Source organism: Oryctolagus cuniculus, chromosome 21 (assembly GCF_964237555.1).
Source record: "Oryctolagus cuniculus chromosome 21, mOryCun1.1, whole genome shotgun sequence".
Lineage (NCBI taxonomy): Eukaryota > Metazoa > Chordata > Mammalia > Lagomorpha > Leporidae > Oryctolagus > Oryctolagus cuniculus.
In genome coordinates this window covers 1,905,832-2,186,820 of record NC_091452.1, presented here as the reverse complement: position 1 = coordinate 2,186,820, position 280,989 = coordinate 1,905,832, and the positions used below count along the sequence as shown (strand labels likewise).

Here is a 280,989-nt window from a genome sequence, read left to right as displayed (position 1 = left end):
TCTAGGACTACCTGACCATAGAATGAGGTGGAAGTGACCCCAAGCCTTTGTCTCCTCCAGGACCCAACCACTGTACTGCAAGGAACCCAAGGCAGAACAGCGGGGTGCTGACAGCCAGCACCATCTGCCCCTGCTAAGCAGGGAGTGAGTCCTTGAGGCTGGGCAGGCAGCCCTGGCTGACAGCACGTGGAGCAGCAGTGGGCAGCCGCTGAGCCCCTCACATACAGATTCGTGAGCCGAATAAGCAGAGGTTGTACTTTACCCCAGGGCAGTTTGCGGTGGGTTGGTGACACAGCAGCAACAACTGAAACCCACAAGGAAAGAAAAATCCCTGCCCATGAGTGACCTGGAGGAAGATCCCTGCCCACAGGTGTGACCTGGAGGAAGATCCCTGCCCACAGGTGTCACCTGGAGGAAGATCCCTGCCCACGGGTGTGACCTGGAGCAAGATCCCTGCCCGTGGGTGTCACCTGGAGGAAGATTCCTGCCCGTGAGTGACCTGGAGGAAGATCCCTGCCCACAGGTGTCACGAGGAGGAAGATTCCTGCCTGTGAGTGACCTGGAGGAAGATCCCTGCCCGCGGGTGTGATCTGGAGGAAGATCCCTGCCCGCGGGTGTGGCCTGGAGGAAGATCCCTGCCCGTGGGTGTGGCGTGCAGGAAGATCCCTGCCCGTGGGTGTGGCGTGCAGGAAGATCCCTGCCCGTGGGTGTGGCCTGGAGGAAGATCCCTGCCCACGGGTGTGGCCTGGAGCAAGATCCCTGCCCACGGGTGTGGCCTGGAGCAAGATCCCTGCCCGCGGGTGTGGCCTGGAGCAAGATCCCTGCCCATGGATGTGGCCTGGAGCAAGATCCCTGCCCGCGGGTGTGGCCTGGAGCAAGATCCCTGCCCGCGGGTGTGGCCTGGAGCAAGATCCCTGCCCACGGGTGTGGCCTGGAGCAAGATCCCTGCCCGCGGGTGTGGCCTGGAGGACGATCCCTGCCCGCGGGTGTCACCTGGAGGAAGATCCCTGCCCACGGGTGTCACTTGGAGGAAGATCCCTGCCCACGGGTGTGACCTGGAGGAAGATCCCTGCCCGTAGGTGTCACCTGGAGGAAGATCCCTGCCCGCGGGTGTGACCTGGAGGAAGATCCCTGCCCGCGGGTGTGACCTGGAGGAAGATCCCTGCCTGCGGGTGTGACCTGGAGGAAGATCCCTGCCCACGGGTGTCACTTGGAGGAAGATCCCTGCCCGCGGGTGTGACCTGGAGGAAGATCCCTGCCCACAGGTGTGGCCTGGAGGAAGATCCCTGCCCGCGGGTGTGACCTGGTGTCTTGCCCATCGTCTCGAGCAACCATAAGGCAGCCGGCTGGCCGCTCTCAACTGAGACCTGCCTTTCATGTCAGAGATGTGGTGACCCCACGTTGGCCCACACACGGCTCAGCAGGCACAGCAAGTCCTGCTGGGATCTCCACTTGATTGATTTAGGTGTACCTTCTTCCTGGGATTCCCTAAAGCATTGGGATGTTGTTTTGGGAAAAAAAAACTTGGAATTGAGTCATTCCTGCAAGACAAGCATTTGCCTTTTTGGTACCCTACCAGGGCCCACGTTATACAACCAAATCATAGTGTGGATTTTTAATGATGTTCCAATGCCAACTAAACACGATGCAGCACTGGCTACTGGTGCCCGTGGCAGGGACCACGGGTGAGCCTGGCTGGACCCCAACTGCTGATGTTGAGAAAAAGCTGGTGTCAATCTCAGGGATGACAATGGGAGGCTTAGGGGGCGAAGCATGGCCTGCGCTGTTCAGGCCATGTCACCCACGTCACCACCGCTCGGACTGCTGCATGGCTGTTTCATGGCTGAAAGTGAAATACGCTTGGAAAGGGAAAACCTGGACTGTTTTTTTTTTTCAGATTTATTTATTTTAAAGAGTTACACAGAGAAGGAGAGGCAGAGACAGAGAGAGAGAGGTCTTCAGCCATTGGTTCACTCCCCAGCTGGCTGCAATGGCTGGAGCTACGCTGATCTGAAGCCAGGAGCCAGGAGCTTCTTCCCAGTCTCCCAAGTGGGTGCACGGGCCCAAGGAATTGGGCCTGCTTCCCAGGCCACAGCAGAGAGCTGGATCAGAAGTGGAGCAGCTGGGACTCGAATCAGTGCCCGTATGGGATGCCAGCACTGCAGGTGGCGGCTTTACCTGCTACACCACAACATTGGCCTCTGGACTGTTTTAAAAATGTAACCAGTTAAGATGGGCTCACTCTTGTTCTCTCTCCCTCTGAATGAGAAAGAATGGAGTCTGAGTCATGGAGCCTGTGGCTGAGCGCACGGCAGACACAGCGTCGGAGCGGGAGTGATGCAGGACTCGGGCTAGGAAGCCGGATGAAGAGTGGACGGGGGCCAGAGGGTTCGTGAACATGGCCGCCCGGGTCCCTAGCTGGGCCAGGTGAAGCCTCCTGCCTGTGCTGCCCATGCTCACCCTGACCACAGCCTTCCATGACCCCTTGCACATGGCCCACAGAGCTCCTCAGTCTCCCGAAGCTGACCCCAGGACTTCCCAGCCTGGAGGCCTCGGGACCCTGGCTCAGCCCTGCAGCAACTGCTTGGCCCCGGAGCCCTGAAACCTGGGGTCCAGAGGTGCCACCCTCCCTGCCAGCGTCCACCGCTCCCCACCCTCCTCCCTGCCAGAGTCTACCGCTCCCCACCCTCCTCCCTGCCAGCTCCACCACTCCCCACCCTCCTCCCTGCCAGCGTGGCTGTGCATTCACGGGCATGCTGTTCTGTCACTGCTGGCTGCACCTGCTTTCACTCCCCAAAGACCCCCATCTGCATGTTAAAGTCTGACCACAACATGGACGTTCACTGCTGGCACAGGGAGAGCAGGAGGTGTGTCCCCTGCTACGCCTGTGTGATGGACAGCAGACGTCCAGAAATGGAAGCCAAGTGGGGGAGGCACCCACCAGGGTCTGATTCAGCCTCTGGGAGCTTAAGGGCCCCAAACTTGGAGCGCCCAAAGTGAGACGCCCTGGTACTCAACCGGCCAACACGACATCCCATGGAAGGCAGTGTCGAGTGTTAGAAATGCAGTGCTGCTGACGTCCCAGGAAGGCAGTGTCGAGTGTTAGAAACAATGCTTTCGGCCAGCGCCTTGGCTCAGTAGGCTAATCCTCTGGCTTGTGGCGCTGGCACCCGGGGTTCTAGTCCCGGTCGGGGCGCTGGATTCTGTCCCAGTTGCCCCTCTTCCAGGCCAGCTCTCTGCTGTGGCCAGGGAATGCAGTGGAGGATGGCCCAAGTGCTTGGGCCCTGCACCCCATGGGAGACCAGGAGAAGCACCTGGCTCCTGCCTTCGGATCAGCGTGATGTGCTGGCTGCATTGCGCTGGCTGCAGCGGCCATTGGAGGGTGAACCAACAGCAAAAGGAAGACCTTTCTCTCTGTCTCTCTCTCACTGTCCACTCTGCCTGTCAAAAAAAAAAAAAAAAAAAAAAAAAACGCTTCTGACCCAGGCCCCCAGCCATGCTGCATTACGAGCACCTTCACACACCCCTGCGAGGGCGCTGGGAAGATTCCAGCCTGAGGAACAGACGCCGGCGTGGACGGAGGGTGCAGGCCAGTGCAGTCCGCGTGGCGACTGTGCAGACGTCCCACTTTCAATTCACGGTCTTGGGTGACATCCAGAGGTGCAGAGGTCGAGCCGTCCCTACCCGCGTGATGCAGCAGAGCTTAGCACGCTAGCCCTGATCATAAACCGGAGCTGTTACAATAGATTTATGTATGTGAGTAGCATAAAGGTTTTAAAAATGCTGTTGATATTCACAAACAACAATACTTTATTTCATTGCTGAAAAGTGATCAAAAAAATGTGAGGATCATCATTGAAGAGGAAGGAGGGGCTGCTGTTGTGGACTAGTGGGTAAAGCTGCCATCTGCAGTGCGGGCATCCCATGGGCAGCAGTTCATGTCCTGCCTACTCTACTTCCTGTCCAGATGGGAAGAGCAGTGCTGGGCCCCTGCCCCCACAGGGAGACCAGGTGAAGCTCCTGGCTCATCCCTGGCCGTTGTTGCCACCTGGGGAGTGACGCAGTGGATGGAAGATCTCTCTCTCTCTCTCTCTGTCTCTCCCTCCCTCTCTCTAACTCTGACTTTCAGATATTTACTTGAGAAGCAGAGAGAGAGAGGTCTTCCATCTGCTGGTTTGCTCCTTAAATAGCCACAAAGGCCAGAGCAGGGCTGATCTGAAGCCAGGAGCCAAGAGCTTCTTCCAGGTCCTCCACATGGGTACAGGGCTCCAAGCACTTTGTGCCATCTTCTACTGCTTTCCCAGGCCATCAGCAGGGAGCTGGATTGGAAGTGGAGCAGCCAGGACTCGAACCAGTGCCCATATGGGATGCTAGTGCCACAGGTGAGTGCTTAACCTACTATACCACAGTGCCAGCCCCATAAATAAATCTTAAAAATGTTTAAAAAATAAAAGAGGATGGAAACCAAGACAGTACCATTCAGAGGGAAAGAACTTACCGTGTTTCTACAAATACAACAGATTTCACTATCATGCAAAAACCAACCCCCTCACTGCTGCAGAAACCCCACCAGAAGCACCAGTGGCCGTCTTGAGGGGTGTAAATCGTGCAGTGAGGCGACAGAAACGGGAGTGGAGTCTCATGGGAGATTCCCAGACCACCAAAGATTTCATTAAAGCGCACACTTTTTTTTTCTACAAAGATCTTGGCAGGATCACAAGGAAATAAATTTTTTTCAAAGGTCTGGAATTTTTTAAGTAAATTTTTGGTCTGTTCCTCACTTAAGAACACAATGAAATTCACTGTGTGAAGCCTCCAGGCCATGTAGTCACGTTGTCCACCATCACAGGTTCTGCCTGTAGGGCCTTTACACAACCGTTACCATCAGTGCACTACCAGCTTGTCCCGGGCCTGGCTGCCCGTCAGCCGTGGGTTTGCCTGTTGGAGCTCTCGCATACCCGTGGCAGCTCACCGTGTGTGGTCTGGTCCCCTGTGTTGCACAAGGCCATGCCCCATTGCTGTCGTGGCCTGGGACGTTGTGGCTTTCAGGACTGGCTCCTAGCAGGTCCTGAACTGGCAGTCATGGCCTTGCCTGCTGCTGCTGTCCCAGATCCCGGCTCTTTTGGGTCCTCTGGGTCCTGACCAGAACTTCCTGCAGACCCTCCTGCTGTGGCTCCTGCACTGTGGTCTCTGCTGCCCATGTCCATTTCCTGTCTCCCCTCAGTGTCTGAGCAGGGATTGGACTGGAATTAGTGTCCCATGTTTGTGGCCAGTGCGCAGGAAGCCGCCCGTCACCTTGGTCATGAAGAAGGGTCTCTGGGTAGGACCTTGTCTGGGTCTGGGGAGGTGAACAGGGCAGCTGCTCTGCCACTTCCTGGGGCTGACGGACAGATGGGCAGTGGTCACTTCAGCAGTGGGAGGCCGGGAGTCTGCAGTCACACAGAGGCCAGGGCCAGCCTCCCTCCAGGGGCTCGAGGGCAGGACTCCCGGCGGCTCCGTGGGGTCCGTGGACTCCTTGTCTTCTGGCCACACCCACCAGTCTCCATCTCCATTGTCCCGGGGCCTTTTTCTCTGTTCCCCGGGGTCCTCTCCTGTTCTCATGAGGAACCAGTGATCTCAAGATCCTCCCCTCCTGACGCCCGTGCAGACTGTCCTCCCGGGGGTGTCATCCCGCGGCCGTGGGGGTAGGGGTGGGAAGGCCTCATGGGCACCAGCGAGGCTCCCGGCCTGCAGGGTTCATGTTGGCCTGAGTCCATAGGGGGCATGGGCAGAAGTCAGAGGGCAGGAGGAGGCATGGCTGAGGGTCTTTCTCCCCTTCCCTCGCACACACCGCAGTGCCCTTGGGGCCTGGCCATGTCCCTGCCCACCCACAGCCCCCGGTTCCCCAACTCTGGGTTCTCCTTGCTGGGATTCCCCTGCCCCTCCAGGCTGGTTGCTGTCCCCCTGTTGCTTGACCTCGGTGCCTGGATCCTTGTTTTTCCAGACCTTCCCACTTCTGTAGGAGGCCCCTTCCCTGTGGGGCATCACACCCCTATCAGAGTGCCTGGTTCAAGGCCTGGCTCCACCCCTCATTCCAGCTCGGGAGGGAGCAAGTCATGAGTCAGGTACGTGGGGCACTGCAGTGTGTATAGGAGACATGGGTGGAGTTCTGGGCTCCTGGCTTCAGCCTGGCCTAACCCTGGCTGTCGTGGGCATTTGGGGAGTGAACCTGTAGGTGGGAAATCTTGGCTTCTGTCTGTCTCTCTGCCTTTTGATTAAGTAAAAAATTGATTTCTTTGAAAAGTAACCTCTGGCTGAAGCCTCCGGATGAGATTCTGTTTCCCATTGGGGCCTTGACGGATTTAAAGATTATCTTTTTAGTGCAAGCAATAAAGATGGCCCTGTGCAGGACGAGCAACTTTTCCCTTTTGTGGACAAACTGGAAAGAAGGGGTCTCCTGGCTCGGCCAGGCGCTCCGGTGATCCTTCTCAATTACAGTCAGCGCCAAGGAAACAGGCAGCGTAAGGGCCGTGGGTAGGTCAGCTCTCCTGCCCCGAGGTGCCTGTACTCAACCCTAGGATCCGTCTGTCCGCCCCTCAGGGTTTTGATGCCAAACCCCACGGAAGCCCCGTAGATAAGACTCCTTGGAGAGACCAGGCCCACACGAGGCTCCATTCACTGCCATCGCCTGCCACGCTCACCGAGGGGCTGGGCAGTCAGGTAACCCTGGCTGTGAGGTCTAGCTCCCGAGAGGCAGGGCGGCCATGGAGGGGACGGGCACTCTCCTCTGAGGGAGAGCGTCTCCCATTGCCAGCCCCTGTGGAGCCTGGGTAGCGGCCGATGCACACAGTGGGACGCTGGCACTGCCCAGAGCAGCTGCTCCAGGGACACAGCGGCACCAGCTGCTCCAGGAAGGTGCCCGTTCTCTGAGCCCCCGGGGTGGTGTTGCCGGCCATGTCCCTGAAGTACAAAGATTTACTTTATTTGAGAGGCCGAGTTACAGAGACAGAGATCTTCCACCCACTGACTCCTCCCCCACATGGCGGCGGGTGAAGCCGGGAGCCTGGAGGTCCATTTGGATGTCCCACGTGAGTAGCCCCCGCGCCGTCTCCACTGTTCCCTAGGCTGGGCTGGAAGTGGAGCCGCCGGGCCTTGAGCGGGCACTCGCATGGGACGCCAGCGTCTCAGGCTGCAGCTTTACCCACTGTGCCACGACGCGGCCCCGCACGCGGTCTTTCACAGTTCACACGTACGGGGTGTTTCCAGCCTCTAAATTGGCCATGGGCACCCTCACTTGCCACCGAGGAGTCTCCTGCGCCGTCGTCCTGGGTAATGAGTGCCACTCGGGTCCGTTGCTGCAGCCGGTCTGCCGCTGGCCGTGGCCAGGGCGGAGTGCCCAGTGTTAGGGCAGTGCTGGCAGTGTCCTCACCGAGGAGGCCTGGAGCTCCTGTGTGACCTGGCACTCAGAGCTCCAAGTGTGAGCTTTGGAGAACTGCCGGATGCAGCCAGGAGCACCGTGCGGGGCTCCTCGCTACGTCCTCCTCTCGAACTGATGTTGCACAGGGGACGCCTCTGTTTCTGCGTTTCTCTGACCACTTGTGAGCCTGGCCGCTCTCGCCACCCGCGCTCCCGTTCCCCCATCTTCCCATCGGACACTTGGGCTGTACTTGATCAACGTTTCAGAATTCTGTGTGTTTTCAAAGTTACCTAAATGGTTTTTCCTGATTGTCACTGGTATTTTACGATGGCTTTTGAAGTCCTTTCATTGTATGAAGAAGCACAGGCGTTCACGTGGTCACGTGGACCGAGCTTTCTGTCTGGAGAGGTGCTCACGGGCACGCGTATGTCTCTGTGCGCTGCGTTCCAGCATTTACACAGCCAAAGCTGAAGCACCTAAAATGCAGAAAAACTTATAACTGGGGATTCAGACTAATGAATTCTGTTCTAAGGAGGCTTCCAGTTTTCAGAAAATAAGTTGTAGAGTTGCTCTCGCTCTGCGTTTGAGCTGAGTCTGTCTTGGTTCCTGTTTGGTCTTGTCCTTGACTTTGAGTCTTGCCCCCGGGGTCTGTCTGTGCAGATCTCAGCCGTGACCCTGTCTCTGAGTTAGTAAACATGCAGGCTTATACATGTGTGTGCACACATGCGTGCACACACACACATTGGGTTTCTGATTTTGTGTGCATTTTTTAAATGCAACGTGTGTTTATATGCCTAAATAAATATATAACATAACTCACAGTATAAGCCCTTCCTTGTTATATTCTTTTTTAAAGAAACTTATTTATTTTGAGAGAGTTATAGAGACATAGAGACAGGGGGAGGGAGGGAGGGAGGGAGAGAGAGAGGAGAGGGAGAGAATCTTCCATCTGCTGGAGGGCTGTGGGGAGAGGATAGCTGGGGGGCCTGGGCCCAAGGTCACCAAGCAGCCGTGTGTTCAGGCTCACGGCTGAGGCCGAGCACCTGCCACCTGGCACACCTGTACCGGCACACCCATTCTACATGCGGGCCATCTTTCTATGCTCTTGGAATTGAACGAAATGTCTGCATTCTTTTGGAGAAAATGCTGCCTTCGCAACACTCAGCATTCTTGCCAGGAGCTTCTGTTTGCCCCCATCGATGGCCGCAGTCCTCTTACACACCTGCTGTGGTCGGCGCACCTCTTGTTTCTCTGGCTTGGCCTCCCGCGTCGGCGGAACGTTGTCAGGTCTGAGTACTGATGCTGAGCAGCCTGGGTTCCTACAGAACTGCTTGGTGCTCCTACAGAGATGTGTCCACTTTGCTCCGGCTGCGTGGGGCCAGCTCCTGGCCTGAGGTGGAGTCATGCTGTCCACTCCGCACTCGCTCTGTCATCGAGCCCCCACAGAATTTATCAAGCTGGTGGAGTGGCATTCCTTCTGTTCCTGATCCGTGTGAAGAATTACAGCTTCTACGTAATGCGTGGTCCCGCATCAGCAGAACAAACCCGCAGTGGCCATGGCCGTCACCATCTCAACAGAGTCCTGCATTTGGTTTTCTCCTGTTTGGCTTAGGACGTGGAAATCTCTAATTGCAAGGCAGAAGAACCTGTTTTTCTTCTGCAACTGCTGGGTTTTGGAAGGAAGATTAGGATGGCTTTGTAGAACAAACCGGGAAGGATTCTCTTTTCTGTGTACACCAGTGAAAGCGTTCCAGAGTTGACTGTATTCCACGTGGTCCTTGCCACCTGTACTTTTTTTAAAAGATTGTATTTATTTATTTGAAAGGTAGAGATACAGAGGGGGGTTGGGGGAGGGGCCTTCCATCCTCTGGTTCACTCCAAATGACTGCAATGGCCAGAGCTGTGCCCATCAGGAGCCAGGAGCCTTCTCCGAGTCTCCCATGTGGGTGCAGGGGCCCAAGGACTTGGGCATCTTTTATTGCTTTCCCAGGCCTCAGCAGAGAGCTGGATGCAAAGAGGAGCAGCCGGGACTAGAACCAGCGCCCAGTGCTGCAGGCGGAGGCCCAGCCCACTGCACCACAGTGCTGGCCCCACCCTCTGTACTGTTGGTGTCCCTGCTGTCAGCCCACATCTGCCTCGTCCATGCCAAGTCCTGGCCAGTGTCAGTCCCAGGAAAACTCGTGCCCCGTATGGCCCAGGCCATGCGTCCAGTCCCCAGCCCGCACCAGGTTGCTCAGTGTTCAGCAAGGGACTCCAGTGGCCTAAGGACAGATCCTGCCCCTCCTGCTGTGTGGCCACTTCAAGGCCCACAGCCTCTCTGTGCCTGCTTCCCCGTCCTGTGCGTATCCATCGACCCCTTGTGTCCATTTCCTGTGCTGCCCAAGGCAGCATCGCAAGCTTAGACCTTGAACTGCAGACGTGTCTCCTTTGGCAGTTCTGGAGGTCAGTCCGAGGTCGTGGTGTGGGCCGGGCCGGCCGCTTCTGAGCACTTGGGGGAGACTGCCCAAGTTCCCCTCCTACTTTGTAGGGGCTGCAGGAGGTCCCTGGTGTCCCTGGATTGCTGCTGTCCACCTCCATCCTCATCTGTGCCTCAGTTTCCCCTTCAAAGGGCTCCAGTCTTAGGGGCTGAGGGGCCCAGCCTAGTGCCCCACCTTAGCCCCATTTCCACACCGGGCATGTTCTGACCCCCACAGGTGAATTTAGAGGCGACAGTCCCACCCCCAGCACCCCGAGTGGTTGTGAGGATTTGATGAGTCGCCAGCAGGCAGTCTCCTGTCACTCAAGGACTGTGTCCAAGTCCACTTCCAGAAAGTTCTATCCACACCAGGGTCAGAGACAGCCTCCCCCTGGTCTCCAGGAGCACTTGGCTCTTGATCTGGGAGAGAAATGCACACATTTGACTTCTTGTCATGCGTTTTGCATTACTTATGTAAGTCCATGGAAGCATCATGCCATCCCTCAGGGCCGTGCACCTATGCACACACACACACACGCATTCACAGACCTGCACATACACACATGTGCATACACACAGAGCTACACACACACATATACGTGCATACATACACAGGGCTGCACACATATGTGCATACACACAGAGCTACATGCATACATACACAGGGCTGCACACACATGCATAGACACACAGAACTACATACACACATACACGTGCATACACACAGAGCTACATACACACATCCATGTGTATACATATGCAGGGCTGCACACACATGCATAGACACACAGAACTACATACACACATACACGTGCATACATAGAGCTGCACACATGCACACAGCCGCACACACACGTGCATTCATATGCAGAGCTGCACACGTGGTACACACAAGCACATACACCTTTGCACACACGTGAACACACGGCACTCACAGCACTGTGCACACATAAGCACAGAGTTGCATATACACACATGTGCGTATACATGCACACACAGACACACAGGCACATGTGCATACGTATGAACGTGCACACACAAGCGCACACACACACTGCATTAAACAGGATGTGTTCGGCCTCCTCTGGGGGCACCTGAGCTCCACCACCCACCGCCTGCCAGCCCAGGTCCCTGTGCGTGGTCCCCGTGGCACCCTCGGTACCTCCATCTGCTGGGGTTTGCCCCCAGCGGGCCGTGTTCTGTCCACCCCCGCCTGGACCTTGCCCCGCCCGCACAGGTACAGAGCGGGTGAAGCGGCCTGCGGTGGGCTCCCCGGGCCTGCGGTGGTTACAGTCATCTCACACCAGGTTTGAAGTGGGAACCGTCGGGAATGGAGCCGCTCCAGGCCCCAAACGAAAGCCCTGGCCCCGCGGTCACAGCAGCGTTCTCAGCCCTGGGCAGGTTCTGAGGGGGTCTTGTTTTTTGGAAAATGACCAATGTGGCTCAGAGGTGAGGGCTCGGCTGCCCAGCTGGGTCTGGGCCGCAGGACACGGGCCTGTCTGAACAAGCACTTCGGCACCGGCTTTCCTTCTCCACGCAGCCAAGTTCACTGTACATCAGGACTGCAGAGCCGGATCTGAGGGTTAGATCAGTGCTTTAATGCCGGCTGCGGCTTTGGGTGCTTCCTGCCCTTAATGAGAAGGGCTCCAGGCTGCAGCTGCCGCAGAACAAAAAAGAAAAAAAACACACAGAAAAGGAAACAGAACTTAGCGGACTGGAACCAAGTCCTACTGTGCGGTAGCGTTTTAAAACCTGACGCTTGAAGAGCATGTGGCTCGGCGACACCGTCTTCCGTCACGTGAACCGACGTGGCAGACAAGTGGCACTCACATCCCTGTGGTCAACCGTGGCCTCCCAAACAGGTTCTCCAGGCCACGGTCCCTACCCCTGCTCCTCCAGGTGACCGCGGCCGGCTGGGTGCACAGCTCCCTCTCAGCTCCACCCTGCACCCTCTCTCCTGGGAAGCACAGCTCTGAGTGGCAGCTCCTTAACTTCCCAGCATGTGGCCCGGAGCAAGCGTCCAGCGACCTCCGGCCCTGCAGCGACCACCTGCGAGCCGGCCACAGGTTATCAGGAGGAGGGCGCGGGGTGGTAAATGCCACTCGGATTCTTCTCTGCAAGTCCCTTACGCAGACCGTGCTCCGGCCCTCCACACCCTGAGTCTCACTCTGGTCACTAAGAGCTGAGAAGTTGCTTGGACCTTCCTCAGGGGCAAGGCTGACGTGGTCCTCCCTCCCTCCACAAACGGAAGTCACCGTCTATTTTAGGGAGAAGGAAGGCCTCGGTTTCAGTCGCATCAGCTGCAGGAAGTTCAAGGTCGTCACGAGACGTTCTTGTTCCTTTTCCCTGTCCCCTCCCACTGTTGTGCCATTTGCTCGCTCCGGGAACCTCTGTCTCTGCAGACCTTCAGAACACACGGAATGCCAAACTGAGACGCTGCAGTGCCCCAGGGAAACGCGACTCCACACAGGGCGGCAGCCGCCTACTCACGGCAGCTGACCCCTAACGCGGCCCGGCCCGCACCCTGGCCAGCTTTCCTTAAATAGGCACAGGCCGTGCTTAACAGCGCCGGATTCAGGCACTTGCAAGCCCAGGGCCCCGCCGACACAGCCGCGTCTTCCACTCCCGTGCCCGCAGCCGGAGGCGGGTCCAGGCCTCACCGTTTGAGCCTCGAGTGGACGTGGAGCATGTAGACCCTCCCCGATGTCCCGCCTTGCGCTGACTCTGGAGAGCCGAGCGGCTGACATCTGTCCCTTTTTCTCGTACAAACATAACTGAAAACAGCCGCAGACAGCCAGGCTTTCTCACGCCCTCTCCTTCCCCACGTACCCTTCCTGTACCAGCCCCTGGCAGCCGTCTCCCCAGCGCCACACGGCACAGGCGAGCAGCTGTCTGCAGAGCACTTCCGGTCTGCGCCGGCACCTCGTCCCTGTTTGCGCTGTACATCACATGCGGCCTTGGAGGCTCCCCGGTTTCTCTGTCCTGGCTTCTTTGTTCTTCCATTTGGAGACGACACGGACAGGAAATGGCGCCTTACCACAAGGGAGATGCTAGGCACGAGAACCAGACCACACGCACCACGCACGCCCGCACGCACGCACAGGCGAAGACCGCAAGTCCGCGTGAGCTGCCTACCATTGGCCTCTGCTGCGGTACAGGGTCTGATACGGGCAGACGGGGACTTCTTTGGGGAAAGTTTTAGAGAAACACGCACGTGGCAAGCATTTCTGGAACTTAGCCAGGTGTCCTTCAGTACCAAGCTGCGGGCGGCACCCAGACTGTCCCCTTTAGAAGACCGGCTCCAGGCTCTCTGGGGGGCAGATGTGTGTTCAGGTCGGGCAGGCAGCATGGGGTAGAAGGTGGGGGCGGAGTCTGGTTCCGGTCACGGTTGCCCCAAGTGAACGTAAAACAGGCTGGCTTGATATTGAGGGCGACGACGCCAGGATCCTCCCCAGGGAGCTCTGAGGCGGCACCACGTGCCCAGAACTGGGACAAAGGCGGGGCCTACAGTAAACACTGTGGATGGTCACTGTGATGTTTACTCTGGAGTCCGGAGAGGCCCCGACAGGAGCATCTTGAAAAGCCCCAAGCCAAGAGGCCGCGGTGTTTGCACTTGGAACTTGGCCAAGGTGGAGGGGGCGTGGCTGGCTCCCCCCCCCCCCCCCCCCGTGTCTCCCGGGTGTGACCCTGGTTCGTTCTGATTAGATTTCTTGGCCCTGCCCCTCGCTCACCACCCCCAGCCAGGGCACTTAAGTAATATTGTAGAAAAGCTTCGATAAACCTTCTCTCGATCCCTTTCTGAAAAGCTCGCTCAGATGATTCCCAGATCCCATTTCTGTCTCTCTAACCCCCGGCCCCCAGGAGGGCTCGGCAGGCTGCCGCACGTAGAATTCCCCACTGGGGAAGACGCCCGGGGCGGCCCAGCGCTGCCCCCAGTTCCAGCCTTGCCCGCCTGCGCTCCGTTTCGATGAAGTGCTCGTCCACAGAAACCACTGGGGAGCTCCGTGACCTGTCCGCGAGCCCCACCTCGACGTGTTGGACGGCCTCTTTCCGAGGGACGCGGATTCTGACCCGATGGGGACGACTAACGCACGGTGGACAGCTCCACACTGCGAGGGCGGCACTGACCATGCGGGCCTGGGGTGTGCACAGAAGCAGGCTGGCGTACAGTCACGTCCAACGCTGCGAGGGCGGCACCGACCATGCGGGCCTGGGTGTGCACAGGAGCAGGCTGGCATGCAAGTCATGTCCAACGCTGTGAGGGCAGCACTGACCGCGCGGGCCTGGGTGTGCACAGAAGCAGGCTGGTGTACAGTCATGTCCAACGCTGCGAGGGCGGCACTGACCATGCGGGCCTGGGTGTGCACAGAAGCAGGCTGGCGTACAGTCATGTCCAACGCTGTGAGGGCAGCACCGACCGTGCGGGCCTGGGGTGTGCACAGGAGCAGGCTGGTGTACAAGTCATGTCCAACGCTGTGAGGGGGGTGTGCACAGGAGCAGGCTGGTGTACAAGTCACGTCCAACGCTGCGAGGGCGGCACCGACCGTGCGGGCCTGGGGTGTGCACAGAAGCAGGCTGGTGTACAAGTCATGTCCAACGCTGTGAGGGCGGCACCGACCGTGCGGGCCTGGGTGTGCACAGAAGCAGGCTGGTGTACAGTCATGTCCAACGCTGCGAAGGCGGCACCGACCGTGCGGGCCTGAGTGTGCACAGAAGCAGGCTGGCGTACAGTCACGTCCAACGCTGCGAGGGCAGCACCGACCGTGTGGGCCTGGGGTGTGCACAGAAGCAGGCTGGCGTACAGTCACGTCCAACGCTGCAAAGGCAGCACCGACCGTGCGGGCCTGGGGTGTGCACAGAAGCAGGCTGGCGTACAGTCATGTCCAACGCTGTGAGGGCAGCACTGACCGCGCGGGCCTGGGGTGTGCACAGAAGCAGGCTGGCGTACAGTCACGTCCAACGCTGCGAGGGCAGCACCGACCGTGCGGGGCCCGGGGTGTGCACAGAAGCAGGCTGGCGTACAGTCATGTCCAACGCTGCGAGGGCAGCACCGACCGCGCGGGCCTGGGGTGTGCACAGAAGCAGGCTGGCGTGCAAGTCACGTCCAACGGGAGCAGACATCCACAGAGCTCAAGTGACATAGAAACGCACAAGGTGAAAAGGGAACCTGATGAGTACCACCGCCACCCACGGGATGTAGAGACCGCATGCACACGCATGCACACACGCACACACACATGCACCCAGGGCCCACGTCTAAACGTGCAGAGAAGGACGGATGAGAGAGGGGAGGGAGCCTGGAGGTTCTGCTGTGTAACCCGCTCTGCAATGGCACCACCAGTGGCAGTGACCGTGACCTCTGACCCTCCTAAACAGACCTGCGCAGCTTTCTGGAGATGACAGTCCTGTGGCACATACCATCAGCTACCGCGGAATTCTGCTACTAAAGGATAGTCCTAGTTTTATTTAAAGATTTATTTATTTGAAAGAGTTACAGAGAGAGGGAGACAGAAAAAGGGAGAGGCCTTCCATCCGCCGCCGGTTCACTGCCCAAATGCAACAGCCAGGCCCGAGTCTATCCAGGAGCCAGGAGCTTCTTCCAGGTCAGTGGGTGCAGGGCCCAGGGGCTTGGCCGTCTTCCACTGCTTTCCCAGGCCACAGCAGGCAGCTGGACTGAAAGTAGAGCAGCCAGGGCTCGAACCAGCGCCTGTGCTGGATGCCGGCACTGCAGGCCGGGGCTTTAACCCACTGTGCCGGCCCTGGAATTTCTGCTTTCTAACAGATAACCTTTAGTTGGAGGTTGGCTCCTACAAGTTGCCCTTAGAAAGAGTGAATGAAAGTAAAACTGGAATGGTGTTAGTGCTCAACTGTCACCAACTTGGCTTTCAAGAATGTAGATCCTTAATTTCAGCAAATCTCCCTGAGGACTAAAAGTGATCGCACGCAGGAGCCAGGAGCCCAATCCAAATAAGGGAATAACACGAGAATGAGGCCACGTGCAGGAACATTCTCGGATCCTTAGAGGACCTGTGAATGTTAAGTGTGGGAAAACTGAAATACGTATTCACAGAGTTAGCGTATTTTGTGTGTTAGTAACGTTGAGTCTCCACCAGTGCTGTGTGTTCATTTGACCAGCAAACCCGGCATTTTCTTGGTGACCAAAGTGTGCACACAGCAGCACTCACGACCTCTGGTGTGTACAGGACGTGCGTGTGCAGCCGGGCGCCTGCCAGTGGCAAATCCTTGTAGCAGTTGCTCAGAGCGTAGTCCCATCACCTATGAAATTGAGAATCATGTCAACATGTTGCAATGCATCGACTGGCTCTGCACTGAGATATTCATGTATTGATTTGGGCAGACAAAAAATGTGTGCCGACGATTCCAACTGTGTAACCCTTCAGATGCAGGGAGACCCAGACTGGGGCCCATGCCCTTGGCCCATTGCCCTCTGCACCGTATGCAGTAGGGATTACGGCTGCATCTGTCCCCAGGGGTCCAGTGGCCTGCTAAGAGCATTGTCCCGAGACCAGCGGTCAGGGCTCCCTGGGCGTGGCCAGCACAGTCGTCCCAGTGCGGCCTTCTGCTGCCATCGCAGGACTTGCCTTCCTGTTCTCCCGTGTGGATCCTGCGCGCTCTTGGTTTATGCCTTCATTGATTTGGTGAACACATCCCGGAGTGGCGTCCTGAGGAAGGGAGGTGGGCAGAACTGACCACACACCTCAGAGCGCCTGCATGCCGCCCTCCAGGTGTGTGTGCGTGTGCGTGTGTAGGGTTTGGCTGCACATTCTAGGGTGGGAGTCACCTCTGAGCACGGGGACGCCGTCCTCCCTGGCTCTCGCCCTCAGCCTGAGCCACACAGCCTGATGCCGCTCTGACTGGCTGCCACCGTGCATGCCCGTATTCCTGCCGTCTCTGTGTCTTACTGACTGCCTGGGAGGTGTAGCGTCTGATGTCCGCTGCTGCCCATCCCTGGCCTGCGAGAGCGCTTTGTGGGCTACAGCTCTGAGCTCCTTATCTGCATCTCTTGCGAATCTGCTGTATCCAAATTGTAGGTGTTTGAATTTATTGATCTTTTAGCTTCTAGATTCTCTAAGATGCCATCACTGCCCTCATCCCCAGGATACAGGTTATGGTCTCCCAGTTTTTATTCAAATGTTTGTACTCATGCTGGTTATAATTTTCAGTGTAAATCTTTAAACAAAAGCTCGGTTTTATTTATAGCAGAAGTGAGAAGTAGCATGTGGTTTCTCTGTAGATGCTGTGTTAATTGCACCAGCGATTCCTGTTCATATGGGAGCTATCTCTTGTCTCTCTGTCATTTTTCACTGTTTTATTGCTTTATCCCAGAGCAGGTTTTTTTGGTTATTAAAATTTGTTTTAATGGGTCTCAGAATCGTGTGGCAGGTTCTGGGTCAGTTTGTTTCCATTTGAAAGTACTGATTTCAAAACTAATAACCCGAGCCGGCACCGCGGCTCATTAGGCTAATCCTCCGCCTTGTGGCGCCGGCACACTGGGTTCTAGTCCCGGTCAGGGCACCGGATTCTGTCCCGGTTGCCCCTCTTCCAGGCCAGCTCTCTGCTATGGCCCGGGAGTGCAGTGGAGGATGGCCCAAGAGCTTGGACCCTGCACCCCATGGGAGACCAGGAGAAGCACCTGGCTCCTGCCATCGGATCAGTGTTGCGTGCTGGCCGCAGCGCGCGGGCCGCGGCGGCCATTGGAGGGTGAACCAATGGCAAAGGAAGACCTTTCTCTCTGTCTCTCTCTCTCACTGTCCACTCTGCCTGTCAAAAACAAAACAAAACATTGCTGGTTTCTCGAGGTTACGAATGAGCTTTCCCAAACTTTGCGCAGTGTCCTACGTATTCTGACAGTTTGAAAAGTCAGCAAGTGTGCGAAATCAACAGTCTGGCACTGTGGCACAGCAGGTTAAGCCACTGCCTGTGACGCTAGCCTCCCACATGGGAGTGCTGACCCAGTGCCCGCTGCTCCACTTCTAATCCAGCTGCCTGCTAAGGCGGCTGGGAGAGCAGCAGAAGACGGCCCTAGTGCTTGGGCCCCTGCATCCTCGTGGGAGGCCCGGGTGGCGTCCTGGCTCCAGCCTGGCCCAGCCCCAGCCATTGCAGTCATTTGGGGAATGAACCAGTGGATGGAAGATAGCTCTGTCTCTAATTCTGCCTTTCATATAAATAAATCTTTAAAAAAAAAAAAGTTTCTAATTGGGGCCGGCGCTATGGCGCAGTGGGTTAACGCCCTGGCCTGAAGCGCCGGCCTCCCATATGGGCACTGGTTCCAGTCCCAGTGCTCCACTTCCCATCCAGCTCTCTGCTGTGGCCTGGGAAAGCAGTGGAGGATGGCCCAAGTCCTTGGGCCTCTGCACGCACGTGGGAGACCTGGAAGAAGCTCCCAGCTCCTGGCTTCGGATCAGCACAGCTCCAGCCATTGTGGCCATCTGGGGAGTGAACTAGTGGACGGAAGACCTCTCTCTCTGTCTCTACCTCTCTCTGTAACTCTGTCTTTCAAGTAAATAAAATAAATTTAAAAATACTTTGCTTTAAAAAAAAGTTTCTAATCAAGATTAAATGGAAGGGCAATGGGTTTCATTTTTGGAAAAAAATAATTCTGACATGTTTTTTCTGAAAGGCAATCTGACTAAAATGTACACAGCTACAGGAATGCATTGTTGTGGTGCGTTTGCAGAGCTCCACCGGAACAGATATGGTGCACACCACTGGCAGTCCCCCTGCACCGGATGTGCCGTTTGTCAGAGAGCAGGTGCCCCAAGAGCTGGCCACCTGTCTGTGCAGCCGCGGTCAGCCGCGGACTTGCTCTGAGGCCTCCTGGAAGCACAAAGGTAAACTTGAACCCAACTAGGGTCCCGTCATCCCTTTTCTCGTAACAAAATCCAGTGCAGAGAACACTTCCCACGTCTCATCACTGACTTTCTAATGAGCAAGAGTCTGCATCCATTAAAACAAAGCCAAATAACTTGGCTGTGTCAGTGTAACTCCACGCAGACAATACCCACGCTGCTTGCACACCGACCATGCACTGGGAGTAGCTTTGGGCATCTTACACGTTGTATTCACTTCCGTGAGCGAGAGGCTGGAGTTTGTAGTTCTGATGCAGTGATAAGAGCCGCGTGAAGGCTGGGGCCTGCTCACGGCCACACGTCTAGCGACGCGGGTGCCGCCGTTCACTGACACGTCCCGCCAAATCCTGCATTTCACCTCTGCCTCGAGCACGCTGGGGTGAGGACGCGGCACGGCAGCGTTGCTGAGAGCTGGGTCTGGGCCTGCCGACTCAGACTCCACCCAGAGCCCTTCCGAACGCAGGCAGGGGCGTCAGGACCCAGGCGGTTCTGACCGGCACCCCAGGGTGGGGGCCATGGCCTGTTCCCGTGGGCACCTCGGGCTGCGGGACAGAAAGCCACGATCCACCTGCGTACAGGCCTTGGCTCAGGGAGACAGGAGGCTGCAGCAGGTAGGGGCATCCAGAGCCAGGATGGGACCCCCTCTCGCTGGCGCCCTCTGGTGCTCGTTTATTTCTGTTAAATGACCCTGGACAGCACCCTCTCGTGCTTTTGGCCAGAACTGTTTCACCGCTGCTGACGGAGACCCCATTTCCTGGCAACAGTTTGGGGATGCACAGAGTTTGGACGAAACCAAAACTCACTCTGCACCACCCAGAGCAGGACTGAGCACCTGGGGTTGCCCTAGGTAGTGAGAACAGTCAGCAGGGACGAGGGACCACGTGCCGCTACCAGGAAACCGAACTCAGACTCCCTGGTTGTGCCACAGCCTGCACCCCAGCACGAGGCTTCAGGGCCACCTCACAGCGTGAGGAGCCTCACCCCTCCCTCCAGGAACAGCTCCTGAGCGCACCAGGACCCCACATGCACGTGGGAGGGTGGGCGCTCGCTCACGGCTGCACACAGGAGCCTCCTGAGCAGAACGCGTCAGGGTGGGGTCCCCGGGGGTGTGGGCAGAGCCCTGGGAGGGCCCAGCGTGCACAAGGCAGAGGGCAGCCTGTGGAGGCCTGGAAGTCCGCTCTGGGCACGCGCCCAGCACCGAATGAGGCCACGCCCGCACACTCCACATACTGGGGTTTGTAATGCGCTGCCGTGATGAGGAACACGCATGAGGAATGCATGTTACAGAAAAATGATGGAACAGCCTTCTATCCGGGGCGTGACTCCCTAAACCCGGGGTGGGGGCGTCGCCCATGGGATATACGAGGCCACGAAATCTGGCCTGGCCCTGCCCACCAGCCAGGCAGGATTTTTAAGTGCACAGAGCAGCAGCTTATAAATACTCCTACTGCTCTCGTGTTGTGCAGACGTCACCTCCACCCCGCCCCAGGACTCACCTCGAAAACCCGAAACTGTCCCTGTGACACTTTCCCCAGCCCCCACCCCAGCCCCGTGCCGTACCGCACACCCCGTCCTGTCCCCGTGCTGTACCACACACACTGTCCCGTCCCTGTGCCGTACCACACACCCCGTCCTGTCCCCGTGCTGTACCGCACACCCCGTCCCTGTGCTGTACCACACACCCCGTCCTGTCCCTGTGCCGTACCACACACCCCGTCCCTGTGCCGTACCACACACACTGTCCCGTCCCTGTGCCGTACCGCACACCCCGTCCCTGTGCCGTACCGCACACCCCGTCCTGTCCCTGTGCCATACCACACACCCCGTCCTGTCCCTGTGCCGTACCACACACCCCGTCCCCGTGCCGTACCACACACCCCATCCCTGTGCTGTACCGCACACCCCGTCCCGTCCCTGTGCCATACCACACACACTGTCCCGTCCCTGTGCCGTACCACACACCCCGTCCCTGTGCTGTACCACACACCCCGTCCCTGTGCTGTACCACACACCCCGTCCCTGTGCTGTACCACACACACTGTCCCGTCCCTGTGCCGTACCACACACCCCGTCCCTGTGCCGTACCACACACCCCAGCCCTGTGCCGTACCGCACACCCCGTCCCCGTGCCGTACCGCACACCCCGTCCCTGTGCCGTACCGCACACCCCGTCCCCGTGCCGTACCGCACACCCCGTCCCCGTGCTGTACCGCACACCCCGTCCCTGTGCTGTACCGCACACCCCATCCCATCCCTGTGCTGTACCACACACCCCGTCCCCGTGCTGTACCGCACACCCCGTCCCTGTGCTGTACCGCACACCCCATCCCATCCCTGTGCTGTACCGCACACCCCATCCCGTCCCTGTGCTGTACCGCACACCCCATCCTGTCCCTGTGCTGTACCGCACACCCCATCCTGTCCCTGTGCTGTACCGCACACCCCGTCCCTGTGCTGTACCGCAACCCCGTCCCGTCCCTGTGCTGTACCACACACCCCGTCCCCGTGCTGTACCGCACACCCCGTCCCTGTGCTGTACCGCACACCCCATCCCATCCCTGTGCTGTACCGCACACCCCATCCCGTCCCTGTGCTGTACCGCACACCCCATCCCGTCCCTGTGCTGTACCGCACACCCCATCCCGTCCCTGTGCTGTACCGCACACCCCATCCTGTCCCTGTGCTGTACCACACACCCCGTCCCTGTGCTGTACCACACACCCCATCCCGTCCCTGTGCCGTACTGCACACACCGCCCCTACAAGCATCACAGTCCGAGAACCTCACGTTGGTGGGACGCACGTTTGTCTTTGTGCCGGCCCGTTCCCCGGGACACGACGTGCAGGAGGCCCAGCTGTGCCGTGGCAGGTGTCCAGGCCCTCCCATGCTGGGCAGTACTCCATGCTGGTGCAGGCCACACTCGGCTCACCCACTCGGACACCTCGGCACGCGGGCGTGCAAGTCTCCCTTCCAGACGCGCTTTGCCGTCTTTTGTTTAAGACGTGGATGGCTGGGCGATGTCGGCAGGGCGAGGAGGAAGCCCCGGGAGAGAGAAGTACCCAGGGCGGGGCAGAGGGAGACCAGCAGACGGAGGGCCCGAGAGGCGGGAAGGGGCTCCAGGCGGACCAGGCCAGGGGAGGCATGTGACGAGCGGCCTGCGTGCTCCGGAGAGGAGAAGGGGCAGCAAGGAATGCCAGGGAGTGGGCTGGAGGCAGCCGCGCAAGGCGTGGACAGTGCCAGGGAGTGGGCTGGAGGCGGCCACGCAGGGCGTGGACAGTGCCAGGGGGTGGGCTGGAGGCGGCCGCGCAGGGCGTGGACAGTGCCAGGGGGTGGGCTGGAGGCGGCCGCGCAGGGCGTGGACAGTGCCAGGGGGTGGGCTGGAGGCGGCCGCGCAGGGCGTGGACAGTGCCAGGGGGTGGGCTGGAGGCGGCCGCGCAGGGCGTGGACAGTGCCAGGGGGTGGGCTGGAGGCGGCCGCGCAGGGCGTGGACAGTGCCAGGGGGTGGGCTGGAGGCGGCCGCGCAGGGCGTGGACAGTGCCAGGGGGTGGGCTGGAGGCGGCCGCGCAGGGCGTGGACAGTGCCAGGGGGTGGGCTGGAGGCGGCCGCGCAGGGCGTGGACAGTGCCAGGGGGTGGGCTGGAGGCGGCCGCGCAGGGCGTGGACAGTGCCAGGGGGTGGGCTGGAGGCGGCCGCGCAGGGCGTGGACAGTGCCAGGGGGTGGGCTGGAGGCGGCCGCGCAGGGCGTGGACAGTAGAGGTCCCAGCAGGGAGGGAGAACGGGACACCAGGGACCGTCCTCCCTGCAGCTCCTGCTGGGCCTGGCCAACAGCCAGGGGCAGGGGCACAGGCTGGGTGGCCGTGCACCCCAAGTTGGGGCAGGGATGGCGGGAAAGCAGACTGGGAGGGCGTGGGGGTGGGGGAGGGGAGCCATGCCCCCCCCCCCGGGGGTGGGCAGAGCTGGGGTGAAGCAGGTTGAATTCACTCCTTCACCTGAAATCACCAATGAAAACAAACAGCTCGTGAGTGACCTTAAGCCCGGCAGGTCTGAGCAGGTCCTGACCCTTGGGTACCCCAGTCTTGCTCCCACCTGCTCGGCCTCGGCCTCCCCCTCCCTCTCGAAGCATCGGAGACCCAACCCAGCCTGCACCTGCCAGGCGCCACTCCCACCCCTCCCCCGACCTGTGTGGTCACAGCCCGCGCGGCCCCTTCCAGCCGTCTCCTGGCACGCGGGCAGCTGGCGGCCCGGCCCTGGGGACACCCACTGTGCCCCCCAGACCGCTTCTGGTTGTGCTGCCAACGTGGGAAATTCTCAAACCACAGCGCTCCCCCCAGTTTCTCTTCCCCCTAAATTTTAGGGGAGCCCGGGAGACGTGCGTTTGCGGCCCGGAGGCTTGCGCGTCCCACACATCCCACATCTGGACGCAGCGGCCACGGCGGCGCCTGCAGCAGGTGCCAGGCGCCTGGGCAGCGCATCTCTTGCTTCCTGGCCCCATCTGCTGGCCACCTCCGGGAACGCCTTCCCGCCCAGGTCCCAGGGCCGTCGGGACAAGGTGGCCCGTGGTGTGGCTCCTCAGAAACTCGGGGTCACCCATCTCGCCCCACGTTCCCGAGACTTCTCTGGCATTTTCCCGCGGTCCTTGCACGGGGGGGACCCCGCCCCTGGCGCGCACTCACAAGCGCGCGTAGGGAAGTACCCTTGCTCTAAGGGCAGCTTCAGAAACCCCAAATGCTCCCGGAGCCCCGGTGAGCTCCTCTCGAGACCTGCGGCTGCTGTCCATAGGTGCGCGCCAAGGATGCTGTATAGACAAGTGCCCGATAGGTGGGTAAGGCGTGTACAGAATCGCATTGTTTCGGGGCTGGACGTGAGTCCCAGCCCCGTGCACGGCGCCTGTCGATCATTCTAGAATCCAGCCTTTCTGGTCCCCGGCGTCTCCGCTGACGTTGCGGAGCTAAGAGGTCGCTTGCGGCCGCCCCGCAAGCTCTCCTGCTCACGTCACAGGGAGGGTCTGCCTCGGTGGGGAGGGGACCAGGCCCCGCCTCCGCGCCGCAGGCCCACCTGCCCGGCCTGCAGGTGAGGGTGGGCCGGGGCTCGCCGGCGGGCCCACCTGGGGAGCGGGGGGGGGTGGGGCTTCTACTTCGAATGGCCAGCTCGGGGTCAAGGCCACTCTTTCCCCGCGGGACGCCCACAGCGCACCTGGACACAATGTCAGCGCTTGTCCAGGCGGCCACGCGCGCTGGGAGGGACCCCCAACCCCGCCTAGGGCCCGGCGGGGCGGGGGCGGGGCTGCGTGGGAGGGAGGGGAGGGGCCTGAGCGGGCCCGCCCCGCCCCCTGGGAAACCGCCGTCCTCGCGGGAGCCAATCAGGGCGCAGCGCGCGCCGGCTCGCCGCGCCGTCAGTTAACTCGCGTGTCGCGTGCGCACGAGGGCGGCCTCCGCACGCCGCGCGCCCGTGTCCGTCCGCCGTGGGCCGAGGGCCGCGGCCGCGCCCCCACGCTCCGGGCGGCCGCGCGCCGGGGACGCGAGCGCGGAGGGATCCGCGGCCGTTGCGGCTGTTGGCGGCGCAGGTGCGGGCGGCGGGCGGCGGCGCGCTCCTCCCGGACCGGCTCGGCCGCGGCGCCGGTGAGGCTGCGGGCCGGGCGGCGCGGGCTCCGGCGTCCCCGGGAGGCGGGAGCGAGTCCGGCCCGCCGGGCCGAGGCCGTGGGCTCGGGGCGGGACGCGGGCGCTCACCCCGCGCTCGCCTGCGCCCGTCCCCGCACCCGCCGCGGCCAGGCGCCTGCGACCGCGGAGGACGCGGCTGTCGCGGGCGTGCGGGCGGCGGAAGGAGTGGACAGAGGGGCGCGCTGGCCCGAGGGCCGCTCGGCGGTGGCAGGGCGAGGGACACTGCCCAGCAGACACGGGTCGCGTGGGCAGCAGCGGTTTTTGGCGGCGCAGTGCCCACGCAGGCTGGCTGGGGCGGCCTAGGAGAGTTGGTGTCTTGGGGGGGATTTTCCCGGTCACTGCGTGGCCGCCCAGACGCCCGCAGTAGCCAGGGTCGGGCTGGGGGGAGCCAGGAGCCTGCGTCTCCCGTGGGGGCGGCAGGGACCGGCTGCCCCGACCACCCGGCCGCCCCCGCCCAGGGCGCATGGTGGCAGGGCCGGGAGAGCCGCGGGCGCCTGGACCGGGTGTGGGAGCGCTGGCCGGCCGGCTGCTCCCGTCCCGGGGCCCAGCAGCGCCCTCCCCCGCCGTGCAGGTGCTGCGAGCGCCCGGTCAGGGTGCAGCGGCCTCCTCGGACAAGATGGACCCAGAGCGGGCGCTGAGTGTGCGGGCAGCTTCGGCTGGGGGTGTGCGTGCGCTGTGTGCCGGGGCCAGGGGAGGCCGTCCCCCCGTGTGGTGACCGCTGTCTCCCAGGACGTCCCCGCGTGTGGTGACCGCTGTCTCCCAGGACGTCCCCGCGTGTGGTGACCGCTGTCTCTCAGGACGTCCCCGCGTGTGGTGACCGCTGTCTCTCAGGACGTCCCCGCGTGTGGTGACCGCTGTCTCTCAGGACGTCCATGCGTGTGGTGACCGCTGTCTCACAGAGAACATCCCCACGTGTGGTGACCGCTGTCTCAGGACACCCCGTGTGTGGTGACCGCTGTCTCTCAGGACGTCCATGCGTGTGGTGACTGCTGTCTCGGGACATCCCCGCGTGTGGTGACCGCTGTCTCCCAGGACGTCCCCGCGTGTGGTGACCGCTGTCTCAGGACACCCCACGTGTGGTGACCGCTCTCTCTCAGGACGTCCCCGTGTGTGGTGACTGCTCTCTCTCAGGACGTCCCCGCGTGTGGTGACCGCTGTCTCTCAGGACGTCCCCGCGTGTGGTGACCGCTGTCTCCCAGGACGTCCCCGCGTGTGGTGACCGCTGTCTCTCAGGACGTCCCCACGTGTGGTGACCGCTGTCTCACAGAGGACGTCCCCGCGTGTGGTGACCGCTGTCTCCCAGGACGTCCCCGTGTGTGGTGACCACTGTCTCAGGACGTCGCCGTGTGTGGTGACCGCTGTCTCCCAGGACGTCCCCGCGTGTGGTGACCGCTGTCTCAGGACGTCCCCGCGTGTGGTGACCGCTGTCTCCCAGGACGTCCCCGCGTGTGGTGACCGCTGTCTCCCAGGACGTCCCCGCGTGTGGTGACCGCTGTCTCCCAGGACGTCCCCGCGTGTGGTGACCGCTGTCTCCCAGGACGTCCCCGCGTGTGGTGACCGCTGTCTCCCAGGACGTCCCCGCGTGTGGTGACCGCTGTCTCCCAGGACGTCCCCGCGTGTGGTGACCGCTGTCTCCCAGGACGTCCCCGTGTGTGGTGACTGCTGTCTCACAGAGGCCATCCCCGCGTGTGGTGACCGCTGTCTCAGGACGTCCCCGTGTGTGGTGACCGCTGTCTCGGGACGTCCCCATGTGTGGTCACTGCTGTCTCGGGACGTCCCCATGTGTGGTCACTGCTGTCTCGGGACGTCCCCATGTGTGGTCACTGCTGTCTCGGGACGTCCCCATGTGTGGTCACCGCTGTCTCAGGACACCCCATGTGTGGTCACTGCTGTCTCGGGACGTCCCCGTGTGTGGTCACTGCTGTCTCAGGACACCCTATGTGTGGTCACTGCTGTCTCGGGACGTTCCCATGTGTGGTCACTGCTGTCTCAGGACACCCCGTGTGTGGTCACTGCTGTCTCGGGACGTCCCCGGGTGTGGTGACCGCTGTCTCAGGACACCCCGCGTGTGGTCACTGCTGTCTCAGACACCCTGTGTGTGGTCACTGCTGTCTCAGGACACCCCGCGTGTGGTGACCGCTGTCTCAGGACACCCCGTGTGTGGTCACTGCTTTCTCAGGACCTCCCCGTGTTTGGTGACCGCTGTCTCAGGACACCCCCGTGTGTGGTCACTTCTGTCTCAGGACACCCTGTGTGTGGTCACCGCTGTCTCAGGACGTCCCTGCATGAGGTCACTGCTGTCTCGGGACCTCCCCATGTGTGGTGACCGCTGTCTCAGGACGTCCCCACGTGTGGTCACTGCTGTCTCGGGATGTCCCCGCGTGTGGTGACCGCTGTCTCTCAGATATCCCCGGGTGTGGTGACCGCTGTCTCAGGGGTTGGTGTGAGCCCTGTTGTGAAAGTGCACTGGGTTCTGGCTTGCACAGGGCTGGAGAGGGAGGAGGAGCCGCCTTCGTCTGGTGCGCATGTTCTGGACTGTGCATGGGAACCTGTGGTCCTGTCCACTGGAGCTCCTGGCTAGAGTGAGCTGTGCTGGCTGCGTGTTTGCATTTCGTTCTGCCGCACGGCGGGGGAACGAGCCGCTCGTTAGAACTGGAGGTGTCGTTGGACCACAGCAGAGCGTCGGGCACACAGATGACCTGGCTTAAAGCCGAGCTGCCCAAAACACAACTGTTGGCACAGCCGGCTCCGCCAGAGCCTCCCACTGGGCGTCCCTCTGCTGCGTCCGGCCAAGCCCCAGCACCCAGGTGTGGGCTCCCGTCAGGAGGCCTGGCCCTGCACCGCCACCTCCGGGGTGTCACGGGCAGGAGTCCAGCGTCCTTTCTGGTGAGAAGTCTGCTCGTTTCCTTCCTCGCTTCTCCCTGAGAGAGCTCCCATCCACGGTCCACTCCCAGAAGCCAGCCACAAACTCCGCCCCGCTCTGCCACCCGCTGCTGCTGCCTCCCAGGGTCTGGAGTCGGACCCAGAGCTGGGAATGGGACCCAAGCACTGTGTGGGACGTGGGCACCTCGACCACACGGCCCAGTGCTGTCCCCACTGAGCCACTGACACTCCGTCAGGTGGGCCTCAACCCGTGCGCACTCTCAGCTGGTCCTCATGAGTGGCCACGGGCTCCCACGTGTCTGAAACGTGGGGAGGTATGGTCAGGCTCACCGGAGGCCTCTGCCCTCAGTAGCCCGATGACGCTGCCGTCCTCCCCGCTGGGCGTGGCTGGGTGGCCGCTCTGACACCCGACACAGACCTGGCTCCAGGGCACCTGGGACGCCAGGGCTGACAGGAGCAGGGACAGGTTGGTTTAGCACGGAGCTTCTTCAGAAACACAGGAGGCACTGCCTGTGGGCCCTCGGGAAGCGAGGGCTCAGACTTTGGGCGGCTGTGGGGGAGCCAGGGGCAGTGTGTGGTGCAGGACAGTGGCCTGGGCCTGGGAGAAGGGGTGCAGCTCCTAGCTGGTTCTGTGCTGTGTGCACGAGTGAACAGACCACACTGGCATCCTCTTCCTACTGCCACGTCTGCTGGTGAGAATCCAGCGGACAAGCCGCCTTCCCCTCCCGGCCCAGCCCCGGCCTTGCTGGCGTGGGAAGGCTGCCGGGGAGCTGGACTCCCGAGTTCACTGTCGTGGTGTTGCCTATTGTCTTCATGCAGGTTTCCTCTCCAGGAAGCGAAAAATGAGTGGACGGGCCAGGGCCAGAGCCCGGGGCAGGGCCCGCGGGCAGGAGACGGCGCAGCACGTGGGGGCCGCCACCGTGAGTGCTCTTATGCCCCTCCCGGGAGGCGGGAGGACGGGACCTGTCAGACCCCTCCCTCACCCACAGGGTGGGTGCCTGTTTGGGGCTGGGTCGCCTCTGCACCTGAGAACAGAACGGGTGTTTCTTTGCCTCAACTGCAGAGTCAGCCGCCTGGGTTCGTCCCGCCCAGACCTCAGCAGCCGCTGGCAGAGGGCGAGCTGGTGGGCCGAGGGCGACAGCGAGGAGCAGCAGGAGCAACAGCCAAGTCGCAAGGTGAAGGAGCGAGCGGCCTGCATAGCCGTGGAGTGCGTGGTCGCTGCCGGGCCCTGACACACAGGGGCCCGCAGCAGGCAGGACCCGGCGTCTCCCCAGCCCGTGCCCCCAGACCTCCCCACAGGAGAGAGGGCACGCGCTGTGGACCGACTCCCTCGGCTGAGTCCTGAGTGCCTGACGGGCCGTACTCAGAATGTTGTCTTGACATCTGCAGCAGTTCTGGCCCAACTGGGGACAACGTCAGCGTCCCCCCTCCATCCAGCAGGCTTCCTGTACGTCAGGGTGGCTAAGCGAGTCTCAGAGGCGGAGCCAGGGCCGCGTCCTGGCCGCTGGTCGAGTCAGCGGCGGTTCTGATTTCCAGCACTCTGCTTTCTCACTGGCCTGTTGCAAAGCTGGGTAACTGGGGTCGTTGGGCTGAGGGTCTCCTGTACTTACGGATGTGGTCCCAGCACGGGAGAAAACAGAGACAGGTGGGGAAACAGGTCATGGAGTCAGCGTCCCCTGCCTGGGGAGTCGGGCACTGGCTCCCCACATCCTGTCGATGCCGTGGGCGTCACCGGGGGCAGCGTGGGAAGGCAGCCTGGCTGCAGGGAGTGCGTTCACTGCTCCGCGCGTCCTGGCCTGCTCACTTGTGCTCACATGTGTGCAAGCTGGCGGGAACCGTGCGGAAGATGCGAGAGGGCAGCAGAGGCCCGGGGACGCCAGCACAGCCTGACGTGGGCCGCAGCCCTGCGTCGTTTTACTTGGTAACGGGTACGTGTCTGCTCAGTACCACCTCCGTCTGCTGGCTCCTCCCCAGTGCCTGCTGAGACGTGGAGGGGGCTCAGCCCGGTCTTCCGTGGGGTGGGGAGTCAGACATCGAGGGTCTGCACTAGCAGGAAGCTGGAGCCGGGAGCAGGCCAGGACAGCCATCGCACTGCCTTATCTGATGGCTCTGTGTTCCTGGCACTTGGTGACAGCTGGCCTGTGTCACGGAGTCCTGTGTGAGCACTGGGCCGTGTAGAGTGAGTCTCACAGGCAAGACTGAGGGAATAACCCAAAGCAGAAGCACCCAGCCAGTGCACTCAGGTAAAGCCGGCCACTCTGTCAGTGGCGTACTCCGCGGGCTATGCCCAATGAAAACGAGGTCCAAAATAGCATTAGCCTGTGCTTTATTTAAAAAAAAAATGTTTAAAGATTGATTTAAAAGAGTTGGAGGGAGAGAGAGAGAAGGAGGTAAATCTTCCATCCTCTGATTCACTCCCCAGGTGGCCACAGCGGCCAGGGCTGGGCCAGGCTGCAGCCAGGAGCTTCCTGGGGTCCCCCATGTGGATGCAGGGGCCCTGGCACTTGGCCATCTCCGCTGCTTTCCCAGGTGCATTAGCAGGGAGCTGGGTCAGAAGTGGAGCAGCCGTGTGGGATGCCAGCACTGCAGGCAATGGCTTTGCCTGCCACACCACGCCGCTGGCTTCTATCCGGGTTTTTAATAAATACGTGTTATGTGTATATTTCCTATATTTACAGAAAATGTTGAAAAGAGTTCATGGGTCTTCACGTGAGGAGTTAAGCTGCCGGATAAGATCTGTTGTTTGGTGGATCCGATTCCTTAGCGGTAGAACGTTTTGTTTTCTAAGTGGAGGTGCCTGATGGTTAAAACGTGCACTTCGCCCTCTAGTCCTGCCGCCGCGTCCCTCTGAAACTCCAGTGTGACTTGTTCACCTGCGTTCAGCGTACACAGCAAAGTGTCATTGAAAGAAAGACTACAGAAACACATGCTGGAGCTGTTGAAGTGGTAGACTTCTAATACCACCTTAAAACAGAAGAACGCCCATTTCTTACACGTCCCAGGTGTCAGTCCTCACTAACACTGAGTTTAGAAAAATACCACTTACTCAAGAACTTATTTTTTTTAAAGATTTATTTATTTGAAAGAATTACACAGAGAGAGGAGAGGCAGAGAGAGAGAGAGAGAGAGAGAGAGAGAGAGAGGTCTTCCATATGATGGTTCATTCCCCAGATGGCCACAATGGCTGGAGCTGGGCTGATCCAAAGCCAAGAGCCAGGAGCTTCCTCCGGGTCCTCTACACGGGTGCAGGGGCCCAAGGACTTGGGCCATCTTCCACTGCTTTCCCAGGCCACAGCAGAGAGCTGGATCGGAAGTGGGCAGCTGGGTCTCGAACTGGCGCCCATATGGGATGTTGGCGCTTCAGGCCAGGGCATTAACCCACTGCGCCACAGTGCCGGCCCCCATGAACTTAAATTTAATCCTGTGGCACTCAGTTCCCATCTGTAATAAGGCAGCGTCGGGTGTAACAGTGCAAGCCGGGTGGGGCATGGACCACGCGCGAGCTGGCAGGCCGGAGACCATCGCGGCACACCCCACTGCTCCTGTGAGACCCGGCTCTGAGGCTCGCACACCGCAGGGATGTTCCGGAGTCCCCGTGGCTCACGGTTTGGCAGGTTCTGTGGGTGGTGGCCTTGGGTCTGGGGCCGCGGTGTTCGCTGTGTGAAGGGAGTGGCTGCGCCGAAGGCTCTCAGAAGAGTGGCGCGGCCTGGGCTGTGTCTGCTTGGCCCCTGGCAGTCACACAGAAAGCGCACGAGCAGGCTGTCAGCCACAGCCGTGCTGCGTCTCGCTCTGGGCAGGTGACGTGCTGGGGTGGTGTCATGGCTGACGTCAGAAACTTGCAGTTGACTTTTGCCTCCAGGACTGCAGACTCACATTTTGTGAAGACAGTTGCAGCCGTGCCTTGAGGATCCTTTGTGTCATGGGCTGGGGCTAGAGTTCGGAGCAGAGCTGCGCTCCTGGATGTGTTGCGGTTTTGTCCCGAGGCCGCACTTGGTTCAGGCTGGCCCAGGGCTCCGCGTCTGTCCCCGAGCAGGTCCTGGGCCCGGCTGCAGAGTCTGGGCGTGGCAGCGGTTTGTGCAGCGGCTCTGAGGCCGCCCTGGCTGTGGGGAGGGGGGGAATGTGGTCCGTTTGGGTTTGTGGCTCCCAAAAATGTTTTTCTGAAGATGAGGGTAGGCTGTTGGGAGCCCTGTCACCCGCTCGTCTGCACCAGCCTAGCACTTGACCGCGACACCCGTCTTCATTGCTCCACCTCGCACTGCTGGTCTGAAATGTTTAATTGTTTGGTTTCTGAAAGAGGAACGGTGTGGACTGGCTGGTATCATCACCGCCCGTGTCTTCTCGGAGAGGCGGGGGTGTGCTGGCCGCCGGCTGTGCCTGGTGCAGCTGTCTGTCCTGTTTGTTAAGGAATCCAACAGTGAGGCGGTTGCATCATAGACCAAGTCTCCTAACCAGGGGTCCACGCGTGGATTTGCACCCTCCACGCCTCCGGTCCTTGCAGCTGTCGTTGTGTTAGGATAGACTGGAAAAGGCTCTCAGGAAGGCCCTTCGGTTGCTGTCAGACCCTGAAAGCAGGAGTCCCAGTCGCTAACATGTGCCCGTCCGTGCGTCACCGCCAGCTGTCGGCGTGTTTTCAGGGGGCGTGGGGGTGGGGGAGGCAGCAGCTGGGGGCCCAGGGCAGGGACAAAGACTGAGCCTGGCTCCAACTGAAACTACCCCATCGGACCAGACTCTGCTGGGGTGGCTTTGCAGGGTCTTGACCACTTCGGTGCCGCCTGGGCTGCGTGGGAGCTCCGTGAGAGTGAACGTCGTCATCCTTGTGCGTGGCTAACGTTGGCCAGGTGTATCACTCTCCTCCTCTTTCTTTTTCAGAACTCCAGATATCTGCTGGGTTCCAGGAGTTGTCGTTGGCAGAGAGAGGTGGTCGTCGTCGAGATTTTCATGATCTCGGTGTGAATACAAGACAGAACCTAGACCACGTTAAAGAATCCAAAACAGGTGGGTTGGTGAAGCGGCTCCAGCACACAGGGCCAGAGTTGGGGCTGTTCTCTGTGCTCCCGGGAGGAAGGGCCCCGCCCAGCTGGCTGGTTTTCTTGGCTCTCTCGGCTTCGGTGGAAGTGGTTTTGGGTGTCTGTAACTGCCTGCTTTGCTGTGTCTTGTTAAAAGTTACACAGGTTACTTTTGAAACTCTACCACAGGCAGATTTTGTGGTGCATTGCCTGGTCCATGGGGGTTCCAGGAGTTCACCTAAGCAGGCGGCAAAGTGGTCCCCAGAGCCGGGTGTGCGAGAGCTCCCGTGGCGCCTGCTGCCGGCGGCCCCGTGTGCACAGTGCGGTGCCGGGATCTCGGGGAGGAGCCGGCACGGTGCTGACCGGGCGGCACTGGCTCTCCCAGGGTCCTCGGGCATCATCGTCAGGCTGAGCACTAACCACTTCCGGCTGACCTCGCGTCCCCAGTGGGCCCTGTATCAGTACCACATCGACTACAACCCGCTGATGGAGGCCCGGAGGCTGCGCTCGGCTCTGCTCTTCCAGCACGAAGACCTCATTGGAAGGTGTCATGCTTTTGATGGGACGATATTATTTTTACCCAAAAGACTTCAGCACAAGGTTATTACAGCTCTGGGCCGGGGAGGGGCCGGGGACTCCACTGAAAGCCAAGCCACGCGTCACGGGTGCTCAGGGCGGCTTTGGAGAGAGGGGCTCCCTCTGTGGACGTGGGATGCCGGCTGACTCGGAACAGGCCACTCTTGCCGCGCTGTCACCGTAACGCCGTCGGAGTTTCTGCCTTTGCCCCATTGCTTTACAAAGAGGCGGCGGCAGTGGCCTCTCCGGCTGACGCCTGGTTCCCTCCTCCTGGCCCTAGGTCACAGAAGTATTCAGCCAGACCCGGAACGGGGAACGCGTGAGAATCACCATCACTCTGACCAACGAGCTCCCCCCGACGTCGCCCACCTGCCTACAATTCTATAATATTATTTTCAGGAGGTAGGTTGGGACCTGTGTGAAGTTCCATTAAGAGCCTAAAACACGTGGAGAGGTTGCCAGTGGCCCCGGGGAGGCCTGCACGCTCGCTGGCAGGGCTGCGCAGTGCTGCTCGGGCTGCTGGCTGGCTGATTACAGTCATTGTTGGGTGGTTCCTGATAGAGAATTCAGCCACTCGCCTGAAGCAAATATTCCGTCTGTCACTTCCTGGGCTGAGCCCCTGTTGTGCCCACGCGTGCCCCTGGGAGCCTCGTGTAGCTTCATGCTCCCTGTGGTCAGAGGAGGGGCTGCACCCAGAACAGGCCTTCCCTGCCCACACCGCCTGGTTCCAGTCCACACTGGAGGTGCCTGTTCTGTGCAGGGCGTAACACAGGACTTGTGACTCACGGTTTTTTCCTTAAAGATTAGTTTATTTGAAAAGGAGAGTGACAGAGATCTTCTGTCCCCTGAGTCACTCTCCCCAGATGCCCACAACAAGCAAGGCTGGGCCAGGTGTCATCTGGGTCTCCCACATCAGTGGCAGGGACCCCAGTACCTGGGCCATCGTGTGCCTCCCAGGGTGCGAACTGGCCAGGAGCTGGGGCCTGGCAGGGGCGAGGAGTCCACGGTGGACAAGCTGGGGCCTGGCAGGGGCGAGGAGTCCACGGTGCGACAGATGGGGCCCAGCAGGGGCGAGGAGTCCACGGTGGACAAGCTGGGGCCTGGCAGGGGCGAGGAGTCCACGGTGCAGCAGCTGGGGCCTGGCAGGGGCGAGGAGTCCACGGTGGCACTCAGCTCACTGTGCCACAGGGCCCACTGTGTGATTTGCCTGTCCCAGTTGGCCTGGAGGTGACTGTGGCGGATGATGGATGACTCGTTTTGCTGGATGCTTGTTTTGAGTTGATAGAACGGGTGGACACATTGTCTTCAACAGTGGTCTGGGGGCTTTGACAGAGGCAGATGGTGAGCACCTCAGTCACAGGTGCTGTGTGGCACCGTCGTGGCCGTGTGCCGGTGAGGCAGGTGGCTGCTGACTGTGGGGTGTAGGCAGATTCCACGGAATCGGTGTGTCGCCAAATCTGGATTCTCCAACCTGTAGAAATCTGGAACCCGGGGCTCTGGTCTGCAGCCTGCGAGGCAGCGCCCTGTGACGCAGGGTGCAGTGCTTGGCCCACCCGCTGACTGTGCTGAACTTCCTCTTCCCAGGCTTTTGAAAATCATGAATTTGCAGCAAATTGGACGGAACTATTACAACCCGAGTGACCCGATAGATATTCCAAATCATAGGTTTGTATGGGGTGGGGTTTCCTGTTCCTGGGGCTTTGAGAGAGAGGCCCTCCCGTGAGGCTGAGCGTCCACCACGCCCTGCATAGTCAGGAGGGCCTGGCCACACAGCACCCCCCTGAGACGGCAGAAGGTAGGCCGCCGTCCGGCACAGCTTGGCGTCTCACACCCATGGAGAGGTGAGGCCACATCGCATCGGACGTGTGGCCCTGGCAGCTCCGGTTTAGTAGCTGTAGAAGCTGTCAGTCACGACTTCCCAGTTCCAGGCCACAGTCATCTAAAGAGGAAATCCACAGTTACTGTAGCACCAGAAGTCCTCGCCCAGAGCCACATCCCCCTAGAAATAAAGTGGCTTGGCCACGGCCACAGCGGGGCCGCCCGGCTGCGCTGACCGTGCCCGCCCGCAGGTTGGTGATCTGGCCCGGCTTCACCACCTCCATCCTGCAGTACGAGAACAACATCATGCTGTGCACGGACGTGAGCCACAAGGTGCTGCGCAGCGAGACCGTCCTGGACTTCATGTTCAGCCTGTACCACCAGACGGAGGAGCACAGGTTCCAGGAGCAAGTCTCCAAGGAGCTCATCGGCCTGATTGTGCTCACCAAGTAAGGCCGCGGCACGCCAGGCCCCGCGCCACGTGCTGCCCCGGAAAGAGCTCCGAGTGCCGCGGTGGGGACAGCCCCAGGACGGGAGGGCGTTGGTCCCTTCCCCGGGGTCACAGTGGGGCGTGGGTCACCCAGGCCACCGGGGAGGACGCGCGTCCCACTTCCCATTGCGCCTGGTTCTCCCGCGGAGGTCAGTCTGGCGAACCCTAAGAGGGCCTTTGCCTCACGACACGTGTCCTGCGTGCTGCCTACTCTCGCATGGAGAGCAGGCCAGACCCGGGCTGTTCTGCAGGTACAACAACAAGACGTACAGAGTGGACGACATTGACTGGGATCAGAACCCCAAGAGCACGTTTAAGAAGGCCGACGGCTCCGAGGTCAGCTTCCTGGAGTACTACCAGAAGGTGAGGCCCCCACCGCCTTGGCGCCTGCTGGGTGTGGCGGGCAGCACCTCCTGGGTCTGTGCGAGCCCTGCACGGGTCCCATGTCCAGCAGAGGAGAGGCCATGTCTGCCCGTGAGCACGTGTGGGGCCCGGCAGGGAGGGACAGGAGGCCCTGTGCGTCTCGCTCTGCACGCAGCGTTTCATCAACTTCACAGAGCGGGGCAGGGGTGGGGAATTAAAGGGGTGCAGATCCCCCGTGTCCCGGTGCTCCTGCCTGGGGCCAGCTGCGGCTCTGACCAAGTCCAGGCGGGCGTGTCAGTCCCTGTGGGATGGACAGCTCATCGGGCCGTCACCAGATTGACAGCCTCAAAGGAGGGGCCCGGCCCAGGGGGGAGGCAGCACTAAAGTGCCTTGGGGCAGTGTCGTCACAGTCCCTCCCATTTCAGACACTGAAGGTTTTCTAGAAAATTCTCAGTTTAGATGTGCCTTCGCAATGCTGCGGCGTCTCGTTTTCCCACTAGAATAACCGCGGGTGGTGCAGGCTCAGGTCTGAGCTGTGCGGCTACGTCTGCTTCCCCTGCTCTGGGTACTCTGCTGGGGGGGGGGGGGGAGTCACAGCCAGGGCTGGGGATGGCAGAGGGTCTCGTCTCTGTGGCAGAACCCGCTCAACCCAGGCTCCTGTGGGCTTGGGACCTGCGGGGACTGCAGACCCAGGGCAGCCCGGTGGCTCTGGAGATCAGAGCTGCGCGCACGCGTGTGGCCGGCAGGCTGCGTGCTGGCTCCTCCCAGGCCGCCGAGGGTGGCTCTGGGCCGTTTCTGTGGTCAGGCAACCCTTGCCTACCTGGAACCCGGCTTCTTGACAGCGGGAGATTTTGCGAAGCTTTTCCTCATTAAACTGTCTCGGTGCTGCCCCTGCCGTGTGTCTCCGTGGGCTGCCGCGGTGGAGACCCCCGTGTGCCCCGAGTCGGAGTGGGGCGCGGAGCCCGCTCTTCCCATGCACCGCGCTCGGGAGCAGGGGCGAGCAGGGAGAGCGTGTGCGGCACGACCCCTGCCGGGAAAGCCGACCTGGGGCCACAACGAGAAGCCCGCACCAAGCCTCTGCGCCCGGGCTGTGCCGTGAACCAGGCACGTCTGTCCCCACAGCAATACAACCAGGAGATCACCGACCTGAAGCAGCCGGTGCTGGTCAGTCAGCCTAAGAGGAGGCGCGGCCCCGGGGGCACCCTGCCAGGCCCCGCCATGCTCATCCCAGAGCTCTGCTACCTCACAGGTACGCGCTGCCGGCCAGGGCCCTCCCAGGAGGCACCAGGTCCTGGGTCGTGTGCCCCAGTCGCCAGCGTCCATGCCCGTGCTGTGTAGACTGGGCTCATGCCGTGTAGACAGGGCTGTGACTCTGGTGTCCTACCATCACCCTCAGTCACGCTGTGTAGACTGGGTTCATGCCGTGTAGACTGGGTTGTGTCGGGTGGCCTCATCCTTTTCCACGCTGTGTCGAAGGTCTGACGGACAAAATGCGGAACGACTTCAACGTGATGAAAGACCTGGCCGTGCACACGCGGCTGACCCCGGAGCAGAGGCAGCGCGAGGTGGGGCGGCTCATCGACTACATCCACAAGTAAGGCCCCGCCTCGCGTGGCGCCTGCTGGCAGCGTGGCTGTGGCTTCCCTCGGACCTGCAGCGCAGGCCGGGCCCCAGAGAGCAGCAGAGCTGAGTTCTGTGGCCAGGGCCTCCCGGGTTCTTCTAGACAGGAAGGGGAGTGTTGCGGGCAGTTCTCACCTCTGTCCACGTCGCGTCGAGGTGCTCACTCACCCTGAGGGCGGACGTGGGCCTGGGCCTGAGGGTGTGTGGAGGGAGGCGGGCGCTCGCGCCCCGTGTGTGCTGGCAGCCCCAGGCCTTAGTCCCAGGGGGAGTGTGCGGGCTGGGCGCGGGGCTCCACTACGTCTCCCGGGGCTCGGCACGGCCACGCCGCTTTTCAGAGACGACAACGTCCAGAGGGAGCTGCGTGACTGGGGCCTGAGCTTCGACTCCAATCTGCTGTCCTTCTCGGGGAGGATCTTGCAAGCCGAAAAGATTCACCAGGGGGGGAAGACGGTGAGGCGGGTTCTGCAGTGGTCGCTGCGGTGAGACGGGCCAGGGACCGCAGAGCTGAGCACGCAGGAGCGGCGGGGAGCTGCAGCCCTGGGAGCCGTGCGGCCCGGAAGGCGGGCCTTGCTCCTGTCTGGCCGCGTCCTGCGGGTTCTGCCTGGCGGGGCTGACGTGTTGTCTGCCACAGAAGCCGTGTCTTACAGGAAACGCTCCCCACCTGGTGGGCTGGGGTTTGCCCAGACCGCTTGTTTGTAGGGCGTTGACTATGGTCACGGGCAGAGGAAAAGCCGTGTTCTGAAGACAGGCTCTGTGGTTGAAGCGCGCGGAGAAAGCCGGCCTGTGGCAGACGGCCTCCCGCCGCCAGGCGCCGCCAGCGTCGCGGTTGCAGCTGTTTCCTTGGTCCCCCTCCTCCACCCCGGGCCAGAGTCTGGGGTTGGGGGGGCCCTGGGTCTCCTCCGCAGCGACTGCCCGGGGCTGGGGCTGCTTGGTCCTGGTGCCTCCCTGTCGGTGCCTTCACGCCCTTTCGGGAGGGAAAGAGCCCCTGTTCTGTGAGGACCTAGAAGAGACGGGGGGTGCGCAGTGCTGGGGAGCAGCGGGCGGCTCTCTGAGCGTGCTCCGGCGTGGGACTGATGCCACCACCCTTCTTGCAGTTTGATTACAACCCGCAGTTCGCGGATTGGTCGAAAGAGACCAGGGGCGCGCCGCTCATCAGTGTGAAGCCGCTGGACAACTGGCTGCTGATCTACACGCGCAGGAACTACGAAGCAGCCAACTCGCTGATACAGAACCTGTTCAAAGTCACGCCGGCCATGGGCATACAGATGAAAAAGGCAATCATGTGAGTGGATCGGTAGCTCTGCACATGGATTCGTCATGCCTGGAGGGCGCGGGGTCTCAGGGAGGGAGCTGTAGCGGGCTCTGTCCGATGGTACGCTGTCGCCATGGCTCCTACACGTGGGCAGGTTGATGAGGACCGGCTGGGAGAGGAGGCGGCCGTGCGTCCACAGTGATGTGTACGGGGCCCTCGTGGGCACCACCCTCCGACCCCATCCCGGCCGTCTGTGGTTTGCCCTGTGTTGTGACGTGTGGGCCTGCGCTCCGCTCCAGGATTGAAGTGGACGACAGGACGGAAGCCTACTTGAGAGTCTTGCAGCAAAAGGTCACCTCGGATACCCAGATCGTAAGTAGCTCCCGCGCCTGGCTGTGGCCGCCCCGTGCCCTGACCGGGGTCTCGGGCTTGCTCCTGTGACCGGGGCGGCTTGTTTGTGCTTAGGTCGTCTGCCTGTTGTCGAGTAACCGAAAGGACAAATACGACGCTATTAAAAAATACCTGTGCACAGACTGCCCCACCCCGAGTCAGTGCGTGGTGGCCCGGACCCTGGGCAAGCAGCAGACGGTCATGGCCATCGCCACCAAGATCGCCCTGCAGATGAACTGCAAGATGGGAGGCGAGCTGTGGAGGGTGGACATGCCCGTAAGTCCGCTGCCCGGGGCGGGGCGGGGCGGGGCGGGGCGGGCGCTGCCGTGCAGAGAGCCGGCAGTGCCTGGCCCGTGGCAGTGTAAGAGTGAAGAGGTCCCCGACGTGTCTGAAATGACAATATTGTGATTAAAGCTGAAATTGGCGATGATAGTTGGCATTGACTGTTACCACGACACCACGGCCGGACGGAGATCCATCGCGGGATTTGTGGCCAGCATCAACGAAGGGATGACGCGGTGAGTTTGGGGGAGGGGTGGCTGTGGGGACGGGCAAGGCAGGAGGGTCAGAGGTCAGGACTGGCACCCAGGAGCTGTGCGGGACAGGCGTGGTGCTCGTAATCGACGCACTGGCGTCTGCGTTTCACTGTCCCAGCAAAGACTTCAGAAGGAAGAAAATTAGCTGGACCCTGCCTTTTTGCGGGCTGTGTCCGGGGGTCCCCGTCACACGTCCCTGGGCCGGGTCTTCCTGCCTGTCACCGTGTAAGACTGCGACCTCCCAGATTTTATTTCAAGTTTTCATGTAGAGAAACCACTTCAGTCACCCACTGTTCCCGTATCCCAGCACAGTGAAATGACTTCCCGTGCTGCAGTACAGGGAAGAGGGGTGGGCGCACACCTGCCCCGCCCCTGACGGCCGAGCACAGGGAAGCAGGCCTGGTGGCAGCGTGGGCGGCGTGGTGAGCCGGGCGGCGTGGGGGCACGCCGGGGCCGCCGGGCCGGCATCCTCACCCCCTGTTTTTCCCGGAATAGCTGGTTCTCGCGCTGTGTGTTTCAGGACAGAGGGCAGGAGCTCGTGGACGGGCTGAAGGTCTGCCTGCAAGGTGGGTCGCCCCCGCCCCGCCCGCCCGCCCTGGGGTCTCCGAGGAGCTGGGGGGATGAGCAGCTGCGCTGGGTGCTGACAGGCTCTGAGTGGCTGCGCTGGGTGCTGACGGGCTCTGGGTGCAGCCGCGCTGGGTGCTGACAGGGCTCTAGGTGCTGACGGGCTCTGGGTGCAGCCGCGCTGGGTGCTGACGGGCTCTGGTTGCAGCCGCGCTGAGGGCCTGGAACAGCTGCAACGAGTACATGCCCAGCAGGATCATCGTGTACCGGGACGGCGTGGGCGACGGCCAGCTCAAGACCCTGGTGAACTACGAGGTGCCACAGTTCCTGGACTGCCTGAAGTCTGTCGGGAGGAGCTACAAGTGAGCAGACGCAGGGCAGCCGGCGCCTGCCAGCCGGGCGCGTCCCGGGGCTCTGCGTGGCGGCTGCCCACAGCCTCTGCGCCTCTCTGGCCCCGCACCCGAGCAGCACAGAGCTGGTTGTGGGCGGCAGGGGCCAGGGCACGGAGGAGCTGCCTCGGCCTCTCTGACGTGGGTGCCGCCGTCACCCGACAGCGGGCTCTGAGGAGTTCCGCTGTTTGTCGGACTGACGTGAGCCCAAGGGCTCGGTGCACAGCACGCCACAGGACCATGGCTCTGCCTGCCAGGGTGCCTGGAACACACGGAGGGGTGTGGTGCAGGTTCAGGCGCGGGTAGCGTTGGCCAGGCTCTGTGCGCTGTGTTGATTTGGAACTCCGTGTGCCACGTCTGGCCTGTGTGGTTGCACGCGCCAAGTGCTTGCTGGGTACTTGGAGGTCACCCGCGGCAGGTGCTTGTGGGCCATGCCTGCCCGTGCCTGCTGGTGCTGGCCGCGCAGCAGCCGGGAGGTGAGGCCCGGCTTCTCAGCACGCTGGCAGCGGTCCTGTTTTGGGTGGAAAGGCGAGTTTTGTGTCCGTGCCCTGGAGTGAAAGCTGACGTTCTTCCCTGCCCCTCAAACTCCTGGTGCTGCTGCTGTCTCACTGAACTGGAGCTGCGGACCCGCCGTCTGCGCGCAGAGCTGGGGGAGGGCGGGCCCGCGCTTCCCCGCCTTCCTTCTCCGGAGTGCAGAGCCGGGCCCTGGTGGTGCAGCGCCTGGGGGTGCTCACGGTGGCCTTGCTACGGCCACATCTGCTTCTGAGAGCCCTCGGAGGACCCAGGCCCTGGCTGGGCGCTCGAGGCTGCGTGGGGGAGGCCCGTAGTCACAGCTGGGCTCATCCTGGTTTTCTCCTGGCGTGGGGCTGGGAGGCAGCCAGGCGAGGAAGCTGAGGGCGTGAGGAGGTGGGCGGGGCTGCACACGGGAGCCTCGAGCTGCCCGTGAAAGTGGGGGGACTCTGGGAGCCGCCCGGCTCTGCTGAGGGGCCAGGGCTGTCTTCGGGACCCCGGCGACACCATGATGTTGACCTTTTACAGAGATGGCATCCCAGACAAGCTGACTCAGAACCGGAGTCGCCTCAGCCACCTGTGACTGTGCCAGGGCTGTTGCTGGAGTAGCAGTCTCTCTGCAGCGAGAGGCTGGGACACGGGCGGCCTCTAGGTCCTGTCCCTGTGCAGCGCTCGCCCGGCTGGGCGGCCACAGAGCTGGGGGGAGCTCCTGAGTGCCCCCTGTTGGCTAAGTGGAGTCGTGTGCCTTGTCCCCTTTAGGTCACCACGAAGGAGCAGGGCTGCATGTGTCGCTAAGCAGAAGCCCCCAGTGGGGGTGATGTGACCGCCTGTGCGGTCCTGGGCCCAGCAGCCCTGCTTGGTCCTCACTGGGAGAGTGAACAGTCACAGAGCGGCACACGCTGAGTCCAGCCTTGTGCCTGCCGGCGCTCGAGGTTGGGAGTCTGTGCCCTGAGAAACCGAGGCGCCGGCACGTGGCTGTGTGGTTGTGGCAGGGGCGGCTGTTGAGAGGGGTTTGGGGTGACCCGTGAGTGCAGGGGTGCAGGCAGGCTCAGCGCTGTGCTGCTGGCTGCTCAGGAGGGTGCGAGGCCGGTGTGTGAGGACAGCGTGTGAAGGACTGCGTGTGCAAGGCCAGTGTGTGAGGACTGCGTGTGCAAGGCCAGTGTGTGAGGACCGCGTGTGTGAGGACAGCGTGTGCAGGACTGTGTGTGCAAGGCCAGTGTGTGAGGACAGCGTGTGCAGGACTGTGTGTGCAAGGCCAGTGTGTGAGGACAGCGTGTGCAGGACTGTGTGTGCAAGGCCAGTGTGTGAGGACAGCGTGTGCAGGACTCTGTGTGCAAGGCCAGTGTATGAGGACCACGTGTGTGAGGACAGCGTGTGCAGGACTGTGTGTGCAAGGCCAGTGTGCGAGGACAGCATGTGCAGGACTGCGTGTGCAAGGCCAGCATGTGAGGACTGCATGTGCAGGACTGTGTGTGCAAGGCCAGTGTGTGAGGACCGCGTGTGTGAGGACCATGTGTGCAGGACTGTGTGTGTCCCACTCAGCCTTGGATCTGCAGTGGTGGTGTCATCGTGTGACGTCCGTCGTGCGACACGGCAGGACCCACGTGTCTGCCGCAGGCGTCCTTGCTGCTCCACGAGGGCGCATCCCCCAGCCAGGCTGGACGCGCACCTGTCACAGCTGAGACCGAGATGACTGGAGCTGGCTCAGCAGTCACGTGCAGAACGCATCGCACTTTCCACCATGTTTTAAGCCGTGAATTTTGGAGACATTTTGGCGCACTCACGTGTGGTCTGGATGAAGCGTGGATGGGGCCTGGGGCGGCAGGGTGTCCGTGGGCTGCGTGGTTCTGCACCTGCCCAGAGGACACGGAGCTACTGTCGAGGGACAGGGTGTGCCGGTGTGGCCGTGAGCGTGAGCGGGTGGCCGTGAGCGTGAGCGGGCGCCCGAGTCTGGCTGACTAAGTGTACCTACTCATTGCTTTAAGCCCCAGGCTGACCGTCATCGTGGTGAAGAAACGTGTGAACGCCCGGTTTTTTGCGCAGTCTGGAGGAAGACTGCAAAACCCGCTTCCCGGCACCGTCATCGACGTGGAGGTCACCAGGCCCGAGTGGTGAGTCTTGCGTGGCGTGAGCGTGGCCGTGGCTGCTCTCAGCCCCTCTCCCAGGAGCACACGCCGTGGTCTGCTTGTGACCCAGCCACAGAGCAGTCTCTGTGTTCAGCTCTTCACAGGGAGGCGGCCATGATCCTACCACAGACGGCTGTGTGCCAGGACCCGGCTCCTGCACCCCACTGCGCGGTCACAAACCCGTTCATCTGTGGGGGGGGGTGCTCAGCACTCCTGAGGGGCAGGACAGTGCGTCGTGGGCCAGCCCGAGTGAAGCTGCCTGGTGACAGCCGGTGGTTAGCACCGTTCCCTGTGCCGTAGGTGCCTTTGCAGCCCTGTGCAGGGCAGCCTTGGTCAAGGTGAAGCGGCGGCCTCCGAGGCCCGTGTGGCGCGAGGTGGCGCTGGCTCGGGGGCTCTGACCCGCCGGGAAGGACTCACAGGGGCCCCTGCGGCCGTGGTTTCTCTCTGAGCCCCGGGCCCGCGGACCCCCGTGCTCTTCCCCGGAGGTGCCTCAGGACCTGCCGAGCCGGTGGACAGCAGGGTTGCTCCGGCTGCCGCACGTTGAATGGCGCAGCTCACACTGGGGCCTGAAGCGGCTCCTGTCCTGGGACGTGGCCCCGTCGTCTTGGGGCCGTCACTCAGCATTTCTGACCCCTGATTTTTCTGGGGAAAAAAAAGCTGTGTGCTGTGGAGGAGTCCCGACCCGGGCTTCCTCGGGCCTGAGGGACCACGCGGGAGTTCACCACGTGGCGGCTCCTCTGGGCTGGTGGTGTGGGCGCCGAGAGTGGACAGGGCGGACCCTCCCCGGGGACCCTGCCTCCTGAATGGGCTCCAAGTCTCTGATGGTTGAGGTGGATCTCGGTCCTGGGGAGCAGTTGGGGGACAGCACGGGGAAGGCCCCTTGGCACCAGCACATGGAGCGGGGCACCGCGTGCCCCACGTGGCAGCGTGCCCCGTCCCTCGCCGTGTGCCTGAGGAAGCAGCTGGCCACGGCGGCGTATGGCCACGAGCCCCACGGGCGTGCGCTGTGACTGCAGGTACGACTTCTTCATCGTGAGCCAGGCGGTGCGGAGCGGCAGCGTGTCCCCCACGCACTACAACGTCATCTACGACAGCAGCGGCCTGAAGCCCGACCACATCCAGCGGCTGACCTACAAGCTGTGCCACGTGTACTACAACTGGCCGGTGAGTGCCGCCCCGGGCGCCGCCCGAGCCCCACCCGAGCCCCGCCGGCCACGCACAGGGCCGGCTGATGGCGCCTTCTCGTCCCCAGGGCGTCATCCGCGTGCCCGCGCCCTGCCAGTACGCCCACAAGCTGGCCTTCCTGGTGGGCCAGAGCATCCACCGCGAGCCCAACCTGTCGCTGTCCAACCGCCTCTACTACCTGTAGGCCGCCCGAGGCCGCGGCCGGTGCAGGCCGGCCAGTTTGAGCTGCTGCCCGGTGAGACTGGGGGGTTGGGAGGTGGAGAGTTTTACCTCTGGCTGCGCTATTAACTGGCGTCCGTGTTTTATGGACACACGTTAGGGTGGTATGTTTTATCTCGTTTGCTTCTCGTAGGCACGTTGTAAGGGTTTTGCGTTAGTGTTGGGAAAGTGTGACCGGGGCCCTGGTGTCCTAGCAGACTCCGCGTTGCGCAGTGTGGGAGGAGGCCAGCGGCCGCCCTGCACTGGCCTGGTGGTGGAGCAGGTCTGTGCGGGTCAGAGAAGGCCGGGCAGGCGCTCCGCACGTGCGGGGCTGGCCCTGGGCTCCTGGCGGCTCAGGTTTTAAGGACGGAGCCCCCGAGAGCCTGTCCGCAGGGGAGGGCGTGGGCTTGTTTTTTATTTCTTTGTGGGGCTGGGGCAGGGGTAAAAAAGGCAGTTGAAAAGTTTTAAATTTCTGTTGAAAGAAACGTTTCCAAGACGGCCCAGAGGCCAGCGCGAGGCGCGCACTGTTTGCTTTGTGTCACACCTGGGACGTCGTTCTGTTAGAAAATAAACTGAAGTGGTGGTCACCGTACCGAGGGGCAGTGCCGTTTTATCTTTCCGAGAAGATGAGTGTTTTGTTCCATTTAATGTTTAAACCTGCTGGAGCGCAGAGAAAGGACAGCCCCCCCCCAGCCACTCGAGGCCGCGGGCGTGTGCACGTGGCTGACAGACACGGTGACGTGAGCACGGGTGAGGGCCAGGCCGGCTGCCCCTTCTGTGGACACGGTTCAGCAGAGGTCCCTGGGTGTTGGGATTTGCCAGCATGGACGCAGCGTGGGTGCAGCTGCTGCCTCTGTGTGGTCTTGGGAGAGGGGCCCTCTCAGCCCCCTGCCCCGGGGTCCCACACTCACGACCCCCCGCCCCGGGGTCCTGGGTGCGAGAAGCAGGAGACTTGCGCAGAGGCCGAGACCGCTTCCTGGTAGAAGGCGCTGGTCGGGCCCTCGAGTGGGCAACATTGACTTGGGGTCATCTTTCGTGTAGGGGTTTCTGTGCCTGGTCAGGAATGGGCTGTTTTAGTCTCAGAAGGCGTGGGCAAGGCGTGGCTGTGACCCCCGGGCGGGGCTGAGCTGTCTGGAGGCACCTGCTTGACCGGTGAGGAGTGAGTGGCGAGGGCACGCGCAGCCGAGCGCCTTGGGCACTGCCCGGCCTGGCCTGGCGGGGGACTGCCCGCAGATCCCGGAATCTGGACGTGCGAGGAGCCGGCAGGCCCAGGGTGTGGTCTCGGCCGCGTCTGCTGCTGCGGGGAGTGAAGGCACTTCCTGCAGAGCTCACGGGGCCGGCGCCCAGTGTGGCTCTCACGTCCTCGCCCTCACAGGCAGGAGCTGCCCTCTGCAGCCCTGGCGCGAACAGGCTGCCACCGCACCGCCCCTTGCAGCAGGTCCTCCGCTGCGTGGCCGCTGCCCTGCAGCTGGCCAGTGCTGCCCTGGGGTCCCCGGGCCTAGTCTCCTGCCTTCGTTTCTCTGTTCCTAGTGGCGACAAAGCTGATGTTTTTGCTATTTTTAAACGAGAGCCCGTGGGCTCCCTGCCCTCTGCTGCCGTTCATTTCCTGCTTCCTAGGTGAGGCCACGCCCCCGTGCCGCCTCCCCGTCCTCCCTCCCGCCCCTCACAAGCCCACCCCTCCTCCAGCAGAGGGATTCCTGCTGGCCGCCAGCGCCCCCTCCTGCCCAAGGGCTTCCCCCAGCCCTCCCTGCGTGGGCCCCGCACCCCCCCAGGCACCCCCACCATGGGGCAGGCCCAGAGGCCGCGTGTGGCCATGTCCATCCATGTCCCCAGTGAGAGCGTCGGGGCTCTGTCACCCCAAGGGACCCTGGACGTCGGGCTGGCTGGGTGGAGCTCCCTGTGACCCGAGCGGGCGTCCTCCGCGCCCCGCCTTCCCCTGGCAGTGGCCATGGGAGCAGCCCGCCCCCACCTCTGCCCCCCCCCCCGCCGCCCGGGGCCGTTGTTAACAAAGGCAGCAAATGTCAAAACGCCGAGGTTTCCCACCTCCCTGGGCACACAGAGCCACCGCGAGGTCCCCGTGTGTCCCGGGGTCCCTGCCAGACCCCCCCTTCCCTTCCCCAGCCAACCTGGGTGGGCCCACAAGGGGCAGCGGTGGGCACCCTGGACCCACAGACAAGCAGCAGCTGAGCCGCCCCCGTGCCGCCCTGGGTCTGCTCCTCCACGCGTCCCCCCACGTCCCCCCACGTCCCCCAGCACACAGCCCGGGGTCCACGCTAGGCTGTGAACTGCATGGCGAGAAAGGAGCCCTCTAGAGGGGTCCCGTCGTGGCCACTGCGACCCGGCCTGAGCCACCTTAGCCCAAGCAGGTGCTTGGCTCGGCCTGGGCTCTTTGAAGGGGGTGGGGGGGTGGGGGGGTGGGCGGTGGACTGCAGGCGGCCTCCAGCTCACATCTGTGGCTGCTCCGTGAGTCCTCAGTGGTCATGACCCCGGCTTGACTTCTTTAAAGTTTCATTTATCCAGAGTAACAGGTCATCCATCCACGGGTCCACTCCCCAGATGGCGCCAACAGCCGGGGCTGGGCCAAGCTGAAGCCAGGCGCTCCATCAGGGTCTCCCACATGGTGCAGGGCCCAAGCACCTGGGCCATCCTCCACTGCTTCCCCAGGTGCGTTACAGGGCGCTGGATCAGAAGTGGAGCAGCCGGGACAAGACCCGGCGCCCACGTGGGGTGCTGGTGCCACGGGCAGGGTCTACCCTCTGTGCCACAGGGCCGGCCCCACGTGAGCTTTGACGGAAGTCTGCACCCCTTATCCGCCTGTCCTGCCCAGCTGCAGGCAGCCTGACGCTCTGACCTCCAGCTCCAAGGCCGCCGTGGAGTCCGAGCGGGAGCCCGGGCAGTGCAGACCTGGACGTGGCTCGCCGGGGGCGGTGGCCTCGCGTGCTCACGTCGCTGTGGCGGCTCCCTGCCCGTCAGTGGGTGCTGTGGGTGTTCCCGCCACGGCCGGTGTAATGAGGCCCTGCTGTGGGTCCCGTGTGGCGTGTTCACCGCGGGCGGCTGCGTTCAGGGGGACGGATCTGCCCTGCCTGAGGGCCCCACGTCCCGTCAGCGTCTGCTGACGTCGGTCTTTTCAACCCTCCTCCTCCTGGGGGGGGGGCGCCTGCGGGGCTGGTACCCTACATGGGCGCCGGTTCATGTCCCGGCTGCCCTGCTTCTGATCCAGCTCCTTGCTAACGGCCTGGGAAAGCAGTGGAGGACGGCCCTGCACCCACCCTCCACGTGGGAGACCCGGACGGAGCTCCTGGTGCCTGGCTCGGGCCTGGCCCAGCCCTGGCCATCATAGCCATCTGTGGAGCCAACGAGCAGGTGGAAGTTCTCTGTCTCCGCGTCTCCCTCGCTAGCTCTGCCTTTCAAATAAATCTTAACCAAGTAAGGCGACGCCTCCTGTGCCGTGCGCTGCGCCAGCTCTGATCCATGCGCTGCGCCAGCTCTGATTCGTGAGGACCCGGAGCGGCTTCCTGGTGCCTGTTGGACGTTAACGTCTGTGAAGGGATCAAGTCACTGGCGCGTTTGTTTCTTACTCATTTAGAAACGTCGTGTGTTCTAGGTGGCACATCTTGTCACCTCCATGTGCCATGGATGCTCCCAGCTCTGGCTTGCTATTTTGTGGATTTAAATATTCAAAGAAAAGAACTCTTCTGTTAGGATGTGGCTACACAGCAGGGTCTGTGCAGCCAGACCCCCGGGCCGCTGTGGTGCCGGAGCCCCCCCAGCTCCCGTGGGCCGTATGGCTTGGGACGCCTGCCCCTAGTGGGGCTACAGATGCCCTTCCCCGAATCTACCGTGCTTGGCAGCCATGTGGACAAGGACGTGGCTCGTCGGTGTGGGAGGCCACAGGCTGACCTTGCTGTCGGCGCGCTGGCGCCGGCGCCCGCTCCCAGAAGACAAGACCGGCTCTTGCTTTGCAGTGTGGGCAGCCTGAGGCCGACCGTGGTCTCAGGGCTCGGCGGGGGCGGGCGGGGTGAGGCGCGAGCCCAGGGGCAGGACCGCCCAGCTCAGGGGTGCTTTGCATTCCCCTCCATCTCTACATATTTTCAGGAGATTCAGAGAATCATTACTCTACTTCTGCAGGGTTGAGAACGCGTCATCAGTTCTTCAGACATTTTCTGTAAAAGCAGTGAGAACAGTTCCCTAGCTCAGCTTCAGACGCTTTGCCTTTGAACTGTGTCACCTGTCTCGCGTCAGAGGCCGGCTTTGCCTCTGAGGATAAGCAAATTCCTGCTTGGGAAAATTTTTTTAATTTATTTGAAAGGCAGGGTTAGAGCAGAGAGATTTTTCCTTCCACTGGTGACTCCCCAAATGGCCATGATGGCCAAGGCTGGGCCAGGCGGAGGCCAGGAGCTTCCTCCGCTCTCCTGTGTGAGTGCAGGGGCCCAGACACTTGGGCTGTGTTGGCTGCCTTCCCAGGTGCACTGGCAGGGAGCTGGGTCAGCAGAGCAGCGGGCACTCGCGTGGGCGGCCCTGTGGGATTCGGGCGCTGCAGGCCGCAGCTCAACCTGCAGCACAGCGCCCCGCCCACATTTGGGTGTCACGTGCTCGGGACGCCCTCCTGCTGGGTCACAGCTCGACATGGGATCAGCTCCCAGCCAGCGCACACCCTGGCAGCAGGGGACAGTTAAGCACTTTGGTCCGTGAGACCCACACGGGAGACCCAGATGGAGTTCTGGGCACCAGGATGGGCCCTGGCTTTGCAGGCTCTGGGGGACTGCACCAACAGATGGAGGCGCTCTCGCTTGCTCTAGCTCGCTCTACTGCTCTAGATGAGGCTTTTACAAAGACTCTGTGTACCGGGGGGTTGGGGGTGTCTGTCGTGCCAAGTAGGTGCCCAGGGGAGCGTCCGCAGTGCCCCCGGCTCTGCCACCGAGCAGATCGGGCGACAGCGCAGGAGGCTGTGTCCCTCGGTCCTCGACTCCCGAAACACGGCGACGTGGCTGAGGAAGTCCCAGCCGGCGGAGGGCTGCAGGCTTCCCCAGGGACGCGCAGGTGGCAGGGACCGAGCTAAGCCGCTGGGGTGACAGCGCTGGGAAGAGACCAGGAAGCCGCGTGGTATAAAATAACATTTTATTTCTAGAAAATATTTTACACGAACTGTACACATGCACGCACCCACACAGTAGTGAATCACACACCGACTAATTATCCTTTAATAAATCTGCCACAAACGATTATATTACAATTTACAGTTTGAAGACACAATGGGGGAGACTTTATCATTCATTTGTAAACCTTCCGTAAATTACAAAAGAAAGGCAGTCTGGGAAGTATATAGAAAGAATAAAAATAATTTCCAAGTGGACAAGAGTTAGAAAGTAGGAGCCGTCGGTACCTGTGCGGCGGCGGCGGAAGCCTCGTTCAGATGCCAGAGGGGGTGGGAGTGGGTGTGGCCTGTGCATGGGGCGGGTGGCTGCACGCGTGTGCTGCGCCGTGTCGAGTGTCGGGGCATGGATCGTGACACAGGATGAAGGTGACATGACTCCGTGCACCACGGGATGTGACACTGCAAGCAGTGACGATGGCCAGCAGAGTCAGCTGCCCTGCTGGCCCTGCCACGAGGGGGCGGTGGGGAAGCCTTGTGTGTGTGCACACGTGTGCATGTGTGAGCATGTATGTGCATGTGTACACATGTGTGTGCGTGTGTGCACACGTGTGCGTATGTGTGTGCGTGTGTGCATGTGTGTTAGCATTGTGTGCATGTGCGCGCGTGTGTGCACACGTGTGCGTATGTGTATGCATGTGTGCGTGTGTGAGCATGTGTTGCATGTGTGGGCACGTGTGTGCGCGTGTGTGCACATGTGAGCATGTGTTGCATGTGTGGGCACGTGTGTGCGCGTGTGCGTGTGTGTGTTGGGGTGCCTGGCCAGGCGTGTGTGGGAGCCATGGAGACGGCGGATGCACAGACAGAGGGCACACGCAGCTTTTATTGGACAGTACAAGTCATTGTGCAGTTATAAGGCAGAACAGCAAGGCAGATCACACTGGAGTCAAGACCAGTCCGGGGGCAGGTGGGCAGCAGGAGGCCAGCGTGTGGACGGGGGCGGGCGCATGACAGACGCACGAACACTGCGACTACAGGGGAGCCCTGGGCAGCCCCGCCCTGCCTGTGCCCGCGAGCCGGGGAGGCACAGCTGCGGCCGGGGAAGCGCACGCGGGCACTGGTGTCGGGGAGGAGGCTAGGAGGGCCCTGAGTCCTGACCGGCCTGGTGTGGGAGCAGAGAGAAGCACGTGGCGGTGGTGTCGCCGCCGGAGTCACCGCACCGCGCCCAGCTTCCTCAGCAGCTTCTTGCCCTTGGAAAGCAGCCCCTTAGTCTTTGTGGAGGACATGCCCCTGCCTCTCCCAGGACCACCAGAACCCGCGGGGGGCGCAGGCGGCCCCGCGGGGGGCAGGGCTGTGGGGGGTGCAGCGCTCCTTGCTGTCCCTGAACCCTCAGGAGGGACCTAGTAGGTACACGGTGACAGTTGACTGAGTGCCTGACCGCCCGCTCGGCGCCCGCCCGCCCGACTCCGCCAGGACGCAGGGGTGTGCTGTCCCCGGGGCGGCCGCGGCCTTGGCGCCGGGGCTGGGGCTGGGGCTGGGGGCGCCGGCTGACTGCAAGCCCGGGGCCGCCCCTGGGAATGAGGCTGCCAGGGAGGTGGGCCGGGTGCCCCTCGGTGGCGCTTGGGGAGCCAGGGTTCTGAGAGGGCTCTGTGTCGTCTGTGGGAGCCCTGGGTTAGCACACTACCGAAACACGGGGGATGGCACGCTGGTTGGAGGAACACAAACAAACAAACAGAAAAACTAAGATGAACCTTAATTACAATCCAAGGAAGCGCCAAGGCCCTCCTGGGGTGCTCTCGCCACCTCCCCTGTCGGGCGGCAGCTGGCCCCGGGTGGGGTTCTCGGAGCTCTGGGCCTGAGGCTGCAGGATCACCTGGCGCCCCTCCCCCAGCACACCTGTGCAGGCAGGGGTTCAGAACCCACTCCGTGGTCAGGAGAAGGCTTCAAGCTCGCTTGGATTGGAGTCAAGGTGTGATCTAATGGAAGACCCGGTACAGCGCCCCAGGGGCACCTGAAGATACCGCCGGCCTGGCCTGCCTAAGGCCGCTGCCGGCACCCCGCCCCGGGCCTGTGCCCACCGGCGTGTGCTGTAAGGTAGGGGTGGTGGCGTGGGGGCTCGGCCGGCGCCGGGCCGGCTCCGTGCTGCTGTAAAGCAAAGCACCCACCACGGACCCGCAGGCTGGGCCGAGGTTCCCCAGGCGCGGGTGGCTGGCGGGGCCGGGTGCAGCTTTAATTTCGGGGGCCCTGGGGCGGCGGTGTGAGCAGTGGGCGTGAGGCTCCGCAGGGCCGGTCTCACTGCCTACAGCTGAGACCGGGAGCACCTACCGCGACAGGCCCAGGGGCCGTGTCGACCCCAGCGAGCGGGCTTAAGTCTCCCGCACGGGTCCGGGCAGTAGCTTAAGCCGGGATCTGTCTAGGTATCTTCAGTGCTGGCTTACGCGAAGGCCCCTGGGCCTGATTAAGGTGTGAAATGAACACTCTTCTTCTCGTCCAAGCAGATGAGCAAAGAAACAAAAATATAATTGATATAAAACGTGACAGGAGGACTCGCGTGATGAAGTCGATGGAAATGAGACACTAGGCTCGGACGTCCTGGGCCGCTGGGCCAGGACCGAGGCCCTAGGGGCGGCCGCCCCACTGCCCGCCCTGCGCCTGCGCCTCGGGGCCCACGGGAACCGGAGCGGCTGTGGGTTTGGATTTTTCCTTTTTGTTTGCAAATAGAAATGCGGTTTAGGGTTAGGAACTCTAGGCACACCCTGCACGGGAGGTTTAGGCTTCCAGGCCTGGACTGTGCACATGTGCACGCGGGCCCCACGGGGACCCCCGTGGCTGGGGAGGGCTGGGGTGGCGGGCGGCTCTGCTTACCCGTGAGGCTGGGGGCCGCGTGGGCGCGTCGGAAAGGTGCACCTCCACGTCGTCCGGCACCTCCTCCAGGAAGTTGGAGGGCACCAAGCCTTTCTGTCCGTTCAGCTCCCCCTGTGCACGGGCAGAGGCACAGCCGACTCAGCCCCTGGAGCCCGCGGGAGCCGCCGCAGACCCGGGAGGCCTGGAGGGTGACTGCGGCCCCACTGCCTGGGCCTCAGAGGGCACGAGGAGCCTGCGCAGGGCCCGGGGCTCGCGTCAGAGCCACTTCTCCCTACAAGGCTGTCCTGAGCATCCTCGCGTGCCGGGGGGTGCAGCGTGGGTGGCCTGCGTGTGCCGGGCACAGGGACAGCCACATGGCTTCCGCCCTGTGCTGCCCCCTCTGCGGGGACTGCAGAGACTCGAGCAGTGGCGGGAAGGCATCCTCCCGGCCTTTCGACACGCTTGTGCCAGGGCTCGTGGGTCCAGCTGCCTGCTGGCTCCCGGCCAGCCGCCCCCACCCCATGCCCCTCCTTCCCGAGCCCCCGACTCTGGGGACCCACAGTGCCCCGGGTTCCAGCCCCACCGAGCCCGCAGCCCGGGGATTCTGCGGTCTGAGGTCTAGGGGGTGGGAATCGGGTGTCTGCACGGGGCTCACAGACGTGGGGCTCAGCAGCCCAAAGACAGAGCCCAGCGGAGGCTGTCGTGGGGGCGCATTCCCCGCCGCCGTGTGGAGGGGCTCCTGTTCACGCCAAAGTGGGGGAGGCGTGTGCCCAGTCCGCAGTGCAGTGTACCACGTGCGCGAGAGGGGCGTGTGCCGTGTTCTCTGCATTGTGGGGGGCTTGTTCTCTGCATTGTGTGGGGGGGGGCTGTGTTCTCTGCATTGTGGGGGGGCTGTGTTCTCTGCATTGTGGGGGGGCTGTGTTCTCTGCATTGTGGGGGGGCTGTGTTCTCTGCATTGTGGGGGGGCTGTGTCTCTGCATTGTGTGGGGGGCTGTGTTCTCTGCATTGTGGGGGGGCTGTGTTCTCTGCATTGTGTGGGGGGCTGTGTTCTCTGCATTGTGGGGGGGCTGTGTTCTCTGCATTGTGGGGGGGCTGTGTCTCTGCATTGTGTGGGGGGCTGTGTTCTCTGCATTGTGGGGGTGCTGTGTTCTCTGCATTGTGGGGGGACTGTGTTCTCTGCATTGTGGGGGGACTGTGTTCTCTGCATTGTGGGGGGGCTTGTTATCTGCATTGTGTGGGGGGGGCTGTGTTCTCTGCATTGTGGGGGGCTGTGTCTCTGCATTGTGGGGGGGCTGTGTTCTCTGCATTGTGGGGGGAGCTGTGTTCTCTGCATTGTGTGGGGGGTGGGGGGTGCTGTGTTCTCAGCTGCAGTGAGCCAGTGGCCCTCTAGGTTTCTGGTGGGGCGGGGCTGGCAGTGGGGGAGCCGCTTCCCCACCCTGCATGTGTCCCAGGGAGCAACAGGAGCACAGGTGCGGGGAGGGAGGGGTGCGGCTGCTGAGGGCGGCTCTGGCCAGGTGAGGGAGGTCGAAGCCTGATCGATCGATCGATTGATTGAATGCTCGGCTGCATGTCCCATTCCCCGTGACCAGGCAGGTAAGCACAGGAAACCCACTCGGGAACGTTCGGGGCGGGGCTAAGTGACGGAATGTGAATGCGTCGACTTTGGGCAGCTTTGTCCCGTCACGCGCACGCTCCCCGTGTGGCCTTGAGAGAAAGAATGGCAAGCACATGCATGTGCACACGCACACACACCAGAGACCAGGCACACACACGCATGCACACACATGCACAGTGGCCCAGCACACATGTACACACACACATGCACACTCAGAGACCAGGCACACACGTGCACAGTGGCCCAGCACACATGTACACACACGCATACACACACATGCACAGTGGCCCAGCACATATGTACGCACACACACTGAGACCAGGCACACATGCACAGTGGCCCAGCACACATGTACGCACACACACTCAGAGACCAGGCACACACACGCATGCACACATGTGCACAGTGGCCCAGCACACATGTACGCACACACACCAGAGACCAGGCACACACGCATGCACACACGTGCACAGTGGCCCAGCACACATGTACACACACACACACAGTGGCCCAGCACACATGTACACACACACATGCATACTAAGAGACCAGGCACACACACACATGCACACACATGCACAGTGGCCCAGCACACATGTACACACATGCACACACACATGCACAGTGGCCCAGCACACATGTATACACGCATGCACAGTGGCCCAGCACACATGTACACACACATGCATACTAAGAGACCAGGCACACACACATGCACACACATGCACAGTGGCCCAGCACACATGTACGCACACACACACTCGAGACCAGGCACACATGCACACACACATGCACAGTGGCCCAGCACACATGTACACACACACATGTACAGTGGTCCAGCACACATGTACGCACACACACACACTCAGAGACCAGGCACACATGCACACACATGCACAGTGGCCCAGCACACATGTACGCACACACACTCAGAGACCAGGCACACACACACATGCACACACATGCACAGTGGCCCAGCACACATGTACGCACACACTCAGAGACCAGGCACACACGCATGCACACACATGCACAGTGGCCCAGCACACATGTACGCACACACTCAGCGACCAGGCACACACACACATGCACACACATGCACAGTGGCCCAGCACACATGTACGCACACACTCAGAGACCAGGCACAGACACACGCGTGTACACACACAGTGGCCTGGCACACCACATACATGCACAGTGGCCTGGCACACGCGCGTGCACACATGCACACAGTGGACTCGTGCTCTGGGGTGTCTCACTCACGTAATAAAATCCATCTTCGTCGATTTCCCCGAACACGGTGATGATGTCCCCTGTGCAGAACGTGAGCTCCGCCTGTGGAGACGGAGATGCGTCAGCCCGCTTCCCTCGGGGCTGCCGGTGTGCTGAACAGGAATCGGGTCCTGGACACAGGAGAGGCCCACGGCCAGCGGGGGGCTCTGGTCACAGCCCCTCATGGAGCTGCCGCACACCAAGCCCTGCCAGGCTGACAGGACAGCCTGCGTGCTAGGTTCCAGTGCGACTTCCGGGCGGCGTCTGCAGGCCTGGGAGGGAGCTGATGCTACAGCGGGGACCTCAGAGCCAAGCGTGACCCGCGGCTCCGTGCTTAACCTCTGCCCCATTCCCCACCCACGCCACGGCAGGTGCAGCAATGAACATGGCTCCTGTGCCCGCCCCCCGGCCCCGCCCGCACCACGGTAGCCGTGCACTGTAGAACACGGCTGCTGAGCCCACACCACTTGGCCCACCAGCACCACAGCAGGTGCAGCGTTCAGCACGGCTCCTGTCCCCACCCCCCTCAGCCCCATCCACCCCACAGTAGGTGTGCACATAGAACATGACTCCTGTGCTCATCCCCCTTGGCCCTGCCCATGCCACGGCAAGCGCAGCATTGAACAGGGCTCTGTGCCCGCCCCTCTTGGCATAGCTGTTGCAGAGCACGGGGCCAACACGTGAGCGGGAGGAAGCGGACTTCTCAGGATGGCGGCCCTGTGCTGGGGAGGCAAACACAGCCACTGCTGAGGCCAGGCACCCTTGGGTCTCAGGTCTCAGTGGCGTCTCGGGTCGTCCTCGGCTCCCCTCCCGGGCCCAGTGGTGCCAGGCTCTGTGTGGTGTCTCGGGTCATCCTCGGCTCCCCTCCCGGGCCCAGTGGTGCCAGGCTCTGTGTGGCATCTCGGGTCGTCTTCGGCTCCCCTCCCGGGCCCGGTGGTGCCAGGCTCTGTGTGGCTGCTTTTCCTTTCAGCACCCGGGGGTGCTCACTGCTTGGTCTTCGCTCACTGACCACGTGAGGTTGTATGTGCATTTCTCTCTGAAGGCAACCACAATTGCCTATGGGTCTCAGCCATGGGGCCACGGGTCACTCCATCCGTGGCCCTCCTTCTCTGTGGAGCCGCCGGAGCCCTGGTGGATGAAGCGGTAGAGGGCGCTGAACGCTGCCCACGTGCCCACGAGGAGTTTGATGCATCAGCCGGGCACAGTGAGAGATGACAGTGACGTGGAGCAGCTGTAACTACACCAGAACAAGAATGAAGTGAACGTGGTCTCTCAGTGGCCACAGGGTGGATCGCACGTACGGTGTGGACACACACAGAGGCAGGATGTGCACCTCAGCAGGATGGAAGCGGATGCTGCCGAATTTCTTCACACAACTCAGAACTGCAATTCAAAGCCTGCAGGTTGTTTCTGGAACTTTCCATTCGTAATCTGGACCATGGTTCCCCGTGAGTCAGTGGAGCCGGGATGACAGGGACGACTACAGTTGGTCAAAGCCCTGAGAACGTCTCTCCCTCTCCTCTGCTTGCCCGTCCACTGGCCAGCCGGGCCTCCACACAGGTGCACAGAGGAGCAGGAGGGCTCATGACTGTGCAGCGAGTGTGGTGGCCATGGGGAGCCAGGTCTGTGAGGCCACAGGGCCGGAGTCAGTGTCAAAAGTGGGATCTGTGACCACGTGGGGCCTGGGTTTGTGTGAGCAGTGGGATCTGTGACCACGTGGGCTGGGGTCAGGTCTGAGTGAGCAGTGGATCTGTGACCACGTGGGCTGGGGTCAGAGTGATCAGTGGATCGATGACCACATGGGATGGGGTTATTGTGAGCAGTGGGATCTGTGACCACGTGGGCTGGGGTCAGGTCTGAGTGAGCAGTGGATCTGTGACCACGTGGGCTGGGGTCAGAGTGATCAGTGGATCGGTGACCACATGGGATGGGGTTATTGTGAGCAGTGGTATCTGTGACCACATGGGGTCAGTGTGAACAGTGGGATCTGTGACCACGTGGGGTCAGTGTGAGCAGTGGGATCTGTGACCACGTGGGGTCAGTGTGAGCAGTGGGATCTGTGACCACGTGGGCTGGGGTCAGAGTGATCAGTGGATCGGTGACCACAAGGGATGGGGTTATTGTGAGCAGTGGGATCTGTGACCACGTGGGGTCAGTGTGAACAGTGGGATCTGTGACCACGTGGGATCATTGTGAACAGTGGATCTGTGACCACGTGGGCTGGGGTCAGTGGAGCAGTGACATGGGTGTCAGTGCTCCATGAGGGTTGTACCTGTGAGGACGCAGGTCTCTCTGGGGAGTAGGATTTCCCAGGGCGAGGAGCGTGGGTCCCCGTGAGGCTTAGGATTTCCCAGGGTGAGGGGCGCGGGTCTCGGGAGCAAGCCCCCAGTGGCCGTACCTCGGCATCCACGTTGGGCGAGCTTTCTCTCGGGTCGTAATCATACACAGCCACCATCCTGCGCGTGGACACTGGGCGGTGCCGGCCACTCCTTCTGCTTCTCTCTGTTGGGCGAGACAACAGGCACCGTGAGCTTACTCCCACTCATGGGCGACCCTGCCTGGCGCGGAGCGGCATGGCTGAGACCAGCGGCCCGGCGGCCTGGGGGCAGGAGCTGGACACCGCCCTCGAGCGTCTGCCCCGCTCCTTGTCCCTGCCAGGGCGACAGGGTTTCCTCCGTCACGGTGGGGGGACGCGTGTGAGCCAGGCACTCAACCCAGATGTCCATGGTCTACACAGTGCCGGAAGCCCTGGCTCAGGGGGACACACGGGTGAGCTGCTTGGTGACTGTCACTCTGGGAAGTCCCACGAGGACCATTTCAAAAAGTCTTAGGCCCCGGTAGGGCGACAGCCAAGTGATTCTCTGCCCGAGGATAGGCAGAGCCTGGGGGCTGCCGCTCAGAGAAGCCGGGAGGGCACAGAGACCCTCCCCACCCACCTCCAGGGCTCCCGCCACTCTCTTCTCCCGTCCTTCCACTGTGTCTCCGAGGCCACATACAGGTTCCCTGGCGCCGCCTGGCTCTGTCTCGGCCGCAGACGACATTATTGTTTTGTCCCAACAAACTGGGGTGCAGAAGGCACAGACATCCCCCCTCGGCGGGCACGGCAGGGAAGTGCAGGCCCAGGCTGCGAGGCCGGGGTGGCCAGAGCCCCCAGCACAGCTGTGCGGGGCTGGAGCATCGCTGCCCTTCTCCCAGAAACAGCCACGCTTGGCCCGCGTTCGGCTCTGGGGCTTCAAAGCCCAAACGCAAACCACGCAAACCACGCGCGAGTGTCCTCAGGGCAACGAGAGGGGGCTGGGTGGCTGGGGTGGCGCAGCAGGCGCCCAGGGCTGCCGGGTCCTGGTGATGAGCACCGGCCACACGGCCCTCAGGGAGAGACAGGCCCTCGGCCCTGCATGTCCACGGGTTCTGCATCCACAGATTCAACCACAAATCGAACCGAGCATGTGCAGACCCTTCTCTCCTCCTCATTCCCGACCAGTACGGCACAAGCGCTAACGGAGCCCTTACGGCTGTCAGGAGGTTTGCTGCAAATCCCATGCCATTTCCCACGAGGGGCCTGCGTGGCTGTGGGTTCTGGGGCCAACACCCCAGGCCCTGGGGTCGTGTTGCTCTCCTGGGGGTCGGCAGCCTGGTGTGTTGTTCCAAAGGCTGAAACGTGCTTCCGGCCCAGTTGATGGACTTGGAAATTCACGGTGTGGGTTTCGGAGGGGAGGGCGGCTTAGTGGCACACGTGCAGCATTTACAGCTCTGTCAGGACACACGTGGCTGCAGCCGCCTCGCCACCGAGACCACGGTGGGGCCGTCGCCCCCAGAGTGAACACCCGCAGACGGACTCAGCAGGACAGGCATCCGGAGCTGCCGCTGACATGGGTTCCCCTGAGGGCCGGCAGCTGGGCTCTGCGTGGCTGGGTGGGCTCCCGTGCAGCCCCGCCGTGGCTGGCCAGCTGGAAGGCACACGTGTGTGGTGTGCAGCCTTGGCGATGGTTGCTCAAGCCCCCACATGCGTTCCCATCCGTGCTCCCGTGTGGACGGAGGCTGCACCTCCCTGGGCAAGTGCCTGGGGCGGAGCTGCGGGCCAGCCGCGTGGCAGGCACCCACGCAACGCTGTAAGACGGGGCTGTGCGTTTCACACGTCGGGAGCTCACGCGCGTGCTTGCTGCCACGCGTGGGAGGCCAGGCCGGTCCCCACTGAGTGTTGACGTGGATCACTAAGGACGCTGCCATCTCCCCTCGCACTGTGTGCCCTCCGCCTGTCTTCGCTGGTGCGGGTCTCCTGGGATCCTCTCCCCGCGTTCTGTGGTGGCTTTCTGCCTGCTGGGGCCTGGAATTCCTGCGTGTTCTGCACACGAGTCGCTGCTCCGACGGGGTCCCCCAAGTGCGGCTTCGCTCTGCCTGCTTTCCAGTCCGCGACAGACCCCACCACCCACCGCTGGCTCCCCGGATGCCCTCAGCTGCCAGGGTGCTGCCAGGCTGAAGTCAGGAGCCCGGAATTCAACCCGGGTCTCCCACGTGGGCAGCAGAACCCACGTCCCTGAGCCGCCATCTGCTGCTCCCCCGGGTGTGCCTTAGCAGAAGGCTCGGTTACGTAGGAGTAGTGTGTGAGGAGGAGGAGGGGCTGGGCGAGGAGGAGGAGGAGGGGCTGGGCGAGGAGGAGGAGGGGCTGTGTGAGGAGGAGGGGCTGGGCGAGGAGGAGGAGGGGCTGTGTGAGGAGGAGGAGGGGCTGTGAGGAGGAGGAGGGGCTGTGTGAGGAGGAGGGGCTGTGTGAGGAGGAGGAGGGGCTGGGCGAGGAGGAGGAGGGGCTGTGTGAGGAGGAGGAGGGGCTGTGTGAGGAGGAGGGGCTGTGTGAGGAGGAGGAGGGGCTGCGTGAGGAGGAGGAGGGGCTGTGTGAGGAGGAGGAGGGGCTGGGCGAGGAGGAGGAGGAGGGGCTGTGTGAGGAGGAGGGGCTGGGCGAGGAGGAGGAGGGGCTGTGTGAGGAGGAGGAGGGGCTGTGTGAGGAGGAGGAGGGGCTGTGTGAGGAGGAGGGGCTGTGTGAGGAGGAGGAGGGGCTGTGAGGAGGAGGAGGGGCTGTGTGAGGAGGAGGGGCTGTGTGAGGAGGAGGAGGGGCTGTGAGGAGGAGGAGGGGCTGTGTGAGGAGGAGGGGCTGTGTGAGGAGGAGGAGGGGCTGTGTGAGGAGGAGGAGGGGCTGTGTGAGGAGGAGGAGGGGCTGTGTGAGGAGGAGGGGCTGTGTGAGGAGGAGGAGGGGCTGCGTGAGGAGGAGGAGGGGCTGTGTGAGGAGGAGGAGGGGCTGTGTGAGGAGGAGGGGCTGTGTGAGGAGGAGGGGCTGTGTGAGGAGGAGGAGGGGCTGTGTGAGGAGGAGGAGGGGCTGTGTGAGGAGGAGGGGCTGTGTGAGGAGGAGGAGGGGCTGCGTGAGGAGGAGGAGGGGCTGCGTGAGGAGGAGGAGGGGCTGTGTGAGGAGGAGGAGGGGCTGTGTGAGGAGGAGGAGGGGCTGCGTGAGGAGGAGGAGGGGCTGTGTGAGGAGGAGGAGGGGCTGTGTGAGGAGGAGGGGCTGTGTGAGGAGGAGGGGCTGTGTGAGGAGGAGGAGGGGCTGCGTGAGGAGGAGGAGGGGCTGCGTGAGGAGGAGGAGGGGCTGCGTGAGGAGGAGGAGGGGCTGCGTGAGGAGGAGGGGCTGTGTGAGGAGGAGGAGGGGCTGTGTGAGGAGGAGGGGCTGCGTGAGGAGGAGGAGGGGCTGCGTGAGGAGGAGGAGGGGCTGTGTGAGGAGGAGGGGCTGTGTGAGGAGGAGGAGGGGCTGTGAGGAGGAGGAGGAGGGGCTGTGTGAGGAGGAGGAGGGGCTGTGAGGAGGAGGAGGAGGGGCTGGGCGAGGAGAAGGAGGGGCTGCGTGAGGAGGAGGAGGGGCTGCGTGAGGAGGAGGAGGGGCTGTGTGAGGAGGAGGAGGGGCTGTGTGAGGAGGAGGGGCTGTGTGAGGAGGAGGAGGGGCTGTGTGAGGAGGAGGAGGGGCTGTGAGGAGGAGGAGGGGCTGTGTGAGGAGGAGGAGGGGCTGTGTGAGGAGGAGGAGGGGCTGTGTGAGGAGGAGGAGGGGCTGTGTGAGGAGGAGGAGGGGCTGCGTGAGGAGGAGGAGTAGCTGGGTTGGGTAGGAGTAGCTGGGTTGGGTAGGAGTAGCTGGACGAGGAGCAGGGGTGGGGCTAGATGGACACTGGTGGTCCCAGCCGCGTCTCCATGCGGCTCCCAGCCCTGGCTCCGCTGCCAGTGCCCCTCGCAGCACGGCAGGGCTCCACATTGAGTCTTGTCCTACACACGGTGCTGAGGGGCGTGGCCTAACTGTCAGTTTCTCCTCTGCGTTTTCTTAAGTTTTTCAGCCTTCGTTCTTATTTTAAGGTTGTGTGTGTGTGTGTTTTTACTTTTTCCCCCTCAGAAACCTTTTATTGAAGGAAAACCAACTTCATGCATTCCTCCTCCTCCCTCTCCTATTGCCATTATTTTTTACCAAGGTCAATTTTCAGTTAACTTCATACACATATGATTAGCTCTGTACTAAGAGTTCAACAAATCATATGAAAAGAAAGCTGTCCCTGCACAGTGAGACCAGGGCTGTTGGAGTGCCGATTCCTGCCTGCGGGTTTCCTCCGGGGTGCTCCCTTGGTCCTCACAGAGCAGGGAGGACGTGGTGTTCGCCCGCTGGGGGCTGGCTTATTCCACTAAATATGACTTTTCTAGTTTCATCCGTGTTGTTGTTGCAAACGACAGGATTTTAATATTTTTACTGCTGTGTGGTATTCCATGGTGTGCATATCCCATAATTTCTTTATCCAGTCTTGAGTCGATGGGCATTTGGGTTGATTCTACATCTCAGCGATTGTGACTTGAGCTGCAGTCACGTCAGGGTGCGGACGGCTCTTCCATGTGCTGATCTCATTTCCCTGGGGCAGATGCCCAGGGTGGGTGGCGGGGGCACCGGGCAGGTCTGCATTCAGGTTTCTCAGGACTCTCCACACTGTCTCCACAGCGGCGGCGCCAGTTTCCATTCCCACCAGCAGTGCATTAGGGTGCCCTTCTCCCCACGTTTGCTGTTTGCTGGCCTCCGGGTGAAAGCCAGTGTGGTTCTGATCCGCATGTCCCTGATGGCTGCTGATCCTGAGCATTTTTTCCCGTGTCTGTTGGCCACTTGGATTTCCGCTTTTGAAAAATGTGTAAGTCCTTGGCCCACCTCTTGACAGGCTGGTTTGTTTTGTTGTTGGAGTTTCTTGATCTCTTTATATATTCTGGTTATTAATCCTTCCTCAGTTGCATTGTCTGTGAATAATCTCTCCCACTCTGCTGGTTACGCTTCACTTTCCTGGTGTGTCTTTTGCAGTGCGGAAGATTCTCAGTTTGGCTTTGTCCAGTTTGGCTCTGATTCCCCCGGGGGGCCTTTTCCAAGAACGCGTTGCCTACACCAGTGTCTTGCAGTTTCCCCCAGTGTTCTCTAATAATTTGATGGCATCAGGTCATAGATTTAGATCGTTAATCCATGTTGAGTGGATTTTTGTGTGAGGTGTAGGCAGGGGTCTTGCTTCATACTCCTGCACGTGGGAACCCAGTTCTCCCAGCACCATCTGTTGAAGACTGTCCTTCCTCCAGGAATGGATTTTAGCTCCTTTGTCAAAGAGAAGTTGGCTGTGGATGTGTGGGTTGATTTCTGGTGTTTATTCTGTTCCACTGGTCTGTCCATCTGTTTCTGTACCAGTACCAGGCTGTCTTGATTATAACTGCCCTGTAGTATGTCCTGAAATCCAGTATTGTGATGCCTCCAGCTTGTTGTTGTTGTTGTTGTATAAGACTGTTTTAGCTATTTGGGGTCTCCTGTGTTTGCATATGAACTTCAGCCTCATGTTTTCTAGATCTGAGAAGAATGTCTTTGGTATTTTGACTGGTATCACATGGAATCTGTAAATTGCTTTTGATAGTATGGACATTTTGGGTTTTTAAAAAAAATTTTAAAGGACTTTTTTAAAAGATTTATTTATTTACTTGAAAGAGTTACAGAGAGGCAGAGGCACAGAGAAACAGAGAGAAGTCTTCATCCCCTGGTTCACTCTCCAGTTGGCCGCAAAGGCCGGAGCTGAGCTGATCCGAAGGCAGGCACCAGGAGCCTCTTCCGGGTCTCCCACGTGGGTGCAGGGGCTCAAGGACTTGGGTCATCTTCCACTGCTTTCCCAGGCCATAGCAGAGAGCCGGATGGGAAGTGGAGCAGCCGGGACCTGAACTGGTGCCCATATGGGATGCCAGTGCTGCAAGGCGGCATCTTTACCCGCTAAGCCATAGCGTCGGCTCAAGTTTGGACATTTTGAAGATATTGATTCTTCCAATCCATGAACATGGAAGACTTTTCCTTTTGTGTGTGTGTGTGTGTGTGTGTGTGTATCGTCTTCTGTTTCTTTCTTTTTATATATACATATGGATTTCTCACATTTTTTGAAGATTATTTATTTGAAAGAGTTACAAAGTTACAGAGGGGAAGGGGGAGGGAGAGAGAGGTCTTCCATCTGCTGGTTCACTCCCCACTTGGCCACAATGGCCATAGCTACGTAATCCGTAGCCAGGAGCTTCTTCTGGGTCTCCAACGCAGGTGCAGGGGCCCAAGGACGTGGGCATCTTCCACTGCCTTCCCAGGCCACAGCAGAGAGCTGGATGGGAAATGGAGCAGCCGGGACTGGAACCGGCATCCATATGGGGTGCCGGCACTGCAGGCAGTGGTTTTACCTGCTTCGCCGTAGCGCTGTTTCTTTCTTTACTGTTCTGTAATTCTGATCGTAGAGATCTTTGACATGCTTGGTTAAGTTGATTTGACTTTCCGTAGCCACCGTGAATGGGATGGATGTGAGTTCTCCCTCAGCAGTGGCACTGCCTGCGTACACAAAGCTGCGGGCTTGTGTCTTGATGTTCCACCCTGCCACCTTTCAGGCCCTTCTAGTTCTGCAGGCTCTTGGTGGAGTCCCCGGATGCCCTGTGTGTGGAACCTGTTGTCCGCAGGCAGGGCCAGGCTGGCTTCCTGCTCACGACGTGCGTCCCTTTGATTTCTTTGTCCTGCCGAGCGGCTCTAGCTAAAACTTCCAGGGCTGTGTTGGACAGCAGGGGTGAGCGTGGGCGTCCCTGTCTGCTTCTGGATCTCAGTGGGAACGCTGACCGGACCCCCAGTCAGTAGGGGTCCGGTGCCTCCCACTGCCCAGGGCAAGGGGTGCCTGCGCGTGGGAGTCCATGGGCCCCCACCCCCAGCCCGGGATGCAAAGCCGGGGACAGCGGCGCTTGTTTTCAGCCACAATGGACATTCCACGCGTGAGCCTGCGCCCCCCTCAGGTCACCTACAGACAGCTGTGTCTACGCCACACAGCACCGCGGCCGCCGGGGCTCAAGGAGCGGCTTTGCCCGAGAACAGCCGGCGTCTCGGTGCCCGTGGGCGGTGACGCAGGCTGGGACCCCGCGGTGCTGCTGCGGCGTGGAGCGGCCGGGCTGGGCGGCGCTGCCCTACCTGTTCTCTCGACAGGGGTGTTGAGAGGCAGGAAGCCTTGTCGCAGAAGCTGCTCCTTGGTCTCCTCGTCGTCCGCCTGGATCTCCGAGACCATGTTACACGGGATGAGGCCGAGCCGGGCGCAGGTCTCCCCGCGGTAGAAGCCGTCGGCGTCTTTATCACCATAAACCTAGAGCCGTGGGGAATCGGAGCCCTGGTCACAGCCGTGCTGGTCATGCTGGGCGGCTTAGATGTGCCCCGGACACCTGCCTGTGCCGCCCACATGTTTACTGCGTGTGCCTACTGTGTGTGTGTGCTGTGCATGTCCACGCTGTGTGTGCTGTGCGTGTGTGCTGTGTGTGCCTGCTGTGTGTGTCCATGCTGTGTGTGCCTGCTGTGCGTGTGCTGTGTGTGTCCATGCTGTGTGTGCCTGCTGTGTGTGTGTGCTGTGCGTGTGTGCTGTGTGTCCACGCTGTGTGTGTGCTGTGTGTGTCCACGCTGTGTGTGCTGTGCGTGTGTGCTGTGTGTCCACGTTGTGTGTGTGCTGTGTGTGCCTGCTGTGTGTGTGTGCTGTGCATGTCCACGCTGTGTGTGCTGTGTGTGTCCATGCTGTGTGTGCCTGCTGTGTGTGTCCATGCTGTGTGTGCCTGCTGTGTGTGCATGTGTGTGTGCCTGCATGTGCTGTGTGCTGTACATGCACATACTGTGTGTGCACATGTGCTGTGTGCTGCATGTATGTGTGCTGTGTGCATGTGCACTGTGCACGTGTGTGCTGTCCGCTGTGTGCACGTGTGTGTCTTATGTGCATGCCGTTTGTGTACATGTGTGTTGTGTGTACACTGTGTGGGTGTGCATGTGTGTGTGCTGTGTGCATGTGCACATATGTGCTGTCTGCTGTGTGCACGTGTGTATCTGCATGCCGTTTGTGTACATGTGTGTTGTGTGTACATGTGTGTGTGGGTGTGTGTGTGTGTGCCATAGGTATGTGTGTACATGTGTGTGCTGTGTGCACACATACTGCTGTGTGTGCTTGGACAACTTGCTGAGCCTCCCATCCAGTGCTGTGTGTCCGTCAGCGGACACTCGTGACAGGGACCTAACAAGCCCACTGTGTGCGGAGGGACCCTGGGCTGCACGTAGCGCAGTCCTCTGTGTGGGCACTGCTGTGTCCGGGGCCTCTGGGCCCCAGTCCGGCGCTGGCCGTCGGAGCCCGGCCGGCCGAGGCCCAGGCCCCTCCCCGCCGGAGCAGCCTTGGCCGCCTTCTCCTGCTTCAACCTCACAGGGCTCTGCCGTCCTGAGCAGAGGGCACGCGGGACACAGCGCCTGGGAGAGGGCCGGAGCCCAGGTCCAGCGCCCCCGCTCTAGCTGCACAGGGCTCCCCACTCCTCTCCTCTCCTTTCTCCGCTTCTTCCTCTCCTGCCTGCCCGCCCCTGGGGCCTGATGCCTGGAGAGTCCTGTAGCATTCAGAGCAGTGCTGTGGTCAGGGGCAGCTGTGCGCTCTGCGTCCCACAAGGTGGACAGTGAAGGTCTCGTCCCCTTGCCAGATGAGGCGGACACCTGTGAGTGACGTCCCAAGGGCAGAGGAGGGCCAACCACACTGCGCTGGCACCTGACTGCCTCTGGCCAACTGCCCTGGCGCTGCCCACTGCCTACTGTGGGTCATCGGAGGTCTCAGAGTCCCAGCCACCACCTGGCCCAGTGCCCACCCCAGCACTAACACCCTGGCTACCCCCAGCTTACAACCTGCCCCCTCAAAGCTCTGAGAGCCCCATCCGTCCCCACCCAGAGGACCTGCCCCCCCATCCCTGCCATCCCCACCCAGAGGACCTGCCTCCCCATCCCTGCCATCCCCACCAGGAGGACCTGCCCCCCCATTCCCGCCATCCCCACCCAGAGGACCTGCCTCCCCATCCCTCCCCATACCCCACCTGGAGGACCTGCCCCCCATCCCCACCGTCCGCACACAGAGGACCTGCCCCCCCATCCCCGCCGTCCCCACCTGGAGGACCTGCCCCCCCATCCCCGCCATCCCCACCCGGAGGACCTGCCCCCCCATCCCCACCGTCCCCACCCGGAGGACCTGCCCCCCCATCCCCACCGTCCCCACCCGGAGGACCTGCCCCCCCATCCCCACCGTCCCCACCCGGAGGACCTGCCCCCCCATCCCCGCCGTCCCCCACCTGGAGGACCTGCCCCCCCATCCCCGCTGTCCCCACCTGGAGGACCTGCCCCCCCATCCCCACCGTCCCCACCCGGAGGACCTGCCCCCCCATCCCCGCCGTCCCCCACCCGGAGGACCTGCCCCCCCATCCCTGCCGTCCCCCCCTGGAGGACATGCCCCCCCATCCCTGCCGTCCCCCCCTGGAGGACATGCCCCCCCATCCCTGCCGTCCCCACCCGGAGGACCTGCCCCCCCATCCCCACCCGGAGGACCTGCCCCCCCATCCCCGCCGTCCCCCACCTGGAGGACCTGCCCCCCCATCCCCACCATCCCCACCCGGAGGACCTGCCCCCCCATCCCCGCCGTCCCCCACCTGGAGGACCTGCCCCCCCATCCCCGCCGTCCCCACCCGGAGGACCTGCCCCCCCATCCCCGCCGTCCCCCACCCGGAGGACCTGCCCCCCCATCCCCACTGTCCCCCACCTGGAGGACCTGCCCCCCCATCCCTGCCATCCCCACCTGGAGGACCTGCCCCCCCATCCCTGCCATCCCCACCTGGAGGACCTGCCCCCCCATCCCTCCCCGTCCCTACCTGGAGGACCTGCCCCCCCCATCCCTGCCGTCCCCCCCTGGAGGACATGCCCCCCCATCCCTGCCATCCCCACCTGGAGGACCTGCCCCCCCATCCCCGCCGTCCCCACCTGCAGGACCTGCCCCCCATCCCCGCCGTCCCCACCTGCAGGACCTGCCCCCCCATCCCCACCGTCCCCACCTGGAGGACCTGCCCCCCATCCCCGCCGTCCCCACCTGGAGGACCTGCCCCCCCATCCCCCCCGTCCCCACCTGGAGGACCTGCCCCCCCATCCCTGCCCCCCCACCTGCAGGACCTGCCCCTCCTGCCCCTGCCCCCCCCACCAAGCCTGTCCCCCCCGCGCCATCCCCACCTTGATGACCTGCCCCTCTTTAAAGGGAAGCTCCTCCTCTGCGGCGTCTGGGTTCGGGGACATGGTGAGCGGGTCGTAGTCGAAAAGGGCCACAAAGATCCGTGCCGGGAGCTCCTCGGTGCCGGGGTCCGTCTCCGACTCATCGTAGAAGTCGGGGGAGAGGCGGTCCCGGGCCGCATACTCGTCTGGCCGTGTGGGAGTAAGGACAGGCGCAGTGAGTCCAGGGTTCACTTGGGAGCCGCACGCGCGTCTGAGATGTGCTGGCGCGTATGACCTGCACCCTCAGCCGAACGTGGTGGCAGAGGCCAGCTGCAGAAGCAGAGTGGTGCAGACCCCCGCAGCCAGGCGTGTGCGCCCTGGTGGTCCCGGGTGGGTCCCTCCCCAAGTCTCTCGGCTGCCTCGGCTCGCAAGGTGGTCTCTGTGGGTCTGCACTAAGGCGACTGACAACCCGGCCCCCCACCCCGGTGTCAGCCCAGGGAGAGGCTGTGGCTCAGTGTCGGGCTTTGCTAGGGAGAGCAGGCAGAGCAGGGTGCAGCGCACGCTCACGACCGCGGGGACCAGAGGCGCCGCCCACACTGCACGCACACCTGAGCGCCAGCCGAACTGCTCCCTGGCGCCAGCACTCGCACACCGAGTGCGTCCCCCACTGAGTCCGCCGACCCCCAGCTTCTGGGGGTGATGCGTTCTGAAATCTGGCGTGTGTGCGTGGAGGGCCAGGCACAGCACCAGAGACCAGGATATGTCCACACGTGTGCATGCGTGCGTGCAGACAGGGAGCCTGAGACCCGCGGAGACCCCCCCACCATGAAGCTGCTGTTGTCCCTGGGAGGGGAAGCAACGGAGACACCCAGGGCAGCCTCAGGAGAGCGGGAGCAGCCGCCCGCCCAGCTGTGTGGTAGGGATGGGACAGTGCTGGGGGACAGCCGTGGAATCTGCTTCCTGCACCAGCAAAAAATACAACTTCCGGCTTCAAACTGCCCAGCGCTGTGGCTGCAGGACGCTGGGGTTGGCACGCAGGGGCCCCCAAACACAGGGTACTGCCATCTGCTTGGAAGCCCAGCTCCACAGCCACTGTACTCCTGTCTACACTCGGGGCCTGGTCTTGTTGGGAGCCCTGGGGAGCCCTGATGGTTCTCTTGCTGCTCGGGCCCCAGGTGATGGCGACGGGGGGACAGCATGTCCACCTGCTGGCCTCTGGTGGAAGGAACTCGGCAGCAATGGACTAGGACCCAAGGGGGCAGCGCCAGCTGTGGAAAACCGTTCCTGGGGAACACTCCTGGCTGTGTCTGGGGGTGACTGTGGGGTGGAGGAGAGGGGTGTGGTCAGCGGTCAGCACCCGCTCCGTGTGCTAGGAGGGCGTGCCTCAGCCTCGCCTGGCGCTCAGGGACCCTGGTGTGCGGGCAGCGGCCCCTCGATCTCAGGTCCAAAGTCACACTGCCCGCAGCCCATGGCCAGTCTCCCACTGCAGGCTCCTTCCAGGGAGGCAGCCCTGCCCGGTTCTGGCCCCCCCCCCTCTGTTTTTGGAGAGGCCGGGGGTGGGGGGAGCTGAGCACCTACAGAGGAAGGGGGGGCACCTACAGAGGAAGGCCCACGAGTGAAGCCGTGGGGGCGATGGGAGCCATGTGCCCTCGACGTCTGCCGTGAGGGAGGAGCCGACTTCTCCAGGGACTGGGGGGGGGGGGGGCGGCCCTCCCTCCAGCTCTGGCTGTGGCACTGCGTGGGGGCAGGTTCAGGGTCTCAGGGAGGAGGCAAGGGCTGTGAGAAGGAGCGCTGGCCCCTAAGGGGCTTGGCGGTGGGACGGATGCCCCCCACAACAGCCCAGGCCGCCTGCCTGCCCCAGGGCTGTCCGCTCATGTCTGCTGAGAAAGGGGAATCCTCCTTGCAGAGAACTGTAAACGGGCTCCCCTGTGCCGACGTATCTGCTGGTTTTTTTGTTTGTTTGTTTGTTTTTTGTTTGTTTTTTTTTTTTTTTTTTGACAGGCAGAGTGGACAGTGAGAGAGAGAGAGGTCTTCCTTTGCCGTTGGTTCACCCTCCAGTGGCCGCCGCGGTGGCGCGCTGCAGCCGGTGCACCACGCTGATCCGAAGCCAGGAGCCAGGTACTTATCCTGGTCTCCCATGGGGTGCAGGGCCCAAGCACTTGGGCCATCCTCCACTGCACTCCCTGGCCACAGCAGAGAGCTGGACTGGAAGAGGAGCAGCCGGGACAGAATCCGGCGCCCTGACCGGGACTAGAACCCAGTGTGCCGGTGCCGCAAGGCGGAGGATTAGCCTAGTGAGCCACGTTTTTAATCTCCTCTCTGGACGCAGCACATGCTTTGTACAGAGGTATTTCAGAAACTTCATGGAAAACATCAGGCCAGGCGCGTGGTCCAGCAGCTAAGACCCCGCACGCACGAGGGCTGGCTTCAGTTCACGGCTGCAGCCCCTGGAGCCCCTGCCCCCGGCTGGCCCGAGCGCAGCAGGGACGGCTCAGGCCTGGCCTGAGCTCCCGGTTCCCCGCCCGGGCACAGCCACTGCGGGCGATTTCAGGGTGAACTGGCAGGCTGGGGCTCGTTCTCAACCTGCCCGTCAAAGAACCACAGAAAACGTGGAATTCAACGATCAGTACGTAGGGGCCAGTGTTGCGGTGCAACGGGTCACGCCAAGGCCTGGACGCTGCGTTCCACGTCTGAGCGCCCATCTGGCCCAGCCGCTCTGCTCTGGTCCGGCTCCCCGCTAACGCAGCAGCGATGCCCGAGTACTCGGGCCCCTGCCCCCCACACAGGGCCTGGAGAGAAGTACAAGCTCCTGGGCCCAGCCCAGCCCTGGCTGCGGTGGCCATCTGGGGAGTGTCCCAGTGGACGGAAGCACTCTGTCACTCTGCCTTTAGTGGGGCTGGCACCGTGGCATAGCCGGTAAAGCCTCTGCCTTTGATGCCGGCATCCCATTTGGGCGCAGGTTCGAGTCCCGGCTGCTCCACTTCCCATCCAGCTCCCTGCTAGTGCTCCTGGGAAAGCAGTGGAGGATGGCCCAAGTGCTTGGGCCCCTGCACCCACGTGGGAGACCGGGAGGAAGCCCCTGGCTTCAGCCTGGCCCAGCTGCGGCCGTTGTGGGCGTTTGAGAAGTGACCCAGTGGATGGAAGAGCCTTCTCTCTGTCACTTATCAAATCAGTCCTACAGACCATGCACAGCCTTCCCATGATGCACGTTTTCCAGGAACTTGAAGATCCCCCGTATGCATGGGTCTAGAGTTTCTTCTGCATCAGAATCCACTTTTCTTCTAATTCCATTTTTCCGTGAACTGTCTGAGGCACCCCTCATAGCTCCCCACACTGTGAGCTCAGCAGCCAAATACCCAGGGCAGGGGGAGGCAGCGGAAGAGGTTTAGAGCCGACTGCCCTCGCTCTGATAGGTGAGTACCGGACAGATGCACCTGGGCGCCGCCAGGCGCTTGGAAGCCGCCCTGTGGGGGCCGTAAGCCGGGAGCTGTCAGCCACGCAGGGCACGACTTTTAAGCCGAAAGCCCGAGCACAGGAACAGCTCCGGTGCTGCTTAGATACAGGTGTCCAGACTGGATTTCCTCTGACGGAAAACCGATGCTTTTGGAAACAGATTCCTAAGACATGGATTGCTAATATTTTCACAAGAGAAGTAGAAGGAAGTGGTGAGCAGAGGAAAATGCTGTCTGAACGTGTATGGTCGCGCACTGACTCACGGCCGGGGTAAACGTGCTTCCTGGCTTTCTCTGGAAACAGGGTAAGGAGTGTGTGTGTGCGTGGGTGTGTGTGCGTGTGCATGTATGCGTGCGTGTCTGTGTGTGCGTGTCTGAGGTGCTGGGCTATGATTGCAGTTCTCGTGTGGTTTCTTGGTTTGCTACGTAAGGAGTCAATGCCATTGAATCTAGCATCATCTATCACTTAGTACACTTCTGGGCTCCATTAAGATTCCTTTTCTTGGCAAAGCCTTGGCAAGGGCTCGCTCTCCTCACTAACACTCAGACCCGCGTGTGGCCTCGCGCCATCTTCACCCCGAGAACCGTCCACCCAGCGCCTGCGCGGTCACCTTGGGGAGACTGGGAGCGGGCGTGGAGCTTCCTCCCCTCTACTCCCTGCCCCTCGCGATTTGCCGCGGCACGGTTTTCATTTTGGAAGAGAAGACCCATCACACGTCTGTCACAGTGGCAAGTGCTTGGCTCTCAGCAGCCCATTTAGTGAGCAAAGCTACAGCTCGCCAGCGCTGCAGCCCACAGGGACTGTAAGCCCGGCAGAGCCGGGACAGGGCCCTGGACACGGCGGCCCTCGCCTCTCGGGACCAGCGCTCCCCAGCAGGTGTCTGGGAAGTCGGGAGTACGGACTTGCCGTCGGAGGGGCAGGCGCTAAGCACAGGGCCTGGAAGAGAGCTGGCTCCTGTCTCGCCAGCCTGCGCATACGTCAGCGCCGCCAGCTGCAAACCCCTGTGCTTTCTAAGGATCGTTAGAGACGGAGGCAAACAAAAACATTTTTAAAATGGTGCGGAAGAAAGTCTCCTTTCCCTACTCTCTGAGCCATAAGAGGGAGAGAAACTGCGAGGAGCCGCTGCGCCCGGAGTCCCTGCGCCTCGTGGCCAGTAGGACCCGGCGTCTCAGCCTTTGGCGCGCTCAGGGTCCACCTTCCGGGGCCCGGGCTGCCCATGAGCTGTCTTCCCTGAGCCGGGGAAGGCTGCGGAAGGCGTCTGGTTCTCACCAGCTTCCACGTGTGCTCCTTGCCCTGTGTGTGTGCCCACTGCGCTCACCAAAGCCTGGCTCACCTGTGCCGACATGCAGGCCCCAGCATCCCGTGCACGGGGCTTTTCGGGACTGCCGCCAGGACTGCCAGGGACAACCCGCGAGGCTGAGCAGAGCAAGGCCACAGCCCCCGGCACGACTGGCAGAGTTCCAAAAAGCAACCGAGAAGACGGAGATACGTGATGCCGCCACATGAAGCCGGGCACGCACGTGGGCTGCAGCCTCCAGGACGCTCCCCCCGCTCTGTGGGACCTTCCGCACCCCTGCAGATCCCACGGTTCAGGGCCCGTCGAGACGAGAGGGGCTGCCCAAACCCTGCTGCGGCCCCTGAGGGGTGCGTGGGCAGAAGTGGGGGCTCTCAGGGATACGTACAAAGGGCAATGGATCTGCTGCTGCCCTGTCTCCCGTGGGCCACACGTGACTGTGACTTGGCCGTGGGCGGTGGCGAGAGTGCTAGTGCTATGGGCTGGGGAAGAGGGGCGGTGGGCACCAGATGCACTAACCGATGGGCGAGGCCACCGCTGGCCGCAGAGGGCCGGCACTGCCCGGGGGAAAGCGCCGCCCCGCGTGGTCCGCCCTGTCCGCCCGTCCTGCAGACGCCGGGTTTCCTAAAATCTGGAGACAAAACAACAGCGGTGAGAAGCCCCCGAGCCTGGGAGCCGAGGATCCGGCTGCCAGGTCAGTGTCAGTTAGAAGCACAAGCTCTAAAGGCAACGAAACTAAACTTTTAACTGAAAGGTTAGCTGAGTGACCTGGAAGAGAAACGGCACGTCCTGCGCCGGGGCTCTTGGGGCGCGGGGGCAAAAAATTGTGGGGGGGGGAGGGGGGATTCTTTCTGCTGCTGCTGCTGCTGCAGCCAAGTATTGTGGACCAGAGTGACCGTGGCTCAAATACAACTCCTGACACTTTGCACCCGTGGCCACGTGGCCCTCAGCGGTCCCCTCGTGCCCGCCCTCGACCCACCTGCAGCTCCAAATGTGCCTCCTGGCTAAAGCTGGATGCGGGGCTCCAAAACCCCAGCGACATGGCGAGCTGGAAGGCCCCCAGCAGCACCCCCTTGCCTGCAGACTTGCGCCGTGGCCCAGCTGGACGGGCCCCCTTTCTAACTCAGACTGAAGGTGAGAACTGGCTCGGGAGGGCCACGCCGCCCCTCCCACTCGCTGGAAGGGAGGTCGAGTGAGGCGTCCCGGAGAGGCTCCCGGGAGAGCCGGGGGAGGCTGCCTGGGGCAGCAGGTAGCACTGGAGGCCTCGTGTGGACCCATCCAGTCCCATGGGTGTTCCCACAGGCAGCGCACCATGCTAAGCGTTCTGAAGAGAACCCAGGCAGGGACGAATGTGGCCTAGCCCACGTGCCCACGCCAGAACCACACAGCTGGCCCCGGCACCAGGGCGGGGACATGGTTCCCACCACCCACAGCGGCTGTGCTGTGAGATTCTGGGTGCCACAAAATCCAAAGGTGGATTGCTCAAGTAATTACTTTTTTAAAAAAGTTAAGCTGAAGGCCAACGGAAGAACTAAAAATACCCCCAGGGCAAGGGGAGGCCTTCCGTGTGCCGGGAACAAACACGTCCCCAATGGTCATTCTGGGGGGAAAAACACCGCAGTTGCCAAACGTGTGGAGTGTCACGGTTCAGCTAACCCTTAATTAAAATTTAGGTTCAGTTGTCCTTTAAGGAAAGCAACCGCAGCCCTCGGTGATGCCGGAGGCGGCTCATCGCAGCAGGGGAGGGGAAGCGAGGGGCTTGGACCGCGGGCCAGCAGGGCAGCGGAGAGCAGCGGCAGAGACAGGCCCCGGCCGTGGCCGCCGAAACCCAGAGCCGCAGGAGAAGCCAGCGCGAGGATGCAGATGGGTCGGCTCGGCAAGCAGGTGTGCAGGGGGCGGGCCTCACACACCGAAGGGTCCTCTGTGACCCTGAGCGGTGGCCGTGTGTGGCGGCCAGCGGCTGCCCTGCGGGAGGGCAGCGCCGCGCCCAGCGTCCAGGCGCCCCGGCCATCTTCGGGCTCCGTGGGCACGTCCCGGCCATGCTTCCTGGGGCCAGGCCTCTCCGGGCTGGGCCGGGCCTCACCGCTCCGCAGGAGGTCGCCGGGGCCCACCTGCTCCTCCAAGTCTTCCTCGACGCTGCTCTGCCGTGTCAGCGTCCGCCGCCGGGCCAGCAGGGGCCTCGGGCTCCTCCCACAGGGGCAGCGGCCGGGGCCCGGGCCGCACTTGGCCGGGGCACTGCCAAAACTCAACCGCAGCTCTTCCTCTTCGCTGCCGCAGTCCAGGCCGCTGTCCGGGCTCCGAGTGGCCCAGCGGCTGAAGCGACAGCCTCTGTCTTCCAGAAGGAAGTCTTCCAGGTGGGGGGCGGCCCCAGGGCTCCTGTGTTTCCCGGGGAGCCAGGAGCTCCGCGGAGCCTGGTGGCCCAGGCAGGGCCGGGTGGGCCTGGGGCGGCAGCGCACGCCCTGAGTGCGTGGCGGCTCGCAGTGGCCCGCGTCCTCCTCTGCTACTTCGGGGATACTGAACAGTCTCTGACTGCGGAGGGGCTGCGGGGGGAGCTCGGGCCGTTCCAACAAAGCGCCTTCTGAGCTCCCCCTCTCAGGGCGCTCCTAAGGGGCGGTGTGTGGGTGAGCCGGGCGCCCAGCGAGCAGTGTGCGACCAGACGTGGGCGGGGGCACAGGGGAGGAGAGAAAACACAGAGTTAGTGTTGGCCGCGACGGGGGCCGAGAGCGTGCCGTGGGCGTGGAGGTGGCCGCATGCTCGCGGGCTCTGTGATGACAGGTGAGTGACCGGAGCAGCCGTGCGGGGACGGGGCAGCCATGCAGTGGACCGGGGAACGACAGGGAGCGGGTGGCCTGGTGCCGTTCTGTGCAGTGGCTGTGCCCGGAGCGTCGGGGAGACCTGTGCCTGCTGGCCACGTCCTCAGAAACCTTGTGCCCTGGGACTGCCTCGCTCTGCAGCCACACCCCTCATCCTGGGACTGACTGCGCGTGGCCACTTCCCCCGGGCAGGTCCTGGGCGTGCTCAGGACTGGGGCAGGCCGGGAGACGGCGTGCCGGGGCCGCACTCCGCCTGCTGCTGCCTGTCCTCAGAGAAGGCAGCCCGAGGGAAAGGAGCCGTCAGAGCACAGGAAGGCGGGCCCAGGAGCCTGCGGGGCTGGCCAGGGCAGGCACGGGCCCGTTCCCACAGGAAACTGGACCCCGGCTAGGGGAGGACCACCCAGCGTGGCGGGAGTTTCTCAACGGGACCCAGACCAGGCTGGTTTTGAAAACCTGTAAGAACGTTTTGTGGCAGGTGCAGTGAGCCGGCGGGGGCGCCTGGGTGCCACTCCCCCTCAAGGCTCTGTAAGGGCGTCCCTTGCCAGGGAAGGTGGCGCCTCTTCATTTCCCCCCGAGACGTTCCGGGATAGAAGGGAAAGAATCGGGGTGATCAGGAGGACCCCTCTGGCAGCTCTCGTCCGTCCTGGGACACAGCCCGAGGGCCCAGACCTCTGGGGAGGGGAGGCACCAGCCCCACAGGTCACCCTGGGAGTCGGGGAGAGGCAGGGAGGAGCCGGGAACAGCAGGTGCCACACCATGCGGGGTTGCACAGGGATCTGATCCCAGGCCTGGCCGGGCCCTTGCTGGGAGAACATGGGTCCGTCCCGGTGCGCAAGGGGGCGCCAAGATGCTGCCTATGCCCACCGTTCAGTGTGCATAGCTCCAGGCTCCCAGACGCTGCCCCAGAGGCACGTGCCTGGTCCAGACGCTGTTCACTTGGAAAACCACGGAGGCCCTAGCCCTTCTGTGCCCCACACTAGGCTGGCAGCTGCACCCCTGCTCACGTGGGCCTGGTGCCCGCAGGAGGGAAGCCCAGCTGCGCTGCCTGGCGCAGCCTGGCCTGGGAGCTGGAACGCATCTCGAGGTGGCAGTGGCAGCAGCGTCCCCCCGCCAAGGCGGGACAGGACGCCCCCTGCTAGACCCGAGGGTGGCCTCAGGCTCAAGCCTCTCCCAGAAACCTCTGGGAAGGGGTGGAAGCAGGAGGTGGCCCCGCTCCCCGGTGGAGCCCAGGCCCGTGCTGAGGGGCCGACGTGCGACACCCCCGGGTCCCGGACCCTCGGGCCCAACACCCTCCGCCCCCCAGCAGGGCCGCCTCCATCCCTTCCCCTCTGGGAGACCTGGCGCCGGCCACACGGGCCTAGCTGTGCCACTCTCCGGCTTGGCAGCTGGGGCCACCGAAGGGATCCCCCAAACTGTCACACCTCTTGGCCAATTCAGTAGTGAGAAAGCAGCACTCCCACGTCCGTGGGCCTCTGGTGCAGGACAAGCCCCTCTGCCCCAGGACAGGGCCCGCGCGGCGCCTGACCTCTCACCTTGAGGGCGCTGTGGGAGGTGCCACTGGGCCGCCGCCGGCCCCCCTCCTCCAGCTGCATCTCCGAGCAGAGCTCCTCCTCGTCCTCCTCCATGATGTCCGACAGGTCCGACCCCCGGCTGCTCTCGGTGTGGTACTCGTCTCCATGGCAACAGTGGGGCTGGGGCCGAGAGGAAGCAAGCTGATGGCAGTGGCAGCCCGGCCCCGAGGTCCCCGGGGCGGTCCTCGCCTCTGCTCCCTGTGCAGCTCACACGCCTAGAGGTGATGGCATTGCGTGCTTGCACACCCACTGCACGGGGGGAGACGAGGCTGGGCAGGGCACACGCCCACGAAAGCCCTGGCAGAGACGGCACCAGCACTGGTCTCCCAGCTCCCATTGGAAACACTGGGGGCTTCCGAGACGCACAGGCCAGATGCCCCACTTCTGGGGCCATCAACCTCTAGCTTGCCGGCGGGAACCTCAGCTGACGGGAGACCACAGGGGTCCCCTGACGGAGCGGTGGGGCAGGTGTCAAAGCAGGCGTGTGCACACGGAGGAGGCGCCGCCAGCTCGGGACACCATAGGCTGGCAGGCAGGGTCTGGACTGGGCCGAGTTCACAGCAGAGGGCTCTGCGGCTGGGAGGTGGTACAGGTGGGGGCCAGGCCGGGCCGGGGCCGGGCCAGAGGTCTGAAAGCTCCCTTGAACGCGGAGAGGACACGCGGTACGTGGCGACTCTAAGCCCAGGAGCTTCCTGCAGGGGCAGCGCCGCCTCCGTGCCCCAGCCTGTGCTGTTAGAAACACGGAGCCTGTTGTCAGCCACCGTGAGGAGCTGCTGTGGTTCCGAGCGCGGAGCGCGGCCTGGCCGTCCTGCTGGTGGGCGGCACGATGGGCGCATCCTGTGATGTGTGCGCGAGAAACAGCCTGATTTCAGTTATCAATCTGCTTAGAGACGTGTGACTGCTCAGAGTCCCAGGAAGGTCAGGGCCAGCTGGGCCCAGACCCCGGGACAGGACTGGCAGACCTGCCACCAGGGGGCGGACGCGAGCAGCCTTGCTGAGATGGCGGCGGCAGCGTCTGAACCATCCCAGGCCTCATCCTCTCAGCGTGAAGAACTGGGTCTGCAGGCAAGCATGAGGCTGGTCTGCACGCAGCCTTGCCAGGGCAAGCAGGAGGCCGCCAGGCCCAGTGCCGAGTGGGAGGTGAACTCGGGGCGCGGAAGGAGGCACCTAGGGTCTGCCTGGAGGTTAGCGTGTTCTGTCTTTATCAGACACCAAGTAAAGGTGGTCACTGCTGCAGACGTCCAGTGCCCTGCTCGAGGTGACCAGCTGGGCCCAGGGTCCAGGTCTCGGGGCCTCCAGCCGCCCCTGCCCACAGAGAAGGTGGCCTGGGGCCGTCGGGGTGGAGACGCAGCAGCCTGCCGGCTCTGAACTCCGCCCTCCAGGAAGCTGCCGGACACCCGACGTCACCGCACGGTCCAGTCTTCTCCACCATCAGAGCCGCTAATTAAGTGTCCGCCGGAAAGCCGCGTGCCTCTTCTGGGATCTGTGAGCGCGGTGGAAGCGTGCGGGGGGCCGTGGGCGGCGGTGAGCTAGGAGGGAGTGGAGGAGGCAGGGCCCAGAGCCCTGACACGCCGAGCGGCTCCCAGTCGCAGCCTCCCGCGACGGGGGTGAACCGAGCGATGCTGTCAGCTGGGCACGAGGCTTCCCGAGCTGAAGTTAACGCAGACGGAGTGACTGTGACCTCACAGAGGAACGCCCACTGCCTGCAGGACACGAAGCCCAGAGCGTCCCCTCTGGTCCGGCCACCGCACCAGCTGGCCGTGAAAGCCGATACAGCTTCAGAGGCTCATCGAGCCAGGCTTTTGGGCTCCCCACGCCCACGGCCACTCCTGACACGGCCATCAGCTCCTTGCGCCACTCTGGGCGTGGCCATCAGAACGCGCCTGACTGGAACCTGGGCCCTGCCCATCCCTGCACGGGTTGTGCTCCGAGGGGGCACTGCTCATCCTTTTATTTCCGGATCTCCCAGATGCCCAAGCGGAGCAGAGACGTCCGACAAACACTCGCCCAGTTGACGGAAGTGAAGAAAAATGGCAGTCTGTGCACTGCACCAGGGGTTCCCCGTGACCTCACTCTAACCTGACCCACGAGACCAGCCCCTGACCAGACACCAGCACAGGGCAGGAAGTGGGAGCCTCAGATGCAGGCGTCTGGAATCCCCACAGTGAGGCTGCCTGCGTGGGCCTTGTCGAGCCCGAGCCCCAGCATGACCTGGCCAGGCTTGGGCTCTCCCGTCTCCTTGCAGGCAGCAGGTGCACGGTCCCTGCACCTGCAGGTTCCCCAGGGGCCTGTCCGAAGCCACCTGTGCCAAGGCCGCCCCGCCTGTGCCTCTCCCTCCCCCTCACCTGCTTGCCAAGCTCAGAGCCTTTCAGGAAGTCGTCCACAGAGGCGGCCCTCCTCCTGGGGTCGGGGGAGGCGTAGCCGTCCTCCTCGTCGGAGTTGGTGCACTGCCCCAGGCTGCCCCGCTCCAGGAAGATGCTCCTTTTCTCTAACTTGGAAAGAAAGCAGACACGCGGCTGAGCTGGGGCCGGCGGGAGGGTGATGCTGTGAGTCACCCCGACCTGGTGCTGCAGGGGCAGTGACCCTGAAGCCTCCCTCAGGGCAAATGCGAGCAGGGCCTGGGGGTCCTGACCCCACACAGTGCGCCCTCCAGGGCGGCCAGAGCCCACCTTGACCGTGGCTTGGAGCGCCGTGGACTGGGGAAAACCTGTCCCTGCACTGGGCCTCTGCCTGGCTGTAGAGGCCCCGTGAACAGCGTCACGGACTCCTGTCCTGCCCCAGATTGCAGCCAGCGGCACCAGGCTCCCCTCCCGGCCCACACGGCGTCACCCCGGGCACCCTTCAGGCCATGGGAGCCAGCGAGGAAGTGTGTGTTCACAAGGGTTTCCTCCAGCCAGAGGTCACAGCCTCGCATTTCGGGGTTTTTAAGCATTAATGGAGCGACGCGGAGCTGACGGGAGATTTCACGGGAAAGTCTGCTTTCCCGCTTTTCAAGACACGCTAAGGCGCTGTCGGAGCAGGTGCACGAGCCGGGGAAGACACGGCTGGGGGCTGCCCCTCCCCTGCAGGACATGCGACAAAAACGCCTCTCTCCGCCCACTCAGTCCCCAGTATCCTCTGCACTGTTCACTTGAGACCGCTCAGGGTATGCACCTCCCTCGGTTCCCCCAGAGGCCGGCTGTCTGGAGGGAGTGTCCCTGCACCAGCACAGCCACTCCAGGGGTCGCCACTGGGGGCTGTCGGTTGCACTCATGAGTGCTGGTGAGGAGGTGTCGCCACCAGGCTGCTTCCCAGAACCTGGTGTCCCACTGTCTGTGTCGCCTGGACGTGGCCCCACACACCCCAGACCTTTCTCCCCAGGATCTGGGAAATCCCACAGACGGATGCAAATGTATCCATGGGTCTCTCCTGTGTGCACTCCTGTGTGCAGTCACGGGTGTGTGTGGCCATGGACGGATGCCCACGTACAAGCCAGAGCTGGGGAGTGAGCCGCCACCCGCCCACTTCCTGCCATCTCCAGGGCTGCCTGGCTACGTGTTCCGAGCAGGAGTGCAGCTAACTCGGTCAGGACTGGCCTCCACCCGCGGAGCCGGGGACGGGGCACCACCAGCGCGAAGCCCCAGCTTACCCTGCTGCTCTCGGCCACTCTCTGTGCAGCCTCCCGGGCCATGGCCTTGGCGACGGTGCTGGACACCGGGGCCCCCTGTGGCTGCGGAAGGATGCGGCTGGGCGAGGGTGACCGCCGCCCGGTGCCCTGCAGGCTGGGTGGCTCCAGCATGTGTCCAGGTCCGTGTCTGGGCGTGGGCGCCCGGCTCTGCTCCCAAGCCTCGTCCATCCTGACGTGGGCACCCAGGGGCTCGTCTTTGGTATCGGGGGCACCTGCTAATGGCTTCACTGGGGGAGCAGGTCTTGGGTGGGGGGTAGGCGGCACCAGCAGCTCGGGGGGAATGGCAGCCAAGGAAGAGTCCACGGACTCGCCCTGGACAGAGAAGGTCCGCACGGTCACGGCCTTGGCCTCCAGGCTCCGCAGCCGCACGAGGTCCACGGCGGTGCCGTCTGCCGTAGGGAAGATGACCTCGGCCACCTGCACACAGAGAAGGCCGCTCACAGGCTGCCCCGCCCACCGGGCCGGCCCTCCCCGCTCCCTGCCTGCTGCAAGCCCCGGGACCGACGCACACGCACCCTCTGCCCTTTGGCATACACGCCGTAGCCGGTGACGTTGGCACCGTTGGACAGCCCAGCGGGCGTCAGCGCGGGTGGCCTCCAGGACACCTGGACTGTGGCTGCGGTGGCTCCAGCTTGGACGATGACATCTTGTGGGGGGGCTGGAGGACCTGGGAGGGGGAGAGAAGTTTCTGGGCTGGCCGGGGGCAGGGGGCACTGCTGGATTCAGCTTGTCCCGCCTGGGAATGGGTCACTCCTTTGAGTCACCAGGAAAAGACAGAGGTGCCGAGAACAGGCCAGAAACGGGAGTGGGAGAGCAGTCCCGTGCCCGAGGCTGCCCGTGTGACTCCCCCGGGAGACGCCCCGCCCTGGCTGCACGCCAGCTCCTCGTGGGGTCCGCAGCTCTGCCAGGTGACTCGGGCAGCCCCTCAGACAAGACGACTTGAGAGTGCAAGTCGGCCCTGCCACTGCCCCGTGTGCCAGAGCAAGTGAGAGACCAGGTTCCAGCGACAACACCCGTCCGGGGAGCCAGCTCCGTGTGCCAGCTGCCAGGCTCCCCTGTGGGTGGACGCTGGGGCCCTGCGGGAGACGGCATCCTGGGCAGCGATCGCGTCCCTGGCTACTCCCCGTGGCTCCGTTCCCTGTGGGAAGTCCCTGACCATGGAAGGACACAGAGGCCACTGAGGGGAGGAGACCACTGAGCCGCATGTGCCTGTGGCGGCTGAAGCCCCCAGCGCTGTCACTGCACGCCCAGGAGCCGGGCTGTTCCCTGAGGTGCCCCGGCCCGCACGCGCCTCCGCTCAGGCTAACGCCTCTGCCGCTCGGTCCTCCTGGCAGACCTGTGGTTTCAGCGTCTCGTCGTTTTGCAAACAAGAACGCTGAGTCATGGAAGTCACCCCACTACCAGGTGTGGGGAGCCCTGGTGTTGCTGACGCACTGTCCAGCAGTCCCGACGTCCTCCCAGACCCCGGCTCGCAGCCCTGTACCCTGACCCTCCACCCAGCTGGGACCCAACACCGAAGCCCATCCCGCTCCACGCCTCCGTGGCTACATGCACCTGCCGCTGCCTACAGCCTGGCCTTTGGCCTTCTAACCGCCTGCCTCTTCCAGGAAACCTGGATGAACCAGAGGCAGGACAAGAAGGGATGCTGGAGCCTGGGGGCCTGCCCGTGGATCCCAGCTCCTCCCCTCCCTGGCGTCCAGGGAGCCACAAGATGGCTTAAACAAGGGGGCTTCTGACAGGCCAGGGGAAGTGGCAATCTAGGCGGTTGAGGCTGGGCATCGGGCATGGCGGTTAACGAGCCAGGTGGGACCTGCGTCCCTGTCGGAGCGGCTGCCTGCAGATCCCAGCTCCCTCCTGAGCGCAGCTTCTCGCCGACGCTCGCTCCGGGAGGTGGTAGTCATGACTCGCATAGTGGTCGCTGCCACCCAGGTGGGAGACCTGCACCGCGTTCTGAGCGCCTGGCTCTGGTGCCTGCAGGGGCCACTGTGGGTATTTGGGCTGTGAACCTGCAGACGGACAGATGGGAGGTCCGCCTCTCTGCCTTTCCAACCAACAAATCCAGGCACAACCTGTTCACGACATGCGTTTTCCATGAACTTCTTGATGACCTTCTAAGCACAGACGTCCAGGTTTTTGCACCAAAATAAGTGCAAAAAAGAACTCTCTTCTGTGGACTTTTTGAGGGACCCCCGTGGAACTGCAAAACGTGACGGATTCACGACAGTGGGCGTTTCCTGGTGAGTCCTAAGCACGTGCTCGAGAAGCTGCCCTGAGGTTGCCAACGCCTCCTAGCGCCGGCTGCCCAGGCCACCGGGGAGCGCGGCACAGCGCCAGCCCAGCTTCCCCCACGAGCAGCTCTGAGCCGGCAGTGCGTCCTCCCCCCGTGCAGAGTCACTGCGGCCTGACGGACGGAGAGGAAGCCCCCGATGCCGTCCTGGCCCACCCAGCGTGAGAGACGCTCAGCACACCAGGCGTGGAAAGGAGCCCTGAGCCCGATACGGGACACTTGCAAACAGCACCCAAGTCCTCCGCAGCCGCTGCCCCGAACAGTCAGGGCCGGAACAGCGCGGGAGTCCGGCAGCGCCGGAACCCAGAGACACCGGGCGGCTTTCCCTACAGCGAGCTTGGTGATGAAAACAAGGAACCCGCCGTGGCTGCACGAACAACTCCGCCGCCACGCGAATGGAAAGCCCTCCCTGCCCCTGCCCCTGCCCCTCGCTCCTGCCCCTCCACGGGCAGGGGCGCCTGCAGAGCGAGGCGGGGCGGCTCACCTGCGGGCAGGGTGGAGAACTCCACGAAGGCCTCCTTCTTCTCCCTCTGCTCCAGCGGCAGCTGCCAGGGCATCTGGTGCGGCCTGGCCAGGACCCTCACCTTGTAGGCCATGTTGGGCCTGAGGTTGAAGAACTGGTACTTGTACCGCGCAGCCCTGACGGTGTCGAGCTCCTCCTCGTTGAGGAAGATGACGTGGCTGTAGTTGCTGTTGGTGGGCAGCCAGGAGAGCTGGGCGGAGATCTGCGTGATGTTGTCCACCCGCAGGTGGGAGGGGGCCACCACCACGTCCTTGCCCACCAGCAGCGTGCACTGCAGCTCGTCCGAGCTGCCCCTGCTCGTGACGCACTGCACGGAGATGCGGTAGGTGCAGGCTGCCATGTTCAGCTTCTCGATGAGGGCCTTAGTCCTGCTGCCCAGGGTGAGGCTCAGGCGCGCCTCCTTGTCCACCAGGACGCTGTAGCTGCTCACGGTGCCCCAGCCCGGGGGCACTGCCGGGGGCTCCCAGCCCACAATCACACTTTTGGCGAGCTGTTTGATCAGGGTGATTTTCCTAGGGTAAGGCACGGTGTCTTCTCCAATGTCGTCAAGGTTCACGTCCAGCGTCCCCGCCCCATTGCTGGTAACGTCCGAGTCCACGTGCGTTGGGGAGTGCAGGTCGAAGATGTCCCCCGCCTCCACGCCAAGGCCGGGGTGGTTGATGAGGTTCTGGTCCTGCTCACTCCCCAGGGTGCTCGCCAGCCGCGACTCGCTGTCCTGGACAAAGTCCACAAAGTTGGATGGCACCAGGCCCCTCTGCCCGTCCAGGAGTTCTCCTGTTGGGAACAGGGGCAGGTGTCACCCAGCCACCCCGCAGGGGCCTGGGCTCCCGTGGCAGGCGTGGCACTGCTCCCTGACGACCACGAGGTGCAGCAACGGGACTGTCCGCACTGCTCAACGCTTTCCAGGAACCCACTCTAATGCCCCCCCCCTTAAACTAACCACCTGCGTCCCCACCATCACTCCATCTGGCTCTCTCCGGGTGCCCAGACACCCCAGGACCCATCATGCTCTGCACAGCAGCCACGCGCCAGCTCCCCCCACCCCTCCCAGCCAGGACGGTACTTCCTCCGGTTAGGGACCTCTCGCCAACTGAATGCCGAGATCTGGAGTGCTTTAAGAATATCTGCTAGAAGCATGAACATGTCTGCGGCTCTTAGAGGTAAAAACAGTGTCTTCCTGTTATCTTCGATAGGTCATAATAATCGGACTTAAAGGATGATCCCATCCCTTACAAAATACAGGGTGTACCTTAGGAACTCCCAAAGCACATGTGATCCTAAGTGAAGCCATCGGTTTGGTGTCATAGCCACTCCTAAGTCGATGGACACAAAAGAAAAAGAAGGCATCCCAGTAGCCCCTGGGGGCCTGGGGCTGCAGCGGGGCCCTCTAGTCCCTGGAAACAGCGCGACTGCCCAGTGGGGCGCAGCAGGCTGCGGACAGCAGAGGCAGGAAGCCGAGACCGTAGTGGAGGAGCTGGGGAGGTCGGGCAGCCCGAGTCTCCAGCACAGAGCCGGAAAGGACCACTGCCCCATACCAAGGGGCACCCACGCAGAGGCTGGCAGAGGCCACGTGGGGACACTGGATCCTACTCCTCAGAGAGACTCGCATGTGACCCAGGGAGGGCCATCCAATTAGTCCTGGACTCCAACAGACTAAATAAGGACCTGGATTCTGCTCCTAACCCCTAGCCAGGGTGATGGCCCCTCTGCCCTAAGCACAGCCCTTACACACACACGTGTGCTGACACAGGGGAGATGCGTGTTGGTGATGATGGTGGTAGTGGTGGTGTTGAATGGTGACCGGAGAGTGATGATGGCAATAGTGATGTTGGTGTGAACGATGATGATGATGGTGTTGATGACAGTGATGGTAATGGAGATATGAGGGTGATGATGGCGACCATGACCGGTGATATGGGGGTGATGGTGACCGTGACTGGTGATGTGGGGTGGTGATGGGGACCATGACTGGTGATGTGGGGTGATGGCGACCGTGACTGGTGATGTGGGGTGATGATGGCGACCGTGACTGGTGATGTGGGGTGATGATGGCGACCGTGACTGGTGATGTGGGGTGATGGGGACCATGACCGGTGATATGGGGGTGATGGTGACCATGACTGGTGATGTGGGGTGATGGTGACCATGACTGGTGATGTGGGGTGATGGTGATGATGATGGTGATGTGGGGGTGATAGTGACCATGACTGGTGATGTGGGGTGATGGCGACCGTGACTGGTGATGTGGGGGTGATGGTGACCATGACTGGTGATGTGGGGGTGATGGCGACCATGACTGGTGATGTGGGGTGATGGGGACCATGACCGGTGATATGGGGGTGATGGTGACCATGACCGGTGATGTGGGGTGATGGGGACCATGACTGGTGATGTGGGGTGATGATGACCGTGACTGGTGATGTGGGGTGATGATGACCGTGACTGGTGATGTGGGGTGATGATGACCATGACTGGTGATGTGGGGTGATGGCGACCGTGACTGGTGATGTGGGGTGATGGTGACCATGACTGGTGATGTGGGGTGATGATGACCATGACTGGTGATGTGGGGGTGATGGTGACCATGACTGGTGATGTGGGGTGATGATGACCATGACTGGCGATGTGGGGGTGATGGGGACCATGACTGGTGATGTGGGGTGATGATGGCGACCGTGACTGGTGATGTGGGGTGATGGTGACCATGACTGGTGATGTGGGGGTGATGGCGACCATGACTGGTGATGTGGGGTGATGGTGACCATGACCGGTGATGTGGGGTGATGGGGACCATGACTGGTGATGTGGGGTGATGATGATGACCATGACTGGCGATGTGGGGGTGATGGGGACCATGACTGGTGATATGGGGGTGATGGGGACCATGACTGGTGATGTGGGGTGATGATGACCATGACTGGTGATGTGGGGTGATGGTGACCATGACTGGTGATGTGGGGGTGATGGTGACCATGACTGGTGATGTAGGGTGATGATGGTGATGGTGACTGGTGATGTAGGGTGATGGTGATGGTGATGGTGATGATGGTGATGGTAATGGAGATATGGGAGTAATGATGGTGATGTGGATGTGATGGTGCTAATGGTGATGTGGGGGTGGGGGTGGGGGTGATGGTGATGGTGATGGTGATGGTGATGGCTAGCATTAGTTGAGCACCGAGTCAGGTCCTAGTTCGGCTCTTCATCTCATTGCCTCATTTAGCCCGAGGTGGGCGCTGGTGGTTGTCTTCACTCTATCATACAGGAAACCACAGCTGGGAGGGGAAGTGAGCTTCCCACGGCCACACAGTAATGACCCAGCTTCAGATCCAGCCTCGCTGGCGTGGGACAGTGCAGGGTGTGAGATCTGCCACACTGACACCCAAATCAGTGGCAACGATCGGTCTGCTCGCCGGCCGCAGGGAGATTCCCGGGACAGCACATGCCGAGGGTGGCACTGTACTCCCCAGCTGCCCACCGGCCTCCACTCCCAGCGCGCGTACCAGCAGCCTGGCCTCCCCTGCACGAACACCAGAAGAGCACCCAGCCGCACGTCTCAGCACCCATAAATCACACAAGGTGACAAACAGGAAGCCTGGCAGTTTAACAAGGACGCCGCTCTGCTGAGGACAAACGGGGGAACCAAGCCCTAGCGCCGGCCCTCGCGGGTGAGAGGCTCAAGGAGCGGACGGCCGAAGCCCGCGGGCTGCGGACTCACAGAGCTGCCGGACACTCACCCCAGCCTGCGGCAGCGACAGAGGACCACACTGCTGACCCACACCCGTGAGAGGTGACGTGCAAGGCCCCGAGGTGGCCACAGGCCTCACAGCGGGCCACCCTCTCTTGTGTGAGGTTGCCTGGGGGGACCCTGGCCTTGCCAGAGGGGCCATGGACTGGGGGACCCTGAGGGTTCTGGGGCGGGCAGATGGGAGGAGGAGACACCCGTCTGGGAGCACAGTCGCCTGCGCATCCGAGGACTCGCTCACTGCAGGTAGCAGATACTCAGCGAGCAGCCGGATTCCGTCCACACCAGCCACACACAGAGCTTTGCTCCCTGCCATCCTTCCCAGCAACACAGCACCACAGCCGTCTACACCACCCTCGCACCAGTCAGCGTCACAAGTCATCTAGGGTGTACGCAAACACTACACCCTTGTCCACCAGGCACACAAGCAGCACACGGGGCGTCCAAGGGGGCCTGGACCCACCCCCTGTGGATAGCGGGGGACGGCTGTCGGGGTCGCTGGGCCCCACGGAGGGACAGAGCTGCGGAGAGCTCTCTGGGGGACGCTGTGGAACACCCACGTCGCCACAGGTCTGGAGGAGCCCCTGGCAGCTTCCCTGACAGGCCCAAAGGGGGGCCCTCACGTCCTTGAGAAGGGGAGAAGAGGAGGCCGAGGGCCGAGCCAGGGGCTGGCGGGTCTACAGGGGCCCGACGTGGCCGGGTGGAGGGGCCCGATGTGCTGACAGAGACCTTCGTAGAACCCGTCCTCGTCCATGTCCCCGTAGACGTAGAGGTACTTCCCGGCCGCGAGGGGCAGCTCGGCTTCCGGGTTCTCGTTGGGGCCATCGAAGGGGTTGTAACTGGAGGGAGAGACACAGGTCACGCGTTAGGGCCTGCGGGCAGGCGGGCAGCTCAGTCCTGCCCTGCGCCAGACGGCTCGGGCGCGCGGGCTGCAGCCGCCGCAGGCCTGCTCTCGGCTCGGAGCAGAGGTCCCGCGATCCTGGCACCACGCGTCTTTATGAGCCCGACGTCGCGTTCACACGTTCCTCCCCCAGAACTGCGTGTTTCCCAGTCAGGCAAGACAAAGAAAACTAAGTCGTCGTCTTTGAACATGGAAAAAGTAGCCAAGGTGGAGTCACACCGGCTACCCCACTGCCGTTTCCCCTGGGACAGCTCGCTCTCCCCCGGTGAGCCGTCCTCTCCGCCTCGACGCAGGACTCCAGGCCACCCAGCAGGCAGACGCCCTGGTTAACGGCTGCCGGGCTGGGCCTGCCGGCACCTCCGGCTTTGACTGGCGGTGAGAGCTGCCTGGGCTGCCCCACACACAGCTCGGCGCGCCCCGGAGTCCTGAGCAGCAGCCCTATCCCTGCGTGGTCAAAGGCACGCACGTATTCACAGTTTGGGGTACACGCTGCCTAAGCACCCTCACAAACAGACTCCCCATTCTCCCCTCCCCCCACAGGGTGGGCATGGCTGATCTCAAGCCCTCAACATATCAGGAATGGCACTTTCAAGTCCTGTCCAACTTGGAAAACCGAACACAGGAAACAAATTCAGAGGAACTTCAAATTTTCCAATTAAAGGGACAATTAATTTAGAATAACAGGGGCCGGCGCTGTGGCACAGTGGGTTAACACCCTGGCCTGAAGCGCCAGCATCCCATATGGGCACCAGTTCAAGACCCAGCTGCTCCACTTCCAATCCAGCTCTCTGCTGTGGCCTGGGGAAGCAGTGGAAGATGCCCAAGTCCACATGGGAGACCCAGAAGAAGCTCCTGGCTCCTGGCTTCAGAGCGGTGCAGCTCCGGCCATTGCGTACATTTGGGGAGTGAACCATCAGATGAAAGACCCCTCCCTCACTCTCTCCCTCTCTCTCTCTCTCCTCTCTCTCCTTTCTCTCTCCTCTGTGTAACTCTGACTTTCAAATAAATAAATAAATCTTTAAAAAATTTAGAATAACAGAAAAGGCCTCAATAAGAAAATAAAAACAGGGGCCGGCATTGTGCTCTGGCGGGTTAAGCTGCCACGTGAGGCCAGCATCTCACACAGGTGCTGGTCAAGTCTCAGCTGCTCCACTTCTTTATGTTTATAAAGACCTATTTATTTATTTGAAAGGCAGAATTACAGAGATCTCCCATCCACTAGTTCAATCCCCAAATAGCCATAAAGTTGGGAGCTGGCCCAGTTGGAAGCCAGGAGCCAGGAGCTTCTTCCAGGTCTCCCAAGTGGGTTCAGAGGCCCATGCACTTGGGCCATCTTCCACTGCTTTCCTAGACCATTAGCAGGGAGCTGGATTGGATGTCAAGCAACAGGGACTCAAACCAGTGTCCATACGGGACATTGGCGTTACAGGCAGCAGCTTTACCCGCTACTTCACAGCACTGGCCCCCAGCTGCTCAGCTTCTGATTCAGCTCCCCACTAATGACCTGGGAAAGCACTAGGAATGACCCAAGTCCTTGGGCCCCTGCACCCATGCGGGAGACCGAGAAGCGGCTCCTGGCTCCCGGCTTTGGCCCAGTCCAGCCCTGGCTGCTGTGGCCATCTGGGGAGTGAAGCAGCAGATGGAAGATCTCTCTGTGCGTGTCTCTTCCTCTCTGTAATGCTTTAAAATAACTAAGTCAATCTTGAAAAAAGAGAAGAAAAATAACACGACCTGCAGGTGACAGCGGATGCAGTGAAGTTATGCTGCTGTAATGCCACACCAGCCACCGCAGTATCTGACCCACCCGCACTCACATGTGATGGCCACTAAAATCCCAGTGGGGGAAACAGACACCCCCACCCCACAAAGCAAGATGGCTACCCAAAGTCACGGAGGCTGGGCAGTGGGGTGGGACCAGAGCCAAGGCCTCCTCGTCCCCACCCTGCGCAATTCCATCCACAGGTGAACCTTATCCAGCAGCATGGCCACGGCCACAGCCACGGCCAGCCAGGGGCAACCTGCATGAGGAGAATGAGCAGGGCCCAGAGGTCAAGGCCAGAGGCAGGGGGGAGGACTGTGTGTGCAAGGACACTGGGCCAGGAGCAGGCTCTGTGAAGCAGAAAGGAGGCCAGCGTGGCTGAGGGCGCGGGAGTGAGAGAAGCTGAGAGGGGAAGCTGGGGGACGGGTTGGTTTGGGCGCTGATATAACATGAAGGAGTCGTCAGCCAAGGAGTGGCCAGGTGAGACGCGGCGCACCCGTCCATCCATCAGCTGACGGGCAGGTGAGGCGCTGTCCATCCGTCCATCAGCTGACAACGGGCAGGTGAGACGTGGTCCATCCATCCATCCATCAGCTGATGGGCAGGTGAGATGTGGTCCATCCATCCATCCATCAGCTGATGGGCAGGTGAGATGTGGTCCATCCATCCATCCATCAGCTGATGGGAAGGTGAGATGTGGTCCGTCCATCCATCAGCTGACGACGGGCAGGTGAGATGCGGTCCATCCGTCCATCCATCAGCTGGTGATGGGCGAGTGAGATGTGGTCCGTCCGTCTATCCATCAGCTGACGATGGGCAGGTGAGACGTGGCCCATCCATCCAACCATCAGCTGACGGGCAGGTGAGATGTGGTCCATCTGTCCATCAGCTGGTGGTGGATACATGAGACGCAGCCTGTCCATCCATCCATCCATCAGCTGACGACTGGCGGAGTAGAGTTCTGTCCACACAGTGGAGTAGAGTTCTGTCCACACAGTGGAGATGTGTTCTGTCCACACAGTGGAGATGTGTTCTGTCCACACAGTGGAGATGAATTCTGTCCACACAGTGGAGTAGAGTTCTGTCCACACAGTGGAGATGAGTGAGTTCTGTCCACACAGTGGAGGAGAGTTCTGTCCACACAGTGGAGATGAGTTCTGTCCACACAGTGGAGGAGAGTTCTGTCCACACAGTGGAGGAGAGTTCTGTCCACACAGTGGAGGAGAGTTCTGTCCACACAGTGGAGCAGAGTTCTGTCCACACAGTGGAGGAGAGTTCTGTCCACACAGTGGAGATGAGTTCTGTCCACACAGTGGAGCAGAGTTCTGTCCACACAGTGGAGGAGAGTTCTGTCCACACAGTGGAGATGAGTTCTGTCCACACAGTGGAGCAGAGTTCTGTCCACACAGTGGAGGAGAGTTCTGTCCACACAGTGGAGATGAGTTCTGTCCACACAGTGGAGTAGAGTTCTGTCCACACAGTGGAGGAGAGTTCTGTCCACACAGTGGAGATGAGTTCTGTCCACACAGTGGAGGAGAGTTCTGTCCACACAGTGGAGGAGAGTTCTGTCCACACAGTGGAGTAGAGTTCTGTCCACACAGTGGAGCAGAGTTCTGTCCACACAGTGGAGGAGAGTTCTGTCCACACAGTGGAGCAGAGTTCTGTCCACACAGTGGAGGAGAGTTCTGTCCACACAGTGGAGATGAGTTCTGTCCACACAGTGGAGGAGAGTTCTGTCCACACAGTGGAGGAGAGTTCTGTCCACACAGTGGAGATGTGTTCTGTCACACAGTGGAGTAGAGTTCTGTCCACACAGTGGAGATGTGTTCTGTCCACACAGTGGAGTAGAGTTCTGTCCACACAGTGGAGATGAGTTCTGTCCACACAGTGGAGTAGAGTTCTGTCCACACAGTGGAGATGAGTTCTGTCCACACAGTGGAGTAGAGTTCTGTCCACACAGTGGAGTAGAGTTCTGTCCACACAGTGGAGGAGAGTTCTGTCCACACAGTGGAGATGTGTTCTGTCCACACAGTGGAGTAGAGTTCTGTCCACACAGTGGAGTAGAGTTCTGTCCACACAGTGGAGGAGAGTTCTGTCCACACAGTGGAGGAGAGTTCTGTCCACACAGTGGAGCAGAGTTCTGTCCACACAGTGGAGGAGAGTTCTGTCCACACAGTGGAGGAGAGTTCTGTCCACACAGTGGAGGAGAGTTCTGTCCACACAGTGGAGATGAGTTCTGTCCACACAGTGGAGGAGAGTTCTGTCCACACAGTGGAGGAGAGTTCTGTCCACACAGTGGAGGAGAGTTCTGTCCACACAGTGGAGATGTGTTCTGTCCACACAGTGGAGGAGAGTTCTGTCACACAGTGGAGATGAGTTCTGTCCACACAGTGGAGATGAGTTCTGTCCACACAGTGGAGTAGAGTTCTGTCCACACAGTGGAGATGAGTTCTGTCCACACAGTGGAGGAGAGTTCTGTCCACACAGTGGAGATGAGTTCTGTCCACACAGTGGAGATGTGTTCTGTCCACACAGTGGAGGAGAGTTCTGTCCACACAGTGGAGATGAGTTCTGTCCACACAGTGGAGGAGAGTTCTGTCCACACAGTGGAGGAGAGTTCTGTCCACACAGTGGAGCAGAGTTCTGTCCACACAGTGGAGGAGAGTTCTGTCCACACAGTGGAGCAGAGTTCTGTCCACACAGTGGAGGAGAGTTCTGTCCACACAGTGGAGATGAGTTCTGTCCACACAGTGGAGGAGAGTTCTGTCCACACAGTGGAGGAGAGTTCTGTCCACACAGTGGAGATGAGTTCTGTCCACACAGTGGAGGAGAGTTCTGTCCACACAGTGGAGGAGAGTTCTGTCCACACAGTGGAGATGAGTTCTGTCACACAGTGGAGGAGAGTTCTGTCCACACAGTGGAGATGTGTTCTGTCACACAGTGGAGTAGAGTTCTGTCCACACAGTGGAGATGTGTTCTGTCCACACAGTGGAGTAGAGTTCTGTCCACACAGTGGAGATGAGTTCTGTCCACACAGTGGAGTAGAGTTCTGTCCACACAGTGGAGATGAGTTCTGTCCACACAGTGGAGATGAGTTCTGTCCACACAGTGGAGTAGAGTTCTGTCCACACAGTGGAGGAGAGTTCTGTCCACACAGTGGAGATGTGTTCTGTCCACACAGTGGAGTAGAGTTCTGTCCACACAGTGGAGTAGAGTTCTGTCCACACAGTGGAGGAGAGTTCTGTCCACACAGTGGAGCAGAGTTCTGTCCACACAGTGGAGGAGAGTTCTGTCCACACAGTGGAGGAGAGTTCTGTCCACACAGTGGAGGAGAGTTCTGTCCACACAGTGGAGATGAGTTCTGTCCACACAGTGGAGGAGAGTTCTGTCCACACAGTGGAGGAGAGTTCTGTCCACACAGTGGAGGAGAGTTCTGTCCACACAGTGGAGATGTGTTCTGTCCACACAGTGGAGGAGAGTTCTGTCACACAGTGGAGATGAGTTCTGTCCACACAGTGGAGGAGAGTTCTGTCCACACAGTGGAGGAGAGTTCTGTCACACAGTGGAGATGAGTTCTGTCCACACAGTGGAGGAGAGTTCTGTCCACACAGTGGAGGAGAGTTCGGCACTGACGTGAGCTCCCACGAGGATGGATCTCGATAACCTTGAGCTCAAAGGAAGCCACTTGCACACAAGACCGGGGCTGGACGGCCCCGCTTTCAGGAAATGCACACCAAAGGGACCTCTGCAGAGGAGTGGCAGGGTCTAGGTGGGGAGCGAGCTGATGCTGGTGACGGTGGAAGGGAACAGGGCTCAGGGCGAGGTGACGGACGGTGGGGACGGCAGCACGTGCGTGGACGTGAGGAAAAGCACGGGGCTGTGCCCGGGGCTGGGGCTGTGTCTGTTCTGAGGCTCTGCTCTCAGCAGGCGGCGGAGCCGGGGTGGGGGGGCTGGTGAGTGAGGGGTGGTGAGGGCGTGGGGGGTGGCAGGTGAGGGGGTGAGGGTGTAGTGGGGGGTGACAGGGCCAAGGGGTGGTGAGGGCATGTGGGGGGTATTGGCAAGTGAGGGGGTGGTGAGGGCATGGGGGGGTGGCAGGGCCGAGGGGTGGTGAGGGTGTGGGGGGGGCTGGCGAGTGAGGGGGTGGTGAAGGCATGGGGGAGCGGCAGGTGAGGGGGCGGTAAGGGTGTGGGGGGTGGCATGGCCGAGGGGGGCAGCTCACCCTTGCCCTCTCCCATCTCCAGCCCACGGCACCTGCACAGAGAACCGAAGTGCCGTGTGCGGCCATGTGGGCTCCCATCCTCCTCAGTGAGTGCCAATGCCAAGGTCCCCATGTGGGACATTGGCTTAGCGGCCACAGTCGCAGCAAGGGACAGGGCTGAGCCTGAGGGCATGGTGGGGGGCCCTGGGCCACATCCCCCTCCTTGGATTCCCAGTTGCCACCACTGTGGGTGACCTGTGTCCCCCCCAACCCAACATGTGCTGCCTGCGAGTGGGGCCTATTTGGGAACAGGGTCATTGTGGAAGGCCCGGGTCACACAGCAGGAGGGCCAGCCCAACCCAGTGGACACAGACACACACGGGGGAGGCGCCCAGCGAGGATGGAGCTGTGAGAGGCCCATGAGAGCCCCTCCCTGGGGTCTGCAGCCACTTGACCTCAGACCTGGGAGGAGCAGGCCACCTTCATCTGAAGGGACCCAGTGTGGCCCTGGGGGAACCCGCCACCCCCGCTGTCCACCCAGCACCTGCTCCCCTTCAGAGCCGGGAGAAAGGGCTTCTCGGCGCGAGGCCTGGCCCTGGGCCACCTGCTCACTCCGTGGCGTCCCACGCTCTCACCTGTAGCGGGCCACACACAGGTGGACTTTCCCCGAGTATCTCTGCTTCGAGGTGCTGGAGTTCCTGTCATTGTCCATCTGTGGACGACACGAGCACGCCCGGTCACAGGCGCCCAGGCTGCACACCCGCCACGCTTGGAGGAGCCCGGGGCCTGGACCTGCCCCCTGCAGCAGCCTCAGTGCGACGCCTCAGGGACACGGAAGGGGACTTGGTGAAGAACGCGGGCTCTGAGCACCCCTGTACACGGGCGGTGCACGTGTGCTCTGGTGGGATGCGGGCAGGACACACGGACCGGGCAGGCCCTGCCCATGTCCTTGGCCCTCGAGGGGCTCAGGCCCAGGAGGACCCCACCCTCCTGCAAATGGGGTGCTCAGTGCTTCAGCAAGACCGTGAGGGGCCCCATTCCTCCCTTCCCGCCTCTCAGGGCTTGGGGGAGGGCACTCTGCCCGTGGGGTTCCCTGCAGCCACGCTAGGAGGCTATGCCTCCTCCCCTCCTGGAAGCCAGCACGCTCTCTTCAGACACAAACCAGGCCACGGTCCCCTCCCGTGGCTCCCTCTGACTTTCCACAGAAGACCAAGTGCTGTCCTGTGGCCTCAGCTCCTGCCCCCCACCCCGCCCCGGGACCTCCCACCAGACAGGCTTCTTCTGGCTCCTCCCCTCAGCCCTCCCCCCAGGGTCCTTCCTGAACCCCTGTCACCTCACTTTGGGCCACATGGCCTCGCTGTGTCACCTGCACCAGACTCCCCGCTACCTGGCATCTTAATGCCGACTCAGCAATGGTGGGGTCTCCAGGTTCCGGCACAGGTGGATGAAACCAGGGAAGAACTGAGGCGGCGGGCGGGCAGGGAGGGGAGGAAGGGGCAGGTCCGCGGGGTCCACCCCAGAGCAGAGCATGTGGGCAGCTCCGCCAGGAAGGGCACTCACCGCGGATTCAAACCTGCATCTCGGGCCCCCAGACGGTGATGGAAAGGTGGGCTTGACAGACAGCGGAGGGGGCTTGTCACCGGGGAGCGGGAGGGGCCGGGCGTATCCACCAATCACAGAGCAGCCTCGGGCAGTGCTCTCCTGACCTGAAGCAGGTGGAGAGAGAGAGACTAAAACAACAAATGTGGGTGTGTCACTCGCTCCCCGGGCTGGCAGCAGGGCTGAGCTCCGCTCAGGGGTCCTACTCCCACTGCTCCCCTCCCAGGGGACCTTCCCCCTCCCGCTGTGACAGCCGCTTGGTGGCGATGGGGTGGTGCTGAGGGGCTGTGAGACCACCTCCAGGAAGAGAAGCCGTGAGGTAGGGGACAGGGATGGCACCAGGGACAGGGCCGGCCCTGCCCCCACCATGCAGCTGGACACAGCCTTTTCTGCCCACAACGACTTGAGGTTGGTTTTGCTGTCTGGGCCAGGTTTACAGCTAAAAAATGCCTTTGACGGAGATGGGCAAAGAAGAAAGGAGCTCCCTGCCCACCCCGTGCCCCGGATCGAGGCCGCTGGCCCCGTGCCAGCTGTATGAGCGCAGAACCGAGCGCTGTGGCCCAAGCTGGCCTGAACCGTCACAGCAGAGGCGTGCAGGCGAGGCAGGGGCCAGGCGTGTGCCAGAGAAACGCAGTTTTCCTTCCCAGAGCTCCTGGCCACCCTGGGCACCACAGAGACCCCTGCCGCTCGGTCCAGGCTCCCTCCATAGCCCTCCCATTACGGTCGCCTCCCTGAAGGCTGTGGCTGGCCTACGAGGACCCAAGACGCGCGGGCAGCTCCAGGAATGCACAGCCGCTGCCCGCCCTGACCACTCCCCTGGGCGCCTTGCACAGCATTCCACACCCACACCCACCCACCCGTTTCTCGGCCCCTCCCACTGCCAGGCGCTCCACCAGGGCCCGGCTGGGTGTGTCACGTGCTCAGTGAGCCCTGCGCTCCTGCCCTCTGTCTGGGAGGCTGCTGCAGTGACCACTCACTGCACGTGGCAGAACCGGGAGTCGGGAGGGGGAGAGGGGACCCCTGGGAGAGCATCCCACACTCGACCAGAGCCCGCCTCACCTGGAGGACAAAAGGCACCAAAAGGAAGCCGTCCACCCACCGCAACAGCACCTGGGGACCTGGAAACTGCCCTCCGTGGAATTCCACGGCCCTGACACTCATCTCCCCTAAATTTGAAATAACGAGGTCTTAGACAGGTAGGCCGACCTGGGCCTCAGCCCACTGAACGGTGCTTCCTGTTAACATGGCACCTGCAACGAGGCTTAATTCCACGAGGCCTGTGATGGAGACAAGCCCCCTGCACGTGCACAGCCAAGTCAGACCACCCTGCCCTACTCTGCCCCCCACTCAGACGTGGTGGGAAAAGGTCAAACCCACCGTGGCTCACTGGGCCTTCGTGGGGCAGAGGCTCCAGGCCCTCCCCGTTCCCGGGCTGTTGGGGTAGAAAGTGAGGGAGCAAACTGAAGCCACAAACAAGCCTCGCTGGGGAGCCGGAGAGCAGGCCAACAACTCCTTACACAGTGGACGCCGGTGTGGACACCACAGCCAGACTCCTGGGTTCAAACTCCAGTTCAACCATTTACTAGCTGCGTGACGCACACGTGTGCCTCAGTTTCTCTCATCCGTAACACGGGCCGAAGAACAGCACGCAGCACGTGGCATCTGCTGGTCATCGCTGAGCCCCCGGGGGTCGGCGGGGCGGAGGTCAGGCACTCACCTCTGCCAGTGGGCGGGGCCAGTCCATTCAGGAACTGCGGGAGAGGCTTGTCCAGGGAGGCCGCAGCAGCGCTGCCCAGCAGGTGGATGTGCCCTGCGTGCTGGCGGAACTTCTCCAGGTCTCGCGACAGCAGGTCGAACTGCTCACTCTGCGTCCGGCATTTCTGCTCCAGCTCGCGGACCTTGGACTGCACGGCAGAGGCGGGCACGGGTCAGCAGGTGGCCTTTGCCAGGGGCATATGTGTACCCGTGCACACGTGTTGTATGTGTGTACACGTGCACACGTGTTGTGTGTGGATGTCTCAAAGTGCACAGAGGGTTCACGGGAAGGGACTTAGCAGGTGTTTGGTGCAAAAATTTTTTTGAAATCTGCATACAAGGGTTTTCAACAGGTTTGTGGAAAATACGTGTAACAAAAAGCCTATCTCGGATTTTAAAACATCTCTGCACCAAAATCAATTCTTTCAGTTCCATTTTCCACAGGAGTTTTGAAGTGCCCTGGTATGTGACCGTGTGCGACAGGGCGGTGTGTGCGTGTGCGTGGGGCGCACACAGGGGCTGCCCCTGCCTCTCCCTGAGGGCAGTGTCGGATGAGCCAGTCCCAGGCTGCCTGGCCGGCGCCGAGGGAGGGAGCCCAGGCACCAGGAGATCCTGCACACGCCCAGCTGCCGGCCAAGTGCGACTGCTCTGGCCCCACTCTGGCTGCCAGCCTGGCCGGGGCTCTGTGAATCCAGACTCTGCGGCTGCAGGCGGCCAGGCTCAGGACAGCTCAGGTGCCAGCCTGCTGGAGCGTTTGCTGTCGTGGGGGCGCCCTCCCAGACCCAGGGTGGCAGAACTCCAGAGAACAGTTTCCCAGCAATTCAGGGAGGCTGCTATCTGCTGGCTGGTCGGCAACGTGACAGCCTGTGCCGACATCACGGAGACACCCCAGAGCCCAGGGAAGAGCAAGTCTCCCTTGGAGACCCTCGGAGGAAAGGGTGACCCAGCAAGCTCTCTCCAGGGGCAGCATGGGCGGGGCCAAGCCTGACTCGGCTGCAGCAGCCAAGGGGTCCTCCCCTCCCCACCACCGAGGCCACACACACACACACACACACACACACACAGCAGGGCAGCTCCAACTCTCACCTGTCTTCCTCACGCTCACCGCCACCTGAGAGCCCACCTGTCTCCACGGCTACACTGTAAGCTCCAAGCCTCACCTTTCTCACTCACTGGTGAATTCTCAGCACATGCCATAGAATCAGGCACACAGTAGGTGCTCAGTAAACGCTTGCTGACTCAGGGAGGACAGAGGAGCCCCAGAGGGCAGGTCCCCCATGCCCCTGTAGCAGGGACTGATCCGTCTCACCTGCCTGTCTGCCTGCTCTGTCTTCACCTGAGCCCCCCATCTCACACCTGCCTGTACCTGAGCCCCCACGTCTCACCTGCCTGTACCTGAGCCCCCCATCTCACACCTGCCTGTACCTGAGCCCCAACATCTCACCTGCCTGTACTGGGGCCTGTCCTCTCTGCACCTGAGCCCCCACGTCTCACCTGCCTGTACTGGGGCCTGTCCTCTCTGTACCTGAGCCCCCACGTCTCACCTGTCCTCTCTGTACCTGAGCCCCCCACGTCTCACCTGCCTGTACTGGGGCCTGTCCTCTCTGTACCTGAGCCCCCACGTCTCACCTGCCTGTACTGGGGCCTGTCCTCTCTGCACCTGAGCCCCCCACGTCTCACCTGCCTGTACTGGGGCCTGTCCTCTCTGTACCTGAGCCCCCACGTCTCACCTGCCTGTACTGGGGCCTGTCCTCTCTGCACCTGAGCCCCCCACCTCTCACCTGCCTGTACTGGGGCCTGTCCTCTCTGTACCTGAGCCCCCACCTCTCACCTGCCTGTACTGGGGCCTGTCCTCTCTGTACCTGAGCCCCCACCTCTCACCTGCCTGTACTGGGGCCTGTCCTCTCTGTACCTGAGCCCCCCACGCCTCACCTGCCTGTACTGGGGCCTGTCCTCTCTGTACCTGAGCCCCCCACCTCTCACCTGTCCTCTCTGTACCTGAGCCCCCACCTCTCACCTGCCTGTACTGGGGCCTGTCCTCTCTGTTCCTGAGCCCCCCACGTCTCACCTGCCTGTACTGGGGCCTGTCCTCTCTGCACCTGAGCCCCCCACGTCTCTCACCTGCCTGTACTGGGGCCTGTCCTCTCTGCACCTGAGCCCCCCACGTCTCACCTGCCTGTACTGGGGCCTGTCCTCTCTGTACCTGAGCCCCCCACCTCTCACCTGTCCTCTCTGTACCTGAGCCCCCCACGTCTCACCTGCCTGCACCGGACCCTGCCCTGTCTGCACCTGCACCTGCACCTGCCTCTCCAGGAGTCTGGGAAACCCCTCTGAGGGAATCACCAGCTTTGGGTGTTCCCGGCTGCCCCACTAAGTGTCAGCCACACGAGGGCAGGCCCTTGTGCGCGTCCTGCGTTGGAACAGGTGCCGGCAGGGCTGGTGCCCGAGATGCCTGCTTCAACACAGGAGCAAAGCAGGGACCGCCGCGCTGCGCTGCGCTCGGGCCAGGCCGACTGGGGGCTCCACCACGGACACCCCCTCCCCGTTCCCTCTCCTCCCCTCCGGGCACCGTGCGCCTCAGCTCCCTGGTCCAGAAGGAAGTGCTGTTTATGTCTCAGCACAGATTTCTAAAAATAAACTCAGCGCTTATGCTTGTAATTAATTGCTTCAGCTCATCAAAGAAAACCGGCACAGTTTTTCTTTTAAAAAGCTGAATGAGCTTGGCCAACAAAGCCGTCTCCAGCAAGGAAGGTGCCAATGCTGGGGGCTGCAGGCACAGGCGGGCTGAGACCCACAGGCGCAGGGACAGCTCTGACTCAACAGCAGGGTCCCTGAGGCCAAGTGTGCTACCCAGGCCCACTCGGGGCGCGGGGGCCCACTCGGGGCGCGGGGGCCCACTCAGAGCGCGGGGGCCCACTCAGGGCGCGGGGGCCTCAGCCAGGGCACGGGGGCCCACTCGGGGCGCGGGGGCCCTCAGCTAGGGTGCGGGGGCCCTCAGCCAGGGCGCGGGGGCCCTCAGCCAGGGTGCGGGGGCCTCAGCCAGGGTGCGGGGGCCTCAGCCAGGGCGCGGGGGCCCACTCGGGGCGTGGGGCCCTCAGCCAGGGTGCGGGGGCCTCAGCCAGGGTGCGGGGGCCTCAGCCAGGGCGCGGGGGCCCACTCGGGGCGTGGGGCCCTCAGCCAGGGTGCGGGGGCCTCAGCCAGGGCGCGGGGGCCCTCAGCCAGGGCGCGGGGGCCCACTCGGGGCGCGGGGGCCTCAGCCAGGGTGCGGGGGCCCACTCGGGGCGCGGGGGCCTCAGCCAGGGCGCGGGGGCCCACTCGGGGCGCGGGGGCCCTCAGCTAGGGTGCGGGGGCCCTCAGCCAGGGCGCGGGGGCCTCAGCCAGGGTGCGGGGGCCTCAGCCAGGGTGCGGGGGCCCACTCGGGGCGTGGGGCCCTCAGCCAGGGCGCGGGGGCCCACTCAGGGCGCGGGGGCCTCAGCCAGGGCGCGGGGGCCCTCAGCCAGGGCGCGGCTGCCAAATGCCACCTAGGACCAGGAGGGACACTGGCCAAGCCCTGACACCCCTGGGCTCTCCAAAACGAGCTGCAGGTGCCCCGGCGGCAGGTGAGAGCCGGGGTGGGGCAGGGGAGGAGCAGGGAGCCGCACTGTAATGGTCTGCTCCCATTTTACTGTTCGCGGCAAACCACAACCGGCACATCAGGCTCTGACGTCACATGCAAACAACAGGACCTCACCAAAGGGTGAGCACCTTGCTCCTTCATACTCAGGCAATGCTCCTGAAGTGGTGGAGGGAAGCCCAGTGGGTGCGGGCTGGGGAAGCCGGGGCAGTTAAGGGTACCATGAGGGCGTCTCTCAGGGTGAGAGAATCGTCTACACTTGAGTATGGTGGAGGTGTGTGAGCCTACACATGCAATCAAATCCATAGGTCTGTACACACAGGCAAATAAGTGGGGGTAAAAATAGGTAAAACTCAAGTCAGCCCACAGCATAGCTGTTAGTATCATGCTAGCATCAGGTTTCAAGTTTCTTAAGCCTTTTAAGATCTCTGTCTATCCATCCATCCATCCGAGAGGCAGAGTGAAAGCAAGAGAGATCACCTATCCGCTGGTTCACTCCCCAAGGGGCCGAAACAGCAACGGCTGGGCCAGGCTGAAGCCAGAGCCTGCAACTACATCCAGGTCTCCCGCATGGGTGGCAGGAGCTTAAGCACTTGGGCCAGCGTCTGATGCCTTCCCAAGCGCATTAATGGGGAGCCAGACTGGACGCTGAGCAGCTGGGCTTCAAACGCACACTCCAATACGGGATGCTGGGGTTAAACCTGCTGTGCCGTGCGCTAGGCCCAGCTTCCTGGCCTTGAAGTTTAAGGAATAGAGAGCTCTCATCCACTGGATACCTCCCCAAATGCTCACAACAGACAAGCCTGGGCCAGCCTGAAGCTGCAAGCTGGAGACTCAACCCAGGTCTCCCGTGTGGGTGACAGGGATCCAACTGATACAGCCATCACCGCTGCCCCCAGGGGTCTGACTGGCAGGAAGCTGGATGTGGGGGTGGAGCCAGGACTTGAACCTGGGCAACCTGACGAGGGACACGCGTGTCCCCACCAGCATCTTCCGAACCTCTGCGGACTGCCTGCTCCAGCGTCCGGCTTCTGAAGGTCCCCTGGGGTCCTGGAAGACACTGTGGTTGGGCGAAGCTTGGGAAGGGTCCACAGGAACTCTGTGCTGCTTTTGTAAATTTTGGGAGTCTAAAATTATTTCAAATTGACAGTCGCATTTCAGATCTGGAGCGATTTCAAAATAAGAAGTTTCAGTCATGCACAGATGCTTCACAACCTGAAATGACTAGACAGCTGGTGTGCACAAACGGTGCGGCTAGCACACGAGTGTGGCGTGGGGGTGCCACGGCAGGGAAGGGCCGCTGAGGTCCTGCCACCTCCATGGGGGTTTGGCACCTGGTGAGCATCTCGGGCAGAAGTCTTCAGGTGGGGGCTGTCTGACCTGATATGCTGGACAGAAGGCGGCATCTGACCTGCGCCTGGCCCTGGGGGGTGGGCAGACCAGGGATGGGCTTGATGGCCAGGCACGAGCCACCATCCACCTGCTCTCCCGGTACCTGTAGCTAAAGGGCCAGGATCTGAGTGCAGTGTGGCCTCCCCACGAGGCCCATAAAGGAAGCCCTCGCCAGCCAGTCTGTCCCAGCACTTAGCGTACAGTACGCTGGTGGACACCATTAGTGTGAGGCCGGAAGGATGCTGGGGAGGGCCACCAGGCTGGATGGAGCTGGCCCCTGTTTAAGGGACAGGCTGCGGCACAGGAGGGCAAGGGGGGGACCCTCCTGCATGGCACGGAGGGCCCCTGGCCAGGGAAGCATCTGACGCCAGAAGGAGGGTCCCCAGTGAGAGAGGGAGCCAGGGCTGGCCTCCAGGACACAGTACTAAGCTCAGCCCTCCAAAGGCCACGCGTCCCAGGCCCCCACGGGCTGTGAGCGTTTGTACCGATTAAACCCAGGCTTCAACCCTTGAGGCTGCACCATCCCACAGGGCTCCAGGCCACAGAGGTCATCAGCACAGGGCCCAGGCTCGGAGTTTCCAGGGCTGGGACTTGCAGGGTGAAGGACAGGGCAGGCTTGGGTGGGCCCAGGGGGCAGGGGAGCCTGGGGGCTGCAGGCCTGCCACCGGCTCCTGAGCTGGGCGACCGTGGCGAGTTCCCGTCTCCTTGGGTGACGACGACACGGTGTCTGACTCCATGTGGTAGGATGGATGGGAGGGCCGAGCAGTTATCACAAGCCAAGGACGTGGGAAAGCAGCCCCAGGCAGGAATGTGGGCGGCCCTCGCGCCTGGCCGCAGCAGCCAAGCAGACCCTGGCCGCTGTAGCAGTGGTGACCACAAGAGTCTGGAATTTGTCCCAGGGTGTTACTACCGGTGACACTGGTGTTATCTCCATTGTCTGTATACAAGCTGAAGTAACAGTACTAGTCACAGCAGCAGCATTAGCCTTACTATCATTGCCATCTGTGGCAGTAACGCCAGTATTGTTGGTCCTATCAGTTGTAGCAGAAGTGGTAGTAGTAGTACTATCCGTGGCAGCAGCAGTGCTGGTGTTGTCACCGTCACCTGGCAGCAGCAGTGCTGGTGTTGTCACCGTCACCTGGCAATGGTGCTGGTGTTGTCACCATCACCTGGCAGCAGCAGTGCTGGTGTTGTCACCGTCACCTGGCAGCAGCAGTGCTGGTGTTGTCACCATCACCGTGGCAGCAGCAGTACTGGTGTTGTCACCATCACCTGGCAGCAGCAGTGCTGGTGTTGTCACCGTCACCTGGCAGCAGCAGTGCTGGTGTTGTCAACATCACCGTGGCAGCAGCAGTGCTGGTGTTGTCACCGTCACCTGGCAGCAGCAGTGCTGGTGTTGTCAACATCACCGTGGCAGCAGTGCTGGTGTTGTCACCGTCACCTGGCAGCAGCAGTGCTGGTGTTGTCACCATCACTTGGCAGCAGTGCTGGTGTTGTCACCGTCACCTGGCAGCAGCAGTGCTGGTGTTGTCACCGTCACCTGGCAGCAGTGCTGGTGTTGTCACCATCACCTGGCAGCAGCAGTGCTGGTGTTGTCACCATCACTTGGCAGCAGTGCTGGTGTTGTCACCATCACCTGGCAGCAGCAGTGCTGGTGTTGTCACCATCACTTGGCAGCAGTGCTGGTGTTGTCACCATCACCTGGCAGCAGCAGTGCTGGTGATGTCACCGTCACCGTGGCAGCGGTGCTGGTGTTGTCAACGTCACCATGGCAGCAGTGCTGGTGTTGTCACCGTCACCTGGCAGCAGCAGTGCTGGTGTTGTCACCGTCACCGTGGCAGCAATGCTGGTGTTGTCACCGTCACCTGGCAGCAGCAGTGCTGGTGTTGTCACCGTCACCTGGCAGCAGTGCTGGTGTTGTCACTGTCACCTGGCAGCAGCAGGTCCCCTTTGCTGTGGTTATTGTATGGCGGCAGCAGCGGTGGTGGCGGTGGCAGTAGCAGTCTCTGTCTCCCCAGCGGACACCACGGGGCCAACCACAGGTGCCCAGCGAGAGGCAGGACGTTGGGCAGCGAATGCCGTCCCTGTTGTGGCCGTGGCGTTCGGAGCAGGGGCTGCGAGGGGCAGTGTGCTGACAGCGGCCCTTCCCCCGCTGCCTCCCAGGTGCGGGGCCCTCCCTGCCCTCCGAGGGGCTCGCTGGCCGCAGGCACCGTGTGCCAGGGCTTGAGACCACGTCCCCCCTTTGGAGCCTGCTGGGCCCCGCAGTCGCCGGCCTCTCTTTCCTCTTCCTCCCACTTCGTCACAGGTGGTTCTTTGCACAGGGTCTCTGGGCAGGGGCTGTCAGGGAGCCCTGTGACTGACTGGGCAGGGTCCTGGGCAGGCAGACTGGAGAGCTGCCCGCAAATCCTGGGTGCACACGGGGGTCGGCAGAGGGGAGCAGCAGGAAGAGCACGCACAAAGTGACTGCTGCCGGCCATCCCGCCTGCCTCAGCCACAGCCCGCCCGCCTCACGACCCTCGCAGTCTCTGCAGAGAAGCGGCGACCTGTAGTTCAGCCCAGCCTCTCCGGCACAGCCTGTGTCAAAGGTTCCCGAGTGTGCGGTCTGAGCGGGCACCCAGGCACGGTGATCTCGCCCTGCAGGAAGATGCGGCCCCTCCCTGCGTCGGCGAGCTGGGAAGGCAGGTGTCTGTCCACGTGGGCGCAGGCGTGGCACCTGCGCGAGTCAGCCTCGTAGTGCGTTCTAGGTCTGGCCACGCCGCTCCCATCTGAGGTTTCCCAGGGAAAGAATCTCAGAGCTGCGTCTGACCACGCCTGGCCCACGTGCCCTTCCTGCTCGGACCCCTGCCGCAGGGCTCGGAAGAAACGGCATCGAGGCAGCATGACACGACTCCGAGTGCCCCGCCAGCAGCAGCTTACGGAGGCTGGGGCCCTGCCACGGCCGGGACGCGCGTGGGCAGCTGGGCGGCAGTGGTGGGAGCCACCCTCAGAAGGCAGGGAATTCTGTGAAACACTGTAATAAAGCCAGGGTCTGACCCGCTCTCTACCTCCCACCTGATGGTGCGACCTGTCACCCTCACCACACCCACCTTGATGCCCTCTGCCACAGGGCCAACCGACCTTGGCCTCGGCACCTTGCAGACCCTGAGCTGAGCGGCTCCTCTCAGCTCCAGCACGTGGCTGAAGAGGCGAGAGCCGGGCGGACCCAGCCCATGAAGCTGAAGGCAGAGACAGGGCAGAGTCCCCGACGCTTGCGAGCTGTTCTGCTCTGGGTGCTCCTGGGGGCTTTCCCAGGGGGTCGAGCCCCTGGTCCTCGCTGAGGCTGGCTGGCGAGGGCTGGCCTTGCTGCTGCCGAGCCCAGGCAGCTGGGGCTGGAGCCAAGGCTGCCCCCAAGTCACAGCAGGAGGGACGGCTCCCAGAGATGCTGAAAGGAGAGAGCAGCCCACCGGCCTGCACGCGGTGCTGTGCATCTCAGCATCTGGTCATCTGCTCCAGGCTGGCAGGGAGAAGGTGGGCACCCGGCCTGGCCCCCCTACCCTGAGGTGGCCACCTGCAGGCCCAAGGGAGTGGGGTCGCTGCTCATGAGCCACTGCATCCTGACCACAGTGGCATCCAATGGCGCAGTCACCAGACACGTAGCTGGGGCCATGGGCAGAGACATGCGTGCAAGGTGGATGTGGGTTCTCACAGAGGAAAACGCCTCAGAGACAGGACCACCGGTGGACCACTCCTCCATGTGGCCATTTTCCTTGGACTTCCTGGCTTCAGAGCCCAAGCCACAGGCACAAGCAGGGGACGCTCCGGTTCCGTGCTCTACGTGACGTCCCCACGCTGGACACTTGCTGCCAGGAGCCCCGCACACTGGTGCTGACCCTCAGACCCCATGGTACGTTGGCCTGAGCTTGACCAGTGAGGAAGGCAAGGCAGGAGGGTGAAAGGCCACGCACTCACAGGCGACAGGACAGACCCCAGCCCTGGACTGCAGTCCCTGGCCCCTCTGCCCACCCCGCAGGTTCCCTGGCCCAGGTCCTGGAGCCTGCCCACCTGGGGCTGCAGGAGTCAGTCACCCCATCTCTGCAGGCTGTCTGCTCATCCATGGCTTCCACAACCAGGCGGCAAATTTCAAGTCAGACTCTGCCAGGCACGGGGGCGTCTCCTCAGCCACAGCCAAGACCTCTCTCTCTCTCTCTCTGGCCAAGGAGCAGCCTGGGATCTGCCAGGGCACGGCAGTGCTCCAGCTCCCAAGTGCCCAGCTGCCCCTGTGCCCAGGTGCACTGTGTGACCAGGGCACGAGGACGTGGGAACTCGGGCTTCTCACACTTCCCTGCCTGGGCTGGTGACCTCACCTCTCAGTGACCTCGCCTCTTAGCGGCTTACACTCTTAATTAGTAACATAACCTCTCCGTTAGCAACGTAACTTCTTGGTGACGTCACCTCTTGGTTCATGACGTCACCTTTTGGTGAGGTGACTCCCAGCCCCAGATACGCTGCATTTCAGAGCACGCGGCCGTGGGTGCCAGGGAAAGGGGGCACCGGAGCAGGAAAGACTGTGCCGCGGCGCCGAGACGGCGGAAACTCCCACTCACGGCACCGCCGCACAATGACCTCCTCTCCCAGGAAAGCACTCATGGAGGGGCCCCGCTGCGGCCATCCTGGGGACCCACAGAGACGCGGCCTCACACACACGGCACAGGCAGGGTGCCCAGCACACGTGTCGTCGGAGCACGCTCATCGTGGGAAGGGAGCCCTGTGTGCAGACGCCGTGTCTCCTTCCTCCCGACAGCACCACGAGCACAGCTGCCCGGCGGAGCTGCTCCCAGCCTCGTCTGTCCTCAGGACCCGACCCTGGCCTCTCACAGCCGCGTCCTCGGGACCAGGTTCCATGTCTCTGAGCCCAGTGTACTCAGCGTGAACAGGAGGCGGACTCGGGGCCGAGCCCGACCACACTCATCACGTGCCTGCCATGGAGACTCCAGGACCCGCCCGGCCGTGCACCACTGCTGCAGCTGCCGGCACCCCAGAGGCCGCGGTGGCTGAGCCACGCTGGCAGCCTCACAGTGAGAGCGCCTGCCCACGGGAGACAAGGGGAAGCCTAGGGCGGGTCCCTTCCCTTCCTCCCGGAGACAGCATGGGCAGGTAGTCGGTCCGAGCGCGCCTCACTTCTCCCTGGTCTGGCCTGAAGACAGGGCTGTGCGCTCCATCTCAGGCAACCCTGGGCATCAGCTCTCTTGCTTCCCCGTCTTGACGGAGCTCCCTGTCTGTGACAGACGCTGTCGGTGCCCGGGGGCCCCCACTCCAGGCTCTCGATCACCCCCTGCTCCACTTGAGTTATTCCTGATGCCCCCCTCTGCTCAGTCCCAAAACGAGCCCAGGTGGTCCCATGGGTGCTGCTCATGTGTCCTGGCCAGCAACAAAGACGTGTCCCTTTTTGCCACCCCCAACACCCCAGCCGCACATTCAACCTGAAAACAAGGCTGAGGACCATCCGTGGGGATGGCGATATGGCCAGGCGGGTTAAGCCACTGCACAGCCAGCATCCCACGTGGGCACTGGTTAGAGTCCCGGCTGCTCCACTTCCGAGCCAGCTCCCTGCTAATGCACCTGGGAAAGCAGCGGATGAGGGACTCCAGTTCCCATGTGGGAGACTGGACGGAGTTTCTGGCTCCCGATTTCAGCCTGGCCCAGCCACAGCTGTTGTAGTCATTTGGAGGAGTGAACCAGTGGATAGAAGATCTCTCTCTCTCTCTCTCTCTCTCTCTCTCTCTGCCTCTCCCTCTAACTGCCCTTCAAATAAATGAAATCTTTTTAAAACTATGTGATCTCAAAAAATAAAGAAAGAAACATCTGTGGAACTGAATTCGTGAGCATGGGTGCTTTCGGCCAGCCTCACTCAGTAGTGCTGGACTGTGCTAAGACGCACTGTTCTCCATGGTAGGAAACACAGTCCCCGGCTGGTGCCGCGGCTCACTAGGCTAATCCTCCACCTGCGGCGCCAGTACTCTGGGTTCTAGTCCCGGTTGGGGCGCCGGATTCTGGCCCGGTTGCCCCTCTTCCAGGCCAGCTCTCTGCTGTGGCCAGGGAGTGCAGTGGAGGATGGCCCAGGTGCTTGGGCCCTGCACCCCATGGGAGACCAGGAGGAAGCGCCTGGCTCCTGCCTTCGGATTGGCGCAGCGCGCCGGCCATAGCAGCCATTTGGGGGGTAAACCAATGGAAGGAAGACCTTTCTCTCTGTCTCTCTCACTGTCTAACTCTGCCTGTCAAAAACAAACAAACAAACAAAAATACAAAAGAAAACACAGTCCTCAAGGAGCCACTTAAGATGCACCGCCTTCCCCAGGGGCATGGAAACCACACCGCATGGCCACATGCCCTGACTGCCGGGAGTAAGGGGAGTAAGCAGGGGTCGGGAGTGGAGGTCAGGTCACCACCACACCGCATGGCCACATGCCCTGACTGCCGGGAGTGGGGGGAGTGGGCAGGGGTGGGGTGGAGGTTCAGGTCACCTCCACACCGCATGGCCACATGCCCTGACTGCCGGGAGTGGGGGGAGTGGGCAGGGGTGGGGGTGGAGGTCACATCACCACCACACCGCATGGCCACATGCCCTGACTGCCAGGAGTGAGGGGAGTGGGCAGGGGTGAGGTGGAGGTCAGGTCACCTCCACACCGCATGGCCACATGCCCTGACTGCCGGGAGTGAGGGGAGTGGGCAGGGGTGGGGGTGGAGGTCAGGTCACCACCACACCGCGTGGCCACATGCCCTGACTGCCGGGAGTGTGGGGAGTGGGCAGGGGTGGGGGTGGAGGTCAGGTCACAACCACACCGCATGGCACATGCCCTGACTGCCGGGAGTGAGGGGAGTGGGCAGGGGTGGGGGTGGAGGTTCAGGTCACCACCACACCCATGGCCACATGCCCTGACTGCCGGGAGTGTGGGGAGTGGGCAGGGGTGGGGGTGGAGGTCAGGTCACCACCACACCCCATGGCCACATGCCCTGACTGCCGGGAGTGTGGGGAGTGGGCAGGGGTGGGGGTGGAGGTTCAGGTCACCACCACACCCATGGCCACATGCCCTGACTGCCGGGAGTGTGGGGAGTGGGCAGGGGTGGGGGTGGAGGTCAGGTCACAACCACACCCATGGCCACATGCCCTGACTGCCGGGAGTGAGGGGAGTGGGCAGGGGTGGGGGTGGAGGTTCAGGTCACCACCACACCCATGGCCACATGCCCTGACTGCCGGGAGTGAGGGGAGTGGGCAGGGGTGGGGGTGGAGGTTCAGGTCACCACCACACCGCATGGCACATGCCCTGACTGCCGGGAGTGAGGGGAGTGGGCAGGGGTGGGGGTGGAGGTTCAGGTCACCACCACACCGCGTGGCCACATGCCCTGACTGCCGGGAGTGAGGGGAGTGGGCAGGGGTGGGGGTGGAGGTTCAGGTCACCACCACACCCCATGGCCACATGCCCTGACTGCCGGGAGTGTGGGGAGTGGGCAGGGGTGGGGGTGGAGGTCAGGTCACCACCACACCCCATGGCCACATGCCCTGACTGCCGGGAGTGTGGGGAGTGGGCAGGGGTGGGGGTGGAGGTCAGGTCACCACCACACCACATGGCCACATGCCCTGACTGCCGGGAGTGAGGGGAGTGGGTAGGGGTGGGGAGTGGAGGTGCAGGTCACCAGAGCCTCCCCAGGAAACGGCTCCTTCCAATATTTTCTGCCTCCTGAGGTCTTGCCTGGCGGATTTGCAAACCTCGCGGCACAAGCTCTGCGTAAGAAGCTGAAACATGGTTTCTGGGTCCTCCCCAGGTTTCCAGGGGCCCTGGGAGTCCTCATTTCTGACAAGCTCCCTGCTCCGGGGCCCCCCTTTGAGAACCGTGTGATTAAAGCCGTCATCAAACTCTGGTCCACAGACACGCAGCCCCTCCTCTGCCCCTAGAGAAAGGCGTGGCCCAGGGCTACCCTGCCCAGGAGGGAGCTTGCTGTGGGTGAGGAGAACAGAACAGAAAGACGGAAGCTTAGGCACAAGGCAGGGCATGAATTCCGATGACCATGACCCAACTCTGGGCTGGCCCCAGGGGGGCATCAGTCCCAGCCATGTCTCCTCCCACGGTCATCTGAATTCCGACCGTGCTCCCGGCAGGAAGTCCCAGGCACGCAGATGACAGGGAGCCGTGTGCACCAGGCCTGCTCAGCAATCCACACAGCGGCACTCCGCCTGCAAGGCCAGCTCCCCAGCCCCCGGGCCGCAGAGCCCCGCGCCCCCGCCACCCTGCCACCCGTCAGGAGGAAGAGGCGGCCCGAGCAGACCAGGGGGGCACGGCTGCCCAGAGGCACGCGGAGGGCAGCAGTAAGCACACGGGAGGGAGCTCCGGAATACCTGCATGCGGTCCAGGGCGCTCTGGGCGGAAGCCAAGCAAGACAGGAGCACAGAGACGCTGTCAAAGAAAGTCCGTCCTCGGCACTCCCCCGCCGCCCCACCACTGTGCCATCCAACGCACCCGCGGCTCGGCTCCTGCCACATTCCAAAGCACGCACCACGGCCAGACCGTCGCAGACGGTCCCGTGCACACACGTGATCAACACACGTGACAGACGGACTCCGGGTAATGGGATAAAGGTGCCCTCTTTCCTGCCTCCTTCAGGCGCAACAGGAAACCCGGGCAGGGGCAGAATCTGAGCAGGGGCCCAGTCTCCTCTCTCCCGGGCTATGTGTCCTGCTCGCCTCCCGTTGCACACTCCCCTCTGGACGGGCAGAAGCAACGCCGCCATGGGAAAATCATGTAGACACGCTTCAGGGTGAGGAGGAAGACGTGACAGACACCTTAAGAGACGCATTCTGCGTGCTCTAAGCGGGCCTCACTCCCCCTGGGGACGAAGGACAAGGCCATCCTGAAGAGGGCCCCTTGTCTCACACCTGGAGGCCCCAGGCCGTGCACTCTCACTCAGCCGCCCCTAGGAGCCACCGAGGCCCCCGGCAGGTGGCAGGCCCAGCCACCCACTGTCGCCCACTCACTGTGCATGAAGGAGGCAGGTGGCAGAGGCCTCTGGGGCGGACCCAAGGTCTCCACCCCTCTCTGCCTGTCCACCCTGTCCCAAGGAGGCTGGCATGGGACCAAGAGCCAGGGACAAGAAGTGGTTACTCCCAACCCACCACCCAACCTGGCGGGATGTGGCAGCTGGCGGGACGTGGCAGCCCTTCCGTCTGGTCCCCACGACTGGGGTCGGCGGGTGGCTGAGGAGGTGCTTACACCACCCTGGCAGAGGCCCGGGGCGTTGGCGTCTTTGGTTCCCCTGGGCCCTCCTGTCTCTGGTTCTGCCTCCTGGGATCCATGCTGCCTCAGCAAGGTGCCCCATGGGACTGTGGGAGGGTGGGGCACCCCAGGAGTGGTGCAGCCGCCCTCTCTGGGGGCCCATCCTCCCTGGTATCCACGCCCAGGGCCTGTGGAGGAGAGACACGTGGCCCCGGCTGCTGGGCGGCACAGAGGATGCCGCTTCACATGCTTGCAAGGACAGCGCTGAGCACCGGCACGCACACAGCAGGTGCCACGCGGGAGCAGGCGCCGGGTCAGGCGGTCACACCCAGGCCACTCACCTCTAGCAGCCGCACGGCGCCTTCGTGTTCCTTCTTGGCTTCAACCTGAGCCTTTTGTGTAAGAAAGAGAGAGAACAGAGCACACGCTTAGAGGAGAATCTGGTTAAGTCGGAATCACCAAGGTGGGTCCTTATTTCTGCTCCCCTTAGAAGCCCTGAAACCCCAGAGGTCTAAGTCATGTCTCATGTTCTCGGCCCCTTTGGGCTGGGGGACTGGCTCGGGGCTCGGTCTGGTGCTGGCCGCAGAAGCCGGAGGGGGCTGTGGAGGTGGGGGCGGCCCTGACCCCGCCTCTGGGGAGGGGCCTGTGGGCAAGGGCTGAACCAGAACAGCCTCTGGGGCTCCTCCTCCTCCAGGACCTTCACCACCTGGAAGCAAAACCTCGACCCCCCGTGACCTGAGGGTCTCCCCAGGCCCTGATGGGGCAGGGAAGGAGGCCCTGAGCAGACCCCAGTGACCTGAGGGTCTCCCCAGTCTCCCCAGGCCCTGACGGGGCAGGAAAGGAGGCCCTGAGCAGACCCCCGTGACCTGAGGGTCTCCCCAGTCTCCCAGGCCCTGACGGGGCAGGGAAGGAGGCCCTGAGCAGACCCCCGTGACCTGAGGGTCTCCCCAGTCTCCCCAGGCCCTGACGGGGCAGGGAAGGAGGTGTTGAGCAGACCCCCGTGACCTGAGGGTCTCCCCGGTCTCCCCAGGCCCTGACGGGGCAAGAAGGAGACCCTGAGCAGACCCCAGTGACCTGAGGGTCTCCCCAGTCTCCCCAGGCCCTGACGGGGCAGGAAAGGAGGCCCTGAGCAGACCCCAGGTTCCCAGCACCTCCGGCCTGGAGGGGAGGGATAATGGATTCCAGGTTCTGTCCCCTGGGCCCAAGGGAAAATTCACACAAAGCTGAAGCAGCCTGACCGTCCTGACCATGAGTGATGGTGGGAGAACCTGCACATCTGCCTGCCTGGCCTCAAAGCCCCCCCCCCCAAGGAGCAGCCCCTGGATGTGCCAGGAGTCCACCCCCCCCCATGCAGAGCAGGTGTGTACAGCTCCAGGTGCCCAGGGGTGGCTGGCAGCAGCAGGTTTGAGCCTCTGCGTAGGGAATGCTAGGCCAGGAGGGCCCTCCTAGGACTCCAGCCCGAGAGCAGTGAAGGTCGGAGCTGCTGCAGCTATCTTGCCACCACAAGGCAAGGCCTCCTCCTGGAAACCGAGGGTCCTCAGGCACGCAGCCGTCGGGGGTTAAGGACCGAGTGGGGGAAGCTGAGGTCGAGCAGGAGCTTGTGTGGTGTCCCGGGACGGAGCAGAGGGGCGCCTCAGGCCCCTGCATGCTCTTCCCGTGTGGGCCCCGGCCCCCAGCCTCGAGAGACTCGGGAACGCACCCCAGGACACGGGGGAGCACCCGTTCCTGAAGAGGACCGTTTCCTGACGCTCGTCGGTGGGAGGACCCTGCGTGCTGAGCAGAGAGGGACACCTTTCACCCTCTCCAGGGCTCGGCTCCAGCGTCCTCGGAGTGGACATCAGCTCAGCAGCGTCGGCTTCCCTTGCAAGACCCCGGGGGCTGGGAAGAGCTTGGCTTCACGGCCAAGACTAAACACGAGAGGCAGCCTGAGACCAGAGCTCGTCCGCACGCGTTGCACTCTCCTGGCTCCAGAGAGGCTCCCGAGAGCCCGGCCCGCGAACAGAACACGCACGTCAATTACACTGTTCTTGAATTCAGCAGAATTGCCCAATGCTTAAAGTGGCTCCTTTCAAACAAAGACAGCAAAAGGGACGATAAATAGCCAAACAGAAGACAAGACAAACAGCCGGAGAACATACGGGGATTATATAAATAATGCCACCATTGAGTCCACGGAATCAAAGAGAGCTTTCAAGTGGCAGGATGAAAAGACAGCACAAAACCCTCACAGGCTGTGAGCAGCGGCCAGGCTGGCAGCAGCAACGTGGCTTCCGGCTTCAGATGAAAATTGGGAGCTGGCGTTTGTAGCCTCCTTGTAAGCTGGGCCATTTGGGCGATGAGAATAGATGGTTAAAATTAGCAGCGAAGACTGGCAGTGCTGAGTTCTTGCAAACTCTCAGCGACGGCCTGAGCAAGTCTCATCTCAGGCCAGTGCCAACGTACGGGCGGCGTGACTTCACAGAGATGCCAGAGGAAGGGGTCCCGTGCCCCCAGGGGCCAGACATCAGGAGCTCAGGGGGGCATTGCTGCCCCGGCCACCTGGGCACCACAGCGACTGGGCGGAATTGGGGGTGTCGGTGGGGCTGCAGCAGAGCAAGGGCCATTTGCTGGTGTACCTCACGGCAGCCCCGTGGAAGAGGCGGATGGGCCGGTGGTGAGCTCTGCCAGGACCCTCAGACCACAGCCCCTGCTGTGGCACTCAGCTGAGCTGCCAGAGCCCTCCTGGGAGGCCACGGGAGAAGGGTGCCACCCGGGGAGGATTCAGGGTCGAGGGCGGGGTGCCAGCCTGGGAGACTGCCTAGGGGGCGGTGTTGCCCCGATGAACAGGGTGGGTCAGTCTGGGCTCCACCCCTGCCGCCCACAGGATGGAGCAAAGCCAGAGCTTCCGAGGGAAGCGCGGGATATGGTAGAGACCTCGGCTGCACTTGCACAGTGAGGCCAGTGTGTCCCAGCACCGTCCACCTCAGGGGCGGTGTGGACAGAAGTGATCATTTCACAGCAGGGGGGGATTAAGGGGGCAGTGAAATTATCAGGTCCGCAGATGAATGTCAGCCCAGGAAAAGCCCTTTGTTCATCCTCCTGGGTCACCACCCGGACAATGACGGCCACAGGTGGGAAACCGACCCCTGAAGCGCCAGGGAGAAGTGGGCTCTGGAGCCCCTGCTGCCCTGGGAGCAAGCCGGGGAGGTGGGGCCCGCGCCACTGAAGCCCAGGTCCCTCAACGCCACGTCCGTCCGTTCACTCGCTCGACGCGCATCTGCTGAGCGCCGCTCGGAGCCGGGCGTCAGCTGGCTTGTTAATGGCACATAAGGCGCATCAGTCCATGGACCCTTCCGTCACTCACCCAGCATCTGTTGACGCCTGCGTGTGTCGGGCAATGACAGTGCGGGGGCCCCTTCTTGGAGCGTGCGTTCCAACAGGTGGACAGACAGCAGGCAAATGACAAATCCCGAGCAGTCAGTGGGTCGAGCAGCTGCCCGCTGCGGTGCTGCCTGCGGGGTGCCGTGTCCTCACCTGGCAGGGCTGAAGGCACCCAAGCCAAAAATAAACCAGTGCTGCAATGAGCCGGGACCAGGAATTCTGGGTGAAGACCCTGAAAACGGCAGCACCCGAACTCAGCAAGGGCGGGGTGGGCGTGGCGGCAAGGCCCAGAGCCCCCCTCACTTGGGGTCCACGGTCACGCGTGCAGTGTGCATTGCCGGCCCTCTCGCTGCCCCACTGACAGCTGTGGCCCCGGTGCAGGTGCTCAGCACAGACCTGCTGATCGAGCACAGGCAGGAGCTGGGAAGGACCCTCGGGCAGCGCTGGGGAGGCCGACAGCTGGCACAGGGCCTGGCGTGGCTGCCTCTCCTCCCACACCTGCGCCCCACCATGTCCCTCAGCAAAGGATGCTCTTGCGTCACCTGGACTCGCGCTAGGACAGCCCGGCTGTGTGGTCGCTCACCCGTCCTGTGATTCAGTGAGCACCCTCCCTGCACACCATTCCTCCCGCGTCTCCCAGGCCCATGCCAGGCAGGGCCGAGGTGGGCGCTGGGACAGGGAGGGGCGCTGGGCAAAGCTGATGGGGACCCTGATGCTGGATGCCCAAGAGCCCCGCCCTTTCCTGGGAGACAGGGCCTGCGGGTGCTGCGGGTCCCATGGAGTCTTCAGGTGCTGGGAAGTGTGGGGAGCGCCCCGCTTCCGGCTCACCACATGCACACGGTCCTTCCGGAAGGGGAGTGGCCGAGGGCCAGGCACAGGCCCGGGGTCAGATGTTGGTGAAGGGCGCTTCCTGGGCCCCAGCTCTGCATCCAGCCCTGGGAGATCAGACCCAGGCTCAGGGAGGCGTCTGGGCACGAGACCTGCCTGCTAGGAGTTCACAGCTCCCGCAGGGGATCCGGGAGCAAAGGGGCCACCAGCAGGCGTTCTGTGCACATTCTGTCTGCAGAGCAGGGGAGGGGGTGGGCACGGCAGGTGTTGGTGAGGACAGGCAGGGGGTGCTCTGGGATGCGGCATCAGAGCTCCTCCCAGTGGTGACACCAGGCTGAGCCTGAGTGGAAGAGTTGGGGTTCTTGGTGGGGAGCCAGAGATGGAAGCTAAGCCTGGGGCTCTGTGAGACCAGCGTCAGGACCCATCAGGCCCCCGAGTGGTGACGTGGCCAAGGACAGAGGCGTGGGGTGACCTCTGAGCTCCAGAGCGGTCTGGGTGGGAGGAGACACCGGCCAGGGGTGGTGCCTGGAACCCAGTGAGGACGGAGGCCTGACCAGGGCAGGAGTGCACAAGTGCCACTCTGCGGAGTGGTGGGAGTGAGGGCCCCCACACGGGCCCGCGAGGAGGCCGGGGTGCAGACACAGAGCGCAGGGCGCCCTTCCGAGACAGCTCCTCAGGCCTCTCAGAATCCTCCAGACTGGGAAGCCCTCAGACCACTGGTGACCTTCGTCACGCCAGGGGGCAGGCACTCATCTTTGGCTGCTCCACAGGGAAGCCCCGACTCGGCGGGGCGGGGGCTTCAGCGCTGCGCCTCCCACGGCCTCGGTCTCCCGGACACGCTGAGCCTGTGCCCCGCACCTCACACCCCACCCCAGCTCTCGGCACCATGGTATTGTTCTCATCCGCATCTCCCTCGTGCGTCTGCCCCCGCGAGCGTGTCCAGACGTACCTACCTCTCCTTTCCTTGTCCCTCTGCTTCCACCTGGGGAGGGCAGCGGCCCTGGCTCCCATGGCCCTGTGTCCCTGCTTTCTGGATCTCTGTGGTGACAGAGCACAGCACTTGCTGAACGGAGGAGCAAGTGACAGTCAGCAAGTGCTCCCCACGGCTGTCCATGGTAGGAGCAGTTGCAAGGAAAATTCTGGAGAGAATTCGCCAAGCTCATTCCACGCGAGACTCAGAGATTTACAAAATCAGAGCTGGTGAGAAATGGTACACGCAGCCCACTCACGTCCACCTCCGTTCCTTCCACGCAGCCCACTCACGTCCACCTCCGTTCCTTCCACTGCTCCACACACACACGAAGCCTCAGTGTACAAGAGAGACCCGGAGTTGAGCAGGAATGGATGAGGGCACAGCAGGGTCAAGACGGGCAGCTGCAGCCAAACACTGAGCAGGCAGATGGAGCCCCACGCAGAGAAGGGGGCCCTCACCCTGCCAGGGCGGCTGCGCGTCGGTGTGCTCAGCCCAGAGCCACGCAGAATGGACGCAGAATGGACGCAGAATGGACGCAGAATGGACGCAGAATGGACGCAGGCTGCTCCCGCCCAGCGGGGACAGGATGAGCACCCCTGCCCGTCCCAGCGACGTTCTGTTTGCCTGTTTTTACAGCCAGCATCTAGCGCCATGTCGCTTCCAGCCGCCTGCAGGCTCGTTACAACCAGCGCGCCATCCGCACAGCTGGACAAAGTCCACCCCTTACGTGAGACCTCGGTAAACACCAGGCAGACTGCATCCGGCGCTGAGGCTGCAGCCTGCTCAGGGTGGGGAGGCTGCTGCCAGCCACGTGGGCCCCCAGGCCTGAGGTCAGAGGGCAGAGGGGCTACACGGGGGTGGGCGGCCTCTTCTCCACCCCACCAGGCAGGCTGTGGCTACAGGGGCTGCTGTCCTGAGGGGGGATGGGCAGAACTCAGGACACTGGGCACCAGGAAAGAGAGGATGAGAACCCTTCACAGGTGCCCATGGCCTGATTCCTCCCGGGGCTCCCCCAGTTCCCGGCTCTGGAAGACAGATCAGGCAGCAGGATGAGGCTGCTGTCGGGGTCGGGCAGAGGGTCACTTCCTCAGGCCCTCTACCCGCCTGGGAGGGACTCACGTGGAACCCCCCTCCCTCCTTCCATGCCGTCCCTCCCTTCCTCTCTCTCTTCTCTCCTCTCCCTCCCCCTCCCCCTCCCCCTCGGTTGGTGGAGTCAGGCTGTGGGCACTGCTGGGTTTGTCACTCGGTCATTGAGTGTCCTCACCACGCCAGCAGGTGCAAAGCACGATTCCTCTTTCCCTGACACCCTACCAGTCTATGGTGTGGATGGACCACAGTTCACAGGATCATCGCCCCTTGATGGGTCCAGCTCTGTCCTGTTCCCCACCCCAGCCTCACACAACAGTGGTACCAAAAAAAAAAAAAAAAAACAAACAAAAAAAAAAAAAAAAAAACAAAGAAAACCTGGCTGGAGGCCACATTCCCTGGATGTGGCCACAGAGTCCACTCTCAGCTGCGTTTTTCTTTGACCCCTGCTGCACCTGCTTCCCCGACGGCTGCACTGCAGCTGTCCACTGCTGCCGTCTCACCCATGCCCGGCACTAGGGCGCCTCCCCAGTTTTGCGTCACAGAACGTGACTACAGGCAACCTAAGAAAACCCGGAACACAGAAACGGCGCTGGGCCTCGCCGTGCAGGAGACGGAGTGAGGCTTGGCTGGGGGGAGTGAGGCTTGGCTGGGGGAGTGAGGCTTGGCTGGGGGAGTGAGGCTTGGCTGGGGGGAGTGAGGCTTGGCTGGGGGAGTGAGGCTTGGCTGGGGGAGTGCCCCCCCGTGTCCCCGTGCCACCAACCCCGCTGCTCACCTTCTGCAGTAGGTCAATCTCCTGCTGCTTGGCGCTGAGGACAGCCAGGGCTTGCTCATGCTCCAACTCCAGCTGTTGCCGCCGGTCAGCAGCCTCTCGCATGTGCTGTAGGGACAGGGGTGTCCGCTGAGCACAGGCAGCCCACGCCGGTGTCGTGCACCGCCAGCCTGGCTCCCAGGAGCAGCTGGCGGCGCGGGGGCGCTGCCGCCTCCCTGCTTCCCTGGCTTTTCCAGAGGGAGGCAGAGAGGATGGGAACCCTGAGAACAACCAGGCGCCCTCCTCCACATTTCCAACGCGGTGGCCCTGCGCAAGGTGGACTTCCTCTTCCCCTTGCTTTGAACAAATGCCCTCTCTGCCCAGCTATTTTGCAAACAGCAGCCCAGGCTTACTGACCCTCTCCTGGGTACCCAGTGCTCTCCCCACCGTTTCACCCACGGTTGGGTCACACAGCACTCACGGTGGGGGCAGGGGGAGGGCCTCTAACAAGCTCCATCTGCAGAGCAGAAACCGAGACAGCGACGTGGTCCTCACACATCACACAGCTGTGTGACAGGGCAGACGTCCACCAGGGATTTGAACCCAGAGTCCATGCCTCCCCCGACCCACGGGCCTTCGGATCTCCAGTTCTCATCCCAGCTGTGGCTCCAGGAAATCCGAGTGCTACACCCCACAACCCAAACACTCCCCAGTCTTCCCCTGGCAGGCAGGGGCAGGGGGCCCTGGCAGCTGGGCCTGTGTGCAGTAGAGTGGACAGACCACAAGACTGAGCTCTGCCTCTGTGCCCTGCAGGTGGAGACGCCCTCCCGCGTGCCACTGGGAAGGTCAGGTGGGGGGGGCACAGAGGGGCAGGTGGAGACCTCCCGGGTGCTGCCACCCCCAGGACCTGCCTCCTTCACGTGCCCTGACACCTGAGGGTCGTAGACATGAACATGTTAGGAGGGCGGCCCCTTGGCCCAGGGAGTCTGGGGGGCCTGACACCCCTCGCCTGGCCAGAACTAGCTAGTGATCGATTTGTATGTACTCAGTGTTTTATAATCCTATGGATTTTTGGTCAATTTTGCAAGGATCGTGGCCTTTGTGAGTCATGAGGCAAAATGCACACATCTAAGCCAAGTTCAAGAACGTGGGTCTCTGAGGCTATCACTGACTGGGACTTAGCAAGATGGGGCCCGAGCAGTCAGGAGGTGACAGACCCCAGGGAGAGAGGTGAGGGCCTGGGGAGGAGGACAGACCCCCGAGAAGAGAGGCAGCCTTGGGGGAAACGGCAGAGGGGACCCCAAAGCCCGTCCCACCTCTGACGCCAAAACTCCTTCTCCGGGGCACGTCCCAGAGCTGAACGACCTTAGCCGAGGGGGGAAGGTGCCGGACTCCGTGAGTGGTGGGTGATGTTTCTGTTTGCATGTAGTAAGCTAACTGGGGCCCTAGCAGTTAAGATGCTGGGTAGGGTGCCCGTATCCCACACTGGGTTCAGCCCCTAATCCCTGCTTCCTGCTAACATGTACGCTGGGTGGAGCTGAGTCCCTACCACCCACGTGGGAGGCCTGGCCAGAGCTGCAGGGTCCTGGCGTCAGCTGGCCCAGCCCCAGCTGCCGTGGCCGTCTGCGGAGTGAGCAGTGGATGGGACATCTCTGTCTCTGTCTCTCAAATAAATAAATTCAAAAAAATTAAAGTCAAAAGAGTCTCCCTCTGTGTCATGCTCAGGCCCGGGGGCCGCCTGCACCGGCTTCCTCTCCAGCACCCACAGAAACCTTTGGGCCCCTTCTCTCTCCAGTCACCCGGAAGCCAGGGCGCCCCCCTCCCCAGACAGCGCTGGTTTTGCTGTTGCTAAGGAAACTCTCACAAGCACCCAGGATCCTGGGAAAATAAAATCCCCCAAAATTTGTTAACAAATTCCCATGAAACACAGACACCTGGTCAGTTCCTGCAGCCGGCTCACGCTGGACTGAGAATGGATCCGTGACCCAGGCACAGGTCCCGCGCACAGTCAAGCCTGGAATCCATGAGGACGGCTCCAGGACCCCCCGCCAGTGCCAAACCCACAGCTACCCATGCCCCTCACGTAGAACGGCGAGTATTTGCACACAACCCATGGATCCTCCTTCTTCCGCTAAGTCATGCCTAGAACAACCAGCTCACCACCAATGCCGTGTGGACACTCATCACGCCACCCTGTCGGACAATGACCCTGCGTGTGCAGAGCGCAGGTAACATCCTAGTACTTTTAATCCAGGGATGTGGAGTGGAGTCCATGGCTATGGGCCCACCTGTGTGTCTTCCTGCAGCTGCCCGGGCTCTCAGCGTAGGGGCACTGGGATACGGTGCTGACGTGACACCTCCTGTCCAGCCGAGCCGCAGCTGCCAGTCCAGGCCCTGCAGTGTCTAATGGTCTCTCCACGCCAGCTTCCGCTTCCCTACCCACTGCCGACTTGCCGAGATCATGTACAGCAGCACAAAGCACAAGGCCCACAGCACTGAGGAAAACCAGCGGAGCCCCTGGAGAGGCCAGGAATTCTCTGTGCTGCTGAACTGTGCCCCGGCCCCCGCCCAAGATGCTGCCAACAGGATGGGAGCAGCCACGACAGCCCAGGCAAGATGACGGTGATGAACAAGACAGCGGCAGCCACCACCCATGAAGTACCTACTATGTGCCAGCCCTCTGCCAAGTTCATTATCAAGCAACTACTACTCGCTAGCCCTCTGCCAACGCTACGCAGGATCACATCTCATGCTGGGAGTGGGGTGCCACCGTCACCATCTCACAACAGTGCAGCAGACTCAGAGACGGTAAGTGACTTGCTTGCGGCCAGACAGCTGGGACGTGCAGGGCCCTGACATCGTCCCAAGAGGAACACACCCTGGAGCTGCTATGTCCCCAGCCACCATGCACCTCTGTGAGCAGACAGCTTATAAACAGCCATTTCTACCTGGACGCATGACTAGGGGCAGGCAGGCGTTCCCAGCCTCCCATACAGCCGCCCATGTGGATGAACAGTCAGGCAGCTGTCTAATTACAACACTGTTCCAGCTCATGTTTGTGCTTCTGTTTATTTGGGAAGTGGGCACTGCCAAATGCAGCCCGAGTGATCCCTATTTAGCTCTGGGAAGGAAGTTGTTAGCGACGGGAGGAACCGTCTTCCTTAGGAGGACGCATTAGAGGCATGAGCTATATTAACACAGCACGGTCCCTGCGTGGGGCTGCAGGCCTGGGGAACCGAGTGGGGAGGGCCACAGGCACGCTGCAGCTTCCCTTGCAGAGAGAAGGGGAGCGAAGGGTGTTAGGTCAGACAGGTGCAGCCCCAGTCAGCATGCAGTCACTATCAGAGAGGGGGAGCCAGCTGGGGGGTGAACAAGCATGGTGGAACGTGTGTGTCCCTTACTCTTCCTTTCAACTAATAACATAAATCTTCTTTAAAAATCTCAGGGTAGGGCCAGCGCTGTGGCACAGTGGGGTAATGCCCTGACCTGACACATCGGCATCCCATATAGGTGCCTGTTCAAGACCCGGCTGTTCCACTTCCAATCCAGCTCTCTGCCATGGCCTTGGAAAATAGTAGAAGATGGCCCAAGTCCTTGGGCCCCTACACCCCTGTGGGAAACCCAGAGGAAGCTCCCGTTGTGGCCAACTGAGGAGTGAACCAGCAGATGGAAGATCTCTCCCTCTCTCTTCCTCTCCCTCCCTTTCCCTCCCCCCAACCCGATTTGGTGAGGTGTTTGCTCCAGCTATCCCAAAGCACTAGTGAGGGGCTGCCAGCATCTCCCCCCAGAATTTCTGCCCTCTGGGACAAGATGAGAGGAAGCTGCCGGGGTCTGGAGCACTGTCTGCTGCTTTTACCGGGACCATCAGGGGTGTCACCAGACAGCAGCCCTGGGCCCACCGGGGTATCACCAGACAGCAGCCCTGGGCCCACCGGGGGTGTCACAGGACAAAAGTGTCAGGCCCACTAGGGTTTCGTTGGATGGCCCAGGGAAGCCTGGAGGGCTCTGTGGGGTTTGAATACTGGGACATAGAAAACGTGCTACAACCCTGAATGGCAGCGGACGACAAGGGCAGGCAGCTCTGGATTCAACAGGTGCTCAGAGACGGGAATGGGAGGGGCCAGGGGAGGGAGCGAAGGATGCTGACCAGCACCACCCTGTGAGTCCCACACCAGCCGGGTGGCAGCTGCCCGTCACACAACGTGCCTCTGAAGAACCACGCCGTTAACGACGGCTGAATACTCTTTCCTCGTCCTCCAAGTCTCAGTACACGCTATGCCAAGTCTAATTCAGCGGAGATGTCCACACACGAGTCTGTTTCCAGAATTTTCACATCACGCCGTGTCGCTCAGGACCAGAGCGAGGTCTACAAAGTCTGTGTTTGGTTCCCGGCCCTGCCCGGCTGGAGCTGGATACAGGACACGGATTCTCCTCTAGCCCAGCCCTTGCCTGCGTGGGGATGCGGCCAGACTGCGCTCTGACCAGCAAACACAGTGCAATGACACTCATGGACACGCCCTTAGAAGCCACATTCTGTTGTGGAACGCAGGTGTTCTGATACGGGACGTGGGTGTTCTGATATGGGACGCAGGTGTTCTGATGCGGGACACGGGTGTTCTGATATGGGACATGGGTGTTCTGATACAGGACACGGGTGTTCTGATAGGCAACACAGGTGTTCTGATACGGGACGCAGGTGTTCTGATACGGGATGCGGGTGTTCTGATAGGGGACATGGATGTTCTGATACAGGAAGTGGGTGTTCTGATATGGGGCATGGGTGTTCTGATACACAACACGGGTGTTCTGATACGCGACACGGGTGTTCTAATAGGGGATGCGGGTGTTCTGATACGGGATGTGAGTGTTCTGATATGGGACGTGGGTGTTCTGATACAGGACACGGGTGTTCTGATAGGCAACACGGGTGTTCTGATAGGCGATGCGGGTGTTCTGATGCAGGATACGGGTGTTCTGATACGGGATGTGGGTGTTCTGATACGGGACGCAGGTGTTCTGATAGGTGACGCGGGTGTTCTGATGCAGGATACGGGTGTTCTGATACGGGACGTGGGTGTTCTGATACGGGATGCAGGTATTCTGATAGGTGACACGGGTGTTCTGATAGGCGACACGGGTGTTCTGATAGGTGACACGGGTGTTCTGATGCAGGATACGGGTGTTCTGATAGGCGACGCGGGTGTTCTGATACGGGATGCGGGTGTCCCAAGCAGCACATCAACCACTGTGAAGAAGGCTCGCCCCACGGAGTGTCTTAAGTGTGCAAGCTGACCGCATCATCCGGTGTTAGAGTGGTTGTAGTGGGCTCTCAGCACACTCTTTTTCCGAAGTCCTCAGTTAGGCCTTCCAGATTTTAACCGACCTCATCTTCCCACTCTCTTCCTGCATTCATGGTGACTCTGGCCGCCTCACCATTTCCCCAACAGGTCCGGGACCCACAGTGACCAAGGGCCTTTGCGTGACTCCCTCCCTCGGGACACCCAGGTCTGGGTTCCAGCATCACAGTGCCTACCCTGCACGTGACGCTGTGTTTCATCTCATCAGCCCATACCCTGTACTTCTCAGTACTTGGCGGACGCAGGGCGTTGTTGGCTGGCAGAATCCCAGCCTGGGTTCCGGGCACTCTTCTTGTGCACACGTCTTGAAGAAACAAATCCACCTTCAGGCTTGGTCTCAAGTGGCTATTTCACCCGGACAATTTTAACAGGGTTGGGGTCTGCAGGAACCCAGTGTCTGAGGGGAATGAGATCTCCTCTTTAAAAAAAAAATATCTGTTTGAAAGTTACAGCAACAGAGAGAGGGAGCGACAGAGAGAAGAGAGATTTTTCCATCCACTGGTTCACTCCCCAAATACCCGCAACAGCCAGGGCTGGGCCAGGCCAAAGCCAGGAGCTCCATCCAGGTCTCCCTTGTGGGTGGCAGGGGCCCACGTACTTGGGCCATCGTCTGCTCCCTCCCAGGGTACACTGGAAGTCTGGCCCCCACAAGGCCCTAAGACACAAGGCTGCTGTCACTCATAGCCCTCCTGCATTCGTGGTCAGAATCCTTAGTGGCCAATGGGAAGATGGCGGGGAGGGCCAGGCACAAGGCCAAGGGCTCCAGCATCAGTAACCTGCGAGCTACCCACCCGGGTACACAGGCCCCCAGGGACCAGGGGTCTGCCATGGCCAGCACGCTGGGAGGTGCCGCGCAGCCAGCCCAGGCGCTCGGGGGCACAGTGAACGGCCGGGTTTTGAGGACCAGCCCAGCCTGCAAGACGGTTTGTTGAGCAGCATGACTGTGACAGCAGCAGCAGCCACAGCCCCCACCACACAGAGCAAGTGTGCACCTCGTCCTGAATCCTCCCCAGTCTGCGAGACCCTGCGCAACGGGGCCCCACTCTGGCAGAATGCTGGTTCCCAGAGGCTGGGCAGGGCGTGGGCACTGAGCCGCAGTCAAGAGAGGAGTCCTCCTGCTGTGCAGCTCGGCAGGGGCCTCAGGTTGCCAGGATACAGAGCTCCAAGCACAAGGGAGAACGTGCCGCCAGGAGGAGCGCTAAGGGTGTGAGAAGACAGACACATTTGCCATGGGCAGCCTGCACAATGCTCGCATGCGTGCACATCACCGGGGCCCACGTATGTAGTTTTGAGGTGTCAGATACAAAATTAAAAACATTTTTAATAGCAAAGCATTGGGGGTGGACCTTCGACACAGCAGTTACTAGGAAGTCCACAGCCCCTAACGGAGCCCCTGGTTAGATGCCCATCACCTCTGCTTCTGAGTCAGCTTCCTGCCACTGCACACCACAGAAGGCAGCGGGTGGCGGCTCCAGCACGTGGGCCCCTGCTGCCCACGTGGGAGACCTGAATCGAGTTCTCATCTCCCGGCTGTGGCCTGGCCTGGTCCTTGCTGTTGTAGCTAGGCAGGGGATGGATCTCTGTCTCTGCCTTTCAAACAGATAATGGGGAGTATCGAATGTTGGAGTATTTTGCAGCCGGTAGCATCTGCCCAGGAAGGGCCAGGAGTTTACATTTCCAGTTCCCACAGCCAGGGGCTCCTCCGGGCTCCTCCTGGGTGTGGGCCATGCTGGCTGTGCCTTTAGCTCTCTGTCCGCAAAGAACGACTGGGATGCCCCTCACTTGCTGGAGAACGTTCCTGAAGCAGGCTTTCCGGTGCTGTCCTCAGCCCCGCACACAAAGCCTGGGGCTCCCAGTGTGCGAGGAACCAGCAGGTGCAGCCATGTCCCCGTCTCCAGTGGACGGAAACACTCAGGCCGGCCAGGCTGCTGACCCACTGGACACACCACACTCAGAGCAGTAAGAGACTCCGTGTGCAATGCAGCGAAGGCCAGCGGTCCAGATCCGCCCCGGCCAGCCGAGGGTTAGGGCCGAGAGCTGGCCACGGACCCGGGAGTGAGTCCCAGGATGTGAGGTGGATTCTCTGCTGCCTGAGGTCTTCGCCGGGGCCTCTATCCGCCCTCAGTAATCAGGCAGAAGGAGCCAGGCTGGGTTCCAGCTCCTTCCAGCCAGTGACAGCAGACCCCGACGCCTGTGACACACGGGCGGGGGAGCCCAGGTGGCTCTGACTCAGACAGGGCTGGGCGGAGGTGGCAGAGGGGACTCTCGGATGTGAGCAGAGTCAGGGTCTCTGGGGGAGGGAGGCAGAGAGAGGAGAGGAGAGTGAGGCCTGCCCTGCTCGCTGGAGGCGGAGCCTGGGCCACACGCAGCCATCGGTGCTGGGAAAGGCTGCAAGCGTCCAGAGAGGAGTGGGGCTCTGCCCACGCCCGGGTTTAGCCACACCCTGGACTTCCGGCAGCTGTGAGAGGATCTGTGTGACGCTTAAGCCAGGGAGCCACAGGGTACTCCGTCACCCGGGAATAAGAAGGGGACGCACAGACTCCGCCCTCAACACCGTGGACCTGGGGCCAGTCCACTCTTGGCTGACCCTGTGGGAGGACTAACAGCAGCCCTGGCTCCTGGCACTGTGCTCCAGGCCTGGGCCCCTTCCCAGCTCCTACCCATCAGAGACACCCCCAGACCCGCTGTGTTCTCTTTAACATGGTAGACTCTCGGCGGAGCTCCTGCGGACCAGTTACCCACCGCCCTGGAACGCGTCACCACGCCCCGGCACCGTCCCGGCCCTGAAGGCAGAGGGCAGAGCAAAGCAGGCCTGGGGCTCCCAGGGAGCTCACGGTCCGCAGTCAGGGTGGGGGCCGCGGCTGAAGCAACCGCGCTGTAGCGTCTCGGCCCACTAGGGGGCTTCCCGGGTGAGGCCGCACGGCCACAGTCAGGGCCGGGCGGGAGCCAGGGAGTCTTTCTTGTTGGAGCCGCAGGTCACGCGACGTCGGGGGTCCTGTATTCACAGACCTGCGCTAGGAGCGCTTCCGTCCGCATCCGGGCATCCTCCTGGCGCCAACGCGCACCCCCAGACCCCGCCGGCCTCCCCAGCAGCTGCGGGTGGCGAGGGGAGGTGCTGTGTGGCCCCTCTGTGCTCCCTGCTGGGTCTGGAGAGGGAAACTCAGAATCCCATAAACCGTCAGCATTCAAAAGGCCGGCACGTAGAGACTCGCTGGGCTGAGAGCAGAGACGCCCCCAAGGTCCTCGGGGACACACACGGGCCCCCTGGGAGCCACCTCCTCACGGTGGAGCCCACGGAACGCCAGGGAGCAGCCGGAGTTCCCTGAGCCTGGGACAGCGTCGGTGACACCCGCTGTCCCAGCCCCGCGCGCCCCGTTTGTGGCGTGGATTCCCGACCCCAGGGGAACCCGGCCCCGCCACGGGCATCCACTCGCGACGGCTGTCCTACCTTCAGGACCTGTTCCAGGTTCTCCAGCTTGCCTTGGAGTCACGGCCAGTCGCGCTCCGCGGTCACCAGGGCGAGCGTGTGCTCCGGCCACGCATGCTCCGCCTCACCTGCGGGCAGCAGAGGGAAGGGAGGCCGTTACTGCGTGTCCCCGGCCAGCACCTGCCGCTGCCCTCTGGAGCCATACCCCCGGCTCCCCTTCGGAGAACCTTCCTGCCCCTATTCTCCTTTGTGGACTTCACAGCGGGTCGGTCCTGCTGAGGGTGACCCCGTGGTACCAAGGGCTGCCAATCAACATGCAACCTCCCTCTCCATCCCACCCACCTCCGCTAGCTCCACCGTGATGGGCTGGAGTCTGGGCATGTGACTCAGGCCTGGCCAATCGGGACAATCCCATCCCCGGGATACAGTGACCGGTTGGGGAGGTCACACGACCCAATCCCACCTGTGGAGAACGAAGCCTGGGACTTCACTCTGGGAGCCCGTGGAGCAACCGCTCTCTTTTTTCGCCTGCTGGACTTGGCCAGTTGAGGACACAAGGCTGGAGGTACTGAGCCATTTGCTGCCACACGGCAAGAACCATGTGAGGACAGAGCCGGTGGGGTGGATGGAGAGTCAGAGACGCGATGGTTCCGGGTGAGCCCCGGGATCGAGCTGTGCCTGAAGCCCGCTGTGGCATGACGTGGGCCGGGCATGCTCTCTGCGTGCTCACACCCGTCTCATTGCTCTCTGTCCCTGGTAACCACGCAGGTCCCAACACACGCACTTGCCAAGCGCTCCAGACACACTCCTCTGTCTCAAAGTTCCACCCCGACGTTAAAGGTGGCTGAAGGTGGCAACGGGACTCCACGTGCATTGCAGTGAGCTCAGATGCCACTGGAGCCCGCTGGACCCTCGGCCTCTGCCTCCCGTCCACTGCCCGGGCCCCTGGGCCTCCACTGGAACCCCCAGGGCCCTCTGCAGATGGCAGAACCCGCTGCGATTTATTCCCGGTCATTTCCATCCAAGGACAGACTTTCACTCTCCCGCCCTCACAGATGTTGCGATGTAAATTACTGCTTCAGTGACACATCCCAGAGAGCCACCTCCTCAGCCTCCGAAGTCCTCTCTGCTCATGGAGCTTAACCTGACAACTTCTGCAGCACCCAAAGGCGGGCAGGCAGCCCTCGGCGTTCCTGGGCAGGAGCCGTCAGGGGAAGCGGTGTCGCGGAGAGGTCTGGCTCGCAAGGCCGTGGGGCACCGTGCAGCGGCCGCGTGAGGTGCCAGGCAGGGAGCTGGGAGCAGGTGCAGATGCGCTCAGTGGACACGTACACCCGCCTGCGTTAAACAGCCTCACTTTTGGACCTCAACCCCCAGGCTGCAGGTTTGCTGACAGCTGTCACTTCTTATGGTCTCACCGCTCAAGAACAACAGATTTGCGAGGGACGGCCCAATGCCTCTGAGTCTCGTCTCACACAGGGGCCACCGTGACCTTGCCTCTCCCTGTGTGAAACCTCCTGTGGTACCATGGTCATAAAAACCTAACTCCTTGATGGTCTACCAGGCTCTGTCAGGTCTGGCCTCACCCGCCTTCAGCCGAGCCCCCACTCACCCTGTAGAATCAGCCTGGCCTTCTCTCTGTCCCTAAACAAGCCGAGCTCATTCCACCACAGGCCCTTTGCACTTGCTGCTTCCACTGCCTGGCACCTCCTACCCCTCCTGTTCCACCACTAAGGTTGCAAGTTTGGCTTCTCATCAGCTGAGCCTCCCCAGCCCACACGCGGGAAGAGACTCCTCACCCGTCCTCCCATCTACCATATCGCCATCAGCATTCGTCCCACGTAGCGGAGCACACCGTCCTCGGAGCGGGTCCCCATTAGAACATCAGTGCCGACCGGATGGGGTTCCCGTCTGCTCCCCGAGTCGCTCCTGCCAGGGCCCGGCCATCTGCCTGGCACAGCCAGGGATGAGAACTATTCTCAGACCTGACAGAAAGGCGGCTGTGCTCGTGGGGTTAACTGATCGGCCCTTCCAGGGCCGGTCCTGCCTCCTCGTGACCGCATCTCTTGTGCCATCAGCTTCTACCTGGATTTGACGATCCCAGCAGGAAGCTGGAGCGTGGAGAAGAGAGGTCAGCACGGCCACCCTGGCCTGGCCCCTCGCCGGCAGCCTGCAGGGTTTGTCTGTGCACAGAAGGCCCCAAGCTGGCCCCAGGCTACTGCCTGCTGACAAGGCTGGCTGTTGGCTACACGGGCAGACGTGGGTTTGGGGAGGGTGCCCACCACTCCCTACCTGGTAACAGGGGCTCCCTGTGCCTAGACCAAACCCCACAGGGCACGCGAGCAGGAGGCTCTGGGAGCCAGGGCCCTGCCTGAGCACAGACCTCGTCAGATCGGCTTGGCTGCTGTGGGCAGGAGGCCGTCCCCAGCCGGAGTCCCCGCCCCATCACAGCATCACTGAAGCCACAACACGGCAGTGAGCGGCCGGGCCCTCGTTCCTTCCAGCAGGGCCTCTGCCCTGGGCTCTGGACTGAGGGAGCACGTGAGGTGCAGGGGTGTGGGCCCGAGCTCCGGTTTCCACTCTGAGCAGCAGGAAGTGATTCTGGGCAATGAAGCCAGAGAACGCCCTGCTCTCACGCAGTGGCCGCTGATCCTGCCTGGACACGGCACTGATCCCACTAAACACGGCCACGTCAAGTGGACACCAGCAAACACGGCAAGTCTGCCCCTGCCTGGTCACCTGGGAAGCTGAGCGTCAGTCACTCCAGGTGTGCCCCGGCGGGCACTCACCTTGCCATCAAAGCCCCGCCTCACGAATGCCCGACAGATCCCAGACGCGCCCACCTTACTTCCACAACGTCATCACGGAAAAGGTTTGAGGAAGGTGGAGAAGCTAACGAGTCGCACAACGATCATTCACATCTGTGCCCACAGCGCCCCAGACTCCGGCCAACCCGGGCTCACCGGCGGCGGTAACAGGAGCTGATAGGTCATAGTTCATAGGTCATGAACTTAATGACACGCCTGGCTCCAGAACTCAGGCGCTGCCCTGAGACCCACTCACACCTGGCCCCCGACTCATTTCTATTTCTAAATACAGATCTTAGTGGCAGCGACGGCAGCACTGGGTGGAGGGGAAGCGGCCACTGCTGGGGTGGGAGAGCCCTGGATCCTCCAGGCGGCTGCAGGATCTGCCACTCAGCTCGGGGGCCTCCCTGGACCCCTCCTGGCCCAGGCAAGCGAGGAAACTGAACGATCTTCTGTAATCAGTGAGAAGCTGGGTTTGGAACCTGAACAGGCATTGGGCACATCGTTGCCCCCTGTCCTGGCTCCCGCCTGTTTGTTGGTTTCTTCCCCAGGCGCCTGCCAGGGAGAATTCAGTCCAGCGTTCCAGAGGCCACATTATACACCCAGCTAAGAAGCCACCATTCCCGCACAGGCTTCTGGGAGACAGCGAACGGTGCAGCCACACACCCCTAATCTGGAGCTCAAAGGTGAACGCCACGCCACCCTCCTCGTCAGGGCCACACAAAGCAGGCGGCAAGTCCCAGCAAGACGGTGGTGGGGACATAGTGACACCCTGACATCTTCCAGGAACCACAGCCAGAGCCAGGGCTCCTTGTGCTCTGCTCGTTGGGACAGACAAGACCCCCATCCTGGGGTCTGACATCCTTCAGTGCCTTCCTCGAAGAGAGTGCCCCCTCCCCTCACAGCTCTCCAGCTCCCTGGACATGAAGAGACCGGCCTCGGGGCAGCGCTGGGGAGCTGCTCTCTCCCAGAGGTTCTCTCGTGCACCCAGCAGGCCCAGGCCCAGCGCAGAACCCGGCGTGGGCAGCCCCATCAGGCCGTGCCCCTGCCCATCCCCCACCACTTCCAAAGCTCCACTATTCCTGGCTGTGCCTGATGAGTCAGCGGCACCGCAGACGCCCCTGCAAGGCAGAGGGAGGGCGCCCTCATCCTTGGGCTTTGCAACCCTGCTTAAGGGCCCAAGCTGTGAAGGCAGCAGGGAAGGAATCTCAAACCCTCAGCGAGAAGACGAAGCTGGGATCGGAAGCATGAACGCCGGGCCAGGAAAGGAGCCGTCCCTGCAGCCAGCGCTGGCCTCGCGCCTCCGGGCTCAGACCAGCCCCGTCTCCCCAGATAGGGCTGTCCTGTGCTGGTGTGGGAGCCCAGTGGAGAGGCTGGGGGGAGGAGGCCTGGGCTCCACCCTCCCCACGCAGCCCCTCCCTGGCCTCCGCCTGCTTCTCCTGAAGAAACATCACCACTGGCCTCGTTTCCATAAACACAGCCCCGGGCTGGGAAGGCCCCTGAGGCTGCCTCGGGCAGCACTCGTGGCTCAGTGGCTGCATCCTGCTTTCCTTCTACCGCTTTCCCAGGCCACAGCAGAGCTGCACTGGAAGAGGAGCAGCCGGGCCTCGAAACGGAGCCCACATGGGATGCGGCACTGCAGGCGGAGGATGACCCTGCTGCGCCACAGCGCCGGCCCCGCGTCCCTGTTCCCTAAGCCTGGGAAGCAGGGCTCAAGGGAGGAGGGGGGAAGGACTCTGGATGAAGACCAGGGCACGTGCTTAAAACACGACTTTTTGGACAACTGCACTAAAACACAGGAAATCTGCCAGCTTGGTCCTGTTGAGGTGCACAGCTCGGGGCATCAAACGCACACAGTCTGACATCCGTCTCCACCACCCACGTCCACACCTCTGTCATCCCCCAAACGGAAGCTCTGTGCCACCAAGCACTGCGTCTGTCTCGGGGGTGACTGCTCCGGGCCTCACTTTGTCTCTTTGCAACTGGCTTTTCCCGCAGAGCATGACGGCCCAGGTTCCACCCCACTGGCCCGAGTCGGAACCGCCTCTCCGTCAAGACTGGGTGATGCGCCCAGTGGATGGGCTGCACCTGCCTACGTGGGCACCTTTGGTGGACACTTAGGCCGTGGTCCTCTGCAGCATGGGTGTGCATCTCTCTCCACACGCCCGCTTGCAGCTGTCTCGGGTGCACAGTCGGCCCCCCACCCATGCTTCTACACCTAAGGAGTCCACAGCAAAAGACCAAACATGCTCTTTACAGGAATCGCATCTGTACTGAGCGAGTACAGACTCTCTCTTGTTCTTATTCTCTAGACAACACAGCGATTGCTTACAAAGCATGTACCTCTTACAGGGTATTGTAGGTTAAGCTGCTGCCCGCAACACGGGCATTCCTTGTGAGCCCCAGTTCAAGTCTCGGCAGCTCCGCTTCCGACCCAGCTCCCTGTTAAGCACCTGGGAAGACAGCAGAGGACGGCCCAGGTGCTGGGGCCCTGCACCCACGTGGGAGACCTGGGGAAAGCTCCTGGTTCCTGGCTTCAACCTGGCCCAGCCCTGGCTGCTGCAGCCATTTGGGGGCAAACCAGCCAACAGAAGATCTCTCTGTGTCTCTCCCTCACTCTGTAACTCTGCCTTTCAAATAAATACATACATACATCTTTAAAAAGAATAAGTAATTACAGATAAGGTATAAGCACAGGTTCTATGCACATACTGCACCATTTTCTCTAACGGACTTGAGCATCCATGCATGTTGGTATCCAAAATAAGTCCCGGAATGGAGCCCTCTGCACTCTGAGGAGGGATGCAGCAGTGGAGCTGCCGTGCCACGGTGACCCCGCCTGTGCCTGTCTGAGCTCCCCACGGGTGACCCTGTGGCTGTCTGAGCTCCCCACGGGTGACCCTGTGGCTGTCTGAGCTCCCCACGGGTGACCCTGTGGCTGTCTGAGTTCCCCACGGGTGACCCTGTGGCTGTCTGAGCTCCCCACGGGTGACCCTGCCTGCAGCTGTCTGAGGCTCCCCACGGGTGACCCTGTGGCTGTCTGAGGTCCCCACGGGTGACCCTGTGGCTGTCTGAGGCTTCCCACGGGTGAACCCGCCCACGGCTGTCTGAGGCTCCCCACGGGTGACCCTGTGGCTGTCTGAGGTTCCCCACGGGTGACCCTGCCTGTGGCTGTCTAAGCTCCCCACGGGTGACCCCGCCTGTGACTGTCTGAGGCTCCCCACAGGTGACTCTGTTGTGACTGTCTGAGGCTCCCCACGGGTGACCCTGTGTGTGACTCTGAGGCCCCCCACAGGTGACCCTGCCTGTGGCTGTCTGAGCTCCCCACGGGTGACCCTGTGCGGCTGAGGTCCCCACGGGTGACCCTGTGTGGCTGAGGTCCCCACGGGTGACCCTGTGACTGTCTGAGCTCCCCACGGGTGACCCTGTGCGGCTGAGCTCCCCACGGGTGACCCCGCCTGTGGCTGTCTGAGGTCCCCACGCTGTTTTCCACAGCAGCAACACCAGCACGCATGCAATGCCAGCTCCTCCGTGGCCTCATCACCACTTGCCATTTTCTGAAAGATGCACTTTGTTGAAAACATGACCAAACACGGAGGTCAGAATAAAAAGTACCAGAACAATTCATTTTAACATAAAATCGTTAGGACCCAAGTATTCCTTGAAATGTGCATTAGCAGAGCCGTGAAAGAGCAGCTCAAAACCACCAGTGATTCGGACAATATTGACTAAGCTCTGACTGCGTGTGCTACTTCAGGGCTGGAGTTAGAGTGATGGACATGACAGCAGAGACCGCCTGCATGTCCTGCAACAGGTGCTGGGGATGGTGATGGACAGGAACCCACTGCGTGTCCTGTTACAGGTGCCGGGGACAGTGATGGACAGGGACCCACTGCATTACCCTGTTACAGGTGCCGGGGACAGAGATGGACAGAGACCCACTGCGTGCCCTGTTACAGGTGCCGGGGACAGTGATGGACAGGGACCCACTGCGTGCCCTGTTACAGGTGCCGGGGACAGTGATGGACAGGGACCTACTGCGTGCCCTGTTACAGGTGCCGGGGACAGAGATGGACAGGGACCCACTGCGTGCCCTGTTACAGGTGCCGGGGACAGTGATGGACAGGGACCCACTGTGTGCCCTGTTACAGGTGCCGGGGACGGTGATGGACAGGGACCCACTGTGTGCCCTGTTACAGGTGCCGGGGACAGTGATGGACAGGGACCCACTGTGTGCCCTGTTACAGGTGCCGGGGACAGTGATGGACAGGGACCCACTGTGTGCCCTGTTACAGGTGCCGGGGACGGTGATGGACAGGGACCCACTGCGTGCCCTGTTACAGGTGCCGGGGACAGTGATGGACAGGGACCCACTGCGTGTCCTGTTACAGGTGCCGGGGACAGTGATGGACAGGGACCCACTGTGTGCCCTGTTACAGGTGCCGGGGACAGTGATGGACAGGGACCTACTGCGTGTCCTGTTACAGGTGCCGGGGACAGTGATGGACAGGGACCCACTGTGTGCCCTGTTACAGGTGCCGGGGACAGTGATGGACAGGGACCCACTGCGTGCCCTGTTACAGGTGCCGGGGACAGTGATGGACAGGGACCTACTGTGTGCCCTGTTACAGGTGCCGGGGACAGTGATGGACAGGGACCCACTGTGTGCCCTGTTACAGGTGCCGGGGACAGAGATGGACAGGGACCCACTGCGTGTCCTGTTAGAGGTGCCGGGGACAGAGATGGACAGGGGCCTACTGCGTGCCCTGTTACAGGTGCCGGGGACAGTGATGGACAGGGACCCACTGTGTGCCCTGTTACAGGTGCCGGGGACAGTGATGGACAGGGACCCACTGTGTGCCCTGTTACAGGTGCCGGGGACAGAGATGGACAGGGACCCACTGCGTGTCCTGTTAGAGGTGCCGGGGACAGTGATGGACAGGGACCTACTGTGTGCCCTGTTACAGGTGCCGGGGACAGTGATGGACAGGGACCTACTGTGTGCCCTGTTACAGGTGCCGGGGACAGTGATGGACAGGGACCCACTGCGTGTCCTGTTACAGGTGCCGGGGACAGTGATGGACAGGGACCCACCGCGTGTCCTGTTACAGGTGCCGGGGACAGAGATGGACAGGGACCCACCGCGTGTCCTGTTACAGGTGCCGGGGACGGTGATGGACAGGGACCCACCGCGTGTCCTGTTACAGGTGCCGGGGACGGTGATGGACAGGGACCCACTGCGTGTCCTGTTACAGGTGCCGGGGACGGTGATGGACAGGGACCCACTGCGTGCCCTGTTACAGGTGCCGGGGACAGTGATGGACAGGGACCTACTGCGTGTCCTGTTACAGGTGCCGGGGACAGTGATGGACAGGGACCCACTGTCTGCCCTGTTACAGGTGCTGGGGACAGTGACAGACATGACACTCTTTGCAATCACAGAACACACATCTTGAAGGGGAACCAGCAAAACATGGAAAAGAAGATGTGGTCAATTACGACAGGCCCTGAGAGGTGAAACACATGACACCTGGCTGAGGTCACACCTGGCAGGGGAGAGCAAGGGAGGGGCAGCCTCAGCAGGAGGTGACTTTGCACCGGGGCCTGCAATGGCAGGAGCTGCCAGCTCTCTGATGAGAAGTGGAGAATTCTGAGCAGAGAACACCACCAAGTTCTGGTCCATGGAACAAGAAGGTCAGAATGGCTGGAGCACCTGAGCCAGAGGCGTGGGCAGGGACCCAGGTGGCCACGGGGCAGCTGTGCGGTGGCGTGCGGGTCAGCCCTGAGCAGCTCTATGAGGCCCCTCCGAGGCTGCAGGGAACAGGTGAGAAGTGTGGAGGTGGACACGCTTGGGCATCTGGGCAGGAGGAAATGCGACTGGAGTGTGACAGGGGTGAGGAGGAGAGAGGGGCGGGGCCGGATGGCACAGCAGTGGCTGCTGGGTAGTCAGGTGTCCAGAGGGACAGGCGGACTCGAGGGCAGCTCCTCCCGCCATGCTGGCTTGAGCAATCAGGCGGACAGCAGCGCCTTTTACTGGGTGAGAGCACGGGGGCTTCTGGGAAGCCTCACGCACTTCTTGGAGGACATAACAGGGGCCAGTGTCGTGGCACAGAAGGCTAAGCCACCACTAGGGACACCCATAGCCTATCGCAGTGCTAGTTTGATTCCCGGCTCCTCTGCTTCCAATCCAGCTTCTTGCTTTTTTTTTGGAAGGCAAAGCAACATAGACTGTAGCAGAGACAGATTTTCTGTTCAATGGTTCATTCCCCAAATGCCTGCAACAGCGCGGGTGGGGCTGCGATGAGGCCAGAACTCCATCTGGACCTCCAACTACTGTTGCAGGGGCCAGGTACTTGGGCATTAGCAGGAAGACGGAGCAGAAGCAGAGAAGCTGGGACTTGGACTGGCACTCTGACACTGGAGGCTGGCATCTCAAGGGGCAGCGTAACCCAGCGCACAACGCCGGACCCTCTCCATCCCACGCGTGGACAAGTGCCAGCCACAACAGACAACCTGGGAGTCAAAAGGCACAGTTCCCATGAGGCCCCTCACCCACTCCCTGCACACGATCAGGACTACAACAGGCGGTCCCTGTCCCTACCGGAAGCATCGCCACCACCGCCCTTGTCCTCCATCTCTGGACCAGACAGCCCCCAGCGGGTGCCCCCACCTCTCTGTGCTCACTGGTAGAGGAGACTGTGAGAAAGAGACAAGAAGCGGTGTTTGTCTTTCCTCCAGGCGCGTGGAGTTGCAGAAAAGCGTCCATCCATTTGCTTTATTTACATGGCACTTCCGAAAGTTCATGGAGGATGGAACTGAAAGATCAGTTTGTTTTGGTGCAAGGAACGCTGAAATCCATGCACACAAGGGGTCTTCCTAACATTTACGGAAATGTGTGTGGAAAATTTATGCATGGGTGCCAGATTTTTTTTGCACCAATGTAAACTCACCTTTCAATTTGATTTTCCATTAAATTCTGAAGCGCCCTTGTATATTCTATCTCAGTGAATTAAGGTCAGCTGCTTCACCTGACAAAATCAATCCTTCCAAGAAAAAAATCTCAGGCTCCAAATCCAGACCCCGGTGTGAACCACAAGAGAAGAGAGACTTTGGGGCCAGCGCAGTGGCATAGCAAGTAAAGCCGTTGTCTGCACTACCACCATCCCATCTGGGCACCGGTTTAAGACCTGACCTCTCTATTTCCAATCCAGCTCTCTGCTATGGCCTAGGAAAGCAGAAGATGGCCCAAGTCCTTGGGCCCCTGCACCCACATGAGAGACCTGGAAGAAGCTCCTGGCTTCAGAGTGATGCAGCTCCAGCCATTATGGCCATTCAGGGAGTGAACCAGCAGATGGAAGACCCCTCTCTCTCTCTCTCTCTGCCCCTGAAATCAATAAATAAGTAAATCTTGAGGGAGAGAGGGGGAGAGGGGGAGATGGGAGAAGGGGAGAGGGGGAGAGAGGGGAGGGGGGAGGGAGGGGGAGAGGGAAGGGAGACGTCACTGTCTCCTCCCAAAACTGATCCCAGCACAAAATGAACCACCCCTCCAGGAGCCACCCACTACACTGCTCCTCTGTCCTCCCCCACCTCACACACAAGGGGCCAGGAAGGACCGTGGGACACAGCGTCCCCAAACCAGCAATGCCTCAAGCAGCACAGAATAATCGGGCAGAGCACCAGAGCCCTCCCTGTGCTGACGCGAAGTCATTACCCAGGCTCCAGCGGAACGCCCAGGAACGAGGAAGGACGCCAGTCTGAGGCTCCACGGAACACGCGGGTCAGTCACCAAACTCTGAGCACACCTGTTTGGCCCTGAACAAGCCCAGGGCGGGTGGGGACAGCAGGGGCCGGGGTGTCGTTTAACAGTGCTGAAGCTGAAGTTGTCCGCCCGCCCCCCCACCCCCTGCGTCGTGGCCAGGCGCGGATGCAACACACAGGTCTCAGCAGAGCTCCGGGAAAACCCCAGAGGCCCAACAGCCAGACTCATCCTGGAAGCCTCGTGATTGGCATCCACAGGCCCAGAGCTGTGCACACCAGGGAGCAGCCGCTCTCCAGTCCGAGCCTTTCTGGATAAATTAGCACAGCCGGGAAGCGGGGGGCCCAGAGAGACAAAGACGGCCCTGGGAGCCGGCTGCACACAGGAGACCAGCACCCCGACAGAGCGTGGGCTCATCGTGAGGCACGACACGGCGCGGGAGGCGACGGCCGGGAGGAATTAATAGACTCTGACGCTGCTGTCAGCGCGAGTTCCCACAGCCTGGGGTAGAGCGACCAGCGTGCGGATGCCTGCAGGCACACGTGGGCACATGCAGGTCCACGCCACAAGGTGAGACACCCCCAGTTCACGTCCTGCCACGGGGCTGATGTTGCCGACACAGACCACATCTGAGTGTCCAAGAGTCGGGTCGAAGGGCGCTCGCCCAGTGTCCCCGTCGGGGTCTGTGACGGTGAGAGCAGATGCCGTCCCACCCGCCCCGGCCGTCTCCTCTGCCCGAGATCTGTCATGAGCAGAGAAAGGGCAGCCTCTGCGCATCTTCCCGCTTCTCTGGGAACACACAGCTCCCTCCAGCAGGAGGCGGGGGCGGATTCCCGAACCGTGGAAGCGCTTGAAGTCTTGGATCCCGGGCATCACACCCGCGGGAAGTCACCGGATTTGGGATCCTCTCCCCGGGCATGCGTCTCACGTGGGCCCACCCCACGGGAGTCAGAGGCGCCATCTCGAGCCCCATCGTCCACAACCACAGAGAGGAAGGGTGGGAGCCTTTGTTCCCGGTACAGATGGGCACACAGAACGCCCGCGCCCAGCTGCCGACCAGAGCCCCGGGACAGGGTGTGAGGCAGCCACAGGGAGGGCTGGCCTAAGAGGGTTTTTCTGAGCCGTTGATGTCCACTGCTGTGGCCCACAGGAAGCACCTCCTTTGATTCCTCGCTGCTGCCTAGCAAACCATATGGGCAAAAATCAATCGTGACGAGGATGCTGGGGGGGCAGGAGGCGGGGAGGAAATGGGCCGGCGAGAGCCGCACTTAACAGTGCCGGACATCAGAACATCCTAGACCGACAGGAACAGGGGAGGAAGCACAGAACACCCTGTCCAGAGCTCAGCTGAGTGCAGCTCCAGCCCCGCCCCGGGCACGGTGTGAGAGGGGACTAGGCTTGGCCGTCATCTCAGGCGCCGTGACTCTGGGTCTCTGGCTGATACACCCGTTTGGCTACAACGGCTTCTAACTCACAGTCGTGCACCACGCCCTCCATCCCAACATAAACACACCTACAGGCTTCTCTGGAAGTCAGAGCTGTCAAGAGGCCAAGTATTGGGGTGAGGCTGGGAGAGGAGGCCACGTGGCAGTGGGAACCCCCTGTGTGCAGGGAGAGAAAGGAGATGAGGGGACACAAAGAACTGTGTCCTGTATGGCCGCTGCCGTGCCTCGGGTGTGCCTGAGCAGTGTGTGCTGGGTCCCTAGCCCCCGAGAGGCTGGGTGTGGAGACGGGCTCCTGGTGGGGATTTAAGGTTGAATCAGTTTCTAAGGGTGAAGTCCTGATCGTGTAAGGACTGGTGGCCTCAGGAGACAGGGAAGATCTGCTTGCCTGCCTCTGTCTCTGTCTCTCCGTCTCCGTTCCTGTCTCCCAACCCCGCTCCATGTAAGGACACCAGGAGAAGTCGTCTGCAAGCCAGGGAGGACAGGAGGGGCCCTCACCAGGGCCTGGACCAGCCAGCACCTAGATTTTGGACATTCAGCCTCAGAACTGTGAGAAAATAAGTTTCTGTGTCCTAAGCCCCCTCAGCACCCCTGCCCCGGTTGTGGCACACCAGGCGATGCTGCCCCGTGTGATGCTGGCGTCCCATACCAGTGCCAGTTCAAGTCCTGGCTGCTCTGCTTCTGGTGCAGCTCCCTGCTAACGTGCCTGGAAAAGCAGTGGTGATGGCCCAAGTGCTTGGGCTCCCGTCACCCACATGGGAGACCTGGATGGAGTTCCTGGCTCCTGGCTTCAGCCATTTACTGGAGTGAGCCAGTGGATAGAAGAGCTCTCCCTCCCTTTCCGTGTGTGTGTGTGTGTGTGTGTGTGTGTGTGTCCCTGTCACTCTGTCTACAAAGAGACCCCACGGCTGCTTCCCTCCCCCAGGCTCTAACGCCATGCCCCATGGTGAGACAGCCATAGTCCTGAGAAGGTGGGGCAAGAATAACTTTGCCAACTCTACTCACTTCCATAAAGACCCATCAAGCATGGCGCCAGGTGCTGGGCCAAGTGAACACCTGGGGTCAGTGTCCCCAGGAACAGCCCAGGCTTCCCACCTAGCGGGCAAGGGAGGCAGCACTGGCTAGCGCTGTGGCGGCAGAACAGCAGGCAGTCATGGGAAGACATGGGGGAGTCTCTCTGGGCCAGGAGTGGTCTCCAAGACGGGGCACCCTGCACGTGCGTCCTCTTGGCAGCACTGATGGGCTCAGGGGTGCTTCCTTACAACACCCCCCCGATACTCATACAAGAGAGGGGGTGGCAGTAAAGGTGAAGTGGGGGCCCTCCACTTTGGAGTCAGATGCAGCAGGATAGGGGTGATTAGTGGGGACGCCCTCCAGGAAAGAATGGACAGAACTGCCCCTGTCCAATCCCCCAGGTGGCGCAAATGCAGCCCTTCTGGGGGGACTGTGTGCAGCCATCCTCTGTGCTGCCCTAGCTCACCATCTGTGTGCAGCTCCAGATGCACGAGGAGGAGCCATCTTAGGGGCCTCCCGCAGAACCCGCTGAGGCTGCAAGAGAGCTTCCTCCCGAGAGGCCAGCACCACGTGCAGACCACAGCCGAGGTGGCGCATGGCACCTGCAGGGGGCTACAGGTGGGGCAGGGCTGGCAGGAGGCAGAGGCGGACGGGGGCCCAGGCGGTGACGCCAGCGGTTTCCACTTGATCCAGAACACAGAGGGCCCGTGGGAGGTTTCAAGCCACACAGCAGCAAGGCAGAATGTGTACTGAGCAACAGTCCCCCAAGTGCTGAGAGGGCTGAAGAGACGCCAGGCTGACAGCGAACATCAAGTGCACTACAGAGAGGGGGCAGCAGCCCCGACAGCGAGGGCAGCGCAGGAAAGGGGTCAGCATTCTGAGCTGGCATAGCAAGGCGTGGTGGTGCTGCAGATGAAGAGTGCAGCAGCGGTCTGGCTTGGGGCTGCCCATGCAGGGGTGAGGAGAGGGTTCAGTAGGGCTGGGTGAGCCGGAGATGCCCGCAGGAGTCCTGGGATGCTCAGTGGATGGTGAGAGCCACGTGGCCTGGAGCTCAGGAGAGGGGTCCTGAGCCAGACCCCCAGGAGACTTTGCATCTTCGGAGTCGGGGAGCTGAGAGAGGCCTGGAAGTCAGAAACCGGCACCAGAGGGTCCTGCCCAGAGCAGCAGGCACAGGACATCGGGGCTGAGGCCAGAACCTTGAGAGTGAGGGCGTCAGGCCACCTGCTCAGGAGCCAGCAGGAAAAGGAGTGTACACGTCTCACAGACTCAACCCAGGGACACCTGTGACCCCACAGGGCGGCTGACAGGGGCTCAGCAGTCACACAACACAGCAATGAGGCAGGAGGGGAGGAGCTCTTTGAAGAGCATTGGGTGGGGTCAGGAGGAGAGATGGGTCATGACTGGAGCCTCAGAAGGATGCGATGACCACCGGACAGCAGAGGCAGGAGGCTGAGCAGGCGGCGAAAGCAGCTGACGAGGAGCAGGGCTGCCTCTTCATGGCACGGGGGAGTGGAGTGGGCAGGCGGGAGGCCCAGCGAAGGCTGAAGGAGTGATGTCATGGCGCACGGGAAGGCGAAGACAGCACTTCGGAAAGGTGCAAAGGGCAGGAGGGAGAAGCAGCTGGGAGACGGGTGCAGGAGTGGAGCGACCAGCGAGGCCGCACGCCGAATGCTGCGGTACCTACGGCCTGCTACACATGCGTGCTGGACCAGGAGCAGGCTCAACTCTCCACTTTCTTCTCGCGCAAAACATCTCGCCCAATGCTCATGCCTATGCAGCAGGCACGAGGACTGTCCCACTCGTTTCCCGAGGAGACGAGGGCCCAGGAGCTGAGCAGCCCGAGGCGGCTGCCCGCCAGCGCGCGTGGGGCTGGAATTCAAACGCAAGACCGCCCGCCCACGCTCCCCACGCACTTCATCTCCCTCCTGAACAGCAACCCAGCAGCCTCACGCTGGAGGTCCGGGCAGCTTCTCTCTAGGGAGAAAGAAACCGAGACAGTCTGGGAGGTCCCTTCACTCCCACAAATGTAAAATGAGTAAGTAGGGGCCAGCGCCATGGCAGAGCAGGTAGTCACCGCCTGTAACACCGGCATCTCATATGGGTGCTGGTTCCTATCCTGGCCGCTCCACTTCCAATCCAGCTGCCTGCTAATGGCCTGGGGAAAGCAGCTAAAAATGGCCCAAGTGCTGGGGCCCCTGCCACCCACGTGGGAAACCTGAAGAAGCTCCTGACTTCAGTCTGGCCCAGCCCTGGCTGTTGCAGCCATCTGGGGAGTGAACCAGCAGATGGAAGTTCAATCGATATCTCTGTCTCTCTGTGTGACTCTGACTTTCATATAAATAAATAAATATTAATGTAAAATTTTTTAAAGATAAAGACAGCACCAACAAAGGCGGTTGTAGGAGGTGCTTCTGTACAAGGTAAAACCAAGCAGCCTCACACGAGCCCCAGAATCACAGATCTGGCAGGGTTTTGAGGGAGACTGGTGTCGGGCATGACAAATCAACTCAGCAACCACAGCACGCACAAAGGGGATTTGAGCACAAACCATCATCTGACAGATCAGAGTTCTGGGACTCACTGGTCTTGTGGGTCTAGAGGGGCTATAAAGGTCCTATGGCTAGTTTCATCTCTGCACACAATCGCATCATGAATTATAAACACACATCATGTTCTCAGACACAGCATGGCCACGTACGCTGGGCAAGTGTGGTACAGCAGTGCTGGAGAGGAGCAGAGGACGGTTGTCCCTGACAGCCGCTGCCGATAGCAGTGATTTGCATCCACACTGAAGTGACCACGATGCGGCTTCTTCTTTCTGAAGAGGCACTGTGAGTGGTCCAGCCCGCGGCATGGATGCAGGAACAGAGAGGGAAGGAAAGGGTTCTTGGAGAGGCTGGAGCTAGAGAGCCAAAAGGGAGGGAGGAGAAAACAACAGGGGCACGCCCGTGGCTGTCCAGGGTCCTGACGGCTGCTGCCCCAACTCTGGTCCTTTGAGGTCCAGACCCGGGCAGTCAGCGAAGCCATCCTGTGCCACGAGATCACTGGGACTCTGAGGACATGGCGTGGTGCCTGGGCCTAACCTTTGCCAAGTGTGAACCTGTGAAATTTTTAAATCCTTCTAGGTCTTCTCAATGTAAATGAGATAATGTGTGTAAACACACATTGCAAGCCAAGAAGGGTGATTTGAATGTGAACTGTTGTACAAGTGAGGTGGCTGCTACTAAAGCAACTATTTCTGGTGGGACTGTGGGCTGTGGAGAAGAGTTCCAAACCCTCTGCATTCCCTTCTATTTTGGGAAAACTGCTGCCTGGAATCAGCTGTGCCTGGTACACCTATACACCTACCCAGACCTGTCTGCTACTCCAGCTTTGCACAGATGCCAGGAATGCACTCACAGCAAGCACACTGTGATATTTAAAAACCCTTCTTAGCACATTAGACACAAGCTTGGATGGGAAATGTAACACATGAGGCAGGTTGTCATGCAAATGCATGACATTTACATTTGCATTTTAAATAGATTCTCTCAGCAATTATATCTCACCAGCATACACGGCACTGTAACACATGCCCCGACTTGCTAGTGGAAAACAGTGCCGCCAATTCCTATTTGGTTCACAGTGGTCAGGGTCAGCAGGGCTCAGGCTCCCGTATCTACCCAAAACAAGTGGTTAGAATTGAGGGCGACTGGTTAAGGTGCCACACATTTGAGCCTGTGTGCACTGCAGGTGCAGATGTAAACAGTGGTGATTCCTCAGACTTCAGCAGAGTTGACCACATGACCCAGGACCCCAGCCCTAGGTACGCTCCTTCAAGTACTAAAAACAGGCATCCAAATATTCGTACCACAGTATCCTTCATAGCAGCCAAAATGAGGCAACCACTCCGATGTCCCTCAAGTGATGACTGGATTGCCCACGTGGGACATTAACGGCAGAATATCACTCAGCCTGGAAAGTCAGTCCCGACTGAGCCATACTCCAAACAGGAAGGACTCGTCCCTGGAGGACTTTAAAATCAGGCTGCTAACCAGGAACGCCAGTGCCAAAGCACACAGATTGCACCACATTGTATCATATCGGTATGTCGCATCCTGTCATGTGTGGCTCTGTGTTGCAGTGCATCACATTGTATCATTCCATTTATACACTTCACAATCTGCAAATCCACAGACAAGCAGGTTCCTGGCTGCCGGGGGCAGGGGAGGAGAGAACGGAGCACGAAGGCTTTGGAGCCTGTCAGAGGTGGTGGCCGCGTGCCATGGTGAGGGGACTACATGCTGAAGTCTGAAAAATGGAAAATCCTATTTATATGAATTTTGCCTGCTTTTTTAAAAAATGCTACCCTTCCCCCACCCCTAGCCAAGAGCCTGGGTTGCTATAAGGGAACAAAGGCAGATCTTTGTGCCCACTGCCATGTCTCTACCCCTGGGGGAAGACAGTCCCCTCCCAGGGGCCTCTCTGGTGTGTGGCATTGGTATGTCCACCCTCAGGACAGCTACGCCTCTAAACACAACAGGCACCGGCCTCACCCATCAACAGTGAGGAGCCCTACCACACCGGGAGAGCCAACCAGCTGGAGTCCAGGGACTTGCAGTCCCCTTTAATATGGCTCCTGGCTAAGGGACCTTCGAGGATGGTTTTTTCTGTGTGACTTTGGTTTAAGCTTTTGCTGACTGTAGAACTGAATCCTGTGTAAGACGCAGCACTACTGCATTCTGGTGGGGCAAACACTAAGTGTGCTCATCTGTGATACTCCCGACTCCCATGCAGGACTCAAGGACGCCTACAATAAAAACAATCCTGCAATAGAGAAGCTCACGAAAATTATTTTTATTAAGATTTATTTTATTTATTTGAAAGACAGAGTTAGAGAGAGAGGCAGAGACAGAGAGAGGGGTCTTCCATCTGCTGGTTCACTCCCCAGATGGCTGCAAGGGCTGGAACTATGCTGATCCAAAGCCAGGAGCCAGGAGCTTCTTCTGGGTCTCCCATGTGGGTGCAGGGGCCCAAGGACTTGGGCCATCTGCTACTGCTTTCCCAGGCCATAGCAGAGAGCTGGATCGGAAGAAGAGCAGCCGGGACTAGAACCGGTGCCCATATGGAATGCCGGCACTTCAGGCCAGGGCATTAACCCACTGCACCACAGCACTGGACCCGACACAAAAATTATTTTTAGTGGCCGGCGCTGTGGTGCAGCGGGTTAACACCTGGCCTGAAGCGCCAGCATCCCACATGGGCACCGATTCGAGACCTGGCTGCTCCACTTCCAATCCAACTCTCTGCTATGGCCTGGGAAAGCAGAAGATGGCCCAAGTCCTTGGGCCCATGCACCCATATGGGAGACCCGGAAAAGCTCCTGGCTTCAGGTCAGCGCAGCTCCGGCCATTGCGGCCAATTGGGGAGTGAACCATCAGATGGAAGACCTCTCTCTCTCGCTCTCTCTCTCTCTCTCTCTCTGCCTCTCCTCTCTAACACTGACTTTCAAATAAATAAATAAATCTTTTTAAAAAATTATTTTTAAAGGGGCCAGCATGGTGGTGCAGGTTAGTCCCCTGCCTGTGGCACTGGCATCCTATATGGGTGCTGGTTCAGGTCCCGGCTGCTCCACTTCCAATCCAGCTCTCTGCTGTGGCCTGGGAAAGCAGTGGAGGATGGCTCAAGTCCTTGGGCCCCTGCACCCATATGGGAGACCCGAAAGCTCTTGGCTCCTGGCTTTGGATCGGCCCAGCTCTGGCCATTGCAGCCATTTGGGGAGTGAACCAACAGATGGAAGACCTTTCTTTCTGTCTCTCCCTCTCACTGTCTGTAACTCTACCTCTCAAATAAATAAAATCTTTTTAAAAATATTTTTAAGAGAATAGGGGAACAGGTAGAACAGTGTATTGGGAAATCACATCTGGAAGTCCCTGAGGCAGGTGTTAGACATATGCCCAGCCAGTACCATGGCACAGTAGCCCAAGCCTCCCCCTGTGGCCCCAGCATCCCATATGGGTGCTGGTTCTAGTCCCGGCTGCTCCTCTTCTGATCCAGCTCTCTGCTATGGCCTGGGAAAGCAGGGGAGGATGGCCCAAGTGCCTGGGCTCCTGCAGACATGTGGGAAACTGGAAGGAAGCTCCCGGCTCCTGGCTTTGGATCGGCCCAGCTCCAGCCATTGCGGCCATTTGGGGAGTGAACCAGTAGATGGAAGACATCTCATAACTCTACCTCTCAAATAAATAAAATCTTTTTTAAAACATACCATTAGTTTACACCAAATCTATCTTCCGCCCACCAAGTAGTCACTATAGAGCCACAGAAAGCACATGGGTGTTTTCAGATATTTTTAAGCTTTTTAAAGATTTATTTGTTTATTGAAAGGCAGAGTTACAGAGGCAGAGGTGGGGAGGGTCTTCCATCAGCTGGTTCACTCCCCAGATGGCCACAACGGCCAGAGCTGAGCTGATCCAAAGCCAGGAGTTTCTTCTGGGTCTCCCACATGGGTGCAGGGGCCCAAGGACTTGAGCCATCTTCTGGTGCTTTCCCAGGCCATAGCAGAGAGCTGGATCAGAAACAGAGCAGCTGGGACTCAAACCGGCACCCAAATGGGATGCTACCAATGCAGACGGTGGCTTTACCCACTATGTCATGGTACCGGTCCTGAGTTAACTCTTAAAACTGAAGTTAACCTACATGCACAGCGATGCACACAGACAGCTGCGCAGCTCTGCTGATTGTCACCAAGTGCACACACCTGCATAGCCATGATCCGGTACAAACACTTCCAGGGACCCAAAGCCTCTCTCTCACCTCCCCCTAGTCCAGGTGCTCCCACAAGGTAATCCCTCTTCTGATTTCCAACACCATCAATTTGTCTTGAGTACGTGACAACTCCATTTAAATGGAATAGAATGCCATTTTAACTCTGGATCTTTTCCTCTCTGTTTGTCCAAGCTTTATCCACATGTGAGAAGCAGCAGCTGTTCCCTCACATTGTGGTGAACAATCCCCTGGTGTGACCATTCCAAGGCCCATCACCCATGCTCAGCTAGTACTAACCACCAGGATTTCAAAACGCTTACTCATCCCAAAGAAGACCCACCACCCCTTGATCCTGTCTCTCCTGGTTTGGAGGCCACCACAGCCCACCCCATACTCAGGAAGTAGGGGGTGGCCGCAGGCTGGTCACTGCAGGCCACTGTGTGTGCAGTCTTGGCTTGCCTTCTTTCCAGGCCTTGTTTGTCCAGTTATGTTTGAAGCACAGTAAGTGACTTGGGTTTCCATTTTACAGCAGAGACACAAAGTCTCTGCAGTGACAGTGAGATCAAGCTTGTGTTCCAAGGTCACCTACAGACAGAGCCAGGCTTGAGAGGCAGAGACATGTGCTTGGCCTGCTTGGAAGTGGTGTCAGGTGTCATGGCATGGCGGTGGGGGGCTGCAACCTAGGGGGGCCAGGGCCAGAGGGAAGTAGAGGCCCCACAGCTCCCACCTCACAGTCAGAACCAGGGGTGGCAGGAGACACAAGAGCTGATCTCTCCACAGAGCCGACACAGCGGTGCTCTGCCTTGTCTCCCATTCTGACCACCTCTCGCTCCCCTGCAGCGGAGTGAGATCTGTGCTCAGCAGAGCCCACACCACCACAGAGCACAGGAAGACCCCGCCACTCTCTTCCTGTGGACACGCCCCAGACACCTGCAGCTCATGGCCACGCCCGGACACCTGCAGCTCATGGCCACACCCGGACACCTGCAGCTCATGGCCACGCCCCTGACACCTGCAGCTCATGGCCACGCCCAGACACCTGCAGCTCATGGCCACGCCCCTGACACCTGCAGCTCATGGCCACGCCCCGGACACCTGCAGCTCATGGCCACGCCCCGGACACCTGCAGCTCATGGCCACGCCCTGGACACCTGCAGCTCATGGCCTTCCGTCCAGTCTACGGCTGGTGCTCGCTCACCTCCTTCCTCTTCCACTGAAGTAAAAACAGGCAAGCTGTGGGTAATGCCGGCGAGGGGCACTGTGCGATTCATGAACGGACAGCAAATGCAGAGAACACAGCGGCTTCTCACTGCCTCCTTCCTCCTAAACACAGATTTCTAGCCATCAGCTTATTTTAGAACGCAGTCTCAAGGCCACACCCCTGAGAGCCTTTTCTGTCCACCGTTTCTGTGCCAAGCAGACTGGGAGCCCTCTCTGGGAACGGTTGTAACACAGGCATCGGCCAGCCCCACAGCTGATCGGACCACCAGGATCTGACACTCAGAGCCCTCTCTGGGAACGGTTGTAACACAGGCATCGGCCAGCCCCACAGCTGATCGGACCACCAGGATCTGACACTCAGAGCCCTCTCTGGGAACGGTTGTAACACAGGCATCGGCCAGCCCCACAGCTGATCGGACCACCAGGATCTGACACTCAGAGCGCAGCTCTCAGGCACCTGAGGCACTCACCTAACAGGACTTTGCCAAATGGCTCCCAGGTGTGCAGCTCACAGGGGGCCTTCGTGCCAACCAAGGAGTCACTGCAGCACAGGGGACACGGAAGGCAACCCGCCCTCCAGGAATCGCATCTTGCTTGGGAAGACAAACAAGGAAAACCCCAGTGGTGTATGACAGAGCATGCTATGTGGAGGAGGACAAGCAAAGTCAGGACAAAGGGGGTAAAGACTGCTGGCTGGGGGCGCTTGGCTGAGGCCCGCACCCAGCAGGAACAGGGGGTGCAGGGGCCTGAGGGAAGCCAGCGCTGAGAGGAGGAGCAGTGGCCACCGCCTTGCTGGACAGGAAGGAAGTGGACGGAAGGACCGAGGGGGAGCAAGTAGCACCAGCGCTGGCGCCGAGGCCGTGGTTCCTGCAGCTGGCCGGGGCTGCGCTGCACGGCGCGTGACTCACAGGCTGCCCGAGGCAGACGCCACCGTGTGAGCCCCTGCACCTTCCAACAGCAGCAGCCGCCTACACAGACTAATCCAGGATCCCCCTCTCCTCCTCTCCCCTCTCTCTCCCCCCTCCCCTCTCTCTCCCCCTCTCCCCCCTCTTCTCCTCCTCTCTTCCCCTCTCTCCCCCCTTCCCCCTTCTCTCCCTTATCTCCCCTCTCCCCCTTCTCTCCCCTCCTTCTCTCCCCTCCATCTCCCCCTTCTCTCCCCTCCTTCTCTCCCCTCCCTCTCCCCCTCTCCCCCCTCACTCTCCCCCCTCCCCTTCTCTCCCCCCTCTCCCCCTCTCTCCCCTCTCTCTCCCCCTCTCCCCCCTCTTCTCCTCTCTTCCCCTCTCCCCCCTCCCCCTTCTCTCCCCTCTCTCCCCCCTTCTCTCCCCTCTATTTCCCCTCTCTCCCCTCTCTCTCCCTCTCCCCCTTCTCTCCCCTCTCCCTCTCTCCCTCCACTCCCCCTTCTCTCCCCTCTCCCCCCTCTCTTCCCCTCTCCCCCCTCCCCCTTCTCTCCCCTCTCCCCCCTTCTCTCCCCTCTATTTCCCCTCTCTCCCCCTCTCTCCCTCCACTCCCCCTTCTCTCCCCTCTCCCCCCTCTCTCCCCTCCTCCTCTCCCTTCTCTCTCCCCTTCTCTCCCTCTTCCCCCTCCTCTTCCCCCTCCCCCCTTCCCCCTCTCCCCCTCTTCCCCTCTCTCTCCCCCTCTCCCCCCTCTTCTCCCCCTCTCTCTCCTCCTCTCTTCCCCTCTTCCCTCTCTCTCCCCCCTCTCCCTCTTCTCTCTCCCTCTCTCTGCTGTGATGCACGTGTCAGGACTTGGATGGTGGGCCCATTGCCAGCTTCAGAGTAACTCCTGAACGTCCCCAGGCCCACTCCAGGCCCACTCCCCTCCTGGCAGTGCCAACCCAGCGGGAGACAGGCTGGTGCACAGGCACATTCTCCACGAGATGCTGTCTCGGGTCCAAGATCCTCTTGCTCAACGGCAAACCAACGCCATCCAGTCCCCAGCACCTCACACACAGCCCCACACGAATTTTTTTCACAGAGTATCTGTTTAATCCCTTGCTTGTGAAAACACACAGAATCTTTGTGCAGGAAAAAGAAAATAGCAAATCGAATTTGAGGGAAGTAGATGAGGGAGATCCCTGAACATCACAGTTTCAAAGAATTATCTGAGGAATAATCCTGTTCTTACCTGAAGACATTTACTCCACACGATGCCCAGAATCCAGCATCCGCCGTCAGGGTGGGAGGTGGGAGACGACAGTGTGCTGCACCAGGGGCCCCTGGACTGCAGCGGCCTGTGGTGGGCTGAGCTGCCCGAGCTGAGACAAGACCCCTGGACTGCAGCGGCCTATGGTGGGCTGAGCTGCCCGAGCTGAGACAAGACCCCTGGACTGCAGCGGCCTGTGGTGGGCTGAGCTGCCCGAGCTGAGACAACACCCCTGGACCACAGCGGCCTGTGGTGGGCTGAGCTGCCCGAGCTGAGACAACACCCCTGGCCTGCAGCGGCCTGTGGTGGGCTAAGCTGCCCGAGCTGAGACAACACCCCTGGCCTGCAGTGGCCTGTGGTGGGCTGATGCCATCCACGCTCGGACACAATGGACTTCATCCCGTGAGAGCCTAGGTTTCCAACAAACTCTTGAAAACATACACATGAAGAAAGACGCCTTTCTACTTTGAGCAGGAGGAGGAGGGTTTGCGTGGGTGCTCTGACCAAGGCAGAGTCCCAGCCTGCATTGTCACCATGCCCCGTAACCGTCAGGACAAACCGTGGTGGAGGCAGCGAGCGGGCTGTCACGTGCCAGGGATGGCATCCACCATCGGGTGCAGAACCCCACGCAGGAAACAGCAGACGCAGTGCTGCCCCACCTCCCGGGTTTGGGTGATGAAATGACCACGTGTGCTGGTCCTTCCCGACCACCTCTGACTCTGTCCCCTGTGCCGTGCTCAGCTCTCTGAGGCTGAAAGACCTTCCAGAAAGATGACCCAGCTGACTGCTCCATGAGAAGGTGCTCCGGGGAAGTCCCCCCTCACCTTGCCAGCATCAGGCACAGTATTCATTAAACACTCAGCTGACAGAAGATTATCTTGCTATTTTTAAATTACGGAGGTCGCCCCACTTCTCATGGTTCAACTTGCGACTTTCTGCTTTCTCATGCCAAATGGCTTCTCACACAACTCTTCTGGTTTTTACCTTAGCCTCACAGTCAGCAGATTACATGAGATGGTCTGCACTTTATCACACAACAGGCATTGCGTTGGAGGACTCTGCTCAACTGTAGGCTCACACGGGTGCACCAACCCCACAGCGGCACAACGGCACTCCCTGGGCTGGTACTGGCTAATCCTCTGCCTGTGGCGCTGGCACACCGGGTTCTAGTTCCGGTTGGGGCGCCGGGTTCTGTCCCAGTTGTTCCTCTTCCAGGCCAGCTCTCTGCTGTGGCCCGGGAGTGCAGTGGAGGATGGCCCAAGTGCTTGGGCCCTGCACCCGCATGGGAGACCAGGAGAAGCACCTGGTTCCTGGCTTCGGATCAGTGTGGTGAGATGCATCAGAGGAAGTCACTCTGTGGAACAGACACCCACTAAGATTCGAAGCAGAAGGCTTGCTCCCACCAAGAGACACCCTCCCGATTACCGCCCAGTCCTGCTGGTGACGGTGCCTTCGTCACAGTTTTTACGCATGGCCCACGGATGTCCCATTTTGTTTCAGACCCAGAGGACTCCAGATCACATCTCTGAAAGCACCCAACTTAAAGATACTTAGAGAAAAAAGCAATGATGTTCAGAAAATTTTCCTCTGCAAAAAATAAAACCCAGTAACATTTTTACATGGGTAATAGTAAAAATCCCATAAATAAGACAAAGATAGGGCCGGCGCCATGGCTCAGTAGACTAATCCTCCGCTTGTGGCACTGGCACACCAGGTTCTAGTCCCAGTTGGGGAGCCAGATTCTGTCCCGGTTGCCCCTCTTCCAGGCCAGCTCTCCCTGCTGTGGCCAGGGAGTGCAGTGGAGGATGGCCCAGATCCTTGGTCCCTGCACCCCATGGGAGACCAGGAGAAGCACCTGGTTCCTGCCTTCGGATCAGCGCGGTGCACTGGCCGCAGCAGCCATTGGAGGGTGAACCAACGCCAAAGGAAGACCTTTCTCTCTGTCTCTCTCTCACTGTCCACTCTGCCTGTCAGGAAAAAAAAAGATGAAGATAGACTGAAAGGTCACAACTCAGTAAAGGATTCTGAGTAAGGCCCGTGCTGTCATCACACCTGTGCCCACACTGGACCTGACCCACGGGGGTGAGCTGGGCAAGAGCCGTATACAGGGGATTCTGCAGTGTCCATGTGCGTCTAAACCAATCTCAAATTTTAAAAACTTACTAAATTATTAACCTATTAAATGCCAGACATGACAGGAGCTGTTCTCTGTCAACAAGTTCACAATTGAACAAATAAACTACGTTCTTTCGCCACCCCCCAGGCCGGGCATGGAGCTCCCCGGGAGATCTTTGAAGGCGGCCTCTGTTCTTCAGGAGCTTCTGGTCGGATGGGACAGCAGAGGCCACAGATCAAGCATGCGGGAGCCCAAGGAAGCTGGGCCGCACACGCACGACGCAGGTGCACGGCCAGCAAGTGACGGCCTCTGTGGGCTGCTCATCGCCCCTCACACAACCACAAGTCCACTCTTCCCGATTACACGACTGGATGCAGTGGAACAGAGACACCACTTGATCTACTCTCCAAGGCCTCCCATGGAACTGAGCGGCGGAGCAATAGCAAAGGGAGAGTGACCTGAGCCAGAGCCCCAGGTGTGTCCAAGCCACTCCCAGAAAGCAGAATCCCGGCCACTTGGCCTGGTGAGCCCCCTTCGTGGCGATCCACAGAATAAGCCGGACCACACGGGGCATTGACGGCCTGCGAGAGAATTCGTAGGAGCTAGCACTGCGCCAACCCCTCCAGGCATTCCTGCCGCTCCTGTCCTGAGGGAGCTGCCGCCCACCCACCCAGAGGCACTCAGATGCTGCCCGGGTGAAAAACGCTCATTTAGAAGACAAGCTTTACTTAGTGTCTTACTTAAAAGAATGACAGAAAGCAAACAAGAACTATTTTGTTCTTCTGTACCTATTCTTAAATACCTCAACTGCTTTTTCTTAAGATTTATTTTACTTACTTGAAAGATAGAGTTACAGAGAGAGGTAGAGACAGAGAGAGGTCTTCCATCTGCTGGTTCACTCCCCAAATGACCACAATGGCCAGAGCTGAGCTGATTCGAAGCCAGGAGCCAGGAGCTTCTTCTGGGTCTCCCATGCAGGTGCTGGGGTCCAAACACTTTTGGGCCATCTTCTACTGCTTTGCCAGGCCATAGCAGAGAGCTGGATTGGACACGGAGCAGCTGGGACTTAAACCAGTGCCCATATGGGATGCCAGCGCTGTAGTCTGGGGCTTTAACCCACTGCACCACAGCGCCGGCCCCTAACTGCTTCTTCTTGTGTGATTGCTTTGGTGGGGTCGCTAGCCCGAGGAAGACGATGGGTCTAGTGATGAGTCAGCATCCAGTGGCTGGAGGCACGTACTCCTGAAAATGCACGCCATGGGGACTGGTGCTGTGTTGGGTGGGTTAAACCACTGCCTGCAGTGCCAACATCCCATATGGGTGCCGGTTTGAGTCCTGGCTGTTCCACTTCAATCCAGCTCCATACTAATGGGCCTGGGGAAGCAGTGGAGAACTGCCCAATCCCTTGGGCCCTTGTATCCGTGTGGGAGACAGGAAAAAGCTCCTGGCTTCAGCGTGACCCCAGCTCATGCGGCCATCTAGGGGGAGTAAATCAGTGGATGGAAGGTTTCTCTTTCAGTCTCTGTTTCTTTCTGTCTCTGTCTCTTGGATAAATAAATCTTTAAAAAAGAAAATGGATGCATTCCATAATGCATGAAGCACACAAGCAGGGACTTGGGAGGTCAGCATTTCGGAGGCTCAATGGCATGAAGACCCAGACAAGCTGCCACTCAAGGGAGAGGCTTCCTCTGCAGGACCTGACTCCAACACCCAGAGGCTCACCGACGCTAGCAGCAGACACTGAGTCAGATCAGCAGCACAGGTTTCCACTGACAACACCCCGCTCGGTAACTGCACAGCCCACGTTGCCCATGTGAATCATGAAGCCGTGAACCAGTTCCAAAGCGTCAGGTTGAACCGGGTAACGGGCAGCTTGTGCTCCGACTGCCTGGAGCTGCAGGTGCATGGCAGCAACAGAAGAGCCTCCACCAGGCGGCGGCCGACCCAGCACTCTCTGCATCGCGCAGAGCTCCTGAGTCCACACTCCCTGGAATGCAGTCATGGGTGGTGCACAGGGTTCCCTCGACAGAAGCCAGAGGTCTTTGGTGACTCCACACACAGAGCTACCTTGGCACAGACTACATTGCAAATAAATTCACAAACCAAAACTGGCTCATTTTTTCCAAGGCCAAGATTAAAGATAATGCTAAGATAGTGAGAGTGCTCTCTTCCCAGACAGCACACTACCAACACACGCCACCTTCAGAGCTGCCGGTGATCTTGCAGAGAGGTGAGTCATCCTATTTTCCTAACAAATTGACTTGTTGATTCTGCCAGTGCAACGGGAAGGCTAGCAGACAGACTGTTGACTAAAAGGGATCATTAGTCTTTTGTCTGCAATGATCCTTGAAGCTGATTGGAAAAGCTGGAGCTTGTCTACGTAGCGGGACACAACCTGGGTGCTGTCCGTGGTGCTGACAGAGCTAGCCAGGGCGTTCCATCTGCAGCAAGTTACCCGGGGCTGTCTGGCACGTGGTCTCCAATTCAGAGAAAAGCAGAACAAAAGGAAACGTGTGTGTGGCCAGCCAGCTCCACTTCACGGTGACCCCCGATGAAACCTAGCACTAAGGTCATGACAACTAGCACACTGAAGGCTTCGCTGTGCCTGCCCAGGGCTGTACTCTGTGCCTAACTTGCTTTCTCTCTCTGATGTTTACAGCACTCTATGAGACAGATATTATACTTCTAGTACTAATTTGGGTAGACTTTTCATGTTGAGGCTAAATTACTTGACAGGGTCATACATACAGCTACCACATGGCAGTCCTGGGATTTCAACTAAACTCTGCCTCACTCCAAACCCTACATCAGGATGAAGGAATGACATGTAGTTAGCGAACGACACATAAATTCACTTGGTCAGAAGGCACAGGAATTCAGGACTCTGAGTTTGTGCAGTGGTGGTGAAAATTTCAAGGGTAGAAGGGATTGATACTCATTCAAATGTCCAGCAAACACATATCGTGGGCAACAGGGCTCCAGGTCTCAGTATGAGCAGGTGAGTCTGTTACCCCATTATCTTAGGGGGCAGTGAGCTAAGTGTGGACAGAAAGAGGAAGTGAATGTAGCACTAAGCGCGGGTTGGGGAACAGACACGGGAGTCCTGGCTCCAGCCCCCATCACCAGCTGTGAGCGCTCAGCTCAGCCACAGCCCCCACCGGCGTCAGTGCCCTCACCTCGCAGGGCTTTTCTGGGGCCCAAAGGATGAAGTGCAGAAGACATGCGTGGGACACAAGGTCAGAAGGCGCCGGGACTGCCCCTTCTCACTAGAGTGTCCTTTGTGACTCCCAGGACCCAACAGGAGAGGTAGCAAGATGACACAGCCTGGGTGTGAATCTCACGGCTGTGGTCATCAAATGACCACCGGATCACCTCCCTGGAGATGCACTGACATTACTAACAGCGAGAGAAGCTGCTGGAAAGCATTCTTAAGTATCCAATGCACTTAACAAACACGGGGTCCTCACAGAGTTCATGGAAGATAAGGATATTGAAAAAATTCAGCAAGGATTTCAAAAAATTTTCTGCACCAAAATGAACTTATCTTTTGACTTCACTTTCCATGTATTTTTTTAAGTCCCCTCATATTTATATTCACTTATCAGTGCAGTTCTGAGCACTTTATAAACATAATTTATTCAGCACTCATACAGCCTCTATGAGGTAGAGGCCATCACTATCCCCATTTTACAGAGAGAAAACCAAGGCAAGACAGGTGAATGATTCCCACGAGCTCACACAGGAGAGCTAAAGGCAGAACTGGGATCTGAGCAGTGGTCTGGCCTCAGGGTTGGAGCCCGAAGCCCTGCCCCATGTCAGCTCCCTGGGGGCAGCCTGCCCCCTCTCCAGAGAAGCCAGGAAACAGCCTGACCCAGCACAGAGGTGGGCAGGGACAAGATGAGCTGTCCCAAGGCCTGTCTGTACTCGCCGTCCCAGACACGGGCAGCCTGTGGTGTCGACAGCTGGGAGCCTGAAGCTTACTCTGTGGGCTCAAAGTTCACGAGCACAGCTCACAGGGCCACAGCCACGTTTCCCTCAAGGCAGAGCCGCCAAGGGTCATGGCTGTCGGAAGTGCAGATGCTCATGTCTCCCGGGGGAGGGGTGGACATGTCTGAGCCCCGTCTCAGAACAGTGACTCAAACACAGTCTCACCTCCACGCACGGCAGGCATCCTGCGTGACTCTGACTCCAACCACTAAGACAGGAAACTGCTCATGCGACAGCCAGCGTCAGCAATCAGAGGGTGATCGCTGGAGACCCTGGACGCAGCGCTCCCATTCCCGGCTCCGTTCCCAGCGACCGCCAGCTCACAGGAATACCTTCCAGAGCCAGCCTCCCTGCCACACACAAAGGAAGCAGAAACACAGGTGGTTGTCATGGCAACCGCATGGCAGGCAGGTGAGACTCCAGGCAGGAAGAGCCTGTGAGTCTGGTCAGGGTCACAGCTTCTGCGCTCTGGTTCTTGGCTCCGAGCAATTGTGATGTTAACGTGCTGGCTTTTATTTTCTTTTTAATCACCCCAGGGGAGCCCTGCCTGGCTGCCGCCTCTTATAGGGTCTTCATTAGCAGGCTGAGGCATCAGGAGCAAGGTGACCAGGGCCCTTCCCTCTCTCCCTCTCATGGCAGTGGAGTAAGGTGTGTCCAAGCAGCCCAGGGGCCTGTAATCCACACTGGCCACATGCACAATGTTTAACCCACCGCTTGTCTAACCCGGGAGGCTGGAACTGAGGCAGGGGCATGAGTCGGGGCTGTCTGGGAGATGACGCTGGCAGCCGGGAGTTTGAAAAGTGACAGCGTTAACTCTGAAGGGGGCTGGAGGTGGAGCACTTCAGCCACGGAGAAACCACGGAGCCACTATGGGGGCTGGGGCCAGAGAGGAAGACACAGCCTGCCAGACACACTGAATGCCAGGAGGCACCCCTGTTCCCTGCCTGTGCCCCTCCCACCACCCCTAGGCCCACCCAGCAGGAAGGCAGAGGGCTGGAGTCCAGGTATGTGCAGCTCCCTGGGGGCACAGGAGCAGGTGGCGAGTGGGGAGGGTGGGTCAGGGCGAGAAGCAGGGAAGTGAGGGGCCGGCAGGACTGACCCTGAGGCCCAGGCGTGCAGAAGCCCTGTCTCCCGAGTCTTGGCTGAAACTGCCCCATGGGCTCCTGTGAAGCCCCCACCCAACCTGCCCCATCCCCTCTGGCTGAAACTGCCCCCATCTGAGAGTCCTCACAGACATAACCAGGTACGAGGCCACCGCTGCAGTGGGGTGAGCACTGATCCAACATGCCTGGTGTCCTAGCGGGGGCGCTGTGGGTGTGGACACACACAGTGGGAGGAGGGCGGTGGGAGGATGACCACAGAGTGCAGGGTTGAGCAAGGGGATGGCGCTGCCCACAAAGCCCAGCAGAAGAGGGGCTACGAGCCAGGCAGCCACAAGCGGAGCCTGGGGCAGACTGGCCCTGGGAGCCTCTGGCCAGGCCTCTTTGCCCTGCCCCCAGCGGCCTCCAGCCCCAGGCACTGTGAGCACTGCGCACGGTTCCAGTCAAGCTGCCCAGGCTCTGGGACTTGCCACAGTGACCCGAGATCCCCACAGCTCCCCTCAGCCTCTCGGAAAACACGGCCAGGCCTGTCCATGGCCAGAGGAGTCATCCGGGGCGTGAGCAGGGACGCGGTCACCCCCAGAGTGCGTGGGAAGCACAGCCCCCTTTCAGATGCCCGCAGCTCCAGGTGACACCTGCTGTCGGACCCTGAGGGGCCCAGGCAGAGGGCCTGGCTGTGCTGTGGGCGCCACCCAACCCACAGACACAAGTCACTGATTCGGGACGCCGATTCCGTGGCGACAGGGAGCAAACACAGCTACCGCAGGAGGCTGATTGCAAGCAACCTGACTCCACTTTTCTCCCGAGCTCGTCTGAGGACCCTCGCTCAGCAGCCCCTCGTCTGGGGACAGCGCACAGCCTCTGGGAACTCCTGTGCCCTTCAAAGCTGCCCTCAGCGACTGGCCAGCCTCCTGGGACTCAGACGACGGCGAGGGCGACAACAGCTTCTACAGGAGAAACAAACGGCAAATAAGCTTCGATGTCGCTTACAAGTGCGCTCCAAACAGCGCCTGGAGCAGAGCACGCGCTCAGCGGCCATCGGCTGCTGTCCCTGCTGTTGTTAGGAAAACAGTGACTGCATTCCACCCACACAGGACCAGCACAGGCAAGCCCGGGGCAGCCCGCACCACCCTGGGCTGTTGCCAAGCACCCTTCTGTGGCGGAGTGCACCCCAGAGCCCCACCCCATGCCTCAGGGACCAGCTCCCAGTGACAGGCAGTGGCTGGCACCACGGATTAGTGCATGATCAGCGTGGACAGATGGGATCATAATATTTAGTGAGTGTCAACAAACACACCTCTGTGTGCAAACAGACACAGCTGCTGGAGGGGGCTGCCCTCCTCTGCCGGAGGCCGAATGACCACCGTCTTCCTCAGCCCCGACCGCCCTCTGCACAGCCAGGTCCAGGGCTCCTGTGCACACCTGCAGGGCACAGCTCAGGGCCAACTCCAAGGATCCCAAGGAACACACAGGTGTTAAGTCAGCAGGAGCTACCCAGAGACGAGGGGCGGAGCCCAGGCGCCAGCCTGCACCCACCCCTCCAGCCCCACCAATGACAACAAAATAACTCACAGGCACTCTGGGTCCCAGGGCGGGTGGTCTCAGCACTTGTGAGATTTCACCATGAGAAGCAGGAATCCAACCCAGCAGTCCAGGGAGGAGCCTGGGATCCTGCAGCCTCCCCACCAGAGCTTTTCCTTGTGGAAGCTGTGCTCAGACACACGTGATTGTTAACAGCGTGCTTGTCTCAAACATCTTAGTGCCTCCGTCACAAAACTGCAGCCGTCATGGATGTGGCACATCCTGATCCCCTACCCAGGGGGCACTGGGTACTCGGCACTGCCGAAGGCACCTCGTGTGTGGTGGGATCTCGCACGCTGACACCCTGAGAGGCCGCACATGGCAATGACCAAGGATGCCAGCTGGAGGTGGCCATGCCTGGCCTTTAGCAGGCATCTGAACCCCAGATCCACCCCAGGGCCCACTGGGCCTCAAGCAGCTGGCTTTACTGCACAGTGCCTGCTTTTCGGCTGTAAAATGCAGGAGCATAGCGCCCGGCCAGAGGGCCGTTCTGGCTCCTGTTACTCTCTTTACCCCTGATTACAGAGCAGGGAACGGAGGCTTGGAGAGAGAAGCAAACTGCTGAAGGCACACAGCTGGGAGGCACAGGGCAGGCCTCCAATGCAATGCGACGCCTGGGTGGAGCCTGTGTGACCAGGAGGCAGGAGCTGCCCTCAGGGAGGGCCAGAGCTGCTCCGAAGGCAGTTCCACAGCAGGTGCGCTCCTGGTTTCTGCCATATTCAGTCTGTGGTTCTCATGAAACCTGTGCTGTGGGGCTGGCACTGTGGCATAGCAGGGAAAGCCGCTGCCTAAAACACCAGCAGCCCATACGGGCAGGGGTTCCACTTCCGATCCAGCTCCCTGCTAATGCACCTGGGAAAACAGCAGAAGATGGCCCAAGCACTTGGGCCCCTGCACACACATGGGAGACCCAAATGAAGCTCCTGCCTCCTGGTTTGACCTGGTCCAGCCCTGGCCATTGCAGCCATTTGAGGGGTGAAACAGCAGGTGGAAGCTTGTGCGCGCACGCTCTCTCTCCCTCTCTCTCCCTCTTTCTCTCTCTCCCCCTAACTCTGCCTTTCAAATAAATAAATCTCTTTTTTTTGACAGGCAGAGTGGACAGTGAGAGAGAGAGACAGAGAGAAAGGTCTTCCTTTGCCGTTGGTTCACCCTCCAATGGCCGCTGCTGCCGGCACGCTGCGGCCGGTGCACCGCTCTGATCCGATGGCAGGAGCCAGGAGCCAGGAGCTTTTCCTGGTCTCCCATGGGGTGCAGGGCCCAAGCACCTGGGCCATCCTCCACTGCACTCCCTGGCCACAGCAGAGGGCTGGCCTGGAAGAGGGGCAACTGGGACAGAATCCAGCGCCCCGACCGGGACTAGAATCCGGTGTGCCAGCGCCGCTAGGCGGAGGATTAGCCTAGTGAGCCGCAGCGCCGGCCACAAATAAATAAATCTTAAAACAACAAGAACATTCTCTTCCTTTCCCACGTCTGCACATTTGACATCAGAGGGGCCTCTGGCCTAGGGTTCCCCGGCCCAGAGCTCTGGCCCCCTGGCCCGAACCACTTCTGTGCCACAGGACGTCCAGCAGCAGCCCTGGCCTCAGACCCACCAGACACCATCAGCACCCCCACACCAAGACAACAAACAAAACCGTCTCCAGACATCGTCATGGGGCCTAGAGACCCAGGTCTCATTCACAGTCAGCTCGGAGATGCCAACACGGGCTCCCCCATTGCCAACCACTCCTCCCCTTGCCCCTTAATGGATTAGCAACCGATCAAGGGCGTTTTTCTAAACCAAGTGCAAACCCATTTTCAAGGGTACGTTCACCGCATGCCACTCGACCTTCCAGACTTTGCCAGAGCACTTCACCATGGGTTCCCAACCCCGTGGCCACTCCCAAGATCCCAGGAAGAAATTCCTGAGACCAAGAGCTCCGGATTAGTCATGCCTCCTGCTGCCATGTTCACGTGCGGGAGTCCTGATGCCTGGATCCTCAGACTGCAGCACTCTCTGGAACTGAGGTCATGCCCAGTGCAGTCAGGTAAAAAGGAGGCCATACTGGAGCAGGGTGGGCCCGACGTCCTCGTGAAGAGGGGAAACCAGGACATGCAGACACCAGACAGGGAAAAGCCACGTGACGAGGACGACAGAGGCTGTGGTGATGCGTCCACAGCGGCCAAGGAACCCAGCCATGGCCAGAGGGCCACAGGGGTGGGAGAGAGGCCTCAGGAGATCCAGCCCTGCCCTCGTCATCTCGACTGAGTGAGGACGCTCGTCCACTATGGGAGTTGCTGGCAACCTTGTGCACCCAGACCCTCAGGCACCCAAAGCACAGCGAGTTTTAGATCTTCGTTAATATCTCTGATGTTTCAGATGAGGGGTTAACTGAAAGCATTTAGGGAGGCCGAAAAAGAATCAAATAAACAGTCCCTTGGGAGCCTGGCCAGTGGGCCCGGGTCTCCCATCCATGGTGAACACTTTCTCCTCCTCTGTAGGAGTTTTATGCCATCCCCTCCTCGCATCACAGAACTCTGGGTCTTCCACACAATCCACCGTGGTCTCCTAGGGCATCACACACGGAGCACAGATCCCCACGCCTCACGTGCCAACAGATCCCTGAATCCTGCGGCTTGGAAATGAGCCGTGTTCAGCGAAGGGGTGAACGTTCACTGTGTAAAACAAAAGGAAGTCTCAGGAGGCAGCGGCCAGGGCTGCTGGCTTGCGTCTGTCTCAGTTCTGAGCCTCGCTCCGACCCACACACCTCTTGCTCTGTCAAGCAGACGCTAGGAAATGAACTGTCCATTCTCCAGAGTTTGGGAAGAATTGGAAACTTTTCTGAATTTGTCTCTTATTGATAATTTTTCTGGTTGTTATAGTAATTGGTGCTCAATGTAGAAATTGTTTTTAAAGATATTATTTTATTTGAAAGTCAGAGTTAACAGAGAGAGAAGGAGACAGAGAAAGAGGGAACTTCCATCTGCTAGTTCATTCCCCAAATGACCACAATGACCAGGGCTGGGCCAGGCTAAAGCCAGGAGCCAGGAGCTTCTTCCAGGTATCCCATGCAGGTGCAGGGGCTCAAGGACCTGAGCCATCCTCCACTGCTTTCCCAGCCCATTAGCAGAGAGCTGGATCAGAAGTGGAGCAGCCAGGACTTGAACCGGCACTCATATGGGAATGCAAGCACTGTAGGCAGTGGCTTTACCTGGAACACCACAATGCTGGTCCCCCCAAGGTTTTAAAACATTGAAAAATACAAAACAAGACTCCTGGAAAATGATCAAATTCTACAAAGTGGTGGTCCCGTCAGTCTCTGAGATAAAGCATGAAATAAGACACACAGTGAGAGGGACACCGCAAATCACTCTAACTCTTGCTCAATATTAGAACACATGTCCACTATTCCTATGGTCTATTCTTGTTCTAACAGTCAACAAATGGAAAGCGTGTGTCTAACATAAAATGAAGTGTCTTTGAATTTCTTCAAAATCACCCTCCAAGAAACTCAGACTTTCTCCACAAGGAATGGTAATGCCACAAAACCCTGGCTCCAGCGGCATTCCGCCTGTAGGGAACAGAGCTTTCCCGGGAAGAAGAGGCTATGCTCACATAACCGCCTTCAGGAACGGCTTCGCCCAGAGACTAGCTGCCAGGCAGGAGGTGCGGGCTCTGTAGGGCTGGGACCTGCACTGACCTGTCCAGGGAAGCCCGGGAGGTGCTTCTAGTGCTCACACTGAGACAAGGAACCCCTCTTCTAGAAGCTCCCTCTAACCCCACCCACCCACACACCCCTCTCACCACCCTCGTGGGGCCATGTCCCCTGCCCAGGACCGGCCTCTCGGGGGGCTGAGGCTGCCTCCAGGGCTGGTGGCACTCAGCCCCAGCAGCAGGGGCGGGGTCCTGGGAAGAGCAGTGGGAGAAGAAGCAAACAAACATCACCAGACCACCAAATGTCCCCTAGCTCTGCGGGGGCTGCCTGCTTTTGACAGATTGTCAAGATCCCAGAGGGCATGACCAAGACAGGAGGGAATCTGAGAGGCAGAGGAAAACCACGGAGCCAGGAGTAACTCACTGCGCGTTAAGTAAAATCTAAACAGAAAGCACTGACGGCGGCGGCTGGTGCGACTGACGGACGGGTGTGGACAGCTCCGACTTCGCCGATGTAATCGCCCTCCTAGCCTAAGCCTGCACTCGGAGCCGGGCACCACTCACACTGCTGGAAAACCATCGTCATGAGTTTGTTCACCTCACAGGGCTTTGCGGAAACTGTTTAAAAACCTGCAGAGCAGGGACTGGCACTGTGGTGTAGCGGGTTAAGCCAATACCTGCACTGTCAGCATCCCATATGGGTGCTGGTTCAAGTCTCGGCTGCTTCACTTCCAGTCCAACTCCCTGCTAATTCACCTGGGAAGGCAGCAGAAGATGGCCTGAGCGCTTGGGCCACTGCTATCCAAGTGGGAGACCCAGGTGAAGCTCTTGGCTCCCGTCTTGAGCCTGGCCCAGCCCTGGCTGTTGAAGCCATTTGGGGAGTGAACCAGTAAATGGAAAAGTTCTCCCTCTGTCTCCCTGTAACCCTGCCTTTCCAATAAATAAAATAAATCTTGTAAAAGAAAAATCTGCAGAGCAAGCAGCACAGAGGGGCTGGGCCTGTGGAGCTCACGTTTCCCCCACCCTTACCCCTGCCTGCGTCTTCCTGCCACCAAAAGCTGTTGCCGGGCACGCGACACCTCAGCCAGCATGGCTCCCCAGCTCCAAAGCCAGCAATGAGCCTGAACGTGAGAAGCTCACTGGATTCCAGCGCAGGATGGGCAAGAGATCCGACAGTGCCCCCAAGTTGGCAGGAAAAGGCTGCAAACGCCCCAACCATTGACAGTCTCTGAGAGGAAGGAGCAGGCAAACCACACGAGGAAAAGTCCGCAAACGGCGCTCGCAACGGGGCTGTGCTGGGAGTCCTTGTTTCCCGGCTGATGTCCTCTGGATGAGTGAACAGCAGTGGGGACTGGACTTGCGTGTGGCCATTCTCCTGGCGACGGTTTCAAGCTTGAGCCAGGCCAGCCGTGGGGTACCCCACGTGCAGGGCACCTCTGTCTCCTGTGTTGTCATCACAGCCTCTCCCCACCCCCAACTCAGCAGCCCCAACAGTCCTCTACAGCAGCCAACACCAACACCCTCTACAGCAACCAACACCCTCTACAGCAGCCAACACCCCTCTACAGCAGCCCCAACACCCCTCTACAGCAGCCAACACCCCTCTACAACAGCCAACACCCCCTACAGCAGCCAACACCCTCTACAGCAGCCAACACCCCCTACAGCAGCCAACACCCCTCTACAGCAGCCAACACCCTCTCCAGCAGCCAACACCCCTCTACAACAGCCCCAACACCCCTCTACAGCAGCCCCAACACCCCTCTACAGCAGCCAACACCCTCTCCAGCAGCCAACACCCCTCTACAACAGCCCCAATACCCCCTACAGCAGCCCCAACACCCCTCTACAACAGCCAACACCCCCTACAGCAGCCCCAACACCCCCTACAGCAGCCAACACCCCTCTCCAGCAGCCAACACCCCTCTACAACAGCCCCAACAGCCCTCTACAACAGCCCCAACACCCCTCTCCAGCAGCCAACACCCCTCTACAACAGCCCCAACACCCCTCTACAACAGCCTCAACACCCCTCTCCAGCAGCCAACACCAACACTCCTCTCCAGCAGCCAACACTCCTCTCCAGCAGCCAACACCCCCTACAACAGCCCCAACACCCCTCTACAGCAGCCCCAACACCCCTCTACAGCAGCCCCAACACCCCTCTACAGCAGCCCCAACACCCCTCTCCAGCAGCCAACACCCCCTACAGCAGCCCAACACCCCCTACAGCAGCCCAACACCCCCTACAGCAGCCAACACCCCTCTACAGGGCAAGTCAGCTTGCTTCACGATGCCGACCCTGTGATGGTTTCTCTTTCAATTATTACGTAAAAAAGCCGGAGTCCTTACAGGCCGCACCCCACTCCACACAGCCTGGCTCCTCTGCCCCCACTTCCTGCTGCGTCCCCTCACTCTGCTTCAGCCAGACCGGCCTCCAAGCTGCTCTCAAACACCGCCAGCACTCACCCCAGGACCTGTGCACAGGCTGCCTGTCCACCTTTCTCCCACGTTTCCTGCAAGTCTCTGCCGACCGTTGACCCCTTCACAGAGGCCACGCTGACCAACACTTACGAAGCTTCACACTTCCCAGTTACCCCTGCACACTCCCTAGTCCCAGTCTCTGTAATACTCTGGTCCTAAGCACTTTGCATTTCAACAGGCTACATCTTTTCCTAAAGGTGTTTTTAGAATTGAGGTAAGATTCACGAGACGTAAAATTAACCATTTTAGAGGGAGCAGCTCAGGAGGAAGGACACATCAAGCAGCGAGAAGCCCAGGTGACGATGCTCGGCACCCTTAGTTGTCATGGGAACACAAAGCAAAGCTATAGGAAGGCAAAACTTCACACCCACCCCACGACCACTTGTCCTGATGAGCTGAAGCCCAGTACCACCCTCCATTCTGCCACTGGGTGGGGGTGGGGGTGGGGGTGGGGAGTGTTAGACCTGCAGCAGGGACTTTCTCCCCAGAGGGGCTTGTTCACTGCTTCAGACCCCTAAACACCAGCTCTCTGTGCCTTCGGTTCTCAGTATTAAATTCCCAGGAGCCCGGGTCCAGCAGTCCCACTCAAATCCGAATGATTTCCTGCAAGAGGACAGGGCTCCAAGGGACCCACAGGGCCTCTGGGGCCACCCCCGAGAACAGGGGGCCCTCTGAGCACTCAGCTCACGGCTCCTAAATCCCAACACCAGGTTGGCAATGACACACTCCCCTAGGGCAGCCTCAGGAGCATGGGGACAGCTCTGCAGCCTCCAGGTCCACTCGAAAAGGACCCAGCACAGGTGTCAGCCCCTCTGCAAACTCCATCTGCGTGTTTCTTCCCAGGGGCCCTCAGAAACTCCTGAAGAAACACTCCCAGCTTCCCGGGCACAGTCTCACGCCTCCTACAAAGATTTGATATGCGCTGAGGGGCCATCTCCATCTTCTAGCCAAGTCCCCTTCAGGTGGGCATCTGCAGAGGAGGGCATTACCCAACGAAGGGAACAGAAACGTCTGAGCTGGTCTCAGATGCCACCTGCTCTCCTTCCACAGCCACCGTGCACGTCTGAGCCGGTGGAGATGACAGGGGTATTGGTGTGCCAGGTGCCGCCCCAGGGCCCCGTATGGAAGCGGCATGTGGTTGCCTGCATTCCATGCACGTTGGGTCTGACACAGATCCTGGGAGCACCAACCCCATGCACACCGTTGCCAAGAATGTACCACCCCTCTGGGACCCCAAACAACTGAACAGTCCTGGTTGTGACCCAACAGACAGGCCCCTGACCTTCCAAACCCTCGGAAGGAGCCGGGAGAAGGGCGAACCCTGTGAGCTGAGAGAGAAGCATCTCCCGTCCTGGCAGCACCCAGCAGGGGCCCCGCACCACCTCCCTCTGTCCTTGTTCCCGCAGCTCCCTGCACCCCTGGACTCTTGGAAAAGCCAGGGCCAAGCCACGTAACCTGAAACCAGCTCTTCCCCTCCTGACAAAAATCCAAGCTGTGTACACCAGACATGACACGGCAGATTCTCCAGCAACCCAAAGGAATCTACTGCAAGAAGTTCACAGAAAACTGAAGTTAAAAAGTAAGGTGATTTCAGTCCAAAAACCTTTGAAATGCATGCAGTTTTTCATAGTATGCATATTCTGTAACTCTTCAGACTCCCTGTGTGCATAGATTTCAAAGATTTTACCAAAATAAACGCTTTTAATCCCATTTCCATGAATTTGTAGAAGCACCCTCACTCATTATGAACTTGGCTGTGCACAATCCCAGCTCACGCCAGCTCGACAGGGAGAGGACTTGACGACAGACGTCACCAGGCCCTAAAACACAGGCACTGCGGGAAAGAATCCACGGGCTCCCTCACTACATGGCTCATTAGAACCCAAACTTCAGGGTGGCGCTGCGGCTCACTAGGCTAATCCTCCGCCTTGCGGCGCCGGCACACCGGATTCTAGTCCCGGTCGGGGCGCCGGATTCTGTCCCAGTTGCCCCACTTCCAGGCCAGCTCTCTGCTGTGGCCCGGGAGTGCATTGGAGGATGGCCCAGGTGCTTGGGCCCTGCACCCCATGGGAGACCAGGAGAAGCACCTGGCTCCTGCCATCGGATAGGCGCGGTGCACCGGCCGCAGCGCGCCAGCCGCGGCGGCCATTGGAGGGTGAACCAACGGCAAAGGAAGACCTTTCTCTCTGTCTCTCTCTCTCACTGTCCACTCTGCCTGTCAAAAAAAAAAAAAAAAAAAGAACCCAAACTTCCAACCTCTGACTGCAGGTAACTTGTGAGGTGGGAAACGCCGACTCCTCAGGGCCTGAGAAGGCACAGCAGGAGCAGCACGTGGGAGGCCAGGCCCTCATCAGAGAGCCCACAGACCCGTAGTCACCCTGCCGTGGCTTGGGGCACAGGGGGCCGTGGCGATGGCTGCTCCCAGCGCCTGTCCCCCGTGGGGCCAGCTCTCCCAGCTCCCGGCCCGCACAGCCACGCAGGAGCCGAGATGAGAGCAGACCTCCGCGGGTGGTGGCTATGAGGAGCAGGCAGCGCGGTGACTGGTAGGCAAGCACCCTCCCGAGCAGGTAGACAAGGTGGTGGTTACTGCGGCAAAGTGCTCACGAGGGGCCGACTGCACGCTGGTGAGCTGGAAGGAACAGGCAATCCCGTCTCTGGACCACAGAACGGGAGACACAGCTTGGGGTGGGAAACGTCGGAGGGAGGCAGCCCCAGGCTCCACATGAAAATACTGATTCTCAAAGAAGTAAAACAGGAGAGAATGAGCGAGCGAGCGAAACACACACCCAGAGTGACACTTCACCACCGGAGCACACATGGAGAGAACTCTGGGGGTGGGTCATTCACTGCGGGGTTGGGTCAGAGAGAAGTGGCTCCGCCAGGAGTGGGGAGGGGGAAGCTGCAGAGGAGCAGGAGGGGGTGGCACTGGGGGTGCTGGGAGGAGTCCGGCAAAGTCCCAGTGATGTCCGTGCTGGGTGTAAAGCAGCTCCCAAGGCTGTGCCTGTGGCCACGCCCAGGCTCACTTCCAACACCTGCCACAGGACATTCCTCTTCCGGTGCTGTGGTGCAGCAGGTTAGAGTCCCTGCCCGCAGCACCGGCATCCAGTGCAGGAGCTGGTTCAAGACCCGGCTACTCCACTTCCAATCCATCTCCCTGCTAATGTGCCTGGGAAAGCAGTAGAAGATGGCCCAATCCCTTGGGCCCCTGCACCCACGTAGGAGACCCAGAAGAAGCTCCTGGCTTCGAATCGGCACAGCTCCAGCCATTACGGCCATCTGGGGAGTGAACCAGTAGATGGAAGACCTCTCTCTGTCTCTACCTCTCTCTAACTATTTCAAATAAATAAAATCTTTAAAAAAAAATCTGACACCCCTGGTGGCCAGTTGACCGATGCCCAGTCACCACACAGGCCTGCCTCCTAGGGGCGTCTCAGGCCTCGTCACTCCCTATTTTCTCCACCCCAGCCACAGAGCTCCCCCCTCCCCAACATACACACACCTCTGCAAGCCTCACTCCCCAGCACCCCTCAGTGCCACCCCTGGCATACTCTGGTCCCGCCCAGCAGGGGTCCACGCCAGGCTTCCCAGCACACACCTGGGTACTGGCTCTCTGTGTCCCCACCAGCACACTGCCACAGTATTCCAGGCATAGAACCCAGCCTGGCAGGTGTCAGAGGAATAAGGCAGGGGCCGACGAGTGGAGTTTGGCCCCAGGGGCAGCAGTGAAGCCAGCCCCTGTGTGCACCAACCAGGAAGGCTAAGTGCCCGGCCCTGGGAAAGCGCATTCACGAGGGCGTCCCTCAGCGCACAGAGCAGGTCTGGCTGCTGTCAGCTCAGAGAGGCCACCTAGGGGTCTGGAAGACTGGGAACACATTCCCAGTAACTACAAAAATGGAAACCCCCAAAAATCCCACACACGTGTTCCTGTGTGTAGTGCACGTGAGCGTCTCCCACACACACGTGTTCCTGTGTGTAGTGCACGTGAGCGCCTCCCACACACACGTGTTCCTGTGTATAGTGCACGTGAGCGCCTGGCACACATGTGTTCCTGTGTGTAGTGCACGTGAGCGCCTCCCACACACACGTGTTCCTGTGTGTAGTGCACGTGAGCGCCTCCCACACACGTGTTCCTGTGTGTAGTGCACGTGAGTGCCTCCCACACACACGTGTTCCTGTGTGTAGTGCACGTGAGCGCCTCCCACACACACGTGTTCCTGTGTGTAGTGCACGTGAGCGCCTGGCACACACGTGTTCCTGTGTGTAGTGCACGTGAGCGCCTCCCACACACACGTGTTCCTGTGTGTAGTGCACGTGAGCGCCTCCCACACACACGTGTTCCTGTGTGTAGTGCACGTGAGCGCCTCCCACACACACATGTTCCTGTGTATAGTGCACGTGAGCGCCTGGCACACATGTGTTCCTGTGTGTAGTGCACGTGAGCGCCTCCCACACACGTGTTCCTGTGTGTAGTGCACGTGAGCGCCTCCCACACACGTGTTCCTGTGTGTAGTGCACGTGAGCGCCTCCCACATACACGTATTCCTGTGTATAGTGCACATGAGCGCCTGGCACATACATGTTCCTGTGTGTAGTGCACGTGAGCGCCTCCCACACACGTGTTCCTGTGTGTACTGCACGTGAGCGCCTCCCACACACGTGTTCCTGTGTGTAGTGCACGTGAGCGCCTGGCACACATGTGTTCCTGTGTGTAGTGCACGTGAGCGCCTCCCACACACGTGTTCCTGTGTGTAGTGCACGTGAGCGCCTCCCACACACACGTGTTCCTGTGTATAGTGCACGTGAGCGCCTGGCACACACGTGTTCCTGTGTGTAGTGCACGTGAGCGCCTCCCACACACGTGTTCCTGTGTGTAGTGCACGTGAGTGCCTCCCACACACGTGTTCCTGTGTGTAGTGCACGTGAGTGCCTCCCACACACGTGTTCCTGTGTGTAGTGCACGTGAGTGCCTCCCACACACGTGTTCCTGTGTGTAGTGCACGTGAGCGCCTCCCACACACACGTGTTCCTGTGTGTAGTGCACGTGAGCGCCTCCCACACACACGTGTTCCTGTGTGTAGTGCACGTGAGCGCCTCCCACACACACATGTTCCTGTGTATAGTGCACGTGAGCGCCTGGCACACATGTGTTCCTGTGTGTAGTGCACGTGAGCGCCTCCCACACACGTGTTCCTGTGTATAGTGCACGTGAGCGCCTCCCACACACGTGTTCCTGTGTGTAGTGCACGTGAGCGCCTCCCACACACACGTGTTCCTGTGTGTAGTGCACGTGAGTGCCTCCCACACACGTGTTCCTGTGTGTAGTGCACGTGAGCGCCTCCCACACACGTGTTCCTGTGTGTAGTGCACGTGAGTGCCTCCCACACACGTGTTCCTGTGTGTGGTGCACGTGAGCGCCTGGCACAGCCCTTTCCCTTCCTGCCGACACCAGGTACCCGACATGAGGATTCTGGGAACTGCGCATCCCACGATGCACCTGACAGGTGAAGGTGAGGGGTGAAGAGGCAAGCAGGGCTGTGAGCTGCCAGGTCCATCACTCGTGGGCGTCCCCGACAGGGCTGTCATGGTGCAGGGGACGCACGTGCTCGTGGGCGTCCCCGACAGGGCTGTCACGGTGCAGGGGACGCACGTGCTCGTGGGCGTCCCCGACAGGGCTGTCACGGTGCAGGGGACGCACGTGCTCGTGGGCGTCCCCGACAGGGCTGTCACGGCGCAGGGGACGCACGTGCTCGTGGGCGTCCCCGACAGGGCTGTCACGGCGCAGGGGACGCATGTGCTCGTGGGCGTCCCGACAGGGCTGTCACAGCGCAGGGGACGCATGTGCAGTGAGGGGGATGCACACATGAAGTGCGGGGACATGGTACAGTGAGGGGACACACATGCAGTAAGGGAGACACATGCAGTGAGGGGACATGGGTGCAGTGAGGGGGACACAGGTGCAGTGGGGGGGACACAGATACAGTGAGGGGGCACACATGCAGTAGGGGTTCACGAATACAGTGAGGGGGACATGGGTGCAGTGAGGGGACACAGGTGCAATGAGGGGGCACACATGCAGTAGGGGTTCACGAATGCAGTAAGGGGGACACGGATACAGTGAGGGGACACGGGTGCAGTGAGGGGACACGGGTGCAGTGAGGGGACATGGGTACAGTGAGGTGACATGGGTACAGTGAGGGGGCACACATGCAGTAGGGGGACACGGATACAGTGAGGGGGACACGGGTGCAGTGAGGGGACATGGGTGCAGTGAGGGGGACATGGATACAGTGAGGGGGTGCACACGTGCAGTGAGGGGTCATGGGTGCAGTGAGGGGACACGGGTGCAGTGAGGTGACATGGGTGCAATGAGGGGACATGGGTGCAGTGAGGGGACATGGGTGCAGTGAGGGGGCACACATGCAGTAGGGGGACACGGATACAGTGAGGGGGACACAGGTGCAGTGAGGGGGCACACATGCAGTAAGGGGGACACGGATACAGTGAGGGGACACGGGTGCAGTGAGGGGACACAGATACAGTGAGGGGACACGGGTGCAGTGAGGGGACACGGATACAGTGAGGGGACACGGATACAGTGAGGGGACACGGGTGCAGTGAGGGGACACGGGTGCAGTGAGGGGACATGGGTACAGTGAGGTGACATGGGTACAGTGAGGGGGCACACATGCAGTAGGGGGACACGGATACAGTGAGGGGGACACGGGTGCAGTGAGGGGACATGGGTGCAGTGAGGGGACACGGGTGCAGTGAGGTGACACGGGTGCAGTGAGGGGACATGGGTGCAGTGAGGGGACACGGGTGCAGTGAGGTGACACGGGTGCAATGAGGGGACATGGGTGCAGTGAGGGGACACGGGTGCAGTGAGGGGACACGGGTGCAGTGAGGGGACACGGATACAGTGAGGGGACACGGATACAGTGAGGGGACACGGGTGCAGTGAGGGGACAGGGGTGCAGTGAGGGGACACGGGTGCAGTGAGGGGACACGGGTGCAGTGAGGGGACAGGGGTGCAGTGAGGGGACACGGGTGCAGTGAGGGGACACGGGTGCAGTGAGGGGACACGGGTGCGGTGAGGTCTAGCTGCACTCTCCCTGTGCAGAGGGATTTATACTGAAACAAACAAGGAAGCCACCAAAATGGTGGGGAATGTCCCTCAAGTGATTAAAATAAAAGCCTGTCATAAACACACATTGTTTCAGGATGAAGATAAATTAAGCAAAATGCAGTGTTTGAAAAACACGCGCAGGTGTTGTTCCAGGGAAGTGGGTGTGGCACAGGGAGGTGGGCGGGTGTAGTTCAAGAGGGGGTGGCCATCATGGGGGGGGCGAGGCATGGTGGGGGCGGGGTCTTGGGGGCGGGGCAGGCAACGCCCACATTCCCTTCCTCCCTGCAGGGGCCACCTGTGAGGTCGAGACCCCCACTCCCCTCCCTGTCTGCTTAGGGAAATCCCTGCATGGAAGCGCAGGTGCTCCCTTGTTCTATTCCCAAAGACGGGGCCTGGAGGCAAACTATGTCTTTTGTAAGAATTTCTGCTGCTGCTGTCTCCTGTCTTGCCAGAAGTAACAACTACACACACACACACACACACACACACGAGGCTGGGGAGGCTGAGCTGGCCCAGGGCTTCCTCCTGAGCCCCCTGCAGGAAACGTCGCAGCCTCGAGGCTCCCACACTGCCCCACGCGCCTCCCGACTCCCTGGCCCACTTTCCTGGGTGCTGGAAAGCCACTGCCTGCGATGCCAGCATCCTATACGAACACTGGTTCAAGTTCCGGCTGCACCACTTCCAACCCAGCTCCCTGCTGATGCACGCGAGAAGGCAGCGGAAGACGGCGAAGTGCTACGGGAGACCCAGATGGCACTCCAGGCTCCTGGCTTCAGCGTGGCCCAGGCCCAGCTGTGCAGCCATTTGGGAAGTGAACCAATGGAGGGAAATCTCTCCCCCACCTCTCTCTGCCTTTCAAATAAATAAAAGGGGGTGGGGAAGAAAAGAAAAGGAGGCGGCACACACACCATTGAGAACCTCTACAAACTGTGGTCTCAGCAGGTTGGCGCACAAACCCCAAAGCCTGCAGGGCGTCTCAGCACACGGTGGCACTGGGAGGGCCCAGGTGGAGCCAACCCCTCCCCAGCGGGCAGCAGTGGTCCTCTTGTGTGCACCCATGAGCACCTGCTTATACCCGAGACCAAAGCAACCACCCAAAACAGAGAAATGAGCCAAACTGTTCTCTCCTGCTTGCCAAGTGTCTTGCTGGGTCTGCAAAACGGTAGCAAGGAGGATTAAGACGGACTTGGCGGGCGGGGGACGAGGAGCCGAGAGGCATATGTGCGCACCACAAGCCAACCGAAGCCCAGTCCCGGACGCGTCTCACCAGGAGAGCGATTGCAGAACAGCGGGTTCTGCTGCAGTGGGCCAGGTGCGGGCTTGGATGCCAGGAACTCCACAGGGAACTCAGCCAAGGTGGTGGGGAGGGGTGGCAGGCAACACAGGTGCTTTGCCAGACACTCAGACAAGAGGGCAGGAAGGACCAGCCAGGCCCTCGCTCTCCGAACACTGGAGGAGGCCAAAGGTCCCAGCTCCGGCTGGAAGCTGCAGGGTCTGGCCTGGGAGAATTGCCCGCCCCTTCCTGCAGCTGTTGCCATGAGCAGGGGTCGCCCATCTAGGGTTCAAATCCAAGCCCTTACGCTCACTCTGTGAGCTGCATCCAGCCACTCCAGCTCTCAGCACCTCTGCTTTCCCAAGTGTAAAATGGGGGTGGCACAGGGAGGCTGTGACACAGGCCGGGGGGGGGGGCGGGGTGGCACAGGGAGGCTGTGACGCAGGCGGGGGGGTGGCACAGGGAGGCTGTGACACAGGCCGGGGAGGGTGGCACAGGGAGGCTGTGACGCAGGCCGGGGGGGGGGGGGAGGGTGGCACAGGGAGGCTGTGACGCAGCCGGGGGGGGTGGCACAGGGAGGCTGTGATGCAGGCCAGGGCGCATGGACACGTGTGGCCACAGAGAACGGTGACTGGCAGCTGGGGGGCTGCTGCACCGCACCGCGTCGGTCACTGCGTTACCCGCGTGGTAACCGCACAGATGGACACACTCAGCAGCGTTTGTGAGTGATGAGTGTGAAGCCACCACCTCCTGTCTGCGCACAGCTGAGCTCACGGAAGACGTGCGCTAAACCAGCAGCCTTGGGCACGTGCAGGTGCAATCGGGAATCCCTGTGGGATTCATTTCACAGACTCAGCCCACGTTACCGGCTTGGTGCAACGGCCTTTGGCCTCGAGCCCTGAGAAACGGGTGGGCTCTGTGTGTCATCAGACGTGCCTGCCAGGACCAAAACCCTGCACACTGACCCCCAGGGACCACCCCTGACCCCAGCTATAGCCGGGAGTGACAGGGAGACAGGACAACCCCTCCCCGAAGTCCGACAAGAGCTCTTGACCTGATTGATCCCAGCAGTGCAGCCTGCCCTGAGGGTCTCACACCGGTGTCACAAGTGAGCATGTGACACATGCACATACGAAAACACACACGTACACACAGACAGCGTGCACACACATCTGCACATTTGTTCTGTTTAGTTTTGCTTTCAGCTGAAGACAGACTCATCTGGAGACAGAGAGAGCTGCTCTCAGAAAAGCCCTCGGTCCGCCCTCAGGGATGGTGTCCCCTGGGAGGACAGAGCCTTGCTTGTCCCCTGGGCTCCTCTGAAATCTGAGGCACAGCCTGGGGTCTGCTCCGGGATGAGGTGGGGTCTGTGCCCTTCAGCTCCCACAACACAGGCGCCTGATTCCTGAGGTCGCCAGGCCACCACACCCTCCAGCCAGGAGGCACCCCGTCCTTGAGCTAGGACGACCTGCTGACCAGGAGTGCGAGCTGAAGCAAGCAAAGGCCTAGGGCAGCCTCACAATGGGGAGCCGGGGCAGCCTGGATGGGGGGCGGAGGGCGGGCAGCCTGCATGAGGGGAGACCCTGGGCAGCCTGAATGGGAGGGAGCCCAGGCAGCCTGCACAAGGTGGGGCCGGGCAGCCTGGATGGGGGGGGGGGGTGGGGAGGGCGGGCAGCCCCTGGGTAGCCTGGCTAAGAGGAGGCCTGGACAGCCTGCAAAAGTGGGGCCGGGCAGCCTGGATGGGGGGGTGGGGAGGGCGGGCAGCCCCTGGGTAGCCTGGCTAAGAGGGGGCCTGGACAGCCTGCAAAAGTGGGGCCGGGCAGCCTGGATGGGGGGGTGGGGAGGGCAGGCAGCCCCTGGGTAGCCTGGCTAAGAGGAGGCCCTGACAGCCTGCACAAGTGGGACCGGACAGCCTGCACAAGTGGGGCCGGGCAGCCTGGATGGGGGGGTGGGGAGGGCGGGCAGCCCCTGGGTAGCCTGGCTAAGAGGGGGCCTGGACAGCCTGCACAAGTGGGGCCGGGCAGCCTGGATTGGGGGGTGGGGAGGGCGGGCAGCCCCTGGGTAGCCTGGCTAAGAGGAGGCCCTGACAGCCTGCACAAGTGGGGCCGGGTAGCCTGGAGGGGGGGGTGGGGAGGGCGGGCAGCCCCTGGGTAGCCTGGCTAAGAGGAGGCCTGGACAGCCTGCACAAGTGGGGCCAGACAGCCTGCACAAGTGGGGCCGGACAGCCTGCACAAGTGGGGCCGGACAGCCTGGATGGGGGGGTGGGGAGGGCAGGCAGCCCCTGGGTAGCCTGGCTAAGAGGAGGCCTGGACAGCCTGCACAAGTGGGGCCGGACAGCCTGCACAAGTGGGGCCGGGCAGCCTGGATGGGGGGGTGGGGAGGGCGGGCAGCCCCTGGGTAGCCTGGCTAAGAGGGGGCCTGGACAGCCTGCACAAGTGGGGCCAGACAGCCTGCACAAGTGGGGCCGGGCAGCCTGGATGGGGCGGTGGGGAGGGCGGGCAGCCCCTGGGTAGCCTGGCTAAGAGGGTGCCCTGACAGCCTGCACAAGTGGGGCCGGGTAGCCTGGAGGGGGGGGGCGGGCAGCCCCTGGGTAGCCTGGCTAAGAGGGGGCCCTGACAGCCTGCACAAGTGGGGCCGGGCAGCCTGGATGGGGGGGTGGGGAGGGCGGGCAGCCCCTGGGTAGCCTGGCTAAGAGGGGGCCCTGACAGCCTGCACAAGTGGGCCCCTACAGCAAACACACCCAGCTCTGCAGCGTGCGGTCCCTCCCACCTGGAGCTGCCTGTGCCCCTCACCGGCTGGGTCTTGCCAACCCCTTGAAACCCCAGCGCACCGAGTGGCCCTCTGCCAGCCTACTGACACCTCTGCCTAGACCACTGTGTGCTATGGGCTCCACTTCTCAACCCTCCCTCCCAGGGCCCCAGGAAGTCAGAGCCAGGCCACTGTTCCCAGGTGTCCCCTTGATCGGAGGAACGATGGGAGGCTAACTGGGTCCCAAGCTGCCCAGCCCCCTCCTCCTGGGACACCACACACCTTCCCCAGGAGAATGCCCTGTGAGCTCTCAGCACTGGTATTGGTGTAAGGTTTCATTCTGCACAGTGAGACCTTCGGTCCATCTGGAATTCATTTTGGTCTAAGATCCGGGGAGGAATCCAATGGGGAGGAATCCAGCAGTGTGGTTATTTTCTCAGAATTAGAGAGGTGCTTGAGCCCAGCTCCAGCTACAGAATGCTCCTTTGTTTCACAAGGGACTGAAGTGAAAACAAATCAAACACCCATTGTGTTGCACCACAAGGATAAACTCCTGAACACCCGCCAGGCCCTGGGGCGAGCAGCTGGCAGGAGGGGGATCCCAGGTGAACCCTGCTTCATCACTAGGAGGCAGAAGTGTGAGTGGTGTCTGCAGCAGCCAGGCCCCTGCACCGCTGGCCCGGGGCCAGGGGAAGACGCAGTCTCGTGCCCAGCCAGGTCTGCCGCAGCCGAGACCGGCTGTGGGGCCCAGTGACTGCTCATCCTAAAACTGTTCTTCACCTACTGGGGTGCAGAGAGACGGCTATGAGGGCTCCCATCTGCTAGTCCACCCTCCAACTTCCCACAGTGACAGGGGCTGGGCAGAGCCCAACAGGAACTCAGTCTGGGTCTCCATGTTGGAGGCAGGACCCAAGCACTTGAAGCATCACCTGCTGCCTGCCTCCCGGGGTGGGTGCTAGCAGGGAGCTGGAGTCGGGAGCCAGAAACTCCATCCAGGCCTCTTGTGGGTGTCAGGTCACGGATCTCGAGCCGTCGCCTGCTGCCTCCCCAGGGGTGCGTTAGCAGGGAGCTGGAGTCCGAGCTGAGACTCAAACTGATGTGCCCTGACGCGAGGCTCTGCGTCTGAACAGCAAGGCTAAGCACCTGCTCTCCAGCCCTGTGCTCTAACCAGCCCTCCCCAGATTCTGACCCACGCACGCCCAGGTGCGAGGACCACTACTGAAGGACCTTCCCCGCGTCACACAGGAACAACCCGAGCTGGAGCCCTGCGTGCGGTCCCCACGCCGCACCCTTACTTGAACCAGGCACGACCCTGCCCGCCCACCCAGAGAGCCTCACAGGGGTGTTTCTTCTGACCAGACTCGTTCCCGTGACGCTGTGGTCTCTGAAAAGGCAGCAGCCCCAGACTCTGCCTCTTAAAAAAATTATTAGAGAGAGAGAGAATATGAGAATATCTTCCATTTGCTGGTTCACTCCCCAGATGGCCACAATAGCCAGGGCTGGGCCAGGCCACAGCTAGGAGCCAGGAGCTTTATCCAGGTCTCCCACAGGGGTGGCAGGGGCCCAAACACTTGGGTCATCTTTCATGGCTTTTCCCAGGCCATTAGCAGGGAACAGGATCAGAACTAGAGCAGCTGGGACTCGAACTTTCACCATACAGGATGTCAGCACTACAGGCGGCAGCTTAAACCACTGCACACGGCTGGCCCCAGCCATTTCTAACATCATCTCCCCCAGCCATCTGTACACACAGCCCAGGGGTAGGTAAGTCATGACGACTGTGTGGAGGTGAGGAGGGACGATTACAGGGCCAGAGCGAGTCCGTGCACCGAGTGTCCCGGTCCACCTCTTGGATTCCTGCCAGCAGCCTCACCAGGCAGCTGCCTTTCACAGACAGGACCGGCGGAACACAGCGTGCCCCCACTGGCATGCAGGATGCCACCGCAGCCAGTCCCTGTCTCAGGCTAGAGCTCCTGGCACCAGGGGCACCAGGGGCACCAGGGGCCATCGGGGCACTGGTGAGGAGGGCAAGCACACAGGGTCCCTCCTGCTCCTGCCACCGCCCAGGGGCAAGAGGCTGCTGCATGCACTCTGAGTGCCCCAGCCAGCTCAGCCCATCTCATGCAGAACCCACGACTGGCGTCAACTAAAATTCCTAGAGGCAGGAATAGGGCTTTAAAATAAGAGAGAGAACGGCCTGTTCTCACTGCAATGCATCGCTCACAAAACCGAGACACAGACACAGTCTAGGTGCCATCAGCAGGTGAGCGGAGAGAGAAAAGATGCTGCAGCTACGTGATGGTGAGGATGGCGATGCTGTCACTGGCCACAGGAGGATGAGCGGGAGGGGCGCTGCACCAGGGGGCTGAGCCCGGCAGACAGCACCTGGCTGACGTGCAGAATCTAAAGGGGTCATACGCACAGAAGCAGGGCAGTCAGTGATCACGGAGCGGGCCCATGTCATGGAGGGCCCACAGCGCCAGTCAGGACGAACACGCCTCAGTGACTGACTGCACAGGACAGGACAGGCGTCTGACCAGGGCACGGTGGCATGCGAGGAGCAGAGTTTAAATGTTCTGACTAGCAATTTAGTCTTTGCATGTGATAAACCTATGTCAAAACACCAACTGTTATCTGTCCATTAAAAATCTAATTTTTTTAAAAAACTGGCCCAGTTTGAGACTCCTCCCCACCCCCAGCTCCCAGTGAACATCTGAGCCACCTGTAAGCCAGGGCTCCCCACTCCTCTGCACACAGGCACCCCCAGGGAGTGCGGCCACTCTGAGTGGGGTGGTGGGGAGCTCTGGCATGGTGACCTGAGGCTCCCAGAGGCAGATACATGCGGGGACTGCCACTCCCGGGTCACTTTGTGGGAGAGCCAGGGTCTGGGGCCCAGCCAGCAGGTCTACTGAGAGTTCTTTGCGGGACACACAGGCACGCTTCCTCCTGCAGCTGCTGTAGCAGGGAGGCAACCCCCACATTAGTGGGCAACTGAAGAGCCCCACGCAAAACCCGCTCCGACCAGCGCTCCAGCAAAGCACAGCTCACTGGAGAGGCAGAGCCGCCCTGCAGACCGCCAGCTGCACCTCAGAGGCCGAGGCTTGTGGACGGGGGTGTGACGGCTCCTGGTAGCCTGCTCTCTCCTGGAGCCCCAAGGCCACACAGCCCACGACAAGCTCAGGTCCGCACCCCCCTCACCTCCCAGAAGCCATCTCAGTTGCCACCAGGACCCTGGCCAGAAGCGACGTTCGAGCCAAGCTCTGGGAAGCCTCCTGTCGGCTCCAGCGCTTCCTGAACCCGCTCCTATCAGGACAAGCACTGGAAATCCTGCCCTGAGAAGGCCAACAGCTGAGGATGGAGAAAGGCCTGCTACCAGGTTCCCAGCACGTCTGAGAACAAATGGGTCCCTGCTCTTCGGGAAGGCCACCTCCACCTCCTGCCAGGGACAACAGAGCTTGCATCGCCAGGGCCACCTGCTAGTCTGAAATGTTTGCGGCAACGCCATTTCCATAATCACCAGAAAAGACTAGAACTGCAAGGACTCCACCTTCTACTTCACCACAGAGACAAGCCCCACCCTGTGCGGTCTGCTGTGGGCAGCTGGGTGGGCACAGCTCACAGTGGACCTCCCCAGGGGAGCAGACCACGGCCCTGGAGTAAACAGTGGGGACTGCAAGTGCACAAGCCAATCCTACATCAACAAACGGCAACACCTGGTAACCTCAAGCGAGAGAAAGCGTCATCGCTCCTCACGGGACAAGCCATTAAGTAGTGCCCGCTGGGTTTTCTGGCTGCTGGGATAAACTGATTAAGTCTAATTCACCCGAGTACAGAATCAGAAATCCACTTTAAAAATGAGGCAGTCAGGGGGCTGGCATTGTGGCACCGTAGACCAAGCCATGCTTATGGCACCAGCATCCCAGCCTGGAGTGCCAAGTCAAGTCCTGGCTGTTCCCTCTCTGACCCAGCTCCCTGCTGATGTGCCTGGGAAGCAGCAGAGGACAGCCCAAGTACTTGGGCCCCTGCACCCACGTGGAGACCTGGATGGAGTTACTGGCTCCTGGTTTTAGCCTGGCCCAGCCCTGGCTGTTGCAGTCATTTGGGAAGTGAACCAGTGGATGGGAGATCTCAATCTCTCTCTATCACTCTACCTTCCAAGCGAACAAACAAATATTTAAAAAAAAAAGTTGTGAGATTAACAGAAAGAACGTCACAATCCACAGACTGACCCCACTAGACTTTCCTGTGGACAGAGCGTGGCGGCTGGAATTGGAACAGTCCATCTCCGGACAGAAGGCCGGCTGATCTCTGCATTGCAGATCTTGCAGGCTAGACTGTCTCCGTGGCAACTGCTCAGTGCTGCTTTCAGAGCCAAGGCAACAGGCACAGCCATGTTTGAATAGAATCGAGTTTACAGAAACAGATGGTGAAGCGCGCCTTGGAAGGACAGTCACTGACAAACGGTGCGAGGAAAACTGGCCCCGCACGTGCAGGGGAATGAGACCGGATCCCTGCCTCCCACCCCAATCCAAAGTCAACTAATGGCCCGGATCTACACATAGGACCTGAAACCACGGAACAGCAGAAGGAAACGGGGGAGCACCACAAGACACTGGAGGTAGGCAAAGCTTTCTACCAAGACTCCATGGAAGTTCCATGGATCCACGGAACCACGAAGCTGCCATGTGCAGAGACTCAGCAGTGAGCAGACACACAGAAGACATCTGTAACCCATGACTGGACAGGTGGAGTCCATGGAACCATGAAGCTGCCATGTGCAGAGACTCCGCAGTGGGCAGACACACAGAGGACAGTCCCATGACTGGACAGGAGCTTGCCAACATACAAGAACTCCACAGCAGAAAAGCAAGTGGTCCAGCTAAAAAGCGGGCACACACTTCTCAAAAGACAGCGTGTGAAGAATGCCGCCCATCCGAACCAGCACTGGCTGTCAGCTCCTCCAGGCCCTGCCTCCGCAGCTCAGGGGGACCTGCCCTTGGAGGTAAGGCCCACTCAGATACCCAGCATGACCCCCTGTAGAGATGGTCCCAGTCACAGGGTCTGGCTAGGGGGCGTGGGCACAGACATGGGACCCCCCATCCGGCCCCAGTAGATACTGTAAAAACCAGCTGTTCTCTGAAACGCAAGCTCCAGGAGTCATCTCCCACTATCCAGGACCCCTGTGCAGGTATGCAATCCACAGCATGTCCTGGCTGCTCTGGGCTGAGCAGGTCCCCAGGGCCGAGGCAGAGGAGGGGGGAAGCTGGGTTCTGGGGGAGGCAGCCAGCATTCACAGGGACTCCCACTGCATCCACAGGAGGACCGGCACTGGGTCCAAGGGGATATGGATTTAGATGGGAGAAATATGCAGGATTTCACAGTAGCTTCATGGCCAGATGACCAGCACAGGCAACACGATGGTCATGGTTCAGCCATGTCCTCTTCCACCTGGGTGACCCTCGCCTCCTACCCTCCAGCCCCTGCACCTCAGGCCCAGGGAGCTGTGAGCCAAGGAAGCAAACAGGGCAAGCTCTTGCTGCACTCACATCCAGCCTTGGCCCGCAGGTGCACGTCTCACCGTGCGCCAGGCTGACATTCATCACGGGGCCCACGCTCACACCCGGCGCGTTGCCTCTGCCAGAGGAGCTGTCCGCCCCCATGAGCGGGTTCCTGTCCCAGGCGGGGACACAGGAGACGCAGGGCCTGTGAGGTCCTCTTGAGGAGTTTCATGCTTGTGCCGCAGCGGAAGGAACCTGGAACCCACGGACGCCGAGAGTCCCTCTCCCTAAAGCCACCTGTCTCGGGGCAGGAGCCAAATCCCTCTACGTGGCCTCAGCCCAATCCCTGGAGCACAGCTCACGCCCCCGTGCTGCTCCCTCCACCTAGAATCCTCCTCCTGCCTCCTCCTCCACCTGAGGACTCTCTCGTCTCAACTCGGGACAGGACGCTGCTGCCTCGAGCAGAGAAAGCCAGACGCCCACTGCCGTGGGCAGCGCCACACGCGTGCAGCTGTGGCAACCACAGCAGGGCAGCAGCCCTCACCCGCTCCCCGCGGACTCTGGCCGGGCATCGCCTTACTGCTTTCCCAGGATGAGCAATGCTTTCACACCTGCCACTGCCTTGAAAAGCAGGTGCTGGCAGGAATCACCCACGAGCTACTAAGTACACCCAGGGCTGGCATGTGGCGCAGCCAGCTAAGCCACTGCCTGCGGCACCAACATCCCATATGGGCGCTGGTTCAAGCCCTGGCTGCTCCACTTCTGACCCAGCTCCCTGATAGTGCACCCAGGATGGCCCAGGTCCTTGAGCCCCCACACTCACATAGGAAACCCAGATGAAGCTCCCGGCCCACCCCTGGCCACTGTGAGTACACAAAATGCAAAAGCCTAGAACCGTTTATTACAAGGAGAATTTTTTGAGTTTTTTCTTAATTTTTTTAAAACTTACATGAGATCAAGACACACAGCTCCTTTTGGCCTGCAGTGCCGGCATCCCATATGGGCGCCAGTTCTAGTCTCAGCTGCTCCACTTCTGATCCAGCTCTCTGCTATGGCCTGGGAGAGCAGTAGAAGATGGCCCAAGTGCTTGGGCCCCTGCACCCACGTGGGAGACCTGGAAGAAGCTCCTGGCTCCTGGCTCCGGATCGGCGCAGCTCCAGCCATTGCAGCCATCTGGGGAGTGAACCAGCGGATGGAAGACTTCTCACTCTGTCTCTACCTCTCTCTGTAACTCTTTCAAATAAATAAAATAAATCTTTAAAAAAGGGGGGGGGGGACAGTCTTTATTTGGAGACAACATAATTGATTGTGTGGAAAAATACAAGAGAATCTACAAAAAAAAATAAATAAATAAAAAGCTACCAGAACTAATTTGATGAGGCGGCAAAATGAGACCGAGGCACCAAATTAATGAATCTCTGCATCCTGGCAACAGACACAAAACTAAAATTTAAAAACTACAGATGGGGGCCGGCGCTGTGGTGCAGCGGGTTAAAGCCCCGGCCTGAAGCACCGGCATCCCATATGGGCCCGTTTCTAGTCCCAGCTGCTCCTCTTCCAATCCAGCTCTCTGCTGTGGCCTGGGAAGGCAGCAGAAGACGGCCCACGTCCTTGGGCCCCTGCACCCACATGGGAGACCTAGAGGAAGCTCCTAGCTCCTAGCTCCTGGCTCCTGACTCCGGATCGGCGCAGCTCCAGCCATTGCGGCCATCTGGGGAGTGAACCAGCGGATGGAAGACCTCTCTCTCTGTCTCTACCTCTCTCTGTAACTCTTTCAAATAAATAAAAAATAAATCTTTAAAAAAACTACACAGATTAAATGGCATCAAAAATATAAAATACAGAGCCGGCGCCACAGCTCAATAGGCTAATCCTCCACCTTGCGGCGCCGGCACACCGGGTTCCAGTCCCAGTCGGGGCGCCGGATTCTTTCCCGGTTGCCCCTCTTCCAGGCCAGCTCTCTGCTGTGGCCCGGGAGTGCAGTGGAGGATGGCCCAAGTACTTGGGCCCTGCACCCCATAGGAGACCAGGAGAAGCACCTGGCTCCTGCCATTGGATCAGCGCGGTGCACCGGCTGCGGCGGCCATTGGAGGGTGAACCAACGGCAAAGGAAGACCTTTCTCTCTGTCTCTCTCTCACTGTCCACTCTACCTGTCAAAATATATATATATATATATATAAAATACAGGTACATCTGACAAAAGATGTGAAGGATGTGTAAATTGAAAACTATGAGGCCAGCACCGCGGCTCACTAGGCTAATCCTCCACCTGCGGCACTGGCACACTGGGTTCTAGTCCCGGTCGGGGCGCCGGATTCTGTCCCAGTTGCCCCTTTTCCAGGCCAGCTCTCTGCTGTGGCCCAGGAGTGCAGTGGAGGATGGCCCAAGTGCTTGGGCCCTGCACCCCATGAGAGACCAGGAGAAGCACCTGGCTCTGGGCTTCGGATCAGCGCAGTGCGCCGGCCACAGCGGCCATTGGAGGGTGAACCAACGGCAAAAGGAAGACCTCTCTCTCTGTCTAAATAAAAAAAATAATAAAATAAAATAAAAAGAAACTATGAAATATTGCTGAGAAAGATTAAAGACTGAAATCAGCAGAGCGCTATCTTGGGTTTGTGGGTTGCAAGACTCCCTATTGCTGAGATGTCAACTTTTTTTTTTTTTGACAGAGTGGACAGTGAGAGAGAGAGAGAGAGAGAGAGAAAGAGAAGAAAGGTCTTCCTTTGCCGTTGGTTCACCCTCCAATGGCTGCCACGGCCAGCGCACTGAGCTGATCCAAAGGCAGGAGCCAGGTGCTTCTCCTGGTCTCCCATGGGGTGCAGGGCCCAAATACTTGGGCCATCCTCCACTGCACTCCCTGGCCACAGCAGAGAGCTGGCCTGGAAGAGGGGCAACCGGGACAGAATCCGGCACCCCAACCGGGACTAGAACCTGGTGTGCCAGCGCCGCTAGGAGGAGGATTAGCCTAGTGAGCCACGGCGCCGGCCTAGATGTCAACTTTTCACACAAGTTGACCTACGGCTCAACACAAGTCAATCAACATCCAGCTAGGCTTTTTTCTGTAGAAACCGACAAGCTAATCCTAAAAGTCATCAAGCTAATTCCTTAAGATATGAAGAATTTAGAGCAAATTTTGAAAAGAAAAGGAAGTTGGAGATTTTATTTTAAAGCTGTAGTCATTGAGAGTATGGTTTGGCACCCAAATGGACAAGTAGCTTGCTGGTAGAGAATGGGGCCCGTAAGTACACCCACAAACACTCCCACAGATTTCTCATCAAGGGACCAAGAGAACTCAATGGAGAGAGAACATTCTCCAAATACGGTGATGGGACAAGTGGAGGCTCTCGGGTGCAAATAAACTTCAATTCAGAGTTCACATTCTATGTAAAAAGTAACTTGAGATAGGTCATAAATGTAAAGTCTAAAACTATAAAACTTCCAAAAGGAAGTATTTGTGACTTTGGTTAAACAAAGATCTCAGGTCTGACACCAACGTACAATCCATCAGAGCAAACAGGGCTTGACGAAAATAAAACTTCTGCCCCTTAGAGCCGTCCTTAGAGAAGGACAAGCGCTGCAGGCTGGGAGGGCGCACCTGTGAATGACACACCACAAGAGTGGGAGTGTGGATGCTGCAAGAACTCTCCAAGTACAACGTAAGCAAGCAAGCTATGCAACAAGTGTGTCTGTGTGTGTGTGTGTGTGCAATGCAAGGACTCTCAGTGTCCAGCCATAACGGAGAACAAGGCATCCAACAGGGACAGCGTGCGTGTGTACACAACACAGGGCTGCCCAACAGGAAGGAGACAAGCCAGCCAACAAGAACGGGCAGACTGCAGCACAGAGGTTTTGCAGGTGGCAGATCCACACTTGAAGGCACAGGTGGCATCATTAGTCATTGGGTGAGCACCAATGGAAACCAAAACACCATACCGCAACACCATGTCTACACACATACCCAAAGGACCTGCAGGGCAGCAGTGTGGAGAGAGGGGGCCTTTATGGGGTGGCTGGGTCCCAGGGTTCTGCCCTTATATGATGACTAACTCCATTACCCAGGGAGCACCCTAACCAGGGTGTCTGCTCCCTGCCCTCTCTCTTGCAAACTCTCTTGCCAGGCAATGCCTTCCACTGTATAACACTGCAGGAAGGAGACTCCGGCCAGAGGCCAGCACCACTGTCTGGACTTCCCAGTCTCCAGAACTGTGAGAAATGGATCCCAGACGCCTACATTCCTTTATGGTAGCACAAAACAGGCTAAGACACAGGACCTGCCCCCACTGAACCAGCCCAAGCTAGAAATACAGGGCACGCAGTGTTAGCAAGGAAGCAGACAGAAGGCACGCTCATACATTGTTCACAGGGACATGAAACAGGCCAGCTACTCTGGGAAACAAGAAGTGCTATATTTGTGTATACTGACAGTATTTTATAGGTCAAATATGCAACCACCTATAATCTAGCCATTTCACTCCCAGGTTTTTCACCCAAGAAAAATAAAAAATCCATGCAAATATTTGTATCAGAATACATCCAAAAATGTGTGGAGACAGAATTACTAGCTTATTTTGGTGGAAATGATACTGGTACTCACACATATTTCCTCTGTAATGTTCATTTACCAGGGACTTGAAGAGCCCTCATTGGTGAACATTTATAGGAACTTTATTTGTAACAGCCAAACACTGGAAACAACACAAACGTCCATGGGCCAGTGAGGATTTAAACAATTGTGGCACACTTGACCGATGGACCACTGAGGATTTAAACAACTGTGGCACACTTGACCGATGGACCACTGAGGATTTAAACAACTGTGGCACACTTGACCGATGGACTACTGCTCCACAGTGACAAGAACAGCCCACTGGACACGCAGCGCCCGTGAATCTGCAGTGTGTGGTAACAGGCCAGACTGCTGTGTGGCCCAGAGCACGCACCACCTCCCACGACGGAAGACGGGACGCATCAGTGGCTGAGAGGAAGGCACAGAACGGGGCAGGAAGAAACTCCTGGGAGCATCAGAGGGCCCCCGCTCGCGGCTGACGGCTTCACGGAAGTGTGCGTCCGTCAGTACCTCTAATACGTACACTATGCTGCTTAGCAGTTTGTATGCAGATTTATCTGAAAGGCAGGGGGAAGGGAGGGGAGGGGAGGGGAGGGGAGGGGAGGGGAGGGAAAACAGGGAAAAAAGATCTTCCATCCTCGGGTTCACTTCTCCAACAGCCAGGTCAGGGAGCCCGGCTGAACTCAGGAGCCCAGAACTCTATCCAGTCTCCCGGGGGTGGCAGAGACCCAAGTACTTGAACCATCACCTGCTGCCAGGGTGTGAGTTAGCACAATTCTGGAATCAGACCCCGGCATTCAGTGTGGTATGCAGGCATTGCCACTGTGCCACAGTGCTGGCCCCTTAATGGTTATTTTAAAAAGCAGAAGTAGTGGAACCACATCTGATATGAAGAAAGAATTTAAAAGTGTCCTTCAATGAAAAATTACACAAAGACCGAGACATCCACAGGTGACTATCGGCAGGAAGTTCACCGGATTCCACCCCAACACACACACAACCACCAGGTTAACTGGAGGCTTTGGCGGTCAGCTTCTCCCCCTGCAGCTTCCTGCTGGTGAAGTCACCCACACAACCTTGTCTGCCGGCTGCTGCCGCCGCCGCAGCCCACCCAGGAAGGTACGGGCCACCAGGCAGGAGGCTCAGGACCTAGGACACCTGGCCGCCCTGGAGGCGTGGGCTGCTGCTGAAGGTGACACTTTCCCTCACACCCTGCAGGTCCCACGGGTTCTCTCACCCCACCACACTCTACATCGCCTCTCAGCGGCTCCTCACTTCCTGCTAGGGTCTGGCTGAGACACCTCCGCCGTAGCACACCCAACGCACGGCAGGCATTGGACACACCCATTGGAGAGTGAGCCTGTTCTGGAATGAGGGCTTGGCTACTTCTTACAGCCAAGGCTAACTCTCCACATGATTCAGCCAGCCAGAGGAACGCCAGTCCCCAGCAAGATCACGCGCTGAAGTGGACCGGCCTCCAGGACTCTTGCCCAGGTGAAACTGGACAAGCCAGGAGGCTGGGGGACTGGGGAGGGTGACAGAGGAAAGAAAGCAAACTGGCTCGTGATTCTCTTATTTCTCGTAGGACTGGCAGCCACTGGGTTATGGCACATCCATCATGCTGACAAGTGCGCTACATCCATGGATTAAAAATTAATTTACTGCCCAGCCTGGTTTCCAGCTGGACGCCTTAATTGAGTTTGTTATGACAGCGGCGCTGAGCTCCGAGGCATAACTCAGCCCAGCGTAGAGGCCTCAGAGCTCGGGGGAGGTTTATGAACTCTGATCCAATCATCTTCCCGTGCACACAACGCTTATCTGCTAAGTCACTCCGGATTCACCCTGGGGTTCTTCGTGCCTTGGAACCGGCAAGGCAGTTACTGATCCCCTGTTCAAAGATGGGCTCAATAGACAGGCAGGAGGCCGCGATCCAAGCGCGAGAATGGCACTTGGAGCAGCATCAGTAACTGAATTAAACACTGACCGTGTGCCCTACTCGCAGATTGCAGATGAGTGGCATAATCGCCACAGAAGTGCACAGTGGCCTTGTAACCGAGCCGAGTGCCGAGAGGAGGGCAGAGGGGAGAGGGGACCCCTTGATCGCAGGCCCTAGGACCTCCAGCCAAGAAGTCTACAGAGTTCTCTCCTTCTTTAAGAATATCTATACAGTGCTAACTTGTGCCCAGCCCAGGACAAATACTAACCTTACAATCAGAGAAACCCCATTTTGTTCCCATTTTCCAGGTGAGAACATAGGGACCCTCTCATCTCTCCCCACAACCTGGTATCCCTGAGACACATCAGCCCTGACATTCCAAAGGCACCCAGGTGGCCAGAACCAGACCCGCATTCTGGAGTCATGGTTGGCGAGGAGATGGGGGTCCCACAGTGCCCTCCTTCCATTCTGAAACAACCTGTATTTCCAGGGACCGTGCGGATCTTCCACAAGCCCCAGAAACCGGGTCCCCCTGTGTGTGCCACGCCCCCTTCTTGGGCGCCAGTGGCAGGGCTGCTCCTGACTTCTTTGGTTTTACTTTTTGGGCAGCAAACAACTGCCTGTGGTTCTGGTCTTAAGCGTGTCCAACAGTCGCTACAGAACAGAAGCGAAACAGACACAGACACGTGGGAGAACAGCTACTAAAGGGACAGAGTCATACAATAACCTGCTATGGACACGTGTGAGATCTGTTTTAGCAGAGATTGAGTCACACGATAAACATGCTATGGGCATGTGTGAGATCTGTTCTAGCAGAGATTGAGTCACACGATAACCATGCTATAGGCACATGTGAGATCTGTTTTAGTAGAGATTGAGTCACACGATAAACATGCTATGGGCGCGTGTGAGATCTGTTTTAGCAGAGAGATTGAATCACATGATAAACATGCTATGGGTACGTGTGATATCTGTTTTAGCAGAGATTGAATCACACGATAAACATGCTAAGGGCACGTGTGAGATCTGTTCTAGCAGAGATTGAGTCATACGATAACCATGCTATGGGCACGTATAATCTGTTTTAGCAGAGATTGAGTCATATGATAACCATGCTACGGGCGCGTGTGAGATCTGTTTTAGTGGAGATTGAGTCATACAATAACCATGCTAAGGGCGCGTGTGATCTCCTTTAGCAGAGATTGAGTCACACGATAACCATGCTATGGGCACGTGTGAGATCTGTTTTAGCAGAGACTGAGTCACACGATAAACATGCTAAGGGCACATGTGAGATCTGTTTTAGCAGAGACTGAGTCATATGATAACCATGCTAAGGGCACGTGTGAGATCTGTTTTAGCAGAGATTGAGTCACACGATAAACATGCTAAGGGCACGTGTGAGATCTGTTTTAGCAGAGACTGAGTCACACGATAACCATGCTAAGGGCACGTGTGATCTGTTTTAGCAGAGATTGAGTCATATGATAACCATGCTAAGGGCACGTGTGATCTGTTTTAGCAGAGACTGAGTCACACGATAACCATGCTAAGGGCACGTGTGAGATCGGCTCTGTTTCAGCACGGATGGAGAAGGGTTGGAGCTCAAGATGGGAAGGTACTGCAGGCCCACTTCCACCCGTGAGCTGGGCGCTCACCACGCAGTGGTCTTCCGGAGCCCTTTACCCTTTACCCTTTACCCAGCGAGAGCTTCGCCTGCGCACTCACTGGAGCGGCATCTCGTGATGTTAACACATTGCACACTCAGAATCTGTCGAGAACCTTACTAATAAAAAAGGAATAAAAAGTCCAAAGCTGCATCCAACTTGGAAACAGCCCCGAGGAAGCGCACTCACCCCCCCCCCCCCCACGTAATCAAGGGAACGCCAAGTTCCCCTCAGCACAGCCTCACCAGGAGACGGCACCAAGCCCTGGCCTTCTCCCGCCTTCCTGACGGGGATGCAGACTTGATGCCAGGATGTCCAACAGCTGCCACGTGCCATGAGGATGGCAGAGCCCCCGCCTGTCCCGCCCCTGGCTCCCCCTGTCATCAGGGAAGTGTCACTTGCAGCCTCAGCATTTTGAGTTTTTAAAGAAACACACAGGTGAGTGCTCTGTGCCTGAGGGCAAAGGGGTAACATCGCAGACCACACGCAGCCTGCCTGCGTCCCCAGGACAAACAGGGCCTCTGAGGTATCCCGTCCCACGGGTGGACACCTGGGAGGGCCACATGAGCCCTCTCCCCCTCTTCCCGTCGCGTCTGTTCTCTGCCCTCTCTCCCCTCCCTCCTCCTCCTCTCCCCGTCTTCTCTGGCTCTTGGCATTTCCAGGCCAGCCCCTGGCGCAGGGTCCCTGTGTAGCAAACACCACTGCGTTTCTCCAGCGTGGACTCTCAGCCTCAAACCTGCCTTCCAGGTGGGTACGGCTAAACCACTTCGCATCTGCAGAAACTGAGGCACAGAAAGTCTTCCTGCCAATCAGCAACTGGCCAGGGGCCCTCACCTGTGCCGGGCGTGCTTCTCAGACCAGCAGGTCCCAGGCCCCACCTTCCTCTAGGACGGGGACATGGACGCTGGGAAGCACGGTCAGCACGGCCCCGCGCCCTTGCCCGAGCTCTGGGACGCCTCCTTTGCTCCTCCACACAGCGGCAGGCAAGAGGCACGGCTGGGCGACAACAACAGGACCAGAGCCAGGGAAAGCGGGCACAGGACAGAGCCCTGTGCCAGACGGAAGGATTTTAGACGCCTGTTGTGCGCATGGCTGGGCCCCAAACACACGCCAACCTGTCGTCACGTGCCGGCCCTGCTCACCCCCTGCTGAGACGCCCCACCGACCTTACCTCTCCTGGCTGCTTGTTCTGGATGCCTCTGGGGACCTCACCAACACGTGCACCCGCAGGGCATGCAGCACACTGAAGTCTCGGAAAACCCAGGAGGAGCCACGCGCTGCAGCTGCGAAGATGGAGCCAGGACTGGAACCCCGAGCTGCCTGGGTCCCCATCACCTCCTCCAGGCCATGCCTCTCGCTGTCGTGGGCTCTTCCTCCACCGTGCTGGCCGGAAGGAACCGGCAACAGCCAAGGTGGCTGGGGGGACATGGCAGTCACCCCTCTAGGCTTCTTCTGCTGCCAGCTCCAGCGGAGGCCACGGGCAGCCCAGAGCACCCCCCCTTTCAGGGAGGTGGGCTTCCGGTCGGTTCCGCCAAGGGCTGGAGAGCAGCAGAGAGGGCTCCAGGGTGCAACCCACGGGCGTCTTACTTGAGGGTCTTCAGGGGGACCCACACTGCTCAGCAGCACACACGTGAACTAAGCGTGGCGGCCAGGAGGAGCTAGCTTTCCGGGGTACGTGGGGGAGCTGGACAAGCTTGGGGAGAGTCTGGTTGCACCGGCCAGCTTGCAGATTCCCAAGTGTTCTGGAACTCGGGGACACACAGGAAGTCCAACTCTCCCAGGAGGCCCCCAGGGCCCCAAAGCAGCTTGCCCAGGGAGTCAGCGACGCTCTCCAGGGCCCTGAGCCGCCCTTTGCCCACAACAGACTCAAGGGTGGGGCTCAGCCCGCTTGAGAACGACCATCTGTGCCCCTCAGTGCTCCCCCGATTAAGCCACCTCTTGTTGGAGCCTCACAAGGAGTAGGGCCCAATGTTCCACGTGATTGCCCCTCTTTTAAAAAATGTATGGCAACTGGCTGCACCACAGTCTTCCTCTGGCTCCCAGCTGGGCTGGGTCTAAGGGGCGTCACAGCTGGATCCTCCCACCTGTTCCTGTCAATAAACAGCAGGTGCCCTTCTTCCCTCATTGCCCCCCGCCCCGCCCCGCCCCGCCCCGCCCCACTCAGATCACCCAGGTGTAGGAACTGCTAGGCCCCGTCTGTCCATCACGGGGTCCCCTGCTCCCTGCAGCCCTCTTCAGAAAGAAATTCCTGCAAAATGCGTCCCCCAGTGGTGTTCAGAGGAAAACACTGCCTACAGCTTTACAGCGGGGGTAACCCTGACGTCAGAAGGCCAGCAGCACAAAGCACAGGCAAGGCTTTGTCACGAAAAGGCTGGAGGAGAGATGCTTTCAGCCATATCCGACTGCACGAGGAAGCCACGGCTCACGCAGATGGAAGGGACGAAGGCGCAAAGAAGGGAGGAGGCGAGGGTATTTGGGCTTCCGCCCAGACTTGAATCAGAGTGGAGTCTTCATGTAAAAGCCAGAAGTTAACAGCTTTCTTGTTCATGAAATTTCCATGTTAAACACACAACTTGCTCTGTAGCAAGCTACCTTCAAATTATCACACCAAGTAGGCAAAAATGGAAAAATGTTTTCCAATATGATCCCTTACGCCTTGTGCAGCAGGCACAGGCAACCCCTGCAAGTGCTGGAAACGGGAGAGCTGCGGAGACCGCTTCTCCTGGGGGCCCAGGTTGGGGTCATCGCTGGGCAGGACTGAGTGCCCCAAAGCACAAGCCCCGCCCAGCCCCGCCCCGCCCGACCGCGGCTTCAATGCACTCCCCCACCTGGAGACGTCAACCTTTCAACCCCCAGCGGTGAGCACCCCCGCAATCCGGCGGAGCCGAGCCAAGCCGAGCCGAGCCCGGGTCTGGAAGCCAGGGTCGGCCGGGATTAGCGCCTGCAAAACAGGAAACGCACGCGCAGGCTTCTCCCGACAGAGGCGTGTCGCCATGGGAACGACTCAGCCCGTTGCTCCAGGTTAAAAATTAAGCCCCACCTGGCCGGTGCTTCCCGGCCCCCACTGCTTCCTGACCCACTGCCCTTCTGTCTGCGGAGTGGTGGTCAGGGGCCAAGAGGTCTGTTGCCTGGACCCCAACTGGGATGGGGCTGCACCTTGTCAGGGAGGAGGGCCCATGGGTAACCACAGTTAACTGCCGGTCCTGGACAGATGCCCCCTCCGCACAGGCTCCGGCCTGGAGTCCAGCTCGCTGTAGCACAGCCGGGCGTGGAGGACTCCCAGGCCCCAGCTCAGTCTTGGGTCCAAGCTTGGAGAGGCCCGCAGAGGTCGCAGTCAAGGCACCCCTCCCCCAGCAGTGGGGGCAGCGCCAGACTGCTGCGAGGCCAACTCAACGATCAGACCCTGGATTTAGAAAGGTGGAGCAGGTGCACTCCTAGCCAGCCCAGGGCCAAGCACTGACGCCTAATTGACTGGCACCTGCCCCAAGACGCTAAGGTTCCCGGGCCCCGAGCCCTTCTGGTGGGTTCTTCTGAGATTTCCCAGGTTGGGGTCCTGGCCACCGAAGACCCCAGATGAGTGTGCTGGGGTTGTCTACACAGCAGAAATCCCGAGGCAGTGGGCACAGTGGTACAGTGGGCAGGCCTTGAGATGTCTGTGGGAGTGACCCAGACAGGCAGAGCACAGGTCTGGACAGGGACAGAGGTCATCCCACGATGAAGATGCCAGTTCCTTTCCCTCAGTCCCTTCGGGAGTGTGGCCGTTGTGGGGATCATGGCCGTTGTGGGGGCATGGCCGTTGTGGGGGCATGGCCGTTGTGGGGGCGTGGCCGTTGTGGGGGGCATGGCCATTGTGGGGGCGTGGCTGTTGTGGGGGGCATGGCCATTGTGGGGGGCATGGCTGTTGTGGGGGGCGTGGCCGTTGTGGGGGGCATGGCTGTTGTGGGGGGCGTGGACGTTGTGGGGGCGTGAACATTGTGGGGGCGTGGCTGTTGTGGGCAGCATGGCTGTTGTGGGGGGCATGGCCATTGTGGGCAGCCTGACTGTTGTGGGGGCGTGGCTGTTGTAGGGGCGTGGCTGTTGTAGGGGCATGGACGTTGTAGGGGTGTGGCTGTTGTGGGCAGCCTGGCTGTTGTGGGGGCGTGGCTGTTGTGGAGGCGTGGCTGTTGTAGGGGTGTGGACGTTGAGGGGAGCAGGACCAGTTGTGGGCAGTGTGGCCATCCTTCTGCAGGAACAACTTCAGATGACCGTGGAGGCCCTTGAGCTTGGCCCTAGCCCTGGAGGTGGCCCTGCTGGGAGAGGCGTGATGAGGGGTAGACCTGGGGTACCTGTGGGTGAGAAGCAGCACCCAGCAGAGACTGCACAGAGCTGTGCTGCCTTCCAGTCCACAGAGGTGTCCATCAAATGTGGAACCAGCACAGCCCGGGAACTGATCTGATTAGGGCTGAAGCCAACACAGAGGGGAAAGATGGCGTTTTCCAGAGACAGTCTAGCTCCTGGATCAAGCCATTCCTGAACTAGACCCCTGTTTCAAGTCAGTTAACTCCCTTTTGTACTCAGGCTAGTCCAAGCTGGCTCTGTGACATTTGGCAGCCAGAGACCCTGTGTGCTACCACAGACAGAGCAGGCCCCACACAGCCACACAGGAGCCGGGCACGTGTGCCTCCTGACAGACGCAGGGCAGCACGTGGGAGTCTCCCACCTGTCACCAGCACCGGGCCTCAGAACTGACAGAGGCCATTCCGTTTTGATTTGTCTACTTTACCAAAAAATTGAATTTGAATTGCATAATTGCTGAAGTCAGGAAGAGTAATGACATTAGGGCCATCTAGACTGGACATTTCTGCCCAAATCACATTACACCAAGACAGCCGGCCCTGGGGTCCTGACCGGATCCAGCCCCAGCAGCCTCCAGGGTCGCAGCGCCTGACCTGGCCCAGCCTTGGCCCTGGCCCGCGGCCACTGCCCACTGGTGCTGGTGCGATCCCCAGATCTGAGGCCCGAGCCTCTCGTCTCCATGCCAGTCAGCCACTGTCGTCTTCCCGTCCAACAAGCTTGGATCAGTGTGCCTCAGTGCACAAATACATTGGAAAGGGAGACCTTGTGTGACGTGACCCCTGTGAAACCACTGCTTAATGTGCTGCTTGTAGTTCTTGTCTAAAAAGCAATTGCAAACGCCAGCACCAACAACAATTCTACAGTCTCCTCCACTTACTACACTTTGGTGACAGCCACGGTCCAAAGTATTAACGGGGAAACATAGAAATAATTCACAATTTTTACATCACCTTTATTATGAGTTATTATGACTAATCTCTTAGTGTGCCTAATTTGTACATTAAATGTCATTAGACACACGTGTGCATAGGAAGACACACCGCATGGCCTCAGTTTCCAGCATCCATGGGGTACTGCTGAATTTTTCTCAATAAATGGAATCAAAGGCTGTGGCTGGGTGATGTGGAGTGCTTCTGTCTATTCTGTCACCTGTGGAACATTCTGGAAAACACGTGGTTAGTCCGTGGTTTAGGCAATGTCGTCCCCCAGCTGGGAGCCACGCAGATTAAATCGCTCCCTGGGCCTGCTCAGTGCTGGGGTGTCAGCTCGTGGCACTGGGTGGACAGCTGTTGCCCACCACTCCTGGGGGACGGGAGAGCAAAAGGACAGATGGCATGGACGAAGTTCCCAGATACCACGAGAGCCACGCCCTGCTTCTAAAGTGATTCCCCGTCTCGACAAATATTTGTCGAGCACCTCTGTGATGCACAGAGCGGGCCTGGACTGCACACACAGACGCAGAGAGCACAGGACTAAGAGCAGACCCGAGGCAACTGCACACGCGTGGCTGTGTCAGTAGCAGGTTATGGTGGACACCCGCCCCATGTTCCTGCCCGAGCACTTGCACAGATGTGTGCACATCTGCATGTTTCCAGCGAGGGCGTGCTGCGCTGCAGGAGTGCTGGTGACAGTCACACACGGACATGGCTGGTTGGTGAGCCAGGGGTCGTATGTGTGTGCGTCTGCATGCAGAAGCAGGCACTGTCAGCCCGAGGTGAGCAGAGCACCTGGGACCCCCAGGTCTCCAACTCTACACAAGCCAAACCATTTGCCTCCAGCACCTGCACTCCGGGCCTGAGGACTCCACGTGGCGAGGCCCATGCTGGCCTGTGCACGGGGCAAGCATGACGTGCTCAGTGCCCAGTGTGGACACGCCTCCAGAGCACCCAGTCAAGCAGACGTGAACGCCAGCTCCCCGCCCCTCCAGCAGGATGGCTCATGCAGCGTTGTGCAGTGGGACAGCCCCTCCCCTCCCCAAATCTCCTGGAATCGCTTCCCCAGCAGCTGATCTAGTTCAACACCTACCTTGGGCTTGCTTTGGGAGAGCCAAAGCCAAAAGCCGAAGCCAGGCTACTGCAGCTAAGCCCTGCCACTCGCAGAGATTCAAAAGCATGAGGTAGTGCAGCAATGTGTTAAGGTGGAAACAGCCGAGAAATGTTCCGCAGAGGGAAAGACGCTCATCTTACTTGTTAGGCAAGGAGACACTAAACCCAGAGGTGCAGAGGGGGCACGTATGTGCCTACACACACACACACACAGTGTATACAGACCCTCCATTCTGTGTCTGCATGTGTCTGATCATATACCAAGACTCTGGGTGTGTGGCTGCGTGTGTACCTGGCTGAGAATTCTGAAAAGAAATACCCAAGCAGCAGTAGTGATCAGCAGAAAGGTTAGGAACGGGGAAGTCCTGGGGGTTTCGGCATTTTACTCTGCACACCTTGGCATGATGAGATTTTCGTTCAGTGAGCACCTGCTGAAATCTGACAGGTAGACTGGTTTCATTCACAACTTCTGTGAAGGTGTTGTTGACCTCACTCATCCAACTCAGTCTGTGAGTGAATATTTTAGCGCTTTTTCCCGGGAGGGCCTGGACCCTGTTTGCAGGGGTGGATGCAGGCATGCAATCGGGGTGGGCACTGCAGACTTGCAGGTAACGTGCGGCAGTGATGAAGGCTTGGGGAGGCTAAGCCTCCAGTCCGAGGACACCGACAGAGAGCAGGCCTCTGCTCTGAGTGAAATGTGCAGCCCCCAAGGGTCTCTGGCTAGACCCCCTGTACTGAAAGGTCCTGAGGCTCTGTCTTTGAGTGCTCTACCCCTCGTGGTGAGATAATTCAACCATTCCACTCCCTCCCAGTGAGAACAAGAGCTAACTGTACATGCACCAGCTTAACGCTGCCTCTGCAAGCCCAAGCCGCCAAGTCTATCAGGAATGCTCGGCCATCCCAATGCAGGAACGACTCTCCCACACGCATCTCACTGGCCCTGGAGCTTCCGATTCCAGAACAACTGAGACAAAGACACATCAAGAAGTAATGATCCCTCAGACAACACGGCTACCTCTGCACCCTACAGGAGATCACCCAGATCCCTCAGCCGAGACAGAGCCTCTCGAAGCTGCTCCTGAACCATTCGTTCTTCCCAAGGCACGCGGATAAGGGATGTCCATCCCAGCACTTTATACCATGATACTGATGAGGATGAAAATGAAAGCATCTGGGAACATTGTCCAGGCAGCTCCTCACATCCAAGAACCCTGCCTGTGTTCACTGAGAGATGACCTGTGGCTCACGGCAAGGCAAACAATGGCACCAAGCATAAAGCCTGCATCTGAGGTGGCTGGACTTCCCTCCTGCCAGAGAAATTAATGCAAAACAGAAACTAGAGGGTTGCTTGTGAATTTAAGACTACAAAACACATACTGCTACATCTATGCCAACCACCACTACCACCATCATCACCACCACCACCACCATCACCACCATCATCACACTACCATAACCATCATTGCTACCATCACCATCATCATCATAATCACTACCACCATTATCATCACCATCATCATGATCACCAACATCATCACCACCACCACCATCACCATCATCACCACCATCATCACCACCATCATCACCACCATCACCATTATCATGATCACCATCACCACCACAATCACTACCATCACCACCATCATCATCACTACCACCACCATCACCATCATCACCATCATTACTACGATTACCATCATCACAATCACTACCATCATCACCATCATTACCACCACCACCACCACCACCATCACCATCATTACCACCATCACCACCACCACCACCACATCATTACCACCACCACCACCATCACCATCATCACCATCATCACCATCACCACCACCACCATCATCACCATCATCACCACCATCACCATTATTACTACAACATCATCATCACAATCACTACCATCATCACCATCACCACCATCATTATCACCACCACCATCATCATCACCACCACCACCATCACCACCATCATTATCACCATTATTACTACATCATCATCATCACAATTACTACCACCACCACCACCACCACCATCACCATCATCACCATCATTACCACCACCACCACCACCATCATCACCACCACCACCATCATCATCACCATCCTTACCACCATCATCACCATCATTACCACCACCACCACCATTACTACAATTACCATCATCATAACAATCACTACCGTCATCACCATCATCATCACCACCACCACCACCACCATCATTACCACCATCGTTACCACCATCACCATCATCACCACCACCACCACCACCATCACCATTATTACTACATCATCATCACAATCACTATCATCATCACCATCACCACCATCATTACCACCACCACCACCATCATTACCACCACCACCACCATCATTACTACAATTACCATCATCATCACAATCACTACCATCATCACCATCATTACCACCACCACCACCATCACCTCCAGCTCCACCAGGCCCATCATTATCGTGTCCTTCCTCCCACTGCCCCCCCACCATCACCATCACCACCATCATTACCACCACCATCATCACCACCACCACCATCACCATCATTACCACCACCACCATCATCACTACCACCACCACCTCCAGCTCCACCACCACCTCCAGCTCCACCAGGCCCATCATTGTCGTGTCCTTCCTCCCACTGCCCCCCACCATGGAGTCTGAGACTCAGGCTCCTCTCTTGCTGTCAGAAGCAGCCCAGGATGCCAACCCCAGGTCAAGGCACTGAAGACTTCATGACCACAATGCAGCTGGGACAATGCGGCAGTCAGCCGTTTGCGGCTGAAGAACCTGTCCGAAAGTCATCTATGACCACACGGAAAGCACTCCTGGTCTGTGTTCAGACCATGCCTCTGCACAGGAAGAGTCACACCAAACACTGCACAAGGCAACGCGTGAGCCGGCCTAGTTTCTCTCCTGTGCTCCTGCCAGCTACCTGCTGATTCTCCCATGTGTGGGTGTCACTCAGGTACCTCAAACTCAAAACTAGGCTTTGGTGCAAACATGAATGTGAATCTCCCCTCTTCTGATTCTCTTCCAATCTCTCTCATCTTAGGAAACAATACTGCCCCTCTGCCACACTGCTCATGCCAAAAATCCAGAGGTCCCATGTGTTGCCCACTTCTCACTCCCCCCAGGCAATTCCATAGCGACAGGCGGCAGGTCCTACTGCCCCCACACAACTGGACCTCTCCAGGAACCTTCAGTTGCACCACCCAAAACACCCTGGTGCGAAACCACCATTGCCACTCTTCTGGCCTCCCTCCCAGTCTCCTTATTCCCACATTTGCCTCTGTCTCCACTCAGGGCTTGGGGTGATGTTACAAGAAGATAAATATGGTCATGTCAACCCTCACAACTAAAATCGGTCACTCGTCCCCTGGCCACTGGTCTTAATATTTTAAATTAAAACCCTGGCCGGCGCCGCGGCTCACTAGGCTAATCCTCCGCCTTGCGGCGCCGGCACACCGGGTTCTAGTCCTGGTCGGGGCGCCGGATTCTGTCCCGGTTGCCCCTCTTCCAGGCCAGCCCTCTGCTGTGGCCAGGGAGTGCAGTGGAGGATGGCCCAGGTGCTTGGGCCCTGCACCCCATGGGAGACCAGGAGAAGCACCTGGCTCCTGGCTCCTGCCATCGGATCAGCGCGGTGCGCCGGCCGCAGCGCGCCGGCCGCGGCAGCCATTGGAGGGTGAACCAACGGCAAAAGGAAGACCTTTCTCTCTGTCTCTCTCTCTCACTGTCCACTCTGCCTGTCAAAAAAAAAAAAATTAAAACCCTAACATGGCCATAGAGTCCCCAGCAAGCTTCCTCGTCTATCTGATGCTCCAGGCACCCAGCTCTTCATGCACCCAGCTCGCTCCGACCCCTAGGCCTCTGCACTGCCATCCCCCATGATGCTGCTGTGTCCATGAAGGCAGACCACTCTGTCCTCCCCAACTAATGGTCATGATAAGCATGTTTTTAATGAATTGGTGAACAATGGCAGAACAGACACGGCCACGCACTGACACGGGAGAAAGCACAACTTACTACAGGTTCCACCGCTGGGCCCTGGGCCTCAGCACCAGGAGTGGGGATTCCTGGTGGACCTTCCAAGGCTGATCTGGTCAGATCTGCCGTGCACACACAGCTTCAGGTGAGCTGGGTCATTTCTACACTGTGGTCAGATCCAACATCTACACCTGTGGCTTCAGACGCACTGGGTTATTTCTACACAGGAGGAAGAAGCACACTTTCTCTGTCACAGAACCACCTGTAAGAGTCTCTACTGCCTCTTTCTCTCTCTGTCTCTCTCTCTCTCACTGTCCACTCTGCCTGTCAAAAAAAAAAAAAAAAAAAAAAGCCGGCGCCGCGGCTCACTAGGCTAATCCTCCGCCTTGCGGTGCCGGCACACCAGGTTCTGGTCCCGGTCGGGGCGCTGGATTCTGTCCCGGTTGCTCCTCTTCCAGGCCAGCCCTCTGCTGTGGCCAGGGAGTGCAGTGGAGGATGGCCCAAGTGCTTGGGCCCTGCACCCCATGGGAGACCAGGAAAAGCACCTGGCTCCTGGCTCCTGCCATCGGATCAGCGCGGTGCGCCGGCCGCGGCGGCCATTGGAGGGTGAACCAACGGCAAAGGAAGACCTTTCTCTCTGTCTCTCTCTCTCACTGTCCACTCTGCCTGTCAAAAAATTAGAAAGAGTCTCTACTGCCCCTCTCGCCTCCTCCATGACTCGAAGGCGGGACAGATGGGGTCGTGCTTATCATCGTCCAGTTCAGAGCACCAAGGGCTGAGAGTCGGGTTGGAGACCTGATTCCTGGTCCTCCCAGCCTGAGACTGTCCTTCCTTTCTATCAAATGTCCTGGAGTAGAAGATGCCCCTCAACACAGCTCTTCGGGCTCTCTGAGTGGTGTCCCAAGGTCTGGCTCTGCCAGGGAAATGAGTCAGGGCTAATCACACAAGTTAGACGATGACAGCAAGGGCAGAACTGGGCACACAAGTCAGCATCCAAGCTCGCACGGGAGGTGTCCTTAAAAATAAAAACACGACTGACAGACACCCAGTGCATGACACCGAGAGTTATTACAGGTCAAACCAATTAACAAAGATCAATGTAAAAACCAACAGGCACACTACACATAGCAAACACGTACAGAATTCCCAATAGGCCAACAAATCCTTCCGAACAGAAATTCCCATGCATCAGCAGATCTTCAGGTTGACATTAACAGTCAAAATATCTGAGCTTCTTTTACTTCGGTTTTAGTTTGCTTAAAAAGAGGGGTGGGTGTTAAAGGCCTTAGAATCACACAGTAAGAAGATAAATTGAATCTCCTTGGATTTCACCAAGAAGGTCACAAGTTTCCTGAGTCCCCATCAGCCCATGTGGTGGGTGAGCAAAGAGTGGACGAGGCTCCTTCCCAGGCCAGTCTGCTTGGCCAAGGCACAGCGTGTTCCAGTTCCGTGAACATTTGCTGGGCACCTGCCCCAGAAGCCCTGGCAGGTGCCAGGCCCGAGGATAAACAACATCGAGGCCTCCCAGGACCCCACAGTCCGGCAGGGAGGGCCAGGACACGTGTGTGTCATTTTCATTCACGCTGGAATTTAATAAGATTTAGACCGATGCACAGGAAATGGGAAGGGAAGATGTCTAGACAGGAGACGGAGGCTGTCTCCTGGAGACATCAGTGACAGAACGCAGGACGCAGGGGCGTCAGGGAGAGGTCCAGTCAAGGGCAGGGCACAGAGGAAACAGTGGCACCTGCGTGGACGCCCTCCCCACTCCCACGGCATACTGCAGGTGGACACACCCTGCGCCAGCCTCAGCCTCCCAGGGGACTGCAAACATCATCTGGGTAGACAGGCAGACACCGTTCTGTGCGCCCCCACCCCATGTTGACACTGGGAGCTTCCACAGCGGCGTCCAGTTCCCCGCAGACGCTGGAGTGAGCCCACCGCAGCCCCGCCCAGGACGTCCGCTCAGCTGCCAAGACTTCGCTCCGAAACCAAACACTGCGCCAAGGATCGCTCGACGCATTTTTACAGAACCTCTACTGTGGAGAACTGAAGTGGAAGGACACGAAAATAAAACTCAGAAGCCACCATGAAAGCAACCAAAATAAATTTCTAGAAACTCTAACAAGTATCCTCAGAAGGCATCTGAGAACCAAGAACCAGACGCCATAAAGGGATCCATGAGGAACCAAAATAAATAAATAAACAAATAAAACTCTCGTGAATGAAAAGGAGTTGCTGAAATGAAAAATTTTAATGGCAGATGTGGAAGCAGCATTAAGGAAATCTCCAAAGTGACAGAAAGCATTAAGAAAAAAGGGACTTTCGAGAACACTCCAGCAGGTCCAACTTTGCCAATAAGACTTCCAGAAGGAGGACGCGGAAGGGAAGCTGTTGGAGAACAGAAGAGCTTTTCCCAGACGCGAGGTCTCCGGTGTGCTCTGCAGGTGGGCAGACAGACCCACGGCAAGGAGCACACGCGATTACACGCTAACGAAAGCAAGGATCCTGCCTTCCTCCCAGGCTGGAGACAAGCGGGGGCTGCTCCCAGGAATCAGGATGGGTGAGGCCTGAGCCTTCTCTCCCTGAGAGCCAGCAGGGGCTCAGATTCCAAGCGCCATTTCCGGCTTAATATTGCATCCCCAAACAAGCTGTCAATCAGTGTGAGGGGGAGGGCGAGACCTCACACCCCTTCCCCGGGATGCACGTCCTGAGAAACGTCTGGAAGATGCTCCGCAGCAAAACGTCAGAACAAACAAAGGAAGGGGAAACCGGAGTCCCAGAGACCGCAGCTCCCACCTGCCCAGCGCCAGAGGAAGGCGCCACGCTGCCCGCCGGGCCCTGGACTGCACAGCAGCGGCTGTGAACAAGCAGGCTTCCTAGGGAGGGAAAGAGGAGACTCAGGAAAAGCTTCTGTGGTCAAAGCCGGGTGTTTTAATACGTGGGCTGCAAGACACAACTGAACGCAAGGCGACCCCGGGCAAACTCACGAGGCTGTCCTCGCAGCTGGCGGGACGCACCGAACACGGTAAACGCTAATGCCTGGCTTGATTCGAGAAGCAATTTCACCGTGTGTGGAAGTCCAGGAGGGGACCTTCACGTCCCGCAAGGCACCCCCACCTCAGCACTGCGACGCCTCGGGCCAGACCCCTCTGGGTGGGGCTGCCCTGGGTGCTGCAGGACGCTCAACAGTGCCCCTGCCAGGAGCGGCCCTGGACACCGGTCACCGCTGTGGAGAACCACTCTCCTACCCTCTCGGAAGGTGCTTGTTTAGTATGATCTAGCTAACACCCCGGAGAAACCACTAGGAGAGTGAAAAGTGAGTCGAAGGCCCTGGGCACAAGGAACGAAAGCAAGAGCCAGCTGCGCCCGAGCACCTGCGCCCACCGCAGGTTTGTAAATTACGCACACGCACTTTCAAGTTCAACAAGATGTTCGGAGCACAAGAGAAGGTGTGTTTACCTCGCGTTAGGAACCCACTGACGCCTTCATGGAGAGAGTGTGTCTCAAAAGAGACCTGTGCCTTATTCCGCTAGCTCATCTGACACGCTTATGTTCTTTTTGCTAAAGGACATGAGGCCAACAGCTACCGGGTAAGAACACGTTCACAAAACTCTATGCATCATCCGAAACCTGATGTCACACCCCTGGTGGACCTGCAGCACCATGGACAGGGCTGCCAGACACCACGTGGCCACGGGGGCTGAGGGCACAGTGCACACAGCCAGGTGCCCTCTTGCGAGGTCCCTGCCCGGCAGGGGGCACTTCCTCGTGCCAGCCAGCCACCTTCTTCTAAGATAGATCACCAGCAACACACACCGTCTCCCAAGCTCCTCTCGGAGAAAGTAAGAGGAACAGAAAGAAGTCATGATAACCTGCACATTACGTGAATCTTTCCCTTATGCTACAAAAGAGAAAACTATTTCAGGCAGGACATGATTCCCAGCTTTGCAGTGTGCCCTGTGAATCCTGGGGGTCCCTGGCTCTCCCACAGCCCGCTCTGTGCGTCCCCGGGGATGCGCCTTCCCCCCCAGCCTCCGGCCTCGGCTCTCGCCGGCTTCCCCAGGCTCTGTCTGCCCAGGCCAACTGCAGAGCTCCTCGGTGATTGGCAAGCGCGGGAAACAGCTCTGCCGGGTTCATGGGAAGTAGGATTATTATTAATTCAAAAGTGGTCCAGCAAGATGATGCCTTTGAGGGGCTGTGCCCAATCGAGCCTAATGATTCTGCGTAAAAGGGAGCAGAGAGCTCAGATACCACTTCACACAAGGTTTTAATTAACAGAGCTGTTTAGGCGGAGAGGGGAACGGCAATGATTAATTGATGTGCATTTTATTGCCGCCATCAAATGCCAAGCAGCATAACACGCCGACCACCTGCTCCACCACACAGACGCGCTCACCACGAGCTCAGCGTCAGTTCTGCCACCACCAGGGGAGATCTGGTTGCTTCCGTTTGCCACACGGTCCTCACCACCCAGAACACAGAGGAACCTCACATTCCCCCACAGTCTTTAGCTGATATGGGACGCGTACAAGATAAAAGTGCTGTTAGCATATCTGTAGTCTAATCACATTCATTACCTAGAATCCTCGGGATGCGCTCTCGCCTGCCAGCCTTAAAGCACTGGAAAATGTTGCCCGAAAAAGCAACACAAACGGAGCAAGAGGAGAAATTTCCACTTGAGACGTGGTGACTTTGAATGTCTGCTGTCCTAAACACCAATTATGTGGCGCTTCAATCAGCAACACCAAGCTCATTTTTCAAAGGGACCGGTGATTCCCTGAGGGAGGGACCCAAATGGAAACCCCAGCCCCACAGGGGCCAGAGTCAGGCGGCCTCCTGCCTGGAGCCACATCAGCTCAGAGGTGCCGGCTCACCGTTTACCCAACCAACAGAGCCTCGGCACAGCTTGGTGCTGGCCAAGTGCCTACAGCATAACCGTGGTGGTGGAAGGCACAATCAAAACCCTGAGGTTCTGAAGCCAGGGATTATCTGCCCTGCCCTCTCCCCCAGGGCTGAAAGCAGCCCCTTCCCTTCCTGGTCCTGAGAGCGCTTGAGCTCCAACCCGTTGAATCCGGGGGGACGACTGTCCCGTCTCACTGTCTGAGCCGTCTCATCAACTCATCAGGTTCTTCCCCACCCCAAAAGCAGGTACTCACAGGACACTGGGGTCTGGTCCCGAGCCTTAGACCAGCCGGGGCGCCAGCCAGCAGAGCCGCTTGTGCCTGGAGGACGCCGCCTCTCCTGGCCTCTGATGCCTGGCTTGGCGTGGCGCTGGCAGACTGTTTACTTATTCATGGACTGCCCGGCGGCCAGGAGCTGCTTTGTGTCAGCTGAACAGGGCGGTAATTCAATCTGCAAATGGGAGCCGCAGGGCGTGGACGCCTGTCGCTGCGAGTCACGGGGAAGGGCGGCCGGGAAGACTTGCTGGGAGAGGAGCAGTGTCTGAGGGCGCTGCCCTCCCCACCCCAGATCAGCTCTGCTTGCAGTGCCCGACGCAGACAGAATCACACGCAGGGCCGGATCCTCGGGGAGGCACCCGGGACGCAGGCAGTGCCGCCTGCTCTCTGGGGCCCCCAAGAATCAGATGGGGTGGGGGAGCCCGAGGGAAGAGACTGTCCACATGAGGCACTGCTGTGGTTTAGCGTTTTCTGTGCATTATATCTCACACAACCCACCCGGCCCAGAGTCTCCCACTGTGGCATCTGACCACTGGCCCCTCTGACCACACATACCCCGGGCCTGCCTCACAGCTGCAGCACCCCAGGGCCCACCCCCACATCACAGCTGCCGTGCAGCCAAGATCCTCCCCTCCCAAAGGACAGCCCTTCCTAGCTGCCAACAAACCCCTTCAACTTTTCAGTGACTACGGTCACCCTGCACCTGGAGATGATAGACTCTTCCGAGGCCAGGAGGGGTGGGTAAAGAGAAATTGGAAGACAGTCCCCAAAATATAGACCCCTGTTGCTCAGCCAGCAGTCTCTGACCTGGGCTGGGAGCCCATGGCACACAACAGGTGAGGACGAGAGCGGGCAGGCAGACGCCCTCTGCCCAGCCCCACCTGCCTTGCTAGTAGGGGAGACAGTGTCCCGGGCAGGCGTGGGGCAGCAGTCCAGTTCCACCTGTGACACCTGCACCCCGTATCAGAGTGCCCGGGTTGAGTCCCAGCCATTCTGCTCACCATCCAGCTTCCTGGATGCACACCTAGGCGGCAGATGATGGCGCAAGCACGTGGGAGACCCAGATGGAGCTGCTGGCTCCTGGCTTTCACCTGGCCCAGCTCCAGCTGTTGCAGGCATTTGCGGACTGAATCAAAAGATGGAAGACATTCTCTCCCCTCTCTCTCTCTCTCTCTCTCTCTCTCTCCCTCCTTCCTTCCCTCCCTCCCTCCTCTCTCCTTTTCAGATAAGAAAATACTCCTCTTATTTGGTGACTTTGGTCAGTATTTCGGCACTGCACAGACCTTGAGAAAATCGGGTTTCTTAGCACATCAACCTGCCATGGGGAGTGTGACCTCTGCACCCACCCCCACCTCCTTGAGATAAGCACACCAGCATGTTTGCTACCGTGTGCTGTATGAGTAGCTCGTGCTTCACTCCAGCAGCGTCCAAAGCACACAAACCCCAACATTCTGTCTTGATTGCCCAGCGTCTCCCCACGCCAGCACACCTGGAGGCGGTCCTGTTTGGGAGAAGCCACTCGTGAGGCTCCTGGGGCCCAGCGATGTGGCCCAGCTGCCACCTGAGGTTAAGCTAGAGCCTGTGACTGCGACACCGACATCCCATACTGGAGTGTTGGCTTGAGTCCAGCTGCTCCACGTCCAGTCCAGCTCCCTGCTAATGTGCCTGGGAAGGCAGTGGAAGACGGCCCAAGTCCTTGGGCCCCTGCACCCACTGGGAGACTCATTTGGAATTCCTGGCTCCTGGCCTCAGCCTGGCCCCACCCCAGTTGTTGTGAAAATTTGGGGAGTGAAACAGCAGATGGAAGATCTCTCTCTCTCTCTCTCTCTCTCTCTCTCTCTCTCTCTCTCCCCCTCTCCTTCTCCCTATCACTTTGACCTTCAAATAAATAAATAAGTATCTTATAAAAGTGCTCTCCTGGGTAATCCCAATGTCCCTTGATGGGGAACAGATAAACAAACAGTGGTACAGTCATACAATGGAACAATTCAGTACCAAAAAAAAAAAAGGAGCTATCAAACCACAAAAAGACAGAGAAAACTTTAAATGTACGTCACTCTGCGAAAGAGGCCAGTCTGGACAGGCTGTGCCTGTGTGGCTTTCGCTCTGTGATGTCCTGGGAAAGGCAAAACTGTGGAGACACAAAAGACCAGAGGTTGCCTGGTGGGGGGGGGGGGGGATGAGCAGGTGGGGCATGAGGGTTTGGGGGCAGGGCAGCTGTTCTGAGTCTGTACTGGTGGACACGTGTGTCCAACCCAGAGGATGCCCAACACAGAGCAAGCCCCAGTGTGGGCCGTGGATCTCAGGCAGCAGCAAACTATCGATATCTGGTTGGCACTGATGCAAGATGTGAGTGACGGGGCCAGCATTGTGGCACGGTGGATTGAGCTACCACTTACAATGCTGGCATCCCATATGATCACTGGTTCAAGTCCCAGCTGCTCCAGTTCCAATCCAGCTCCCTGCTAACACACCTGGGAAAGCAGCAGAAAATGGCCCCAGTGCTTGGGCCCCTGTATGGGTAGAGTTCCTGGCTCCTGGCTTTGATCTGGCCCAGCCCCCTCTGTTGTTGCCATAAAAATAAATAAATGTATAAAAAATAAAAGATATGAGTGATAAGGAAATGGGGGGGGGGGAGCCTGGGAGAGGTTCACAGGAACTCTGCACTCTCATCATTTCTTCTGTAAGCCTTTTTTAAAAAGTCTAATGATTTATTAAAGATGTATTTGTTTATTTAAAAGGCAGAACTACAGAGAGGCAGAGACAGAGGCAGAGAGGGAAAGAGAAAGGTCTTCCATCTGCTGGTTCACTCCTCATATGCCACGATGGCTGATGCTGTGTCCCATACGGATGCTACTTTCCCAGGCCATAGCAGAGACCTGGATTGGAAGTGGAGCAGCCAGGACTCGAACCAGTGCCCATATGGGATGCTGGCACTGCAGGCAGTGGCTCTAGCCGCTAAGCTACAATGCCAGCCCCAAGTCTAACAATTTTTTAAACCTGACCCAAAAGGTACCTCGCCCCTTTAACCACTGTTCTTTGGTGCAGGACCAGGGACTTCCCCCCATCACATGTGGCGGTCATTCTTGGATCCAAGGAGAATGGACACACTACGAGGCCAGCGTGTGGGACGGCGCCCGGCTTTGCACTGTTTGCGGAACACGGATTTTACTTCTTGTGCTTCCCTTGGCCGTGAATGGCAGAGCATTAACGAGCGAAAATTGAAAGCCGAGATAAAGCCTCCCCCAGGAAAAGCCGGCAGGCGGCTCCACTCTCCAGGGACGCCAGGCAATGGACTAACTCCGGAGTACGGAAAGCATCAGAATGGCTGAGCGCGAACCTGGCGTGGGCAGGAGCCCCAGCTTCCCGGCACTTCTGCTCGGGGATACGAGACCCACGGGGGCCCGGCCAACTTTCCCCTGGGGCTGGACCCGCACGCTTGCCCAGATCACCCGTTCTCCTGCTCCAGTCAGCTTCTGGGCTGAGAGCCCCTAGCTAGTGCCTGAGAATTCAGTGGAGCAGAAAGCAGGAATCAAGCGGTGACCACGCTGGTCCTGGAGTGGCCCAGCCTTAGGGTGCCACATTCTGCCGTGTGGCCACAGGGCTGAAGGGACAGGGGCCTGAGTGCGACTGTGCCAGACCTGGACCCCCAAGACCCACAGCTGGTGGTGGTGGCAGCAAACACAGACCCCGTGTCCCTTAGCACCACACTGATCCACACCCTCACCCTGTAACTAGGCCCCCGTGTGCCCATCACACGGAGTAGAACACTGAGACCAACAGAGCTCAAGTGAGGCATCTAAGGTCCCACTTGTGACCAGCAGAGCCAGGGCTCACTGTCTCTGGAGCTAAAGCCGAGCTTCTGACCATTGCCTCCCTCTGCCCCCGTAGGGGTCCCAGGGGCTTGGGGTGCAGGCTGTGAGACAAGGGCCGACTTAGAGAGAGATCCCAGGTCCTTCCCAGTGTGTCCCCAACAGCAGCCCAGAGCTCAGGAAGGGCACCTCGGTGTTGGGAGGGGTCCAAGTCCAGCCTCCACCACCACACGGTGCCAAAAGCATTTTAACCGGCAGCATCAGCCAGCGCCCGTCCGTCCTCTCCCAGGTTCCACTCAAGTCTCACAAGCAGCCCTAGAGTGACAACCTTGGGGGCCACGCCCCGTCCGGGTCTCCTCAGGTGGCAGGTACCCAGCTCTGGGCTGGGGCCTCACCCACAGGCCACCTGCCTTCCACAGCGGGGAGGGTGGAGACGCCGCCGTGCGTCCCTCGTAGGTTTAGGATGGGCAGCGGTCACACTCTTTCTCTCTGGAATTATGTGGGCAAGCACGGAGCCTAGGGAAGATGTCTGAAGCCGTCTGGTGACTGCAGAGTCCACTTTAGCTCAGAGAGAGGAGGAGGAAAGACACCATGGCCTGGTAGATGCCATTCGGTCCCTGGACCAAACGTGCCTGACGCCACCTCATCTCAGGACCGGCCAGTTATCTGAATGGACTTGTGGGCACCCTTTTCATATTCCAGCCGCTTTGAGACATAGCCCCTGGAGCAGGAGCCCTAACCAACAGGTTCCACAAGCTGCGGGGGTCTTCCTTGCCCACCCACGTGGATTCACTAGCGCCCCCTTCAGTCCCTGACTCTGTCTGCACCCCAAGCTCTTGAAAAGGAATGAAAAGGCCGATGAACGCGCTTCGTACTTCACCCGCGCGTGAGATCCGCGAGCGCGGAGGCCTGTCCGCAGCTACATCAGAGGGGAGGAATCTGTCCACTGCTCCGAACGAGCTTCTCTCCCTGTTTCATCCTCGAAGCATTCCTTTTTGGGCCTGCTTTTCTGGGGTCAAAACCACGCATGTCACAACCAGAATGACAGCGGCTCTTAGAGGCAACAGGACTGTTGGAAGCCTGGAGTTCTACACACAGACCTCGGTCGTGAGATGGGGACGCCCCGTCTAAAACAGAGTTGCCCAAAGCCAGAGTGAGAAGGACCCTTCGGGGTCGTCGACCCAAGAACAGAAGGGGTGGGTGTCTGGTGCAGCACAGCCCGTTCAGGAGAGCCTGGATTCAAAGCCCGGCTACTCCACTGCGGACCCAGCTTCCTGCTGACGCACAGGAGTGCCTGCCACCTACCTGGGAGACCCGGATGGAGTTCTGGGCCCCTGCTTCGGGGAGCGAGCCAGTGAACAAATGTCTCTCCCCCCCTCCCAACCACCACCTTCAAATAAAATGAAAGGAAATTTTAAAATTAAGAACAAGAACAAGGAAAGCGATGTCTAGGGCTCCACAGCATATCAAAGGTTACAACTCACACTTGGAGTCAAGAGTCAGACCCTAGGGCTGGCCTTGCAACCTGGTGGACTAAGCCGCTGCAAGTCCCAGCTGCTCCACTTCTGATCCAGGTCCCCACTAATGTGCCTGGGAAAGCAGCAGAAAATAGCCCAAGTCCTTGGGCCCCTGCCACCCCTCAGGAGACCCAGACGAAGCTCCCGGCTCCTGACTTCAGCCTGACCTGGTCCCAACCATTGTGACCATTTGGAGTGTGAACCAACGGATGACAAAATCTCTCTCTATGCGCCTATCCCTCTCTCTCATTAACTCTGCCTTTCATATAAACAAATAAATCTAAAAAAAAAAAAAGTCGGACCCTAGTGCAGTCAGCACGTAAGGGTGTGCCAGGCACTAGCGAGGATGTCCAATGGCCTGTGAGGGTGATGTCGCGTCAGCAGCAGAACCTGCCCCCCAGCCCCGTCTAGAGGGCCTGCCTTGGACTGTGCGACCCTCATGGCACAGACACAGGCACACACACCCCTCATACCCGAGAGGACAGACAGGTGTGCACAGGCGCACGCACACCCCTCGCAGGCCATCACCAGAGGTGAACACTGATTTTCACAGAGCAGGCACATCACTATTATTGCCTCAGTTCTCACACATCTACGTTCTGTCAACACTCGATGTAAATAATAACAGATAAAGAAAACACCCTCCAGGTGCGTTTGTGCACTGCCCGGAGAGGAGAGACGCCAACTCTCAGTCACCGTCACTGCCCAGCCTTCAAGGCCTTACGATCGTCCTGCACGCAGAAATTCCACCTCCAAACTTGACCTCCAGGATGACGAGACACGGCTGAGCTGTCTCATCTTTCAGAATTACACACATATACCCACTGGAAATAAAAGAAAATTGATGCAGAAAATACAAACGACTGAAGACCCCCGTCTGTGTATGTGTCCTAAGTCCTAGCAAAACAAGAATCAAGCTATACGGACCACGTGTCACCCATGACGATCTGGGTGGGATGTGTTTATGGGTGACTTAAATTTTCTGTACATTGTTTTTTGTGCTTTTGAAGAATTTCTGCAATGAATATGGTACTCTATTAATCAAATAAAAACTGGTATCTAAAATTACCATAATTTGGAGCGGAACAAACACACACCGTAATTTTCACAGCACGAGTTAAACACTGTGGGACCCCGAACGCCACTCTGATGGCTGCTCCTCAGCAGAGCGGGTGCCGTGATCCTCAGCCCCTACGACTCGGAGGCACGGGAGCAGAACGGGTCTGGTCCTCTGCCCCCACAGAGGCCGTGAGGCCTGCTGGACAGTGGGGAGGGGGTGGTGGATGAGGAAGCAGCCGGAGCGGCCAGAATCCTGTGTGCTGAGGGTGCGGCGAGGCACCAAAACATGGCTCCTGCTTGAGGAACAGGTCAGCGAGGCCTCCTGCTTGCGGGCAGCCGCCGCACAGACACTCAGGCCCCTTCCAGCCAGGGCTTCTCTGACCCCGGGCCCTCCCCAACCTCCCTGTGCGTCCTGCAGGCGGCTGAGGAGGGGCTGGGTCCGCTCCCTGCACACCGCTTCACCTGCTCCAAGAGCTGCTGGGAAAAGACCTGCGCCCAGCTGGTGGCTGGGAAGGTTGACTGGAGAGTGGGGAGGCGGGCGGTGGCAGGAAGTAGCTGAAGGGGACAGAATTCGGGCAACAGAGAGACCCCCAAGCCGTGGGCCGCTCATCCTGAGAACCCCTCCAGCCTGGGAAGCTTGACTCCCCACCCCCAACTCAGCAGATGACTAAGACAGCAACCTCGTGAGGGAGGGTCCAAGGCCCAGCTACCCCTTCCCCAGAAGCACCGACGCTCTCCCTCAGCGGCTGCCACACCAGCGGGGTCAGGTGGACCCTGAGAAGCCCCCACACTCCCACCCACAGGCTCGGGAGAGGCTGGAGCTGAACCCGGCCTTCAGGTGAGACTCCAGGAGCAGACGCTCTAAGACGCCCAAAGAAGGGGGCATGGGAGGAGCCTGGGAAGCCGAACCCCACACACAAAGACACGGCAAGCGAATGCAGCTCGAGGAGACCCGAGTACCTGGCAGGCGGGCAGGGACGGGCACTGTGGCTGCTGCTCCCCGCACACCAGAGCAGGGGTGCGTGTCCTGGGCAGGCAGCGCCTGTCCTGTGGGTGCGCCCCTCCCCCAGAGAGCTGCTGGTAACACGGCATCCGTGTGGTTTGTTGCCCTGGACAGCCTCCGGCGTGGCACCGCCTCACCGACAGCCAGCGTCTCCCGGCCTCACTCTCACCCCGTGCTTCAGCCGGGGACCCATGGGGCACACGTGACCCAACACAGGGGCTGCTGTCTGCAGCGCTCTGGTTCCACTCCCTCCATGGCACGCACCAGCACTCCCCCATCTCAGCATGTGGAGTCCGCTATGGAAACATCCAGAACACGGTGCTTCTAAGTAAGAACGCCGACCTCAACCCTTTGCCCAGGAAAGCTCGAATTTACTGTAACCGTCAGAGGCCCCCTTGCCAGCAGTGCAGTAAACATGAGGGGGTTCGGTTGCTTTCTGGGGGTAAAGGGGAGCAACAGGGGAGTCATCCCCCCAAAACGAGCAGTTAGTTTTGTGGCTTAAATTAGGCCTGTGCCCTAAATCCATCCTGATGGACGCAAGTCTGCAGACCTCGGAGGACAACACCAAAGGCTTCAAGCTGTGCTTTCCTGAACAAAAAGTTCCGCCACCTTAAGAAAAAAAAAAAAAAAAAAAACCTGCTCTGTAAATGTCATGGGGAGGATGCTGGGCGGAGGCGGGAGAGCGGCAGCCAGTCTGAGGGAGGAGGCTTGTCAGGGACGGTTTTCAGAGGGGATCATGGCTTCAGGCTCAGCACTTTTCCAGTTCATTCTGCAGGGGGCACACAGGCTCTCACCCCGCTGCCGGCCACAGGGCGCAGGGGGCCTGCGTGAGGGGCAAGCATGGGTGCTGGGGAAGTCGGGTTAGGAGAGTACGGTCACAGGGAGGTGTAGGGGCCACTGCGGACGGCAGGAGGGCGCTGGCCAATGTGTGCGGAATTGTCCCCACAGACCAGGCCCATCTTGGCCCTGCAGGGTGTGGGACCTCACTGCACCCTCTCCACCCCCGCTGAGCAGGTCACCACGCCCCCCTGCACAGACCGAGGGCTGTAAGCCACATGGGTGGGGCATCATAGCAGGAAGCAGAGGGGCCTGAGGCATCACCAGGCCCTGAAGCTCACTGCACTCTCCTGCCCAGCACGGTGGCCCAGGGCTGACAGAAAGGCACACAGCAGGTGTGGGGAACCCAGCAGGTGCGGCTAAAGGAAAGCTGGAAACAAATCACCTCTGAGCTGGGCCCCTTTCTCCCTGTTGGTCCCCGAATGGAGCCCCTTTCTCCCTATTGGTCCTCGAATGGAGCCCCTTTCTCCCTATTGGTCCCCAAATGGAGTCCCTTTCTCCCTATTGGTCCCCGAATGGAGCCCCTTTCTCCCTATTGGCCTTGGAGCTGGGCCCCTTTCTCCCTATTGGCCTTGGAGCTGGGCCCCTTTCTCCCTATTGGCCTTGGAGCTGGGCCCCTTTCTCCCTATTGGCTTTGGAGCTGGGCCCCTTTCTCCCTATTGGTCCCTGAATGGAGCCCCTTTCTCCCTATTGGCCTTGGAGCTGGGACCCTTTCTCCCTATTGGCTTTGGAGCTGGGCCCCTTTCTCCCTATTGGTTCCCGAATGGAGCCCCGTTCTCCCTATTGGTCCCCGAATGGAGCCCCTTTCTCCCTCCTGGCCTCGGAGCTGGGCCTCTTTCTGTGTCGAGAATCAGCCCTTTGCGACCACCCTGAGAGTGTCTCTGACTCTCACTTATGAATCCGACACTGGAATTTAAAGTCTCTGGATTGCTGCTCTTTCAAACAAGAGTAGAGGCACCAGCTCCACTCTTCAGAGAGAAGCCCCACACCTTCACCCTTATCAGAACTTTTGGGAAGCTTCTCACTGCAAGTAATGTGTTCAGGAATTTAAAACACTTTATCTTATACAATAAAAAAGGACAGGCCTTGGGAGTGATTCATGGTACTGCTATTTGCTAATCATTTTCTGCCTTTTCTCCCTATTCACTTTTCTATTCTGCTTCGTTAGTCTTCTAGTTTCCAGTGTTAACTGCTTCCATTAATTTTTTGATAGTCTTTTATAAAAAATATCTAAAGCTACGTATTTTCCTTTGAGTGTAGCTTTGGCCCAGTCTTGGTACAAGCGGACAGTTGGTATCTGGAAACTGTGATCTGTTGGCCAAATCTGCTCCGACCCAGCTCCGCTCTGGTGAGTACTTACTGGGACACAGGCACACTCACTTTTTACACACTGCCTGGGGCTGCGAAGGGTTAGGAGCTGTTTACAGATGCCACAGCTTGCAAAGCAGAACACAGTCACCACCTGCTCTGTCCATAAGTCTGCTAGACTGTAAAGTCCTTGCCTTTACTCATTAATTTTCTATTAAATTTCTTATTGACATGACAGCTGTACATATTTCCTTGTCCTTGATTTCTAATTCTTTTCTTAATGCTATTTTTGCTCACAGGTTTTTTTTTTTAAGATTTATTTATTTACTTGAAAGTCAAAGTTACACAGAGAGAAAAAGAGAGGCAAAGAAAGAGAGAGAGAGGTCTCCCATCCACTGGTTCACTCCCCAATTGGCAGCAATGGCTGGAGCTGCACTGATCCAAAGCCAGGAGCCTGGAGCTTCTTCCAGGTCTCCCACATGGGTGCAGGGGCCCAAGGACTTGGGCATCTTCTACTGCTCTCCCAGGCCACAGCAGAGAGCTGGATCGGAAGTGGGACAGCCCGGACTCGAACCAGTGTCCATATGGGATGCTGGCACTGCAGCCAGTGCTTTACCCGTTACACCACAGCACTGATCCCCTGATTTCTAAATTCTCTTACAGGTTTTTTCCCATGGCCTCCCAATTTTCTAATATATAACACATGTTTCTGTAGTGCCCGGTGATTAGGTTTAGGGGAGGGTTTCTCTTACTGCCTTCTCAGGGTTCTCACGTTGAACTGTGGATTCGCCACTGGAGAATACAGAGCCTCTTAACTGTCTTGCAAGGCCCTGAGGCTTGGCAGCAGCCCCGAAACAAAGAAGAGGTGAGCCTTGCACGTGCCAATGTGGGCACCCATCTGACACAGGCCCTGGCTGGGACGGGAACGCTGTAACTACAGAAGAGGCTAGAAGTGGGAGTGAGTACTCCGAAATCTAAACTGACAGCGCTCAGGGCCAAAGGCCTAGGAGTGTCCATGGTCTGAGCACACACCTGCAGCTTCCTCCAAGGACTGTGGAGAGGGTCTGTGGGGCAGCAGAGCCACTGTGGAGCCGTGTTTTACGACACCTTGAATCCCAAGTCGCCCCAGGAGACACTTGTCTTCCACAGAGATTTGTCTCCCAGCCTCTGATGTCACCACGGAACAGCTGTGTTGGGTTTCCCTTGCTGTGTACTGTTTATTTTGCTTTCAATATGCCCGTGTGAGAATACGTGAAGTCAGAGAAAGAAGCGCTGGCGGTGACCCCTCCGCATTTCACACACGTGTCTGTCGAGGAGCAGAGAGCTTATTGACCACTCGGTGCTGAATCCCAGGGGGCTTGGTTTTCTCCCTGTCCTCTTTCTGCTGCCCCATGTGACCTTCCCAGTACTTAAACAAGCATCAGCTGGCAACAGCTCCCCTGACAGCGGCTTCACGAGAGGAAGGCCAGGGCCCTGGGAGGCGGTGAGGGCAGCACAGGCGAGGCTGCTCCTCCCAAGACGCCAGAGTCCCACCTCCACAAACTGGGCAAACACCTGGGCTGGCTGCGCCTGGAGCTGTCCGTCTGCCTGGTGCTGAAACTGCGGCAAGGACTGGCTTCACATGTGCAGCTCTACACTTGCTGGCTATGCACACACCTGTTCTCTGCTCACACGTGTCTTGAATCCAACCCAGATGCACAAGACAGTCCCTGCCCTCGGGGCCCACCGGCTGGGAAGGGGCAACAGGCACCGTGACAGTGCACAGACTCGGGCCGCACGCCACGCCCACCCCACTGCCTTTCTCCACCATCCTCACCCAGGCCAATCTCCATCCCCCCCATGCCTCAGCTCCCCTTAGGCCATTTTAACCCCTTTGTGGGATAGACTGAGGGTCTGAACACTGCACAATCAGGAGGGCGGCTCACACAGGGGACAGGAGTGACTTAACCTGGTGCCACCCAAGAGAAGGGTGTTGTGCGCCACAAGGCAACTTCGCATTGTCGAGTGGCAGCCTTGGAAAAAGGAGACACTAATGGACAAAGCTAATTTTAACAGTATATTGTATTTAACTCAATACATCCAAAATGTCATCATTCCAACCCATAACCAACATAACAATTAATGCTTTTTCACGCTTTCTCTCTTATTGCATCTTCAAAAGATGCAATATTTAACCAAAGTGCATTTCTGCTAGACCAGCCCTGTCCAGGGCCTGAGGGCCACAGAAGCGGCTATGTCGGGCAGGCAGGTCTGTGGAAGGGAGTGCAGCTATGGCCTCACTGGCATTCAGAAGGGGGCAGTGGCTCCTAGGGACCACCCAGAGCCCTCGAGAGGTGTGAACATTGCCAGCGGCCCCTGGGCTTCGCAGCTGGGATGGGAAGAGGGCCTCCTCTTGGCCTTCTACCCCCTGCCCCTCTGTGGAACCTCGGGGAACCCCAAGCCCAGCAAGGGTCCTGACACAGGTGCCACAGGAACAACGGAGCTGCAGGAAGATGGGGGTCCCTGGGGTAGGAGAGAGACCACCAGAAGCCATGTGATGGGAGGCAGGAGGGTCTGTGTAGGATATGAGCATAAGAAATCGGGGAAGGTCTCCTGGCTCTGAGCAGAAGAGGGTCACGACCTGGATGTAATGAGCAAAGGCCTCAGTCACCTACACATGGACACTGTTCTGCCAGCGATGCTGGTGTCTACAAGAGGAAGGAGAGGGGGCTCTCTCCACCCCAGAGTCAGCCATACCCCACCAATGAGGCCCTTGCTGCACTCTGCCTACGCGGGAGACCAAGGGGTCCCTGGCTCCTGGCTCCAGTCTGGCCCAACCTAAGCTAAGGGGCTTTGGGGGAGTGAATTAGCAGGTGGATGATCTCTGGCTGTCTTCCTGTCTTTCAGATAAATAAAGGGCTGCTTGATGGTCAGGCAGGCCTGCATTATAACACACCATCCACCTGCCCAGAGCAAGCCCTGTGTTTTTCAAAATTACATAACATCTGGATTCTGAATTTCCCTATGCTGACTTAACAGCAGAAGTGGACAGCTGTCATTTGCCACCTGTATTACAACAAGGCCTCCTGATTCTCTTCTAGGGACCTGTCTTTGGCGTCCAGCTCAGCCCAGGAGAGCAGGGTGCCCACGGTGTAACAGAGCCCATCACATGGCCCATCCTCAGCCCAACAGTGTGGCTAGTCCATCACATGGCCCATCCTCAGCCCATCGGTGTGGCTAGTCCATCACATGGCCCATCCTCAGCCCATCAGTGTGGCTAGTCCTCCTGGGCATAGGAGTGGGCTCAGGGCTGGGCCAGGCAGGGGCCCTGAGGATTAATTAGTTCATTGATTGGCTGCTTTACTGTGGAGGGGCTGTCACAACAGGCTCCTTCCCAGGGTCTTCCAGCCCAGGACAGGAGCCAGCTCCCTGAGACATGCATGAGGATGAAAGCTCTGTGCCCAGCACTTGCGCTCCTGAACCCGCGCAACCCTCAGCAGGAGCCAGGGAAAGGTGCCGGCTGCTGGACAACCTCTCACTGGCTGAACCAGATGGCAGCATCAGCCGCGTCAAGAGCAGCCCAAGGTTCCACACGGGTAGAGCTTACAGAGCTGCACATGGTGACGCTGTCTGTACTGGACCTCGCGAGCCATAACTGTGACAGTGACCACCACCTGGGAGGATTGCTGACGTGAGGTAGACGGGCCTTGGCTGGAACCTGGCATGGGGATCCCGTCCCAAACCTGCCTTCTGGCCTCCTGGTCGTGATGGTGCTGAGCCCTGCAGTCTGGGCTTGTGCCCCCAACTCCCTGATATTTCTGGGAGTGACTGTCATGGGGACTCTTTGGAGCACAAGTCTTCCCATAGGGTGGATCTGCTTGGAGGGGAAGGGGCTGTGCCAGAGGCTTCCCGCAGTCAGGACCACGCCAGCTGCTCTGAGCAGGGCAACCCCTCCATGGGCACACTCAGTCTTCTCGATCTGGGGTCTCCTCAGCCCTGGGCCCCTGGAGGTGACCCTTGGGGAGAGAGCCCATGGCGACTCACCGTGGGGAAGCTGTGTTACACCTCTCCTGCAGGGCCAGGCTCCCTGCCGCTGGTATCTGGTCAGGACTCCCCCATGGGTGCACGCAGTGCCCTTTGCAAGAGCAGAGCCTGCAGGGAGGCCCCTCGTCCCCAGGCTCAGCCCAGACATGGCCCTCGAGGGCTCTTCTCCCACCAGCCAGATGCCACCCCAGGCCACTCAGCTGTGCCCTGCATGGTTCACTAGCCACTCTCAGGGTCGGTGGTTTGCTTGAGAGACAAACACACAGACAGAGAGAGCTACCAACACTGGTCCACTCCCCCAAATCCCCGAAACAGGCAGGGTTTGGCCGAGAGGAAGGCAGGACCTCAGTCCGGGTCCCCACATGGCGGCAGGGGCCCGATGACATGAGCCATCACCGCTGCCTCCCAAGGTGAGCGTCAGCAGGAAGCTGGAACCCGAAGTGGAGCTGGGATGGGAAGCAGATGGGCTGCAGGGGTCCCAAGCAGCCCCTTGGGTGGTGCTCTCCCCCACCCAGTGTCTCTTCTCGCGTTCTAAAGGTAGAGCTGCTTTCAGAAGACGGCTTCAGCCCGAGAGTTCAGATTCTCAGCCACACCCTGTGCTCCCCAGTTCCCCTGCTGCCTGCTGTGGGTCCACAGGGAGAGACCACAGCTGCCACGGCACCTAATTCACATCCCAGCCCAGAGAGATCACTCAACAACAGATATCAGCCATCAAAGGTGGGCGGGGGAGGAGCAGAGGCCTCCCACAGGGCCCAGCCCACCTGGAGATGGATGGCGTCACCTGACCAGAAGCTGCACAGAGAGGGTGTTCAATGACCAGAGCCAGGTACAGATGGAGAAGGCAGAGTCCCTTGGGCCAGACATGTCTGGAGCCCCAGGGTTGTGACCTCAGACCCCTGACCTCTAGAAGTGTTGTTTACACTCAGCTTGCAGTTAGTTCTTTTTTTTTTTTTTTTTTTTTTTGGACAGGCAGAGTTAGTGAGAGAGAGAGAAAGGTCTTCCTTCTGTTGGTTCACCACACAAATGGCCGCTACGGCTGGCGTGCTATGCTGATCAGAAGCCAGGAGCCAGGCGCTTCCTCTTGGTCTCCCAAACAGGTGCAGGGCCCAAGCACCTGGGCCATCCTCCACCGCCTTCCTGGGCCACAGCAGAGAGCTGGACTGGAAGAGGAGCAACCGGGACAGAATCCGGTGCCCCAACCGGGACTAGAACCCAGGGTGCTGGTGCTGCAGGCGGAGGATCAGCCTAGTGAGCCGCAGCGCCGGCCTAATTAGTTCTCTTTTTTTACATTCTTTTAAAAATTCACTTGAGAGGCAGAGAAAGAGAGACAGAGCTCCTACATGCTGATTCACTCCCCAAACACCACAACAGCCGGGACCGGCTTGGCTGGAAGCCAGGAGCTGGCAACTCGGTCCTGGGAGCTGAGCCGGGAACTGAACCCAGGCAGTCCAGCACGGGACAAGGGCGTCTTAACCAGTGTCTCCATCACTAGGCCACACGCCCGCCCCACGTGTGGTTTCCCAAGCGGCCGCAGGAGAGGCGGTGCGGCGGAGGTCTTCCTGGTGGTTCCTCTCACAAGACCACTGATCGGTGGGCTCATGGATTCCCTCTGACAGCACCAATAAGCTTCTCTCTCCTACTCGAGCCTCGGGGCCTTTGCTTATGCCGTCCCCTGCTCCTGACATGCCCTCCTTATCAGTAAGTGTCAGCTTCAAGGCTACAAGTGGCCAACCCCACAGAGCCAGCCGACCCCACCTTTCCCAGCAATGGCCTCCACCAATCCACCAATCACAGAGCCAGTGGACCTGACGTTTCCCCAACAATGGCCTCCACCAATCACAGAGCAGACGGACCCCACCTTTCCCAGCGATGGCCTCCACCAGTCCCAGAGCCAGCCGACCCCACCCTTCCCAGCGATGGCCTCCACCAGTCCCAGAGCCAGCCGACCCCACCCTTCCCAGCGATGGCCTCCACCAATCCACCAGTCCCAGAGCCAGCCGACCCCACCCTTCCCAGCGATGGCCTCCACCAATCACAGAGCAGGCGGACCCCACCTTTCCCAGCGATGGCCTCCACCAGTCCCAGAGCCAGCGGACCCCACCCTTCCCAGCGATGGCCTCCACCGGGGGCTGGGAGGGACAGGCTCCCGCTCTGCAAGCCTCCCTTGCAGCTACGGCTGCCTCGGGATCCGCCCACCAGCACAGATGTCTGCTGAAGAAGCTTTAGTAAGAGCTGCTGCTTGCCTGGCAGGAGAGCTGGATGGGGGCTGTGGCCGGCTTCCCATCCTGAGCACTGCTGTGGTGCCGGAGCTACAGCAGTCATTTTGTAACCTGGGGGGGGGGGGGGGACCGGGAGAGCCTGTCCTGACTCAGCGGCAGAGCTGCTCTTCTTGAGCGAGGAGTGGAGTGCCACGTGTTTGCACTGTGGCCGGTCACTTGCTCACCGAGAGGATGTCCCTCACCACCCCATCACTTAGCCCTGCACACACCTCTACCACGTTGCCTCAGGTGGACTTTCCTGCTGCATAAACTGAAATTATCTTGGTGAGGACTGACTCTCCGTCCTCCCTCCCCACTAAGAGGGGAGGATCAGGCCCGAGTTGCCACGTGTCCCAGCACGCGCAGCAGGGCAGGGAGGGGGAGCACCTGGATGGGCGCTCGCTCAGCATGGGGCCCCCGACCTCAGTCCTGGAAGGTCGTGGCCGAGGGACGTCTGAGTTTTGGATGCCCAGGGTGCCTCCTCCGCTTCCCCACCCACCGAGGGATAATCAGAAACTTCCCAGGCCTCAGAAGTGAGACCCCCGGGTGAGCGGGTGGGTGCTGGCAAGGCTATCCTGGTCCGTGTGAGGACGACGCGACACTGAGAGACGCCGGAAGCAATGAAGACTGAAGCCACAGGCTTCCTAGAAGACACCCCTGTGTTGGCCGATGGTCTCCTGCACCGTGGCCAGAGGTCAGTGCTGTTGCTTGCCTCTCCTGGGGCAGATCTGAGACATGGCACCGTGATTTTAGTGTGGAGAGGGTAGCATCCACGCAGCCCTCCTCCCACAGAAGGTTCTAGATGTTGGTGCGTGTTGGGTGACTCTGTCTGAGCCCGGCCACAGCGGCCCCAGGACGCTTCCTGTTGAGCCCTCAGATCCCACTGAAAGCTCCTCGCTCCAACCCAAAGGAAATTTCCACAGATGGAGGCAGAAATAAACACGGACCCTCGGCCAGGTCTGATTCTCACAACATGACTCATTAAATCAATTAAATCACTGCTTAGCAGGAGTATTTATGGAAATCAGAACCCGCTTTCCATCAGCACGTCCGAGGGTGGCCAAACACCCTCTTCCGGCTGGTCGGGCGAGCTGAGCCGGCACTCGCATGGTTGGGATGGGCCAAGCCACAGCCCTCACGAGGCACCTGCCGCAGCCCTGCAGGTTCTCCTTTGCAGGTGGAAACTGAACTCAAAGGGGCGAATGGCCTGCCCGAGCCACAGCAGGGCAGGAACCAGCGCTCCAGAGTCCTGGCAGCAAGTCTGGCCCAGGGCCAGCGCTGGTGGCAGTGGCCAGGACACCTGAAGCAGGCAGCGTGATGCAACAGTGACAAGCATGGCTCCGCTGCACCCGCTGATCGCTCACAGACACTGACAGCTGCGGAGACGAAGGTCAGACACCCAGGATCTTACAGGAATTGTTTGTGCCTTCGGCTTTTAGCGTCAACAACCAATTAGCCTTGGAAGGAAGAGCTATGTGCAGGCCTCTTCAGACCCTGCGTGTGCCCAGAGGAACGACTTCCAGCGCCCCTGTGTGGCTCCAGCTGCCAGGGAGCAGCCACCAAGTGCAGGGAGGGGACACGTGGCTGGGGGAGGAGTGCCCGGCTCCCTCCCAGGCCACATGCATCACTGTCTGCACCCCACCCCGCCTCCCTGCCCCGCCACAGGCATCAGGAGACGTCCAGCAGTCACTGTGGATTTGGGGTGTTGGCACCGGGAAGTGGAGAGGGCATCTGGCTGGCTGGGCTGGGGACACTGCTAAATACTGCACAGTGCCCAGGACTAAGAACACCACACGGAGCCTGGGAACCCTGGTGAGGACTGCTGAACACTCGGTGTGACACGCTACCTTCTAGAAGAAACCTGCCGGGTTTTAGAAACCTGAGCTCGAGGGGACACATGCTTCTCTCTGAGGCACCTGGAGGGCCAGCTTCATGCTCAGCCCCCTGGTCATCACCTCGGGAGCAAGACACCAGAGGGGAACAGGACCAAAGACCCAGAGCCAGACCGCTCAAAAGAGGAGCAAAAGCTGTCAATCCTGCAGCAGCGGCAGCGCCTGCTCCCGTCCAGGCCTGTTCCCAATGGACCTGTGTGCGTGGAAGGGCACCTGTGTGCGAGCAGATAATTTGGGGGTAAAATGTGTATGCGCAGAACAGAAAGTCCCAGCACGCGCCCAGCAGCCTTGAGCACATCAGGGTGCTCCACCTGCAATGGGCGTGGCACCACCAAGCAGGGCTCCTGCGCCCCCACCCCCAGGGAGACCCTCGTCTGCTCCCGGTTTCTAAGGATACGCTCTTGCTGTTTATAAAACCAGGCTCGCATGAATACATCACTTTCAGATGAAAGGTCACGTAAGATAACTCCTGGCATCTGTAAGTGAGCCTTCTCACACGCCCCTCAACACCATACCCTGAAGAGTCCCTCTTTCTTACACAAGCACAGATCCCACTGCCCCTGCACTGGGGTCCCACATCTGCTGCACAGCGTAGCTGCCCCTCGTCAGGGACTTCCTTCCCAGCCCGTGCCCCGCTCCCAGGTGTTCAGCAAGCAAAGAGGGTGGGCACTGCTGGACCCTGGGGCCTCCTCCCTCCTCCCCCACCCCTGCCAGCTAGATGCTGGGCACCCTGCGACCCTGGGGATGGCAGAGCCACAGGACAGGAGAAACCTGGGTCCTGAGCAGCAGCCTGGGGGACGCCACCAGCTGGCCCCCAGACAGGGTTTCCGGTGCCGCTGACATCAACCCACCCAGCGCAAGGCAAGCTGTGAGCGTGTGGCCTCGGGCAGGGGTGTTCTGTAAAAGTCCCTGTTGCTGAATGCTAGAAAATAAATGTTAAAAGGACTTCCAGTGGTAAGCAGAGCTTCAAGACCAGCGTCAACAGAACCAGAAAGGCCACGGCGCGAGGGCTCCCTGGGGAGCAGGGAAGTCCTGCGTCTCTCTAACAGGCACTGGCCCTGGGCCTCGGGCTTCAGAGAGCCCAGGCAGGAAGGGACCCACGTGACCCTTTGGCTCTGGCGCCGTCAGTGTGACCTGGGCCCCATGCTCCTGAGCCCCTGCCCTTTGTGTTCCGGACACGGCCCCTGCACGGGACTCCAGTGCCCCACGCTTGCCTGTGACAAGCCGGGCCTGGAGGCTCCAGGTTCCCAGTCTGCCCCCTCGGGGTGCAGCTGCCCCCACCCCCACCTGCAGCACAGCGCCTGCCCCGCAGCCTGAGCCCACACCGGGAGCCACTGTCCGTCCAGCCTCCCACAGCCGTTCTCCCGTGTGGTGGAGACTCCTCCTCCCTGGAGAAGAAACATTTCCACAGAGCCTGAGACGCCTCAGACCGCGTGGCTGCACACCCACGCCCACACCCCAACAGGCCCCGCCCCCTCGGAAGCCTCTGTGAGGAGTCTGCGCTTCAAAGTCTGCGTCTGGGTCTGTTTGACACTCACTCTGGACGCCCGGCTGAGGGACATCCTTGCAATCCCTTGTCCTCTGCACAGACCTCGGGGCCCAGCACAGCTCAGGGCCAGGCAGGGGGCACGAGGCTACCCAGAGCCACAGAAGGGCTACCCGCCCACCCTGTGACGTCTGCTGGGAGAACAGCAGGGGCCTGTGCTGGAGTCCGGCTGTCCTGCTGGGCCAGGGGCCCAGGGGCAGCTACACCACTGCCGTGCCAGGAGAGGCCCTGTCTGCTGAGATCAGGGCTGCACAGCGAAGCCATCGCTGGCCCTGGGCCGGCACACACGGCCAGGGCATTTAGCGCAGGCCGTGTCCTCCGGTGCCACCAGCAGGCTCTGTGTCACCTGCCAGCTGGCAGGATGCCACCCAAAGGGGCTGCACCATCAGGGCGGAGGAGCCAGATGGTCTCGAGCGGGAGGGGTGTGAACCAGAGAGGCAGAGGGAAGAGAGCAGCGTGGGCGTGGCTGCCAGCTTCTGTGTGTGCCCACGAAGCAGCGTGCATGCTGGGGCGGGGGTCTGTGCCCCCTGAACTGTGCAGGCAGCACCATCAACTTCCAAACCAGCTCCCGAGCGGAGAGACCCATTTTCCTTTTAGCAAAACCTTCTCGTTCTCTTGTCTTTTAAAAGCAAAACTGTCACTAGTGCCTTCCAGGTGATAAGCAGTGCACACGCGTGGGCCGAGCTCATTTCTGCGTGTGGCTTCTTTCACACACCACAGGGACACTGAAGAGATAAAGCAGAGGCATGGCACAGTGGCTTTGCCACGTCCCGTGTGGGCTGGGGCCCTCTGCTGCACATTGTGGCGTTCACTGGTGCCCCTGGGACACTAGGCAGTGGGCAGAGCAGACAAATAAACACAAAGAATTCAGGCCACACAGGAAGTGACAAAGCAGAGCCTGAAACCCAGTGAGTCTCTGTGACCCAAGAATCAGACTTCCAGAGGTGGCCATGCCCACGACAGGAACCAACGCAGACCTCGCGAAGGAAGGCAGCGCGCGCACGCCCCTGGCTCCCGGACTGCAGCCCTCGGGGATCACATGTTCTCAGGGAATGAGCCCCACATGTGGCCACAGCGCATTTAACCAACACTCGGTAACATGGGAGCTAAGGACAGCCCTCAGCCCAAAGACCCACACGGGCCTGGGCAACAGCTGTGTCCACTCTGGCACGGTTACCTTTGAAGGACGGAGGGCAGGTGCCAAGAGCACTGGCACCCTACGGAACTGTGCACACAGCCCGGTGCCCCCGCAGAGCCCAGCCTGTCCCAGCCGTTACTGCTGCTTGGGCAGGAGTGGACACGCACATGCTGGCACCGTGCTGGTCCACAAGGCACCTCTGATCTCCCCCACCTCCCCTCGTGCTCCTGTCTCCTTCCAGCCCCACTGGCCCTCCGTGCTGCTGGTATCACGGCGCAGCTGGAACCTTCTAGGCACTCTGGAACCCTCCTTCCCACCACCACTCAGCCCCTCGTCGCCATCAGGCCCCACAGCACAGCACAGCACGTCTCGAGGGACCCCTGTTGTGCGTCCTGCATGGACCTGACCCAGCTCCCCTGGGGAGTACCAGCCCCGCCTCCCGGCCTCGCCCACTGCTGGGCCCCACGGAGGTGAAGGGCTTGGCAGGAGAACGTGGGACGCTGCAGTGCGGGACAAACGGAAGTTCCTCCCTTGGAGCGGCAGGAACCCAGAACTCGCCCAGCGCGGGCTCCACTCCTCTGCACATGGCCCCTGTGGTCCCTACAACACCTAAGAGCATGACAGCCCTTGTGGTCTCAAAGTCAGAGAGGCAAGGCCAGGAGTGGGTGGGCTTCTCTTGTGTCCCTGGAAATGGCTAACAGAGGGAGGTGACAGACACAGGAAGGGGGGCCCCAAAACCTCACCTTCTACACACAGAGCCCAAACAGAGGCCAGATGCCTCCCTCCGGCCTCACAGACAGAGGACGACCGTGCTGCCCCGTGGAACCCCGCTCCCTCTCTCCCCTCACAGCTTCCACTACCCAGTGCAATGGTTGGGACTGGCGGGGCCAGGTGGGGCCCGGGAAATGTCCACCATACACCGCGGCCTTGCCAGCACCCACAACGTGAACCAAAGCCACGGCGCCGCTGTTCTTTCCACGTGTGGAGCAGCCAGTTCTGTCTGACCCACACGCTGAGTCACGGTTCCAGCCCACAACGCTGAGTCACAGCTGTGTGTGGGTGAGGAGCCCAGGCTGGAAACTCTGCCCTGACCATACCCCACCTCCTGCCAGGAGGGGCCCAGCGAGAAGCAGGTGCAAGGGGTGCCTGAGGGAGCCGACGGCAGGGGTGTGGGTGGCTGTCCCGTCTCATGTCCCTTTTTCCTCATTGCTCTGACACAGGAGTAAACTCGGACCACACGAGGAGTGCTAACTCCAGGTCCCCGGCACACTCCCCTTTCCACCTGGGCACGGGGGAAGGAGCCCTAGAGCCTAGCTGTGAACTCTGAACTCAGGCAGCTACAGAAGAACCACTGGGCACAGGGCGGAGGCCCCGCGGGTGCAGAAACCAGGAGAGAGGTGGGCTCAGCTTCCCAGAGTCCACACTGTTGCTGGCTCCCAGCTGTGCAGGCCAGAGGGCGGGGCAGGCACAGCCTCCTGCTGGGCTTTCGGAGGCTGGAGTCAAGGAGTCCACCAGAGAGGGCTGTTGTCTAGAGGCCAGTGGGGAGACCGGCCCCCAGGCTCCCTCAGGCAGGGTCATTGCCCCCTGTCCTCGCTGGCCACAAGTGGGGTCACTCTCAGCTTCTAGAAGTGCCTCCTGGCTCTTGCCCCAGACCCCGTCCTGAGGGTCAGCAGCAGCCCTGGGACCCTTCTCACACTTTGGCTCTCTGCCTCTCCACCCAGCCACGAGCCAGAGAAAGCCCTCAGCTTATAAGTGTTCCTGGTCTGGACCAGGTGCTCCGCTGTGCACTGTCAGGGACCATGGTCCCAGAGGGACACCCGGCACACTCACAGGACACTTACTTGCTGACCACCTCCGGAATTCTGCCTCCTAAGGAAGTCTGCTTCTTCCCTGCTGACAGAGAACACGTGAGAACGCAGCTCCGACCTGTGGCAGCCACGCTGCCACCACGTGGGGTGGGCCCATTTCAGAATTCAGAAAGGGGCAGAAGACAGGCCCTGGGTTCCAGTGCTCCTTTGCTTCCTGAGTCACACCCAGCGTGCGTCCCGCCCGCACTGCACATGTCAGTCCACACATCACCTTGTTTGTTCCAGTCTGGGAAGGGTTTCCTGTCACTGGTAACCAGTGGCCCTGACCTCATGGTCACAGTGCAACATCAGCATAATCTTCAGGGCTAGCACCCGCGGCTGCCCTCAGCCTTCCACTGGGAGGTCCAGACACCCAGGAACATTCTAGAATGTCGAAGTTTGCTCTGGGATTGGAGAGCGACTTCAGAGGCCGGCACTCACATGTCTCTTCTGAGGAATCTGGTGGCCCACGGGGAAGCCGGGCAGCAGGCACGTCCCTCCACTCTTCCCAGACCTGGTGCTCCAAAACTCAGCATCCCAGTGGAGGGACAATCACTACCAATCACTAAACGCAAGTACTTCTCACTGGAGACGGGCAAGGGCCCCCTCTGACGGCACCAGACTAAGCACAGGGGAGCCCAGAGCCAGGCGCTGCAGCCTCCTTGTTCCCGCCTTCCCACGGAGACCCCACGCGGCACAGAGAGGAGCCCCGCACTCATCCTGACAGCACCCACGGGCTTCCTGCAGATGATGCCGACCATGCGCCCTCCCCTGGCACAACCCGATCCACCCCTCCTGAAGGGCAGGAAGAAGCCCCGCCCAGGGCTCCCAGAGAAACCCCGCAGGAGGCAGGACACGCAGCCTGCACAGCTCAGGTGCTGTGCTAAGGCAACTTCAAGTAGAAATCCGCTGCACGAGGGCTTCCCAGTGGTGTGCCCTGTGCGCACCCACGCGACCCCCAGGTGGCTTAGCCACGTCTGGACGCGGCAGGTGGCCCAGAAGGGTGACAATCCAGGCTGCATCCGGCGGGCCTCCAGGCTTCCCAACAACCAAGGTGGCTACCTGTCGGCCATGGCCCAGCAGGACGCTGCCACCCGCTCCGCACCCTCTCTCAGCCCTGAGAGGACCGCCAGGCTGGGAGTGAGTCCTGTCTGGAGCCGGGGGGCCTCAGAACTGCAGAAGGAAACGGCTGGGTTCACAGGGGCTCTGGATCCACAGCTCAGGGGACAGAAGTGGGAAGGGGACGGGGCTTCACCCTGAGCCCCCTGGTAGAGGCGGCCCCGCCTGGCTCTGCAAAGCCCCCGTCTTCACGGCAGTCACTGTCCCCAAGCCGCCCACTGCTTGTTCACCATTGCATCTGAACTGCCTGGCATTGAGCAACTCTAATGAAGGGTGATCTAGCGAGTCCTTCGTTCTTTTTTTATTTATTAAATGTTAATTAAAAACCATTAAAGGCACCCTGCCCTGATTCACGGAAATAAATCTCACCAAGGCGGTGGAGTCTCCTTCCAGCCACGTGTTTTTCCACTGCCCAAGTGGGGCAGCCTCCTCTCCTCCCTGAGTCCAGCCCAACCGCTGCCCCTGGTCTTGCCCCACATCTAGCACTAGAGAAGGGTTACTCAAACTGATCAGTTAAGTCTCAGCCTGGCTTTGAAGAGGATGGAAGAAGGTTTGGAACAGAGGTTGCGGGTGGAGGGGGGAGTGCAATGAAGAGGAGTGGAGCGGCATGCAGGGAGTGCCACGCTACACAGAACTTGGGAGCTGCCACCATCACCTCCACCTTTCAGACAAGGAGACAGAGAGCAAGCACTCGGGGCACGATTTGAACACGGGACCTCCCAGAGCTCTCCAGCGACGTCTCTGCCGCGGCTCCTCTCAGACATGCCCATCTGTCCCTTCTTGCCTGCAAACCCCACGGGATGAGACTCCGTGTCCCAGCGTGCCGTGGTCACGGGATGAGACTTCGTGTCCCAGCATGCCATGGTCACAGGATGAGACTCCGTGTCCCAGCATGCCGTGGTCATGGGATGAGACTCCGTGTCCCAGCATGCCATGGTCACAGGATGAGACTCCGTGTCCCAGCGTGCCATGGTCACAGGATGAGACTCCGTGTCCCAGCATGCCATGGTCATGGGATGAGACTTCGTGTCCCAGCGTGCCATGGTCACGGGATGAGACTCCGTGTCCCAGCGTGCCGTGGTCACGGGATGAGACTTCGTGTCCCAGCGTGCCATGGTCACGGGATGAGACTTCGTGTCCCAGCGTGCCGTGGTCACGGGATGAGACTTCGTGTCCCAGCGTGCCATGGTCACGGGATGAGACTTCGTGTCCCGGCGTGCCATGGTCACATCTACACCGTGACGGGAAAACGAATCCGAGGAAGGATAAAATGTGAGGAAAGGAGGGGCTGTCTGTAACTCCATTTCGAAAGATGAGGCAGCCTGGGTGCTTGTATGTGCGAATGCCCAGCCCTTGCCTGCCGACCTCTGTGGAGGAGGTGGGCCAACCACACAAGCTTCCCTCTCGAAGCAAGGACCCAAGGACAGTGAAGCAGCAGCGGGGAGAGTCCTGTCCCAGGCCCAGCAAGCGACAGCATGGGGACAGAGAGGAAGCGCCCAGCGACAGGACAGCAGGGCTCGCGGGCCCCTCCTCCGCCCACCAGAGCCCACATCTGTCTGGAGGTAGGGCTGTCCTCTCTATGCTTATTTTCCCAGTTTCTGATGCAGATTCGGCGGACACCTTTCTTGAAGTTTACTATTTTTTTTTAATTTGAGAGGAAGAGAGAGAGACAGAGAGAGAGAGAGAGAGACAGAGACAGAGAGAGGCAAATCCCACCCATTGGTTCCCTGCCAAATGCCCAGAGCGGTTGAAACCAGGAGGCAGGAGCGCAGTCCAGGTCTCCCACCTGGGTGGTAGGGACCCAACTACTTGACCTGTGAGCAGGAAATGGGCGTCAGGAGCCGGAGCTGAGCAGCAAACCCAGAACCTCCTGCTGTGGGACATGGGTATCAACTGTCACCCATTCCACGCAACAGTCCTGATGAATGAAACACAGTCCTGAAATGTCACTCGCAAAAAGCTCTTTGAAGGGGGTGCGTCAGCTGTCACGTTTGGTCTTGTCCTTCCCCCGTCACCTCCACCCCGCTTCCCAGGGAACGCAGGTGTGCTGGTAGAGCCCCAGCAGCCGCACTGAGAGCGTGAAGGGAGGGTCACTGCATCAGGACGCAGATCCAGCAGGCAGACAGAGCCCCGCACACCTGAGCTCTCACGCTGCAAAACCAGCAACCTCTCTGAGGCAGTGTGAAGCCGATGTCCTCAGCGACACTGGGATCCTGCACCTAGGGCACACGGGCCAGAGGGCTGGGAAGGGCCCGGCTGTGCAGGCCCACTCCCGCCAAGCACAGCACAAACCAGAACCGCTGAGCAAGAACCTTCCAGAAGAGCAGCCGTGTGGCCCCGCCCTCCGACCAGATGAACAGACCACGGACCTCAGCTTTGACACTGACTCAGCTCTTTCCCTCCCATCCAATCGATCACCAAATCCTGCTGAGTCTGCCTCCTCCACAGTGCTCCAGTCCGCCCACTCCCTTCCGACCTGTGACTGTCACTCGGACGCCTCCGTGTCTCGGGGTCTTTCTTCTTCCCATCACACTGCCCTTTGGTTCATATCAACCCAGAAAGCAGAAAAGTGACTTGGGAATGGACACCTGACCAAGTCACTCTCCCACTCAGGGACTTCACGGTCCCCACCACTGGTCCAGCCTCGCCTCCCCCTGTCCTCTGCTAGGCTGTGCCTCCCCCGGAGACACTCCGCCACCCTCCCTCAGGGAACTCTGCTCCTCCTCCCTGCCTCTGTGGCACCATCCTCCCTCGTGGCGACACTCGGGCTGCCTGGGCTAGGCAGTCGCCACTCTCGCAGCTGTCACTGCTCTGCGTGCGGTAGTAGGTTACCTGACTCTGAGCGAAGTGCTCAGGAAGCCGGCTGACCAGGGCGGGGCGGGGGGCTGCGGAGGCCCACCTGGAGAGGACCCAAGGGGAAGGAGCTGGCCGAGTTCTTCCCACACTCCTGCCGCGCAGGCTCAACAAACACTGGCCCGGCGGATCACAGGCGAAGCCCGGTGCCTGAGCAGGGAAGCTCTGCCCAGACCAGGGTGACCCGCAGTGACCAGCTCCTGGTCAGGGGCTAGCCCGTCACGGATGTGAACACCCAAGGTCGTGAGCACAGTGGGGGCCTTGCCAAGAGGCCCAGAGCCTCACCCCACACAGAAACAGGCACAGCATTTAGCTCCACGGACCTGGCCCGGGAGCCACACGCCTCACGGCACCTCCTGATCACCACACAACAAGCTCCCCTTCTCTGCTCTGAGACCAATTCCTTCTTTCAAGATTTACTGTATTTGTTTGAAATGCAGAGTGAGGAAGAGAGGGAGAAGGAGAGAGGGAGAGGGACAGAGAGAGGGAGAGAGAGAGGGAGAGGAAGAGGGAAAGAGGGGGAGAGGGAGAGAGGAAGAGGAGAGAGGGAGGGAGAGGGACAGAGAGAGAGAGGGAGAGAGGGGGAGGGATAGAGACAGGGAGAAGGAGAGAGGGAGAGGAAGAGGGAGGGAGAGGGAGAGGGAAAGAGGGGGAGAGAGAGAGGGAGAGAGAGAGGGAGAGAGGGAGGGAGAGAGGGAGAGAAGGAGAGAGGGAGAGAGAGGGAGAGGGAGAGAAAGGGAGAGAGGGAGAGAGGGAAAGAAGGAGAGAGGGACAGAGAGAGGGAGAGAGAGAGGGAGGGAGGGGGAGGGATAGAGACAGGGAGAGGGAGGGAGAGGGAGAGGGAGGGAGAGGGAGAAGGAGAGAGGAAGAGAGGGAAAGAAGGAGGGGAGGAGAGAGAGAGGGAGAGGGACAGAGAGAGGGAGAGAAAGAGGAAGAGGGAAAGAGGGGGAGAGGGAGAGAGGGAGGGGGGGAGAGGGACAGAGAGAGGGAGAGAGAGAGGGAGAGGAAGAGGGAAAGAGGGGGAGAGGGAGAGAGGAAGAGAAGGAGAGAGGGAGGGAGAGGGAGAGAGAGAGAGGGAGAGGGAGAGAGAGGGAGGGAGGGGGAGGGATAGAGACAGGGAGAAGGGGAGGGATAGAGACAGGGAGAAGGAGAGGGAGAGGGAGGGAGAAGGAGAAGGAGAGAGGAAGAGAAGGAGAGAGAGAGGGAGAGGGAGAGAAAGGGAGAGAGGGAGAGGAAGAAGGAGGGAGAGGGAGAGGGAAAGAGGGGGAGAGGGAGAGAGGAAGAGAAGGAGAGAGGGAGGGAGAGGAAAAGGGACAGAGAGAGGGAGAGAGGGAGGGAGGGAGGGGGAGGGATAGAGACAGGGAGAAGGAGAGGGAGAGGGAGGGAGAAGGAGAGAGGAAGAGAAGGAGAGAGAGGGAGAGGGAGAGAAAGGGAGAGAGGGAGAGGAAGAGGGAGGGAGAGGGAGAGGGAAAGAGGGGGAGAGGGAGAGGGAAAGAGGGGGAGAGGGAGAGAGGAAGAGAAGGAGAGAGGGAGGGAGAGGAAAAGGGACAGAGAGAGGGAGAGAGGGAGGGAGGGAGGGAGGGAGGGGGAGGGATAGAGACAGGGAGAAGGAGAGGGAGAGGGAGGGAGAAGGAGAAGGAGAGAGGAAGAGAAGGAGAGAAGGAGAGGGAGAGAGAGAGAGAAAGAAAGAAAGAGAAACAGGAAGAGGGAAAGGGAGAGAGAGAGAGAGATTATTTCTGTCTGCTGGTTCACTCCCCAAATGACCACAACAGATAGTGCCGGGCCAAGCCAAGGCCAGGAGCCAGGAATTCCATCCGGGTCTCCCACGTGGGTGGAGGGGCCCAAGTCCTTGGGTCATCTCCACTGCTTTCCCAGGTGCATCAGCAGGGAGCAGGACTTGAACTGGAGCCACGATGTGGCATGCCGGCATTTCGGGCTGTGTTAAGGCTTCACCCGCTGCGCCGCGATGCCAGCCCAAGACCCTGTGCACGGTGAGCTTGTCCAGCAGAACACACAAGGTGAGCCAGCCAGGTGGGCAGAGGCTGAGCCTCTCCACTGGCGTGGGTTCCAGACTCGGTCTTTATTCACTCCAGCTGCCGGTGAGTACCCGGTCTCGGTGCTCGCCCACAGAACGGGTGCTGGCCACACGTCCTTGTTAGGTGCTCGGCGTGTAAAATAAGCCGTCGAAGCCCTCCGTCGACAGAGCCAGGACTGAGTCTGTGAGGCCCTCTGCTTCATACCCTCACTACGACGTGCACGCTGCTGAAACCGTGGTGAGGGTTCAAGCCCAGACGTCCTGACGTGGAGTCAGGGCTGGGTCCTCCCTGGCCCTCCTTCAGGTGGGAGAGCGGGCGTACGAGAGCTGTTCCCCGGGTTCAGAGGAGGAAGCCCTAACAGCGCCCGCGCGCTGCTGCTTCCCGCCCGAGAGGTGGCCGGGAGGCGCGGCAGACCCTGGGGAGCAGGTGGCACTGAGCTGCACCGCGCGCTGCTGCTTCCCGCCCGAGAGGTGGCCGGGAGGCGCGGCAGACCCTGGGGAGCAGGTGGCACTGAGCTGCACCGCGCGCTGCTGCTTCCTGCCCGAGAGGTGGCTGGGAGGCGCGGCAGACCCTGGGGAGCAGGTGGCACTGAGCTGCACGGGGGCCTGAGGGCGCGTTTTGGGCATCCTCAGGCAGAAAGGGCTTCTTCCCGGTCCACCGCGTCCCCGCCCAGCTCCTGCCGCGGGAGCCGCCTCCCTCAGCTGCTCCACGCGGGGGCGAGTGCGGCCACACACCCGCTTCTCCACCAGCCATCTGCAAACCGCGAGTCTCCCTTGACAAGTTCGTGTAAATTGCTGACTTGAAACACCAATAAAGTTTACATTCGCAGATCACACCACAGAATGAAAGCCGGAATCAGCAGCCTGCAGTGAAGGCGAGAAGGAGCGACAAGCAGCACAGAGCACGCGCGTGCGGTGGATCAGCCACTCCAGGGCTTGAGCTCAAGGTCTGCACCAAGAAAACCAGCAAGACACAGGACCTCTGCCTCCTCCATTGACCGGAATACAGAGTGCCACTCTCAGATGCTCCACGGCCCTCGGGCGGCCGGCATTGGCCCCCAAGAGAAGGTGTGGTGAGGTCAGCCCCAGGCGGGAGCCCCGTCAGGCACCGAGATCCAGCACAAAGGAGGAATAAGCATGGCTGGGAGACTCTCACCAGCGGGGAGCCAAGCAGGCTGGCGCTCCAGGCCTCCAGCGCCGTCAGCTCTGAGACAAGACACTGACGCCAAGGCCTGGTCCAGCTCTCTCCACTGTGCCCCTCTTGCTGTGTCCAAAGTCTCGCGGGAATTCCTACATCCTGCTCTTTTGGTAGCGACTATTTGCCCGTCCATGCATGGGCTTCTCTAAACAGCACAGACCTGCAGGCACGCGAGGCGAGACGCGTTCGCTCGCGCCTGTCCCGCTGCTAAGCCTGAGGCACGGCGGACACCTCCCTGTCCAGGTCACAAGCAAACACTCCTTCAGTCCCTGCAGTCTTCAACTCCGCCTCCCCAGCTCCCAGGTGACTTCCGGCCAAGAAGCTTCCAGGAATGTCCACAGGGGGACATGACGTCTTCGTCACTTGACCCACCTTTTGGGAGAGGCAGATCTGGACCTGCTGCCAGGACTCTTCCGGCAACCCCAGGAAATGCAAGTGAGTAAAGGCCGGGGTGACGGCGGGAGGGGTGGCGGCTGCACGCCCTGGACTGGAGGAGGCTGCTTCCGTCGGAGGGCCTTGGCCTTGGTGCACACAGTGGGGGCTGTGGAGGCACAAGGGTGCTGCCTGCCACCCCACACTTCCAACCTGCAGAGGTGGTGAGGCCCTTCCCTCCCACCAGCGTGCTCACTCAGGCAGAACACTGCCAGGACGACCCATGGCCCCAGTCTCCACCCGGCTCTGCAGGCAGACTAGTCCCTGGCCAGAGCACATGTCCTCCCCTACACATGCCGGCAGAGCTGGGTAGCTGGACACAGGGCTGCCAGGTGGTGACCTGCTTGACCAGGCCCTGACCAGTGGGGCGACCTCGTGACCAGGCCCTGGCCAGTGGGGTGACTTGTGCGACCAGATCCTGGCCAGTGGGGTGACCTGCGTGACCGGGCCCTGGCCAGTGGGGTGACTTGTGCGACCAGATCCTGGCCAGTGGGGTGACCTGCGTGACCGGGCCCTGGCCAGTGGGGTGACCTGTGTGACCAGATCCTGGCCAGTGGGGTGACCTGCGTGACCAGGTCCTGACCAATGGGGTGACCTACATGACCAGGTCCTGGCCAGTGGGGTGACCTGCTTGACTGGGCCCTGGCCAGTGGGGTGACCTGCTTGACCGGGCCCTGGCCAGTAGGGTGACCTGCGTGACCAGGCCCTGGCCAGTAGGGCGACCTGCGTGACCAGGCCCTGACCAATGGGGTGACCTATATGACCAGGTCCTGGCCAGTGGGGTGACCTGCTTGACCGGGCCCTGGCAGTAGGGTGACCTGCATGAGCAGGCCCTGGCCAGTGGGGTGACCTGTGTGACCAGGCCCTGATGGGCAGCAGGTACAAGAAGCAAGGCATGAGTCCTGAGAGCATCCTAGGACGTATGCACCTGCCCTTGCCCCCTCTCCAGCCCTGCCTCTGGGATGAGGTCTCTGTCCTCAGCCCAGGGTCTGCCTGCTGAGCACACCCTTCACCCCACCACATGGACGGCCACCAGACATGGACACTCTCAGAGGGGCGGGAGTGCTGGGGAGCGGTATCTCAGGCAAAGGCCCTCCCCCAAAACAACACAGCACAGAAGGGGTCCCCACAACTGTGATGTCCCCGGTGCCAGCCGATGTTAGCCAGTCACCCAGAGTAAGAGTCTCTGGATCGGAGCTGTGGCACAGAGGGTTAAGCCACCACCTGTAACGCAGGCATTTGGTATCAGAGTGCCAGTTCAAGTCCCGCTGCTCCACTTCCCATCCAGTTCCCTGTTAATGTGCCTAGAAAAGCAGCAGAAGATGGCCCAAGTGCTTGGGCCCTGCCACCCATGTGGGAGACCCGGGTACAGTTCAGGGCTCCTGGCTTCAGTCTGAACCAGCCCCAGCCATTATGGCCACGTGGGGAGTGAAACAGCGGATGGACTCTCTCTCTCTCTCTCTCTCTCTCTCTCTCCCCCTCCTCCCTCACTCTCCCTCTTTCTCTGTCATTCTGCCTTTCAAATAAAATAAATATTTTTTAAAAAAAAGAAGAATTTCTGAGGCTCCAAACCCACAAAACAGCCACAAGAGGAGACTTCGGCCATTTGTATCGCAGCAGGGAGAAAAGTCTAAGCTCGCCCACAGCTGACACCTTGGCAATGACTGGGGGAACCAGATGCTTAGATTAGAACCTGGGTGCTCGCCCCGTCACAGCCCTGCGACTCTGGACAAGTCTCGGTGCCTGTCTCGCCCCTCCACAGAGGTGCGGTGAGGAGCAGGGTTGCATGGGAAGCCCACAGCACAGGGCCGAGGGCCAGGAGGGCTGGCTGGGGCGGCTGAGCAGCCACAGCGCCTCTCCTGGGCTCAGACACCCCCGTGACCCCCGGTGATGTGTTCATCTCGGGAAAGTCCTGTGCACAGGAAGTGATTAGAGTCAGGACTTGCATCAGTGCCCGGGTCACGGGCACACCTCCAGGGGCCAGGGCGGGATCCTCTGCCTTCGGAGCTCCTACCTGGGGGCCACCCATGAACGGAGGGGACACACCTCCCTGGTACCTGGATTCCTCTGGGTCTGGCAGCCACCCTTTGTCCTCAGGCAGGTGCCCCGCTCTGCCCTGCATAGTTTCTGGTCACCTGCACTTAGCACACAGGTGGCCTCTGACCCCTAATTCACTGCTCAGAAAAGACCTCTAACGTCAAGGCCTGAGAACCGCCTCATCTTCCACTCAGAGAAGTATTTGTAAATGAATGTCGGCTTTTGAAAACAAGGAGTGGGCTCCCACGGGCCATCAGCCAGCTCTCTCCACCCGACTCAGTGGCCCCAGAGAGGCGGGCAGGTGTCCTGGCTCCCCCGTGCTGCAGAGGTCCCCTCTCACCCCAGAGGCGCCACAGCCCTCCGGGGATGCTGCCAGCTCCTGACCCTGAGTAGCGCCCCTCCCCCTCTACCTGTTCAGTCTTCTGGGGGAGGAAAGGAAGCAGAAGAAAGGAAATAACAGCTTAGAAGAGCGGGATGGGGAGGGGGCTGGGAGGAGGCAAGGACGGGGAGGGAGAGAGAGAATGGATCTAGAAGGGAGGCAGAGGGCGGACACAGCAGAGCAGAGGCTGGGGCGTGGCCACGGCAGGAGCAAGCCCACCCTCTTCACACTCTGCCAAGGCCACAGCAAAGCCCCCAACACTCCTTTCCTGTGTAAAAATGCCTCCTTAGCATGAAGCCGCGTTGAAACCTTAGGACCCCAGGGAAAGCAGGCGTGCCTGCACCTCACAGCAGGGAGGAGAGGTGCGGGGGAGGGGTGAGGAGCAGGAGGCAGTGGCAATGCCAACCCCTTCCCAGCAGAGCCAAATCTGGGTCCCCCTCCTGGGTCCCTGTCCCTGTCGACCCCTGGAAGCAATCGCTCAGCTGAGGACGGAGGGCCTCCCCTCCCCACCAGCACCGTGTGCACAGCGGACAGCAATGTTTCACGCTAACCCGGGGCCAGATCCCAGTCTTGCTGCTTCCCAGCCATGCAGCTGAGGACTAGCTGTTTAACCTCTCTAGGTCTGTGTCTACACCACAGGGCTAACCGTAAAAGCCCGCGCAGAGGTTTTCCGTGGCAGCCATGACAAGTTACCCCAGACTGGGTGGAGTAAGACAGCAGGACCCCCAAGCTCAGTGCTGGAGGCCAGACCTGAGGCCGCGGTATGGGCAGGAGGGCACCCCCAGAGGGTCCGGGGAAGAGTCTTCCTGCCTCTTCCAGCTGCTGGTGCCCCTGGCGTCCTGGACTTGTGGCCACGTGGCTCCAGCCTGCCTCTACGCATGTCCTTCCTCTGCTGGCCAGTCCGGGTCATGCCTCCATCCGCCTCCCCCTACTCAAGCAGCACCCGGATCACCCAGGGCAAGTTCCCTCTCTCTAGACCCGAACGCCCCGGGGACTGGGACGTGGACATGGCTTTGGGGGGTCACCACGTGGCCCGTACACCTCCTTCCTAAGGCCGCTGTGAAGACTCGGTGAGCTGGAGCCTGCACAACGCTGCCTCTGCCAGCACCACTGGGCTGCTTTGCTGCTCGCTGTCCTCGGCTCTCTCTCACTATCATCCCTAGTGACTAACACCATCGACGTGCAGAAAGTCTCTCTCCCTCCTGTCTCTTCCTGGAGGACATCCAGGGAGGCGCTGACCGTCTGTGACTCCTGCTCGCACTCTGACCACCTCCTGTCTACCACACAGTGACAGCCTGAGGAACAGGGCCCCGCAGGCAGGCCTGGGTGGCTGGGGGCGGTCAGTCCTTCCTTGTCTCTGCCAAGGGAGGCCACGGAACATTTGCAAGGTGACCCGGGGTCAGTCCTCAGGTCACAAGGGCCGTGACCCCCCCTAGAGGGACCTCCACCTTCTCAGGAGAGCTGGGTCACCCTCTCTCCGCCCGACTGCAGGTGCAGCCTCTCGCCTGCACCCACGCCGCCCTCACTGACGGCCCCTGCCCATCCACGACGGAGAACTGGGCCCACCTTTCCTTCCCTGGGCGGGCGCCCTGGTGTCCCCAGGGGACACACGCGGAGCCCCTACTGCAGCCTCTATCCCCGGCCTTAGGGCGACTCCCCCTGCGCGGACAGGAAGTGTTCATTTATGCCAGTCACTTGGCTCCGCATTTATTTTTAACCTGCATAACCGTCTCTAGGAAGGAGAATGTGTGCCCTGCAAAGAGACGCATGAGACGGGGCGACGCGGCGGGATGGGGTGGCGGAGGCCGGCTGGCGGGGCGCACGGCAGAGCGCCTCTCCTGGAATTGGTGCTCACGGGCGCACACGCCCGGGACAGGACGCCTGCGCGACCAGCACTTTGGGGACTGGCTGGGGGCCTCAACGCCCCCACCTTGGAACACAGAGACCACTCTGACGCATTTGTTTAGAGGCAAGGAGGCCATGTTGCCCCATTTGTCATTTCCAGATCTGCGGGCCCCAGACCCCTCCCTGGGAGAGCAGCCGGATCACGCCTCTCGTGCCCTGGACACGCTCCTCGCCAGTGAGCAGCGGGGCCGGCCCCAGGCCCTCCCTGTGCTCCTCTGCCTGCTCTTCCTCCATCCCTCCCACCCCGTGACGCCTCCAGCACTCGAGAGGCCAAGAGGGAAGAGCCCGGCCCAGGCCCCCAGCCTGCAAAAATGTCCCGAGGGCTACAGGCCACACAGGGCAGGGCTGGGCTCCCCCACAAGCTGGAGCGTGGACCGTGGAGGCCGCCAAGCAGGGCTGAGACAAAGGCTGTCAGAGCCACCGTTCCAAGCCTGCCTGCCCGGGGGTCGCGGGAACACAGGTGTCCCATGCAAAAGCCCCTCCTCCCCGCTGGCCAGCCTGCTCCAGTCAGCTCAGGAAGCTGGGCTCCTCAGACAGGAAATGCACATTTCAAAAGCACCTGCCTGAGCTGTGCTCCCCAGGAGACAGCGGTCAGACTTGCATGGGCAGTGGGGGCAGCCCCTCTGCGCGCCCATGGAGCTGGAAAGAGCGGCACTGCCCCCAAACCCAGCCTGTGGGGCCCGGGGCCTTCCAAGGGGCAACAGGCCAGGAGAACGGGTGGGGGACACACTCTATGAGGCAGCTTCTGCAGACGCCGTCCCAAGCCTGGGCCACCCCTGCTCGCAGTCACGCCATCCAGAGCGGGGGGGCCTGTGCCGCTGGCATCAGGGGCTCGAAGCAGGGGCCAGAGCGCCGGTTCCAGTCCTGGCTCATCCAGTTCCGATCCCGCTCTCTGCTGTGGCCTGGGAAAGCAGCAGAAGATGCCCAAGCGCTTGGGCCCTGCACCACGTGGGAGACCGGGACGGAGTCCAGGCTCCTGGTTTTCTCCTAGCCCAGCCCTGGCCATTGTGGCCATTTGACGACTGAGCCAGATGGAAGGCCTCTCCCTCTCTCTCTCTCTCTCTCTCTCAAACACATAAATCTTAAAAACAAAAATCAGAGCTCACATGTGACTCTCGATCACTGGAGCTGGGCCACGTGGACCCTCAGACACTCCCAGAACCACATCCGGTCTCGTGGTGTCTCTCTGAGGCCAAGGTCGGTCCAGGCCTAGCCACAGCACGCTGGCCAAGCTGTGTGCCCAGAGACACCCAGCGTGCACCACGCCAGCCGTGCCTAAGGAGGGCCAGCCCAGCCGCGGGAAGCCGCGTGCCCAGAGAGACACCCAACGTGCACCACGCCAGCCGTGCCTAAGCAGGGCCAGCCCTGCCGCGGGAAGCCGCGTGCCCAGAGAGACACCCAACGTGCACCACGCCAGCCGTGCCTAAGGAGGGCCAGCCCAGCCGCGGGAAGCCGCGTGCCCAGAGAGACACCCAACGTGCACCACGCCAGCCGTGCCTAAGGAGGGCCAGCCCAGCCGCGGGAAGCCGCGTGCCCAGAGACACCCAACGTGCACCACGCCAGCCGTGCCTAAGGAGGGCCAGCCCTGCCGTGGGAAGCCGCGTGCCCAGAGAGACACCCAGCGTGCACCACGCCAGCCGTGCCTAAGGAGGGCCAGCCCTGCCATGGGAAGCCGCGTGCCCAGAGAGAGACCAACGTGCACCACGCCAGCCGTGCCTAAGGAGGGCCAGCCCAGCCGCGGGAAGCCGCCCAGGCCCCTTGTCTGGAACTGCAGCTTCTTTCAGCTTCCCCAGCCCCCAGCCCCCAGCCCCCAGCCCGAGGGGTGCTGGAGGAACAAGGTCCACCAAGGCTGGTGGGACTACAGCAAACATTAGGAGCTGGAAGCAGGACCCCTGCACACTGTCCGTACGACCACCCAGAGGGCAAACCAGCGAGCTCTGCTCGAACGACCTGACACATCCCCTCTGCGGACCGCAGCCCCTGGGTCCTCGCCAGCCAGGCTCCTGGCTCCCCCCGCAGCTGTGTGGCAGGGCTCTGGGGACGCCAGGCACCCTGTGGGGAGCAGGTGTGTAACACACGAGTGCTCAGCACAGTCAGCAACAACCACCCAGAAACACACAGCAACCAGGGCCGCTAGAGGGCACAGGACCACGCGGGAGGTGAGGGAGCCCACCAGGCTCCCACACAGCCCCGGGGCACCACAGGGCGAGTGGGGCCGGGGAGCCGTGGGGGAATGCAAGGGGAGGGCTCCTGAAGCAGAAGGGAGGAGAGGAGAGGAAGGGACAGGGGAGAGGAGCGTGGGAGAAAGGGGCGGCCAGCGATGGGGGTGCTGGGGTTCCCCAAACCCAGCCCTGTGCCCCAGGGACAGGGCAGCAGGTGCCTGCAGGTGGGGCCCAGAGCGGGCAGCCGGCACCAGAGCAAGGTGATCGGACACGGGGCAGAGGAGAACCCGGGGAGCAGGCTCTGCGGGAACCACAGCTCCGGGGGCCGGGGAGGACACAGAGACTCCAGGCGCTGGCGTGGCCACTCCCTGGTCCGCACAGGCTGGCACACCAGGGGTCTCCGCTGGGTTCCCAGAGCCCAAACATCCCCGCAGATGTGGGAAATGCCTAGGAAACTGAGGAAACCACAGCTCACGCGGCACCACAAGGAGACGGCTGGGCACAGAGGAAGTGGCAGGCAGCTCCCAGGGGTCCCCACAGCAGCGGCAGCAGCCCCGGGGCACCGGGGAAGTGCAGACCCTCGCCCTCCCCCCCAGACAAGTGCAGAGGGGCCCAGGGTGCAGCCATAACCCACGCTGGAGCTGCCACACAGAGACCTGCGGTCACCAGCCCCTGTGCAAGCAACCTGGCTCCAGCAGAACCTCAGCCTCGGGTCCAAACGTGCCGGGCGAGAGGCGAAATGTCTCCAGCTGGGCCTCTGCCCACGCCCTGCAGTTGCTAAGCTCAGAGCAAACAGAGCTGAGCTGCAGGCGGGAAGACGGCGGCACGGCTGCTCCTCCTCCTGCGAGCCCAGCCTTCGCTGCCATCTGCACGCAGCCTGCCTGGGGCAGCTTCCTAAACACTCAGGGGAGGCCCCCCAGCCCCCCACGCCTGACCCACTTGTCTTCTTCCCGGGGGGCGGCAGGGGTCGGGGGAGCAAGTGACAGCCGCCAGTCCCTTCCCTGACGTACCCTGATGACGGAGTCGCAGGCCCGGTCACCCCCAGGGAGAGGGGCTGTAAGCGGCCCTCCGGTCCCTGCACCCAGGGCTGCCCCCTGGAGCCAGGAGCTCAGGCCGTGAGGACACAAACAGCGCTCGATTGCCAAGGAGACACAGGCATTTCCGGGGCGTCCAGCAAGGCGCCTCTGGGGAGCAGTGGGCACTAGGTCAGTGTGAGAGGCCCGTGCCCTCTGACCTCGCCCGCCCCCGGCTCAGCGCGAGGCACCATGGAGGAGGACGCTGCTCCCGGCCCCTGCACCAGGACCAAGAGCCCAGACACGGCAAGTCCCTCGGGTCCTGGCCCGAGCTCCGTGTCCTCTCCCGCGGGGCTCCTCTGCCCACGTCCACCTGCCCTGGGGAGGTGGCTTCACCTCTGGGAGGTGAGGGGAGCGTGGAGCCTGGACGCGGGGTCCTGGCTCCCAATCGCCCCAATACTCTCCAGACCCGCAGGGAGCCCCGGCTCAGCGGGAAATGCCTCCTCTTCCTCCCTCCGCCCTCTCAGCCTCCCCCAGACCACGGGACAGCAGCAAGTCCGCTCCTCCGGGGGCCTCCCTGTGCGCCGGCGCCCCACCCGCCCCAGTCCACGCAGCCGGAGCCCCCGGCGGTCTCCCACAGAAACTCATCACCCAGGAGACAGCCGGGACGGAGGGAGCTGCCCCGGAGGCAGCCTGCGTGATGGCCGGCACACGCGCGCCGCGCACGCCCACGCCGGCGGCCGCCTGGACACACATCGCCTTCAGGTGGGGCTGTGGGGCGTGTGCCTCCCGCTGCCCGGCGGGGCCAAGCCCTCGGCTCCCGCACCTCCGCGCGTCCCCGCATCCCTCCCCCCACTCCCAGCCCGGGAAGCCGGGGCCTGGGCAGCTCCGGCCGGGAGCCGCCAGCGGTGCCCAGCGGGGCTGCTCTGCAAAGCCGGGGGGTGCGCGGGAGAGAAGGCGGCCGCCCGGCCCGGCCCGGCCCGGCCCGCAGCCGCGGGCGCCCGGCCCCGCGCCCAGGTCCCCGCATCCGGGCCACCGGCCGCAGCCCAGACCGCGCGCCCAAGGGCAGCCTCCCGCCACTCGAAGCAGCAGGGGGCGGGCGACCCCCGCCGCCGCAGCGGCGCGCCGGGAGGCTCGGGGAAGCGGGAAGCTATTTTGAGGAGAAAAACGTCCGCCTCAGCCTACCTCCGAAGCCGGCGGAGCCGAGGCGCCGGGGCTCAGCGCGCAGACGACTGCGGCGGCCTCAGAGTCGGATTACAAACGGGGGCGGGGCGGGGGCGGGGCGGGGGCGGGGCCTGGCCGGCGGCGCTCGCCATTGGCTCGCCTGCCCGCCTGGATCCTGCCAGAAATGATTCATTAGTTTTCTCCAGGCGCAGAGACAGCGACAGGCATCGTCCACCGGGCAGCGAGCGGCCGCAGCCGGAGCCCAGGAGACGTCAGTGTGCGAACGCGCACACGCGCGCACCCCAAGATGGCTCTGCGCCCTCACGGCCACTTTCTCTCCCCCAGAGCTGGGGTCGAAGCTGGCACAGAAACGAGAACGCAGCGGCGCGGGCGCGGCAGGGCCGGGGCTGCAGCGCCCCCTCCCCGCCCCCCAAACGCGGCGCAGGACCCGCTGCGAGCCACGGGTCACGGAGTCTCGGCCGTCAGGCCCGAGTGGACACTGCCCCTGCTCGCCCTGCACCCCTAGAGGCTCCCTCCCCCGGGACCCCCCGGCAGCCGCTGGCCCAACCTGCGCCCTAGCAATCAGGCCGCGGTGCGGGGGAGGAAGCGGCCGGGCGTGCGTGCACCACACACGGTGAAAATCCCACCCTCGTCCGCCAGTGCGTGGAGCCCGCACACGCCCCGCTGCGACCTAAGGAAGCCGGAGGAAGGGCGGACAGCGCCTGAGGCTTCTCCAGGGAGCAGACTGACCTCCCGGCTGGAGACCCGTCGCCCGAAGCACCCCCACACCTTCCAGCTAGGGGCGAACAGCGAGGCTCTGAGGCTGCGGGCCCTTCCCCAGGCCGCGGCAGAACTCTGGGGCCAGGCCTCCGCAGGCGTCCAGGAGCTCCGCACACCCCCGGCCTCTGCACAGCGCGCTCTGTGCAGAGAACAGGACCGAGCAGCCAGGGGCTCCAAACGAGTACGATAAGGCTGGAGGCCTGGCACTGAGGGTTCCAGCCACGCACAAGTGTGGCAGCGTTGCTTCGCACCCACAAAATGCGTAGCTGCTTCGCGTTGGTCCAAAATTTTAAAATAAGCTTAAAGATTGATTTTTTTTTAAATTTCATTTGAAAGGTAGAATTACAGAGAGAGAACGAGAGAGAGAGGGAGAGAGGATCTTCTATCCACTGGTTTGCTCCCCAAGTGACTGCCACAGCCAGGGCTAGGCCAGGCCAAAGCCAGGAGCTTCATCCAGGTCTCCCATGTGGGTGCAGGGGACCACGCATCTGGGCCATCTTCCACTGCTTTCCCAGGCCATAGCAGGGAGTTACATTGGAGTCGGAGCAGTGGGAACTCGAAGTGGTGCCCATATGGGATGCTGGCGTTGCAGGCAGCAGTTTAACCCTCTATGTCACAACACCAGCCCCTAAAGGTAAGTTTAAAAAAAATTTATTTTTGACAGGCAGAGTGGACAGTGAGAGAGAGAGAGACAGAGAGAAAGGTCTTCCTTTACCGTTGGTTCACCCTCCAATGGCTGCCGCGGCCAGCGCACCGCGCTGATCTGAAGGCAGGAGCCAGGTGCTTCTCCTGGTCTCCCATGCGGGTGCAGGGCCCAAGCACTTGGGCCATCCTCCACTGCACTCCCTGGCCACAGCAGAGAGCTGGCCTGGAAGAGGGGCAACCGGGACAGAATCCGGCGCCCCGACCGGGACTAGAACCCGGTGTGCCGGTGCCGCAAGGCGGAGGATTAGCCTAGTGAGCCACGGCGCCGGCCCAGGTAAGTTTAAAATTTAAGAAGGCTTGGGCTGATATCCAGGGGAAGGTAGCAAGCTGCCTGCCACCCCTTCATTCCCAGGCAGGACTGTCGGCATCACCACGGGCAGGTGCAGGGAAGCCGGCCAGAACCCCAGCAAGTGCACACCTGGCTGGTTCAGCCCAGCTCGGCTCACAGAGCGGCAGAAGTCACCTCTGGCTACTCTGCGCAGCACCCATGACCGCCAAGGGGGCCACCCACGGGGTGGAGTGTTACTCAGCTGCAAAAGGACACCGCACAGCAGGTGTGCCTTGGAAAGTGACACAGAGCAGGAAAGCAGGCACAGGAGGCCACGTTTCGTGGGAGTGCACGTACAGAGACTGCCCCCAACAGAGGCAGAGAGCAGAGAGGGGTGGCCAGGCGCCGGGCAGAGGGGACAGGGAGGGGCCGGTCCCTGGAGGCAGCGGGGTGTCCTTTTGGGTGATGCAGACGTTTTGGAACCAGAGGAGCAGCTGCACAGCTCTGCGAGTGCACAGAACCGCTCACTTCCCAACAGCGAATTCCATCTCCAGGAGGAGGAAGGAGCCTGTGCGCCGGGACTCATCGTGTGACCTTGAGCAGGCACCTGACCCTTCAGCGACAGGACAATGCGGTGCCTGCTTCGCGGGACAGAAACCCCGGAGGAGGAAAGACAGCGCTCCCCTGAGAAAGCCTTGTCCTTTGGGCAGTCGCTCCCCTGCGTGGAAAGGGCTTGGAATCCATCTTCTCACAGAGAGGGAATCAGGGCTGCGGCCGAGCTGTGGTCACGCAGGCCTGAAGTCCACGGTTCTAGCACAGCCGAGCGGCGGGAGTGCTTCCAGGCGGGGCTTGTGACGCCTGCATCCCGTGTCTGAGCGCCTGGGATCAAGTCCTGGTCTCCTCCTCCTGTCCAGCTTCGTGCTAACGCACACCTTGGAGGCAGCAGGTGACAGCGGGTACTTGAGCCCCTCCCTCCCGTGTGGGAGACCAGGATGGAGTTCCAGGCTCCTGGCTTCAGCTGGCCCAGCCCCACCTGGTGTGGCCATTTGGGGGATGAACCAGCAGATGTACCCATGCTCCGTCACTCTGCCTTTCAAGTAAAAAATCTTTTTTATAGAGGTTCCATCTGCTGGTTTACTCCCCAATTGGCCTCAATGGCTGGAGCTGCACCAATCCGAAGCCAGGAGCCAGGAGCTTCTTCCACATCTCCCATGTGAGTGCAGGGGCCCAAGGACTTGGGCCATCTTCCACTGCTTTCCCAGGCCACAGCAGAGAGCTAGATCAGAAGTGGATCAGCTGGGACTCAAACCGGCGCCCATATGGGATGCCGGCACTGCAGGCGGCGTCTTTATCCATTACACCACAGTGCTGGCTCCCTAAAAAATAAATCTTGAGAAACTTCCTTCCTTTTCAAGACAGGGGTCGTCCCCTGGCAGCCCACAGCTGTCAGGGCCACAGGGTCATCCCCAGAGTGGCCTGCTCGCCCGAGGAGCTCAGTGAGCTAAGCCCGTGTTGCGGGCTGGAGAGAAGAAGGGCCCAGAGAATCAGGTCAGAAAATGCACACAGGACTTCGCTTCTCAGTGCCAGGTTTCAGTGTCACAGAAAGCAGGTGATGTGTGTAAGACCCTGGTGCACACGCACTTGGAAGCTCCGTGCACCTGAAGCTGCGGAGAGTGAGGCACGCTCAGCACAGTGGGAAGGAACCACGTTGCAAAGAAGTGGAAGAGCAAGGAGCAGGCGTTAAACCAAGTGGCTAAGACATCGGCGTCCCACCAGACGGCCTGGGTTCCAGTCCCCATCCAGGCATTGGGACCGGCATTGGGGTGCAGTGGGTTAACCTGTGACACCAGCATCCCATTTTAGAGTTGGTTCAAGTCCGGGCTTCTGCCCCACTCCCAATCCAGCTCCCTGCTCATGTGCCTACGAAAGCTTAAAAATGGCCCAAGCACTGGGACCCTGCACCCACTAGGAGACCAGGACAGAGTTCCAGCTTCCTGGCTTCTGCTTAGCCCAGCCTGGACTCTTCCTCTCTCTTTCTCTCCTCTCTCTCTCTCTGCTCTCTCTCCCTCTCTCTCTCTCCTCTCTCTCTCTCCCTTTAAAACAAATAAATAAATATTTAAGAAAAAAAATGAGGCTGATGAAGTTTGACCCTAAGCAATTATAAGTTTTCTAGTAGTAAAATGGGTAATAGTAAAATGCCATAAAGTCAAAATTCATGGCTGTAATTTCAATTTATTTGAAAGTTAGAGTTAGAGTTAGAGAGAGAGAGAGAGAGAGAGAGAGATGTCTCATCTACTGGTTCACTCCCCAAATGGCCACAATGGCTGGGGCTGGACCAGGCCAAAGCCAGGAGCCAGGAGTTTCTTCCAGTCTCCCATGTGGGTGCAGGGGCCCAAGCACTTGGGCATCTTCTGCGGTTTTCCCGGGCAGATTAGCAGGGAGCTGGATCAGAAGTGGAGCAGCCGGGTCTCAAACCACTGCCCATATGGGATGCTGGCATCGCAGGCAGCGGCTTTACCACAACACAGGCCCCCTGCCACATTACTTCTGAGAGAACAGAATAGAAAGAAAATTATTTCTTTATTATTTTAAGTTATTATTGAAGGCTTAAGAGTTTTCTTTAACATTTATTCATGCGGTACTGTAACAAAAATGGACTTGCAGGGGCAGGTGTTCAGCCAGGAGCACCCGTGGACTCCGGTTTCCTGCCATGCAGACCCTGGGAAGCAGCAGGGACTGCCCAAGTGACTGGGTTCCTGACACCCACGTGGGAGACCTGGCTTGTGTTCCCAGCTATGGCTCCCACCCGGCACCGGCTCCACAGGCATTTGAAGAGTGAACTACGAGATGGGCGCCGTGCGCGCTCTCGCTCTCTCTCGTCTCCTGAATAATTTTAAATGGACTCGCAGTTTAAGCAGGTGGTAGGAATTCTGGGCAGTCTATTTGATCGCCATCGAAACTCAGAACAAACTCACGGTGGCTCACACTTGTGTCCGGCGCATTGCTGAGAAGTTTCCAGACAGAGAGACAGAGTGCCCCTCTCCCCAGGCCTCGGGAGAACCACGTCCTCCTCGTGCAGTTCTTCGTCGACCACGGGGACTCTTCCACGGGCGGCTTCTGTCTCCGCCCGGCCCAGCCTCTACCCCGTGGGTGAGGTGGGCTGCATCGTGGCGACCTTTGCTGGCCTAGGGTCGAGGAAGCAGCAGGGAGCCCACGCTCGCGTGCTGCAGGGGCAGAAAAACAGCCCAATATATGCAGCACGCATCCAAACCCTGGGTAACCCACCTGCGCCCCTCTCAGCCAGGTCCCAGAAAAGCCCACTGCCTCTCCGGCTCCTCCAGCACCAGGGGAGTTCACCTCGGTCCCGGCCACACCCTGGGCAGCTCTCTCCGCCCTGCCCCAGGTCCGCCCAGGGCTGCATTTTCCAGCCCTGCTACGGGGCCTGGGCTCCTGGCCTCTCCCTGACATGGCTGAAGAGGACAGGCTGCCTGGCCCGTGGACTGCCGCGGTGTGGACTCGCACGGAGGCCTCCCCGTTCCGAGGGGGGATGCACGCGCTCCGTGTTGGAAGGGCCGCAGGAGCGCTGGCTCCGGCCTTGTCTGTCCCCGGCCGCGTCCGTCCCTGGTCGCTGCGGCCCATGCTGGCTGGGTGGTGAAGGTGCGTCTCTCTGGGGTCCCTGTCGGGTGCACCTGCCCCTCTGTGAACAGTAAGGGGTGCTCTCGCCCAGGTACTAGGGATGTGTGCCACGAACCTGGCACAGCTGGTCCTGTGGTCCCTGCTGCAACTGCTCGGTGCGGCCCTTGGCTGTGTGTAAACGGGTGGGCGTGGCACCGTGCCGATAAAACTTTATTAGCAGAGACAAGGGGTGGGCGAACGCGGCCATGCCCATCCCTTGTCGACCCACCTCACACCCCCGTCAGCTGCCCCTAGGTCCCCGGAACGTTCCTCTGAGGGTGACTTCCTGCATAGAATCTGAACCTGACACTCAGGGGTCGTAAACCCTGGCACAGGCATCTTAAAGGGGGATCGAGTGATCGCAAGGGCGCTGTGACGTCACCTGGGTTAGAGAGGCCACGCCCCTTTTGTCTGTGTCAAGATTCCCCCCCCCCCCGAAACTATGGGACCCCGCTGGGCCCACAAGCGTGTCCTGCCGTCTGCGCAGTTTGAGGTGGAGCTGAATGACCCCTTGGGGGGGGGGGCTCCTGCTCTCCCCCCACCACGCAGATGACCTCTGCTTGACCCTGATGCACACTTCTCCGTGCAGAGACACAGGGGTCCAGCTGTCTGCGGGGCGTCACTTGGCTGGGCAGATTCTGCAAAGACACTGCAAGGGTCCTTCCCAGGCCTGATGAGGGCTGAGTGAGGCTCTGAGACCGCGGCTGCACTGGCGTGGGGAGACACCTGCCTCTGGACAGGCTGAGGATCGCCCTGCTTCCCACAGACAGAGGGCTTACAAATCAGCAAGACAAAGACAAAATTCAGGAGGTATAGATGCACACTCTGCGTCCCCCAATTCAAAGAACATACAAGGATGAGGCGTTGGCTTCAATGCCATTTTAACAAAGCTCAGTCAGTGAAGAAAGGCGCAGAACTGTGTGAATGGAGGTGGCCTCTTATTTGCATATAGAAAGGGATGGCCAGGGCTTCCAAAGGCTCGCAGAAAATGGAATGAAAGAGGTTTGTTTTGGCGTGAAAACTGTTGAAATCCACGCAGAGTTTTTTCACAACAGGCGCACCCAGCGCTCCCTCCTAGACCGAGCCAGCGGCTGCCCCACATCCCCCCCCCCGTGGGAAAACCTCAGTGCTTCCGGCCGGGTGGGGGCAGGCCCGCCTGGTCCAGCTAAGGCAGCACCCACAGTTTATGAAACCGCTAAGGGACGCGCGTACCTGTGTCACTGGTGGGGGTGAAGATGAAGGAGTGGGAGGAGGACAGGACAGGGGATGCGAAAGGAGAGAGACAGAGACAGGGTGGGGAGGGGAGGGCACAGGGGGTGGGGGACTGAATCTGCTGCCCTTAGCCCCCCGAGGGGTCTCCAGAGGCAGAGGGACCACCCAGCTTGGCCAAGTGGGCACTTGATGCTGGCTGGGAGGCCTGGTCGATGGCGCAGCTGCTCCGTTGCCAAGGGAACCTCTTCAGGCACTGCCCTTGGGGTGCAGAGTCTGACCCTGACCTAATGGACACCCGGGAGTCGCTCACTCCACTCCCCATCTCTCTCCCGTAATGGACACGGCACGGAGGCACCGGGCAGGTCAGCGGGACTTGGCCCCGGTGCCCTGAGAGGACGGCGCCCACGTGCGCTTGCTCAGGGCACTGCAGCCTCATCCCAGGCTGGGACCCGAGAGGAGACGCTGATTCCTGGCAGATCCGCAGGCCGCAGCCGCAGGTCCAGGGCGGGCAGGGCCGGCTTCTCCCCCGGCCTCTCTCTCGGCTTGTAGATGCTACCATCTCCCTGTGTCCTCACACGGCCGACCCTCAGAAGGCCCAGTGGACGGGACTGGGGCTGTCCCAATGACCGGGTCAGTTTCATCACTGCCAAGAGACCCGACGGCTTCTGAGGAGCTGGGGTTTGGCTTCAACAGGTGGACCTTGGGGAAACACGACTGAGCACTGGACAGCGAGGCAGCCCAGAGATGACCAGAGCCGCGGCCGCAACCTAGGGCAGTGGAGGGGGCAAGGAGCCCTCCCCTAGCTGCAGGTCAGGCTGCTCCCCAGGAGCTGGGACCACAGACACAGACCACCGGTGGAGGCTGGGCGGCAGGAGAAACCACGGCCGTGGGCGGACCTAGGTCCCTCCCTGCCAGGCGGTTTCCTGGGCGCCCTCATCCTCCGTCCAGGGCTGGCAGGAGGCCTCTGCGTGGGGGGCATTCTCCCTGCAGCACCTGCTTCCCCACGGGAACCCGGGAGCGAGGCTGCAGCTCTCGGCAGAAGTTGCTCCGGGCCTCCCCCCGCGTGGCTGCCGATCCCAGCCCAGTGCCACGGCCGGGCCCCTCCCAACCGCCCTGCGAAGGTGAGCCAAGATGTCCCCACCCGGAGAGGCCCGTGCTCCTGTCGCAGGACACAGCTGACCTCCCGGCCCCCGGCCCAAAGACGCCCGGGACTGTCAGTGCAAAGCTCCCATCCAGACCCCGCCTGCCCGACACGGGCCCTACAGAAGAAGCAGAGCTGACCCAACGCAGAGCCGTCGCACTCCCTGGAGTGGGCCCACTGGGCGCTACGTGTAAACCCCGGATCCCGCGCCTCTCCCTCTGGGACCCACCGTCCACAGCCTCAGGGGAAGGGAATTCTAGAAAGGGAGCCCCTAGTGGTCAAGGCCTCACGAGGGGTAGAGAGAGAAGTGTGCATCAGGGTCAAGGTCAAGGCCTCACGAGGGGTAGAGAGAGAAGTGTGCATCAGGGTCAAGGTCAAGGCCTCATGAGGGATAGAGAGAGAAGTATGCATCAGGGTCAAGCAGAGGTCATCTGCGTGGTGGGGGGAGAGCAGGAGCCCCCCCCCCAGGGGTCATTCAGACCCACCTCAAACTGCGCAGACGGCAGGACACGCTTGTGGGCCCAGCGGGGTTCCATAGTTTCGGGGGGGGGGACCTTGACACAGACAAAAGGGGCGTGGCCTCTCTAACCCAGGTGACGTCACAGCGCCCTTGAGATCACTCGATCCCCCCTTTAAGATGCCTGTGCCAGGGTTTACGACCCCTGAGTTTCAGGTTCAGATTCTATGCAGGAAGTCACCCTCAGAGGAACGTTCCGGGGACCTAGGGGCAGCTGATGGGGGTGTGAGGTGGGTCGACAAGGGATGGGCATGGCCACGTTCGCCCACCCCTTGTCTCTGCTAATAAAGTTTTATCGGCACGGTGCCACGCCCACCCATTTACACACAGCGAAGGGCCGCACTGAGCAGTTGCAGCAGGGACCACAGGACCAGCTGTGCCAGGTTCGTGGCACACATCCCTAGTACCTGGGCGAGAACACCCCTTACTGTTCACAGAGGGGCAGGTGCACCCGACAGGGACCCCAGAGAGACGCACCTTCACCACCCAGCCAGCATGGGCCGCGGCGGCCGGGGACGGACGCGGCCAGGGACAGACAAGGCCGGAGCCAGCGCTCCTGCGGCCCTTCCAACACGGAGCGTGTGCATCCCCCCTCGGAACGGGGAGGCCTCAGTGCGAGTCCACACCGCAGGCAGTCCATGGGCCAGGCGGCCTGTCCTCTTCAGCCATGTCAGGGAGAGGCCAGGAGCCCGGGCCCCGTAGCAGGGCTGGAAAATGCAGCCCTGGGCGGACCTGGGGCAGGGCGGAGAGAGCTGCCCAGGGTGCGGCCGGGACCGAGGTGAACTTCGAACAGGGACGAGAACTGGCTACTGTGCGCTGCCAGGCTCAACGCCCAGACTGCGTAAGGCTAGCCAGGTCCTTAGGAAAACAGAGAGGAGCGGCAGACGCCTGCCCCTGGCTCCCGAGTGCATGACGCCGGGGACGTCGCCCGTGTCCCTCTCCCTGCCCCTGTGTCTGGACAGACTGACGGACGATGGACACACAGACAGGCAGAGAAACGGCAGCCAGATCCTAGACACACAGACGATGAACCGGTGACGGGAGAACGAGACAGCAGGCAGCCGATCGGCTACCAGCAGGGACCAACCGGAGGAGAGGGTAGGGTTATTTATACGGTTCTTGCTACATTTATCCAAAGTTATTTTTAATGTGCTAGAAAATTCCCCAGAGACGGAGCGAGAGCGCCCATCCTCGCACCGTCCCCGGGGGCTCACGCCCGCGGGTTTGTGGATTTGCAGGCCCCAGCACACAGGGCGTCCACCCAAGATGTGCAGGCTGCTCCCTCAGGCCCTGGCGCTCCATCCACGGGGCAGCCTGGCGTCGCCGGGAACTACCGGGGGCTGGGTCTGTCCGTAGGACTCGACCCCTGGACTTGGTGGGACCCAGCCCTGCCTCCCCCTCCCCTGCGAGGCCCTGGAGGAGCGGCCCCCAACAGAGGGGGTCAGGGGGCACCAGGCAGGGGTGCCAACATGCAGGTCCTGCTGCTCCCGACGACTCCCAGCCCTTTTCCTTACGAGAATAGAATTCTCCCAGCTCTGGGTGGCCCTGCCCTCAGGTTCTGTCCACACTGTCCCATGCTGGTGCACGAGCTGCGGGCAGAAGTCCGAGGAGATGCAGAGGGCAGGGTTTCGGGAAAGTTTCTGCACAAAAGGAAACAGTGTCATTCTTCATTCGTCATTCTCTGAATACAGATGTGACTGTTGGAGCTGTGGCAGCCGTCTTACAACCACGAGGGAAATGGGCTCAGAAGAGGAACAGACACGCCCGGCCCGGCCACTGAATCGCTGCCGGCACTGCTACCTTCCAGCTTCTGTGGGAAAAACTGCGTCCTGTTGTTCCCTTCAGACCCACTCAACAGAAAGAGCAATGTTTCCTCTTTTATCCTGGACTCAGGAGAACAGCGGTGACAAAACAGCCGACATTACATATTCTCAGGATGCCTTCCTGTCCTCCTCCCACAGAGAGACAATTTCAGCTAAAACGTGGACAGTTCCTCAGTCCCGATTTAGGCAAAACTCCCACACGGCGGGCACTCACACGAGCTGACGATTCCGTCTTTGCTTCCAAACGGAGCGCTCCCCACGCCGGCTTACCGAGAGCCCGTGTGCCGCAGTGTGTGGCTGTGACCTCGGCGTGGGTGTGCTACCACACCAGCAGGTGTCCCACCTCCCCGCCTGCCCCACGTGTCCGCTGCCCCGCCGGCCTCACGGGCTGGGATAGCCCCCGCCCCACGTGTCCACTGCCCCGCCGGCCTCACGGACTGGGAGAGTCCCGCCCCGCATGTCCACTGCCCTCACAGGCTGGGAGAGCCCCGCCCCGCGTGTCCACTGCCCTCACAGGCTGGGAGAGCCCCCGCCCCGCGTGTCCGCTGCCCCGCCGGCCTCACGGGCTGGGAGAGCCCCCGCCCCGCGTGTCCACTCCTCCACCGGCCTCGCGGGCTGGGAGGGACCCCGCCCCACGTGTCCGCTGCCCCGTCGGCCTCACAGGCTGAGCCCCGGCCCCGCGTGTCCGCTGCCCTCACGGACTGGGAGAGCCCCGCCCCGCGTGTCCGCTGCCCCGCCCCGTTCTGCGCGCCTCCTCAGAGGAGGGGGCCCCTTCGTCCCTCGTGCTCAGAACAGGTCCAGCGCAGGACTCACCGGGAACAGCAGTGCTGAGGCCAACTGGGAAGCGGGCCTGAGGCTCTCGGTCAAAGCAGGGAGGAAGACGAAGTCCACAAACAGTCCCCAGGCCACGGGGGCCGGTCGCAGCCCGCCGCCCCCAGCAGCCTGGCCAGCGGGGGCCGGGGAACAGTGAAGCCGTGCTCACCGCCCGCCTGGAGCTCAGAGTGTGACCCCGCGACCCCGGCAGCCGGACGGGAAACCCAGGGACAGGAGAAGCCGCAGCCCCCCGGGAGAAACAGCACGGACACCGCCCGCGACGCCGCAGGACCAGCCGGGACTGCTGCGGGAGCAGGTCCACCCACGGCGCTGTCTCAAGATCCAAACCCCCGGCTGACTGACGCGCGCTGGGGCTACAGCCAGGACGGCAGGAGGTTGGGGGAGCAGAAAGGCCCGTCGGGGGGGGGGGACGGGGTCCTCACCTCGTGTATCTGTCACAGACTGCCCGTGCCCACGAAGGAACCGGACACAGGAAGGGCCACTCCCAGGGGAGGAAGTGGGAAGTGACCTGGTGTGCAGGTGGATGGGCTGTCATGGCAATCACTGGGGCACCTGGGGAACAGACACTGCCCACAGAGACCTGGGGACAGGATGGGGACAGACACTGCCCACAGAGACCTGGGGACAGGATGGGGACAGACACTGCCCACAGAGACCTGGGGACAGACACTGCCCACAGAGACCTGGGGACAGGATGGGGACAGACACTGCCCACAGAGACCTGGGGACAGGATGGGACAGACACTGCCCACAGAGACCTGGGGACAGGATGGGGACAGACACTGCCCACAGAGACCTGGGGACAGGATGGGGACAGACACTGCCCACAGAGACCTGGGGGGACAGACACTGCCCACAGAGACCTGGGGGGGACAGGATGGGACAGACACTGCCCACAGAGACCTGGGAGGGACAGACACTGCCCACAGAGACCTGGGGACAGGGTGGGGACAGACACTGCCCACAGAGACCTGGGGGGACAGACACTGCCCACAGAGACCTGGGGGGACAGACACTGCCCACAGAGACCTGGGGACAGGATGGAGGGACAGACACCACCCACAGAGACCTGGGGACAGGATGGGGACAGACAGTGCCCACAGAGACCTGGGGATAGGATGGGGACAGACACTGCCCACAGAGACCTGGGGACAGGATGGAGGGACAGACACTGCCCACAGAGACCTGGGGACAGGATGGGGACAGACACTGCCCACAGAGACCTGGGGATAGGATGGGGACAGACACTGCCCACAGAGACCTGGGGATAGGATGGGGACAGACACTGCCCACAGAGACCTGGGGATAGGATGGGGACAGACACTGCCCACAGAGACCTGGGGATAGGATGGGGACAGACACTGCCCACAGAGACCTGGGGACAGGATGGGGACAGACACTGCCCACAGAGACCTGGGGACAGGATGGGGACAGACACTGCCCACAGAGACCTGGGGACAGGATGTGGGGAAAGACACTGCCCACAGAGACCTTGGGACAGGATGGGGGGACAGACACTGCCCACAGAGACCTGCGGACAGGATGGGGACAGACACTGCCCACAGAGACCTGGGGACAGGATGGGGACAGACACTGCCCACAGAGACCTGGGGACAGGATGGGGACAGACACTGCCCACAGAGACCTGGGGACAGGATGGGGACAGACACTGCCCACAGAGACCTGGGGACAGGATGGGGACAGACACTGCCCACAGAGACCTTGGGACAGGATGGGGGGACAGACACTGCCCACAGAGACCTGGGGACAGGATGGGGACAGACACTGCCCACAGAGACCTGGGGATAGGATGGGGACAGACACTGCCCACAGAGACCTGGGGACAGGATGGGGACAGACACTGCCCACAGAGACCTGGGGACAGACACTGCCCACAGAGACCTGGGGGACAGACAGTGCCCACAGAGACCTGGGGGGACAGGATGGGGGGACAGACACTGCCCACAGAGACCTGGGGACAGGATGGGGACAGACACTGCCCACAGAGACCTGGGAGGGACAGACACTGCCCACAGAGACCTGGGGACAGGATGGGGACAGACACTGCCCACAGAGACCTGGGGACAGGATGGGGACAGACACTGCCCACAGAGACCTGGGGATAGGATGGGGACAGACACTGCCCACAGAGACCTGGGGACAGGATGGGGACAGACACTGCCCACAGAGACCTGGGGACAGACACTGCCCACAGAGACCTGGGGACAGACACTGCCCACAGAGACCTGGGGACAGGATGGGGACAGACACTGCCCACAGAGACCTGGGGACAGGATGGGGACAGACACTGCCCACAGAGACCTTGGGACAGGATGGGGGGACAGACACTGCCCACAGAGACCTGGGGACAGGATGGGGACAGACACTGCCCACAGAGACCTGGGGATAGGATGGGGACAGACACTGCCCACAGAGACCTGGGGACAGGATGGGGACAGACACTGCCCACAGAGACCTGGGGACAGACACTGCCCACAGAGACCTGGGGGACAGACAGTGCCCACAGAGACCTGGGGGGACAGGATGGGACAGACACTGCCCACAGAGACCTGGGGGGGACAGGATGGGGGGACAGACACTGCCCACAGAGACCTGGGAGGGACAGACACTGCCCACAGAGACCTGGGGACAGGATGGGGACAGACACTGCCCACAGAGACCTGGGGACAGCAGGTCTCTATCACCGAAGAGATTGGGGCTGCCGGCGCACGGGCACACAGACGGCAACGCTGGGGCTCTGGAGACACGCCTAGAGCCCGGACCCACTGGGCTTTCCACAGCCGCGCCCGCCATCTTCCACCCAGGGCCCTATGAAGACATTTGCCATTGGTGCTGCCTTGGCCTGCACCCGCCCCCCAGGGAGGCCCCGGGCCGAGCCGGCCCTGTCCCCGCTCAGGTGCCCCACACCCGCTGAGCGTGAGAGTCGCCGACGGTCACCGTTGGCCGACCTCGCTGCCGGCCTCCGGCCATGTTGGAAAGGTGGACCCGGCAAGGCGGTGCATGAGCGCCACAACAGCCTGCGTGTGCGGAGAGAGCAGAAGGTTCTGGAAGGACGCGGGAGCGAGCCCGCCCCGACTCCACAGGCTGGTGTCGCCGCTACCACCGAACAGTCGCCAGCTGTTCAGAGCGGGCATAGGCCACCCTCAAGACTCCCGGTTGTTCCGGAGGTACATGCTCACACACACACGTGTGCACACGTACACACACACGCGTGTGCACACACACGTGTGCACTCACACACATGTACTCCTGCACACCCTCAAGACTCCTGGTTGTTCCCGGAGGTCCAGAGCAGGCCTCCGTGTGACCTCCAGTACACGCTCACACACACACGTGTGCACACACGTGTGCACTCACACACATGTACACATGTACATGTACAGCAGGCCTCCCGTGTGACCCCCAGTACACGCTCACACACACGTGTGCACACGCACACACACGTGTGCACCTGCACACCCTCAAGACTCCTGGCTGTTCCCGGAGGTCCAGAGCAGGCCTCCGTGTGACCTCCAGTACACGCTCACACACACACGTGTGCACACACACACGTGTGTGCACACACACATGTATTCCTGCACACCCTCAAGACTCCCGGCTGTTCCCAGAGGTCCAGAGCAGGCCTCCGTGCGACCTCCAGTACACGCTCACACACACACGTGTGCACACGCACACACACACATGTGCACACACACATGTCCTGCATACATCCCTCCTGTCAGAGGTAAGCGTGCGCGCCATCTTCAGCTGCATCACCGACCCCCTCCCAGGCAGCCATCTTTCCCGTGGTGCCCCACAAACCCCGCTCCGGGCCGCTGTCCTCTGCTGCTTGAAAGCAGAGTTGCCACCCACTGCACACCGACCCCAGCACCCAGCCCATCTCCAGCCCATCTGGGACCAGGAGACTCCCGCACACACGAGGAACTGACACCCCCGTCCTGACCGCCCGGCGAGACGCGCGGCTGCACACGGTGGTGCTGGAGGCGGGGCCTGGGGACAGCGCCCGAGCACCAGGGCCTCAGGCCACACGGGCGGCCCCCACGGGCGGCCTGGTCAAAACAGCCTTGTGTGATGGTTAGGGCCTGCCGATTGCATTCTGAATGTAGTCTGAGACTTCGGCCACTTTGTTTAAAATGCTATACTGAATGTTAGAGTCTGATGTTTGCATTTTGTCTTAAAACACGTATCTGAGACATGACACTACACTGCGTTGCATGTCATGTTGTGGTACGTGCTATGTTACGTGTCTGTGGACATGTGCCTGCATGTAGGTAATGAAGTTTGGTGTTAAAGTCCCCCGAGCCCGCCGGGCCCAGACCGCCCCGGCGGGAGAGGCCTGGGGAGACCGATCTGAGGAGCCAGGGCTGCGTCACACGGGAGCCTCCTGCCCAGGCAGCCCAGACGCGAAGCAGAAACAGCGGCTCCTAACACGCAGGGCTGGCGAACTCGGGGACACGCACGTTTCCATGAGGACCTGGCCTCCTCTCTGCCCTGGGTCCAGGCCCCGCAGCCCCTCCGTGGACTCGAGCGCAGGCCACGGGCCCTGGCCGTGGCTCTGTCTGCTGTGAGCGCCGCCTCCAGGCCACAGGCATCGAGAGTCCACGTGTGCTCCGCGTGGCCGCTTTCCCGTGTCTGCAAACTGGAACCGTGCGACACACGGCCCCCTCCCTGCCGCGCCCCACCCCTGCCCCCTGAGAAGCACAGCGCACAGCTCTCTGGGCCACCTGTGATGGACAAACAACCCGACCAGGAAGTCAAGGTGCCTCCTTAAGCCCCAGGTCCTCACGCTGCAGCCGCGTAACTTCCTGTGTGGCCTGACCCCGCACGGCTCGGGACCCAGCTCCGGCCGCCCGCCCGGCAGAGCTGCTCCGGGTTCTGGCCCGCACCGCAGGACGACGATAGAGTGCCTGTAAGCCCTGTGGACCTTTTGCGTTTGCGCATCCAGCATCGCAGTGTTTGCCAGGCCTTTCTCCTGGAACCCCTCTTCTCCCAGCTCCATGCGTTTACTTCCCACTGACGCTGAGAACAGCAGGGCTGACGCGCCGTTGAATCTGCGTTCATTGCGAATCCCATGGCTTTTCTAGTTAGGAAAAAATAGTCTCAAAAACACTCTCCGTGTCATCTTTTGTTAATATTTTACCACTAATGGGATTTTAGATACCTCTAATCAAGTGTTTATAAAACTTATTGTATTTGAACTAGTTAGTGAAGAATAAGAAAAACTAGCTTGAGACTGTAGATGTTCCATTAGTTAAATTTCAAAATTTTTAATAAAGGAACTTTCAGCGATAGGTTGAGACGTGACGACATCCACTAAACTCGCTCCCGTGACGTGGAGAGGAAGCCCGGAAGCAGTGGCGGGTGTGTGAGGGCATTCACTTGCCGTGGCCGTGGCAATGGCTGTGGCTGTGGCAATGGCTGTGGCAATGGTCGTGGCCATGGCTGTGGCTGTGGCCGTGGTGTGCTCGTACTTAAATACAGGTAGTGACGCACTGACATTCTTCTTGCCCAATAATCTGGAGTAGTGTCCTGCATTTATCTGTATAAAATAACCACAAATTAATGGGACCCACCAAGAAGAAACTTCGTAGCTGTACTGTATTTGGGAGCCTTTGTACAGCCAGATAAAATTCCCATAATGCAAAGTATTCGGATTTTATTTATTTATTTATTTGTGACAGGCAGAGTGGACAGTGAGAGAGACAGACAGAGAGAAAGGTCTTCCTTTGTCGTTGGTTCACCCCCCAATGGCCGCCGCAGCCGGCGTACCGCGCTGATCCGAAGCCAGGAGCCAGGTGCTTCTCCTGGTCTCCCATGGGGTGCAGGGCCCAAGTACTCGGGCCATCCTCCACTGCACTCCCGGGCCACAGCAGAGAGCTGGCCTGGAAGAGGGGCAACCGGGACAGAATCCGGCACCCCGACCGGGACTAGAACCCGGTGTGCCGGTGCCGCAAGGTGGAGGATTAGCCTAGTGAGCCGCGGTGCCAGCCCAGTATTTGGATTTTAAAATGTACTATTCCAAGGAAGAAGACCTGGCATTATTCCATGTGCTTAAATGATAACGTGCCTGTTGAGTTTCAGAAGAACAAATATGAAATGAGTGACGGCCGCTGCGTTGGCTATGTTAAACTGGCAGGTTGTGGCCTAAGGCTTAACTCTGTTTCTCGAATGTGAAGCACCGTGGCCCAGCGCTGCTCTGTGTATACCCAAGTCCTACAGCCTCAGCACTGAACAGGCGTTGAAGGCACCCGCTGAGGTGGGGGTCTCCATAGCCTCAGAGAGTGTGTCAGGGAATTTGTTAATCGTTAAGTACAATTTATTCAATGGTTAAAATGGGACTGCCAGTGAAGAAACTTTTTTTTTTTTTTGACAGGCAGAGTGGACAGTGAGAGAGAGAGACAGAGAGAAAGGTCTTCCTTTGCCGTTGGTTCACCCTCCAATGGCCGCTGCAGCCGGCGCACCGCGCTGATCCAATGGCAGGAGCCAGGTGCTTCTCCTGGTCTCCCATGGGGTGCAGGGCCCAAGCACTTGGGCCATCCTCCACTGCACTCCCTGGCCACAGCAGAGAGCTGGCCTGGAAGGGGGGCAACCGGGACAGAATCCGGCGCCCCGACCGGGACTAGAACCCGGTGTTCCGGCGCCGCAGGCGGAGGATTAGCCTATTGAGCCACGGCGCCGGCCTTGCCAGCGAAGAAACTTAAAAGCAGCCTCATTCATGTAACTGCTTAAGTAAAAGCTACATTTTGAGTTCTATGTTTAAAATAAAATAAAATAAAAAGACCAGCACGGGGACCTCGCCTACATGGGGGTCTCAGAGCCCTGGACGCACCCCACCGCGGCGTCTCCCAGCGGCTCCGTCCTTGGCCTCTGGCGCCACCTACAGGTGCCAGAGCCGGGACACCGGAGCGAGACGAAGGCCGCGTCCGGGCCACCTTGGAGCGGGGACGGCTCTGCCTCCCGGGGACAGTGTGCGGACCGCGAGAAGCAGAGGCCCTCCGCGAGATGGCCGGGTTCCCGCTGTGCGCCCGCTTTCCCAGTGTACCTTGTGCTTAATTTATCAGACGCATGTTTCATCCATCACCCGAGGGCATTGCAAAAGCTAATGGGGAAAAGGGACTAAAGGGTTTTTTTGGTGCAAAACACTGCTGAAATCCATGCTTACGAGGGATCTTCAAAAAGTTCTTGAGAAAGACATATTTGGGGGGATGTGTCTGGACTGCAACTTTTTTTTTTTGCACCAAAATAAACTTGTCTTTTAAAAAAAATTATTTTATTTATTTGAAAGATGGAGTTACAGAGAGAGGAGAGAGAGAGTCTTCCATCCGCTGGTCACTCCCCAGATGGCCGCAACGTGATCCGAAGCCGGGAGCCCCACGTGGGTCAGGGGCCCAGGTACTTGGGCCGTCCTCTACGCTTTCCCAGGCCATTAGCAGGGAGCTGGACCGGAAGTGGAGCAGCCGGGACTCGAACCCGTGTCCACACGGGATACCAGCGCTGCAGGCGGGGGCGTTAACCCGCCGCGCCACAGCGTGGGTCCCCGTGGGCTTGGTTAACTCCGTTTGTCCCAGGGGCTTTCTGAAGCCCCTTGCGTGTATCTTCCACGCGCGTGTAACACCGCTTCTCTCCCCGAGTTCCACGCGCCTGCGGGCCGCCCGGCCTCCGCCGTCTGACTCCTCACTTGCTTTTGCGGAGGCTCCCGTCCCAGCGGGCGGTCCCGGGGCCGGAACCCCCGGATCCACGGACGGGGGCGTTTTCTCGGCCCCACGAGCAGGCCCCTCCCCGCGTCCTCAGCGCTCCTCCGGGTTTCCCTGAGGGCCGCAAGGCTCCGGCCTCACCCGCGCGCCGTCGGAATCCCAGCCGCGCCGCGTGGACGCGTGTCGGACGCGTGAGAGGCCGCGGGGCGCGCGCGTGCCCGTCCCGTCGGAACGCCGCGGCGGCAGCCCCCCGCCCCGCCACTTGAGCCAGGTCCCCGCGGCTTCTCAGGTTCCGAGGCCTCCAGACCCGCAGCCCAGCCCCGCGCAAGCCCCGCGCCTCCGGGCAGCCCCGCGCCCAGCCCCGCGCCTCCGGGCAGCCCCGCGCCCAGCCCCGCGCCTCCGGGCAGCCCCGCGCCCAGCCCCGCGCCTCCGGGCAGCCCCGCGCCCAGCCCCGCGCCTCTGGCAGCCCCGCGCAAGCCCCGCGCCCAGCCCCGCGCCTCCGGGCAGCCCCGCGCAAGCCCCGCGCCTCCGGGCAGCCCCGCGCAAGCCCCGCGCCAAGCCCCGCGCAAGCCCCGCGCCTCCGGGCAGCCCCGCGCCGCGGCGGCAGGGTACGCGCAGCTCCCCAGCGCTGGAGTCCGCGGCTCGCGCGGCTCAAACCGCCCCCAGGCCCCCTCCGCAGACCCGGGGAGCCGAGCCGAGGCCGCCCCAGGCCGGGGGGCTCCAGCGCGGCCCTGCGCGCTCGCGCGCCCCGCACCTGGAGCCTCTGGGGCCCGGGCCGCTGCGGGGAGCTCCCGGGAGCCCCTGCCCGCAGGGCTCGCTGGGGCTGCGTCCCGCAGGGCCGTCGTCTGCGGGTTATGCACGCGTCCCTTCGGGAGCAACGACAAACTGCTCTTACAGGGTCGCCGGGTCAGGGAGCGCATGGGATTGACGGACAGGGTCTGCGGGGTCGCCAGGCAGGGAGCGCCGCGGCGCGCGGGGGCGGTGCGGGCGCGGTGCGGAGCGCCCTCTGCTGCTCCTCCGACGCCCTGCAGGCCGCGGCCGCAATGGCCGAGGGCCGGGGTCCAGCCCGGGGTCCTGGGGTGCGGCCTGCACCCAGAGGATGCCAGCTTTCCCTAAAGCGCACTTCTGGGACAGCAACGAACGTGCCACAGAATGCACCAGGATGGAGCTGGGAGGTTTGCAGTAAACTTACACGCGAACCCAGCTGGCTCCAGAAACTTCTGGGGGCCCCTTTGCAGTCCGCCCCCAACCTCGGCCTCGGGCAACCGCGAGTCCGCTCGCCGACATTCCGTCTGTCCTAGAGTTTCACGTGCAGGTGTTTGGGAGACGTAGTCCAGTGCCTGAGCGAGAGGCCTGGCTCTGCTCCGATTCTGCCATCCGGCACCCTGGGAGGCAGCAGGCGATGGCCGGCGCCTATGCATCCCTGCCACCCAGTGGGGAGACTCCGAGAGAGACCCAGGCCCCCGGCTTCAGCCTGGCCCAGTCCTGGTTGTTGCAGGCATTTGGGGAGTGCACCAGCAGAGGGAAGATCCGTGTGTCCGTCTGTCTCTCCCTTTTCTATGTTTTTCAAATACAATGAACATAAAACCTTAAATAACAATAAAGTAAGCTAATTTTTTAAAGCGGTCTTCGTAATGGGCTTCATTGAGGCCCACCGTGCTGGACACGCGTCAGGAGGCGTGGTCCCTCACGCTGGGCAGGGTGGCATTCCACAGGACACACTTCCTCATCCAGTCACCCACTAACGGGCACTTGACGGCTGCGGTCTGTCACCATCGTGGGCCTTCCCAGACAAGTTTTTGCATAAATGCTTCATCTCTCGCGGAGAAATACCCAGGGTGGAGACCACTCGCCTTCCCAAGAAAGCACCAGAGGTTTCCCCGTGCTGCCCCGCGTCCGGTGCCCCCACACGCACACACTGAGGCCGGCGCTGCAGCTCCCCTGGGGCCCGCGTCTCCAGCCCTCTGCCCTCTCCAGATGTAGGCTGCCCCCACATCTGCCCACGTTTCTCCACAGAAGTGCGTTTTTTATTGAAACTTGAAGACTCATGATGAGACCGCGTCCGGCTACCCCAGGAGACGCGGGGGTGCTGGACACAGGGGGACCAGTCAGCATCCCTGTAGCAGAGGCTCCTGCACCCCCGACCCCATTGCTCTCCATCCCCCAGCTGGTGCCACTCACCCGGCGCCATCCAGCTGGGCTCATCACGTGCCCAGCACAGAGGAAGGCCTCCTAACCTTGCGTGTGGGTCAACCGGGAGGCCAGACGTCCCGGGGAGCCACGTGTGTGAGCAGAAAGTTCCCGTGAGTCAAGTCTGCCACCCTCAGGTGTGGGCGCAGCACTGCGGGCTTGGTGACCCGGCCGGGTCATGCCCTTGCTTCTCTGTCAGACCCAGCCAGCATCTGGGTGTGTGACTCTCAGCCCGGAGCTTCGATCATCGTATTCTTCGTGCCTCTGTGTGCCAGGAAGGCTGCTGAGCTTGGTCTGCTCGGCACAGCCACTCTGGCGACTGCAGACAGCAGACCGGCGTGGGCTCATGTGGGTTAGGAGCTAAGGAGCCACAGCAGCGTGGAGAAACAGCACAGAGGGGCCTTAGAACAGGGTGGCCAGAGAAGGCGTCTCTGAGGAGCAGGGAGCCGCGGCTGGAGGGAGGGAGCAGCCACGTCACCCCGGAACCTGGGAGGGACTTTACCTGATGGGCACCAGGCAGAGGAAACCCAAAAGGAATTCTGCTGCCATTCACCAACAACCAGTCAACACAGCGTAACAGTCACCAGCAAACGGCCACTAACAAGCTGTTACTAACCACACAAACCTCCAACAGTAGCACAAACCTCCAATGAGCTTTTGCAGTGACCCCTTTAGGTGTGGGCTCAATGACAGCCCACCAAATCCCCTGAAAGGTGTACAGTGCTGTCCCTCACCTGAGGGTGACAGTGCTGTCCCACACCTGAGGGTGACAGTGCTGTCCCTCACCTGAGGGTGACAGTGCTGTCCCTCACCTGAGGGTGACAGTGCTGTCCCTCACCTGAGGGTGACAGTGTTGTGTCCACACCTGAGGGTGTACAGTGCTGTCCCACACCTGAGGGTGACAGTGCTGTCCCTCACCTGAGGGTGACAGTGCTGTGCCACACCTGAGGGTGACAGTGCTGTCCCTCACCTGAGGGTGACAGTGCTGTGCCACACCTGAGGGTGACAGTGTTGTGTCCACACGTGAGGGTGACAGTGCTGTGCCCACACCTGAGGGTGACAGTGCTGTCCCTCACCTGAGGGTGACAGTGCTGTCCCACACCTGAGGGTGACAGTGCTGTGCCACACCTGAGGGTGACAGTGTTGTGTCCACACCTGAGGGTGTACAGTGCTGTCCCACACCTGAGGGTGTACAGTGTTGTCCCTCACCTGAGGGTGACAGTGCTGTCCCTCACCTGAGGGTGACAGTGCTGTCCCACACCTGAGGGTGTACAGTGCTGTCCCACACCTGAGGGTGTACAGTGTTGTCCCTCACCTGAGGGTGACAGTGCTGTCCCACACCTGAGGGTGACAGTGCTGTGCCCACACCTGAGGGTGACAGTGCTGTCCCTCACCTGAGGGTGACAGTGCTGTCCCACACCTGAGGGTGACAGTGTTGTCCCACACCTGAGGGTGTACAGTGCTGTCCCACACCTGAGGGTGTACAGTGCTGTCCCACACCTGAGGGTGACAGTGCTGTGCCACACCTGAGGGTGTACAGTGCTGTTCCTCACCTGAGGGTGACAGTGCTGTCCCTCACCTGAGGGTGTACAGTGTTGTGTCCCACACCTGAAGGTGTACAGTGCTGTCCCACACCTGAGGGTGACAGTGCTGTCCCTCACCTGAGGGTGACAGTGCTGTCCCACACCTGAGGGTGTACAGTGCTGTCCCACACCTGAGGGTGACAGTGCTGTCCCACACCTGAAGGTGTACAGTGCTGTCCCACACCTGAGGGTGACAGTGCTGTCCCACACCTGAGGGTGACAGTGCTGTCCCACACCTGAGGGTGACAGTGCTGTCCCACACCTGAGGGTGACAGTGTTGTGTCCACACGTGAGGGTGACAGTGCTGTGCCCACACCTGAGGGTGACAGTGCTGTCCCTCACCTGAGGGTGACAGTGTTGTGTCCACACCTGAGGGTGACAGTGCTGTCCCTCACCTGAGGGTGACAGTGTTGTGTCCACACCTGAGGGTGTACAGTGCTGTCCCACACCTGAGGGTGACAGTGCTGTCCCTCACCTGAGGGTGACAGTGCTGTCCCACACCTGAGGGTGTACAGTGCTGTCCCACACCTGAGGGTGACAGTGCTGTGCCACACCTGAGGGTGTACAGTGCTGTCCCACACCTGAGGGTGACAGTGCTGTCCCACACCTGAGGGTGACAGTGCTGTCCCTCACCTGAGGGTGTACAGTGCTGTCCCTCACCTGAGGGTGTACAGTGCTGTCCCTCACCTGAGGGTGACAGTGCTGTCCCACACCTGAGGGTGACAGTGTTGTGTCCACACCTGAGGGTGTACAGTGCTGTCCCACACCTGAGGGTGACAGTGCTGTCCCTCACCTGAGGGTGTACAGTGCTGTCCCTCACCTGAGGGTGACAGTGCTGTGCCACACCTGAGGGTGACAGTGCTGTCCCTCACCTGAGGGTGACAGTGCTGTGCCACACCTGAGGGTGACAGTGTTGTGTCCACACGTGAGGGTGACAGTGCTGTGCCCACACCTGAGGGTGACAGTGCTGTCCCTCACCTGAGGGTGTACAGTGCTGTCCCACACCTGAGGGTGACAGTGCTGTGCCACACCTGAGGGTGTACAGTGTTGTCCCTCACCTGAGGGTGACAGTGCTGTCCCTCACCTGAGGGTGACAGTGCTGTCCCACACCTGAGGGTGTACAGTGCTGTCCCACACCTGAGGGTGTACAGTGTTGTCCCTCACCTGAGGGTGACAGTGCTGTCCCACACCTGAGGGTGACAGTGCTGTGCCCACACCTGAGGGTGACAGTGCTGTCCCTCACCTGAGGGTGACAGTGCTGTCCCACACCTGAGGGTGACAGTGTTGTCCCACACCTGAGGGTGTACAGTGCTGTCCCACACCTGAGGGTGTACAGTGCTGTCCCACACCTGAGGGTGACAGTGCTGTGCCACACCTGAGGGTGTACAGTGCTGTTCCTCACCTGAGGGTGACAGTGCTGTCCCTCACCTGAGGGTGTACAGTGTTGTGTCCCACACCTGAAGGTGTACAGTGCTGTCCCACACCTGAGGGTGACAGTGCTGTCCCTCACCTGAGGGTGACAGTGCTGTCCCACACCTGAGGGTGTACAGTGCTGTCCCACACCTGAGGGTGACAGTGCTGTCCCACACCTGAAGGTGTACAGTGCTGTCCCACACCTGAGGGTGACAGTGCTGTCCCACACCTGAGGGTGACAGTGCTGTCCCACACCTGAGGGTGACAGTGTTGTGTCCACACGTGAGGGTGACAGTGCTGTGCCCACACCTGAGGGTGACAGTGCTGTCCCTCACCTGAGGGTGACAGTGTTGTGTCCACACCTGAGGGTGACAGTGCTGTCCCTCACCTGAGGGTGACAGTGTTGTGTCCACACCTGAGGGTGTACAGTGCTGTCCCACACCTGAGGGTGACAGTGCTGTCCCTCACCTGAGGGTGACAGTGCTGTCCCACACCTGAGGGTGTACAGTGCTGTCCCACACCTGAGGGTGACAGTGCTGTGCCACACCTGAGGGTGTACAGTGCTGTCCCACACCTGAGGGTGACAGTGCTGTCCCACACCTGAGGGTGACAGTGCTGTCCCTCACCTGAGGGTGTACAGTGCTGTCCCTCACCTGAGGGTGACAGTGCTGTCCCACACCTGAGGGTGACAGTGTTGTGTCCACACCTGAGGGTGTACAGTGCTGTCCCACACCTGAGGGTGACAGTGCTGTCCCTCACCTGAGGGTGTACAGTGCTGTCCCTCACCTGAGGGTGACAGTGCTGTGCCACACCTGAGGGTGACAGTGCTGTCCCTCACCTGAGGGTGACAGTGCTGTGCCACACCTGAGGGTGACAGTGTTGTGTCCACACGTGAGGGTGACAGTGCTGTGCCCACACCTGAGGGTGACAGTGCTGTCCCTCACCTGAGGGTGTACAGTGCTGTCCCACACCTGAGGGTGACAGTGCTGTCCCACACCTGAGGGTGACAGTGTTGTGTCCACACCTGAGGGTGACAGTGCTGTCCCTCACCTGAGGGTGACAGTGCTGTCCCACACCTGAGGGTGTACAGTACTGTTTCACACCTGAGGGTGTACAGTGCTGTCCCACACCTGAGGGTGACAGTGTTGTGTCCACACCTGAGGGTGACAGTGCTGTCCCACACCCGAGGGTGTACAGTGTTGTGTCCACACCTGAGGGTGACAGTGCTGTCCCACACCTGAGGGTGACAGTGCTGTCCCACACCTGAGGGTGTACAGTGCTGTCCCTCACCTGAGGGTGACAGTGCTGTCCCACACCTGAGGGTGACAGTGCTGTCCCACACCTGAGGGTGACAGTGCTGTCCCTCACCTGAGGGTGACAGTGCTGTGCCACACCTGAGGGTGACAGTGTTGTGTCCACACCTGAGGGTGACAGTGCTGTCCCACACCTGAGGGTGACAGTGTTGTGTCCACACCTGAGGGTGACAGTGCTGTCCCTCACCTGAGGGTGACAGTGCTGTCCCTCACCTGAGGGTGACAGTGCTGTCCCACACCTGAGGGTGATAGTGTTGTGTCCACACGTGAGGGTGACAGTGCTGTCCCTCACCTGAGGGTGATAGTGCTGTCCCTCACCTGAGGGTGACAGTGCTGTGCCACACCTGAGGGTGACAGTGTTGTGTCCACACCTGAGGGTGACAGTGCTGTGCCCACACCTGAGGGTGACAGTGCTGTCCCACACCTGAGGGTGACAGTGTTGTGTCCACACCTGAGGGTGACAGTGCTGTCCCACACCTGAGGGTGACAGTGTTGTGTCCACACCTGAGGGTGTACAGTGCTGTGCCCACACCTGAGGGTGATAGTGCTGTCCCACACCTGAGGGTGACAGTGCTGTCCCTCACCAGAGGGTGTACAGTGCTGTCCCTCACCTGAGGGTGACAGTGCTGTCCCACACCTGAGGGTGACAGTGCTGTCCCACACCTGAGGGTGACAGTGCTGTGCCACACCTGAGGGTGACAGTGTTGTGTCCACACCTGAGGGTGACAGTGCTGTCCCACACCTGAGGGTGACAGTGTTGTGTCCACACCTGAGGGTGACAGTGCTGTGCCCACACCTGAGGGTGACAGTGCTGTCCCACACCTGAGGGTGTACAATGTTGTGTCCACACCTGTGGGGAGCAACTGGGAGCAACTCGGACTAGACTAAGTTACTGGAATTAAGACTTATTCTATGCATCTGCTTTCCCACAATATGGCGCTGAGAAGGGAAACAGCTTCTACTCAGCTGCCTCCAGTTCAACCAATAAACTGTGGGACCTACTCTTGATTGGAGGAGAGCAGCATACTCGGCGTGTGGGTAGCAGAGTTGGGATTGGTGGAAGAGGACTATAAAGGAGGAGAGCGACAACATGCACCAGGAACATCTATGGGGAACATCTAAGAGGAACACCTGAGCAGCCCCCCAGAGAGCCGGCCGGCGGTGTGCCGCTTCCCTGCGGAAGTGGGGAATGTGGCCAGGGGGAACTGCCCTTCCACGGAGGTGGAAGGGATAGTAGCCAACCCGGGAAGAACCAGCAGCAAACCCGGGAAGGGCCGAGCAGACGAAAGAACAGCGCAGGGTCCTGTGTTGCTCCTCCACGAAGAGGGGGAGCGACATAGTGGTGCCGTGACTCGGATAGGAAACCTAGGACGGATAGGAAACTTAGGAGGGAAGAAACGGGAAGAAGCAGGAAAATACCGGAGAGAGAGACTAGCGAAGAGCCTAGGGGAAAGCCGGACGAGAAAGGTGCCGGAAGAAGCTATTGAAAGCCTAGGCATAGACTCGGATACGGACTGTGGGAAAGAAGTTAGGATTGAAAGCGAAAGTGAAAGCTTTCATAGACTCGGATGCGGACTATGGCGGGGAAGCTAGGAGATTGAAAGCGAAAGTGAAACCTGGAGGAGGCTTGGACTCGGATATGGACTGTGGGAAAGAAGTTAGGATTTAAAGTGAAAGCAAGAAGAAACTTAGACTTAGATACGGACTGCAGGTTGAAAGTGAAAGTGAAACCTATAAGAAACTTAGACTTGGATACGGACTGTGGGGAGAAGCCAGGAGAAATGAGAGGAATATTGTTGGAAGAAAACTTAAGGAAACATACCGGGTAGAGAAAAATGTTAGGGAGGATGAAGCCGCGAGTGCAGGCCAAGGCGGAGACATAAGCCACCTTGGAATTCTTCAAGTCACCCCGGGGAGCAAGAGGCGAAGATCTGGAACCAGAGGCAGAGACGTGGGCCGCCAGGTTGAAATTCGCCAGGTTAGTCCGGGGAACTTGGACTGAATGCCGGTGGTGGCGGAAACATTCGCGGAAGCCGCTGCGTGCAGAGAGAGCACGGGGCGTGAATAGATAGGGAACGCAGGGCTGGCGCGAGGCCGTAGTGCAGGCGCGAAGTGCGTGGAGACCGCGGAGTGTGCGCGCGAAGCCGAGCCGCGCAGATGAGAGAAGCGCGGGCTGAAGCGGCGCAAAGCCGGGAAGCCGCCGCGGGGCGGGCGCCGGCGGGGCGAGGCGCCGGGAAGCCGCGCAGAGCTGTGAAGCCGCTGCGGGGCGGGCGCCGGCGGGGCGAGGCGCCGGGAAGCCGCGCAGAGCCGTGAAGCTGCTGCGGGGCGAGGTGCCGAGAAGCAGCCTCGGGCGGGCGCCGGGAAACCGCAGGGATAAGAGAAACAGAAGTTTAGAAGTAAAATGAGAGAAATAGGAATGCTGGAAGATAGAAGTAAAATGGGAGAAATAGGAATGCCCGGAGATAGAGAAATAGAGAAATAGAAAGGCCTCCCCTCAACATGGCAATGAGAAAGCTTGGATTCGGTCTGCCTGATTAAGTGAGGCGATGAGCACCTGCGGCGGCTAGCAGCTTATGCGCCGCAGGTCACCGAAGACAGGCACGAATTAACATCAGTAAGGCCTCCCCACAATACAATTAGGAGGCTTGGATTCGGTCTGCCTGATTAGGCGATAAGCACCAGCAGGCAGCTCGACCAGAGTATGAGCTGCAGGTCACCGAAGATAGGCACGAACCAACACTAATAAGTCTCCCCCACAATACGGCAATGAGAAGGCTTGGATTCGGTTTGCCTGATTGTTAGGGCTTGTAAGCCCCTGCAGGCAGAGCAGAGCATGCGCTGCAGGGCACCGAACACAGGCACGCATCAGCGCCTAAAAACCTCCTCACAACATGGCGAAGAGAGGACCCGGATTCGGTTTGCCTGATTGATAGGACTTGTAAGCACCTGTGGGCAACTCTAGCAAGCAGAGCAGAGTGTGTGCCGCGGGGCACCGAAGACAGGCGCATATCAATGCCAAAAATAAAAAGAAAGGGGGATCTGTGGGGAGCAACTGGGAGCAACTCGGACTAGACTAAGTTACTGGAATTAAGACTTATTCTATGCATCTGCTTTCCCACAATATGGCGCTGAGAAGGGAAACAGCTTCTACTCAGCTGCCTCCAGTTCAACCAATAAACTGTGGGACCTGCTCTTGATTGGAGGAGAGCAGCGTACTCGGCGTGTGGGTAGCAGAGTTGGGATTGGTGGAAGAGGACTATAAAGGAGGAGAGAGACGGCATGCACCAGGAACATCTATGGGGAACATCTAAGAGGAACACCTGAGCAGCCCCCCAGAGAGCCGGCCGGCGGTGTGCCGCTTCCCTGCGGAAGTGGGGAATGTGGCCAGGGGGAACTGCCCTTCCACGGAGGTGGAAGGGATAGTAGCCAACCCGGGAAGAACCAGCAGCAAACCCGGGAAGGGCCGAGCAGACGAAAGAACAGCGCAGGGTCCTGTGTTGCTCCTCCACGAAGAGGGGGAGCGACACACACCTGAGGGTGTACAGTGCTGTCCCACCACACCTGAGGGTGTACAGTGCCGTGTCCACACCTGAGGGTGACAGTGCTGTCCCACACCTGAGGGTGACAGTGCTGTCCCACACCTGAGGGTGTACAGTGTTGTGTCCACACCTGAGGGTGACAGTGCTGTCCCACACCTGAGGGTGACAGTGTTGTGTCCCACACCTGAGGGTGTACAGTACTGTTTCACACCTGAAGGGTACACAGTACTGTGCCCACACCTGAGGGTGACAGTGCTGTCCCACCACACCTGAGGGTGACAGTGCTGTCCCACACCTGAGGGTGACAGTGCTGTCCCACACCTGAGGGTGTACAGTGTTGTGTCCACACCTGAGGGTGTACAGTGCTGTCCCACACCTGAGGGTGACAGTGCTGTCCCACACCTGAGGGTGACAGTGCTGTCCCACACCTGAGGGTGTACAGTGTTGTGTCCACACCTGAGGGTGTACAGTGCTGTCCCACACCTGAGGGTGACAGTGCTGTCCCACACCTGAGGGTGACAGTGTTGTGTCCACACCTGAGGGTGACAGTGCTGTCCCACACCCGAGGGTGTACAGTGCTGTATCCATACCTGAGGGTGACAGTGCTGTCCCACACCTGAGGGTGACAGTGCTGTCCCACACCTGAGGGTGATAGTGCTGTCCCTCACCTGAGGGTGTATTCTCCCCATTTTGCAGCTGGGACAACCAAGACTTTGGCGACTCCCTCAGAGGGAGAACACGGTACTGAGAGATGAACCACGTAAGTGAGGCCACACGGTGGCTGCCTCTGCTCTGTGGCTTCTCTGGCCACGGGCTCCCTCCCCGCACCTGCCTGCTCCTCTTCTCTCTAGGACCTCACCCTCCACCTTCCTAGAAGTTCTTTCTCGTCTTGAGATTGTACAGCCACATTCTGCTCAGCACAGTAGCCGCCCTCACTGCTTACAGAGATCTCATACAAGGACTTGTGAGTCCCAGCTGGGAACTCAGCAGGACAGGGGAGCACGGAGCACAGAGGGTGCCGCGGAGAGGCTCAGAAGAGGGGTCCCAGCGCTGGTCTCGGACCCTGAGGAAGGGTCCCGTGTGAGTCCTAGGGGATGCAGCGAGGCTGGAGATGGGTGCTGGTAACAGCCGCAGCTGCCACCAAAGCCAGCTGCCACCGAGGGGGTGAGGAGGCACTGGGTGGCGTGGAAAGAACAGGAAGGAGGCAGGAGCTGGAGGTTGAGACAGGAAGCAAAGAAAAATCAGGAAGCAGAGCAGGAGCAGATGATGAACAGGACCAGGAAGGAAGGCAGGACCAAGAAGTAAGGCAGGGACAGGAAGTACAGCTGGAACAGGAAGTAAGGCAGGAGCAGGAAGTACAGCCAGAACAGGAAGGAAGGCAGGAGCAGGAAGTACAGCCGGAACAGGAAGGAAGGCAGGAGCAGGAAGTACAGCCAGAACAGGAAGGAAGGCAGGAGCAGGAAGTACAGCCGGAACAGGAAGGAAGGCAGGAGCAGGAAGTACAGCCAGAACAGGAAGGAAGGCAGGAGCAGGAAGTACAGCTGGAACAGGAAGGAAGGCAGGAGCAGGAAGTATAGCCGGAACAGGAAGGAAGGCAGGGGCAGGAAGTACAGCCAGAACAGGAAGGAAGGCAGGAGCAGGAAGTACAGCCAGAACAGGAAGTAAGGCAGGAGCAGGAAGTGCAGCCAGAACAGGAAGTAAGGCAGGGGCAGGAAGTACAGCCAGAACAGGAAGTAAGGCAGGGGCAGGAAGTACAGCCAGAACAGGAAGGAAGGCAGGAGCAGGAAGTGCAGCCAGAACAGGAAGGAAGGCAGGAGCAGGAAGTGCAGCTGGAACAGGAAGGAAGGCAGGAGCAGGAAGTACAGCCAGAACAGGAAGGAAGGCAGGAGCTGGAAGTACAGCCGGAACAGGAAGGAAGGCAGGAGCAGGAAGTACAGCCAGAACAGGAAGGAAGGCAGGAGCAGGAAGTACAGCCGGAACAGGAAGGAAGGCAGGAGCAGGAAGTACAGCCAGAACAGGAAGGAAGGCAGGAGCAGGAAGTACAGCCAGAACAGGAAGGAAGGCAGGAGCAGGAAGTACAGCCAGAACAGGAAGGAAGGCAGGAGCAGGAAGTACAGCCGGAACAGGAAGGAAGGCAGGAGCAGGAAGTACAGCCGGAACAGGAAGGAAGGCAGGAGCAGGAAGTACAGCCGGAACAGGAAGTAAGGCAGGAGCAGGAAGTATAGCCGGAACAGGAAGGAAGGCAGGGGCAGGAAGTACAGCCGGAACAGGAAGGAAGGCAGGGGCAGGAAGTACAGCCGGAACAGGAAGGAAGGCAGGAGCAGGAAGGAAGGCAGGAGCAGGAAGTACAGTTGGAATAGAGAGCAGAGCAGGAACAGGAAATGAACACGAACAGGAAGTAAGGCAGGAACAGGAAATGAATGGGAGCAGGAAGGAAGGCGGGACCAGGAAGTACAGCCGGAACAGGAAGCGCAGCCGGAACGAGGGCCACACAGGAAGCAGCAGCCCCTCCCCCGGCTGCGGCCTGCCCCACAGCCTCCCCTGGACTCCCACTGGCCGAGTCCTACAGGAAGCACCTGGCAAAGCAGGACCAACTCCTGAGCCGCAGCCAGCACCAGGAGGGTGTGGAGCTGGAAGCCAGCGCTGGTGGGAGCCACGGGGCCACTGGGGGCCACTGGAGGCCGAAGAGCACCCCCGCCCCGCCCAGGCGGGGACAACGGCTGGAGCCGAGTGCCTGTCGCCCACGCCTCAGGCGCTTGCCATGTCCCCATTACTCCCCTAACCACCATGAGGGGGTGTTGCTGTCACCCCCACTCTGTAGATGAAGACATGGAGGGCGGAGGTTAAGCCCGCGGTCACCCAGGCCTGGGTTGGGGTGAAGCACGCGAGGCTGGTGGCGCCGAGGCTGACGGGGCCTCTGCTGGGCCTGCCCTCCTGTAGTCTGGCGTCCCTGGCACCTCGCCCCTCCCCTGTGCCCTGTGGCCTCACGGCCAGTACCCGGCAGGGTCAGGACGCAGGGCCGAGCCCAGACTCCCTGCTCTTACACACGAGGTTGAACTTCACAAACACCTTAAAGTGCAGAAAACGCACACCTACGAGGGCTCATCAGACGCCGCGGACTTCCGCCCTCTGAATGTGGAGTGTCCATGGTGGTGATGGCCTTGACCAACCTCTGCTCTCAGGACAGCTTCCTCCGGGTACCTCGTTTGCTGCTGGGATTCCTGCAACCCCTCCCCTCCCGTGCACCCACAAGGGAAGCTGGCCTTCCAAGTTTGCTGCAGCCAAAGGTCAACTTAAAATCACACAGTGACTGCAAACAGCTCTGCTACGGACGCCCCGTCTTAGTCCTGCTCTATTTTCCACTATCATGGACATGAACAGGGTTCAAACTCCCAATGTGTGATTTTTCAAAAATATTTTTATTTATTTATTTGAGAGGCAAAAGCTACAGACAGAAGGAGAGAGGGAGAGAGAGAGGGAATCTTCCATCCACTGTTTCACTTTCCAAATGGCCGCAACGACTGGAGCTGAGTCAATCCAAAGCTAGAAGCCAGGAGCTTCTTCCAGGTCTCCCCTGCAGGTGCGTGGCCCAAGGACTTGGGGCATCTTCTACTGCTTTCCCAGGCATAAGTAGAGAGCTGGACTGGAAGTGGAGCTGTGAGGACTCAAACCGGGGCCCACATGGAATGCAGGCACTGCAGGCGGAGGCTTTGCCACTGTGCCGTAGCTCTGGCTCCTCGGTGTGTAATTTAAAGATTTTTTTATTGGAAAGGCAAAATCACAAACAGAGAGACAACATCCATGGCCAGGTACCCAGTGACCGACTGGACTTTTCCAAGGAAGCACCAGGTTTTAACAGTCCTCACAAAGGCCGGTTTGGGCCAGTCTTGTTTCTCTGGCCTTGGACTTGACCTCCAGTGACCCAGTAGTTTGTTGTCCACAGGAAAAGGCAGCTCCCCTCTCTGTGAACCGTGACTGGAGACAGGAAATTGAGCCAAACAGATGCTTTGCGTCTGCTAGGCCTGTCTGCGAGCAGGTGAGTCCCGGCCATGGTAAAACCACGGAAACGGTGCCTATCCCACCCCCCAGGACCTTCCTCTCCTGCCAGGTCGGGGGAAGACAGAGGACAGACAAGGCCCTGCCTGGGTTCCATGCTGGGGCAGCAACACCCCACGTCTGGACGTCTGACCAGCGGGACGACCACAGCCTCAGCCGGCCACAGGGGGCCACCAAGCATGGGAGGTACAGCCACTGAGCCCGCAAACCTCACTTTCCATCGTGTGTTAGTCTTTACGGCCACGTGTGGCCAGTGGCTTCCCTGTTAGTGCAGGTCTGGAAGGACTGAGGAGACACAAAGTCTAGAAAGTGCACCTCCTGTGACGGTGCCGTGCCAGGCGCGAGGGCCACAGCAGGACGGGGCCTCCTCGGGGAGCCGACACTGCAGGACGTGGGGACAACAAACCGAGGGACAGAGGGCGGAACCCCAGGCAGTGGCGAGTGCAGAAGGGACAGATGCGACGGCAGGGCCTGGGGAGGTGGCCAGGGAGGCTGCTCTGAGGCGGCGTCACCCGAGCAAGATGCAAACTGCCAGAGAGAAGCCACCACGGAGAGGGAGGGCCCAGCAGTGGAGTGTGGGAGGGGCTTTGCCACGCCCCCGCGACGCCTCCCGCATGGCGGTGGGAGGGAGGGACATTTGCCGGACAATGAGGCTGCTAAGGTTGAACACAGTTCCTGTGGGGCTGGGTCCGTTTCCATGAGCACGAGAGTGTGCTGTACAGAGCGAGCCCACGTCTCCTGGGCCGTTTGGCCTCGCTGTTAGGAGCTGATCAGTGAGGCTGCGACGCCGACAGCCCACGTGAGCACAGTTCACATCCCGGCTGCTCCACTTCCGACCCACCTCCCTGCTAATGCACCTGGGAAAGCAGAGGAAGATGGCCCCAGTCCTTGGGCCCTGCCCACACGTGAGAGACCTGGATGAAACTCTGGGCTTCTGGCTTTGGCCTGGCCCAGCCCTGGCCATTGCAGTCATCTGGAGAGTGAACCAGCAGATGGAAAAACCTCTCTCTCTGTCTCTCCCTCTCGCTCTGAAACTCCGGCTTCAAATAAATAAATAAATAGATATTTATAGTTTTAAGAAGGGCTGAGCCGGACGCCCTCGCCTCCCACAGGAGAGCCCGGGTTCAACACCAGCCCCAGCTCCTGACTCCACTCCCTGCTAACGCACTCTGGGAGTAGCGCTGGTGGCTCAAGCAGCTGGAATCCTGCCGCCCACGTGGGAGACGCAGACGGAGTCCCTGGCTCCCAGCTGCGCCTCAGCCCCACGATTCGTCAGCACCTGGGAGTGAGCCAGGGGAGGGAAGCTCCGTCTCTGTCTCTTTGCCTCTCAAGTTTCAAAAGAAATGTCGTGTTTTGCCGTTCTCCCTGGAAGTTTTTTGTTGTTTTTTTGTTTTGTTTTGTTTTGTTTTTGACAGGCAGAGTTAGACAGTGAGAGAGAGAGAGAGACAGACAGAAAGGTCTTCCTTCCATTGGTTCACTCCCCTAATGGCCCCCACAGCCGGCACTGCACCGATCCAAAGCCAGGAGCCTGCTGCTTCTCCTGGTCTCCCATGGGGTGCAGGGCCCAAGCACCTGGGCCATCCTCCACTGCCCTCCCGGGCCACAGCAGAGAGCTGGCCTGGAAGAGGGGCAACCGGGACAGAATCTGGCGCCCCGACCGGGACTAGAACCTGGTGTGCCAGCGCCACAGGTGGAGGATTAGCTAAGTGAGCAGTGGCACTGGCCCTCCCTGGAAGTTTTGAAGTCAAAATGGAGGCCCCTCGTGTCTCCCTCACGCAGACGCCCCGGCACCGAGAGTGAGGAAGCTCCCTCCCGACAAACCCGCCTCTCAGAGGCTTTGTGACAGCAACAGCGAAGCACCGGGCTCTGCCGCCCCCTGCAGCCATGGTGCCACCGCTCGCCACACACCGCACCCCTCGTCTCCCAGACCTGAGCCGCGCCAGGCTCACGCAGCAGCCTCCGGTTCCTTCCACAGCTGGCGCACTCCCCCTCCCTTCTCAAGGGCCCAGGGTGACTGTGCACAGGCCTGGGGCCATGTACTCCCGCCCTGGGGCAGCCCCGTGAGAAACAGCTCACGGCGAGAAGGACCGTCACTCAGTCTCCAGGCCACAGCGCAGGGCTGAGGGGCACTCGGGGCCCATTCGCACTGTTTGGGAAAACGTGTGGGACGCCGATCACCCCCACCTGTTCCAACAACCGGCCTTTAAACACTCGCTGCACGCTTGTTAGGAACAGACAGGAGTGGGAAGGACGCAAGCCCAGGTCTCTGGTAGCCCCAGCGAGTCAGCTCCGCCCCCACCCAGCAGAGTGAGCGTCCAGCAGGCAGGCAGCCGGGCCAGCACAGCCCCGACACCACCGAGCCAGCAGTGAGCGGGACCCCAGGATGGGCGCTTCTGTTCCCACCACCGCTCCAGGCCCAACGGAACCGGTGACCGCCAAGACTTCCGGCTGCCTCCCGCTCCCAGTGCGCCCGTCCTCCAGCCCCCAGGACAGGCCCGCAAGCCGCCCCAGCGCCCAGAATCCATGTGCTCCTGGAGCCTCAGAATGCGGCCCCATCTGGACATGGGGTCTTTACAGGTGCAAGTAAGAAGAGGCCTCCACACGCAGTGGCCGGTGTCCACACCGGAAGAGACGAGACAGACACACGGGGCGAAGGCCACGGGGCCCTGCAGGCCGAGACTGGAGCAATGCAGCCACAACACAAGGAGCTGGGAGACCCAACGGGGACCTCCCTTGGAGCGGGAAGGGAGGGGCCTGGGGACACCCTGGTCTCTACCGCTGGCCCCACACTGTGAGGAAGGACATTTCCATTGTTTGAAGCTGCCCGAATTGTGATCATCTGGTGGCAGCCAGGGTACAATGGAAGACAGCAGGGAGCTGCCACCAGCCCCGGGGTACAGGATGGGACAGGGGGAGCTGCCACCAGCCCCGGGGTACAGGATGGGACAGGGGGAGCTGCCGCCAGCCCTCGGGTACAGCACAGGACAGGGGGAGCTGCCGCCAGCCCTGAGGTACAGGATGGGACAGGGGGAGCTGCCGCCAGCCCCGGGGTACAGCACGGGACAGGGGGAGCTGCCAGCCCCGGGGTACAGCACAGGACAGGGGGAGCTGCCAGCCCCGGGGTACAGGATGGGACAGGGGGAGTTGGTACCAGCCCTGGGGTACAGCACAGATGGGGGAGCTGCCGCCAGCCCTGCCTGGGGTACAGCACAGATAGGGGGAGCTGCCAGAGTACAGGATGGGACGGAGGGGGCTGCCACGAGATGGGGCATGACTGGTCATGGGGATGGGGAGCCGCCACAGGGGCCGCCCTACACACACCTTGCAGCAGGGGGATAGAAGTGGAGGCTTCCGCGCTGTGTCACTGAAGCTGATGGGGGGGGCAGCAGTGGGGGCCCCGAGACGGGACAGGGTCGGGCCCTGCGCTCCCTCCATTCCCGACTCCGCGCAGACAGCAGAGTCCGGTGGGGGCAGCTCAGAAGACGGAGCCAGGATGGCAGGACTCACCCAGAGGGCCTCCGCGGGACGCCCCCCAGGGCCTGGCCTGTCCTCCCGAGGCCGGGCCTGTCCATGGTCCCCCAAGTCCCCCGACACGGCGGCACGCTGGGACCTGTGCGCCCGCCTCTCCCCCCAGCTCTGCCACCTCGGGACCCCTCTGCCCGGAGGCCGGGGCCGGTTCTTGGGGGGCCCGCACAGACCCTGCTGAGTGAGGCTGAGTGAGGCCGCCCTGGTCACAGCCGCGGACACCTGCTCCCTGACTGAAAACTGCCAGTTCAATCACCTTTAAAGTTTAAATACCGACTCTCACAAAACAGACCAGGGAGCACGTGGCGCTGGGGCTCCCTTCTTGGTTCACAGATGGCGTCCCTTCTGATTGGTTGGCCCCTGACCACTGTCCATTCTGATTGGCCAGTACCCGGGCAGCCTCTGTTCTGACTGGCTAGTCCTTGAATAACCTGCGTCCTGATTGGTCATCACCCAGGCAGCGCCATTCTTGCGTGGCGCTCAGTGC

The 280,989-nt window shown here is 60.4% G+C and overlaps 3 protein-coding genes across 17 annotated transcripts; 2 read left to right on the top strand and 1 right to left on the bottom strand.

The window, feature by feature from the left end:
* Positions 1–23,683: 23,683 nt before the first annotated feature.
* PIWIL1 (piwi like RNA-mediated gene silencing 1) lies at positions 23,684–44,875 on the top strand. 5 transcript variants are annotated; one of them, XM_070065743.1, is made up of 21 exons: positions 23,684–23,790; positions 28,080–28,180; positions 28,324–28,435; positions 32,130–32,255; positions 32,652–32,866; positions 33,123–33,244; positions 34,427–34,507; positions 34,912–35,109; positions 35,402–35,513; positions 36,636–36,762; positions 36,990–37,107; positions 37,469–37,583; positions 38,228–38,415; positions 38,685–38,757; positions 38,851–39,051; positions 39,190–39,293; positions 39,807–39,877; positions 40,084–40,237; positions 42,760–42,885; positions 43,917–44,064; positions 44,153–44,875. In XM_070065743.1, exons 2-21 carry the CDS (start codon positions 28,103–28,105, stop codon positions 44,267–44,269), a joined length of 2,586 nt encoding a protein of 861 aa, XP_069921844.1. In that variant the 5' UTR covers positions 23,684–23,790; positions 28,080–28,102; the 3' UTR covers positions 44,270–44,875. The 5 variants fall into 5 exon arrangements, 4 of the variants coding, with proteins under 4 accessions (XP_069921844.1, XP_069921843.1, XP_069921846.1 ...); XM_070065742.1 differs by lacking the exon at positions 23,684–23,790 and adding an exon at positions 24,217–24,338; XM_070065745.1 differs by lacking the exon at positions 23,684–23,790 and adding an exon at positions 24,262–24,283.
* A 4,509-nt stretch (positions 44,876–49,384) lies between these two features.
* RIMBP2 (RIMS binding protein 2) lies at positions 49,385–255,369 on the bottom strand. Of its 11 annotated transcripts, none has more exons than XM_070065733.1 (22): positions 255,148–255,369; positions 127,293–127,399; positions 118,512–118,616; positions 111,831–111,881; positions 110,616–110,636; positions 97,202–97,388; positions 95,446–95,615; positions 94,521–94,597; positions 87,757–87,866; positions 83,244–84,056; positions 80,988–81,139; positions 80,434–80,889; positions 79,151–79,297; positions 76,767–76,925; positions 74,533–75,024; positions 72,941–73,052; positions 67,696–67,880; positions 64,612–64,780; positions 57,505–57,608; positions 55,098–55,169; positions 52,241–52,351; positions 49,385–50,775 (listed from the first exon to the last, which is right to left on the bottom strand). In XM_070065733.1, the coding sequence occupies exons 3-22, from the start codon at positions 118,611–118,613 to the stop codon at positions 50,587–50,589; spliced, it is 3,879 nt and encodes a 1,292-aa protein (XP_069921834.1). In that variant the 5' UTR covers positions 118,614–118,616; positions 127,293–127,399; positions 255,148–255,369; the 3' UTR covers positions 49,385–50,586. The 11 variants fall into 11 exon arrangements, with proteins under 11 accessions (XP_069921834.1, XP_069921832.1, XP_069921838.1 ...); XM_070065731.1 differs by lacking the exon at positions 255,148–255,369 and adding an exon at positions 244,235–244,304; XM_070065737.1 differs by lacking the exon at positions 255,148–255,369 and adding an exon at positions 244,235–244,304 and having other exon boundaries at positions 49,385–50,625.
* Positions 255,370–260,615: 5,246 nt separating this feature from the next.
* On the top strand, positions 260,616–273,669 carry LOC138847465 (uncharacterized). Its single transcript, XM_070066291.1, has 3 exons — positions 260,616–260,670; positions 263,173–263,491; positions 273,618–273,669. The coding sequence occupies exons 1-3, from the start codon at positions 260,616–260,618 to the stop codon at positions 273,667–273,669; spliced, it is 426 nt and encodes a 141-aa protein (XP_069922392.1).
* Positions 273,670–280,989: the final 7,320 nt, after the last annotated feature.

Coding starts and splice junctions, on each gene's coding strand:
- LOC138847465 (XM_070066291.1), top strand. CDS start 260,616: ATGGTCGTGGCCATGGCTGTGGCTGTGGCCGTGGTGTGCTCGTACTTA. Junction 260,671..263,172: donor GTGCTCGTACTTAAATACAG/GTAGTGACGCAC, acceptor GCGGCTTCTCAG/GTTCCGAGGCCTCCAGACCC. Junction 263,492..273,617: donor CCCCGCGCCGCGGCGGCAGG/GTACGCGCAGCT, acceptor CCCATTTTGCAG/CTGGGACAACCAAGACTTTG.
- PIWIL1 (XM_070065743.1), top strand. CDS start 28,103: ATGAGTGGACGGGCCAGGGCCAGAGCCCGGGGCAGGGCCCGCGGGCAG. Junction 32,867..33,122: donor CCAAAAGACTTCAGCACAAG/GTTATTACAGCT, acceptor TCCTGGCCCTAG/GTCACAGAAGTATTCAGCCA. Junction 37,584..38,227: donor TTCACCAGGGGGGGAAGACG/GTGAGGCGGGTT, acceptor CCCTTCTTGCAG/TTTGATTACAACCCGCAGTT.
- RIMBP2 (XM_070065733.1), bottom strand. CDS start 118,613: ATGCGAGAGGCTGCTGACCGGCGGCAACAGCTGGAGTTGGAGCATGAG. Junction 111,882..118,511: donor AGATTGACCTACTGCAGAAG/GTGAGCAGCGGG, acceptor CTTACACAAAAG/GCTCAGGTTGAAGCCAAGAA. Junction 84,057..87,756: donor CGAGGACGGGTTCTACGAAG/GTCTCTGTCAGC, acceptor TGTTCCCAACAG/GAGAACTCCTGGACGGGCAG.